At 39.4% G+C, this 288,358-nt stretch overlaps 3 protein-coding genes, 1 long non-coding RNA gene and 1 other non-coding gene across 13 annotated transcripts; 3 read left to right on the top strand and 2 right to left on the bottom strand.

The window, feature by feature from the left end:
* Positions 1-64,114: 64,114 nt before the first annotated feature.
* On the bottom strand, positions 64,115-159,438 carry LOC132352746 (coiled-coil domain-containing protein 86-like). Its single transcript, XM_059903428.1, has 6 exons — positions 159,295-159,438; positions 158,592-159,203; positions 126,197-126,280; positions 115,754-115,825; positions 106,901-106,928; positions 64,115-64,343 (listed from the first exon to the last, which is right to left on the bottom strand). The coding sequence occupies exons 1-6, from the start codon at positions 159,436-159,438 to the stop codon at positions 64,282-64,284; spliced, it is 1,002 nt and encodes a 333-aa protein (XP_059759411.1). The 3' UTR covers positions 64,115-64,281.
* FAM216B (family with sequence similarity 216 member B) lies at positions 79,132-83,490 on the top strand. The gene is made up of 3 exons (XM_059903354.1): positions 79,132-79,236; positions 81,445-81,565; positions 83,273-83,490. The coding sequence occupies exons 1-3, from the start codon at positions 79,132-79,134 to the stop codon at positions 83,488-83,490; spliced, it is 444 nt and encodes a 147-aa protein (XP_059759337.1).
* On the top strand, positions 151,489-151,595 carry LOC132352780 (U6 spliceosomal RNA). The gene has a single exon (XR_009498863.1). It is a non-coding gene; the product is annotated as a U6 spliceosomal RNA (small nuclear RNA).
* Positions 159,439-165,881: 6,443 nt separating the features above from the next.
* EPSTI1 (epithelial stromal interaction 1) lies at positions 165,882-271,830 on the bottom strand. 9 transcript variants are annotated; one of them, XM_059902517.1, is made up of 12 exons: positions 271,490-271,571; positions 259,231-259,306; positions 256,034-256,092; positions 252,910-252,993; positions 248,583-248,656; positions 240,646-240,729; positions 230,492-230,565; positions 215,765-215,858; positions 206,674-206,754; positions 179,157-179,230; positions 173,594-173,693; positions 165,882-166,425 (listed from the first exon to the last, which is right to left on the bottom strand). In XM_059902517.1, exons 2-12 carry the CDS (start codon positions 259,233-259,235, stop codon positions 166,417-166,419), a joined length of 738 nt encoding a protein of 245 aa, XP_059758500.1. In that variant the 5' UTR covers positions 259,236-259,306; positions 271,490-271,571; the 3' UTR covers positions 165,882-166,416. The 9 variants fall into 9 exon arrangements, with proteins under 9 accessions (XP_059758500.1, XP_059758501.1, XP_059758495.1 ...); XM_059902518.1 differs by lacking the exon at positions 271,490-271,571 and adding an exon at positions 270,895-270,910; XM_059902512.1 differs by lacking the exon at positions 259,231-259,306 and having other exon boundaries at positions 271,490-271,828.
* LOC132352224 (uncharacterized) lies at positions 271,559-283,803 on the top strand. The gene is made up of 2 exons (XR_009498638.1): positions 271,559-271,954; positions 283,404-283,803. It is a non-coding gene; the product is annotated as an uncharacterized LOC132352224 (long non-coding RNA).
* Positions 283,804-288,358: the final 4,555 nt, after the last annotated feature.

Raw genomic sequence — 288,358 nt, 5'->3', positions numbered from 1 at the left:
CTAGGCTGGGCAGTTGGTGGTTCTTGTTATGTGAGGGGGAAATATTTTATCAAACTGTGAATTTTTGTACCTTGAACTCAGACCATTTGCTGAATGGAGTTATAATGTTTTTTAAAAGTGGTGGGAAAAATTAGAGTATTTCTTGAGGCTTTTAGATATGTCTTATGATTTTAAAAAAGGCAAACATAGTCTGAAGATAGTCCACCCTAAAAACAGAGCAGAAAGATAATATAGCTTTGCTAAGACAGGCCTTTTCTGTTTGTGGCTTGCAGTATAAGTTAATGGAGAACACCATTAGAAAAGCTGGATGATCATCTGCTGAGACAGAGGGACCCTATCCAAAGTTTGGCTTGAATGTAAAGATTGATGATGCTATACACACACCAATAGAGCATAAAAACGTTTGTTACTTACATAATGGAAGTCTCTGGGTGGGCCTCTCAAGCAGGTCCAAAATGGATTGAGAGAGCAAAGAAAGGTGACTGGGCTGGATTTTTATTGTGGTTAGCAGGTGAGGCCGTGTGAGAGTTTGTGAATGGAAAGGGCCTTGCGTTGTTTGAATTTCCTGCTGTTCCCAAAGGAATACCCGGACTTTCTTATCCACCTGTCCAGATGTGTGGCAAAAGGAGAAGATGGAAGGGTGAGGCTTAAAAGCTGCCAGAAATAAAACATTTGAAAATGGAGTTAGATTTCCCATTACAAAAGCCAATGCTTTTTGTTCTACTTCCACATAAAATAAAACAAGCAGAGGTAAGAAAACAATAAACTGGGCTTCCCTGGTGGCGCAGTGGTTGAGAGTCTGCCTGCCAATGCAGGGGACACGGGTTCGAGCCCTGGTCTGGGAAGATCCCACATGCCGCGGAGCAACTGGGCCCGTGAGCCATAATTACTGAGCCTGCGCGTCTGGAGCCTGTGTTCCGCAACAAGATAGGCCACGATAGTGAGAGGTCCGCGCACCGCGATGAAGAGCAGCCCCCGCTTGCCACAGCTAGAGAAAGCCCTCGCACAGAAACGAAGACCCAACACAGCCATAAATAAATAAATTAAAAAAAAAAAAAGCAAACCTTTAAAAAAAAAAAAAGAAAACAATAAACTTAGAAGATGATAAAGTGGTAAGACTGGGTCCCTAAGTCTCTCCTAAGAAACTCTCCTAAGAATTCTGTTTCAAGAAAGGGAAAAATCTGGCAGCACTGATCAGATTGAGGGTGGGCGGTCTTTCCTCTTCTAAGTATTTTGCTTCTCTCTGCCTTGAGGGAGGATCATGAAGAAAGGGCAGAAGATAGGAGACAGGAATTCTCAAAGGTCATAGCTAGACAAAAGCCATTGATTTTTTTTATGGAGTTGCCTAGAAACTGATACATTGTAAGCCTTCTTAGTTATTAAGAGAACTGTATTGACAAAGAAAATTCAAGCATAGTGACATCAGCCTGTGATTGTTCAGCTTTTAAGGAAACACCAGGACCCTTGAAATTACCTGAGGGTAAGTAGGCTACTAAATCTGTAGTGCCTAGAACTCTCTAATGACCATCTGAACTGTAGCTTAGAGTATGATGGGCCAACACGATTTCCTAAGAGGGAAGAATCAGGAACACAAAGGACAGTAGTCAGGGGAAATCCTTCCAGAGCATGTGTGTGTGTGTGTGTGTGTGTGTAAGTTCAAATCTTCACCTACCACAAAAGCAAAATAGAAATGCTTAAAAAGTTAAAAGCAGAAAACTGTAACAACTGAGTTGGGGAGAGACGATCAAATAGAATTTATCAGTTGTTTGCTTAGTATCAGACACTTTTGCATGTTATTCCACTTAATCCCTGTGACAGTCCTGCAAGACAGGGAGTGTTAATCTCATTTTTTGGTAAGTAAACTGAATTTCAGAGATAGTAAGTGGTTTATCAATATTGCTCATGTCACAAGTGGTGTTTAAACCCAGTTCTCGTGGACTGAGAGTTTGAGTTCCTTTCATTAACTCTTGGGTACTCTGAGTATTCTGTGGAAAACACTCAGGGCACTATGTACATTTTTCCTTCTCAGAAGACTTAGTTAGCGTCATGTCTTTCAGGCTCCTATCTTAGAGTATAATATTTATCTATCTATCTAAAAGTGGCTTTTGTGAAAGGCAATTTAGCCAGATGCTTTGTTTATGGAAGGAAAAAACTCAATTATGTTATAAAGATGTTCATCCTTGAGAACAAATGTAGATTAGTAATAGACTGGATGTTAATTGAGGCAGATGGCTGTGAGAATAATTTGAAGTAATCTGTGAGCAATAAAATGAAGTTAGTACTCTTTCCCCTCCTCAAGTATCACCCACATAATACACCCTCTTGTAGTAGCAAGGGGAGCAAAACGTCATAATGGAGTTTCTTCACTTTGTTCAAAAAGAGAGTCCTTCAAATCAACCAAACTCTTCAAAATTCTTAACTCTTGCACGCTATGATGATGTACAAAATAATTACCTTGCTTCATTGTCATTAATTTTTTACAGCATGCATCAAATATCCACAGTATTCATGGGTAAGGAGCCAGGAGTGAATACACATCTAGTGTGAAGGCAAGATGAAAAAATGTAAATTATATGTATAGATATGTATGTGTGTGGTAATGACTAGAAGCAATAATTTGCATAAGTAGCATACTGATATGAATTCAGAAGAGAGAAATATGTTGGAGTGTTATAGTTTATCTTTTCCATTCTGTTCTAAATCATCTTCCATTATGTTACATTAATTATTAATTAAAACTTCACTCTATTTCCCCTCTTTTGAAATGTTGGAGTAGTCTAACTTTGACTTCAGAGAATTTTCTCAATTTTTATCTTGTGTTTTAAGTGCAAAATAACTGATTTTCATTTTTTTCCTTGTTAAGAGTAAATGTTGGACTATTGTCTTGCATTGAAAATTCTTGAAGTATACCTTTGACTTCAGAGAATTTTCTCAATTTTTATCTTGTGTTTTAAGTGCAAAATAACTGATTTTCATTTTTTTCCTTGTTAAGAGTAAATGTTGGACTATTGCCTTGCATTGAAAATTCTTGAAGTATAAGTACAAAGATCTGGGAAGGTTACATTGACTTAATTTATTAACTGAGGCTAATGAGCTAGTTTGAGTTTCAAAAAATTCTGCCCTTACTGACTTAACTGGCTTATTATACTATCTCAAATTAGAATTTCTAACTAGTAAGTTATCTATTTCTAAATAATAACAATATTTGAAAAAAGATTGCCTCAATAGCAAGTCTTATGCCATATCAGACAATGCATTTCAGCTCTATCCTTTGTTAATTATCATTTCATTTGGTTATAGTTCTCCACACAGACAAATAAGAAATTTTAAGAACAGAATCATCTTCTAGTAAAGCTGTAGCAGATTGTATTTTCCAAAGGTTGTTGCACCTATATACATATGCTCTTTTCCTCCTTCTGAGACCTGAGTTCCTCCCTTCCTTGAATTTGAGCAGAGCTTTGTGACTGTTCCAACCAATAAACTGGTATGACAGAAGTGATGCCATTTGGCTTCCGAGTCTAGGTCATGGGAGCAATACAGCTTCTGCTTTGCTCTCTCTCAGACACTTGCCCTTGAAAGCCAGCCACTTTGCTGTGAGGAAGCCCAAACTAGCCCTTGTGAAGAGGCCACATGTAGAGGAACTGAGGCCCCCAGCCAACAGCAAGCATCAATCGCCAGACGTGTGAATGAAGAAGCCTCTGGTTGATTCCACTAGCCTTCGAGCTACCCTAGCCCTATACCAAGAGGTAGAAATGAGTTGTTCTCATTTACCTCTGGCTAGGGGGCAGATTCACAAGTAAAATGAATATTATGATTGTTTTAAGCTAAGTTTTGTTGTGGTTTGTTGCACAGCCATAGTAACTATAAAATAGTATTGCCCACTGGATAATGTGAAGCTTCTTAAAATTAATTGGATAAGAGCCAATTCACTTTTCTTCTAAACACAAAGATAACCAAAAACCTAACATTTGATGCTTCCCTACCTCCCATTAGAATTCTTAAGCAAACAGGAATTACTGTTTGGAATCGGCATCATAAGATGATCCAGCTCAGGATTGTTTTCCAACAGTGATAAGAAGATAGTTTGTAAGAAAAAGTAATATATTTTTCGTTTCAAACATCTTCAAATATTTGGTTTAAAATATTTTTGTTTTCCTGCCAACTTCTTTTACTTTTAAGGCTATTGTTTTTAGAGCAGTTTTAAGTTCATAGCCAATTTGAGAGAAAGTTTCAGAGAATACCCATATACCCTGGGACCCCACACGTGCATATTCTCCCCCACTATCATCAATATGTACATTTGTCACAAATGATAAACCTACATTCACATATCATATTCACCCAAAGTCCAGAGCTTACCTTAGGGTTCACAGTTGGTGTTGCACATTCAGTGGGTTTGGACAAAGGTATAATGACATGTGTTCATCATTATAGTATCATATAGAGTATTTTCACTGCCTTAAAAATCCTCTGTACTCTGCTGATTCATCCCTAACCCCGCCCTCCCACTCCCACCCCCACTCCCTGCCCTGGCAACCACTGATCTTTTTACTATCTCCATAGTTTTGCCTTTTCCAGAATATCATATAGTTGGAGTCATACAGTATGTCATCATTTTAGGTTTGCTTCTTCCACTTAGTAATATGCATTTAAGTTTCCTCCATCTCTTCATGGCTTGTTAGGTCATTTCTTTTTAGTGCTGAATAATATTTTGTTGTCTAGATGTGTTACAGTTTATTAATCCATTCACCTACTGAAAGACATCTTGGTAGTTTCCAAATTTTGGCAATTAGGAATAAAGCTGCTATAAGCATCTGTGTTTAGGTATTTGTATGGACATAGTTTTCAACTCCTTTGGATAAACACCAAGGACTGCAATTACTGGATCATATGGTAAGAGTATGTTTAGTTTTGTAAGAAACCACCAGACTGTCTTCCAAAGTGTCTGTTTTGCATTCCCACCAGCAATGAATGAGAGTTCCTGTTGGCTCTACATCCTTGGCAGCATTTGGTGCTGGCAATGTTACAGATTTTGGCCACTGGAATACCTGTGTAGTAGTATATCATTGTTTTAATTTGCATTTTCCTGATCACTTTTGATATGGAGCGTATCTTCATAGGCCTATCTGCTATCTGTATATCTTCTTTCATGAGGTGTCTATTAAGGTCTTTGGCACATTTTTCAACTATTTATTTTCTAACTATTTTAACTACTTCTATTTTCTCATTGTTGAGTTTTAAGAGTTCTTTGTGTAGTTTGTTTTGGATAACAGTTCTTTCTCTGATGTGTCTTTTGAAAATATTTTCTCCCAGCCTGTGATTTATCTCCTCATTCTCTTGACATGGCTTTCATAGAGCAGAAGTCTTAATTTTAATGAAATTCAGCTTATCGATTCCTTCTTGCATGGATCTTGCCTTTGATGCTGTATCTAAAAAGTCATCACCATACACAAGATCATCTAGGTTTTTTTCCTATGTTATCTTAGAAAGGAGTTTTATAGCTTTGAGTTTTACGTTTAGGTCTGTGATCCATTTTGAGTTAATTTTTGTGAAGAGTATAAGGTCTGCATCTAGATTCATTTTTTTTTACATGTGGATGTCCAGTTGTTTCAGCACCATTTGTTGAAAAGACTGTCTTTACTCCATTGTGTTACGTTTGCTCCTTTATCAAAGATCAGTCGATTATATTTATGTAGGTGTATTTCTGGGCTCTCTACTCTGTTCCACTGATCTGTCTATTATTTTACCCATACCACAGTCTTGATTACTGCAGCTTTACAGTAAGTCTTGAGGTTGGATAGTGTCAGTCTTCCACCTTTATTCTTCTCCTCAACATTGTGTTGACTACTCTAGCATATAATTAACTTAGGAATAATTTATATAATGAAACAGAACATGATAGTGTTCTGATACTAATTTTCAATTTTCCATCGCTACAAGTTGGAACCCATGTGTGTTTCATACATTTTTCTCTTCTTTGGTTTTGTTGGATTTCTCTTCTTCTTGAGTCAACCATGTTCTAGTAACCCTTATCTACTTAATGTGTTGTAGTTTTTTCAAGGCTGATGTAGTCACATAAGAATTTGTTCAATAGAATTTTTGAATAAGAATTTTTTCCCAATATGACATGTAAGGGGGTTTGCATCTTCCAATATGTTCTACAAATGACCCTCACTAGTCACTTATTAATCAGCCCAGAAATGTTGCAGCCCTGCTGTCCACCTTGTGTGGCTCTTCTGGGATCAGTCTTCTGCCCCCTTTGTGTACTGTCTAAGCTGTGATGAAGTTATGAAGGCTTTTACCTCCTTTCCAGCATGAAAAATACTTCTATGATTGAGTTTCCAAACTAAAATTAGATTCTCCTTTGAGCAGAAGCATGAATGTCATTATGCCTTCTGGTTAATTCTATTAAGGATGCTCAGCTCATTTATACCCACTGTAACATGACTTGCATTTTAAGGTTTAGTGTGTTCTGGGAAATGTCCCTTGAGATGATTACTGAAAAATAACTCCAAGGTGAGGTAGGATGGGCAGCACTGTATAGTATACCTCTCCGTTGTAAATTCTTACTGTATCTTAGCAATTTATGGACTCTGGGAAGTCCTGCAGTAAAGACTTCTGTCTTAAGCTAAAATTTTCCCAATTTAATTTGAGCTGACAACTTGATTTATTTATTTTGTTTTTGCAAAATTTATCTATTAACTTTTTTTGGGACTTATCCCCCCATGAGACACATGGAGAATGCTTGTGTAGGGTTTTAAGGTAAAAAAGCACTCCCACAAAGACTCTCATCTAAACGTCACATTTCTGAAATGTATTCAGAGAAAAGAGTCAAATTTTAGGGAAGAGGAAGCTAATTCTTCTAGTAGTTAAGTAAAAAACAGAGACAGCTTTCATGCGGCTGGCATCCAGACGACTACTCCGCGGGCTGAAAGAAATGCTAATGTGTAAGAAACATGAATTTAGTTTGCTCAGAAAGAAAAACCTAATCTGTGTGTGTATGCGTGTGCATATGTGTGTGCATGTGCTTATTTCTGGGTGCATAGGCTTGAGCTGGTCCCAAGTAAGATTCTGAAAAGATGGCAATGGTTGAACTCAAAGCATGGTTCAGTGTTGGCCTGACTGAGTTCACAAATCCAACCCTCTGGACCTGTGGTCCCAGAACCTCCAACATCACAGAAGTCATCACGTTTTGTGGCCTGAAAAGTAGGAGGTCTGCTGGTTTGAGCACAAGCCCATAAACACAGACCCTCTCGGTACTAATCCAGTACCCACAGTACTTAAGAAACTTTAAGGATAGAACCCCTCTCAGTAATTTGGATGCCAATCAGAGAACACAAGCCATTGGCTTCTATTTCATTTACCTCTGATGCAGGAGAACTATGGTGCCACATTGAATCCTGCATCCCTTACATAGGCAGCCTAGTTGGAGGATGCAATCTTACCAGACATCCCTGGCAGAATTTCTCTTTTTGAAAAGTAACCACCAAAGGCACATATGGTTTTTTTTTTTAATTGTGCTGGGTCTTCGTTTCTGTGCAAGGGCTTTCTCTAGTTGTGGCAAGCAGGGGCCCCTCTTCATCGTGGTGCGCGGGCCTTTCACTGTCGCAGCCTCTTTTGTTCCAGGGCACAGGCTCCAGACGCGCAGGCTCAGTAATTGTGGCTCACGGGCCTAGTTGCTCCGCGGCATGTGGGATCTTCCCAGACCAGGGCTCGAACCCGTGTCCCCTGCATTGGCAGCCAGATCCTCAACCACTGCGCCACCAGGGAAGCCCGGCACATATGGTTTTAAAAGTCTTTCCATGTCAGTCAGCAACCAAAATGCCTGACTTCCTGTTGTAGCTTATTAATAGGCCAAGATCTTAAGTTGGAAATTTCCTCCACGTAGCCTTTCTAGAGCTTCTGCTGATGGAACTTTAGCAATTCAATTGTTTTTTTTTTTTTTTATGACTTTAAGTGATTTTTAACACAGCTTCATTGTTTTCATAGCCAAAAGCTGTTCATAATGGAGCTATTTCACCCAAACCCAAGTCTGAAGAATATGCTTACATACCTATTATACAGGAATTTTAACAGGGAGAATCATGTTTTCATTATTTCTAAACTTATTTCAATGGTTCACAGAAATTAAAGGCTGAAGATTTTTGTGGTACTTGTTTTTTTTTCACTAGGTAATGTGTACATTTATAGATCTGGAGGATTTGGTTGAGAATCCAACTGAACTTCATAAAACATCAGGTTAAATCCTGATTTAGTTTGACATTGTGTACAGTTATCTTATGTGGAGAGATCGAGTGTATCATTAGGTAGCCTAGGGTATCCTTACATCAAAGCAATTGGCCAAATGAGAAGATCTGACAGATATTTTTCAAAGAAGAGAGATTGTGTTTTGATTAGGATGCTAACAAAGCCTGTATGTTAATGCTGAAATAGATCTACGCCCGGCTGCCTGGTCACTACCTTCCATTCCACTCACTGTTGTTCTTGTTTAATAAATCCCTCCCTTCTTTTCCACTCAAGACTGAGCTTTGAGTTCCTATAATTAGATTTAAAATGTGCTACAAGTGTTTGGTATGGCGTGGAAAGACAGTCTTATCAAGGAAATTGACTTGTCTAAGTCAAAGCTATTAGGGAGCAGAGCTAAAAAAAAATCTCTTAACTCTCAGCTTAGTGTTTTTTCAACCCTACCATCCTTCCTTCCTGTGTTGATAAAACCCAGGAAAGTGAGGGATAAGGGTTGGGACGAAGAAAGATGTGTATAACAGAAGAATTGCTGTGTAGTTTGGAAAACATGTTGAGGATGAAGAATTGCAGGAACTATATGTTCTCCAGACTGTATACACAAGCATATGATTATAGTACTTTAAGTTGCTTACATTAAGTGGACATTCAAGTTAAACAGAATGGTCCATATTTGCTTATCCATAAAACTGTAATTGAAAGAGCTCTAAAAATGAATAAACATTTTATTGGTTTGCAGAAAAATCATTTGATAGCACCTGATCTGAACTCACATTAAAAAGGCTAATTATAATCATAATTTTCCCATTGGTGTGAATATTCATACTTTTGCTATAGCAAAATTAACATGTTTGGTTTTGAAGAGCTGGCTTAGATCCCCTAAGGATATTCCACATGTACCTTATCACCTTTCTAAAATTTGAAAAATTCTAATCTTGAAATGCCTCTGGTCCCAAGGGTTTTGAATAAAGAATTATGGGCCTATCTTTTATAAATATATTGTTTTCACAAAAAAAAATTATATATGCTCATTGTAACCAGTCAAGCAATATAGAAAAATAGAAGGAAGAAAGTTAAAAATTATTCCCCTCCAAAATCACTGTCTACATTTGGTGAACATTATCTATGATATTTACACATATAGTAAGATGATTAGGCATAATTTTCTACAATAAGATCATAACACATAGTAAAAGAAAATATTTCTTCATCATAAGAGCTATTAGTTTATAAAATATTTCTCTGAGTTTATGGAAAGATAATGAAAAACAACTGATATTAGAATAATGGCTAGAGTGTGTTTTTAGTTACATGTTTAATTTTAGGCCTTATCAGTTGATTTTCCACTCTATATATGAGAAAATTAGTCCTCTTATCTTATCCCACCTCCCTTTATCTCAAATTCTCAATGTTCATATATACATTCTGTTCTCTCCTCACAATTTCCTCAGTTCTATAAAATTTGATAAATGAATTTTTTGTTGAATGCAAGTCCTTTACTATAGTTTCTTCATTTCTAATTTTCTTCTTTTTAATATTGATTTCTTTTTAGTTGAATAGACATTATCAAGTATTTTCTTCAAGTGAGGCTCATGGTGTATGGTTTTTCTCATGTTTGAGAATGTCTGATGCTTTTATACTTGACTCAGAGGATAACTTGGCTCGGTATAAGATTCTTGAGTCTCACTTCAAAGATTTGTAACAAAGATTTATGCACATCTTTGGGCACTAAATATAATTATGGAGAAGTTTAAAGGCAATATGATTTTTTAAAATTGTTTAAAAATAATTTTAGTTTTCCATGGTGATTGCCCTGGGATTTTTTCTTTATCCTTGAAATTCACTGACTTTTCAAAGGTTTAAGACATTTTTTATTTTAAGAATATTTTGGAATAATATATGGAATCTATGTGTCATTTGTTCTGTTATCATTTTTAGAAACATCAATTAGACAATGTTTGAACTCCTTTGTCTTCAATATCTATAATTATTTCTAATCACTTTTTCTTAGTTTTTGCATTATTTTGTGTGATTTTCTTTTGTTTTCCAACCATATTGCTAACTGTTTTCAGATGTGTTTATTTTACTAGTTTTCAGACCTACTACACTTTTTATTCTTCTTTTTTACTTCCTTCCTGAGTTCTGCCAGCTTACTTTTCATCTTTTGTTGTTTTACCATCATTCCTTCCGTGAGTTCTTAGAACTTTTCCTTCAGCAGTCTTTTATGTAAAAAGCATACTGTATTAAATTCCTTTTAATCAAATAATTTGTCCCAAATTCATGTATTCTTTACCTTGACTAATTCCAGACTATTCCTAGGGCAGCTAGCTGTCCTTGCTGCGCAATCTACTTTATTTATTTATTTAAAATTTTTTTGTATTTTAAATACCTTTATTTCCATACAGTTAGTTTCAGTTACTTTCTTTTTTTTTAACATCTTTATTGGAGTATAATTGCTTTACAATGGTGTGTTAGTTTCTGTTTTATAACATAGTGAATCAGCTATACATATACATATATCCCCATATCTCCTCCCTCTTGCGTCTCCCTCCCACCCTCCCTATCCCACCCCTCTAGGTGGTCACAAAGCACCAAGCTGATCTCCCTGTGCTATGCAGCTGCTTCCCACTAGCTATCTATTTTACATTTGGTAGTGTATATAACTCCATGCCACTCTCTCACTTCGTCCCAGCTTACCCTTCTGACACCCCATGTCCTCAAGTCCATTCTCTATGTCTGTGTCTTTATTCCTGTCCTGCCTCTAGGTTCTTCAGAACCATTTTGTTTTTAGATTCCATATATATGTGTTAGCATATGGTATTTGTTTTTCTCTTTCTGACTTACTTCACTCTGTATGACAGTCTCTAGGTCCATCCAACTGACTACAAATAACTCCATTTCGTTTCTTTTTATGGCTGAGTAATATTCCATTGTATACATGTGCCACATCTTCTTTATCCATTCATCTGTCGATGGGCACTTAGGTTGCTTCCATATCCTATCAATTGTAAATAGTGCTGCAATGAACGTTGTGGTACATGACTCTTTTTGAATTATGGTTGTCTCAGGGTACATGCCCAGTAGTGGGATTGCTGGACGTATGGTAGTTCTATTTTTAGTTTTTTAAGGAACCTCCATACTGTTCTCCATAGTGGCTGTATCAATTTACATTCCCACCAACAGTGCAAGAGGGTTCTCTTTTCTCCACACCCTCTCTAGCATTTATTGTTTGTACATTTTTTGATGATGGCCGTTCTGGCTGGTGTGAGGTGATACTTCATTGTAGATTTGATCTGCATTTCTCTAATGATTAGTGACGTTGAGCATCTTTTCATGTGTTTGTTGGCAATCTGTATATCTATCTTCTTTGAAGAAATGTCTATTTAGGTCTTCTGCCAATTTTTGGATTGGGTTGTTTGTTTTCTTCATATTGAGCTGCATGAGCTACTTGTAAATTTTGGAGATCAATCCTTTGTCAGTTGCTTCATTTGCAAATATTTTCTCCCATTCTGAGGGTTGTCCTTTCATCTTGTTTATGGTTTTCTTTGCTGTGCAAAAGCTTTTAAGTTTCATTAGGTCCCATTTGTTTATTTCTGTTTTTATGTCCATTTCTCTAGGAGATGGGCCAAAAAGGATCTTGCTGTGATTTATGTTCTGTGATAATGTTCTGCTTGTGTTTTCCTCCAAGAGTTTTATAGTGTCTGGCCTCACATTTAGGTCTTTAATCCATTTTGAGTTTATTTTTGTGTATGGTGTTAGGAAGTGTTCTAATTTCATTCTTTTACGTGTAGCTATCCAGTTTTCCCAGTACCACTTAGTGAAGAGGCTGTCTTTTCTCCATTGTATATTCTTGACTCCTTTATCAAAGATAAAGTAACCATATGTGTGTGGGTTTACCTCTGGGCTTTCTCTCCTGTTCCATTGATCTATATTTCTGTTTTTGTGCCAGTACCATACTGTCTTGATCACTGTAGCTTTGTAGTATAGTCTGAAGTCTGGGAGCCTGATTCCTCCAGCTCCGTTTTTCTTTCCCAAGGTTGCTTTGGCTATTCGGGGTCTTTTGTGTTTCCATACAAATTGTGAAATTTTTTGTTCTAGTTCTGTGAAAAATGCCACTGGTAGTTTGATAGACATTGCATTGAATCTGTAGATTGCTTTGGGTAGTAGAGTCATTTTCACAATGTTGATTCTTCCATTCCAAGAACATGGTATATCTCTCCATCTGTTTGTATCATCTTTAATTTCTTTCATCAGTGTCTTTTAGTTTTCTGCATACGGGTCTTTTGTCTCCTTAGGTAGGTGTATTCCTAGGTATTTTATTCTTTTTGTTGCAATGGTAAATGGGAGTGTTTCCTTAATTTCTCTTTCAGATTTTTTGTCATTAGTGTATAGAAATGCAAGAGATTTCTGTGCATTAATTTTGTATCCTGCAACTTTACCAAATTCATTGATTAGCTCTAGTAGTTTTCTGGTAGCATCTCTAGGATTCTCTATGTATAGTATCATGTCATCTGCAAACAATGACAGCTTTACTTCTTCTTTTCCGATTTGGATTCCTTTTATTTCTTTTTCTTCTTTGATTGCTGTGGCTAAAACTTCCAAAACTATGTTGAATAATAGCAGTAAGAGTGGGCAACCTTGTCTTGTTCCTGATCTTAGTGGAAATGGTTTCAGTTTTTCACCACTGAGAATGATGTTGGCTGTGGGTTTGTCGTATATGGCCTTTATTATGTTGAGGTAAGTCCCGTCTATGCCTACTTTCTGGAGGGTTTTTATCATAAATGGGTATTGAATTTTGTTGAAAGCTTTTTCTGCATGTACTGAGATTATCATATGGTTTTTATCCTTCAGTTTGTTAATATGGTGTATCACATTGATTGATTTGCGTATATTGAAGAATCCTTGCATTCCTGAGATAAACCCCACTTGATCATGGTGTATGATCCTTTGAACGTGCTGTTGGATTCTGTTTGCTAGTATTTTGTTGAAGATTTTTGCATCTGTGTTCATTAGTGATATTGGTTTGTAGGCTTTTTTTGTAACATCTTTGTCCGGTTCTGGTATCAGGGTGATGGTGGCCTTGTAGAATGAGTTTGGGAATGTTCCTCCCTCTGTTATATTTTGGAAGAGTTTGAGAATGGTGTATAACTTTGTACTCACGTTATTTATTGATAATGATTTAAATACTTATTTAAATAATCTACTAAAGTCTGCTCTTTGTTAAACCTATAATCCTTGTTTCCATCTGGGGTGTATGCAACAGTATAATTTACCTTCCACTTATTCTCCTTTAGGATTTAGCAAATAGTCTAAAAACTGTATAACTGTATAATTAGGATTAAGTACAGGGATGTTTTAATAAAATCTGTCCAAAACTGAACTCCAAATATTGTCCCTAAAGTTCATTTTTTCAGTTGCTCCAATCTAAAATTTGGGTGTATTTTTTTACTTGTCTTCCTATGACTACACTCACTGATCCATTAGCAATTCCTGTTGGCTCTATCTTCATGAGTATTTTATCTTCCTAGAGCTGCCATAACAAAGAATCACAAATCAGGTGGTGTAAAACAACAGAAGTTTATTCTCTCACAATATTGGAGGCCAGAAGTCTGAAACCAAGGTGCTGGCAGGGCCATGCTCTCTCTGAAGGCTCTAGGAAAGAAAACTTCCTTGCCTCATCCTAGCTTCTGATGGCCGCCAGCAATATTTAGTGTTTCTTGGCTTGTAGATGCATCACTCCAATCTCTGCCTTTGTCTTCACATGGCTTCTCTCTGTGCATCTGTCTTCCCATGCTTTTATAAAGGCAACAGTCATTGATTGTATTACCCACCCTAATCCAGTATGGCCTTATTTAACTTAACTAATTACATCTGCAAAGACCCTATTTCCAAATAATGTCTTATTCTGAGGCTGCAGGTAGAATTTTTAGGGGACACTGTTCAACCCAGAACAATGCTGTATTCAGGATTTAAACCCTTTTCATCATCCCAACTGCCACTACCGTATAAGAGCTTCATGATAATTAAAGGATCCTTCAGATCATGTTATGTATTTGCTCACAACTCTCATGGTTTTCCAATTCTTTCATAGCAAAAGCCACAATTTTTAATATGCCTTGTTTGCACAAGGCTGTAACATGATTTGGCATCCAGTTACCTCTCTGATTTCATCCCTTACCATTTGCCCCTTCATTCAGTCCATTCCAGCCACACTAACTTTCTTGCTTCTACTTGAAATGCCAGGTGTGCTCCTGCTTCATGACTTTTGCATTTTCTGTTTGCTCTGCTTCAATTGCTCATCCCTAGATATCTCCAAGTTATTCAGGTCTCTAACTGAAGTGGAATCTTCTCAATGAGACTATTCCAGCCACTATCCAGTATTATGATTCTCTGCCCAGATACTTCTAATCATTCTTTTCTACTTTATTTTTCATCATAATACTAGTTACTAAGTCATACACTATATACAGATATAAGCAATATACATATATATAAGTTAGATAGCTATATAAGTTGTATATGGTATATACAACTTATTTTATATACAAATTGCATATATAATGTATATGTTACACAGATATAACTTATTTATTTCTTTATATATTTAAATATATATAGTACTTATTATCTTCTTTATTTCTTGTCTACACCACTGGAATGTAAACTCCTTTAGGCGAGGAATTATTGTCTATTTGTTCACTGTTGTACCGCAAACGTCTAGAAAACTGTCTGGTAAATAGTAGGTGCTGAATGGATACATTCTAATCCAGAATGAATTAGTGACTATGTCACGTATATAAATGTTATCAAGCATATGTGTGGCAATAGAAGAGTGACTGAAAACCGCTCCTCCATCACATTTCATGAGGAGAGGGATGGATAATGGTTTATTTTCAAGACCCCTTTGAAACTGCCACTCATCTGCCGTGCTTGCTCATGGTTACCCCTCACTCCTCTCTTGAGATGAAGCTTCCCTATGGGGGCTCTGTGGGGAACATGAAAGTGGATTAAGGGGTAAGTCACTTTTTGCCCATAATAGTAAAGGGCCTTTTATTTGAAAAAAAAAAGAGAAGTGAATGTAATAGAGGAATTCTTTTTTTCTTCCATGATAGCCAAATACATTTTAAGAAGGAATTCTCATCCACAAGGCAGCTTGCAGCTGTCCTCCCAATATAAATATGGTCACCCCCATAATACAGTTCATCATCTTCAGGTATCAAGAGAACCTGTGATAGCAGTAGATACAGTTTGACAATACCTGGTAAGTAAAGAGAAAGAAGTTTCTAGTGGTTACATGTCATTTACTTCTGATATCTTAAGGGCAGGGTGAAGGAGGAGAAAACAAGATCAATTAGATAAGTAGAGGGTGAATTAGCCATTTAATCAAGTACCTAAGCCATGAAGCACACAGTTCTTCTAAAAGACACCATTATCTTTAATGGAGTTCTTTAGAGCATCTTCAATTTTTCTAATGAAGACAAAGCCCATCTTTAGAAAAGTGCTTCTCCTTGCTTCTTTGACCACAGGATTATCTATTCCATTCAATCCCCTGGGGAGCTGATGCTCTCCCCCTTTGTCCCTCACAGAATTACATCGAGAGGGAATCTGTCCAAACTACTTAATCAAATTATTCTTCTCTGGCCAATATAAGTGCTTAAATATCCATGCTTAATACTTCTCTTAATGATATTCACTTATCTAAAATTACCCCTTAATTGATAAGATATATGAGCAAAAACATTATTAGGCAAAATGTTAAGTGAACTCAAACCATTTAGAATGTTTTCATGTCGACCTCTGAATTTACTTAATCTCCAGTGAGCAGTCTAAAAATATAGGATTTAAATCTTCACTACGACTAGCCTGAAACAGCAAAAGGAAAAAGGCTGAAGAAGAGGTGGCAAACAAAGAAATGAAAACATTTTTGGTCTTTAAGGTCTTCACTACACAAAATCCTGTGAATTTTATTTGGTTCCTGCATTTCTCAGTTTTGATGAAGAGAAATATCTCAATACATTTGGAAATAGTGGTAGTATGCATTTCATACAAGTTGGCTATAACGGTGCTGAAGACATTGACTAATTAGAATCACAATTTATTTAAAGCCAGGTTTATGAGGAGCAATTTATATACAGTAAATATTACTCTTTATTGTGTACATTTTTACAAATTTTGACATATGTAAACACCATGTAATCACCACCACAGTAAAGATACAGAACATTTTCCATCACTCTCCAAAATTCCCTCTTGTCTCTTTGGAGTCAATCTCCTTCCAATACTCCCAGGCCCTGGTAACTAACCACTGATCTCTTTCTTCTCCCTATAGTTACACCTTTTTCAGAATGTCCTATAAATATCACCATATATTAGGTAGCATTATGAAGTCTGACTTCTTTCACTTACCATAACACATTTAAAATTCCTCCATGTTATTGCATGTATCTATTTCATTCTATGTGTATACCAAAGTTTGTTTGATCATGGGCATTTGGTTGTTCATGGCATTTACCAGTTGATGGGCATTTAGTTTGTTTGCATTTTTTGTAGATTATGCGTAAAGCCACTATAAACGACTGTGTACAGGTTTTTTGTATGCATATGTTTTATTTTTCTTACCTAGAAGTGGGATTGTTAGATTGTATGGTAAGTGTTTAACTTTGTAAGAAACAAACTGTTTTCCAAAATGGCTGTACTATTTTACATTCCCATCAGCAATGTACAAGAGTTCCAATTGCTTTGCATCCTCACTAGCACTTGGAATTGCCATTTAAAATCGTTTTAGCCATTTAATAGATGTGTAGTGATATCTTATATGGTTTATTTACATTTTCCTATTGACTGATGATACTGAGCATCTTCTCATGCGTGTGCAATCTGTGTATCTTATTTTCTGAAGTGATTGTTTAACTCCTTTGTCCACTTTTTATTGGCTTTAACAAGCCAATAGGTAAGAGTTCTTTGTATCTTCCAGATACCAATTACATATTCCTGATACTTTTTTGCAGAGTGAGACAGACCTTCCACCCAAAATTCGCTTCAAGATGTCAAGATTAATGATACCACACATGCACCAAGAAGGTAGGAAAAGGTTTATTACTCACATACTCAGGCTTTCTAGGGACAGCAGCACAGGCTTAAAAGCAGGTCCAAAAATTGCCTAAGAGAGCATGGAACTGAGACTGGCTTGGGGCTTACGGTGTTAGAGAATGGGCTGTAATGAGGGTTCCCATGCCCATAGACTGGGCCCTGCGTGGTTTGACATTCCACCTGTGCCAAAGGAGGGAGTATCTGGGCTTCCTTATCAGCTTACACAGAGTGTAGAAGGCAGGGGAGAGTGGTGGGGCTTGAAAGCTGTCAGCAGTCAGACACCAGAAATAGAGTCAGACTCTATTACACATGATCTTTATCAGATATGAAAATCACATTTTTAATATCAAAAGAAACAACTCGATAACATTTAATGTAGAAAATGTATCAAGTGCATCGATTATGCCTGGCTCTTAAATGTACTTCAAAATCTTATAAAAAGATTATCATCTGGAAATATATTACTTGGGCCTTTTCTGAGGGAAATGTCTGTTCTAAATGGACCAGATTCATGTGCTATGAAAGAAGGGCTGTGAATACAGGCAACAAAACATGGATAACTACGAGAATTATGAAATCTCTTCCCCTTATTGTGAGAGAGAACAGAATTCTATCCAACTGACCACTCACTCAAATCACAAGATCACCCGGTTTTTTGTTAATGTGCACTGCATGGGTGGCTCTATCCCAGGTTCTGTATTTTACTGAAGATTTGAGGTCTGATTGGCTGAATGACTGGCTGTAAAGCAGTGGGTCACATGGGCAGAATCCCTGCAGTATGATTATAATTCAATTACAAAAGTATTATGCAAACTTGCATCATTTGTCAGAAATGAATTGAACACCTATTGTGTGCCAGGCACTTGCTAGGATCCTCAGATTAAAAGTTAAGTAAAATAAAGTTGTGGCTGTCAAGCAATTCAATGTTTATTGAAAATGAAATGCTTGGGCCAAATCATTGTAATGGCTTGAGATAGATTTTTAAAAAGAATATAAATAAAAGGGTAGACTGGTCAATCATCTTTACAACTTTACTCCAAAATGAACAGTTTTTATTGGGAAATGTAATGGAATATTTTTGGACCTTCTTCTCAGAAATACGAAAGCTGGCATGGCATTTGGGAATCTTATTTTCAATAGAGATTACTAACCAGTATAATGAAGCATGTTCTACAGACTAATGAAATTCAATCTTTGAAACAGAGAAAATGTGTTTTTATATCTCACAACATTGTTACATTATAAAAGTAATATTTTGTCAAATATTTTCTTATATTTGTGCCTGAATCCCTTTCTCTTTTCCTGTGTGGTAGGAAGGAAGCCATTTTATGATCAACACCACAGGAAAAATATAGGTGAGAGAGTGAAGACAAGGAAGTAGTGGCTTTGTTATTTATTAGTTTGTAGTCATGGCTGGATCAAGGCATGCAAGTGCTCTGTGCAAGTTAATCATTAGGGACACCAAACATGTTAATAACATGACATACTTCAAGCTGATTGTCTTTACTTTTTTCCCAATATTTATTTTTAGGTGGGAGAAGGAGTAGGAAGTAGGGCTACGGTGCCAGTGATTAGTGTCTTGTCTCTGGTTTAGGGCAATGGTTTTCAAAGTGTGGTCCCCAAGATCAGCGGCATCAGCCTCCCCTGAGAACTTGTTAGAAATTCAGATTCTTGGACCTCACTCCAGACCCACTGAGTCAAAAATTCTGAGTGAGGCCCAGCAATATGTTTTAATGAGCCTTTAGAGAATTCTGATATATGCTGAAGTTTGAGACCCACTAGTCTTAGGCAATTCAGCTCTGATCACAAACTCCCATTTTTTATTCAGAAAAACCAAAGTCTTACAATTTACCTACCTACAAATCTCAGAAGATGACCTAGCAACCCTCAATTGTTATTCAAGCATGTGCTTTGGGGGCCCGTCCCTTAACCCCTACCCATGTTACTACCACCACCATTCTATCTGAACACATACTGCTAACTCTTCCTTGAGAGGAGTTTTGCTAAATACAAAAGCTTTTTATTTGTTACATTTCCAGTGACATTTTAATGCTCCCAGTGCATTGGTATCCTGACCCTTCTGGCCTTTTTGGTTTGATGTGACAAAGTGGTAGCTCTACTGGGTTATTCAGAAATCTCCTGGGGTGGTGGTGGGGAGGATAGGGAGAACAGTTTTCTACTAATACAACTGTTGGTCTGTTTTTCTATCATTTCTCCTCTAAAAATAGTTATAATTGTGAATTCTGTAGTGGAGTTACTGCTGTTGGCTTTAAGGAGAAAACTGGAGACTTGGATCACAGAAGTTATAAGATTAAGGCTTGAAGTTTCTTACAGATAATAATTTTTCATTTTAGTTCATGCCAAAACAAAGATACTGTGTTGATAGACTACACAATTTATACATCTGGAAGAAGAAAAAGAAGGAGGAAGAGGAGCAAGAAGGGAGAAAAAAAATGTTATGTATATAATGTTAATTTCAGACAGAGCAGACTTTAAATCAAAGTAAGTTATCAGGGATAAAGAAGGACATTGCATAATGCTAAAAGAGGTCAATTCTTCAAAAACACATAACAATCCTTAACATGTATACACCTAGCAACAGAGCATCAAAGTATGTGAGGCAAAAACTAATAGAATTGAAAAGAGAAATAGAAAAACCTACTACCATAGTTGCAGACTTCAACATCCCTCTATCAGAAATGGACAGATCCAGGAGGCAGAAAATCAGTAAGGACATAGTTGAATTCAACATCACCATCAATTAACTGGATATAATTGACATCTATAGACTGCTTCATCCAACAATGGCAGAATATACATTCTTCTCAAGTGCATGTGAAACATTCACCAAGACAGACCACATTCTGAGCCATGAAACACACCTTTACAATTTTAAAGAACAGAAAACATATAATGTCTACCCTCAGACAACAATGGAATTAAACTAGAAATCAATAATAAAAGATAACTGGAAAATCCAAAAATACGTGGAGATTAAACAACACACATCTAATTAACACAGGGGTCAAGGAATTCTGAAGAGAAATTAAGTAATATTTTGAACCAAATGAAAATGAAAGCATAATATATTAAAATTGTGTCTTCTTCCATTTATTTCACCAGTGTCTTGTAATAGTTTTCAGTGTACAGGTCTTTCACCACCTTAGTTAAATTTATTCTGTGTTTATGGTTTGGAAGAATTAATACTGTTAAAATGCCTATACTACCCAAAGCAATCTTAGAGTCAATGCAATGCCTGCCAAAATTCCAATGGCATATTTCACAGAACTAGAACAGATAATTCTAAAAATTGTATGGAATGACCAAAAAAATCCCAAATAGACAAAAAAACTTGAGAAAGCAAAACAAAGCTGGAGGTATCATGTTCCCTGATTCCAAACTATGCTACAAATGTATAGTTATCAAAGCAGATTGATATTGGCACAAAAACAGACACACAGATCCATAGAACAGAATTGAGAGCCCAGAAATAAGCCCACACATAAATGGATAATTCATTTATGACAAAGGAGCAAAGAACATACACTGCGGAAGGGACAGTCTCTTCAATAAATGGTGTTGGGAAAACTGGACAGCCAAATGCAAAAGAATGAAACTAGACCACTATCTGACATCATACACAAATATTAACTCAAAATGGAATAAATACTTGAATACGTGAGACATGAAACCATAAAATTCCTAGAAGAAAACATAGACATAGAAGAAATCATTATCACTGGAACAGGATAGAAAGCCCAGAGATAAACCCACGCACCTATGGTCAACTAATCTATGACAAAGGAGGCAAGAATATACAATGGAGAAAAGACAGCCTCTTCAATAAGTGGTGCTGGGAAAACTGGACAGCTACATGTAAAAGAATGAAATTGGAACACTCCTTAACACCATACACAAAAATAAACTCAAAATGGATTAGAGACCTAAATGTGAGGCCAGACACTGCAAAACTCTTAGAGGAAAACACAGGCAGAACACTCTTTGACATAAATCGCAGCAAGATATTTTTGGATCCACCTCCTGGAGTAATGAAAACAAAAACAAAAATAAATGAATGGGACCTAATTAATCTTAAAAGCTTTTGCACAGCAAAGGAAACCATAAACAAGACAAAAAGACAACCCTCAGAATGGGAGAAAATATTTGCAAATGAAGCAACTGATGAAGGATTAATCTCCAAAATATACTGTACAAACAGCTCATGCAGCTGAATATCAAGAAAAACCCAACCCAATCGAAAAATGGGCAGAAGACCTACACAGACACTTCTCAAAGAAGACATACCTGTGGCCAAGAGGCACATGAAAAGATGCTCAACATCACTAATTATGGCAATGCTGGGTTCATGGAACCTAAGTGAGCAGATATTTATGACACTGATGTCCAGGCATGCATCTGCAATCAAAGAATCTCTGCCTAGTCCCTGTAAATAACTGGAAGTCCTTATTCTACCTATATTGTTACTCGTCATCAGCAAGTTGCTGGGCAAAGTAATAATGTAGAACTACAAATTAGTAATTATTAACATATTAGTCCTAATCTAGTTAACAGATCACTAATTTAAAGCAATTTGGTAGTAGGAAGCCTGAATTATGCGATATTTTAAATTCAATTCTAGTCTATAGTGCAGTGACAAAATCTGTGCTTAATGAAGGTTTAAGTGAGACTCACTGAAGCTGCTTTGGTGGAAAAGAGAACAGGAAATCTCTTTGCTTTTGTAAATAGACACTACTAAAAGACGTAAGGAATTTTTAGATGTAGATTAACTAGCCTCTTTGCAATCTTGTTTACAGTTTTTCTATACTTAGGAAATCCTTTTCCAAGGATAGTTCAAAGACTTTAGCCTCATTTTAAAAACTATATTTTTTATAGTTTATTATTTATCCCAATTTGATGAGATTTTATCACCTGTGAAATTTTCTACTTCATTGTGTCTCTTTATTTTTTCCTCCTCCTTCCTTTTTTGACCCCCCTTCCATCTCCTAATTCCTTCTTGCCACCCTCTCAGATTTTGACAGACCATCTCTTCAATTCTGATGGCAACATTTCCCATTAAATAACTACACACTCAAGCATTGCCCCTCACACGTCTGGGTGATTGGCCGATACTTGTTTAGAGAATTGGAAACAGCTGAAAGTGACATTCAAGATTCAAAAACAACTTGGCGGGGAAATAAACCTTTGGCTGGGGAAAAATGACTCTCTCTTTGCCAGGCAATAGCCTTATAATTTATCATTTATTGGAAAAGAAGAATGCATTTTGAGAATATCATCAGACTAAAACTGATTACAGATAATAGGCAATGTCTCTACGAGCCATAACTCACGCTGTATGTACAAGCTGAGTGCCTCTGGAAGGCAGGAGCTGATCAGCATGCTGTGTTGCCTTGTTGTAATTGTTAGTATCACAAATGATGGTGTATGACGGGGTTAGAGCAGATTAGAGAGAATGAAGTGTTCTGTGTAGTCTCCTCTCGAAAGAAGAAACAAGACATTATTTCACTGTGATGCTAACTATTGATTTGGGTTTTTGTTTGCTTATGGTTCCTAATGGTTATGATAGCTCTAGAGAAATATGTATGGCTTACTCATTTCAAAAGCCACCATAAGTGATAGCTTAAGCTGTTCCAACTTCATGTTGTTGCATCTGAAATAAAAATAAGGTGTGGGGTTTTTTTTCAGTGTTATTAAAAGAGAAGTGATTCAAGAGAGCTGAACCAAGTGCTATGTAACCAGGACTCCAGAGACCTTAGTCACTGGATAAAAAATATCAAAAGAACCAAGGGGGACAGGGTAACTCTCAGCAGTGAACTCACAGAGCACTTATCCATATTCCCACTTGACATTTGTCACTTTCTATCTATGTCATATTTACTTCAAATAACATTTTAGTTACTATATGGGGCAATAAATATCTCAAAACAGAGATTGTAGCTTATAAATCTTTTTTATCTCCTTAGAACCTAGCTCAGTAACTTGTTAGATGCTAAAGAAAAACATTAATTTCTTGATAGATGAATGACATGAATCACTCTACTTATTACAACTCGTCTCCATTTCCTCAGTTCTTTTTTTTTTTTTAAACAATGGATGGTGATCCTTTTTTTATTTATTATTTTATTTATTTATTTTTATATTTATTTTTGGCTGTGTTGGGTCTTCGTTTCTGTGCGAGGGCTTTATCTAGTTGCGGCAAGCGGGGGCCACTCTTCATCGCGGTGCGCAGGCCTCTTTACTATTGCGGCCTCTCTTGTTGCGGAGCACAGGCTCCAGATGCGCAGGCTCAGTAGTTGTGGCTCATGGGCCTAGTTGCTCCGCGGCATGTGGGATCTTCCCAGACCAGGGCTCGAACCCGTGTCCCCTGCATTAGCAGGCAGATTCTCAACTACTGCGCCACCAGGGAAGCCCTCCTCAGTTCTTTAAAAAAACGTAAAATCTAGATTAGGCAATATTGCGTAACAGAAAACTACAATGGTTTTTAGAATGGGTACAGGTCATTGTTTATATTTCTTCCCACCAGTCTTTAGTGAAAACAATGCTGGTACTTAGTAATCTGTATATATTATGTGGGAAGAGTTTTACTTTTGATGAAAAAGGTATATCCTCTGGAGAAAACATTTTAATGTCATGTCTTTTAGGTCCCCACAACTTGCTGTTCAGAATATGAGGTAGTAATTAGCACTACACAATCTCCTCTAGGCAGCTTATGAAATGTAGATATTTACTAAGAACAAAAAAGAGTCTGTGAGTATAAACCCTGCAAATGCAAATATATAAAGGATCAGAAAAGTCATACTAGTGCATTGTGTTAGCAAACCTTTCTGCAAGCAGCAGGGCTAGCCCTCAAAAGACACTGTGGAATAGAACAGAGAACATTTTGAGCATCCTCTCTCCTCTTGTTTCTGGACACATCCCTTCACCCCACAGAGCATACTTATATCAGAAAAGAAAAAAAAACAGAAAATAAATGAGCTAAGTGTTCATATCCAGAAGTTACATTTAAAAAGAATAAAACCAAAGAAAATAGGATGAAATGTATTTTTTAAATAGGAGCAGGGATTGATTAAAAAATATAGAAGATCAACAAAGCAAAATATCTCTCTGGGAAGATTAAAATAATAGACAATTTACAGTAAGACTGATAAAGAAAAAAATCAGAAACATCACAAATAAAAAGTATGACTACTAGGAGTGGGAAAGGTAATATATACTATACTGATGAAAGTTAAAGGAATGAATCTACAACAATGGAATTTGAAGAATTAATGATAGACCACTTGGACCCTATGGGGAAGATTTCCTTCTGACTGGAAGTTCTGGTCTTGTCTCACTTCAGAGCCAATGAATGGGTACTTACAAACTAAATGTCATTACATTACAATGACTAAAGCTGAGGAGTATGTAGGGTTAACTCTCCAAAAAAAGTTTATAAAGTAAGCTGGATGTTAATAAATAATTAGCAAACATGAAACAACTAAGTATGAAACACCAGGCCATAAAAAGATTTTGCTCCTATGGTCTTTCAAAATCCTAGCTATGGTTCAAAGTCCTTTTCAAAGGCCACCTACTTCATCCCGCTTCCTATGATACTCTTCTATTAGATGTGACCTTCTCTCCTGTGAACACTCAAGTATTTTGTTTGTTATATGAGTCATAAGCAACATTTTCACCTTCTTGCTTATGGTAGCATAAGATTCTTGAGAGGATGGACTGGATCTTATTCACCTAGGTAATTCTAGTGGTAGCAAACACTGTCAACAGTCAACAGTGGTCAAAACTTTAAGTTTAGTGGAATTATATCACTAAAACTAAACATCACAAGTTCTTTTCCAGGAATTCTAGGATCTGGGAAGTGACAATATCTTAGGGCAGGAACAGTCCCTAGAGCATATTTTGCTCCACCATCTAAACAATGCAGAGAATTACATCAATACTATCTCTGGTGTCAGGACCCTCTTAGGGCACTTCCAATGATGGGTACATACCACCTCATAGAGTTTACTTAAAAGTTGGTCAGCATATCCCATCTGTAGGATGTTCCTACTGTAACTGGAAGTGGAGGCTGCTCGCCACTCAAAAGCCAATAAAGAGGCAAGGTTGGTGGAAAGGAAAGTTTGCTTTATTTTGGATGCTGGCAACTGGGGTGGGGTGGGGTGGGGAGGGCGAACTCCTTTCCAAAGGCCGATCCCCCTCCCCGACCCCGTGACAATCAGTAGGCAAGAGCTTTTATAGGTGGAGGGAGGGAGCTACAGGTATAAAAAACACAGTCAGCTCTGACAGTCATCTTGAAATTGGTCATGCAGTGGTCTGATCAGCAACATCTTGATTGTTTTAAGTACAGTTAATCTTCAGTTCCAGGGTCGGCTTGTTCCCATTTCCTTGAGGCCAATTCTTGGAATTGTGGCAGCTTATGTCATGACTACAGTCTGGTCATCATACAGTTAACTTCTTCCACCTGGTAGGATTTTCAATATCTCCAAGCTAGCTCACAGGATATGGTTCAGAATATTATCTAGAGTCCGTGAGAAGGAACTAAAGGTCCTTAAATATGCTTAATGACTAAACTATTATTATTTAGTCTTGTTGGACTGTTTTCCTTTGTTTCTGCATTTTCTCTCTTCTCTGATTAACCTTATTCTTTGGCTAAAGTTGTTCCACAGACAAAAGTCAGGCTGAGGACATGGGGGGCAAGGACCATAGGGTCCTGCTCCGTTTCACTACCGGTGTTGGAATATCATTATCTACCCTTCGGCCATAATCCTGCTTTCAGAAAGCACACCACCATGAAGAATAAAATGCAAAACTTTTCAGCATAGTAGACCTCCAAATTCATTCATTCCATTAATCAAAGAACCTTTACTGAGTGGTCACTTTGTCCCAGGGATAGTGCTGAGTGTTGGAAATATAAAGCTAATGATATAGAATGTAGCCCCACCCTCAGGAGGTGTAGTCTAGTGATATAGGTAGACAAGTCAATCATAATGCAATTACAATGTGATATGGTAAGCAATCAGAAATTGTTATATAAGCACATGGCAGGACACTGAAGCCAGGTTTGGGTATGGAAGTCTTTTCAGAGGAAGTGGCACTTGAGTAGAGTTTTGAAGGAAAGGTAGGAGATAGTCAAATAAAGAAGTTAGGGAGGGATAGTCTGAGGACAGGGTGCAACACGTGCGGAGACCCTGGGAAGTTTAGTTTTGAAGTAGTCGTCCTGTTTCCTTTAAGCTTTCCATTTCCAAGCTCTGAATGTCCTGCTTCTTCAACTAGGTGACTTAAAACAACAGAAATGTGTTCTTTTTTATTATTATTATTTATTAAAAACCCATTTTAAATGTGTTCTTTCACAGTTCTGGAAGCTATAAGTCAGAAGTCAAGGCAGCCACAGAGCCACACTTGCTCTGGATGCTCTAGAGGAGAATCCTTTTTTGCCTCTTCCAGCCTCTGGCGACTGCATTTCTTGGCTTGTGGCTGCATCACTCCAATATACGCCTGCGTCTTCACTGTTCTCTCTGTATTTCTAATCTGTGCATCTCTTACAAGGACACTTATCATTGGACATAGGGCCCACTCCAATGATCTAGGATGATCTACTCTTCTCTAGATCCTTAACATAATCACATCTGCAAAGATCTTTTTTTCAAAAAAAAGGTCACATTTACAGGTTCAGGGGATTAGAATCTTTGCAGGGGTCACCATTCAACCTATTACAGTTGGCAACTGTAGGTCTGATGTCCAAGTAGCATCCATTTCTGTCAGCTTGGCAATGCAGAAGTGCTCAGTAGTGCTGAACATCTTTTTATAGGTTCATGATTTAAACAGCATTTGTCTAAATTTCATCTTCCTAGTATCTTCCAGTGCCCTTTGAAATTTTATTTTTGGTCATGAATTTAACAATATAATTTGGTTTTAAATTCCTGGGGAAAGTAATAACAAATGTTTGGGGATATAAGTAATATTTATGTCTTAAAACAATTTTTTTTAGAGTTCTGACGTTCAATATAATATTTCTAATAGCATTGACACAAGAACCTACAAATACAGAGTGAGGTGATTTCCTTTTGAAAAGTCAGTATATTATGTTCTGAGCACTTTGAGAAATCACCCTATTTTGATGAAATAATTCAATTCTGAATGCTGTCACCAGAAATGAAGAATTTTCTTCATCTTTTTGATAAGGAAATCAGTGCCTTGGACATGATGTTTTACTTCCCAGGAGGGAACAATACCTCTTGTTAGGCAGAAATGTGTTTTGTTTTGTTTTTTTTCAGCAAAGAAACTGCTACTACAAAATTTTAAAAACCAGGTTAATATTTTATTTCAACCTCAATGTTAAAGGCCTGTGAAGGAAAAACTTTTAGTGTCATGGGTAATCTATGGATCAATGACTACGATAGGTTTAATGTGGATTCTGTAAGATGTGACCTTTATTTTAAAAAATAAATACATTTTCCTTGTTTAGAAGCAAAAGATGAGTTTGGGGGAGAAATTTTGAAATGAGAAAAGCTGCACAACTCAATGTAACATATGAGATTAGACTATACCGATTAGTAAATGTCCCATATCATATGTGTGCACTTTTGGTCAACCAATTTTTATTAATAAAAATATTATTTTTATTGAAACTGTCTGGTATCCTTAGTATATGTGAGTGTAGGTACAAACAAATGCTCAGAAGCACGTGTCTGAGATGAATTCACGCCTTGGCCTTAGTGGTGCATTTTTGAGAGTTTATGGATCTACTCTATGCCTATATCATGCCATCTTAACGGGTACTGCAGCTTGCTGACAATCTGATTAATTGCCAGTTGAATTGAGTACATGAATACTGAGGTCATCCCGCTGCACATGGAAACAAGTAACAAAAACTCCATTTGAATTTTTTTCTGGAGTGCCCACTTCTTTAACTGCAGGGAGCCAATGTCCATGAGCTCTTTCTTTCTTCAGTGTCTAGTTCATGTTTTGGTAAAAAGTCCAATCCAAGTATCTGAAGTATCATGTCAAATTGGCTTAGCCTCATCTCTGTCTTTGTCAAAATTTTGAAGTCATAGATTTTGGGATAGAAGAATTTTTAAGAAGACATTCTATACCTGCAGATCTCACTGACCTCTTCTGAGATATCCAAGTGCTGAACCCACTCCATTCTCTCTTCTGAAGGTTTCCCTTCATATAGGTCACCATCTTGGTATTGTATGTTGTTGTTACGCTGGCCACAGTAGACTGGACCAAGCACAGGTCTCAGTCATCTGTGAGCTGGCCGGGAGTCCTCAAGGTACCTAGCACGAGAGCTTTCCACAAAAAGGACCTGCTATATGGACAAGGACTAGCCACCTTGGATAGATTCTCTTTTGGGGAGTTTGAATGAGAGATCCACCAAGTCAGTAGAGTACAGAGAGATCCAGGCATGCAGAGACAGACCACGAAGGCAGTGAGCAGGAGCTGTGAAGCACCAAAGCCAGCAGCAAGCAGAAGACACGAATAAGTAGAGCACATGAAGAGCAGGAGAGGGAAGAAATAAGTTGATATCAAAGAGCAAAAAGAAGCAGTTGAAGGGAAAAGCAGATGCAGGGACTGAAACAGAAACTTGGCCCAGAAATAAAATTTCCGTTCTTGCCCTCAAGATACTGTCAAACAGTTAGAGCTGGTGTTGTATGCTGCAGGTGCTGAATGGCATCCCATGTCTCTGTGACCTCTGGCTATGTTTTTGAGACAGCACCCAGTTTTCTATATTTCTCCATGTATCTCATTAAAGAAGATAACCTGAGTCGATTTCTGTTCTTTGCATTTGCAAGAACCTAAACAAACACAATTTCCTCAAGATGAGGCAAAGGACAGAGTTAGATAGGCAAAATTAAAATGTGAATTCATAATTTTGACAGTAAAATGTAACCATTTAACAATATTTTCATTTAAGCACTCTATGCCAGGCAATGTGCTTTGATGCTTCATATACGGGCAAAGGATATACTCTGAAAAAGGCAATTCTGAAAGCCAGAAAGCTGTTGATTCTGGGTTTGAGACACAAGTAACTACTCCTGAGACTGGACTCCCCAGAAGGTAATTAGGTTGTTTGTCCAGGGACATTTCAGATAAATAGAATTTTCATCTTTGGAAGTGAAAGCAATGGGAGAGGGTTGCCCCAGCAACCTTACTCTGTGTCCCAATAGAGGTCTTTCCATCCTGCATTGTAAAATTTCATCACTTTGCCCCTGCTGAGCAGTCAAGAGCAATTTGTGCATGATTGTCAGTCTGATGTCTGATGGTAAGCATTTCTTATTAACTCAAATGTGATGGAGAAGAGAAAATAGTTGTGTTGGTTTCCTAATATGCTAAGGTTTCCTCTCTTCTGAATCCAATGTATGACATTTCTATTATCTGAACAATGTTAAGTGCACATTTTTTGTTCCACTTTATATCTTTGTTGTCTTTGAATCAGGCTTATTTCTTCACAGACCAAAAAAAAGCCTTGCTTCATTGTCTTTCTTATATGAGTCTCCCTTAAGAGCTGAAGGACATCTATTTGCATTTATTAATTAAATTTGGAACAAATTTCATTCTTCTGTGCAGAAGGTGTTCTTTATTAGGATTCATTCCATTTTTGTGAGCCTCATTAAGTTTGGGGGTCCAACAACTATATTGTTTTCAAAGGAGAGCACAGGGTTAGAAAGTATTGATCCCTGGAAGTTATCATAAAAACCAAAGCTAGAGAATGCTGTTAACAATCACAAATACTTATTTGTAATTTAACTATTTCAATGACACTTTCTAGTAATAGAGACTGTAGATTAAAAAAAAAAAAAAAAAAAAAAAAAGGAGCATAGGGTATGGACTAAGAATGGGCCGGAACTTCTGGCTCTACTATTTCTCAGAAATGTGGCCTCCACAGTCCCTGAACAGCTCGGTTTCTGCCTTGACAGGGAATTAGCAGTACCTGCCTTATCTCCCAGGCAGGGCAGTGGTGAAGCTCAAAGGAGAGTCTCTTGTGGAAAGCGCTAGGCCAACAAAAATCTCTCTTCAAAAGCAAGGTAATAGGATGGTGAATGCTGTGACACAAAGGCAGGCTTCCAGTCTTTGTGGCTTTTAATGATTATTATGTAGGGAGTGGGCTGGGGGTGTGCAGACAAAATGAGAAGTGTTCAGAATAAAACATTCCAAACGCCCAAGAAGCACAATGACAGGTATCAGCTCCTTCGGAATTCTACATTTACATAAATATTTTTCTTTATGAAATTTCCAGGTTGAATTGGAAGGTGACAATGCAGCTTTTTTTCATTCCATACATATCTCTACAGTATTGACAGAAATGAGCTGAACTTAATGAAATGAAATAATAGCTATTTAGCCTAAAAACTGAAGACAAAGACAAGATGGCAAATAAGATTTCTTTCCCTGCTTCCTTTCTGGTTTTTCTTTCATTAATGTGAATAATTCACATACTTTACATTTTGAAAGGAATAATTACAGTAATCAGAATCTGACTTTTTATGAGCTATAAATTTGGAGAAGCTGTTTATTCCTACTGGCATCAATGTAATAACTAATAAGTATCTTTAATCTACCAATTAGATAGCATGTAGCTAATGACACAGAGCAACACTACCCTGTGTTGTTAATGTTGTCAACGTTATCAATGTTAAATGTGTAGGAATTGATAATATAGACTCTACCCCTGGTCTGAATGAGTTAGTTATACATTAAAAGCCCTAGAAAAGGATGACTTTTTAAAGTATATACTTTGAAATTAACAAAACAAAACAGAAATGAAAATGGGATATTTTGTTTGGGGGGGATGCTTTGTTCTTTCCAAGCATGTAACAGTTTGGGGGGATTAGTGGCTCTGTTTAGGGTACAGAGGATGCTAGACTGCCGACCCAGCAAAGATATTCCAATGAGTGAGGACCAGAGTGGAGAGTGGGGACCCCCTCATCCTCTAGTTCTATGAGGTGCAGAGGTTTTCAACTCTTCTGGTCAAAGAAGTAGCTTGATATTTGGATCCTATTTCCCACCTATGAAGCTATTTTCCCGTATTATCCCATATCATTTATTTGAAATAACATTCACTTTATTATTTTTTTTAATTAATGAATTAATTTTTTTTTTTTTTGGCTGCATTGGGTCTTTGTTGCTGTGCGCGGGCTTTCTCTAGTTGAGGCGAGTGGGGGCTACTCTTCGTTGCAGTGCGCGGGCTTCTCATTGCGGTGGCTTCTCTCGTTGTGGAGCACGGGCTCTAGGTACGTGGGCTCAGTAGTTGTGGCTCACGTGCTCTAGAACACAGGCTCAGTAGTTGTGGTGCACGGGCTTAGTTGCTCCATGGCATGTGGGATCTTCCCGGACCAGGGCTTGAACCCGTGTCCCCTGCATTGGCAGGCAGATTCTTAATCACTGCACCACCAGGGAAGCCCTGAAATAACATTTACTTTAAATCCCATTTTAAATGCCCCATCCCTCCAGTAGAAAACAATTTTAGAACATGTATTAATGATTAAAAAGAAATATTACCCTGATATACAATTTTTTTCTGTGTATTTTAATTCTGATTACTCCCAAATACAAAGGGAAATATCTCAGGGGTAGCACAGGGTGTGATGGAGGGAGGAGGGAATGTAGAAAGGAGATTCTTTACACCAAGGAAGAGAGGTATTTCCAGAGACAGACTCCACAGAACATAAGGCACCTGACCAAAGCGGTTTAACATTTCTTCCACTGCCAAGAAGGCAGTCTCAGACTTATTTTCTTTAAAATGAAAGTCTTGGGTCATACCTAAAGTCCCTTCTAGCTCTTAATTTCCAGGATTCTAATGTTCCTGAATTTTGGCCTTGGCTTTATTTAGCCCTTGCTTGGGTGAATTTGAATGATCCACTTGATTTCTCTCCAGCTACCCTACCTTTTCTCTTCCTCTGAAGCAGAAGTATAACCAGTTGACTTTAGCTGACTGTCAGAAAAAAAATGGTCAAATTCTTAAAAGTGGGCAAAAAAGATGGCTGGGTGTTCACCCTGGGTGTGTGGGACATTGTCTGGCTGACCTCCAGGGATTACTGGATTCTACAGAAGTTTCACCTTTGGATGGTTTCTATTGATTGGGCTATTTTGGCACTCTGTAGTAGTAGAATGAAGATGTAGACAATTGAGAGTAATGCACACAATTCTTATCCATAGCAATGTAAATAAATTTTATTTGCTAGGTATACAAATGATTTTGGACCTATAGAAAAGGTTACCCCAAAGATTACATTTTATTGCCTCAACCCTCTTTGCATCTATTAGCAAATTCATTTCCACATTCCTGATTGCCTGATCTTCGAATTCTCCAGTAACATCTTATTGATTCCCCCTTTAAGTATAGAGACAAAGAAAATATTTGATTTCTGTTCAATTTATGTAGGAGTTATGATTTTATCATTTTGAAGTTATACTTGAGCAGCAATTTAGCTAATGAAATGTGTGTGTGTGTGTGTGTGTGTGTGTGTGAAAGAGAGAGAGAGAATTACTAAAACCTTCCTTGTTCATTTTGTTAACATTTGTAACCATAAGTAATCAGCTGCCCCCACTGGGCTTTAGCTGTATCCACATTAAATCAGTATATTGAGTCTAATTTAGAAAGTTCATCATCACCTAGGTGAATTGCTCTGCAGTTTTACAGAGTTCAAGAAAGATCAGGGAAGCTGGCATTTAATGTAATTATAGAATAATTATTACCTTTTGTAAAAAAATTCCAAGCATAAAGCAGCTAGAACAAAACACTGTCTTCAAACAAGAGGGAGGTTGTGAAATGGCTAGTTGGTTCAATTGTCATTTCCTCCCACTCAAGGTGTTCAGTCCTTGAATCTTTCCCTTGCTTAGATGAGGAGCTGATTTCACAGGAGTCCTCTCAGTGGACGAAGAAATGGGGAGAGATACTGATATTAATAGTTCATGTAATGTGAATTTGAGAACGCTGAAAAAATTGTCATCCCATGTGGAAATCTTGTATTCATAAGAAAGCGCTGTAGTAAACAATGTAATTCCAATTCAGTCCTAGTCTTTTGTGAACTGCAAAAGGTATTAACCTCTGTTTTTGCTGCAGGCTTTCAAATAAATAGGTATGAGATAATTACCACTCATATTTTGGAATCAAAGACATTGCTGCTTCAGCTAATCTAACAGGAATCTAGTGAGAGAGTTTATACTCAATCTCGACTGAAGACAGGCATACCTGAACCCTTTTTAATTCAATCCAATCTACATTTCTCCTTAAAATGTATTAATATTGCATGTACCCTGTATAATCTTTATTCATACCTTCCTAAATTATCTGGGGATAGGCACAGATTACAAATTAACCTCCCACCACTATTCTCTTTCTGCTAATAGGTTTTTCATTGGCATATTAGATACTAAAAGTCAATTCTTACTGAAATGAAAACCTCATAAAACTATTTTCCCAAGTGGAAAGTGTGATAAAGTAAGAAGGTAGGCAAGAGATACAGTCTATTTTTCTTTGCTGTAATTACAATAGGATATATAAATTGTTGTTTGCAAAATCCATAATAAATGGAATTTGTGGAATCAAAATTTTTTATTAAGTAGAGATACTTTTTTTTTTAAATTATTTATTTATTTATTTATTTATTTATTTATGGCTGTGTTGGGTCTTCGTTTCTGTGCGAGGGCTTTCTCTAGTTGTGGCAAGCGGGGACCACTCTTCATCGCGGTACGCGGGCCTCTCACTATCGCGGCCTCTCTTGTTGCGGAGCACAGGCTCCAGACGCGCAGGCTCAGTAATTGTGGCTCAAGGGCCCAGTTGCTCCGTGGCATGTGGGATCTTCCCAGACCAGGGCTCGAACCCGTGTCCCCTGCATTGGCAGGCAGACTCTCAACCACTGCGCCACCAGGGAAGCCGATACTTTTTCTTTTACATCTTATTTTAAAAATCTTAGAATATGATATTTATTTGTGTTTGTCCATTTTCTACCTGAATAAAATAGAAAATAGAGCTTACTCTTTTTTGATTACTGAGATCTTGCAACATTATCCTGAATATTCTTGATCATTGAACAGTGATCACTAGCAAGGCAAAAGGATAGGAGACTGAGCAGAATCCAGGGCCATCATAAAACCGTGGGTCCTTTAGAGCTGTGCAGTCCATAACCTATGCAACTGTATCTTCCAGTCCTGGATACTGCTGGTCCTAACAGTGAGGACTGGATTTCAGACAAAATGAAAGTGTGAGCCTGCTTGGGATGATCAGATGTCAGAGATTCCTGGATTGATCTGCAATATAATCTTCAATACAATCTTTAATACAATCTGCATCCTTCACCCAGCAATGTGCAATACTGGCTCATACTAGCTCCTAGCCTGAAGAGAAAGGGATGGAAATATCCCTAGGGCAAAATGCATTCCTACCCTGATACAGTTGAATAATAATTTGCTGTTGATACAACTGAATAATAATTGGCTCTGGACAGCATTGTTACTTTCCTCTCTCACAGCTGTCAAGAAATGCCACAGAGGAATAAAGACACTCCCACCTCCAACCCCGTCAACTTGGGAAGGCCCACCATACAGTCTGGAAGGGCCTGAGCAAATCATCGGCCCCATGTGGTGATGTCCTTGGTTGTGTGGCCTGGTATAGGAAATACAGGGGATGGGGGGTGTGGTGGGGAACTGGGTAAGGAAGCTGCATCTACCACGAGCTCACTGCAGGATCTCCTGCTCTGTGCAGCAAGTTTCTTACAGCTAAATTCTTGCTTGTATCATTTAAGGAAAGGAATTTATATTGCTTGCCTGTGTCTGTGGACAACATAATGTCAGTCACTATCCCCCTGAGACAACCACCCACCAGCACGTCCTTGGAATTCAAATCAACATCAACAACATCATCTACATCCCTGATAGGAAGTTTTGTTGTCATTTGTTCCTTTGTTTTAAAATACAGAGTAGAAAATGAGGGCAGGGGAAGCAGAGGAAAGGAGCCTTGTTATTTGACTGCTACAATTAGTTAGATTCCTCTTAATGGAGGTTTTACATATTCTTTTTTCTTTCTTTCCTTCTTCTTCTGCAAGATTGACTCTGGCTGTCACAGCTCATAATTATGGGCCTGTCCTCAGTGACATAAGATATTGATTTGCCTCCTTTAAGCAGTAAATTCTTAATGACAGAAATTATCTCTCATCGATTTCTTTTGTATGATGCCCAGCATATGGCTGAGACACAAAAAAGAATTCTGTATATGTTTTGATTATGTGAGATGATTTAGAACAAGTCATTTAACTTTTCAGTTTTGCTGTCTACGATAAAGAAATCAAAAATAATTGTGGGGCTTCCCTGGTGGCATAGTGGCTAAGAATCCGCCTGCCAATGCAGGGGACATGGGTTTGAGCCCTGGTCTGGGAAGATCCCACATGCCGCAGAGCAACTAGGCCCGGGAGCCACAACTACTGAGCCTGTGCTCTGGAGCCCGCGAGCCACAACTACTGAGCCTGCATGCTACAACTACTGAAGCATGCCTGCAACCTGTGCTCCGCAACAAGAGAGGCCACCGCAATGAGAAGGCCACGCACCACAACGAAGAGTAGCTCCTGCTCGCTGCAACTAGAGAAAGCCCGTGCACAGCAACAAAAGACCCATGCATCCAAAAATAAATAAAAATTTAAAAAATAATTGTGAATAAAATGTTTTAAGAACTGTACCCTTAGTTATAGGGTTATTGGCTGTATTAATTTATGCAGCTGCTAGCAAAAGGCCTGGTAGAGAGCAGGTGACCAAGAAAGGGTCATTGTAATTATTAATATTATTATTAACATAAATTGGAAATGCAAAGATTAGCCTTGAGAGCTTATAACTAGGTGTGATGCCATGTACCAATCTAAGGATGAGGAGACCCTCATAGGGGGAAGGTCTTACTCACCTCCAGATCTGGACATACCCTAGAGGAGAAAAGAGCAGCTTAGAGTTGGAATAATAATCAAAACTAATGGCTTCAACTTCTTAGGTATCTAATATATGTCCTTTATCTTCATCCCATTTAACATTTTTAATAATGCTGCAAAGTAGTTATTTCCCCCATTCTTCAGACAATTATTTTTAGAGCAGTTTCAGACTTACAACAAAACTGAGAGGTAGGTACATAGATTTCCCATATACCCTCTGCCCCTACACGTGCATAGCCTCCCCCAATATTTCCCATGTTTTAGTAAGTAAGCTGAAGACCAACAACTTGTCCACATTCCATAGCTAATAGGCAGTGAAGTTGGTCAAATAAATCTAGACCTGTTCACTCTAGGCCCTAGATTTTTTCTTTTCAACTTGAATGAAAAGAGGCCATCCAAAACGTCTATATGCAGGACCCCAAAGTAAAATATAAAAAGACAACAGGCCTCCCTACTTATTTATATCTATTTGTAATCTCCAACTTGAATTCCTATTCTCAGACAGTATTGTTAGCACTCACCGATGGAAGACTAGAACCTCAGCCATGCTTAACCCAGAGGAAAAGAGGCATCTAACTATGCAAAGAGGAAAACAATCTGCCATAGAAGACAGCCCTCTAGGTAAGCCAATTCCCACCCAGCATCCATAACCAGCCTTCCCCACTGGAATAGGATTTCTCCTATGATTCCAGTCTTCACAGTTTCCCTTTTGCCAAAATTCTACTGCACCAAGACCTCATACTCCAGCAGTCTTAAAACTATATGGTCTTTTATTACTTGTTAATTAGAATTAAAAGATAGAGGTGGCCATAGATCACATACATAAATTGAATTATTTACAGATAGAAAAATAGTGCTTCTTGTGTGCCGGACTCATCTTCCTAAACAGATTATAGGTTCATTAAGGGCAGGGACTATGTCTTACTCACCATTATGGCCCATCCCCTCTGCACTGCCACCCACTGGCTCTAACATAGTACTTAGTACATGGTGGGTACACAAAATATACTACTAGGTGACTAGAACACCTAGCATATTTTACCTGGCTTCCTTTACCAGATTGTAGCTCCAGAGAGCAGGAATCTTGCCTGCCTTAGTCACTGTTGGCACATAGTACACACTAAATAAAGATTCGTAAAATGGTTGTTTTATTGAGCCCTTACTAGATGTCAGACATTGGCCTAAGTGCTTTAATACTTAAAATAACCATGTGAGATATAGAAAGACTTTTCCTCTAAATCTACTTCTTCTCTCAGCTACAGATGTGTAACTGCATCATGGAAGCCAAGAAGGCTTAGCTGCCATCAATTCTCCAGTAATCATTGGACCACTCAATAGGAAAAGTCATGACTGGCTTAACCTGGTGCCCCTAATGTTCACTAGACATTACCTGGGATTATTTTCAACAGTCCTTCAGAGTCCAGAACTCTAAAGATGGAAATCAACAACCAAAACAGAGCAATGTAATGTCAATATGCAACATGAAATATTTATATTTTTATACATGTAAATTTTCTCATGTAGAAATGTACATGCAATCTACACAATACTTTACAAATAATAACTATATTTTGACTACGTAAATATATGTATAATTTAATTTATAGTTTTAATTTTCAATAAATTATCTTTGGCCAATAAACAGTCCTTGTTTGTGTTTCTCTGTGACCTACAACCAATCAGAGATTTAGAAGATACTAAAGTAGTTACCAAGTTCATTAGGATTTAAGTCCAAGCTTCAGTTCACTGAAATTCACAGATATGACATAGTCATTAAAGAGGCAGGAACCCAGAATACAAAAGTCAGTTCTATCTGGAGGAACAAAGCAGTTCAAAGGTAAAAAGAGTGGGAAGGGCTTTATGGTTAGCATTAAGAAATCTGGTCAGTTCTTTCCTGTGTGCTTCATGCAGTCAAGACATAAAGGGCAAACCAAAGAAACCATGGTGATTAAGGACTGTTTTTCCTCAGTTACCACTAGAAGGCTGACATGTAAATGATACATAATCCAGTGTAATTGACTTTAATTTACTTAATATTAAAAGGAGACATAATATAGCTATGACTCATCTTAGTGTAATCAATTTCTGGTTTCTGAAGATACAACAAACAAAAAATGACTTTTTGTTTGGTCTGTAACACCCAAACAAGAACCCATGGAGATGCAGACACTTCTGTTCCCAGGAGCCTCTTGAATCAAATTTTTGTCTTTGTTGGTTCTCCTTCCTTCTTTCTTCCTCAATGAATGCATTTGAACTCCAGGTCTTTCCTGTGCTTGTGTGTGTGTGGTGGTAGGGATGGGTGACAAGAGTAAAAGTCAGTCCTTTCTGGATTTCATTTAAATGAAAATAAAAAAATCTGCTGCTTATTTAGGTACTTGGCTGAAGGGAGAGGCAGGAAGAAAGTACAATTCCAGCTCACATTTATTGAGTATCTGTGCTGTGCCAAGCACCTTCCTCAATTTGCATATAATGAAATAAAGCTCAGAGAGGGTGTGAACTTGCCCTTGCTCCCACAGTCTGTGTAAGTGTATGTACAAGAATCTGAACCCCAGGTCCCTGAATTCCAAGCCCATGCTCTTGTAGCACATGGTCTTGCCAACTTTCTTCTCTTCAGAAGGACTGGGATTCTGTTCCCTTTGAGTAAATGTGTTGACTGTAAAAGAATCATTCCATTTTCTTATTTTTCCAAGTGAAAAAATAGACAAATCACCCTCTCTGCAACCTTCCTGTATTAGTTTCCTATTGCTGCTGTAACAAATGGCCACAAAATCTTAGTGACTTAATACAACACAAATGTATTCTCTTGAAGTTCTGGAGACCAGAAGTCCAAGGTAAGTCTGATGGAGCTAAATAAAATCAAGGTGATGTCAAGGCTGGTTCCTTCTGAAGGCTCCAGAGGAGAATCCGTTCCTGGGCTCTTCCAGCTTCTAGTGTCTGCCGGCATTCCTTGGCATGTATCACATCGCTCCAATCTCTACTTCTGTGGTCACATTGCTTTCTCCTCTTCTGTGGTCAAATCATCACTGCCTTGTTCTCATAAGGACACTTGTGACGGCATTTAGGGCCCATCCTAATAATCCAAGATAATCTCCCTGCCTCAATATCTTTAATCACATCTGCAAAGTCCCTTTTTCCATATAAGGTAACATTCACAGTTTTGGGGGATAGGGACATGGATATCTTTGGAGGCCATCATTCACTCCCCCATACCATTCTTTTATTCTGACCACTCCAAGAATATAAATTCAGTGGTATGAAATGGCAACTATCTATCTCTACAGAAAGTATTTTAAGTTTTGAACCTCCATGTCCACTGAGGGTGGAAAACCAAATCTTGCTTTGTTGCTCTCTAGGTAGTTTGGGTCTTTCTCAGCTGCATTTTGCATTTGGTACCCTCACCATGAGTTTATTACTTAATGCATTAAAGAAGAACACCACCTTGACTGAGCCTGGTCATGAATCAGATAAATAATCATAAAAACAGTTTAAAAAAAACACCTTCTTTTAAAATTGCTCATTTTATGTAAATCCTTGCATAAATCTGATTGCATGTTTCATCATTTAAATGTGGCAGCACTCAGCCTATTCCCTTTTAAAAAAAATCTTCGATCTCTCACCATTACCTGCAGGAAAGAGTGAATTTTCAGATCAACAATCAGGGCCTTGGATAGTTTGTCCTATCCTCCTGGTAAGCTGGCTCTTCTCTAGCCTCACACCACTGTGGAAGGTTGCAGGAGGATCTCAGCACATCACATGCGTGGGGTGAGACCTCAGCCTTTCTGTCCCTGTTGGTCTCCACTCACACTATAAACGGCCTAAGACACCAGAAAAGGGAATGTGACAACTAGAGCTGCTCATCTGCCTCCACTGAGAGAGCGTCAGCACCAGCCTCATCATGCCGCATGTCCTATCCGTGTTCATCGCAGTCACTCCCCTGAAACCCGCACGCCATTCATGGTCGCCCAGACTCCCATCCATGTGGGGCCCTGCTTGTCACCTAATCTGACTCAAGCTCCCACTGCTTTTCAACAACTCAAGCCTTCAGTATGCCCATGAAAGGCACTGTCTGCAATCAGCAAGGTATTCCATAGCCTCAACCCTCAACCTTGCCTTTGAAAAGAAGGGAGTTGCTGGATCTAGAGTACCTTCATTTTTATCTTTACCAGATATTGTAAATTGTTCTCCAAAAAAAAAAAAAAAAAGGTACCAATCTCTTTTGAACCCACTTCAATCAAGCATTTGTCTTCACTCCATTCAAATGACTCTTGACGTGTCACTGTCCACATTCACATTGACTGCCAGATCCAGAACTCAGTTCTAGTGTTCTTTTTTGCTCATTAGAGTGTCCCCCAAGTTTCAGCCTTTCTCTCCCTTCACTGTATACTCATTCTCCAGATGATTTCATTCAACTTTATAGCTTGAAATACCATTTACATAAGACTCCAAAATTTTTATCTACAGCACCAACCTGTCTCTGAAATCTATACTTAGATAACCAGTCTGCTCCTGATTATCACAAATTGGTTGATTCTCCCCCAGTGTTCCCATCTCAAAATTACCAATCATCCAGTTGGCACAGTCAAAATTTTTGGAATTACCCTTGATCTTTCTCTTACCCCCTATATCTAACCCATCAGCAAATCCTATCGGCTTTACCTTCAAAATATATCCAGAATTCAACCTTTCCTCACACCTCCACTGACACACCTAGTACAAGCCTAGATGAAAACTAGAGAGGCAATTTAGGGAAGTGGGTGGAGCATGAACTCAAATCTCAGCTTTGCCATGTATGTTCCACCTCTACACGCTTCAATTTCCTCATCCATAAGGTGGGGATTATCATAGTAAATTCCTCATAGAGTTTTGTTGGGGTTAAATAAGTTAATACATGTGAAGCACTTAAAACAGTATGTAGTACTCCGCCTGTTATCATCATCATCGCTATCATCATCATCACAATGGTCTAATAATTATTATCCCTGCTTCTGCTTAAGACTTCCTTACTCTCTAATAGAATTATCTATTCTTTTCACAGAGATTATCAATAAAATCAAAAGTTGGTTCTTAGAAAAGATCAACAAAGTTTACAAACTTTTAGCTAGAATTATTAAGAAAAAAAAAAAGATAGAAGACTTAACTAAAATCAGAAATGGAAGTAGGAACATTAAGACTGACCTTAGGTGAATAAGAAAGATTGTAAGAGAATACTGTGAACAACTGTATGCCAAAAAATAGGATAACCTAGACGAAATGGACAAACTCCTAGAAACATACAAATTACCAAAACGGGCTTAATAAGAAATAGAAAATCTCAGCAGACCATCAACAAGTAAAAAGATTGCATCAGTAATTTAAAAAAATTCCCAATAAAGAAAAGTCCAGAACAAGATGGTTTCAACAGTGACTTCTATGAAACTTTAAAGAAGAATTAATACCAATTCTTCTCAAACTCTTCCAACAAACAGAAGAGGAGGAAACACTTCCTCACTCATTCCATAGAGCCAGTATTACCTTGATGCCAAATCCAGACAAAGACATCACAGGAAAGAAAACTATAGACCAGTATATAAATACAGATATAAAAATTCTCAACAAAATACTAGCAAACTGAATTCACAGCATATTTAATAAAGACTATACACCACAACCAAGTGGGGGATGGCTATTTTTCACCCAGAATTCCTTGGAGATTCACCCAAGTTGTCACATCAATAACTCTTTCCTTTTTATTGCTGAGTAATATTCTGTGGCATCGATGTTCCACAGTTTGTTTAACCATTTATCCATTGAATGACAGTTGTTTCTAGTTTTTTTTGTCATTATGAACAAAGTTGTTATGAATACACACATTCAGTTTCTATATAAATATGTTTTCAAGTCTCTTGGATAAGTGCCCAAGATTGCAAAAAAAAAAAAAAAAAAGACTTCCTTACTCTCTGTACTTCATATATCAGTCAAAGGGATCCTTTTAAAGCATAATCATGTCATTAACACCCCAAGCCCCCAAATGGCCTCCAAGCACAGTTGGAATAAAATCTAAAGTCTTTATCCAGTAGAGCCATGCCCTGCCTACCTCTCTGATACCATATTCTAGTACTCTCCCTTTGCACATTATGCGTTGTTCATTTCAAATTCAGAAATCATGCTGGTACTTCAGAGCTTCAGCACTTGATGCTTCCTCCACTTCAATGACTTTCCCCAAATATTTGTGTGGCTCTTTCCATCACTTCATCCAGGTCTGTGCTTAAATGGCACATCTTTAATGAAGACTTCCTTGATCTCATTCCCCAAAATAGTAGTTCTTATTAGGGCAGCCCAGAAATTTCTCTCTTTCCCCTTTTCTTATTTTATTTTTCTTCATGGCACTCACCACTTCCTGGTATTGCTATGTATTCATTGTTGCTGTTTTTTATTAACTATCTTGCTCACTAGAAAATAAGTTCCTTTTAATCATGACTCATCTTGTCTATTATTATACTCTCTATGCCCAGAATAGTGCCTGGCATGTAATAAGAATTCAGTAAGTATTTGTTGAATAAATGGATAAATCTTATCTCATGCAGTTCCTCAGTGCAAGTCCTCTGCTCTAGGTAGATGGGTTACTTGCTGTCTCCTGCATCTACTTTGTCCATACTGCCTCTGTTCTTGTCCTTCTGGTCTACCACTGTTGGAAAACCCTTCCCAACCACTTCCAAATATTACCTATCCTTCCAAATATTACCTATCTTTAAAGGCTCATTCAAGCCTCACCTCTTTCATGGAACTTTTCTCAGTGAAAGACAACAAAATCCACACCTTCTGAAAAACTATTTTATTCATTATATATGTCCTTTATATATATTCTTAATTTTTTCATTTACAAGTTATGTGTAGGGTTAACTACGCATTAGTTAACTATTCTAGTTACCTTCAGGGTTAACTATTTCATGTTAATTTCATGTAAAGTCATTTCTTTGACTTTACACTCTTCCAGAGAGAGTTCTGAGTCCTTCCTCTGCCCAAAATTTCCCAAACATCCCACATATACGTTTATGATAAATACTTTTGAATCAATGAATGAAAAAATAAAATTAAAAGGTACCCTAGTAAAGTGAGTGATAAACTTTCAACAAACTAGTTCCCAGTTTTAGATATATTTCAAACTTTAAAGAGGAAACTACTAAAATTAAGGTATCTTCTCTACCTGATAATTTCTTTCATTTTTCATGACCCAAGTCATGCATCACATCCTCAATCCACTCATTTATATAGTAATGTTATTTATTTGAGAACTTCTGTACTCTCCTCACAGTGTTCCATTTCATAGATGAAGAAACTGGGTCTCAGAGGGGTTAAGCTCATATTCTAAAGGGGTAATAGAAATATAAACAGATAATTACAAAACAATGTGATGTATTGTATCGAGAAATTTATGGGCTGCCCTAAGGACAGTGAGGAAAATGCACTCAACTCTGCCTATCATACAGGAGCGTGGTATGGTCAGAGAGGATTCACAGATAAAGGTGATCTCAATTGCAGTTTGATGAATAAATGGAAATTACCTAGACAGGTGAAGAAGCCAAGGAAATAACACATGCAGAAGTTCAGTGGCATGGCAACAGAGAGAAAAATTTCAGTGTAGTGATGGGAGCTAATCCTTCTCACCGCTGCCACCACTCTTTGCAAATGCTTCTGTCACAAACATCATACAGTATTCTAACTGTGAGTTCAGGAGTCAGTTTCCATTACTAGATACTGTTTTTTTCCCTTGTATAACTCCCTTTGTGCCCAGCCCTGTGCCTGACACTGAGTTCACATTCCTTAATTTCGAGCTGCTTACGTGGCTAACGAGACTGCTAGCTGGATAGATACATGGAGATGCCATTTCCGGCTTGTCCCCTTTTACAGAATTTCCCTGTAAACAGACATCTCTCAGTGGCAGCCACAGGGTGATCTGGACAGGAAGGAAGACATTACCAGACATGTGGTAGAACTGAGCAAGTTCTGAGCCCTTGGAAAGAGCACAGCCAGCTACCAGGTCCTGGAGGATGTTCTGCCCTTGAAGTGCTTCATCTACAGTAGTCCCTCATCCAAGCCTCTGTGTATTGCAACATAATAATAATCAAAATAATAATAATATTTAGATTGAGAAATAACAAGATGTGATTAGAAAATCACTTTGAAATACCTGAATTGGAAGATGTCATGCAGGATAAAATATACCTATTCTATGAAAAGTAAAGAATCCAAAATGCCCTGCTTCATGAATTAAAGTATCTTTCTATTTTCTAATTCCTTTTCTTTTAACTGCAGGGGTGACTGCTGGCAAGCTCTGCCCTCCACTGCCAGCTTCCGAACAAAGCCAAGAAATCAACATCATAATCATGCATTGTTTCCATAGCAAGCAATCCTGTAGCTCTGAGCAAAACAACACTTTCTAGATCCTGCCAGAGTGTATGTGGCAAAGAAAGATTAATTAGCCTCTCACTAATTGACAGTATTTCCCTTCACATCTGCTTGGGCTTGATGTGAGTTTAAATGTCTCTATTTATGTGCCTGAGGCTGACTGAACACGTACAAAATTTAAAGCCCCTTCCCAAGTATCAGAGATGCCTAGGACCTGGGTTCCCTTTCTTTAAACGGTAGAGATATCAGAAGAAGGCTTAAGGTGGTGGTGAGTCCTTGGGGGCAGGCAGAAGTAGCCTAAGAGACCTGAGGTAGAGTTCTAGTTCTTTAAGAACCAGTCACATGGCTGGCAAACTATGCCTCACTTCTTTGGACTTCTCTTCTTGCTCAGGTGTTAGCTTAGATCAGTGGTTTTCTATCTTGTTTCCCAGAGTCCTAGGAGTTCCAGAGTTCCCTTAGGGAACTCCTAGACTCTCAAGCAGTGCTGTTCAGTAGAGATTTCTGCTATAATGGAAGTGTTCTATATCCACGCTGTCCAATAAGTTTGCCACTTGCCACTAGAGGCTGTTGGGTGCTTGACATGTGGCTAGTGAGACTGAGAAACTGAATTTCATGTTTTATTTCATTTTAATTAATTTAAATTTAAATAGCCTCATGTGGCGCACAGCTTCCATACTGGACCATGTAACTCTGGAGGGTTTGAGTTGGGGTCTAAATGGACAGGGTCCAGGATTTGCCCCACTCCTGCCAATCAGAACACATCTGCCTTTCTCTGTTTCCAGTAATATGCTTCCGTGACGGCTTCCCTGAATAAAGCGTTCATAGCTAAAGAGCATTTGAAAACCGCTAGACTAAAGGCCCTTAAATCTTGAAAGTTTCTAATCCCATGGTTCTAACCTCCCTTTGTAATCAACAAGGACCACACTCTCTCTAGCGTGGAGTGGAGATAAGACAGCCTACTCTATTGTCACACCCCATTTTGCCCGGCTTGAGGGAAGATGCTAATGCAGCTTGATGTGGTCTCTGCACTGAAGAGCATCCTGGCTCCTTTGACGGATGTTCCCAGCTGCTCCATCCAAATTGCTCCCCGGGGGCTGCTCATGCATGGCTCTTTGTGGCTTTTGCTGGTCCTAGAGACTCAGACCACAGAGAAAAAAAGGATCCAGAGGCCGGAAAAAAAATCCAAATGAAGTTAACTTTCTCAGCCTGTTAAGTCTCTATTCTCACACAGCTGGGAAGGAGGGGCCGAGGGTTTCCCAAGTGAAAGATGCCCAGAGCTCTGTCAAAGCCATCCCAGGATGCCCACCTCCAGAAACAAGGCCTAAGGTGACTGTTGCTCCCAGGGTTGGAGCTGGGTGGTGGCGAGTGCTGTGTGCGCCTGCTGGGGGAGGGTGGTCAAAGCAGAGACCGTGAGTTGCACGTGGTGAGGTCTGGGGTGACCCTGTCAGGCTGTGAGCCCTGAGATGGGAGCCCAAGGAGGTCACCGTGTATGAATCTCACCTCAATAAAGCATTTTTGTAAGAAGAACAAGAAATGAGGTTTACAGCATTTCACATCCCAGAACTGCCTACAACATCTGTAAACCACATAAAATAAAGCTTGTCTCATAAAAGGTGCCAATATCTCTGGCTGTGACTCTTGAAGGGAAGGGAGGGAAGTATTACACAGTTCCTGGAGTGGTCCTGTGGTGAGGAGTTGTAGGAAAGGAATGTGGAGGCCTTCCTCACGGAGGCGAAAGCTCACACAGCTCCTTCAATTTCACATCCCCAGACTCCCTTCGAAGCTTCCCCCCCAGACAAAGGTAAGCGACTACCAGTAACCTTCCAGAAACCTTTTGTAAGAGGAAATGGCTGTAATTTTCCATCTTTCTCAACCACACTAAAACAAACAGTGGTGCCTGTTAAAGTTCAAGTCAATATTTTAACCAAAGAATACAATTGAGAGAACCACATCATTGAACATTTTTCCAACCCACATTCTCACTTAGAGCAGAAATGGTTGACAGCAGTCTTGTCTTCTGTTGGGTGTTTGGGTGAGGACTTTGTGGAAATACAGAGTGTGGCATTTTGAGGAGGACTTGCTGCTAGAGTGTCACTTCTTGGCTTTATCACATTTCTAGTTGTCTCTTCTTATCAGTATGTTAAATCGCTCTCACCAATAAAATAGGCATATTTTGTCTATGGTGCCCCATCCCTGCATTCAGCAGCCCCATGCTTATTCTTGAAGGGCTGGATAATGCTGTTTTCTGTCAGTAAGGAGGTGACTGGAAAGACCAGGGTCTCTCCACAGTGAGAACACACTTCGGCCCCTTTGCTCAGTAGCTGTGCTGGCTGCTTTGGGGGTGTTCCTGCTGGTGGCTCAGTTTCTAGGGGCCTGGTTTCTGAAGGAGATATGAAAAGTTAGGCTGTTGATGTCCATCAGCTACTAGCTATACTGCCCTGTGGAAGCTGGACTTCTGCACGTCCAGCTCAGCCCTGTTTGAAATCCCACACGCCAAATAAAGGGCAGTGTATTCTGCCTTGGTTCTGAGTTCACTATTCCTAAAAGATGTAGGACAATTGCACAGTCTACCAAGAAAAGATTCTAGACTTGATTACAAGTCAAAATCTCTAACAGAGGTTTGAAACACCTTGTGGTAATAAGTGCATGTCAAGTCTGGGGTTACCTTCTAGGGACTTTCTTTTGTAGTGTGAATATCTCTTTATTATGGGTTGTAGCCCATAATAATAAATAAAGGGTCACAATTAGGTAAAGACAATTTAGAACTAAAGGGTCCACATGGCTCATTACCTTCCTCTGAGCCATAGACCTCTGGTTTAATAAATCCAACCCACAGGGTAGGAATTATTTCTGAGAAAAGTCTGTGCCAGTGTTGGACTGGGAACACCTCTTTATGTCCCTTACACACTGAAGCACTTACTCTCTTCCAACTGTACAAATAAGCTCCTTGGAATCATTACCCAGGATTTACTGAAATGATAAAAGTGGAAGCTACTGAGATTTTACAATAAAAGGAGAAATCTCAGGTTTGAAAAATGTAAAACTTTTTTTTTTCCCAGTTCCATTAAATTACCTATATCCTCACAGGACACAACAGAGGATCTTGCTTGATACCTGCCTGGAGTCACATGAAATTTATTCTCCCGATTGTTCCCAAGGATGTGATTAATGATGAGTCAGAAAGTCTCCGTGCAGGAAGTCTATTCTTTATGACTTTGACCTACTTTTCTGAAAATGGATTCAGAGAAGAGAGTGTCATTCAAAATGCCTGGAAAAGAGAGCCTTAACCTGATTATTACAACCCCAAGGACTTGGGAGAGGGAGATTTCATGACCAAAAGCAGAAGTAGGAGTTTGGATTAATGTGAAGAAAAAGTAGTTAAGCAGTGGAACATACAAGCAAGAACACAAAACAAAACAAAACCCAACAAGCAAGTGGAAGGAGAGCCAGTTAGCAGGACACTATGGCGGTGTCTGGGTAATGATGTAAATACAGGCTGAACCGCCTCCTTACTACGAGCCTGTGAGACAATTAGGATAGAGGCTCACTCAAGAAAGCAAAAGAGCTAGAGCAACTTGTAATTAAGAAAAACCAAGCTGCTTGGGAGGCAGCACTGGGCTATGGTTTTTTATCTTAACACTCACCACCATAATAGCATACGTTTCTCTATTTTGTAGAACCATCCCGTCAGTAAGATGTACACTTTATTTTCAAAGGGGTTTATGTTTGCCTTTTCCATGGATGCAGTACTTCCTTTCACGATTATTTAGCTGCTCGGGACATGTGCAAATGTGAACAGAACTACCACAGCACTGCCAAGGGCTTGGCTGCCTCACTGGGCACCCCACTTGGTCCAGGATGTTCCTTCAACCATCCTTCTCATGTAGATTTTTCCCCCAGTGAACTCCTGCTCCTTTTTTCCCACTCTTCCATGCCATGTTGGGGGTATAAGCAACCATAAAGAGTGTCTGATGTGGACCAACCTCAGCCCAGTGTGGGGAGGCTCAGAGATGGCAGCCATCACTCTCCTGCTGCACAAGGACAACTGGGGAAACAAGGAGAATCTTCATGGAGCCCCAACAAGTTAGCACAGAACATAATAAAATCTGGAGTTGAGTGTCACAAGCCAGAAGGAACTATATAGCAATTTGGAGGAAGAGGGTGTCAGTGAGAGTGAAAATGACCAAGCATGATTCCTGGGTAAATAGAGGCAACAGGACACAGAGAGATGAAGTGTGTGGCTTTGGAGCCAGCCAGATGGCACTGAAGGAGTCACTCAGAGTCTCCAAGATTTACTGCCCTTACCTTTTTAAAAAAATAAATAAATAAGGGAAGTGATACCCACCCCACCATGTACTAAGGATGAAATTAAATAATTTATGTAATATGCTCAGCACAATGTTTGGTTCTTGGTAATTACACAATAAAGAAGACAATTATTATGGAACTTTAGCTGGACCTAGAAATTTAAGTAAGATTAAGATAGATGGATAGGGAAAAGGATCATATTCCAAGCACAGAACATACAGGAAATATAGTACACAGTTCTCACACATATGTATGTTCAGTTCTTACCCCTGTATATGCTCAAGAAAGACCTTTTTAAAATTTGTAATAATTTTATATTTATTAGAAAGTTGCAAAGATATTACATGCTCTTTAGCTAAAGGTATGATGGCAATCATGTTGCAATATATAAAAGTATCAAATCAATATACTGTACACTGTAAACTTACACAGTGTTATATGTCAAATATATTTCAAGAAGGAAGGAAGGAAGGAAGGAAGGAAGGAAGAAAAAGAAAGAAAGAAAGAAAGAAAGAAAGAGAGAGAAAAAGGAAGGAAGGAAGGAAGAAAGAGAAAGAAGGAAAGAAAGAAACGAAGGAAGGAAGGAAGGAAGAAAACATCAGGTAAATAGAACTTGAGGGGCATTCTATAGACTGCCTGACCAGTGCTTCTGAAAACAAAGTAATGATAACGAAACTTGTTTCTAATGATCCAATGATTGGAGGCAGCAAGAAGAAGAGTTTGTTCCTGTAATGCTGAAAGGATCCCTGCATAAATTTGTGACAAGGGCTGATGAGTAGGCCAAGGGTAGGAGGTGTTAGGGAAGAATAAGCTAATTAAACACATTTCTTGTATTACCCTACACTATGCCCACCCTATATCAGCATGATAACCTACGAAGTTGACATAAAAGGATAAAGACTCTGAGTACCCTCTCTCTATTCATGGAACCCCATGGCTTCATTGATCCCGTTGCCCAAAGTTCCCCAAAGTTACAGAACCAGGAAGATTCACACATAGAGGGGACGTGTCTGTTTCTGAGGAAAAATCTTAGGGTTTCTTGAGAAAGCTAGCTGGTCTTATTAAATCATTTTAATAAGTAAGTTACTGATTATCTACTATATAGAATGTGTGCTAGAAATATAATAGTGAGTAAGAAAACCATAGTCTCTTCCTTCACATATTTTAGAGTCTAATGGACTACAGATGTAAATTAAATAAGTACGCAAATACAAATTTATGAATTGTGAAAAAGCCTATGAAGGACAAATTACATGGAGAAGTAAGAACATGTATGGGATCTGATCTGGTCAGGGAAGTGGGGAAGGACATCTATGAGGAAGTAACTCTTGGGGGGAGATCTGAAGGATTCAGGGGAATTCAATGGGGAATGGGAAAAGTGGTCCAGATTGAAGGAAACACAAATGCAGTGGCCCCAAGGCAGAAGGGAACAGAGATGGTCTGAGAAACTGAAAGATGACATGGCCAGGTGGCAGACACCCAGAGAATAAGGGTGAGAGATGCAGCTAAAGATGAACACAGAGGCCGTGTTAAAGATTGTGACTTTCCTAAAAGCAACATGGGAAGCCATTGAAGTATTTCAAGGTCTCCCAGGCTTGGTGGGGAGAACATATTGAAGTGGAACAAGACTGAAAATGTGGAGACCAAAAGTCTCAAGAGTCCTGGAGAGCAAGGATGCTAGCTTGACAGAGGGTGACAGTGCTGGTGATGATCAGAGGTGAGCAGACTTGAGAGAGATTTGGGAGGTAGACTCAGAAAGATGTGGGGATAGACTACCTATTGGAGGTGAACAAGGAAGCAAGACAAATGTGACAAGGAAGACCAATGATCTGAGAGGCTGGATAGTCAGGGGAAACCTTGGGTGAACAAGGGACCCAAGATTTTCCTGGGGGACAATGGAGAAAAGCAAGGAAGGGGGAATCTACAATCTAAAGGGAATCCTCTGGCCTCCTCTGCTAAGAAAGTGCTGGAGTGTGCTGGGAGACTGAGAAAGAAGGCTGGCAGTGAGAATATCGGGGCCTGTCCACCAGCGGGGCAGAGAGAACAGGCTTGGAAGAGGTCTTAGAGGTGGTAGGGCAAACGGCGGGGCAGTTCTTTGAGGGTCTGACAAGTGGCCACTAGAAGCGTTCAGTGTGGCCAACACATGTCAGAGGAAGGTCACAGGCTGGTTTGCGGCTCTCAGAGCAGGAAAGTCTCTTTTCCACCAGGGACTGTACCTGCCCTAGCTTTATACTTGTTGTCCTTCAAGATGGGGTGAGCTACTAGAAGATCCTTGGTACTTGCTAACAATTACATTAAAAAAAATTTTAATGTTGTACTTACAAGATTTCCAAAGCACTGAGCTGGAAACATTTGCAAGTGAGTGGGGATTTCCCCAGGTCACTTAGAGCATCTTCAGGACAAGACCATACCTTGTGTATCTCTGCATCCATAGTGTCAAGCACAACTGAGTGAATAAATGAGTCCTGGTTTTAGGTTAGGGTAACAAGTACACTGCAGAAGACCTCAGGCGAGAAATAAATCAGTAGATGAACTTGGCAAAATTGAAAATAACTTCCAGTACTGTTTGTGTGTGGGTGTGTATGACAACCTAGAAGCCTGGTGAAATAGGTCCACGAAGGCTGAATTCATCCCCGTTTCCATCTGTTGCTTACTTTCTTTCCTCCAAGCTGGAATAAAGCCACGAAGAAGAGCCAAGGACTAACTCCCAGATGAAGCTCATGCTCCTTAATGCACAGAAGCTGGTTTGCCCTTTCTCACTGGCAGCTTTCAGAGGAACTGCATCACCAACTGATGACAGTCTTGTCCTGCTCCTCCTTCAACCCATGACTGTGACATCGGGAAGCAGAGGGCACCAGATGCAGAGGCATGATCCTCCCGTCATGCAAGGAACAGGCCTCAGTGGTGTTTGGAGGGGTGTTGCAAACCAGCCCGTGAAGAGCAGTTTCATCTTTCTTCTCCATCCTCCACATGAGACTTCGTTTCCAAGCATTGGATTTGGGCTGCCTCAATCCCCAGACAACCCAATGTAAAGTGCTGCCTACATATCTGAGATCAGCTCTCTGGAGGCACAGTTAATATGCTTACGACGTGTTATTCCTCCAAATCCTGTCTGTCCCCATTACCTACATATCTTATAACTTTTGCCATCCTTTATTAGGAGTATTTCTGTTCACTCCTCCATTTTCTCTTTCCTCAGACAGTGGTATCACGTGACTCACATAGGTAAACATTTATTTAAAAATCTACATGGGGCTTCCCTGGTGGCGCAGTGGTTGAGAATCTGCCTGCCAATGCAGGGGACACGGGTTCGAGCCCTGGTCTGGGAAGATCCCATATGCCGCGGAGAGGCTAGGCCCGTGAGCCACAACTACTGAGCCTGCGCGTCTGAAGCCTGTGCTACGCAACAAGAGAGGCCGCGACAGTGAGAGGCCCATGCACCGCGATGAAGAGTGGCCCCCGCTCGCCGCAACTAGAGAAAGCCCTCGCACAGAAACGAAGACCCAACACAGCCAAAATAAATAAATAAACAAATAGCGTTCCCTTTATAAAAAAAAAAAAAAAATCTACATGATCAGAAATGCAAATTAACACAAATATTTTCTTGCCAATCAAATCTGCAAAGTTCTTTTTATGTTAATACCTAATGATGCCAGGTTTCCAAGGAAATGGGTACTGTTGGCAAGGATATAAATAGCTCAACCTTTCTGGAAGGTAATAGAGTAATTTTATCCTATGTCTTGAAAGTATGCATATCATCTAACCCGGCAGTTACACATTGAGGGTCTATGCTAAGTCTCTCAATTTAATCTCAGAATCATTTTGTGAGGTAGTTATTATTACTGTTATCCTCATTTACCAAGGAGAAAACTGAAACTCAAAAAAGGGTGAGTTACTTGTTCAAGGTTACACAGTAAATATGTGGCCAGAAAGGGGCAAAATGCAGATCTCAAATGTGATCCTTAAATCTCAAATGATGTGAAAGGCTGTGATCTTACAGTTAACACAATAATTTTCATCTAAACTTTACTTATATAATAGGGAACAACTGACAGCAACCTGAATATGCAACAATAGAGAATCGATTTTTAAAATTATAGTGTAACCATACAGTGAAAAACGCATATATTCTTTAAAACATTGTAGAAGAATATTTAATGATGTAGAAATGTTCATAATACACAATTTAGTCTACAACATAAGGCACAATATAATCTCAACTTTTTAAAAATAACTGTATACACATGCATAGAAAAAAGATCCAAAGAATAGATATCATAATGTTAATAGTGTTAATCCTTTATTGCTAGAATTTCAAGACTATCTTCTTTCTTACTGCATTTTTTGTAATGTCATGCATTTTTTTAGCAAGAAAAAAAAATTACTAAAAAGGATTAAAAAGCCCATGTTTCCCTTCCTTTAGCCTGGATGGACTCTAGATCTATAATAATAAGTGACAGCCTCCATTTATTAAAGCATCTGCTACCTGTCTGGCAAGAAGGCTTTTTAAGGTACAGTTCACTTGTCACTATTAACCCTAATACACCCATGTTATGAATAAGAAAACTGAGGTACAGAGAGTTAACTTGCCAAAATCACACAGCCAAGAGGCAGAGCTGAGACTCTAACATTTCATGTCATTGCAGAGCGCGTGGTGCCCTGGTTGGTGGTGAGAACGAGGATCTAAAACCAGTGGGTTTGGATTCAGATTCCTGAGCTACTGTAAGTAGCTTCTGGCAGGAAGGAGGTCTCTGCAGAAGGCACCCCTTTGTCTTGACACTAACCTTAAACCAGGCACCCCAATGCTCTACTCGTCTCCAGCCCAAGCACACCTTTCAAATCTTCTGATCACACAATACTTTGCCTAATTTGTTGGTTCTTTCCATAGATCAAAGAAATAGAAATGAAGAATAAGTAATTAACTGATGACCAGATCTCTTCCCTAGCTTCCCCTTCAGTAATCTCCTGAACAAACTTGAACAAGACAGCCTCTAAAGAAAAACCACAAGTCGACAAGCCTGCACACAGAGGGGGACGGCGATGACTCTGACCCCCATCTCGATGATCAACTGAGGTTACTCCCGTTTCCCTTTAAAAGCTTTCATGGCTGAGCAAAACCTTCGGATATGGCTTTTGTGGACACTGAGTCCACCATCTCCCCAGATTGCCGGCGTTCTGTTAAGCACCTTCCCTTTCTGCCAACGTTTGTCTCTCTCTCTGGGCATTGATTTTCAAGTGGCAAGCAGCCGGACCTGATTCGGTACCACTACTTGCTAGCTGTGTATAAGGAGTGATTTGCTCTGTATCTCAATTGCCTCTTATGTAAATTTGTATAATAATGGTGTCTACTATGTAATGATGAGGATTAAATGAGTTAATTATGAAGTTGCTTGGAACAATACGTGACAGGTAGCATCCTAAGTGCCAGCCTTAGGAAAAGGGCCCTACTGGTTGGTGCTGGCAGGTATATCACGGAGCCAAATACATCTCCAAATGCAATCAATTTTGGCCACTTAACTGGGTGAACCTTGAGCAAGTCACTTATCTCTCTGTTCCTCTATTTCATTATCTCTTGTGTCAAGTGCCCTGAACATGGTACCTGCTAATGATGACAATTGTCCCAGCCATGCTACGGGCCCATCCCTGTGTTTCTCCCCGACACTGTGACACAGTCACTGGTTAGGAACCCACCCCTTTGCTCAGGCTGAGTTGCACCCTGAACTCTTCCAAAGGGCAATTTCCAAGCTCCATGTGAAGAAGCTTGAAAACAACAAAACCTGTACTCTGTTCCTGATCTTTTCCAGGAGACAGATTCTGTTCCGATTCTGAAGCAGGAGAGGAAGTTCAGCTATTTAATTCCTTTCTGCTTTACTTCAATAACGACAACAACAACAACAATAAAATCCTCAGCTTTGCCAGAAACAAGAAGCCCGGAAATGTTTTGCTTCTTTTGATAGTACTAAAGAAAAGTCCCATCTGCTTGCCATTTACCTCCGGAGGCTGGAAGCACTGCAATTCTCAGAGCAGGGGCAGAGATGGAAGAAGCTGTTTAATGGCTGCAAGGGTTTGTGCCTGTGTATAGCATGGGAAAATAAACAACAGCCACCACTAAGGTATCTGGGCCTTCCGCTCCCCGGGGAGGGGAAGGGAAGAGAGGAACGGTGTGGGCATTCCAGAGAGCAGCAGGGCTCTGTGTTACTTTTTTTTTTCTTTTAAAATTAGAAGACTCTAATGCTTGCTATCTTCCCAGCCCACTGTTCCCTGGGCTCTCTCTCTCCCAACTCTGCCAAGACACATATTTCTCCTTCTCTGGACCAACCTGAAGGTGTGATTTGGGAATGGCACTAAACAAACAACCCTGATTCCGGCTCCCTGGGAAGCACCCAGACACCCAAAAAAGGCTCCAGAGGGGAGTGGCTGGAAGGATGTGGCCTGGCCCAAGAGCATCCCTGCTTAGGAGGACTCTGGAGAGGCCATCTCTACTCCACACTTCTGGCTTATTTGGGGCTTGTGGTGGTGTGGGGGCGGCGTGCTCACCACAGACTAGACGGTCAGTCGTGGAGTGGAGTGCTTGAATCCGCTCCCATCAAGGCTGACCTGAGGCTGGGTCCGTTCTCCTGATGGTGAAGGAAGGCCCTGGCTGAAAGGCCACACACAGACCTCTTCTTAGTGAGACCCCGTGTCCCAAATCACTTCCTCAAGACATGGCCTCAGGGAAGGTCAATGCCCTGGAGAGTGTGGGAGACCATGCAGGGGCTGCAGAAAGAAAAGACTGCTGAATTGAAGATGGATGCTTTAACAAATGTGTCCTAAGTAAGAGCAAACCAGAGATGGCCTAAGGCAGGAGTTTACAAACTAAAGCTTGTGGACCATACTCAGCCCACTGCCTGCTATTGTGCAGCCCTCAAGCTAAGAATAATTTTTATGTTCTTAAATGGGTGAAAAAAATCAAAGGATAACAGTATTTTGTAATGCATGAAATTATATGAAATTCAAATATTAGTACCCATCAGTAACGTTTTATTAAAACTCAGCTGCACTCATACATTCACATATTGACTGTGGCTGCTTTCATACTACGATGGTGGAGTTGAGTAGTTACAACAGAGGTCATCTGGCTCCCAAAGCCTAAAATATTTCTTACCTGGCCCTCGATGGAAATAGTTTGCCAACCTGTATTCCATGGCGGTGGTTTTCAAACTTTAGTGTACATTAGAAATCACCTGGAGGGCTTGTTAAGACAGATCGCAAGCCCCATCTCCAGAGTTTCTGCTCCAGTAGGGCTGAAGTGGAGGCAGAAATCTGCATTGCTAATAAAGTCCCAGGCGATGCTGTTGCTGCTGGCCCAGGGTCCACACTTTGAGAACCAGTGTACCCACAGGGACACAGACAGCACAAGGAAAATGAGAGGAGATGCTGAGGAGAGTAGGTTCCGTGGGAGTATTAAAGCTGCAGAGACAGGGAAAGGAATGTTCTAGGGAATGAATGTGGGTTTGAGTATACTTCTCAGCAAGCACACACAGGAAAACTGCAGACGGAGAGAAAATTTAAAGATGTACAACTCTGATGGAAAGGGACACTGCTTTGATTAAAATGTGTGGACTGAAGGAAACAAATTTCCTTCCAGCTCATTGCTTCACTTGGCTTTTAACAGTCTCGGTGTCTCTGCCTGTGATAAGAAAGGGTTGATTATAAAAGGGCTAATTGGACATATGAAGACGTTAGTTCTTAACCTTTTGAGGTAAGGTTATTTAAATTCCTTTGGGATTTCTTACACCTCACTCTCAGGAGAAAGAACCAGTTACCGCTTTTGGTTCTCTATTGCTGCAGAGCAAGCCATCCCCAAACGTTGTGGTTTAAAATACAGTAACCCGGTTTTGCTCAGGATTCGGTAACTGGGCTGGGTTCAGCAGGGTAGCCAGATTTCTCACATGGTGGTTTAGGGCTCCCGAGATCACACAAGCAGACGCTGCCAGGCCATCTTAAGGACTAGACACAGAACCGGCACAGCATCACTTCCATAGTGGCCACACTGTACTGGTGATGGAGAAGGACAGGCCAGTCCAGGTTCCAGGGGGCGACACCAATGTCACGGGTTAGGGCAGCATTTGGGAAAGATTTCCATAAAACCAAAGGAAAATAGGTACATAGGAAAGCTCCCCTGCTAATAGACGGCTCTACAGGGACAAAACTAAGACTTATGGTAATTTTGGGGGGTGGAATCCTAGGACTGAAAGCACTGGAAGTTCTTCAAGAGCATTCACAGATGTTTTCCTTTTTTATTTTTTAATTGTGCCCACACAAGTTCTAGAACAGCCTACTTCCACTGACTAAATTCACATAGTTACTGGCAATTATCTTAATTACACATTCATGGAAAACTCACAAAGAGGTGGAATAAGATTACCTTTAAGTTGTGCTATTGGTGAGGCTTTTTTTGACTGTTTTTTTTTTAAATACAAGCACACCAGTATATCCCCTTTTGAATGTTCTAAAGGCATCTACATACTGCAGCTTGTATAGGGGGAGAAGGAAAGACTTGAAACAATTATTTTCTTCCCAGTATTCCTTAATTCTTTGTTTTCATATTTATCAATGTGTTTGTTTTCATTACAAAAAAGTGTTTATTCAATACACATTGTACTGTACCTTGTATTTTCATTTAATGATTCTGTCCATGTGAGTATATATAACTCTATATCATTCTTTTTGATGGTTATGTAGTATTTTGTTATATTATCTAGCTAATCTCCAATTGTTAGACCCAAGAGAATTAAAAACATATGTTCACACAAAAACTCATACATGAATATTCATAGCAGCATTGTTCATAATAATGTTCCAAAAAGTGGAAACAACACTAATGACCATCAACTGACAAATGGATAAACAAAATGTGTAATATCCATAGAATAGAAAATTATTCTGCCATGAAATTAAAAAAGAACAAAGTACCAGTAACACCCTACAACATAGATGAACCTTGAAAACGTTGTGCTAAGTGAAAGAAGCCAGACACAAAAGACCACATATTTTAATGATTCCAGTTACACAAGAGGCAAATCCATAGTGACAGAAAAAAGATTAGCATGCCTTCATTCTTGAAATGCTCTCCTTTCCTGCCTTTCACAATACCGTTCTCTTCTGGAGTTCCTTGCTACCTCTCTGACTGATTTGGTTTCAAGTATGTCACTCATCACCCCTCCTTACACACTGTGGTCCTCGGTGACCCTCGTATTCTCTCACCCATATGCTCTTTCTTGCACAGAGCTCAGAACTGCTGTGACAAGTTTGCTGACTCTATGACTTCCAGATTTATTCCTCCAGCCTTTTCCTCCTCATGAACTCTAGACCCTCTTGCCGTTCTTGAGTATTTCTTCTTAGACGTTCCTCGGGTTCAAAACAGAACTCATCATTTCCTAAACCATGTCTTTATGCTTTTGTGTATGTTGCCTCCTCCACCAGAATGCCCTTCCCACTTCTCTGCCCTGTGAACTCCTACTCATTTTTCAAGATTTAGCTTAAATTTTACTTCCTCCCTAAAGCCTTCATGGGCTACTTGGTTTCGATAATTAGCTGCCTTCTGTGTTGCCAAGCACTTTACATATGTCTTTCGCACATTCGCCACATTGTGTTTAATTATTTTGTCTGACTGATCGCCTCAAAGGCTGCCATTTTGTCTTACTTTTTTTGTATCCAGCAGTTAGCACAGTTGCATGGGAGATAATAACAGTGATCACAGCTAACACTTCTATAGTGCTTACTGGATACCAGGCACCATTTTGAGTAATTTTACTCATATTAATTCACTTAACCTACCCATTCACCCTTTGAGGCAGGCACATTTCTATGCCAATTTCTCATATGGATAAACTGAGATTAAGAAAGTTTAAGGAACTTTCCCAAGGTCACACAGATACCAAACGGCAGAGCTGGGATTCGACCCCAGACATTCTTGCAACAAAGTCTATGTTCTTTTTTTTTTTTTTTCTGGCTGCGATGGGTCTTCATTTGCTGCACGCGGGCTTTGTCTAGTTGTGGTGAGCAGGGGCTACTCTTTGTTGTGATGCGCAGACTTCTCATTGCTTTCCTTAAAGACTACTGATTGTAAATGTTAATCACTTCTGAAAAATACTCTCATAGCAACATCTAGACTAGTGTTTGACCAAACAATGGGGCACCAGAGCTCAGCCAAGTTAAAAATTAACCATCACACTGTCCATAGCCATAGCTAACCATGGTTGAGAAGAGGAAGTCTCAGAGGCAGTGAATATATAAACTACCTCCAACTGAGGAAAGCTTTCATTACCTTAGGGGCTATTTTGCATGCCATGGTCTAAATTTATGAAGAACATGCTTAAAGCTGCCTTATATTCTTTTTCCTTGTCTTAGACATCCCATACCACCTCTCTCCATTATCCCCAAGTACTCTTTCCTCCCATCAGACTGTTGTTTCTGCCACTGAACCTCCCAGGACACCCTTCCTATTCATTGTCACAAACAACATGTCTCCCTGATGAAAAGCGGTCATTGAGAACACTTGTCCTACACCATGTTTTTGCAACTCTTCCCATTTAAGTTTCAGCCTTCTCAGATGCTCCACAACTCATAGAATTATGGAACTTTAGAACTTGAGGAGCAACTTAGTCAAATTTCCTCATTTTACTGATGACGAAACTGGATGCGGTGACTTCTCTGAATTTGAGGTGGAAGCAGGAATAGAATTCAGGTCTGTTCTGCCAGCCTCGGTGTTCTTTACGCTTGATAGACAAGAAAGAACCAATGCATACTGGAAGGGAAACTAGCCTGGGAGGAGATAGGAGAGGATGCTCTTGATATAACAAGAGGATTTTGTTCAAACTTTTAAATCTCCCTGAGCCTCAATTTCTTTATTTGTTAAGTGGCTGAAATTGGTGCTTCTCAAACTTTAATACACATACGAATCTCCCAGGGATCTTTTTAAAACACAGACTCCGATTCAGTAGGTCTGGAGTACGGCCTGAGAGTCTGCATTTCTAACCAGCTTCCAGATGCTGCTGATGCTGCTGGTCTTTTAAGTAGAAGGGCATAGATGATCTGTAAGCCCAATCTGAGCCTTAAAATTCTATGATTTGGTGCTTCCGTGGTTAAGGACAGCAGCATCAAAGGTATGTAAAATAGGCAGTCTGGGAAAATATTAAATTTTACCCGTACTTCTCTGTACACTTTTTTTCACGATACTTTTCTTCCATAGAGGGTCACCATATATTCTGATTTATCTGAGAAAGGATTGGTTTGTGCCTGTTTTCCCAGTGTGATGATTCAGAGAAACCTTTTCACTCTTAAGAGTTTACCAGTTGGGACAATAAATTTATACGGTTACCCATTGTCCAGAAGTTTCTTTTGCTCATTATCTATGGTCATAGAATATAGAATGCATTTGATTTCCACAGTTTGCATATTTCAAACCACGGAAGAAAAGTTGTGTCCCAGAAGGTTTACTGCACGGTACGTCAGAATTTCATGGTTTGTGAATTCCTGTTTTCTTTCCTTATGAAAAGCACACTCATTGCAGGCACTTGGCAAGGGCCTTTTGCATTCAGCCCTCCTAAGATGTGGGACCCTGGGAAAAACTGCTCACTGTTTGTTTTGTGGTGACTGGCAGCAAAGCTCACTTGGATGATTAAAAGCTAAATGGAAAAATACTTCATGGGTGATTTTCCCACTTCCTACTCTCACGAATCAGTGTGTGAATGTATAGTTCCCAAGTTCAGGGGCAGCTACTGGAGTGAACTTCTGTGCCTACTTAACCAAAGGTGTTTCTGAAGGCAGAGCATAGGGAGGGCGCCAGCCGCAAACTACAGGTCCTCCACCTGCTGTTCCTCCAGTCTGCCTGCAATCCCGCTCAAGAGACTATATTCCTGGAGGTTTCAAAATCAGTTATTAATTACCACCTTCTATTATGAGTTAGTGGCCTTTGTTACTGATTCCTTTAATAAATATTTGGTAAGTGCCTACTATGTGGCAAGACAGGATTACCTGACAGCTGAAATTAAGAACTGGACACAGTTTTAGTCTGTAGATCTTAGTCCCTGATTTTCTAAAAGAAAAAGGGGAGGTGTTAATGGAAATTGGAGGGGTAAAATGTGACACTGTTTTTTCTATAATTGATTCGGAACATAAGAACCTATGTCTAAAAAAGGAGAGAAGAGACATGGAATTAATATGAACCACAAAAGGTTAGCACACTACTCACCTCTTTCAAGTCTTTGCTCAAAGGATATTGGTTCACTGAGTTTTCTTGGCCACTCTGTTTAAAACTGCAACTCACACCCTAACCCAGAACTCTAAATCTCTGCTCTCCTTTATTTTTTCCACTACATTTATCTTATAATATATGATATAACTCACCTGGTTGTGCTATTTATTGTCTTGCTTCCTCAGCAACTTTTGAATATGCAATACAGTATTACTAACTATAGTTAACCACACTGTACATTACATCACATGGCTTATTTAGTTTATAACTAGAAGTTTGTACCTTTTGACCCCCTTCACCCATCTTCTTTTCTAAGATGCTCATGAGCTAATTGTTTGCCATGAAAGTCTAGATTTTTGCTAAGAATATCACATGCATAAGAATGTCAGATGGTGCAAACATTTGGAAGTACCAAATATAAAAGATAATATAATCCATAATCAAAATTATTTTGACAGGGTTGAAAGCAAGTGTAAAATTAATAAGAAAATTTAGCAGGGTTAAAAGTAGCAAAATATCTATTTTACCATTACAGAAAGAAGGTGACTATCCTTGGGACTTATCTTTGATGGTTTAGTTGATTGTGAATTTAGTATGATTCAACATGGTTAATCCATACGTGGCTTCCAAGGGAACCAACACTCTCTAGGAAGGTATAAAAAGGAGTATAACATCTGAGTCACTGGAAGTAACTGGGCTTGTCAGAATCTGCTCTGGTCATTCACGTGGAATCTAGTACAGGAGGAAATGTTTTGAAGGCTCCTGATAAACCAAGGTAGTCCAGAAGGGCTCAATGAGTTTGGAGGAATTTAGAAACCAAATGGAGCCTTCCTTTAATTAGCCATAACCTAGAAAGGTGTCAGTTTATGCTTTGTCAGGTGCTAAAGCTATATTAGAGGCAAAGCTAAATTAGAGGCATGGAGTGACAAAGGAAGCTCCTAGTGAGGAGCAGGGCAGAGGGAAGAGGTTTGACATTTATCTTCCGCACAGGAAAGGAGAAAGGGGAGCACACGTTGGTGGCAAAAGAGAGCAGGAAGAATGACTTCATGCACAAACAGGAACCTCAGTCTTTTTTCAGGTTCCAGTCTCTCAACATTATGCAGGTATGGGCAGTAACACCCATAGTCAGAGCTACGCATGAAGAGTCAGCATAGCATAGCAGCCAACGGGGCAAACTCTGGAGTCAGCCAGGCTGGGTTTAAATCCTGGGACTACTACTTAAGAACTACATAACTCTGAGCCGTTAAATCTCTTTGTGCCTCAGATTTCTAATCTGTTCAATGGGACTAACAGCACTTAGCTCATGGGGTTGATGTGAGGATTAAACAGGATGATATATGTAAAGTTCTTAGACTCATGCTTGACAGATAAGCACTATGCAAGTTGATCATGGATTGGATACTTGCTGTATCTCAAGCTTCTCTATCTCATTTAATGCTCAGACCAACCCTAGTATATAGAATCTATTGAAATAACCTTTTAACAAATAAGGAAGCTAAAACTTTGAAAGGTTAGGGAACCTGCCCAAAGTTACACAGGTAGAATATTGTGGAACCATTCTGCAAACACACGTTTTTCTGATTCAAGATTCAGAGATTTTAATCTCTGGACTTGACTGTTTTTAACCTGATCTCAAAGTAACTAGAGAGCCCAAATCACAACTGTGGACAAACCACCAAAATAGAAAAGGTAATATCACCTGTGGGTTTTGGAAGGGCTGAGGATTACGCCCAGTAGGTGTAACCTCCAACATTAGATGGAGTGAGAGGCCATAGTTTTGATGATTGTGCCGATAGTTAAGGATCAGAGTGCTGGAAAAAAGACAGAGGGACAACTATAAAAGGCAACATCATAAACAGTTACTAAGTCAGCTTCACCAAGCTGAGCTCTTCGGAGGGAACTGGATCACGAGATCCACATGCAGCAATAGGAGGGGGGTAAACAAGGAGGGAAATCTCTTTGTCATTACCTTCAAAAAAAATAATAATAATAAATCTGTATTTCATTAAGGTACTCTTCTTTGGGTTACATATTGCATAACTGATAAAGGGTTAAAAGACCAAAACAAAGGACAGAAAAGCAGAAGACCCTGCTAGAGTGAGAAAGAAGGAAAATAAGCAACAGACCTGAGTGGACATTTAACCATAAAATAGATTTCAGTCTATTACATCTGCGATTTGGGCTGCAAAGGACTTTCCTTAGGCCTTTGTTAGCAATTCCAGGAAACATATTTTAACGGAAGTTCTCTGAACCAATTTTATTTTTGTGGAATCTCCTTGTTAACTAATGATGCTCTCAGGTCTATTGTATACTTCCCAAACCCGTTGATGGTACTGCATATGTTCACTGCAATTGCATGCTTTTATTAAATATTACATAGACTGATTACGAGAGTAGTTTCTACAAAAACCAAGTTGAATGCTTAGAAAGCATTAAAAAAAGAGTAATGAAAAAAATGTGCTGCCCGGTTAGATATGAGCAAGACAGTTGCAAAAGGTAAGAGGAAAAAAATAATTAAAAGCTAGGAGGGGGACCTCCCTGGTGGCGCAGTGGTTAAGAATCCGCCTGCCAACGCAGGAGACAGGGGTTCGAGCCCTGGTCCGGGAAGATCCCACATGCTGCAGAGCCCGTGTGCTACAACTACTGAGCCTGTGTGCCACAGCTACTGAAGCCCGCGTGCCTAGAGCCCGCGCTCCGCAGCAAGACAAGCCTGCACACCGCAACGAAGAGTCGCCCCCGCTCACCGCAACTAGAGAAAGCCTGTGCGCAGCAACGAAGACCCAATGCAACCAAAAGTAAATATAAAATAATAAACAAATTAAAAAAAAAAAAAAAAGCTAGGAGGATTCTGTATCCCATTTGCTTCACAAGTGTCTTCCAAGAGGTCCCTCAATTTTAAAGAAACAAGATTGGAAATCATAGATAATTTATTAGGAGCTTGTTTTATTTGAGTTAACATGAAATTCCATCAGCTAAATGACCCAAATCTTCTCAATAGGAGTCTCACTGACATCTTAGGTGAGCTGTTTTCTTTTGCAGGACTGCGCAGCATTGAGACATTCAGCATCTCTGGTCCACACCCACTAAATGCTATGGTGGCCCCCAGTCACTGTGACAATTGAAGAGTCCACTTTGCACAGTTCCAAGTACTCCTTAAAATAAACATAAGAGTTTTAGTGCCCCCGCCATGAATTTCTGCTTGTATTAAAATAAAAGGCTTTGCCCTACCTCAAAAAGTTAGAAAAAGGACTTATATATTTTAAATTTAAGAATATATATGTTTAAGACATGTAAGTATAATTTTTAGATGATTTTTTTATTTCGCTTGCCTTTCTGTGATTAGCCAGTCAGCCATGAGTCCTGATTGTTTTGGTTAAGAGTTTTTCTTCTACATCTGACTGCCTAGGGACCTTCTGAAAAATGGGACCATTACAGGGCTTACACATATAATAAGAGGAATTATTGAAGAAACTATTTTTTAACCTGGAGAGGCAATGACTTAGAGAGACAGAATTATTGATTTCACACATATAAAGAATTATCTTGTTTGAGGATAATTCAGTTTCCTCTATGAGAATCCACATAGAATATTCTAGAAATAGCTCTAAACAAATTGAACAAAATGTAGAAAAGACAACACAGTATAATAGAAAGGTTTTATAGCCTTAGTGCCAGACAAACTTGGGCATAAATCCTAGCTCCACCTTGTATGATATATATAAACTGTCAAGTTCTCAGAGCCTCATTTTTTTCTTCCATAAACTAGTTTAATAATATTTATCTCAAAGCATTATGAAGAATAAATAAAATAGTCTATCTTAAATTCCTAGCACTGTTTTTGGCATATATTAGACACATAATAAATGAGTTTCCTTCATTATCTTCTTTCCTGTCCCTGGAAGTGTGAAGCAGAAAAAGCCAATTATCTGTTTAAACACACTACCTCTGAATACTTTGATAGCTTAAGGTGTGGATAGAACTATAAAAATTCCCTCGGGATCAAACCCTTGCTTTGTGGCAGACACAGTTGACACCGTTCCTAGCCTATCTAAAAGCCATTTACATTTTTTCTTTCTGGATAGCAGCCCTCCGTATTTGTTTAAGATTGGATAAATATCCTTTGGCTTCCAGGAAGGTCACCCCAGCCCCTGGTCTAGGAGCTGGCCTAAATCCAGACTTTCTGTGGCAGATTACATTACCTTTCAGCAAATATTCATTCCTTCCCCATGACCTCCTTGAGAAAAGTATCCTTTCCTGCCGCATTGATTTTGGACTTGGAATACGGCAGAAGGAAGAATGTGCCAATTCCAAGCCAAGGCTTGCCCCTCAGGAGCTTCTGCCATAAGGAGATATGCCCTGGGTAGCCCAGCTCTCATAAGAAGGAGAGACCCATAGAACAGCTGCCCTGGCTGATGAGACAGAAGTAAATGTGTGTTATTGTGTGTCCCTGAGATGATGCTGTGGTTGTTTGTTCAGCAAGAATCGAAACAACTGACTGATAACACCTGCCTGAGTGATATTAGGCAAGATTAGCAGAGAAGCTTCTGAGAAATAGTTTTTGTCTCCGATAAGAGAAAGTTTTGGGAAGATAAACTTTCTCCTCAGTGCCACATCTGGACTTTGATTGATTGCCGCATCTTGACATAGCCAGGTTATGACCACGAAGAGAAGACCAAGAGAATTGGAGACACCAGCCTAGAATTCCTGAACCAATACCACCAACCATCTTGCTTCAGTTCTTGCAAAGTGACAAGAATAAATCCCTGTTTGTTTATACCAAGATTTGCTGGGCATCTCTGTTATCTGTAGCTGAAATGTATCCTAAGTGATACTTAACGCTAAGATTTCTAGTTTTTATAACATAAGCTAACATATTTGACAATTCACAGAATTATTTCTGGTTTGTGAATAGATGTCATGTATTACATTGCTGTTTGTGAGTGCAGTGGCTCATACAGTCAGCATTACCAGCTAATTCATCAGATACCCAAGCATTTAGGATGTCCCCTAGGGAACTATATTCCCTGTAACCACATGGATGGGTACAAAGCTTCATTTCTCTCAGAGAATCTTCCTTCACTTTCAGTGTGCACCTACTGTCCACAGTGAAATATTCCATGTGTAGTAGAAGTTAATTTTTGATTTGGCCATCTTCCAAGGTCTCTCATGTTCCTCTCTGTCTCCTTACCAGACACTATGGAAAACAGTATGGGGGATCCTCAAAAATTAAAAATAGAGCTACCATATAATCCAGCAATTCCACCCCTAGGTATTTATCCAAAGAAAATGAAAACACTAACTTGAAAAGCTATCTTCACCCCATGCTCACTGCAGCATTATGTACAACAGTCAAGACACAAAAACAACCTAAGTGTCCACTGACATATGAATGGATAAAGAAGTTGTGGTATATATATATATATATATATATATATATATGCAAAGGAATATTATTCAGCCATAAAAAAACAAACAAGGAAATCTTGCCACTCGAGACAACATGAATGGACCTCGAGGATATTATGTTTAATGAAATAAGTCAGACTGAGAAAGACAAATACTGTACAACCTCACTTAATCTGTGGACTCTGAAAACAAACCAAAACAAAAACACAGTAACCAAAAATTCCCAACCAAACGCATAGAAAAAGAGATCAGATTTGTGGTTACCAGAGGCTGGGGGCAGGGATAGGGGGATTGGAGAAAGGTGGTCAAATGTACAAACTTCCCGTTACAAGATAAAGAAGTACTAGGGATGTAATGTACAGCATGATGATACTGTTAACATTGCTATTTGTCATATATGAAAGTTGCTAAGAGAGTAAATCCTAAAAGGTCTCACCACAAGAAAAAACATTTTTTTGCTTTCTTTTTTTATTGTATTTATGTGAGATAATGGATGCTAACTAAACTTACTGCAGAACAATTTCACAATACATGTAAGTCAAACCATTATGCTGTAAACCATACATTTTTACAGTGATGTATGTCAATTGTTATCTCAATAAAACCAGAAAATTTTTTAACATCTTTATTGGAGTATAATTGCTTTACAATGTTGTGTTAGTTGCTGCTGTGTAACAAAGTGAATCAGCTATATATATACATATATCCCCATATCTCCTCCCTCTTGCGTCTCCCTCCCACCCTCCCTATCCCACCCCTCTAGGTGGTCACAAAGCACCGAGCTGATCTCCCTGTGCTATGCGGCTGCTTCCCACTAGCTATCTATTTTACATTTGGTAGTGTATATAATATGACCATGCCACTCTCTCACTTCGTCCCAGCTTACCCTTCCCCCTCCCCGTGTCCTCAAGTCCATTTTGTACGTCTGCATCTTTATTCCTGTCCTGCCCCTATGTTCTTCAGAACCATTTCTTTTTTAGATTCCATATATATATGTTAGCATACGGTATTTGTTTTTCTCTTTCTGACTTACTTCACTCTGTATGACAGATTCTAGGTCCAACCACCTCACTACAAATAACTCAATTTCATTTCTTTTTATGGCTGAGTAATATTCCATTGTATATATGTGCCAAATCTTCTTTATCCATTCATCTGTTGATGGACACTTAGGTTGCTTCCATATCCTGGCTATTGTAAATAGTGCCGCAATGAACATTGTGGTACATGACTCTTTTTGAATTATGGTTTTCTCAGGGTATGTGCCCAGTAGTGGGACTGCTGGGTCGTATGGTACTGATATTTTTAGTTTTTTAAGGAACCTCGCATTCTGTTTGCTAGTATTTTGTTGAGTATTTTTACATCTAAGTTCATCAGTGATATTGCCCTGTAGTTTTCTTTCTTTGTGACATCTTTGTCTGGTTTTGGTATCAGAGTGATGGTGGCCTCGTAGAATGAATTTGGGAGTGTTCCTCCCTCTGCTATATTTTGCAAGAGTTTTAGAAAGATAGATGTTAGCTCGTCTCTAAATGTTTGATAGAATTCACCTGTGAAGCCATCTGGTCCTGGGCTTTTGTTTGTTGGAAGATTTTTAATCACAGTTTCAATTTCAGTGCTTGTGATTGGTCTGTTTATATTTTCTATTTCTTCCTGGTTCAGTCTCAGAAGGTTGTGCTTTTCTAAGAATTTGTCCATTTCTTCCAGGTTGTCCATTTTATTGGCGTAGAGTTGTTTGTAGTAATCTCTCATGATCCTTTGTATTTCTGCAGTGTCAGTTGTTACTTCTCCTTTTTCATTTCTAATTCTGTTGATTTGAGTCTTCTCCCTTTTTCTCTTGATGAGTCTGGCTAATGGTTTATCAATTTTGTTTATCTTCTCAAAGAACCAGCTTTTAGTTTTATTGATCTTTGCTATAGTTTCCTTCATTTCTGATCTGATCTTTATGATTTCTTTCCTTCTACTAACTTTGGGGTTTTCTTTTGTTTTTCTTTCTCTAATTGCTTTAGGTGTAAGGTTAGGTTGTTTATTTGAGATGTTTATTGTTTCTTGAGGTAAGACTGTACTGCTACAAACTTCCCTCTTAGAACTGCTTTTGCTGCATCCCATAGGTTTTGGGTCATCATGTTTTCTTTGTCATTTGTTTCTACTTATTTTTTGATTTCTTCTTTGATTTATTCAGTGATCTCTTGGTTATTTAGTAATGTATTATTTAGCCTCCATGCGTTTGTATGTTTTACAGATTTTTTCCGGTGATTGATATCTAGCTTCATACTGTTGTGGTCGGAAAAGATACTTGATATGATTTCAATCTTCTTAAATTTACCAGGCTTGATCTGTGACCCTAGATATGATCTATCTTGGAGAATGTTCCATGAGCACTTGAGAAGAAAGTGTATTCTGTTGTTTTTGGATGGAATGTCCTATAAATATCAATTAAGTCCATCTTGTTTAATGTTTCATTTAAAGCTTATGTTTCCTTATTTATTTTCATTTTGGATGATCTGTCCATTGGTGAAAGTGGGGTGTTAAAGTCTCCTACTATCATTGTGTTACTGTCAATTTCCCCTTCTATGCCTGTTAGCATTTGCCTTATGTATTGAGGTGCTCCTATGTTGGGTGCATAAATATTTACAGTTGTTATATCTTCTTCTTGGATTGATCCCGTGATCATTATGTAGTATCCTTCTTTGGCTCTTGTAATAGTCTTTATTTTAAAGTCTATTTTGTCTGATATGAGAATTGCTACTCCAGCTTTCTTTTGATTTCCATTTGCATGGAATATCTTTTTCCATCCACTCACTTTCAGTCTGTATGTGTCCCTAGCTCTGAAGTGGGTCTCTTGTAGACAGCATATATACAGGTCTTGTTTTTGTATCCATTCAGCCAGTCTATGTCTTTTGGTTGGAGCATTTAATCCATTTACATTTAAGGTAGTTATCGATATGTATATTCCTATTACCATTTTCTTAATTGTTTTGGGTTTGTTATTGTAGGTCTTTTCCTTCTCTTGTGTTTCCTGCCTAGAGAAGTTCCTTTAGCATTTGTTGTAAAGCTGGTTTGGTGGTGCTGAATTCCCTTAGCTTTTGCTTGTCTGTAAAGGTTTTGATTTCTCTGTCAAATCTGAATGAGATCCTTGCTGGGTAGAATAATCTTGGTTGTAGGTTTTTCCCTTTCATCACCTTAAATATGTCCTGCCACTCCCTTCTGGCTTGCAGAGTTTCTGCTGAAAGATCAGCTGTTAACCCTATGGATATTCCCTTGTATGTTATTTGTTGATTTTCCCTTGCTGCTTTTAATATTCTTTCTTTGTATTTAATTTTTGATAGTTTGATTAATATGTGTCTTGGCATGATTCTCCTTGGATTTATCCTGTATGGGACTCTCTGTGCTTCCTGGAGTTGATTGACTATTTCCTTTCCCATAGTAGGGAAATTTTCAACTATAATCTCTTCAAATATTTTCTCAGTCCCTTTCTTTTTCTCTTCTTCTTCTGGGACACCTATAATTCGAATGTTGGTGCATTTAATGTTTTCCCAGAGGTCTCTGAGACTGTCTTCAATTCTTTTCATTCTTTTTTCTTTATTCTGCTCTGCAGTAGTTATTTCCACTATTTTATCTTCCAGGTCACTTATCCGTTCTTCTGCCTCAGTTATTCTGCTATTGATTCCTTCTAGAGAATTTTTAATTTCATTTATTGTGTTGTTCATCATTGTTTGTTTGCTCTTTAGTTCTTCTAGGTCCTTGTTAAACGTTTCTTGTATTTTCTCCATTCTATTTCCAAGGTTTTGGATCATCTTTACTATCATAACTCTGAATTCTTTTTCAGGTAGACTGCCTATTTCCTCTTCATTTGTTTAGTCTGGTGGGTTTTTACCTTGCTCCTTCATCTGCTGTGTGTTTCTCTGTCTTCTCATTTTGCTTAACTTACTGTGTTTGGGGTCTCCTTTTCGCAGGCTGCATGTTCATAGTTTCCTTTGTTTTTGGTGTCTGCCCCCAGTGGCTATGGTTGGTTCAGTGGGTTGTGTAGGCTTCCTGGTGGAGGGGACTGGTGCCTGTGTTCTGGTGGATGAGCCTGGATCTTGTCTTTCTGGTGGGCAGGAGCACGTCCGGTGGTGTGTTTTGGGGTGTCTGTGACCTTATTATTTTAGGCAGCCTCTCTGCTAATGGGTGGGGTTGTGTTCCTGTCTCGCTAGTTGTTTGGCTTAGGGTGTCCAGCACTGTAGCTTGCTGGTCATTGAGTGGAGCTGGGTTTTGGCGTTGAGATGGAGATCTCTGGGAGAGCTTTCACCATTTGATATTATGTGGGGCTGGGAAGTCTCTGGTGGACCAGTGTCCTGAAGTCAGCTCTCCCACCTCAGAGGCTCAGGCCTGACACTTCGCTGGAACACCAAGACCCTGTCAGCCACATGGCTCAGAAGAAAAGGGAGGGGGAAAAAAGAAAGAAAAAATAAAATAAAATAAAATATAGTTATTGAAATAAAAATTTTTTAAATTATTAAAATTAAAAAAGTAATTTAAAAAAAAAAAAGAAAGAAGAGAGCAACCAAACCAAAAAACAAATCCAGCAATGAGAACAAGCGCTCAAAAGTATACTAGAATAAAAAAACAAAAAATGGACAGACAGAACCCTAGGACAAATAGTAAAAGCAAAGCTATACAGACAAAATCACACAATGAAGCATACACATACACACTCACAGAAAGAAGAAGGAAAAAATATATATATATAAAAAAAAGGAAAAGAGCAACCAAATCAATAAACAAATCTACTAATGATGATAAGCTCTAAATACTAAACTAAGATAAACATAAAACCAGAAAAAAATGAGATGCAGAAAGCAAACCCCAAGTCTACAGTTGCTCCCAAAGTCCACCACCTCAATTTTGGGATGATTCATTTTCTGTTCAGGTATCCTAGAGATGCAGGGTACATCAAGTTGATTGTGGAGATTTAATCTGCTGCTCCCGAGGCTGCTGGGAGAGATTTCCCTTTCTCTTCTTTGTTTGCACAGCTCCTGGGGTTCAGCTTTGGACTTGGTCCCACCTCTGCGTGTAGGTCGCCTGAGGTCATCTATTCCCCACCCAGACAGGACAGGGTTAAAGTAGCAGCTGATTAGGGGGCTCTGGCTCACTCAGGCCGGGGGAGGGAGGGGCACAGAATGCAGGGCAAGCCTGTGGCGGCAGAGGTCAGAGTGACGTTGCAACAGCCTGAGGTACCCCATGCACTCTCCCGGAGAAGTTGTCCCTGGATCACAGGACCCTGGCAGTGGCGGGCTGCACAGGCTCCCGGGAGGGGAGGTGTGGATAGTGACCTGTGCTTGCACACAGGCTTCTTCGTGGCTGCAGCAGTAGCCTTAGCATCTCATGCCCGTCTCTGGGGTCCGCGCTGATAGCTGCAGCTCGCGCCCTTCTCTGGAGCTCGTTTAGGCAGTGCTCTGAATCCCCTCTCCTCGCGCACCCTGAAACAATGGTCTCTTGCCTCCTAGGCAGGTCCAGACTTTTTCCTGGACTCCCTCCTGGCTAGCTGTGGCACACTAGCCCCCTTCAGGCTGTGTTCACGCAGCCAACCCCAGCCCTCTCCCTGGGATCCGACCTCCGAAGCCCGAGCCTCAGCTCCCACCCCCCGCCCACCCCGGCGGGTGAGCAGACAAGCCTCTCTGGCTGGTGAGTGCTGGTCGGCACTGATCCTCTGTGCGGGAATCTCTCGCTTTGCCCCCCACACCCCTCTTGCTGTGCTCTCCTCCATGGCTCCGAAGATTCCTCCCGCCGCCACCTGCAGTCTCCACCCACGAAGGGGCTTCCTAGTGCGTGGAAACTTTTCCTCCTTCACAGCTCCCTCCCAGAGGTGGAGGTCCTGTCCTTATTCTTTTGTCTCTGTTTTTTCTTTTTTCTTTTGCCCTACCCAGGTACATGGGGAGTTTCTTGCCTTTTGGGAAGTCTCAGGTCTTCTGTCAGCGTTCAGTAGGTGTTCTGCAGGAATTGTTCCACATGTAGATCTATTTTTGATATGTTTGTGGGGAGGATGGTGATCTCCATATCTTACTCCTCCGTCATCTTGAAGGTCCCTCCCTTCTCTTTAACTTTTAATCTGCTAGTGTTGGAGGGTCTCCTGCAGAGGTGGGGGATGGCTGTCCAGAAATTGTTTTTAACACATGAGCCCTCCAAATATTTTGTGAGGCTTTATTGCCCACCCCACCCCCTCCTGCCATAGGTCTTTTCCAGATTCGATAGTTCTTATGCATGTGCCAGCTCATCCTATGACACAGCACCTCTGTTTTAGCCACACACTCCACCTTGCCTATGTCCGTTGTGTGGACACAACACTGCAGCACAAAGCACACCAGGGCAATCCCAATTTCTCCCTTATTTTAGAAACTATACTTCTGTTGATGTAGCCTACAGACAAATGAACCCCTCTAGCAGCCTCATTCTGCATTTACTTCCCTATGCCTAAACTGCTACTAAACTCCAAATTCTATTTCTGAGTTTTTCCAACTAGAAATCAAACCCTGATGCAGAATATAATTTTTGTTGTTATTGTTACTACATTTTATCCTATTAGATTCAATCCATCACTTTAACTTGTCAAGATCTTTCTGTGTCCTGATTCTGCCATCCACTATGTTTTCTATACCACCTGTTGAATAGATTTCTGTCGTTTGGAAACTAGATGTTTGTCCCCTGAAAACTTAATAAGATTGCCTACTATGTCTTCATTCAAGACCTTGGTAAAACTGTGGAATAGATCAGGGCATGTCACCAAAACCCTATCTAGGTTGTCAGTGACCCTTTAATTGGCACCTCTAGTATTACTTTTTAACAAGTTTCAAATTGTACTTATCTGTCCATGAGGATTTCACAAGGCACCTTGTTAGTTGCAGAAATACCAGGTCTACCACACCTAAAAGTCTCAGAATCCTATCCCTATTAACAACAACAAAAAAGGAAATGACTGTTCAAAACATAGCTGTCAATATTGATCTTTTAAATGTTTATAAAGATGGATATTAACTAGACTTATTGTAGTGATTATTTTGCAATACATACAAATATAGAATCATTACGTTGTACACCTGAAACTAATATTATATGTTAGTTATATCTCAATGAAAGTTGCTCTACTAATTCACTGTCAAGCGATAGATGGTATTTTTATTCAGTCCACTTTTTAAAAAATCAGAATACATGCAGAGAGTGTTTTCCTGGGTAAGGACCTAAGCTTTACACCCACATCTTCTGTGAACTGGGAAATGACTGGGCAGGTTTGAAGGCTGATGGGACTGGCCAGCTAGACACCTGTTTCCATGAAGCCTTTCCAGGAACCTTATTAGAAGGTCAATGATGCAGTATAATAAGACTAATATCCTGCTCCATAATTATAACCATAAGTCTTTGTGAAACTAAAGCCTCCCCTTGTTCAACCAAGTAGTATTCAAGATGGAAATGAAATATACCCCAAGGACAGAAAGAATCAAGATGCATGAATTTTGTCTGTGGGTAATGGCTGGATAAGAGGAGCACATATATGTTGCTTGAATTCCCTTTTAGTTCCGGAGTCCAAGGGGAGAAATCATAGACTTCAGGTAACCATGGGTTTGAGTCCTGGCTCTACTATTTAATAGCTATGCCATAGGATCTGTTTTCAGAGGATCATCGCTAATCCCCAGTGAAAAAGACATTTTTGTAAATTCTTAGAATTTTTAAAAATAACATGCCCTTGAGTCTAGAATTGTCTACCCAGGGCACCTACTCTAGTTCCTTTTGACCTCTTACCTTTTTATTCCATAGAGTTATTTGGGATTATAGAGTCAAAGTTAAATCTCTGGGTATTTCCTTGAGTTATATTCCATTTTAGATTATTTTCTGAACTTTATGACTCTGTTTTCCCAAAGTCCTTGGCACATATATGACCATACCCAGCTTTTCCTTTGCTGCTAATCACTGCTTCTAAGTGTCCAAAGTAGTTTTCACTCACTGAAAGTGGCTCTTACAGCTCAAACCGGGATTCTTAGTTTTCTTGCTTTTGAGACCAGTGACCCTAAAGCGTTCGGTATGTGTAAGAACTTTGGTTTGGTGATCTTGGAGAAATAGGAGTTTTCTGTGACGAGATGGCATGAAAAAAACAAAAGATAACAGAGGAATAATCAGCCTCCATGAAAAACCCCAACAAACAGGATTGCACTCAGTGGACTACACAGCTCTTTGTGAAAGAAAGTCCAACAAAGACTATGAAAGCTCTGAATGGAAACACTCAGGAGTCCAAGTGATAAACAGCAGCACCGAATGGGGGGAAGGATACTTCTTTCACTTTATTATGGTTCACTGATGCCCTCTGAGGGCTTGGGGTAGCCAAGGGAGGACATCTGTGCCTGGCAGAGTTATCCCCTGGCAGAATTAGCCCTGCAGCTAAAAGGATCCTGGAGAAGAAGCAGGAGCAGAAGGATATGAGCAGATAATTTCCTCTTGGGTTCCTGGTTTTCCTGGGAAGTACTTATCTCTGTAATATACAGGGATACTCTGCCTCTTGTTCTAGCAGACTGGATTCTTTGAATTAGGGATTAATCTCATCTTGGATTCCAATCATGGGTCCCTTTTTCTCACTTGGTAATGCCCATGACGTCATATCTACCCTACTATTCTATAAAAACACTTTATGACCCATGTTCTAAGCACTGGAATGTAGACATACCAATGTCTTAAGCATTGTGTCCCATTGCTGTACCAATGTTTCATCTATGAAATAGTATGCACCTTCATCATTAGTCAAAATTATATTTTCTATAGTAATTATATGATGGGTGTTTCTACTTTTTTTTTTGGAGTCAGTTTTAATTCTCTTTGAAAAGTCTAGCTAGTCATTGGGAAAACAATTTCTTTGTCCAAAATTGATGATATACATTTTTTCATCATTCCTAAGTCTTAAGTTACTGTCCCAAAATTTATATCTCATTCTTTGATACCATCTGTACAGCTAGTTAATTATCTTTTATTTTGTCTTTTCTTACAAAATTCCAAACTTTAGTGGTATTAGGCAAACACTGACTGTATGTGGTGTCCATTACCACTCAGCTTCATGCTTACCCTTCTATATCCTTCTCTTTACCATAGTAGTGGGAAGACTGCAAAATACATTTTGCAGAATTCCTCATGAGCTGGCATCCAATGGGATGCAGGATATGGAATGCTGGGGGAAAGGAGAAGGAGAATGGTTTCTGCTTGCATCTGTAACAGTGGCGGCATCAGCAATAGTAGCAGCCAGGGCAGTGACAGTGGTGATAGCAACAGTAATATTTAAAGTTTTGGAAAGAACACAGAAGCAAGGACAGCAGGTGTGTACCAGGTCCTGGTGTGCTACTCAGGCAGCAGTGTCCCAACAGAAGCAGCCTCAATGGCACAGTGTTCATGGACTCTGGGTGAAATCATTTTCACTTTTGCCCCCCAGCTCTCGGTGTGGTAATAGTTTAGTGCAATTGCCAATCTTTGGATAAGCTAACCTTTCTTGTTTTGCTCCTGTACAGCCCATTCCAAAACTTTTATATTCCTTATGTTCAATTCCCTCTCTGTCAAACACCTAGGTCTGTTTCTATTTTCCTGACTGAGCAGGGAGTAATGCATGCTGTTATGAATCAGTATGTGTGTGTAACAGTCAGCAGATGTGGTTTGCTCTAGAAGGCATTTCATCATATCCTGGAAAAACATTCAAGGGAGACTCAACTGACAATGCCAACTCTGCAGACAACTGTTCTTTATCTCTCAGTAGAGAATCACCAACCTCTGAGATCCAGATCTGAGAGGTTTTGTGGTATTGACTGGCATTTACAGACTCTTACTTGTGCCATTTTTATTCCCCAGAAGGTCTGCATTTAAATTATTGAGAAAAAATGCAAACATTTTTGTGTGTTGAGTCCTTTCTTTTTTAAGCTATATAGTTCATCACTTTTATCTCCCTATATTTTTCTTCCCCTTAGTCTCCTAAGAATTTTGAATTTGTGGTTTTCTTTTGGTATTTCTTCTTCCATTTTCTCTAGGAACTCTTCATTTTTGCAGATAATGTAGCATTCAAAGAGAGGATTCTCAAGAAAGAAAGAAGTCTGTAATAATAACGCTAGCCCAGAGGAAGGGATAAGATTGTTCTCATGGATCAGGTTAAAATGAAGCTTATGCTGATGACATCAGTGTGAGCAAGAATCTTGTGCCATAAGTTCATTATCATACGGCCTCTATTCAAGATCAAATATGGAGAATATCATACTCCTCCAAAAATTAAGGAACAATATCTTAATATATGGGACAACTCCATAGATTACCACAGTCAAATGTATGCCTGTACCTCTATATTTAGGAATTATTCCTTCATCATTCTGAGCAACGGGGATGGGGTTACTGACTCCAAATCTGAGAAGAACACATGTAATGGCCTGTTGCCCTGATGGATTTCTTGACCTTTAATATTCAGCCTCTCTGTCTCCATGCACTTTTCTCCCCCATGTCTGCATAAAACGCAGATATGGTAGATTTAAAAGTTGACACTTGATTAGATACAAAATTTGGAAGAAAAACGATTAAACTGTGCAGTTGCATGCTGTCCAGAAGCAGGGAAAGGCATGCAGCCAAACTTCCCCAGCTCTTTGTTTCATCACATGACATTGTTTGGATATCAGCTTATCAACAAACTGAATTTTACCACCACGACTGCATGAAGAAAGGGACCTTGCAAGAAAACTACATTGGATATGAATACCAGCTTTTTAAAAAGGGGAGATTACAATACAGGCTAAGTTTCTTTTAAGCAAATCTGTCTTTTTGTTTCAGATATAAGTTTTTTTTGTAGATTTTTCCTCCCTGAATTCTGCAAGCATTTTAATCAAACTTTATCAAGTATAGACCACTTGAATAGGTAAGATGGATTTCCTCAGCAACAGTCCAAGAAAATCACACATGAATTGTTGCCCCAAGAAAGATCGTCCGTCATTTCCTTATGCTATTTGAGGAGAGAAGAAATCTTCCCAGCTTTGAAGAATATTTATGTTCTGCTCTACAGATCTGGAAAATGGGAAGAGGGATACTGAGATGATTTGATTACAGGATAGAGTGTAGGCTTCTATCATGGACAATATTGAAAGAGTATATCTTGGTTGGTATGGTTTCTGGAGTGCACATTGAAGGAAAGCAGTATTTATAGTTTAATTTATAAGTTTATATCATGGAAACAAGACACACAAAGATGCTGACTGATGTTTTCCTAATAAATTTCTCTTCTGGAAGATCTGAGCAATTAGCTCTGTGAACTCAGAACCAGAGTTTCCTCACGCATTAAAATCCTTCTTAAGCGCATTCATTAGGGTAGAGGAGAGAAGAGGAACTGGCCTAATGAGATCATTCTGTATTCAAATCTCAGTTAATAATATTATATATAGAATGGATAAACAACAAGGTCCTACTGTATAGCACAGGGAACTATATTTAATACCCTGGGATAAACCACAATGGAAAAGAATGTATATATATGTATAACTGAATCACTTTGCTGCACTGCAAAAATTAACACATTGTAAACCAACTATATTTCAATAAAATAAAATTTTAAAAACCTCTCAGGTAATCAAACAACCCGATGAGGTAGGCGTTGTTGACAAGGGCAAAGGAGTGAGCAGAGGAGAAAATGTTAGGGGTTTCCACTCTGCCTTAGCAACCCTATTCCAATATGTCCATTCTTCCTTGATTGTTAATTTTTAAATTATGCTATACACCTCAGATTCTAAACCCTAAATTACATGGAAAGGAAATGAGACTTACTCATAGCAGATGTGGCTCCTTCATTCTGTATCTTTGTCAGGTTAGAAGCATGGCTAGATTTAATAGCTTCTTTTATAGTACAAGGCTGGAAAATTGCAAATCTGAATGTGCAAGAAATGGAGAGTGATGTAAAGATATACTATACTGCCAAGATAAATCATATTTTCAAAGGATATTTAATGTTCTGGGAAGGTGCATAACACATAGAGAATGATCTCCCTGTTCTAAAATCACACACAATGTACACGGGAAAAAAATTATAAAATGGAATCAATCAAATGCCAACAATAGCTATACACTGTTAAATTATGGATGGTCTTATTTCCTCTTCAATTTTTAAATTTTTCCAAATTTTCAAAAATGACATATATTACTTTTAGAATCAGATGAAGCAATAATTATTATATAAAATTATCAAGAAATAACTGTTATGACCTGGTGTGGTTCTACAACCCACCTGTTGCAAAGGCAGAGTGAAGCAGAAAGACAAAGGGCTCTGAATTATTCCTTCAGTAAGTAAGGGGTAAGAATTGGGAAAAGTGGAGAACTAAGAAGTCTGGTGAGGTCTAATTCCATGGAAATATTTGAGAAAATGTCTTATCCCTTGAAATAAATAATATTTATCTATTTGTTTATTTATTTACTTGTTTGCCTGCTTACTTACTTAGGTACATCCCCAAAATTGGTTGAACAAAATGAAATTTTATGTTATGCTTTGTTGTTCCTTGGAGGTACAGGATGAAGATGGGAGGAAAACAGAAAAGACAACAAAAGCTACGGAATGTTCCACAGATTCCTTGCATTCGAGTCCCTCACTCTGTCTCTGATACTTCACTACTGAAGGTACAAGCATATTATTCACAGATGGAGGGACCTTCTCTGTCTCTTCTTCAAGGGTTGAGGGTTTCTTGGCTCTTTGTTTACCCCGCATTAGGGAAAACATTGGGCCCAACAGAGGCCCTCGGTGCATGTCGACCATGTGTGTGAGAGAATGAATGAGCACTTGGATGATCTAATTCTACACCCATCCCACTTCAGGAGCTCTTCCTTCTCCTCAAGGAAGGCTAAGCAACACAGTAAGAATATTAAAAATGTTATCTGTTACTACTCATTTAGGAAGTTGAGAGTTCTACTAAGGAAGAGAACTAGGCATTTTTTTTCCCTTGTAAAGTAAAACCATAAATTTTAAAGCTTTATCTTATATAATGGAAACTCCCATTGCACTTTGGAGCTTTGCTCTTGAAATGGCTTGCAATTTTCCTGTTATATTGTTCTCAATCATTTGAAAAGTCCTACTTAGGGATCTATTCTCTTCTTCAAATATATTATCTTTTAAAACATCTAATTCAGAAACTGTAAAGCTAAAATGATGTCTCAAAGTGCGAAGTACTTGGCTCAGCTACTTTCCCTCTGAACATATTTTTAATATCCAGTTTAAGGTCTCTAGATGCCAAAAAATTCTGACTCACAGATGTCAACTTCACACAAAATTTCTAGCAGATAAAATTCACTTAGCTTATATATATTTATCTTAAGTTTAGCTTGTATTACATGGTTATCAACTAGTTTTGAAATTCTGTCATTGTTTTGAATTTTTTAGCCTAAGGGGAACTTATTTTTTCTTGATTTTTCTAAAATGTTGATGCCACTATCTCTGTTTCCCCATCTCAATATACTGAGCACTTATGGTATATCAGGTATATAAAAGTAATTGTAGTCCAGCCCTTCTTGTTCCTCCCTAGCACTAGATGGTAGCTTCCTAAATGGTCTCCCTACCAGTGGTCTGTCTTCCCTTGAGGCCATTGTCCACAGCAGGGCCACAGCGATCTTTGTAAAATGCAGATCTGGTCAGCTTAAAGAATTGCATTTGGGGCTGAGTAATTCTTGGTTGCAGGGAACTGGGAGGCTGTCTCATGCTCCGTAGTCTATTCAGCAGCCTCCCTGGCCTCTCCCCAACTGAATGCTGGTGGCATCCATCCTCCCTCCCACCATTTGTGACAACCAAAAATTTCTCCAGACATTGCCACACGTCCCTTCAGGGTCAAAATCACTCGTGTTGATAACCACTGCTTTAAATAAAGACCAACGTTCCTCACATAAAAGGTAATCTTTAAACTCTTAGTATAGTAGAAAAGGCTTCCATGATCTTCCCCTGCCTTACTTACTCTAGAGGCTTTGCCAGCTTAGACTCTATATGCTGATTAAAGTAAAAAAAAGCCGAAAGTCTAGTTCCCAATATATTCAGATATTTTGTGTCCCATTAGAAAATCTGTACCACTTTCTCCCTCTAATCAGCCTTTCTTTTCCTTCTAGCCCAGTGGTTCCCAAATTTTACTGTGCGTGTAGCAAAAGCACCTGGAGGGTACCAGGGGGCTGGGCCCCACCCCCAAGAGTTTCTGATTCTGTAGTTCTGGGGTGAGACCTGAGAATCTGCATTTCTAACAAATTCCTAGGTGATGCTGATGCCCTTTGAGAACCAGTATTCTAGTCCCTTTAGGGAATCCCTCCTCACCTGGAAGACTCAGACGTGTTGGTCATCTCTTTCAGGAATCTTCCTTGACTGCTAACACAGAGCTTGTTTTCCTTCTCTGTTTTCATAGCACCTTTTCACTAATGACCTTGCACCCTTATCACATTACCCATCTACTTATCTACCTAGCTCTCTCCCCCACTGAGAACTCTCAGTGGAAAGTTCTCTTTTACCCTCCAGAGCCTGGCACACTTCAGGCCCTGTGTAGATTCTCATAGCCTACCTTCCTCAACAAGGTTTATAATAGATCAGTACAGTTATCAGATATTGAAAATCCTTGGATCTCCCTCAGCCCAATACTTTGACCTACTTACCCAGAATCTTCTTTTAACTCATTTTCACCACTACACATGTCAGAGGAAGACTGTTTAAGTAAACTAAGGGAGGTGTGAGAGACAGAGAGAGAGAGAGAGAGAGAGAGAGAAGCATCTTATTTCTGTGGAAGTCAGCGTTGAATACATCACACTCTAATCCTATCGAATTCCACCAACTCATCAAAATCACCTGCTCTGCTCTGACAGGACCTAACCCAAGGGCAGCAGCGCTACTTTTACAGCATCATGAGGATTTACAATCCCAGGGCCCAGTGGGTGGCCCTGCAGACCTGCTATGTTCATGGCCTTCAGCAACAGCAGCTGCTTGGTGAGTTTAACTACCTGACCTGAACCAGGCATCTCAGGAAGGGACTCGTATGTTGCAGCTAGAAGTCAAGTTTCCAGATAAATAATTCAAGTAGAATGGCCTCTGTCAGCCTGATATTTTATCAGCATGGTTGGCAGGTCAATTTAAAAATGATTATCTCTGACAATAAAAAGCAAGCTTTTATGGGGAAATTAAGAGGACTTAAAGAAATTGGAGTATGGTTTGTTATAAAATGTCAACAGCTCTCTGAGATTTGCAAGAACTTGATCTAGTAGAACTGGCAATGGGCTTAGGCAGATGGTCCAGGCTCAAACCACAGCTCAGCCCATTGCTGGTTGTGCAGACTCAAAGGCTTGTTTGACTCACAGCAATAATATTTATATTTATTGAGTATTTACCATGTTTCCAACATTGTGCTATGAGCTCTACAAAGAATATTTCATTTTCTCCCCCACTTTACCGTTGTGGGAAACTGCAGCTCAGACAGGTTATGTGACTTGAAGAAGATCATACAGAGAGTAAATGTCAGTTAGGACCATCACCCCAAAGACGATGCACCTTCACCCCATACTCTGCCATCTCTCTTCTTCCACCAACCTCATGGGATTTTATGAACCATAAATGAAAGAATGGTTGTGAAAAACTTTCACAGACCATAAGCAACAACCTACAGAAAGGTGTAGTTATTATTAAATCTCTTTTCTTCCAGGAGATGTTTTCAGTCTCCAGTTCCCCCTTATTACACTCTTCTAACTACAACAGGTCCTTTCTTCTGTAAACACTCACTTGGCATTAGCACATCTACCTTATTAGTATTGTTCCTGTATTTGCACAAAAGGAAAACATGGTTTTTGCAAATGATTTAATATCAAGAACAATAACAACAATAGCTACCTTTTATTAGGGCTTCCTACGTGCCAGGCATAGTTCAAAGTGCTCTACATGTATTGTCTTATTTAAAACTCAAACACCTCTACATGGTGCCTTTATAACCCACATTTTACAGAGATGGAAATTGAGACATAAGTAAGTTAAATAACTTGACCAGGGTCATGCAACTAGTAAATGGCAGAGCCAGGGTTTAGCCTGGTCCCCATGCTTGTCCTGAAGGGTTACAGAGGCATCATCTGGTAGCTTTGTTTGTAGAGTAAAATTGCATAGAGGCCAATGAAACCAGAAACAGAGATATGCAACATTTAGAGCACGTAAAACCCACCTGTCTATGTTATTAAAATACAGACTTCCAAGCCTAACTCTCTGTTTCTGACTCAGAAGTTCTTTGGAATAGAGTCAGAAATCTGCATTTTTAAAAAGCATTATTAATGTGGCCTCAGCCAAATGATTCTGTAGTGCGTGGTCTGCAGACTACACTTTAAAAACAGAGAGAGATTGAATATATCTGCTTCTATTTGAAGAAAGTCTTGATATTGAAGATAAGCAATTCATGTGAAGATTCCACATGGCTCAAGTTCCTCTCCAAATAATTTGTTGTGTTAATCAATGACTATTTATTAACTTATTAAATGAGAAATGCAGCAGAAGAAAAATATACTTCATATCCTGAAAAAGTATACAATCTGAGTGTGCTAAACATAATTGTTTCTACCCTACAAAGTAGAAGGAATTTTGTGCATATGTGGATATTTGCAGAATTGTTTGTTTTGTAAAACTGTTGACTGTGAGGTTTATCTCATTTCTTCCCTCCAGGCTATATTACTCAACAGGAGGCCTTGGCTTGTGCTGCCGTACTTAGAGATTCAACCAAAAGAGCCTCAGCCAAGGCAGGTTGTCATAGAACCGTCTCCCAGAGAGCCTCAGGTGGGACAAGAACATGGCCCTCAGCACTGCCTGTGTTTGTGGTTCCACTCAGGGCCCAAAGCATAGGGCTCCGATCCCTCAGGACCAAGGCCTTGCACAAGCTCTGAACAGGTGGTTCACCCATATACCCCTGGCATCTAGTGAGTATTTAGTGCATATTTGTTGAATAAGAATGAATAAAAGAATAACATCTAATACAAACACCATTCCTAGAAATAACCTCTCCAATTCACATACATTTTACCAGCAAGAACAAGTTGAGTGGCTTAAGAGCAATGGGTGCTAAGAGTCAGCAAGCCTCTCATTCTATATATAATCTGTAGAGTAAAATGACTTTTGAAGATTTCAAAGTAAAAGCTTCCTTTGAATTAGAACATCCCAGAGAAATCCCAAGAACAGTGGAAGGGGACAAGTGACCAGAAGATTCAGGTCCTCTGTCACGGGGTGAACATATTTTGCAAGCCCCCTACTGTGCATATTGAAAATACACAAATCAACACAGACGGGACACTGGGCACACAGGGCTTCTGGACCATAACATCTCAGCAGCTACTGGACTGTACCTTTCCATGGCCTCCTTGCTCTCAACTTCCCCATCAAACAACAGCATTAAACTTGGCCCCAAATCTGGTTCTTGCCTAACTCAGTCACTTTGTGTCCTCTTGAAACTTGGACTTATCAACCTGCTATAGCTGGGTTCATTCTACACAGCTGTAATTGACCTTGACACAGGTAAGAGGATTCATGCACACATCTTCCCCTGGCAGCTGAAGATACATTCTCAGCAGAAGAAGAAATAGCCCCAAAGAACGGATCTCAGGTCCAACCTTTCTATGGTCTTAATGGTTTTAAGACTACACAAATATGCAAAAAACGAGATTAATAGCGAGTCAGATCATCATACAAATGGTAGAGTATTATGTTAGCTACATTTAATAGTTACATCACTAGTGATTTTTTTGTGTTAAAAATAAGTCACCAGAGCTCACAGAAAGTCAAAATTTAAAAATGCCTTTCTTCATCTAATTTCTAAATGTTCAACTTCTTCTCTCATTCAAATCATACAATGACTTTGTCAAGACTTTAAAAAGGAGTTGGTTGAGATGGAGTATTAACTTGCTTGACAAGGAATATGCTAACACTGATCTGAAAGGAAGATGCTGCAATATTACGAGAAGAAAAAAAAACTCATTGATGATTATTATCTTCTTCTCTCTGCAACAATTAACATAGAAGATGTAAAAGTTCTTATGAGATTCTGAAAACTCCCAGTACTGGCTGTGATATCTGATCTACTTTTCTTTGGGAGGGACAAGGGTGCATGGTTGGCAGGAAGACTTGGGTAAGCCAATGCTGACATTGCTGGGTTCATTCACTTAATCAAAAAGAACCTTCTTGACTTCTGTAAATCCGGGCCCCAATTCATGTACTCTAAGCAGCCTTATGGTTCTAAGTTAAGAATTGTTAGGTAGGCTTAAAAGAAGAAAAAAATCAAATGAAACTGGGGTGGGTGATAGCATAGCCCTCTTAAGGCACAGACGTTTGTGGTCGACCTAACTTGGCCTGTATTAACCTTCCCATTGTTTCCACAATGGAGCTTTTATCCTTTTGAACTTCTTGCATCGCTTTTATCTTAGACCCTTTTCTTGATGGGCACAGATATTTGCTGTGTAAACCTTAGCTACTGATGCAGAATATCAAGGAGGCCACTTATAATTCTGAGCTGCATCCCTACATCAAAAATTTCAGAAGTACCTTGTTTCCGATAGAGGGTTTTGAAAGCTAATTGTCAGGTGAATGTTACAAGGCCCAAAAGAAGAAATAAATCTAAGTTGGTGCAGAAGGTCCCACTTGTTGGATCTCCCTTCTGAGAAGATAATGTCCTACCTCTTGAGCCCCACACCCAAAGCTTATGAGGAATATGATTGGTTGTGGTGCTAGAAGAAAGGTGCTCACCTGGGAGGATGCTAAGAAAGATGATCAAAGGGAAACAAAGGACAAACTGTGACTCTTAGGAAACTCTACTACTTTGACCTGTTGGAGACCCTATTGCTTGCCTTCACAATGTCAGTGGATACCATCAGTATTCAAAGTCCTTGAGATCACTGACCATTTTCAGTGAAATTACTAGTACCTAGAACAGCACCTGGTCTGTGGTAGGTAATCAATAATACTTGTTGAATAATTATAAAATGTTGAAAGATTTTGCAAATCAGACTGGCCTATGAACTTGTGCTATTATTCTAGGGTCGCAGGATGCCACAACTACTAGTGAGGAGCACAAGCAGTTTATTAAGTGCACAGGAGCAGCTCATCCAGGTGCCAACAATAGGGGTGAATTGTCTGGAAAGGATTTTAAAACAATAATAAAGCTCATTAAACATTGGTCTGCTTTCTATTATCACCATAAGCCAGCAATTCTAAACTATATGAGTGAGGAAATCTTCCTCTACCAAAAATCTTTTGTTGGCCTAGGGTCTAAATAATTGCTGAGGTTACCGTTGAGTTTTAATAATGTATACGTAAGCTTCAAAGTTACACAGCCTTATTGCTTTTCCTTTAATAATCATTTTATTCTGCATGGAAAGTAATTCAGAGAATTTCAAAACCATATCAGCTCACATATCTCCAACCACTGTGGTACTATGTATTCTTGAATGAACAATGATTACACCATCACCGTAAAGACAAGAAAAAGAACTTGAATTACTTCATTCTTTACTCTATGTGGCCACTTAGCATTTTTCTTCTTTTAAACAATTTTATTGAGGTACAAATTATATGCAGTAAATGCAGTCAATTAAAGTTCAGTGAGTCTTGACAAATGCATACAGTCATGAAACCACCACCACAATCATGATATAGTACATTTCCATTACCCTAAAAGTTTCCTTGTGTCCTTTTGTAGACAATCTCCTCCCTCAAACTCTGGCCCATGATAATCACTGATCTGCTTTCTATCACTGTAGTTGCCTTTTCTAGAATTTTCATAATTGGAATCAGAGTAGACAGTCTTTTGTATACAACTTCTCTTACTTAGCATGATGCTCTTGAGGTTCATTGTGTTGCATATGTAGCATTCCGTTGTATAGACACGTCACACTTTGCTTATCCATTCACTAGTTTATGAACATTTGGATTGTTTCTAGCTTTGGACTATTACAAATAAAGCTGCTATAAACAGTTTAATGTAAGCTTTTATGTGAACATAAGTTTTTATTTTTCTTGGGTAGATACTTAAAAATATGATTACTGGGTCTTATGGTAGATTTAGGTTTCACTTTATAAGATGGTGCCATAGTGTCTTCCAAAGTGGTGGCACCATTTTGCATTCCCACTAGCAACGTATGAGTTCTCATTGCTCTATACCCTTGCAACGTCAGACATTTTAATTTTTGTATTTTAGTGACTGTAGCTGCTGGGCAGAAGAGAACTTGGATAAGTGGGACATATCGTCACTATCAGTTATAGTCACAATCTTACTGGGAATCATGGCAAATTTCAGGGAAGGAAGTCATGATAGACATGAGGGTGGTGACGGCAATAATCATGAAGATTTAATAGCAGAAACTTCAAAGTTTAAGAATCGATCTCTCCAGCTTATTTTAAGGGAGGAAGGGTTTGGAGGAGATGAGGAAGAAGAAAAAGAAGCAACCCCTGCAGAAAGGACCACCCCTGGTCAAAACCATGATGTGGTTCAGTGTGTCCTTAGTACCTTTTCATTTTCCTTGTTTGCATAGTTCTTCAGGTTCAGCAACCAGCACCCCACCACCACCACCAAAATCTGTAAGCACTGTATTAGTTACCTATTCCTGCAGAAAACATTACTCCAAAACTTAGTGAATTAAAACAATAATATTTACTATCTCACAGTTTCTGTAGTCAGGAATCTGGGAATGGCTTAGCTGGGGCTTCTGACTCAGGGTCTCTAATAGATTGCAATCAAGGTGTCAGTTGAGGCTCTGGTCTCATCTGAAGGTTCAACTGGGGAAGGATCTACTTCCAAGCTCATGCTTGTGTGTGTTGGCAGAACTTAGTTTCTTGGGTGCTGTTGGACTCAGTGCTTCAATTACTTACTGGGGGTTGTCTGGAAGCCACCCTCAATTTCCTGCCATAAAGGTCCCTCAATAGGGTAGAAATATCAATACATCTCAATAAGTCACAAACAGCAACTTGTTTCATCTGAGTTAAAAAACAAAAGAGAGCAAGAGTGAGTGGTGTGTAAGGTGGAAGTCACAGTCATCTATAACCTGATCTTGGAAGTGTCATGCCAACACCTTTGCTATGTTCTACTACTTAGAAACAGGTCACTAGGTCCAGCCCACACACAAGGGTAGGGGATTACACAATGGCAGGCATACCACAATTGGGGTGGGGGGCGGAAATCACTGCAAACCATTTAAGAAGCTATCTACCAAAGCCAAGACTAGGGTAAGTTGAGTGAGGTGCCTGGGGTGCAAAACTGAAAGAAACACTTGTTCTTGCATGATCCTGAGTGTGAATCCCATGTAGTCCCTACCTAGACACCTCATTGCTGTACTTTAGTCTTGGCTCTGCTGTCTGTCACACGCACCCAATACCTTTATGTTGACTTCTGAACACCCAGTCAGGGCTCCTTGCCTAGACATCTGGTCTGAGCCTGTCTTCTCACACAACTGTCCCATGCTGTAGAAAATCTTTAGCCTCCTGTATGCTGCCCACAAGCATGTAGACACCAGACTAGTTGGAACCAGAAGATTGGTGATGCTGACTCCCAGTTACCACATCACCAACCAATCAGAAGAATGTCTACCCCACAACCCCCTCCCTCACCCTGTCTTTAAAAACCTTTCCCTGAAAGCCATCAGGGTGTTCAGGTGTTTTGAGCACTCCTTGCTTGGCACCCTGCAATAAATGCTGCACTTTCCTTCACCACAACCCAGTGTCAGTAGATGGACTTTAGTGCACATGGGACGCAGATCCAAGTTTGGTTCGGTAACAAAGCTAGGTCAAACCAATGGTGTAACAGTACTTGAATCAACAAAAATGATTTAGTTTCCCAAGACTTGGTATTACTATATATGCCTTACAATTCCACCAAAATGAATCCTGACTTGATTTTCTCTCCCATTTCCTGTTTTGTGACAAGGGCTATAGGAACCTGTCCAAGAGTTTTTGCACCTTCTCAATTAAAATGAGTTGTTAATTGCATCGGTGCTTGTAGAAGAAACCATTATATCAGCATTCAGACACTTAGAGTCCATTGTCTGAAATGTAATCAATCCCTATATTAGAAATCAATCCCTTGTCTGCCTCCAGAGAATTGTCCCTCATTTTTCTCCACATTAGGGCTTTCATACTGTGCCAGTTACACAATGGATTCCATCAGGTCAGAAGGAGAGGAAATCCCTGTTGCTTTGAAAATCAAAGCTTAGGTGCAGTGTCAGAGGCAATTACCCAAATGTAACCAAGCCAAACAATGAGATGCTACATGGGTTGAATTCCCAAGCACCCCTCTGGCTCATGGAACAGCATAGACCTGAGGGGAAATGAGGACTTGTTTATAAACAGAAGATTCTAGAGAAAGAAACTTCCTACTTTAAAAAAAAATCTAATGACTCCAGAAGAATGATCAAAATGACTTGATAAGGTATCATAGAAAGTCAGTGATGTTTCAGAAGCCAAGCTCTGTATAAGGAAAAAAATCACACCATTGTAAATATATTCCTTATTTAAACTCAATAAGCTACTACAGTATGTGTTGCGTTGTATATTTATGTAAATAAGGAAAGATCAGAGGGTAAAGTCCCAAAAGTCAGGGGGTCTGTTTGAAGCACATCTAAGATTGGGTTAGGGGAAGGTGGGGAGGAGGGGGAGGCTGCTGATGGGCCAGATTGTGTGTAAAAGTCAGGGACTAGGTGTAAAACGTGGCTCCATTTCCTAACTGAAGGGTCTGAGAGCTGAAAAAGCTGAGAAGTATGTCAAATGGTTATGACCAAGATGATGGAAGTGTTAGGAAGAAACGCATGAAGCCAGATAAGAAGTTAACTAAGATCAAAAGAATATATGTATGATCTATGTAAGTTAAATGGCCTTTCATTTTGGGAAAGAAAGTCAGGTGTTAATGTTCAAGCTGTCAGGCACTTTTCCAAGAAGGAGAAGGGTATTCTGATTCAGCTCCCAGTTCCAATGTGTGGGATTTTCCCCCAAACCAAGCAATTCTCAGACACCAGCTGGAATTTGTCCCAAAAATTCAACTCAATTCTGACACTATCTACCTGGAGTTAGCATCAGATTCCACAAGTAGAGGACTCAGTCCTACAAGACTGTCCCCACTTCAGATGCCAATCCCAAGGCATCCAGGTTGTTTGCTGCCCTTTTGACTGACTGGTTATAAATCAGAGGTTCCCATGAACCCCTCCCTAGGTTCAATTAATTTGCTACAGCAGCTCACAGAACTCAGGAAAATATTTACTCACTAGATTACTGGTTTATTACAAAAGGATATAATCCAGGAACAGCCAGATGGAAGAGATGCATAGAGCCAGGTATACAGGAAGGGGCTCAGAGCTCCCATGTCCTCTCCAGGTACTTCTGTCCCTGCATCTCCACATGTTCACCAACCTGGAAGCTCTCTGAACCCTGTTCTTTGGGGTTTTTATAGAGGTTTCATTAAGTAGGCATGATTGATTAAATCATTGGCCATTGGTGATTGAATTCAATCCCCAGCCACTCTCTCGTCCCTTCCTGGAGGACGGGCAGGTGGAACTGAAAGCTCCAACCCTCTAATCACAAGAGTGACTCCAAAGGCTCCTTGGGTACTTTCCAAAAATCACCTCATTAACATAACCAAAGATACCTTTATTGCTCTCATCACAGGAAATTCCAAGGGCTTTAGGAGCTCTGTGCCAGAAACAGGATGAAGACCAAATGTACATTTCTTATTATAAATCACAATATCACAGGCACACACAAAAAGAGAAAGTCATTTTGGAATTGACTATAATTCTTAAGATAACCTACATAACTGGAACAAGTAAAGAATTAAAAAAAGAAAAACTGGGCTTCCCTGGTGGCGCAGTGGTTGAGAACCTGCCTGCCGATGCAGGGGACAAGGGTTCGAGCCCTGGTCTGGGAAGATCCCACATGCCACGGAGCAACTAGGCCCGTGAGCCACAGCTACTGAGCCTGCGCGTCTGGAGCCTGTGCTCCGCAACAAGAGAGGCCACGACAGTGAGAGGCCCGCGCACCGCGATGAAGAGTGGCCCCTCTCGCCACAACTGGAGAAAGCCCTCGCACAGAAACGAAGACCCAACACAGCCAAGAATGAATAAATAAATAAATAATAATTTAAAAAAAAAAAAAAAAGAAAAACTTTACATATTATTTCAAAATTATAATTTTATGATTAATATCTCATGGTGAGATGGGCTATATTAGGCAGTTCTTATGCTATTTAGTCATTTATATGTTCACATATTTGCAGTACCTGAGAGCTAGTGGGAATAGTATTTATTAATGATCATGTTTACCAGCAATTAATGATTATGTTTACAAGCACAATGCTCTGGCTGAAGTGCAGAGCATATATAAACACAAGTAGTGGGAAATAAGTCTAGGAAGAAATTATAGCCCAGTCATAGATAAATTTTAATAAACTTTAATTAGCATACAATAGGGAATCACTGGAGTTGTTTTTAGTAGGAGCTTGGCCTGAGAACATGTTAGGAGGACCGATTTCCAATACTGAGCAGGTTGGATCAGAGAAGAAGAGGAAGGAATCAGAGAAACAATTCAGGATCTGTCCCAATATTCCAGGAGCAGAAATGAGGAGGACTAAACTCAGGAATGAAATACAGGGAACAAAAGCAAAAGATGTGGTGACTGAAGAATCAGTGACTTGGTCTGGTGTAACAGAAGAGACTGAGGGTATCACAGGGGAAACCCAAATTTCTTCTGAGGGCAAATGGCCCTCAGAAGAAGAGCTGATTTGAGGGACAGTGAAATATTGTCTGGCTTTGGGCAAGTTGAGTTTGAGGTCTCTGCATTTCAAGGGCATTGCCATGGAGTGAGAGGTCAATCCTGGGGGCTGTGAAGAGGTGAAAAGAGGGGAGATTCCCAGGGATGGAGGGCAGATGTGCAAGAACAGAGCCAGGGACAGACCCTGGCAATGGGGCAGGAGTGTGCAGTGTGTTACCCTAGAGGACAAAAGCATGCTTGAAAGGGATCCTTCAGAAAGTAGCCAAGAGAAGAGGGAAACTGGAAAAAGAAGAGCTAATGCCTGCATGAGGAAGATAAAGATTGAGATATGGCCATTGGGGTGTCCAGTTAAGAGCCTGCTGGTGACCTTAGCAAGGCAGTGTCATTCAGGCACGAGGCGGGCAGCTGGACTGGTGTTAGGAGAGTACAGGGAGCCACAGAATGAATTCAGATTTTTAAGCAATGTCAAAAAATGCTTGGTCAGCATCCATTCAAGTTTCTGTATTTTTTCATTCTACTCAGCCTTCCTAGAAATTCCTATTTGAATCCCGTTTTCTCCATTCATTTACATAGAGTGTCTCTCTTCCACCAAAATGGAAGGCATTTTCAAAAGCTGATACCAGCTGAATGTGTTAATGGAGTCTCATGATGAAATTCTATCAGGCAGAGCACATTGTTATTGCAATATATTTTATTACTCTTTTAGTACATGTTATAAAATATGTACTTATGAACAATTACTACCACAATGTGATATACCCAATCCATTGAGTAGGAATTTGGAGTAACAGTGTCATTTTTAGTAAAGAAATTGACATGAGTAAAGGTGAAACTCAAGATTCTATAGCAAGTGTGAAATGAAATGATCCATTTTAAAGACTGGATATAACTATGCTACCATAGATATACTTCCATTCAGGACAAACCATTCCATTTATAACTGTTAAGAATACATTAAAGATAGAGAATTGAAGTCAGACAAAAATCTCTTAACAAAATGTCAACTGTTTCATCCACAAAGAACAGCAGGAAGCTTTAAAAAAAAAAAGCCCCTTCTTTTTTGACTAATGGTTTAAAACCCATGCTAATTTCAATAAATATAAGGGATGATTATAGTCAGCACTCTGAAAATGAGAAAATGAATGATTTAGGATGCAGACTGCATAAAAAATCTAGTCCCTAGAGCCAACACAGATAGGCAGGGGAGGGGGTGAAAAGGACAATAAAAGTTGGTGCAGAACAGAGATACAGGGGAAATTTTATATGGAGAAAAAAATAAATCAATTAAAGCAGGAACCGTGCTGTTTATTGTGATAAATCATATTAATAGAATTCTTCTGAACAAGATATTCAATGGAAGGAAATTATATTTATTTATATAAATAAATCAGGGTTTTAACTGACTGCCTTCACTTTTGGATGCAAAAAGACAATGCCACACTTTCATGGCTGTGTCTGTACCACCACAAACAAATGCATTGGCAGGGAACCCCGTGTGCAGCCCTGTTTATGAGCATGCCCACAGCAGGTTCCAAAGAATAAAATGTTTCCAAAGAGGAGGGAAGCATGGAAATCAGAGCTTTGCTCAGAATGACATTCTGATTATTCTCATTAACAGCAAAAGAATCCAGTTTCATAAAAACCAGTGAAAGCAGCTTCATATTTTTTATTCTAGCTTATCTGTCACCAAACATTTCTTGAGTGTAGGTGAGGAAGCAGGTCCTAGGGAAGGCACTGAAAATTGTGTATGGAATGAAATACTTCTGCTTAGCTTGTCTTTGCTGTTTACCTTGCAGCTTTGTGGCCCCCACTCTCAGACCATGGGTTGTGACCAAGCCCAAGGTGACCTTCTCCACAGGTGCTGGGGAGTGGCAGCTGTAGACTGCAACTTCCACTCATGTAAGGGCTCAGTGAGGTCATCTTCTGTAACCACTCTACCTGCGCAGGACTAAGTCCAGTGGGAGAACAAAGGGAAGAATCCAAACAAGCTGCAGAGGAGCCTACCTACAAATCCTTCTGCCCTGACACGGGTTATTGTGGCTGTATAGACAGGTTTGTTTTTGATCAGAACTAAGTATCATATGATCTTGCAAACATAAACTGGTCAGAAGTATGTTTTACCTTTTCTCCCCATGTTTGTTTTTAGTTAAGGTACTTAAATTAATACAATAGTGAAGAGCACAACTATGGAGTCTGATCATCTGGGTTGAATTCTAGTTACATCACTTACCAGCTGTGTGACTGCAGGTGAAGGATTCCACCTCTGTGCCTCAGTCTTTTCCTCTGTAAAATGGTGAAAGTAACAGTCCCTACTTTGTAGAGTTTTGGGCCGATTAACACACAATCCTCGACATTATATGTGTTCATTCATGTGAGCTAACTAATTACCTTGGTTTAAAAAGTATAATAATTGTGGCAACAGAACAACTAATACTCAATATTTTTAATGTTTTACCATTTACTTGGCACATTTATATGTATCACACTTAATTAAAAGGTAAGTTTGGCTAAATAAGTTTATTGAATATATTGTAATTTTCCAGAAAAAGTTTGTAATATCTCTCTGTAGGTAAATTCTCATCATCTCCTCTTTTAAATACTATTATATTTTGGAAAATACATTACAAAGGAAAAGCAATAGAAGTGACTTGAGAAATCGGGTACAGGGAAGATCCAAACTGGAAACAACCCAGCTGTCCATCAATTATAGAATAGATAAGTAATGGGGGTTTATTCAGACAGTAGAATATTACACAGCAATGAAAATGAATGAATTACAGCACACAAAACCATGACGAATTATAAAAACATAACATTGGGTCAAAGAAATCAGACTCAAAAAATGATATGACATATATATGACATATAGATATGATATGACATATATATGACATATATATGATATGACATATATATGATATATGACATATTAGGTTGGCCAAAAAGTTCATTTGGGTTTTTCCATAATGTCCCACAAGGGACCAGCCCTTGTAGTTCTTATTATAATTGTAAAACACACCTCAGCCAAAAAACGATCAGGGAACTTTGAAGAACAAGATTTATTACTCATAGCTCCTAAAGGGTATACAGCATTCCCAAGGGCCACAGTGAGATTGTGGGTTGAGAGAGAAGGAGGGAGTGAGGACCCAGAGCTCTGCCATATTAGGATCCAAGGGTGGGATACTTACCGTTTCACTGGTTCACTCTTTATTGGCAAATTCAAAGCATAGGAGGGGCAATTAGGGCACAGGATAGGAAAGGTGAAGTCACTCAAGTGGTCAGTTATCTATGTTACCCTGGGCTTTCTAAAAGGGGACTTGATGAGTAAGGCAGCCTGGCTCTACATCTAGTTGTGTAGCTGGCAGTATGTTTATTTGAGATGGATGCCTTTGAAATGGATGCCTTGGCAATCAAAAGCTTAATGTCAGGCACTTATACTCCATGACTACCATAGGATGAAGGAGCTGGTGATGGGAAGGGGCATGTGGGTGTGTAGAGGTTGTTTCTGGAATTCTGTCAATACCTTACTTCTTGGTCTGTGGGCTGGTTACTACTTAACTATTTGCTCATAACAATTTGTAATACTATGTATTTATGTTTTGATCATTTTTCTTTCTATGTACCATAGTTTACAAAAAAATACTTTAAAATCCCAGATAGAAGTTTGGAATTTTTTAATAAATGGAAATAAAAATGTTATGAGGAAAGACATTAGGAACCTAAGCTGGATGTGAGCAAAGTAAGTCTCTTTTTTATATGCATATACTCCACCCTGAGCATCATTTTCTGCACTTACTTCTCCAAATTTTTTGTTCCCTTCACCAGTTCAATTCCCAGCACCTCCAACCATAAAAGATTGAAGGATAATTATAAATAAATCCAGCTTACTGCAATGCCTAAGGATATTCTCACAGCATGCCTAAGGGATCTGATTCTTAGATGTAATGAAAGAAAATACATACTTTATGGCAAGATGAGAAAAATTTAAACATAAAATTGTTGTCTGCCTGTCTGGGCCTCCTCCCTCCCCCTTTGTATGTATTGTACATCTCCTTCTTAATCTCATCAAGGGTCACAACTCCTTAAGAGATAACCTTCCTTCTTAATCTTGTAAGGGGTGGTTATAACCCATGACCCACTACTCCCTTTGTTCATGTAGATCTGGATTGTGTAAACTGCCAATAATACATCATTTAATGCACAGCCTCTGTCTCAGAAACTTATAAACCTATAAGGGAAAAGAGTCTGAAAAAGACCAGATAGGTAGATAGATAGATTTATAACTGAATCACTTTGCTGTATGCCTGAAACTAACACAATATTGTACATCAACTATACTTCAATAAAAACAAAAAACATATAACTGTGCTTTGACCTCTAACAGGCAGAACAATTCTTGGAGCTGTCTGAGAAGCTATTCCCAGGTTATAATCCTCAATTTGGCTCTAATAAAATTTTCCATTTCCTTCTTAGATCAACTAATTAATTTTTTCATTGACAGATATAAAGAATAAAACCTGGATCATCAAGATGATGAAACATACTCTTGAGAGATGCTATTTTTGAGAAGAAAACTGACAAATGTATGTTCTAATTTGGATAATCTGCTCCACTTCTATTTCAGACTCTAAGTGTACTTAGCTCACCTTTTTACAGAGACAGGAAAAAGTCCTGGATAATAAGGGTTCAGGACAAGTTCATTCCCATATTCCAGATAATGGCTAAGAGCAACAGTATTCTGCCGATCTATTTGTAACATTTTGAACAAGAAAAGCTTTTTCTGGCCTAAACCTAGTGACATTGAAAATACCTGCACTATAATGTTGACCTAACTCAGAAATCTCTTAAACGTATACATCTAGAAGAATGAAGTTAACAAAGTCCATAAAATAAGAGAGGAAAATTGTCTTTTTAAGACAACAGTCAGTAAGGCCATTGTTTACTTGATGTTGCCCACTCAAGGAACCAGTAGGACATATAGGTTCTACCTGGTTCAGAATTTCTCTGTCACAGCCAGAGAAGGGTTACTGACCTAGGGACTTTATGAAGATGACAGATGAGTTGAGAATGACTGACCCGTGTAAAACTGCTCTGGTACAGCTTTGCTTTAGTACGAACCTTTTGAGCGCCGAAGAAGAAACAGCTCAGTGAAAGTCATTTTATTTGTTATGGGGATATCGTTGGAGAAATTGCTCACCACATAACATGGGAAACTCAAATTTCAGTACCAAGACCACCTGGCTTCCCCTAAATAATTGATTGTTTATTCTGTAGACTCAAGCTACTGCCTCATTCTTTGTACTGGACGTAAGGAATTTCAGTGCAACATTTGAAGTCTACTGTTAGTATAGGCAGTTTTTGGTTTGATTTTATATCTCAGATCCATATTTTGAATTTCCCCTGATTTCTGTATTTGCCTGTTTTGGTCTTGTAGCTTGGTTTTTCAGGATGTAACAGAGTGTAAGTATCTCCCCAAAATTGAAGCATCTTATCGAATAGGTCTGTAGTTCTAGTCCAGATTCTCTCCCAAGCAACAGACATAAACATCCATCTGCATTGTGGACTTCACCTAGATTTTCTGTAGGCATATCAAATTCCCAAAACCTAGTCCTTCTGTATTCCATACTCTGCCTTGATAAGTGCCCCCATGTGCTTGGAAACCCAAGTCAGAATCCTGGGTACCATACTGGATTCTTCTTTCTCCCCACACAATTTGCTTCCAGTTAACCTCTAATTCTTGTCATATTGACTCCCCAAAATCTCTCTTTTTTTTTTTTTAAAAGTAGGATTTTTTTTTTTTAATTTTTATTTATTTATTTATTTATTTATTTATGGCTGTGTTGGGTCTTCATTTCTGTGCGAGGGCTTTCTCTAGCTGTGGCAAGCGGGGGCCACTCTTCATCGCGGTGCGCGGGCCTCTCACTATCGCGGCCTCCCTTGTTGCGGAGCACAGGCTCCAGACACGCAGGCTCAGTAATTGGGGCTCATGGGCCTAGTCGCTCCGCGGCATGTGGGATCTTCCCAGACCAGGGCTCGAACCCGTGTCCCCTGCACTGGCAGGCAGATTCTCAACTGCTGCGCCACCAGGGAAGCCCCCCAAAATCTCTTGAGTCTATTCCTTTCTTTCCCTTCCCAACGCTGGTAACTAATTTCAGGCCCTCCTTCTGCCTTGCCTAAACATATAATAATCCTTACCAGCTTCCCCGCTCTTATCTCACTCCCCTCCAGTCAATGGCACACGCTCCTGCAGGGGGGATCTCTCTCACACTCAAATCTGGTCATGTCACTGCCTGGTTCCTTTTTTTTTTTTTTTTTTTTTAAGATTTTTTTGATGTGGACCATTTTTAAAGCCTGTATTGAATTTGTTACAATATTGCTTCTATTTTATGTTTTGGTTTTTTGGCTGTGAGGCATGTGGGATCTTAGCTCCCCCACCAGGGATCGAACCCGCACCCACTGCATTGGAAGGTGAAGTCTTAACCACTGGACCGCCAGGGAAGTCCCCCTGGCTCCATTTTTCCTCAATGGCTCCCCCGTTGAGATAAAACAAAATTCTTTAGAATAACTTGTAAATGGCGTTTTACAGTTTGAACTTCTAAGCCTTTACCTCTCTGCTCCTTAAACACTTGTGTGCTCCAAACATGCCAAATTCTCTTATTTCCCATTTTTATGCACACACTGTGTCCTTAAATTCCCTTAGATTGCCTTCTCTTAAATACCCTTCCCTCTTTGGTGAGCCAAGGATTCTTCTATTAATCCTTAGGCCCCAGCATAAGCCTTGCCTTTGAGAAACCTTCTCTTTCGTACTTTTTCCCTTGTGCTCTTATAGAATCTGACCAATATACCTATTATAGAAATTATCATGGTATTTTGAAATTACTTCCTTATATATCTCCTTGGATGATAACTTCCCTATATGTTCAGTCACCATGGCTCACTTTCCTTTGTATCCCAGAACCTAGCATAGAACACACTCAGTTAAATAAATTTATTAGTGAAGGGTAGATAGAATTGTTATGATTAATGGGGTCAGATGCTAACTTCAGAAGACTGTACTTTTAAAACAACAGACTAGAGCAGGGATCAGCAAACTATAGCCAAGGTCAAATCTGGCCCACAGCCTGTTTTTATAAATAATGTTTCATTGGGGAACACCTGTTTGCTTACATATTGTTTAGGCTGCTTTCATGCTCCAACATCAGAGTTGAGTAGATCTGGCAGAGATCGTGTGGCCCACAAAGGCTAAAATATTTACTATCTGTCCCTTTCCAGAAAATATTTGCAGATCCCTGAGCTACAGACATACTTATGGGCCAGATTCAGGGACCTTAGAATGTGTCCTGCTGTCCTACAATGTCAATCATACTCAATATACAGATTAACCCTCCAAGCTTTCCTTTTCTATTCCAACATACCCCACTTGTATAATCTGAATTCAGATTAGCCCTCAAATTCTGCATAACCTATTCAAGCTGACTTATTTAAGATCTTCTGCCTATCTAACTATGGTATCTAACTAAGAGTGCAGAGACCGACTGTTCCTCAGTTTACAGGCTTCTCTTCTTCCTTTTAGTAACATACTCCCCTGAGTTTGGGCTGGGCACGGGACTGCCTACTTAGAGACGATATTGCCCAGCCTCTCTTGCAGCTAGTATGGCCAACTGATGATGTTCTGGCAAATGGAATGTGAGCAGAGTGATGTGTGCAATTCAGAGTTTCTGCTCTTGGAATAAAACTCAGTGCTCTCACTTCCTCTATCCTCCCTCCATCGGGTTGGAATATGGATGTAGAAGGGAGGGGCCAACTTTGATCCCACAGACAAGGACAATGTGTGTGGGAGCAAAAATACAGAAGGACCTGGGCCACCTTTCAACCTCATAGAGTACCCTTCTCCTCCTGGACTGCTTTCAACTCAGACTTTTTTGTGAGAGAAATAAAACCTTGCATCTTTTTTACACTACTATTATTTGGGTCACTGTTAAAGCAGTCAATCCAACATCAGAACAATTTCACTCAGCTTCTCTCCATGTCTTGCTTTTCCTGAATACTCAGCTTAGATTTCCTCTCCCAGAATCTGCCCTCAGCCCATCTCTATTCACTTTCAACTACCTTCCCTAAACTCTAAGTCTTACTCTGAAACCTCACCCTTTCTTAAGACCCTCATCTTTCCACTCCCTTCCCCCTTCTTTCCATCTCTGTTTTTTCTTCTTTTCCCACAAAAGAAAAACACTTTTCCAGCCTTTCTGATACATTCCTTGTTCTCTATTTTCTACTTTCCTTTCCTTGTTGCCCCAACAAGGAACTAAGCTGTTGAGGACACAGTATTTCTTAGGGGACAGAAGAAGGGGGAAGCAGAGTTTAAAAAGACTTATTTCTCTTTAGTGGTAAACTGGATAAGGTCATAAACACAGCTATTAATTTCTAGCAGTTTCACAATGGCAGAAGTTAAGAATTTGGAATATGATGAATCTAATAATATAAAAGTGCTATTAGTTCACTCTGAGGGCCACTGAGCATCGAGTAAGTGGTGAGTTAGTTAGGATGTACGGAATCGACTGAATTGCATGGTTTTGACTCAAGGGCAAGAGACTACTTAGGAGGTGAGAAATCCCCAGTCTAGGGTGATGCAGTGAAAATAGAAAGTAGGGGAGCACATCCACCAGATGTTTTTTTTAATACATATTTTTTAATTTTTAAATTTAAAAAAAATTTTAAAGGTTACTTTCCATTTACAGTTATTACAAAATACTGGCTATACTCCCCATGTTGTATAATACATCCTTAAGCCTCCACCAGATGTTTAAAGGAAGAAAAGTTTTGATGACAGATTGAATATAGAAGCTCCATAGTTGTCTTCCTAACAAGAATGTCTTCCTCAATATTTGATCTGCTACATTACCAAAGGACTGTAGAGAGTATACGGAATTTAAAGTAGGGAATAGAAATAAGTAAGTATATTTCCAGAGTGCAGCACAGTAAAATACATGCAAATGAAATCACAAGTATGCAAATAAGTGAACCTGGATGAAACGTCACGTCTTACATCAAATGGTTAACACACTTTCCAAAGGGCACGTCAGGTACACGCTGATGAATCAAATTCTGTTCTAGCATGAATAGCTTCAGATTTGGGGCACTTCAGTGAATAGGTTAAGTTTAGTCTGCTTTTAGTTTCTCTCCACAATCCCCTCTAAGTTCTTCTCCATGATATCAGGCCCTCAATGATTATTAAATCAATCTAATGAAATAAAAGCCTTTCCTCATCTAACTAATATTATGTGAATCATCCCTAACCTTCTGTCTCTCTGGAAGCTTTGTTCGTGATTCAGTGTGGTTGAAATTAGAATCCTCACAATTTAAAAAGAAAATAAATTTTTTTAACTCTGCTTCTACAAACTGAGAGTCTTACTTACAAACAAAAGCAATGGGGATTGGTGGATAGGATGCTGGCTCCGCATCAGCAGACCTGGGCTTAAGTCTGGTGCCGCCATCTGCCAGCCATATATAATCCAAATATTACCATGTCCCATGTGCTCAGGGCTGCAGAAAAGCCAAAACACTGCAAACAATTCCAATTTTCACTTAATGTCTTAAGAAAATGTTAAAAGTCTTAGTGTATTCTTAATGTAAATTTAAACGTTACCATCCTTTTCAGACATCTCTCTTGTGGCTGTGTGGGGAGTAGCAAAAAGCCTCTGCTCCGTCTCATTCACTTCCTCCCTCCCATGCATTCTCCCCTACATGGAGCTCACCCCTTCCACGACTAGCCCATCATCGCTATTCTAGAGAATCAGCCCATGACCTCCACTCTGCACACCAGCTGGGGTGAGGAGGGAGTCTCTTAATCTTTCCACACTGACAATCATTGAATTTATTTCTAATCTCTCCTGAGTCCTCATTTCAGTATCTATAAATTGGGGATTCTACCTGTCTGATCTACTCCACCGGATTGTTCTGAAGCCTCCATGTCACATTGGATGCAAAACTGTTTTTGAATGTGTTCCACTACTGTACAAGTTTAAGTGGAAAGTCATCATTATTTTTAGGCCTAGTGTTTTCTTTCACTTTCCACGCACTTCCTTTGTCAAGGGAAAAATGCTCTCGCATTACAGGATGTTTGTGGGGTGAGAAGAATACTCTTCCTGACCTCTGTGTCTCCCTTAAGCAACACCCCTCCCTTTCCTTCCCTACAGAGCAAAGCTTTGGGGAAGCATTGTCCACATTCATTACCTCTCCTTCTTCACCATCATTTAATGCTCCCCCTTCCCCACCTACTCCACTAAACCTACTGCTTCTGATAAGGACATCAACGGCGGACAAATCGACCAAACACTGGTGGGCCCAACCCCTTCCTCCCTTTGATTCCATTTCTCCTGACTCTGTGTTTACCTCTCCATCATACTCGCCTCCCAGCCTCCTCTACCCTAAGGTCCTTTCAATGTCTGCCTGATCCTGGGGTATTCCTAATGATTGCAACACTTACCAGTTCATGCTGAGCACCTACTATGCATCAGACACCTGACATTTCCCATCTCATCTTCCCATCAGTCCTAAGAGGCAGCCTTTGTTATCCCCATTTTACAGATGAGGAAAGAGAGACTCCAGAAGGATAAGTGGGGCCAAGATCACATAGCCCTCGAAGCTGGAATTCAAACTCTGGTCCTTGCTCTCCAAAGCCAGGTTGCCTCCTTCTTCTCTTCAGACTTTCTGATTTTAAATCTTGGCTTTGCCATTTACTTGCTGATCTCAAATCACCCCTATTTTAAGCTCTCTAACATCCATTTCCTCATCAGTGAAATGAGGAAAACAGCATAGAACTTTCAGAGCTGTGGTGAGGATTTGATTATATAATGCTTGTAAACAACTCAGCAGAGTGGCTAGCACTTAGTAAGCCTCAATAAATGTTACTATTGCTTTTTATTATTATGTTCAGTACCATTGCCTGTCTCGTCTGTCTATATACCTGCTCCCTGGGCAGGCTCATCTATACATTCTGCTTCCAGTAGCATCTACATGTGAAAAAGCCCCTCTCTCTACAGCCAGTCTAGACTTCTCTGCCAAATGCTAGACCATACTTCCAGTCATTGGCTGGATTTCCTCCATTCGATAACCCATGAACACCTCACATGTGACAAACTCACAGCACAACTCATCATCATCCTCCCCCATACTTACTTCTTCTCTGAATCCCCTAGGTTGGAGACTGACAATGCTACACGAGTCATAAACTTGGGCTTTGTCCTTGACTCCCCTATCTGCCTCTGTCGGCTCATTACACCAGTCACCTAATCCTTCCTCCTATCATCTCTCTGTTTCATCCAGTCTCTCCTGGATGTTTTTAATGTTACTGTTAATTCTGTCTTTATTCAAAAGTTTTATATCTTGTTTATCATGGATTTTTGGCACTAATTTTGATTTTTTAAAATACTCCATTAAAATATTATTTATCTTGATTATTGAAGGTTTTGGTGCCCCTTAAATTCTGGATCCAAGGTAAGTGCCTAACTTGCCTTACTCTGCTACCAAGTCTTCTCCCAACGCAACTTCCTATATGGTCCTGCCAGAATGATATTGCTAAAACATAGGTCTACTCATGGCACACTCTTGCTTAAATGCCTTCAGTGGCTCCCCAAGCCTTCCAATTCCACACTACCTCCATCCTTCCCCCTTGAACCCTATGATTTAGCAACAGGAATCCATTTCCTTTCCCTACTTTCACATTTCTGTGCCTTTTTGGCAATGCTTTAGTTAACCTAGGATGGTTAGGAACTTGTTATACTTGCAAATAGCTGGATGTTTATGTGTTCACTGATAAAACTTAAATTTCAACTATATTTTATTAAAATCCTTCTAAAATTTATTATATGTCTCTGCAGTCTTCCATATAATATATTCATAATTTAAAATATTCTCAATGGCTCAGCCTCATCATTCTAAGCACCAGTTATGGTACGGTGCTATAATCCAGTGATGCCAGCCTCAGGAGTCATTGAAATTTATGTCATCTTGCCCCTAAACTCAATGCTCATATATCATTCATTCTTTTCCTTATTTTGTTGCAATTTTCAACTTGGAGTGTCTTCTTGCTCCTCCTGATCTTTGCTCTCTGCTCCTACTGGTTCTGCTTCTTATGATTCATTCCTAATTACTTGGCATCATTCCATTTCCCTTGTCCACGTCACTCCCACCTTAACCTTGTTCTCTGCCATTGTCTCCACTAATTCTGCTTTCCCAGTACTTCTTGGAATTGGCACTCACGGAGCTTGATAATTATAACCTTTGCCAGCCTAAGACTGTACCCTTCTCTTCTGCTCTGCTAACTGACTCATCCATTTTATTATTCAATCTTTTTATCTTTATCTCTTCTTATGTCTTTTTACTCCTGAGTTTGCCATTGTTCTGGCTGGTTGAGAGGTGCTGAATATTTATATAATTGTGGCTATGTAATCCATGGGTTAACTCTCAAGCTATTTCTACTGTGGCATTTCTCCACAGAGGGGATCGTGGGCAGAGGTTAAGAAAGAATTCTAACCTCAAGCTTCTGAAGGATTGACATCCTCTGTCCCTCTATTCTGTGCTCTTCAGAGAACTCCAATCCTACATTTTTTAGGTGGGGCAGGATAAAGAGACATGGAAAACTAACATGTGCAACCAAAGTGTGTGATTACTGAAGGGAATATTGAGTCAATGGATCTTACCCACGTTTGAATAAATTCACTCTAAGTTCTTCTGGTTCCTTGTTAAAATAGGAGAAGGCAGGGGATTACTCAGAATGCCAATTGCCCCCTATTTTGGGGTGCATTAAAGGGCTCCAGTAGGTGACAAGGTAATTTTTATTACTAAGAGTTTACTTGTAATAATGAAATTATAAAATACAGAAAACAGCCATACTAATGAACAAAGTGTAGAAACACTAAGAATCTGGAAAGCTCCTGAACAATCTGTACTGAGACAGAAACTAGTCAGAACAAGATTTTTAAATAGATCCTTTCCTAATGACTGAGATTTTGAAGAAACATAGGCATGGAGTAGAACCTGAAAGTTTTTTTAAAATATAAATTTATTTATTTTATTTATTTATTTTTGGCTGCATTGGGTCTTCATTGCTGTGCACCGGCTTTCTCTAGTTGCGGCGAGCGGGGGCTACTCTTCATTGTGGTGTGCGGGCTTCTTATCACGGTGGCTTCTCTTGTTGCAGAGCATGGGCTCTAGGGCCGCAGGTTTCACTAGGTGTAGCACGCGGGCTCAGTAGTTGTGGCTCGCAGGCTATAGAGCATGGGCTCAATAGTTGTGACGTATGGGCTTAGCTGTTCTACGGCATGTGGGATCTTCCCAGCCAGGGCTCGAACCCGTGTCCCCTGCATTGGCAGGCGGATTCTTAACCACTGCACCACCAGGGAAGCCCCAAACCTGAAAGGTTTTGATTGCTCATTTTTCTGGTCATTATCCTCTTAAAAAAATACATAAATAAAGCCCGGGCCAGCAAAGAAGGTATAGTACTTCTTGGATACTGAACACAAATAAGTCTTTTTTGTTTGTTTACACAGTATTCCCCACCCCTACTCTCTATGTCCTTGAAAAGAAATGTGACATAATGGAAATAACAAGGGCTTAGGAGCCAGAAAGATCCAGTGTGACCTTAGCCCCACCATTTATTTTCTGGGTGGCCTTAGGCATGTCACCTTAACACAGCAAGCCCAACAAAGGGTTCCTAAAGTGCACATCAAAGGAAGCCTTTGAGGACTGAAGAAGAGAAAGTGCACAGGACCTTTAGTTCAGTGCCTGGCACATGGTGGGAACTCAGAGAACATAGGTTCCCCTCACATATTCCTCCTCTTCACTTTCATATCATCTATGCCAGGGGCCAGAACCTGGTGTCAAGGTCTTTACCTCCATCCTGTACCAACACTTGTTCTCAAGAACAGAACTAAGGAAACACTTCTTCACAACGTGAAAATAATGGCCCAGTGAAAGAAGCAAATTCTAAGAGCTCAATTTTATGGGATGTCTATTAGGCCCAGATTCTTGGGGTGGCTTCTTTTGAAAACTTCATTGTTAACAGGTTCTTTCCCTTGCTGTTAGTTTCAGAAGAAAGTAGAACTGTGATGATTTGGGGGAGCAGTGAGGCATTTAGTTAGGATAGACTGCAGGGTACCCATGGGGACATAAAGAGATGTCAGATTGAGATGCAGATGGAGGTCATTCTGAGGAGGACTTGAAACACTAAGCAGAGAAATTTGTTATAATTCGGTAGATGAGGATAAGGCCCTCACATGTGTAAGAGAGAGAGAGGGTGAGTTTGGAGCTGTACTGCAGGGCAGTTTCTTTCACTGTGATGTGTATATAATGGGGAGCTTTTGCGAACCCTGGCCTAAATGCTTCTGAAAGCTAGAAGCAGGAACAAACCAATAGGACTTGGTGGCTGCCCGGATGCAGAGGAACAAATACATCAAGGGCAGTTTACACATAAAAACAAAAAACACCTGGGGCTTTGAAACCTTCTAGTGCTCCTGGTCACCCTCTTCAACCAAGCAATGGACTCAGCATTGTGAAGAGCTCAGCTCTCTCCTTCTTGGCACGAAGTCTGAGATCCAGCGTGTCTGGGAGGGTGCACATTGCCCAGGGGCAGTCGTGGCATTCATTAATCTACTCTTGGGTTGGGATCTAGATCCAGAGACTTCCCTCCTCTTATAATTGTTTGAGGGAAAAACTGGAAGAAAGGAGCAGGAGGAGTCCATGGCAAACATGCAGTTAAACCCTCTTTGAAGAAACCACATAGCAAGGCTCTGTGCTCTGAACATGCCCTGCACTGCTCTTCTTCAAAGGCAGGCCAGCCAGGCGATGAATACGGGTCTAAGCCCTTTCCCATGGTTGGGATGGAGGAGGTCTCAGCGCCCCGTGTGGTGGCTTCCTCAGCAAGGGCTCATTCATCAGTGCTGTTGTCTTACGTGACTGGCCCACTTCTGTAAGGCAGCCCCATAAGCTTTTTTTTTTTTTTAAATTATTTAATTATTTATGGCTGTGTTGGGTCTTCGTTTCTGTGCCAGGGCTTTCTCTAGTTTCGGCGAGCGGGGGCCACTCTTCATCGCGGTGCGCGGGCCTCTCACCATCGCGGCCTCTCTTGTTGCAGAGCATGGGCTCCAGACGCGCAGGCTCAGTAGTTGTGGCTCACGGGCCCAGCCACTCCGCGGCATGTGGGATCCTCCCAGACCAGGGCTCGAACCCGTGTCCCCTGCATTGGCAGGCAGATTCTCAACCACTGTGCCACCAAGGAAGCCCCCCCATAAGATTTTTATTATCATTCTTTGAACCTCTTCCAATACTTTGATGTCCTTGAAGTTAAAAAGCTAAAAACTGCACACAGTACAGCATGCCACACAAAATACCTTTAAAAATTTCTAGTTCGGAGGCAAGTGGGCAAAGCCAAATCTCTCCATTTGATTCTGATTGTGTTCCTCTCTTAGGATTTGTCTTGGGCATGTTACTATACAAATAACTACTATCATCATCATCATCTCCTCAGTTTTAAGAATTACAATAGCTGTAAAGTTAACTTACCATTTTTTGAGACAAGAAGTGTTGTTATCTAAAATAAATTGTTAAAAGAAATCAGATTATCAAAAAGTACAATCATAGCTAATAATACTAAACCAACTGCTCAACAGGTTGTGTTTTTTTTTTCAGTTTTTTTTTTGAGCCACAGTCCTTTTTGAGCATCCACTGATTCTACAGGGCATACGTGACAAGCAGACCACGTGGTCCTTCACCTGGACTGCTACGACTGCCCTCTACATACTGTGCTACTCAGTGGTTGTGGGCAGCTGGAAAATTGGACAGGGTGGCTGAGTCTTTGAAAGGTGCATGGGCCAACCTTTTTAATTTAGTAAGTCAATGCGATTTAGGTCCCCTCTGAGTACAGCTAGCTCTATAATGGGGTAAAAGCTCTGGAATTTCTTTCCTCAGCTCTGCCACTAATTTGGGGGTAGCTACAAATATTAGTGAGATAAACCAAAGTCAGATCTTACAAATTGGGACATAAAGAATGTGCTGGAGAGTGTCACAGACAGTCCCTTGGGGGCAGCGTTCATATCTACAGTAGTCCTGAATTTAATTTTTAAAATGACTTTCTTAAAAATATGTCAAAAGGATACCCAAACAACAAGGATGCATTACTGATTGAAATACGCAATGCATTTAGAGGTAAATTTATATATATACACTCACACACATATGTATGTTTTCATAATCGCATTCACATCTGCCCTGCTCTCACTGATGGTCAAACATTTCAGGGGAGAACATCTGGCAGCCTCCCCCTAGTCATCTTTTTCTCCACAAAACTCTTCCCACACCTTTGTTCCAGCTACAACTAATTTTTCATTTACCAAAGAGATCATGCTCTCTTTCCATCCCAAACTTGGCTAAAATTGCTTCCACTACCTGGAATGCCTGTCCTGCCCTGACTCCTTCTTAACCTAGCTAACTCTCCCCATCTGTTAAGGGCTCAAGTGACCTCTTCCAGGAAGCCTTCTCCCTCCCCAACCTCTCTCTCTCTCTCTCTCTCTCTCTCTCTCTCTCTCTCTCACACACACACACACACACACACACACACAAAATCTACATACTTGACTAGTACCTCATGCTTACTTCTCCCATAGCATTTAATACCCATTATTGAATGATCTGGTTACTTATCTGTCCCCCACCACCACTGTAAATGACCAGGACCCTATAGGCCTTCCCAGGACGGACCTCACCCCCCTCCCCCTCACCACCCTGTCCTCTGCCTGCCTCTTGTCTATAGAAAAACTTTAGCCTCCTTGGCCTTCCCAAAGTTCCAAAGAATAAATTTAATCAGAGAAGTGAGAAAATGCAGAAACAACGGAAAACAGTCAAGTAAGACAAAATAATAATAGTTTAGCCATTAAACAAAGTCAAGGACTTTTAGTTCCTCCTCAAGGGCTACAGACAATATTCTGAGCCATGTCCTTTGAACTGTTTTGCAGATATTGAAACCCCAACCAGGTGGAAGAACTTAACTATATGCTGACCACAGGCACATAGACCCCAGACTGGTTGGGACCAGAAGGTTGATGATGTTGACTCCCGGTTACCTCATCACCAACCAATCAGAAGAATGTCCACAAGCTGATCAAGCACCCCACAACCCTCTCCTTCACCCTGTCTTTAAAAACCTTTCTCTGAAAGCCATCAGGGAGTTCGGATCTTTTGAGCACTAGCTGCCTAGACTCCTTGCTTGGCACCAGCAATAAGTGCTGCACTTGCCTTCACCACAACCCGGTGTCACTACATTGGCTTTACTGCACACGGTCAAGCAGACCCAAGTTTGGTTTGGTAACATCACCCACACCTTAGAGCATCAGCTCAACCAGGACAGAGTGGGTGTCTTTTTCACTGTGTGTTCCCATTCTTCACACAGTGCCTGGAAAATAGGTAAATAAACACTGAGTGAATGAGTGAATGAATGGAATGAATGAGTGAATGAATTCTTACTCTGACCATTTGGTGAATAGTTACTTCATACGCTACCTCCAATCCCACTCTCACCCTGAAGTCTGGAATTGAACTGAAGGCTGGTGGGTGGAGAATTTGGTCTCCATGTTCCCTAGACAACATGAAGCTGTTTGACTTAATCATCCATCCACAGTCCACCTGGATGAGAAAAAACACCTTGCTGGGTAGTTTTTCTTTTCCTGGAGGTTTTCATCACAGTTTGTGGCACATTTTATCAAGTCTAGACACATTTTTTGTCTCCATGTGCTGTGGAGTCTCAGTCCCTGTAACACAAACCTCTTTAATCTTTCTGGTGGAATTTGATAGGGGTCATATAAAATCCTTCTCCTCATCTTCTAATAGCAATTTATGGACACTTACTATGAGCAATATACATTGCAAAAGACTAGAAAACTCACCCTCTGGTTATGATTCAGCACTGTAACGTGATAGCTGGGAAACTAGACTGATAGTTTAATCAGCGGTATGTGATCCTTATTTGTGGTTGGCTGCCTCATCAATTTTCATTTGGGAATTGAAATGGACTCTGAGGCAGATATGGCATTAATTACGGGGGAAATTGGTTACTATATGCCTTGAGGTAAAACCCTTCTGATGGGAATCTGAGATTGAAAGAAAGCCAAATTATAAAAGGATGATTTACTGGAAAAGGCAAATGTATGCATTACCGTCACTGCTTAGCAAAGAAAAAGGAACTGATAAACCAGAAAGACTGTGGATTGGCTGAAAAGTGAAAAAAATCCCTGGGTCTAACTCACTTAAAAAAGATTTATTCTTATGCTGAATGCATTATATTTCCCCAGATACATACGACATTTTCCAAGAGTGCACTTCAATTAAAAGGCAAGCAAGCATTAATAACAGTTGGCAGGGTCCCTATTTTCTTCTAGATTGAAATATATTTTACTTAGAACTGAATAGGGACCATCTAGGGACACCAAAGTTAAAATTCATTTTACCACTTATGGTATCTGCTGTGTATCAATCTTCTTATAATATCACATGGGTTTTTTTCCCTGAAGATTTCAAACACCTTCTTAGATAATATCTTCTTTCTCCTATCGCCAAATATTGATGAAGTAACATATAGAGGCAAAATCATAGTTGAATGACTATCCCCAATTTAATATGAGAAAACTAAGATATGGGGACCTTAAGTTAGTGCAGCTTTCAAAGCAATATATTCTTTTTCACTAGGTATATAACAGAGTGAGTTATTAAAAATCTTTTTGAGAATTAATACCTCTTCCTTCATTGTACCCAGGAAAAGGAGAGCAGCACTGTATTTTTAAAAGCTGGGACATGTTCACTCATACCCAGGGTTGAGAAGAAGTGAGAGGCCTCTGTGTCGCAGGCAAAGAGCAACACAATAGAGTGGTTAGGGACAGGGACTGAAGTCAGGCCATCCACACCCAAATCCTGCTTCTGCTACTTACCAGCTGGGTGACTTGAGCCCTGGCCTATATGCCTCTGTTTCCTTATCTGTGTGACTGCTATAGCACAAAAGAGTTCCTTATTATCCTAAGAATTAAGTTGGGTACCTTCTTTAAAGGGAGGAGTTGCAGGAACAATTTGAATTGGACAACGCAGAAGTTTCTGGACCCCAGAGAAGGGTAAGAGTTCTGAGACCAAGTGCAGGTTTCCATTGGAGAGGGGAGACCAGGTAGTGCCCACATGGGAGACTGAAGTACACCGAACCTGGGACTCTGCCCCTTGGTCAGGAGACCAGGGATCAAGAATTCTGTGGGCAAGTCTGTGGACATGGCAGGTATCTCTAAGTCAGCCTGGAGCTGAGGGCTCACCAACACATTTGTAGCTAAAGGTATTTTTACCGTGTGTTCCCTTTCTTCATACAGTGCCTGGAAAATAGGCTAAAAAGTATTGAGTTAAATGGGCTGCTCCTCTAACTAGGGTGCTTGAAGACAGAACTGAAGTTTTTTTTTTAAGAATGTAGCATAGCAAGAAAAGGAGACAGAAATAGGGAGGAGAGAGTGGATCAGAGGCATGAAGGGCAGATTGAAAAAACGTCTACGTTCAAAAGAAGCAAAAAAGAATTTGAAATAGGCAATAGGTGAAGAAATAATAGATGAGAACTTTCTAGAATTATTGAAAGATATAGATTCTTAAATTCAGGAAATATTACTCATCCTATACAGGACAGAAGAAAAGAAATCTACACCTTGACTTATCAGAGTTAACTGCAGATTATCAAAGACAAAGGGAAACATTTTTTAAGTAGCCAAAGAGAAGACAAATCATCTACATACGAGCAACAATTAATCTGACAGCTGACTTCTCAACAGAAAGAATGGAAACCAGAAGACAAAACAATAATACCATCAAAGTACCAAGAAAAAAAATCTGTCAGACAAATATGGTACAAAAAATGGTACAAAAAATATGGTACAAACAAATATGGTACAAATATGGTACAAAACAGTTCCTAGCTAAGTGAACTTTTTTTTTAAATCAAAATAAATAATTTCCAGGCCCTCCAAAAAATTGAGAGAGAGAGAGAGAGAACTTACTACTACCAAGCCCTCAATAAAGGAGGGTTATACTGAAGATTATACTTAGGAAGAAGGAACATGTTCCTAGATGAAAGGTCTGCTATGCAAAAGAAATGTTGGCAAAATACCAGTAACCGTATGAATGAATCTAAACAATCATTAATTATGTAAAATGATAAGGAAATGACTAACAAAGGATTAAAAATTTAAATTAAATATTGGACAGCAACAACTTTTAAGTAGAGAAACACCAGCTTGACTATCTCTGATGATTCCCTATTTTATTTCACTGGGCTTGCACTATACATATAGTGTAACTTGGCAACTACTAACTTCTTTATGATACGTCATTTTCCTCTCTAAGAATATTGCATACCTTTTCAGTTGTTCAAGTCACCATTTTTGTGTCCCTCAAGTGTCTTATAAAGTTTTCTTTGTATAGAAATTATACATTTCTTCTTGAGTTCATTCTTGGAAATTTATCTTGTTATTGCTTTATAAATGAGATCTTCCATTATTATCTAATTGGTTTTTGTCTGTATATATCAAAGTTAATTATTTATGTATAATAATTTTGTAGTAGTCATCTTCCTGAATTATCTTATTGTTTATAGTAACTTTTCCACTGATCATTGGTTTCACAAGTTTAAAAATCACATTGTATGCAAAGATTTTACTTCCTCTTTTTCCATGTGTATTTCCCTTGTCTATTTGCATTACCTAAGTACATCAGTCTAAACAGTGTTAAATAATAGTGGTGTTTGTGGTCATTCTCTTGTTTCTAACTTTAATGGAAATGTTATTTCTGGTGTTTGTCCACTAAGTGTGATGCTGTTTTGTGGACTGAGAAAGGAATTTTTTACCATGTTAAAGAAGAATCTATATATTCCTATTTAATTAATTTTAATAGATGTCAAACTTTATCAAATGCCTTTTTAGTACCCATAAAAATTATCAGAGCATTTTTCCAATGTACAACTATTAATATGATGAAATACATTATGATGTATTTCTATAACAAATCAACTATATATCACCCAAATACACTCACATGGTCATGGCATATTATCTTCTAAGGTGCTACTGGATTCCGTTTAATTTTCATTTTATTTAGGATAATTGTCTCACTATTAAAATGAAAATTTGTGACTTTGTTTTTGTGCAATCTTTTTCAGTATTTGGTGACAACGTTCTATTTGCTTCATAAAAAAAATCCTTTGGAGAATTTCTTTATTTTTCTATGTCCTACAAAGTTGAAATTGCATAGGAATTATCTTCAACGCCAGATAACATCCTTTTCTATGAAAGAAGAACTTTCCTATCCCTTGCTTCTTTTTTCTGCCCCCAACTTCAATTCTGGAGGAGACTAAATGGGATAGAATGAAGCGGGTGTGTGAAGATTAAGCACAAAGTGGAAAATATAGAAGTTGATATGCTCTCCTCTCCTCTCCTTAGCTTCCCATCCCAAAGCAGCAGTATTAAGTTGGGGGAGAGGAAAATCTCAAACTTCAAATGAAGTTCAGAGTTTTTATTATTAAACTGGGCTGCACCTTTAAATTGCTGAACTGAGATTATTCTTATGACTTGAAGTGACTGAGGACTTTTGATAATCTAAGAGTTACTAGAAAAATCTATTAGACTTAAGCAAGCACAATGAGTTGGTCTGAAGGGCCACAGGAGGAAACAAAGTTATTTTATGACTGCACCCTGTTAAGTCCATCTTTTGCTATGTGGCAGTTACACCTGCCTAGGACACTATAAAGAAGAATGAATAAAAGCAGCCCAGGCTGTTTAAAGAGTACAAAAATGAAAAAAAAAAAATCTTGACTTCCTCCCAGTGGCTATCCAACACAGAGCTCTTTCCTCCACCTCCATTTAAAATTTTAAAATCCTACCTAGAAGAGACTCTTCTATTTCAGAAAGATTTTTGGCCAACATCATCTCTGTCAAAACAGATAACCATCCAGGCTCCCAAGAGTCAGAAAGAAATGGTTGGTGGAGAGAACATATTTGTCAAAGTGGTGTCACCATATGATCTAGGAGTGAAGTCATCCCTCCCAGAGTGGCTTGATGTAAAAGCAAAACAACTTGGCTCCTTCTTCTGTTGCTCTCTGATATTTATAATTCAGCAACATCTCTTGAGGAGTAACCAGACCACAAAGCAATAATTCTCTGATCTCTGCAATTACTAAGGAGGAGACATTTGATAATTCAATATCTACAAGTATCTAGGAGAGTTAGCTGTGCAATAGCCTTCTCCCAGATATTGACAAAGCTGGTGCTTCTGCCTCCTTCAGGGGTTTGCTCGAATGTTACTTTCTCAAAAAGGCCTCATCTGAACACTGTATCTAAAATTCTCAACCCCCAACAGGTCCTATCTCTTTTCACTGCTATCCTTTTTATTTATCTATAATATTACATACTTTATTTATTTATCTTGTCTATCTTCACCAGTAGACTCCATAAGGGCAGGAATTTTTGTCTAGTTTGTTCACTGTTGAATCCCCAGTACCTAGAACAGTGGGTGGTAGATGGTAGGCACACTTGCTCAATAAATAAATGAATGAATTGAAGAACTGAAAACATAGTAAGAGTCCATTAATGGTGATTTTTTTTAAAAAAATAAATTATAGTAGATCCATAGGAGGGCAGTATAGAATAAGGACTCTAAAATCAGGTTACCTGGAATAAAATTTTGTCTCTGACACTTGCTATCTTTGTGTTATTGGGAAACTTACCTAATCTCTTAGTGCCTCCGTTTTCTCATCACCAAAATGGGGATTATAAAAGTACCCATCCCTTAGGATTGGCATAAGTATTAATGAGATAATAGTATTAAGTGCTTAACACAGTTCTTGACATACAGCAAATAGTTAAATAATGTTAACTCTTATTATTACAATGGAATACCATGTAACCATTAAAAGCATGAGGCTGATTTACATATATGGACATGGCAAGATCATAGATGTTAAAGAAAAAAAGGTACCCCAAAACAAATATGTATAGTATGATCTCACTTATGTGTTTTTTAAAAATCTCTGTATGTGTTATATGTGCATAGATTAAAATATATGAAAGAAATCAAACCAGACTTCTATCAATGGTTGCCTATAATGAAAATGATATGGATGTCTGTGAAGGGGACTTTAACTTTCTGCTCTCTGGGGCAAACATTTCTGCATTGTTTGAATTGTGTGATTGAATTATTTACAACGGGCATAAATTTATTCCGAGTTTCTGGTATATAAGACTTTAAAAATGGGATGAACCTGTTAGATCTGTGGGAAAGAACTACAAGACAGAGCTGCCAAGTAAACTATGAAAAACCTAACAAACTTTTTATCTTAGGTATTGGCATATCCCAATGATCTGTACTGTTCTAGGGTGTGATGGCTTAGGAGTGAATATGATTTGAACCTAATACATTTTTAGAGGGTGTCAAATTCAGAACCAGGCAGATCCATCGCCTGACCCTAAACATGGTCCTAAAGTAAATCGCTTGAGGAAATTGGATCCCAAAGATTACAGGTGGGGAATTTTGAAGTGTGTCCATATTTCATTGGAGATCAAAGAAGCCTAACTAAAAGAATTGTGGGCTGACTCACACGATAACTTCTTTTTGAAAGGGCTACTTTATCTTGAAGATTATGAGTTTGGAGGAACTAAGGTGATTGGCAATGGAAAGAATCAGAACATGTGAAATTCCTTAAAAATTTATTGACTTAAATAACTTTGTGTTACACATAATTAAAAAAAACCCTTTACAAAAAAAAAAAAAAAAAAAATGGGATGAAAGATTCCTTCTTTGCCTGCCTGCCGAGCCTGCCTTCTGAGACAATTGTCCAGATATGTAAGGTATGGTTTTAAGGGTGTTAGAAAAGATCTCTGGTTAGACTTTTTATCAAAGTATATTAATCTTTTAAAATTCATTCCCCTGTTGATAAGCAAATATTTAAGTCCCTTTCTATGATTTGTATTTTTCCCAAGTATAAAATCAGATTTGTGTGAGAGTAAAGAATAGGTTTTTTCAAACTATACTCACTGTCTCCCTCCTCTCCAAGATTCTGAATCACTCTCTTAGATGCCATGCCCCTTTGTTTCTCTTCCTAAAATGTAACCTAGAAACGTAAATCAGTCTTAATGTCTCATTTTCACCTCAACGTCACAAATGCCTGATCAATGAGAGGAGAACATCTTCTCGAAGTAGCAGCTCTGCTGTGACCATCTTCTTTCCTGCTGATAATGAATAACCCTCCCCTGTTCTAAGAACTTGAGTCTTTTCTGACTCTTCTTTTCTCTCATTTCTCACATTCAATCCATTTTTAATCATCAGAAAGTCAACAAATGTTTTTTGAGAACTTACTGTGTGCCAGGCACATTTCTTGGGGTTGTAGAGACACAAGAGTAAATGGCCTTTGTCTTTGAGATGCTCAGTCTAGTGGGGAAATAGACATGTAAGCAAACAACACATTCTACAAAGTACTATGGAAACACAAAAGAACAGCCACTTTCCCCCAATTACATCTCTTGTATTCATTCCTTCTGCTGCCTCGCTTATCAAAGTCCTTCACCTGCAATGGTTCCCTAACTCATCTCTCTATTTTCAGTATCTCCCATTCTAATCCATTCTGTACAAGGCAGCTCAATGAATCTTCTCAGATCATCATTTTTAGTTTACTCCATGATTTTACTTTTCTCCAATGCTCAAAAATCTTCTTAGTTTCTCATTACCAATACTGCAACATACAAAATACATTACTTCGGGGTCAAGGCTAGTACACAGTATACTCTCAATAAGCAGCTGATGAATGAATAAATGAATGTTGGATGAGTGAATCTGGACTGAACCTCCCTATTAAGACTTTTATTTTACAATCATATGGCTCTAATCATACTACTTTATCCACATGGATACAAATCTTGTCCTAAAGGCACATTAGCACATTCCTGCCTCTGTCCCTCACTAGTTCCACTCTTTCTGTGTCCCTGGGAAACCCTTTCCAAGTTCCTCCTAACTGCCAACATGCACAAGCTCAGCTCTGGACCCACCTCTTCAGTGGAGTCTTCCCCAAACACCACCCTCTTCCAAAACTCCTTGTTTGAGCCACTCATTTGCTGCTTTGGAATATGTTACTGGGAATTGTTATATTTTGATAAATATGCCCTATCTCTCCAAATAGGATCCCCATAATTTATCAGCTTCTCTAAAACTGGAACTATAATTGTTAGCTCTCATATAATAATTACTTAGAGGGCTGAAACAATTTGGGAGAAAACAACATCTATTCCCAATAGATGAGAATAACACATTCCCAGGTCTACCTCCATTGCAGACTGAACAAGGGATCTGACAGGAAATCATGAGGCAGCAGCCCTCATGAACATGATAATGAACTGGGAACATACTGATCAACATCTCCTTTCCCATCAACATGACAGAATTACAAATCTATTTCCAGGGACAGCTCCATCAAACCCACCAGCTGTCACTGGGCATTTCATCATTTATTTGGTTTGATTATTAAAGATTCAGTCATGCTTAAATTGGGAAGTGGGAGAAAAGGACTAAGAGCCCTCCTGGGCTCTGTGCTAAATTGAAAAGCATCTCCCTGATACAACTCTCTGTGACCTGCAAGCTTTGGAGAAGAATCAAGCAGTAAAATCCATGTCTTTATTCACATTTTTTATTCTCATTCCACAGCATCATCATCTACTCCACTCCAAAATTCAGGAGCCACAGGGCATAGAAATGACCTGTTTAACTTGTAACTACGAAGAAACTGAGAAGGGCCAGATCCACAGGCAAAATGAGTTTTCCCAATGTCACCACCCACGCAGATGCGAAGCCCTCCCTGGCCAACTCCACGGCCACTCTGTATCACAGCGCTCTCGGCTCATCCTAGCAGGACACCTAATGCAGTGGATTCACATTGCATATGCCTGTGCACCCCAAAGAGAATAGATCAGGAATGGAATTCCTCAAGATCCAGGCTTTATCCTTGTAATTTCAGTCCTCAGAAGAGTGTCCAGCAAAGAGTAGGCCTGTAATATTTGACCTGAACAAAAACTAATGACTTCTTATGATTTTCCACTTCCGACTATCCTAACCCCATTTCAGAAAACAGAGGCTGCATGCTGCATCTTGCCACAGGACAGCAGGGTGCACACTGCAGCTATACTGGTCTAAATGGAATTTTGAAGATCTTTCTTATTACCTATTGTATAACACATTGAATTAAACCTCACAGTAACCTGTGGATTTGGTACTATTATTCCCATTTTACAAGTGAAATAATGGACAAAAAGAAGTCCGGAGTGGTAGGCAGAATAATAACCTTCCAAAGATATTAATTCCTAATCCCTGGAACCTATAAACATTACCCTATAAGGAAAGAGGATCTTTGCAGATACGACTAAATTAAGGATTTTGAGATGAAGAGATTATCCAGTGGCCCCTAAATGTAATCACAAGGGTCCTCATAAGAGGGAAGCAGAGGGAGATTTCACATACACACACACACACACACACACACACGAGGAAGCAGTGTGACTACAGAGGCAGAAATTGGAGTGATGTAGCCACAAACCAAGAAATACCAGCAGCCGCCGGAAGCAGAAGAGGCAAGGAACAGAATTCCCTAGAGCTCCCAGGGGAGTGCAGCCCTGTTGACACCTTGATTTGGAGCCAGCGGAACTGATTTTGGACTTCTAGCCCACAGAACTATAGAAAAATAAACCTCTGTTGTTTTGAGCCACAGAGCTTATGGTAATTTGTTATAGCGCAGGAAACTAACACATTGGGTAATTGGCTTAGAGTCAAATAAGAGGTTCAGCCAGGATTCAAATCAAGGTTCTCTGACTTTAAAGCCCAAACCTGTTTCCCTGTATCTCATGCCAGGGATGCTCGGAACGTGACCCAATCCCAGACTATGACTAGGAGCTTTGGGAAGTGATAGTAGCTTTCCAGCCTTCCAAAGTGGTAAGGGTGGCTGACTCCTTCACATGGAGCATATCTTTATGTGACATGCCCAGTACTATATTGAAGTATATATGTATATACTTTCAATACTGACAACCTTAGGAATTAGATGCAATTGTTATACCCATTATAAATGAAAACATGAAGGTACAGAGAGGAGGGTAAATTATTTACCCAAGGTCACACACACTTTAGGAGGTTATCTGCATATCTAATAATAAATATGGCAGGATATTTTTAAAGTTTTAACTGTGTTCAATCCCCTTCCCACATCAGCTCTCCCCTTCCCCAGAATTTCTTCAAAGTTTCCACAGGGTGTCTCTCCTGACTCAAGCAAGGCACTATGAATCACCTTAGGAGTATTAAAGCAGAGGAGAGAGAAGAAAGGAGTCAACTATTTTTCTCCTGTTTGACAAGTTGAAATGCAGGTACCAGATGGTACAAATAAGGAAAAATAGAGGCTCTTTGGTCCCCTATGTCATTCCATCCAGGAAACAATTTCATGGCTGGGAAGGAGTGAGGCGAGATCTCATGGGTGGGAATGGAGGGCCATTGAGAGGCTGCCCAGCTTTGCCCCCGGGAGCTTCATGATGGCAGCGACAGCACTCAGGCCACAGCAGTCTGGGTGCTCCCCACTGGCTGACAAGCAGGAGTTAAACTCGCTTCTCCATTCCCTTAAACCCATTTCATGTGGACAGTCACCCCCCCCCTCCCCTTCGATGGCTTGGGTCACTCACACAAGTAACCACAAACACCTGGAAAGGAAGATAGGGCCCTGACACATGGAGGGAGAGGGCAATGGGGTAGGGAGAGCCCCGAGGACTGAACCAAAGTATTTTTGTGGTCTCCCCTGAAATTCCCTGACTCCTCTCACCCCCACTCCCTCATTATGGCAATCAGCAACCAACCCATTAAACTAACAATACACCCAATGGACTCACCGCACACCATAAACTGTGGAAGAACCTGACTCAGTGGGAGTCCTCTGTGGGGAATCTGTCACAGAATGTGATACTGACTTGTGGTCAATGCCTTCTATTTCTCTAAAGTACTCAGAGATTGTGATACTCGGTCCATTATTTAATCATACACTATATTGTGGGGCTTCTCGGGTCATTTTGCAGCTATTTCTCTTCCCCCTCACTCCTCTCTGACAAATGATTCATTAGCAAACCATTCGCAGGCATGGAGCAATGCACACCTTTAACCTCCCTTCCATTTACTCCACCAACGACAAGGGTCCCTTCCATTTAACCCAGTGCCAGGCCTAGCAACAATCTAAGAGCTGGAAAGGGCAAAGCACCAATTACAGTACGTAAGGCTTGGTCTGCTGGAGGACGAAATAGCAAGTTTGACTTTTAGACTTATGCTAACATGGAGGTCACCAGGGTTCACTTAGTCAAACACCTTTTCTGAACCATCTCAAAGAATTAACATCTCCTACCATAAGCAAACTCAGATCCTTTTTTCATTCTACAAAACCAGACTCAAAGCATTTATATATTTATTTCTAAAATGTTTTTTAAAAATTGTATTTAATGGAGATATTTGAGGGACTCCAAAAAAAAGGTAAATGGCATAATATTCCATGGGAGGAAAACATTGAGCAACCAAGATATCTATTGATCGATCGATAGATATTTATATTTATATTTTTACTTATATATACATATATATATATAAAACCGAAACCTCAATTTGGTTAGTGTGGAATGGTGTTTACAATATATTCTTCTATTTAGCACCATCCCACAAATATCTTGACCAATTTTCTATTGTATATTGTATGTTCAGCCCCAGACCAGGTACCAGGGAAAATAAAATTTGAGTCACTGACTTTCTAGAGGCAACTAGTTCTCATTCTAATGCCCACCCAAGGGGAATTTGCCCTGCCACAGTCACTCACAACTTCTCCTTAGATATCCCTGGCACATTTGATCATTCCAGCTCACAGGCAAGGCCCCTAAAATGACCATCTCTGTCTTTTGGGATAACACAGCTTACAGCGCATGGGAATCACGAAAGTCTGAGTTAATCTGTAGGAATGTCCTTAAGAAGAAACCACAAGCAGCAAATAGCAGTGTCAGTCTTAACGTTAGTACTCTCCCACTCTCACCATGAGAACATTCTTGCTCCTCTTTAAAACCCTCCCAGCTAGCTTTTAAAAAGTCTCTTCTACAGTGCTTTGGATGAATCACTCTTGTAATTCTTATTATCATTATTTAATATTTACTAAGTGTCCATACCATATGAGATCATGAAGTTGCTTGACATGTATATATTTGGCAGAAATATTCCTAGTGTATTTAGTCATTGCCAATGATCTTCCAGTGTTGGCAACACCACAGAGGAAATGTGTACTTGACCTGAACTCTTGAGTGTCGATTCTTTTAAGTGTAAATGGAACAGAAACCCTCCATCAGAGAAGCATTTGCAAACAGGATACCAAGTAAGAACACAAGCAGCAGATGGGGCTTGAGAGCCATGAATGAAAAACCCAGGATGCGTCCAAACTCTGTAAATCATTACTGACTGAGCTCCATGACGTCTTAATGACTTTTACTACCTCTTGGTTCCAATTTGAAGTGCATATTAAAGCAAGCAACTTTGCAAAGACCAGAGGGGCTAGAATAGTAAACTACCCGTAGCTTAGTAATCATTATGCATTAATTATTCAGGAGCTGGAGCTACTCTTTGCAAACATTAAAACCAGTGACAGCAAAGAAATATACTTCCATGTGGAAAATGGAAAAGAGTCCTAGTGCTATTTGGGGTTGATGCTGGCATGATATTTAGCAGAGCAAAGCATGACAAATTTAGTAGATAAATAACGTGATGTAGTATCATGCAAACTGTTAGCAATGTATTGGAAGGCTCAAGTATTCCCTATAGGGCATTTACATTGGATTTGCTATGATTGCAATATCTGCACAGTGATGCATTACGTGTTTTATTCTCTTTATTATATGTTTTCATTACTTTGTGTGTTAGAATGCAACAAAGAAAGCTGAAGCAATAAAGAATGACTGATAATAATAATTCTGCAAAGATTCAACTTCCTTTCTAAAGCAGTTCCAGAGTCAGAAGAACCAATAGCATCCAATCATCTGTTCCTTTGTTAAGATTTTATCCTCCTTTCTGGTAAAGGAATTGTAATTGGTTTGGAAACAGCTTTCGGTGACAGCTGGCCCTGTGTGGTAAAGGAGGAGGAAAGTAGGGGAGACTGTGTTTCATTTCGATGCTGAATCCCGCATGCAGCTCCATTCTCTGCTTCTCTCTTTTCTTTCATATTCTACAACTTAAATTTATCAGACGTCCTCTTTGAAACAAAAAATAAATAATTTTCCAGTATCTGTACTGTTGCATTCTCTCACTCTGACAGCTTATCCTATGTTCTAAAGTTTGTTTCAATCTCTTCTCAAGGGTCTCTCTGTAGTAGCTCTAAAACTGGGATCATTGGAGTCAGGAACTTAACAGATGTTAAGATGTGTGTTGGGTAGGGGAAGAGTCCCCACCTAAGTTTAAAATGAGCTTCAGAGATTTAGATATGGCTGAGCATTTGTGATGAACTGGTGAAGAGGTCTATAAGGAGTAGATTTTTCACAGTGGTTTTGTTCGGGGAATATGGTTTATTTGTGGGCATCCAAGGAAGTGAGCGGACTGGAAATATAGACTAGTGTTTGGGGTGTTGGAGAGAGGAGCTGCACATGGAAATTGAATGAGAAGGACTTTGGAGACCCAGGAGGGTAATAGTGTTGCTTGGGTGGAAAAAAATACAACACAGAGTCAGAGCAAACAGCATCCTCTCACTTCTATGCCAAGCACAGACTGGCTCCAACCCAGTCAGGATGCCTGGAAACAAAGCATCACCCCCGGCTCCTCAAGGGTTTGCAGCTCTGAAAGTACAGAGAGAGAGCATCTAGTCCTGGTCATGGAGATCAACACCTGCAGGGAGGCCACCAGCCTTGGATTCATGGAGAGGCATAGCCTAGTGACTCCAAAAGTGACACACATCAACCAGCAGCACGGCACAAAGAAGCAGCGTTGAGGACACCTGGGAAGCCCGTCCCAAAACTTCCTGGAAACACTGAGGGAAAATTCTGCAGGAAATTAAGGTCTTGTATTATGTCTGTATGGGCATGAGTCAGTGAAATTTGGGTTATAAACATTAAGTGGCTTTATTTGTACCCATAAACAGATGAGGCTTTGGGGAAACTTAGGTTATGTATGAAGTAAAGGGAAAATTACATTTGTGATTGCAAAGGGCAGGCAGTCACTCTAAGGATAGGATTTTCTAAAAGGCCCAAGCAATATAAACAACCCACAGTTAACCACACTCATGGCACAGAGTCAGGTCAGGCCAGGGAGCCCTCACATATAGGGGAGTCATTGCAGAGGATGACAGAAAGGATAGGGATGCCTAGGGATCACATCAAACCTAGAACAGTACCTATAAAACACTGGTCACAAAAGAAATCACAGAGAAAGCTTGTTAAAGTGCAGATTGCAGGGCCCCACTCCCCAGAGGTCCTAATTCAGGCAACTCAGATATTTCACAAGCTTCCCTCCCAATATAATCTTGACAGAAGTGGTCTTCAAACTACTCTTGGATAAACATCATAGCAGGAGTATCTGTTAAGGCCATAGTCTGCATTGCGAACCTAGAGGTAGGCCAATGTCAACGGAATCACCAAGACTATACCCAGAAGGGATAGAACCCTGTGTAAGGCAGAGAGTAAAGTGAAGAAGACAGCATGGAATGCTGTGACCAGACACAGGGTCAGAAAACAGGAAGCCAAGAGAAGCAGAGAGAAGACTGAAGTGTGGAACAGGGCCATGGACAGACCGGGTTGTAGGTCACAACTTTTACATGGTGCCCCTGGCCCAATGTCAGAGGGCCTCATGTTGGGCTAGACAGTGGTGGAAAACCTTCAGGAGATAACTATATCTGATCAGTTATTTTGAGTGTTTTTGTAGTCATTGTGTGGCATGCGGTAGGCATGTTTTTAGGGACACCAAATTGATTTCTTAAATACATTTTTCTTATCTAGTAGACTCATTTACTGTTGAGTTGTAGGTATTAGTTTGCAGATCTGATTTTTGAGAAGCTCTTTATTTCTTCCTAGATGTTCATCCTCAGAAGTTACTCTGTGAGGCAACCTGGTATGACAGAAAGAGCATGTGCTTTGGAGGCAGAAAGACTGGAATTCTAATTCAGACTCTCTCCACACACTGGGTGACGCTGAGCAAGTTATCTGACCTCTTGGGGCATCAGTTGTCTGTTCTAAAAAATGAGGGTGCTTGTACCTAGCTTTGCATGGATTAAATAAAATAAAATATATAAAATAAAATATAGTTATGAGGCATTCCTCACCGTGCTTGGGATTTAATAGGCACTGAATAAATGGCAACCGTTACTATTATTACCAGACTAGTCTATAGCCTTGAATAGCTCATCTTTCTAAAACTGTGGTTAGCAGATTATTACACTTTTCCAAATTTTAAGTAAAAACTGAACTATTTTTTACATTACTTCAGCATAAACATTTACTTGTGTTTCTGTTACATTCAAATAGGATATATGATTAACGTGAGTTTTACAGAAATATTAACACTTGGAGAAGGTTATTCTTTTTTTCACATGTTTAATCTAATCCTGGTTTTTCTTAGACTTAAGCAGAATATGCTTTTTATACAGGTAATCTTAGATTCACATACGCCTGTTTTCTGTGCATCCCCTAGATACAGATGGCTACTTGAGAACAGCAGGCCCATATAGACCACCTTAGGGTCACAGAATCTCCCTGTCTCCTTGCTGTCATTTCTTACTACTAGTCCTCTTTATCTTCTCCATTACTTACTTAAGTCTAAGTCCCACCAGCAGCAATTTTATTCTTTTTCCACCCCAGAACTAATTAGGAGCAAGGTGGGAAATGACAAAAGCATGGTAGTAAACTAGAAGAGGAAAGTTAATCTTTATGCAGCTACTCTTTGCGGCTTTCACTGTACTGCAACATCTTATAGTTTATGGCTTACTAGAATACGATTGGTAAATTCCATAAAATGATGAATTTATAATGTGCTTTGAAAGCACAGAGGAAGAAACAACTATAGGAAGTAGGTTCTGTATGGCTTCAAAGAGGAAGTGATATTTAATCAGGGTCTTGAGATTATAATGGTAGAGAAGAGAGTCAAGAGCATTTTAGGCAGTGTGAATAGCATGTGCAAAGAAAGTAAGAACAAATACCAAGTGGTTAGAACTCCGTGTGTGTGTGTGTCTGTGTGTGTGTGTGGAGGTGGTGATGGAGGATTGGAGTTGAGAACAGAATGCAGGTTGGGATTGGACTGGACTGGGAATAGCTTTTAGTCCAAGTTATAGAGTTAGCACTTTATCCATAAGATTCAACCAGCTTAAAAAAATTATTCCAATGGCAATATGTGTGTAAAATTGTACAGAACAAGAATAAAAGAGAGGAGACAGTTAAAAGCCTACTGCAATATCTTTTAACTATTGATACATCTCACAGACTCTTCCCATACTAACACAAAGTAGAGGTGATCCTACAATAGAAGAAAAGGAACATCAACAATCAGCATCCTGTTTTGGTAACGTAGATTATCAGTGAATCAAAGTGACACTCAGCCTTTGTTTATGCCCAAATTTCATTTAAGACCTAGAACTGCAATATACACACTACTATATACAAAATAAATAACCAATGAGGACCTACTGTATAGCACAGGGAACTATACTCAATATTTTATAATAACCTATAAGGGAAAAGAATCTGAAAAAATAGATATGTATGTACGTATAACTGAATCACTTTGTTGTATACCTGAAACTAACACAACATTGTAAATCAACTAGACTTCAATTAAATAAATAATAAAAAATTTTTAAAAGATCTAGAACTGCAGATTCTGCTCACTTAAGAGGTATTTTACTTTTAAAATAAGTACATTTCATTTGAAAATGGATTTTTCAGCTTACTTTATCAAAGATGTTAGTCACCTAGACCTACAAAACTAGGGTTCTGAAGCCAGCTTCAATGTGATTCTCACTGTATATTCAAGCTACTTAGAGCTCTTATCAGAAGCTCCACATCACTATAAAGGGGTTACAATTTAGACAAGGGGACATAGCACTAGATCTACAAAGCTGCTGCTGTGACCTAAGGCAGAAGAAATGATTACCTTGAAATTTCATAGAATCCATAAACAAAATCAGACTGTTTAAATTTATAGTCTTCAGTCCCCCCAAAATAGTTGTAGTTGCCTCCCTACCCCTTAATCACACAATCTCTATACTTTTAGACAATTAATGATCAAATTTTCTTTCAACCAAATCACTGCTTGCCTTCAAAGCCTAAACTTATTACCAAAACTAGCTTCAGTGACCCTGAGAAAAATTCTCAAGAAATTCTTGCCAAGTGAATTTTTAAACAATAAAACAGAATACTTTAAACAGAGAGAAATTTTACTTTGATCTCTTTTGTGAATCACTGAAATGAACATGGGCTTAGGTCTTCTCATTGTCAGCCTTGTTCAATAATATTCCTCATATCTCTCTACTTATCAAGAAAACTGACAAAATCACCATCCATTTCCGTTCCAAATTATGGTTTTATGAAACTTTCATTTCATCATGGGTGAAATACCATGACTAATAAAAAAATGACTATGTGTTTAAATGCTGCTTATATTGTAGCAAACATCTTCACTTTCTGATGAGTAAATTCCATCAAAGAAACAAGGACAAAGCAAAAAGTTGTTTACTTTCAAAACTCTAATCAATCCTTTTTTAAAGACAATAAAAGTTCTGACCTCAGCACTCCTTACTGGCTTTTCCTGAAGTCCTCTTCTTCCTTTGATCTTCTTATCTTCAGTTCCACTGGAGATGACTCTATCCTGAGGACAAGATGGAAGCATGAAAAGATAAGGGACTTGGACTCCAATTCCAGAAGATCTTGGTTCAAATCTAATCTTTGCCACACAAATGCTTTGTGACCTAGAGCCAGGTAATTAACCATTCTGGCTCAGTTTCCTTGGATGTAAAATAAAGGTAAAAATAACCTACTTCTTAGAGGGGTATGTATTTAATAGGCATCGGTATGTGTATTAAACTGTGCTCAAAAAACACCTTGATAATTTCGTTACCTTAGTGGGGAAAGCTCAACCTACTTACTGCACAAAAGGAGTCTGGTCAAACAAAATTTAAAAAGAAGGTGGAAGAATAAGATCCAAATATATGTAAATAGACTCAACTGTCCAACTAAGACAAAGAATGTCAAACCATATTTTTTTTAAATAGTCACATCAAAAAACAAAATTTACAAAAGGAACATCTAAAGCAAAAAAACACAGAGGATTAAAAGTATAGAAAAATTACATATTATGCATGTACTAACCAAAAGAAATATGGTATAATTAAAATAATATCAGACAAAAAATAAGCTTTAAGGGTAAAAATCATTGTTAATAAAGAAGGCTTTTATGTATTAATAAAAGTTAATTTTCCAGAAAGATATAAAAATTCTAAACCCGTATGCACACAATAAAATACCTTCAAATATGTACAACGAAAAGTTACAGAGTGAAAAGGAGAAATTGACATATCAACCATCATAGTAAAAGATTTTAACACACCTCTCAGCAATTTAGAGATCAAGAAAGCAAAGAAAGAGTAATAGGATATTTGAAAAACAAATAATCCCTATATTAATACATATTTACAGAACACAGAGAGTAAACATTCTATTGAAGTATGCATGGACTATCTATAAAAACTGACCATATAAGGAAAATCTCAATAAATTTTGAAGAATCCTATCATAATCTTCATTCTCTGCATTAAATTCTAATTTAATCTAATAATATTAAATTAGAAATCAATGATAGAAAGATTTTTTTAAAGTCCATGTATTTAGAAAGTTAAAAATATGCTTCTAAATAATTCATGGATGAATGGAGAAATCATTCTAAAAATTTAGAACAATAATAAAAACGTTACATAGCAAAATTTGAGGAATGCAGTTAGGTTTTTATAGCAGCTTTATTCATAGCTGCCAAAACTTGGAAGCAACCAAGATATTCTTCAGTAGGTAAACTGGTAAATAAACTGTGGTACATCCAGACAGTAGAATATTTTTTGGTGCTAAACAGAAATGAGCTAACAAGCCATTAAAAGACATGGAGGAGTCTTAAATGCATATTACTAAGTGGATGTAGCCAATCTGAAAAGGCTATATACCATGTGATTCCAACTATATGGCATTCTGACAAAGGCAAAACTATGGAGACAGTAAAAAGATCAGTCATTGCCAGGGGTTGCAGGAAGGGCAGTGTGGAGAGGTGAATAGGCAGATTACAGAGGATTTTTAGGGCAGTGAAAATGCTATATATGATACCATAATAATGGACACAGATTATTATACATTTGTCCAAACCCATAGAATGTACAACACCAAGAGTGAACCCTACTGTAAACTATGGACTTTGAGTGATAATGATGTGTCAATGTAGGCTTATTGACTTTAACAAATATACCAATCCGGAGAGGGATGTTGACAATGGGTGGGGGTCAGGGAGGCAGGTAATATATGGGCAACCTCTGTACCCTTTTCTCAATTTTTCTGTGAATTTAAAAGCAATCTAGAAAAATAAAGTCTTTTTTTTTTTTTTTAAATCATAGACTCACTAATGTGAGCAGGAGACTGTATTTTTGTCACAGAAAGGAAAGTTGTCTCTTTTATCACAATGAAGACATGTGGTGAGAAGAACCAATTGTATGAACTTGGATAAGCCACTTATTCTCTCTAATCTTCTGTTTCCTACAATTTAAAGTGAGGGTAGGGCTTCTCTGGTGGTGCAGTGGTTGAGAATCCGCCTGCCAATGCAGGGGACACGGGTTCGAGCCCTGGTCTGGGAAGATCCCACATGCCACGGAGCAACTAAGCCCGTGCACCACAACTACTGAGCCTGCGCTCTAGAGCCTGTGTGCTACAACTACTGAAGCCCGCGCACCTAGAGCCTGTGCTCCGCAACAAAGAGAAGCCACCGCAATGAGAAGCCCGCACACTGCAACGAAGAGTAGCCCCTGCTCGCCGCAACTAGAGAAAGCCCGTGCGCAGCAACGAAGACCCAACGCAGCCATAAATAAATAAATAGATAAATAAATTTTTAAAAATAAATAAATAAATAAAGTGAGGGTAGTAAGTCACAAGAATTAATTATGTTCAAATCTCATGCATTTTTCTTAGTAGGAACCTAATAAAGTGAGCTGTATTCAATTAAATGAAGGTGAAGTTGTCTCCAGCATATAGAAGACCAGAGTCATCCTAGCTGTCATGTTAGGTTAGCCCTATAGGTACAGGGTCATGAGGCAAGCTTCCTTGTACTTTGGGACATGCTGTACACAGACACCTCTGGCTAGATTCCCTCTATGTCAAGATCAGCCACTGTCACATGCCTCTGCATGCTCGGAAAAGCTAGTTTTAAGTACAGAATGCTTCAGAGCCTTGTAACCCAGTCAGTGAAATCTGCCCACTCCCAGTGCATAGTGCAAAGGCTCCATCTCCACCACCACCTCCTCTGGGCCAGCTCACATCTGGAGCACCCAGACCAAATAAATATCTAGCCTATTGTTAAACATTTCCAAGACAGAGAGTCTTAGTGACTATATATAAACAAACAACAACAACAAAAAGGGGGAAAACAGAATCAAAAAGAAGATACATGAGAAACTGGTTTGCACACACACAGAAAAACTCTTCAAGCCTCTGAGATTTGATCACCTTCTCGGCTACAAAGTCTATTTCTGAATTGAACACTTTCCCCAACGTTGACTAGAGGTAGATAGCATGTCTCTTATTCTGCATATGCCAAGGGCAATTTCAGTACTCAAAAATAAGAAAGAAAAATGATGATGAAAACGTGAGGCTAAAATCCTATGCAACCCTTTGCCCGCTCCTGCTTTTGAAATTCTAAATTCTGAACCACATGGTTCCACATACCTGGCTGACTAGTGGCTTCTCTCTTGGGAAATGACTCAATCATGCATTTGTCTTTCTGGGGACGGCTGAGTTTTCTAAAAGCTGTCTGTCCTCACAAGCCTACACACTTTTTGTTGAAAGAAAATCTTGTGAAAAGCAGAACATACAAGTCATTAACAGTCATACTCATAAGCTTTCATACTTACCCACAACCCTGCAAGCAGGCCTCCCTGTGGTTACTAAATTTTTCCTCTTGCTGAGATTTCCCAGCATGCTCTGGGATTATCAAGTAAAGCCAAATATTAGGAGGAAAATCTTCAAAATCCTTCAGTGCCTGGGGTGGAATCAAATCAGATGTGCCCTCCACTCTGGCACCAGCCAGCTGAGCTACAAACACTGACCCAGCCCACGCTGAGAACACTCATCATGAGTAGAAACCCATAATGTTGCTGAAATACACTGTAGACTCAAAAGTGGGGGAAATGAAGTACATAAAACAGAGGGAAAGTTTGCAGAAATAACAGTTAATATTTATTTCAGGCACTCATACGGACATGGCAACATTTAAATGTTTTTCACTCAGCATTTCTTTCTGCCCTCAAGGCCTTATATTGGATAAGATTCTGAATTCCTTAACCATAGCAGCTATGCACCGTGTCTCAATTTGCAACTAAATGTAGTTTTTGCCAAAGTGAGCGCTGGACTCAGAGAACAGTTGACATTAAAAATGAAAAAAAAAAAACCTGAGCTGGAGACAAAAACATGGAAGCCCGTATTTCTGGTCAAATGAATTTTATTATGCCACATTTTAGTGTCTTCTTTATGTATTCTACTTGGTTGCTCAGATTGTGAAAATTACAAAATAAAAATTAAGTGCCTGTGTAATATCTGACTTGTCAGTTTTTCCACCTGGCATTTCTTTCTCTTGCAGCATTAATTCTGTCTCAAGGAGAGGATGCATGAAATATGAAAAGCCACCTGTCTCATTTAGTGAAATGGGAAGAGTAGCAGGCTGGAAGTAAGGGGGCCTGGTTTCTAAGCCCATGTCTGCTACTTTATGGTATGTGTCCTTCAGCAAATCCCTGTAACTCCCTGAGATTTACCTGTGTTTAAGATTTTACAGGAAATGTCATTCTCAGTAAAGGAAACACAATCTCTTAAGATTTCTGTCACCAAAGGAAAACCTCTGGGCATAGAGGGGCATGTCTGCTAAGTACCCAAGTCTGAATAATTTGAATAACCAGAGTCTGTCTGTCAAATAAAAATGGTGTTCATGAAAAAAGCTGCTAGTTCAGTTCAAAACTCAACCACACAAGTGCTTTTTTTTTTTTTTTTGGACTTTTCTATGTAACAGAAAGACATTATTTGTACTCCCCGTATCATCACACAGGCTGTTAAAAAGACACGTACACCCAAGGATGAAGATTTAATAAAATTAATAATACTGCTGCTTCATCAAGGTGATTCCTAAGTGAAACTTTTTTTTTTTGTTTTCTGCCAGTACATGCAGATGAAGAATAAAACGTCTACTAGTGCAGTTGGTGGTACTATCTTGATTTGTGCTAAGATGTCAGCAGTTTTATCTACCATTGCTTTTGTACTATCACTGACAAATGACAAATGTCAACACAGTGAAAAAATCAAAAAATCAACACAGTGAAAAAATCAAAACTGAGAACAGTTTTGACCTCACAGACTCCCTGGAAGTGTCTCAGGGATCACCAAGCATCCACAGACAATTCTTTGATAATCACTGTGTTCATATTAATATAAAGACATGATGGTAACACATGTGGCTACTGGAGATAGGAGAGAAACAAGGACAGAACAAAGGGGGATTCACTTTATAAAATACAAAGTTTCATCAGACATGAAATAATCAGACATCTGGTTCTATAATACAGATATCATGTATATTTCCTTTGGTATTATAATCAACTTTGTTTAAAATTAGAGTAGACTAGCTAATAAAAGCATGTTGCTGTATGTATTAGTTTCCAAGGGCTGATGTAACAAATTATCACTTCTGGTAATTTCAAAACAACAAAAATGTATTCTCTCACAGTTTTACAGGCCAGAAGTCTGAAATCAAGGTGTCAGCAGGGCCATGTACCCTCTGAAAGTTCTAGAGAAGAATCCTTCCTTGCCTCTTCCCAGCTTCTAGTAGCTCTCAACAATCCTTGGTGTTACTGGGATTAGAGTAGCTACATCACTCCAGTCTCTGCCTCTATCTACACATGGCGTTATTCTCTCTGTGTGTCTGTCCATGCATCCTCTCCTCTTAGGGGATACCAAGCACTAGATTCGAGGCCCACCCTGATCCAGTATGACCTCATCTTAACTTGATTGTGCTTGCAAAGTCCCTGTTTCCAAATAAGATCACATTCCTAGGTAGTGGGGGTTAGTACTTGAGTATATTTTAGGGGGAAATACAATATTGTGTCCCTTAAACCCATTATTACTACCTAATAATAATGAATTAACAACAACTCATGTTCCTCATTTGCTTGTAATGTTCAAAGAGTTGGAAATATTGAGCAAGAAATTTTATTTTTTGAGACAGCTTGATTGAGGTAAAATTAATATGAAGTAAACTGCATGTATTTACAGTGTACAACTTGATACGTTTGGACATATGCATTCAGTTGTCCCTCTGTATCTGCAGGAGATTGGTTCCACAGTCTCTGTGGATACCAAACTCCAAAGATGTTCAATTCCCTTATATAAAATGGTGTAGTATTTGTATATAACCTATGCACATTCTCTCAAATACTTCATTTATTTTTCTTTGTTTGTTTTGGAAAGTTTACTTAGTTTTCATTAACAAAAATTTATGTTAAAATGTAATTAACTTATTTTTAAATGAATTAATGTTTTAAATTTTTCTCAGTTTTAATTTCTTTTTTTTAAACATTTTTATTGGAGTATAATCGCTTTACAATGGTGTGTTAGTTTCTGCTTTATAACAAAGTAAATCAGCTATACATATACATATATGTCCATATCTCCTCCCTCTTGAATCTCCCTCCCATCCTCCCTATCCCACCCCTCTAGGTGGTCACAAAACACCGAGCTGATCTCCCTGTGCTATGCGCTGCTTCCCACTAGCTATCTATTGTGCATCTGGTACTGTATATATGTCCATGCCACTCTCTCACTTTGTCCCAGCTTACGCTTCCCACTACCCATGTCCTCAAGTCCATTCTCTATGTCTGTGTCTTTATTCCTGCCCTGCCCCTAGGTTCTCCAGAACGCTTTTTTTTTTTTTTAGATTCCATATATATGTGTTAGCATACAGTTATTAGTTTTTCTCTTTCTGACTTACTTCACTCTGTATGACAGACTCTAGGCCCATCCACATCACTAGAAATAACTCAATTTCGTTTCTTTTTATGGCGAGTAATGTTCCATTGTATATATGTGCCACATCTTCTTTATCCGTTTGTCTGTTGATGGACACTTACGTTGTTTCCATGTGCTGGCTATTGTAAATAGAACTGAAATGAACACTGTGCTACATGACTCTTTTTGAATTATGGTTTTCTCAGGGTACATGCCCAGTAGTAGGATTGCTGGGTCGTATGGTAGTTCTATTTTCACTTTTTTAAAGAACCTCCATACTGTTCTCCATAGTGGCTGTATCAATTTATATTCCCACCAACAGTGCAAGAGGGCTCCCTTTTCTCCACACCCTCTCCAGCATTTATTGTTTGTAGATTTTTTGATGATGGCCATTCTGACTGGTGTGAGGTGATACCTCATTGTAGTTTAGATCTGCATTTCTCTAATGATTAGTGATGTTGAGCATCCTTTCATGTGTTTGTTGGCAATCTGTATATCTTCTTTGGAGAAATGTCTATTTAGGTCTTCTGCCCATTTTTGGGATTCGGTTGTTGTTTTTTTTTTTGATATTGAGCTGCATGAGATGCTTGTAAATTTTGGAGATTAATCATTGGTCAGTTGCTTCATTTGCAAATATTTTCTCCCATTCTGAGGGTTGTCTTTTTGTCTTCTTTATGGTTTCCTTTGCTGTGCAAAAAAAAAAGATTTTAAGTTTCATTAGGTCCCATTTGTTTATTTTTGTTTTTATTTCCATTTCTCTAGGAGGTGGGTCAAGAAGGACCTTGCTGTGATTTAGGTCATAGAGTGTTTTGCCTACATTTCCCCTAAGAGTTTTATAGTGTCTGGCCTCACATTTACGTCTTTAATCCATTTTGAGTTTATTTTTGTGTATGGTGTTATGCAGTGTTCTAATTTCATTCTTTTACATGTAGCTGTCCAGTTTTCCCAGCACCACTTATTGAAGAGGCTGTCTTTTCTCCATTGTATATTCTTGCTTCCTTTATCAAAAATAAAGTGACCATATGTGCATGGGTTTATCTCTGGGCTTCCTATCCTGTTCCATTGATCTATATTTCTGTTTTTGTGCCAGTACCATACTGTGTTGATTACCATAGCTTTGTAGTACAGTCTGAAGTCAGGGAGCCTGATTCCTCCAGCTCCGTTTTTCTTTCTCAAAATTGCTTTGGCTATTCGGGGTCTTCTGTGTTTCCATACAAATTGGGAAATTTTTTGTTCCAGTTCTGTGAAAAATGCCAGTGGTAGTTTGATAGGGATTGCATTGAATCTGTAGATTGCTTTGGGTAGTAGAGTCATTTTCACAATGTTGATTCTTCCAATCCAAGAACATAGTATATCTCTCCATCTGTTTGTATCATCTTTAATTTCTTTCATCAGTGTTTTATAGTTTTCTGCATACAGGTCTTTTGTCTCCTTAGGTCGGTTTATCCCTAGGTATTTTATTCTTTTCATTGCAGTGGTAAATGGGAGTGTTTCCTTAATTTCTCTTTCAGATATTTCATCATTAGTGTATAGGAATGCAAGAGATTTCTGTGCATTAATTTTTTATCCTGCTACTTTACCAAATTCATTGATTAGCTCTAGTATTCTGGTAGCATATTTAGGATTCTCTATGTATAGTATCATGTCATCTGCAAACAGTGACAGCTTTACTTCTTCTTTTCCGATTTGGATTGCTTTTATTTCTTTTTCTTCTCTGATTGCAGTGCCTAAAACTTCCAAAACTATGTTGAATAATAGCGGTGAGAGTGGAAAACCTTGTCTTGTTCCTGACCTTAGTGGAAATGGTTTCAGTTTTTCACCATTGAGAACAATGTTGGCTGTGGCTTTGTCACATATGGCCTTTATTATGTTGAAGTAAACTCCCTGTATGCCTACTTTCTGGAGGGTTTTTATCATAAATCAGTGTTGAATTTTGTCAAAAGCTTTTTCTGCATCTATTGATATGATCATATGGTTTTCTCCTTCAATTTGTTAATATGGTTTATCACATTGATTGATTTGCGTATATTGAAGAATCCTTGCATTCCTGGGATGAACCCCACTGGATCATGGTGTACGATCCTTTTAATGTGCTGTTGGATTCTGTTTGCTAGTATTTGGTTGAGGATTTTTGCATCTATGTTCATCAGTGATATTGGCCTGTAGTTTTCTTTCTTTGTGACATCTTTGTCTGGTTTTGGTATCAGGGTGATGGTGGCCTCATAGAATGAGTTTGGGAGAGTTTCTCAATCTGCTATATTTGGAAGAGTTTGAGAAGGATAGGTGTTAGCTCTTCTCTAAATGTTGGACAGAATTTGCCTGTGAAGCCATCTAGTCCCGGGCTTTTGTTTGTTGGAAGATTTTTAATCACAGTCTCAATTTCAGTGCTTGTGATTGGTCTGTTTATATTTTCTATTTCTTCCTGGTTCAGTCTGGGATGGCTGTGCTTTTCTAAGAATTTGTCCATTTCTTCCAGATTGTCCATTATATTGGCATATAGTTGTTTGTTGTAATCTCTCATGACCCTTTGTATTTCTGGAGTGTCAGTTGTTACTTCTCCTTTTTCATTACTAATTTTGTTGATTTGAGCCTTCCCCCTTTTTTTCTTGATGAGTCTGGCTAATGGTTTATCAATTTTGTTTATCTTCTCAAAGAACCAGCTTTTAGTTTTATTGATCTTTGCTACTGTTGCCTTCATTTTTTTTCATTTATTTCTGATATGATCTTTATGTTCCTTCCTTCTGCTAACTTTGGGGTTTTTTTGTTCTTCTCTCTCTGATTGCTTTAGGTGTAAGTTTAGGTTGTTCATTTGAGATGTTTCTTGTTTCTTCAGGTAGGACTGTATTGCTGTAAACTTCCCTCTTAGAACTGCTTTTGCTGCATCCCATAGGTTTGAAGTCGTCACGTTTTCATTGTCATTTGTTTCTAGTTATTTCTTGATTTCCTCTTTGATTTATTCAGTGATCTCTTGGTTACTTAGTAATGTATTGTTTAGCCTCCATGTGTTTGTATTTTTTACAGATTTTTTCCGGTAATTGATATCTAGTCTCATAGCATTGTGGTCGGAAAAGATACTTGATACGATTTCAATTTTCTTAAATTTAACAAGGCTTGATTTGTGACCCAAGATATGATCAATCCTGGAGAATGTTCCATGAGCCCTTGAGAAGAAAGTGTATTCTGTTGCTTTTGGATGGAATGTCCTATTAATATCAATTAAGTCCATCTTGTTTAATGTATCATTTAAGGCTTGTGTTTCCTTATTTATTTTCATTTTGGATGATCTGTCCATTGGTGAAAGTGGGGTGTTAAAGTCCCCTACTATGATTGTGTTACTGTCGATTTCCCTTTCTATGGCTGTTATCATTTGCCTTATGTATTGAGGTGCTCCTATGTTGGGTGCATAAATATTTACAATTGTTATATCTTCTTCTTGGATTGATCCCTTGATCATTATGTAGTGTCCTTCCTTGGCTCTTGTAATAGTCTTTATTTTAAAGTCTATTTTGTCTGATATGAGAATTGCTACTCCAGCTTTCTTTTGATTTCCATTTGCATGGAATATCTTTTTCCATCCCCTCACTTTCAGTCTGTATGGGTCCCTAGGTCTGAAGTGGGTCTCTTGTAGACAGCATATATACGGGTCTTGTTTTTGTATCCATTCAGCCAGTCTATGTCTTTTGGTTGGAGCATTTATTCCATTTACATGTAAGGTAGTTATCGATATGTATGTTCCTAGTACCATTTTTTAATTGTTTTGGGTGTGTTGTTGTAAGTCTTTTCCTTCTCTTGTGTTTCCTGCCTAGAGAAGTTCCTTTAGCATGTGTTGTAAAGCTGGTTTGGTGGTGCTGAATTCTCTTAGCTTTTGCTTGTCTCTAAAGGTTTTAATTTCTCCGTCAAATCTGAATGAGCTCCTTGCTGGGTAATATTGGTTGTTGGTTCTTCCCTTTCATCACTTTAAATTATGTCCTGCCAGTCCCTTCTGGATTGCAGAGTTTCTTCTGAAAGATCAGCTGTTAACCTTATAGGGATTCCCTTGTATATTATTTGTTGTGTTTCCCTTGCTGCTTTTAATATTTTTTCTTTGTATTTAAGTTTTGATAGTTTAATTAGTATGTGTCTTGGCGTATTTTTCCTTGGATTTATTCTGTATGGGACTCTCTGTGTTTCCTGGACTTGATTATTTCCTTTCCCATATTAGGGAAGTTTTCAACTATACTCTCTTAAAATATTTTCAGTCCCTTTCTTTTTCTCTTCTTCTTCTGGGACCCCTATAATTCGAAGGTTGGTGTTTTTAATGTTTCCCAGAGGTCTCTGTGACTGTCCTCAATTCTTTTCATTCTTTTTTCTTTATTCTGCTCTGCAGTAGTTATTTCCACTATTTTATCTTCCCGGTCACATATCCGTTCTTCTGCCTCAGTTATTCTATTGATTCCTTCTAGAGAATTTTTAACTTCATTTATTGTGTTGTTCATCATCGTTTGTTGGCTCTTTAGTTCTTCTAGGTCATTGCTAAACGTTTCTTATATTTTCTCTATTCTATTTTCAAGATTTTCGATCATCTTTACTATCATAACTCTGAATTCTTTTTCAGGTAGACTGCCTATTTCCTCTTCATTTGTTTAGTCTGGTGGGTTTTTACCTTGCTCCTTCATCTGCTGTGTGTTTCTCTGTCTTCTCATTTTACTTAACTTACTGTGTTTGGGGTCTCCTTTATGCAGTCTGCAGGCTCATAGTTCCCATTGTTTTTGGTGTCTGCCCCCAGTAGCTAAGGTTGGTTCAGTGGGTTATGTAGGCTTCCTGGTGGAGGGGACTGGTGCCTGTGTTTTGGTGGATGAGTCTGGATCTTGTTTTTCTGGTGGGCAGGACCACGTCCGGTGGTGTGTTTTGGGGTGTCTGTGACCTTATTATGATTTTAGGCAGCCTCTCTGCTAATGGGTGGAGTTGTGTTCCTGTCTTGGTAGTTGTTTGGCATAGGGTGTCCAGCACTGTAGCCTGCTGGTCATTGAGTGGACCTGGGTCTTAGCATTGAGTTGGAGATCTCTGGGAGAGCTTTCACCATTTGATGTTACATAGAGCCGGGAGGTCTCTGGTGGACCAGTGTCCCAAATTCAGCTCTCCCACCTCAGAGGCAGAGGCCTGACACCCGGCCAGAGCACGAAGACCTTGTCAGCCACACAGCTCAGAAGAAAAGGGAGAAAGAAAGAAAAGAAAGGAAGGAAGGAAGGAAAGAAGTGACGAAGGAAGGGAGGAAGGAAGGAAGGAAAGAAAGTTATTAAAATAAATTTTTTTTAATTATTAAAAATAAAAAAATTAAATTAAAAAAAGAAAAAAAAGTAAGAAAGAAAGAAGAGAGCAACGAAACCAAAAAACAAATCCACCAATTATAACAAGCTCTAAAAACCATACTAAAAACAAACAAAAAAAACGGACAGACAGAACCCTAGGACAAATGTAAAAGCAAAGCTATACAGACAAAATCACACAAAGAAGCATACACATAAACACTCACAAAAAGAGAAAAAGGAAAAAAATATATATCTCTATATATTAAAGAAAAAGGATGAGAGAAACCAAATCAATAAATAAATCTACCAATGATGATAAGCTCTAAATACTAAACTAAGATAAACATAAAACCAGAAACAAATGAGATGCAGAAAGTAAACCCCAAGTCTACAGTTGCTCCCATAGTCCACCACCTCAATTTTGGGATGATTCATTTTCTATGCAGGTATTCCAGAGATGCAGGGTACCTCAAGTTGATTGTGGAGATTTAATCCGCTGCTCCTGAGGCTGATGGGAGAAATTTCCCTTTCTCTTCTTTGTTCAGACAGCTCCTGGGGTTCAGCTTTGGATTTGGCCCTGCCTCTGTGAAGGTCGCCTGAGGGCATCTGTTCCCCATCCAGACAGGATGGGGTTAAAGTAGCAGCTGATTAGGGGGCTCTGGCTCACTCAGGCCAGGGGAAGGGAGGGGTATGGAATGCGGGGTGAACCTGCAGCGGCAGAGGCCAGCATGACGTTACAACAGCCTGAGGCACACCGTGTGTTCTCCCGGTGAAGTTGTCCCTGGATCATGGGACCCTGGCAGTGGCAGGCTGCACAGGGTCCCAGGAGGGGAGGTGTGGATAGTGACCTGTGCTTGCACACAGGCTTCTTGCTGGCTGCAGCCTCAGCCTTAGCATTTCATGTCCATCTCTGGGGTCCGCGCTGATAGCCACAGCTCATGCCTGTCTCTGGAGTTCCCTTAGGCAGTACTCTGAATCCCTCTCCTCATGCACCCCGAAACAACGGTCTCTTGCCTCTTTGGCAGTTCCAGACTTTTCCCCCGACTCCCTCCTGGCTAGCTGTGGTGCACTAGCCCCCTTCCAGCTGTGTTCACACGGCCAACGCCAGTTCTGTCCCTGGGATCTGACCTCTGAAGCCTGAGTCTCAGCTCCCAGCCCCCACCCACTCCGGTGGGTGAGCAGACAAGCCTCTCAGGCTGGTGAATACTGGTCGGCACTGATCCTCTGTGCAGGAATCTCTCCACTTTGCCCTCTGCACCCCTGTTGCTGCACTCTCCTCTGTGGCTCCAAAGTTTCCCCCCACCCACCCCCCCGTCTCCACCAGCGAAGGGGCTTCCGAGTGTGTGGAAAATTTTCCTGCTTCACAGCTCCCTCCCAGAGGTGCAGGTCCCGTCCCTATTCTTTTGTCTCTGTTTTTCCTTTTCTCTTTTTCCTTACCCAGGTATGTGGGGAATTTCTTGCCTTTTGGGAAGTCTGAGGTCTTCTGCCAGCATTCAGTAGGTGTTCTGTAGGAGTTGTTCCACATGTAGATGTATTTCTGATGTATGTGTGGGGAGGAAGGTGATCTCCACGTCTTACTCCTCCACCATCTTGATGTCTCCCCTCTCGTATACTTTAAATCATCTCTAGATTACTTATAATACCTAATACAATGTAAATGCTATATAAATAATTGTAAATACAATGTAAATAGCTGCTAAAGCATCGCAAATTCAAGTTTTGGTGTTTGGCACTTTCTGGAACTTTTTTCTTTTTCCCAACGTTTTTGACCCTCTGTTGGTTGAATCTGCTGATACAGAACCTGCAGATATGGAGGACCGACTGTATGCTCATGAAACTATCATCACAATCACGTACAGTAAGTCCCCTACATACAAACCTTCAAGTTGCGAACTTTCAAAGATGCGAACATGGGTTAGCATGTCCAGTCACATAAGTTAGTTCACATATCTGGAGTACACTGTCATGTGTGCTTCCTCTACAAGTGGTTGTGCTTTTGTGTTCTTTACTGTACAGTACTGTATAGAGTACAGTAGTGCAGTATCTTTATTTCAAGCCCAGGATGTCCAGAAGAAAGCATAAAAGCAGTATATAGCCGATTGTGTTAGTTGGGTACCTAGGCTAACTCTGTTGGACTAATGAACAAATTGGACTTATGAACACGCTCTTGGAACAGAACTCGTTCATATGTAGGAGACTTACTGTAAACACATCTATCAACCCCTAAATTTTCCATGTGCTCCTTTGTAATCTGTCCTTCTTGCCCCTCTCCACCCCCACCTCAGTGTCCCCAGGCAATCACTGATCTGCTTTCTGTCACTATGATCAGTTTCCATTTTTTAGAGATAATACAATGGCATCATACAATATATACTCTTTTTTGTCTGGCTTCTTTCACTGAGCATAATTATTTTGTAATTCATCCATGTTGCCATGTATCAATGATTCCTTACTTTTAATTGCTAAACAGTATTCCATTGTATGGATGTACCACAATTTAATATCTATTGATCTACTAGTGGAAATTTGGATTGTTCCCAGATTTGGATATTACAAATAAAGAAAGAACTTCTAAATCTTCCATATGCAAGGAATTTACTTTTACAATATGTTGTACATTTGTTCATGAACCTAACAAAGTGTGTGTTGCTATAAGAAAAACTAAGTTCTTTTGGTTTCCAAGAAGACTGGATTCCACTTGCATAAATTATGGAGAGCCATTTGGAAAGAAGATGTATGATAAATCCAGAGCCAAAAAAAAAGATAATTTTCTATTCAGTAATCCCACTGTTAGGAATTTAGCCTAAAGAATTTTTTTTAAAAAAAGGAAAGGTAAGCTGATGAAGCTATTTTCTACAGACCTCTCTAGAATGGTAAAACTTTAGAAGCAATCTAAATTTATAATAAAGAAATACTGAAACAACATGAGAGAGTCTTTAGATACAACATTCAGTTCAAAAAAGCATCATATGAAATTATGTCTAGATTATGATTACAACCATATATAATTCAGCTATGTTTGTGGATGAGTGAACTCAAGTATTATTATTGTGTTACAGTTATGGAATTGTGAATTTTTTTTTGCTGTCTTTATTTTTGTCATAAAATTTATATAATAATAAACATCAGAAGGCAACAGTTGACTGCGCTCTAAAGTCAGTAAATTCATAGGTTTCTTCTCCTTGATGGAATTCAAAAGCTGTTTGTATACATCTGGCCCATCCTTCATCATCAATGAGATAAATTATGGCGTTGTCAGAGACCCTGCCTAAACTACCCCATAACTATTGCTACACTTCAGACAGAACCTGGAGGTTGGTATTAGAAAGTCTTCTCTACTCTGGGAATCTTCTTTCCACTCAGAAGTATATATATATATATATATATATATATATATATATATATATATATATATACACACACACACATATAAATTAAGGTTTCTCAAAAAACTAAAAAAATAGAGCTACCATATGACCCAACAATTCCACTCTTGGGTATATACTTGAAAAAAATAAAAACACTAATTCGAAAACATACATGCACCCCAATGTTCATAGCAGCATTATTTGCAATTGCCATGGTATGGAAGCAACCTAAGTGTCCATCAACAGATCAATGGATAAAGAAGATGTGGCATATATATATACACACAATGGAATATTATCCAGCCATAAAAAAGAATGAAATTTTGCCATTTGCAGCAACATGAATAGACAGGGAGAGCACTATGTTAAGTGAAATCAGTCAGAGAGGGAAAGACAAATACTGTGTGATATCACTTATGGGTGGAATCTAAAAAATACAAAAAACTAGTGGACAAAACAAAAAAGAAGCAGACTCACAGATATAGAGAATAAACCAGTGGTTACAGTGGGGAGGCGCAATATAGGGGTAGGGGAAAAAAGGTGGTTATTATGGGATCATATGAAATCATGTGTGAGAAACCTTTGAAAATTGTAAAGCACTGTAGAATTTAAAGAATCTTCCATTCAATAAAAAATAAAATTTTAAAAAGGAAAAAAATATATACATATAAACGAAAAAGATGGAAAATACCAAGTCTCAGTGAGGTCTCACACACTGCTGATGGGTGTTTGATTTGGTTCAACCACTTTGGAAAACTATTTGGCATTATCTAATAAAGCAGAACATACTGCATACACTGTGACCATAACTTTCCCTTCTAGGTGTAGATCCAACAGAAATGCACACGTATGTTCAGCAAAGGCATGTACTAGAATGCTGATAGCAACATTATTTTAATAGCCCCAAGTTGGAAACTACCCAAATGCTCATAAACAGAAGATGGATACATGAATTGTAGTAGAGACACACAACAGAATCCCATATGACAGTTAAAATGAACGATCTACAATTACACATATTCATATGGTTGAACCTTACAAATGTTTAGAGAAATAAGCCAGATGCAAAAGAGTATATACTATACTATTCCATTTATATAAGTACAAAGCCAGGAAAAAGTAATCTATGCTTTTAGGGATCAGGACAATAGCTGTCCTTGGAAGTACAAGGGGAGATACTGAAAGGAACATAACAAGGCTTTGGGGGTGCTTAAAATGAACTATTTATTGATCCAAATGCTGATTATATGAGTGTGTTCAGTTTGAAGAAATTTATCAAGCTGTACTTTATGTGTAATTTTCTGTAATGTATATTATACTACCATAAAAGTTTTTTTGTAAAGTCAATCAGTATTATCAAAAGCTTTATTATCAAAAGAGTGTTACCAATATCTTTCTTTTTTATGTAGATACTGAAAAGAAGGCCAGTTGGCAGAGTTAGTATAGTGTTGTGATTTTACAATGAACTAGAAAGTCAGGGTTATATACCATGGTGCATCTGGGGAACTTTGTAACCAGCCAGGAATGGTTATTGCTAGTCACAGAGCCTAAAGCTCTCAATAAATTTTGTTTCCTCCACTGCACACTGTCTGATGATTGGCAAAGAAATAAAACATAGAATCAAAAAAGCCATAATGCCCTCTGCAAGAATAAAATGTACTGCCAATATGGCACACAGCTGCACCTTCATCCAAAGTTGTATGGGGCTGATGAGGGGTCCAAGCTGCTTCGTGACTTGGAGAGCTAGTGTGTATCTCTTTGCCAGAAGCACAGTCAGAAAAAGCAAACAGAAAATATGTTTCCACTAAGATTCCTGAGGGAAGGAAGGAAAATTCTTCTCCAAAAGAGGAAAGGAGAAAAGAGTATCAGCTTCTCATCTTGTTAAAGATAAGCTCCAGGAAGTAGAGGAGAAATTCTTTATCGACCTGAAGAAGTGTTATTTTCCTTTAGTCCTCACATAATGCCCAAGAACTGTTTGGTTACCAGATTTCTATTAAGAATTTCAACTCTCTTAGTACTGGTTTTCAATTTTTCAATTTCTGTTAATGATACAAGGACCATAGCAAGTTTCTTAAACAGTTTTCTTGTATCTTCTATATGGCTTTGCAATTGAATGGCAGAATCTAACAAAACTGGGGGAAAGGTGAATGCCAGCAATGGAGAATGGTTAAATATATCACGGTATGTCACAGAGTATCACAGACCCATTAAAAAGATAATAAATTTACTTCTAGAACCAAGATTGTGGTCTCTACATATCATTTTCCACTAAAAGGGAACATTCCTACTTGGAGAAATGACTCAATCTAGATCTGGTGTAGAAAAGGTACTAAGTCTAGTATACCTTATTGTGCCAGAAAGCATGGAAAACATCATGAATTACTGGGGTTTTATTAAAAGAAGACAAAAGGAGAAAATCTAAGGGCTTTCCATTGGCCAAGGATGGAACCATTTGAACATCGAATAAAATAATAGCTTCAAATAAAACATATAGATATGAAAATCTGCAAGTCCAAATATGTAACTGACTATCACTGGGGGTTGTTAAAGCACCAACTCATTTTTCATAAAATTGACAAATAAAAGGAAAGGATCAAGCCCTTATTCTGCCTTTCCTATACAACTGCTTTTTGGGATTACCGATGATGGACAAGGGAGAGGTCTTCATAGAAGAATTCCAGAGAATAAATGCAGAAAAATATTAATAGATTTAGAAAATCATTTTTCAACTCTGAGTGAAATAATGGATGTAACTAATGTTCAATTCTGAATGCTAAAACCATTAGGAAAGGTTAATGAGGAAGTTTATACTGGGGAGAGGAAGCTGACCACACTTGAACCCACTGATGAATTTCAATGTCACTTAAAGCGGGCCAGCCAATGTTCTATTCTTCCCAATGCTGATGCAAGAGGAAGCGCACAGACAGCACCAGCTATTAAGTGTTCTTGTTAAAAGAACTTAACTTGGACTTCCCTGGTGGCGCAGTGGTTAAGAATCCGCCTGCCAATGCAGGGAACACGGGTTCGAGCCCTGGTCCAGGAAGACCCCACATGCCACAGGGCAACTAAGCCCGTGCGCCACAACTACTGAGTCTACGCTCTAGAGCCCACGAGCCACAACTACTGAGCCCATGTGCCACAACTACTGAAGCCTGCGGGCCTAGAGCCTGTGCTCCACAACAAGAGAAGCAACCACAATGAGAAGCCCCCGCACCGCAACAAAGAGTAGCCCTGCTCACCGCAACTAGAGAAAGCCCGCGCGCAGCAACAAAGACCCAAAAGAGCCAAAAATTAAAATAATTAATAAAAAAATAAAAGAACTGAACCTGAATCTAGTCGATCCTCTATATTCAAGTAAGTATGTAAAGGAAAAACGTGGTAGAAGAATGTGTTAAGTGACACCATAAGGCTACAATAAGTCAAATCTAGAAGGTGGGAAGTTCTACAAAGAAAATAACCTGATTTCTTCAATAATTGGGGCATTAAAGGGGGAGGGGAAGGGAAAACTGTCATACATTTAAAAGCGATTCATAAGACTTATCAGGAAAATGCAATGTTTGGCATTCGAATCCTCAAACTACTGAAAAAAGACATTTTTGAGGCAACTGGGGGGATTTGAACATGAACTGGATAATAGATGATTTTAAAGAACGATTATAAATTTTAACTGATAATGGTATATGGTTATGTTTTTTTAAACACCTCTGTTAGTGAAAAATACAGAAGTGTTTACTGCATAAAAATAACAAAGTCTAGGTTTGCTTAAAAAAATATTCCAGCAAAAAATAAATGACAGAAAAAATTTAAGTCAGGCAGAATAGATGAAATAAGATTAACAAAATGCCAATAGTTGTTCAAGCCAGCTGATGGGCAATGGGGATTCAACATATTATTTTCTCTATCTTTGTATATGTCTTAAATTTTCCATTCTGAATTTAAAAATAGTAAAAGAATAACTAGAGTTCTGACAGTTGACCTGGAGCATTTTCCATGATCTCATGTTGAAAGAAAAAAGCAAGATGATGTAAAGCACACGTAAGAATAATAATATGAACCCATTTTTGTAGAACAATGACCTGTTTTTGTAAAACACACACATATATAAACATGTGACATTACATGTGACTTTACAAGCTGAGCACTGAGAATTATTTGGAAGGGCACATGCTAGATTATACACATGGACTAGCTGGGGGTGGAGGCTGACATGGGTCAGGAAAGTAGGTAAGGGCAAATGAAGAAAAAATATTTCACTTAAAAAAAGGTATTATGATATGACCCAATGTATAGATTTTATGACACGATTCAAATGCATATATTTCTACATGTATAAAGAGGATTGTTTTAACCTTAAAAATCAGCAAAACCTGCTCCCATTTCTGAAACTCGGCTGTTTTCCTAGTACTGGAGCTGCAGTAAAACTCTGCAAGTCTGCATGTAAACTGAGCAAGAGTAAACCAGGAACTCTTAGTAACAATAAATGGTGAGCTGAAGTGAGGCAAATAGAAATGGGTGTGTGGTAGGGTCTTTGAGATGGGGGCCAGCTGAAAATCAATACTTCAAAAGTGTACTGAAACACTGAACACTGTGGTGTAGTCATGGATGGCAAGGAAGCAAAATGAAATGTCAGCTGAGAATATGAGAGAATAAATATCTTTTTCAGAGCCCAGGTGTCAGGCAAAATGTACACCAGCACCAGGCAGCCATGGGGCAGACGAAAAGTGCTGACCCAGAATCAGAAGTCTGTGGCTTGTACCTTACCTTGGCTTGGCCACGTACCAACTGCATGCAAGACCTTGAAAAGGAAAGAAACTTGATCTCTTAGCTTCGATTTCTACACATGTAAAAATGACAATAAAAATAACACCTCACTTGTGATGATCAGGTGAGATTAAACACATCTACTTTACCAAGTGCTTTAAAAAGCACTTTAAAAAGTGCTGCACATATGAGGACTTCCCTGGTGGCGCAGGGCTTAGGAATCCGCCTGCCAATGCAGGGGACATGGGTTCGAGCCCTGGTCCGGGATGATCCCACATGCAGTGGAGCAACTAAGCCCGTGCACCACAACTACTGAGCCTGCACTCTAGAGCCCACAAGCCACAACTACTGAGCCCACATGCCACAACTACTGAAGCCCGCACGCCTAGAGCCCATGCTCTGCAACAAGAGAAGCCACCGCAATGAGAAGCCCGCACACCGCAACAAAGCATAGCCCCCACTCACCACAACTAGAGAAAGCCTGCGTGTAGCAACGAAGACCCAACACAGCCAAAAGTAAATAAATGAATAAATAAATTTATTTTTAAAAAAGTGCTTCACATATGAAAATACCAAAAAAGATCACTGACTGCCCCACACACATACATGCACACCTTACCATTCACATATATATTCATATATGGAAATATATACTGTTAACATATAGAAATGCTGTATATATATAAATATACAACTATCCTCCCAAATTATAGATTAAAAAACCAAGACTTAAAGGCCTTAAAAAGCTAATCCACATAGTAACCCATTATAATTCTTTTGGGATCTAGCAAAGATAGATATTTTTAAAATAGTCTTATTCATAGCTGTTAAACATTATTTCTCATCTGGAGAGGGGTCTGTAATCCTTGACCTGGAAAACTTCTAAAACCGGGCGCTATGGCTGAATTCATGTGTTGAAGCCCTAACCTCCAATGTGATAGTATCTGGAGCTGGAGCCTTTGGGAAGTAATTAGGTTTAGATGAGGTTATGAGGAGGGGGCCCTCAGGATGGGATTAGTGGCCTTAAAAGAAGAATATTGGAAAGCTTGCTCTCTTTCTCCTATGTGAGGACACAAGAAGAAGGCAGCCACCTACAAGCCAGAGAAGAAAGCCCTTATCAGAAACTGAACCCTGCCAAAGCTTGATATTGGACTTTCCGGCTTCCAGAACTGTGAGAAAATAAATCTCTGTGTTTCACACCCACACCCAACCTATGGTATTTTGTTATGGCAGCCTGAGCAGACTAAGACACCAGGTCAGGAGCCTCTATATCAGATCTTCACAATATCCTTAACATCCTATATCTCATTACCTTGTATCTTTAGTGCCACTTCTAGCCACGTGACCTTGGGTAAGTTACTTAAAACTTCCCTGCAGCTGTGTTTCCTTTTCCATAAAATGGGGATAATAATGGAACCTATCTCATAGCACTTTCCCACATCTTAGAGTAATGATTATGTGATTCAATACATGACCTCACCTAGAATAATATCTGGCAAATAGTAAACATTTAATAAGTATAAGAAGCTGTTTCTGTCGCTGTTGTTTTGTTGTCATGTGACTACTTGGCTAAATTATAAGCTCCATAAGGGCCTAGGAACTTTGATTATCCCTAAGAATGAACACAGTAACACAGCACATAAATAAATATATGCTAAATGAACAACTAGATGATGAGAAAGGAGAATGATTAGGAGAGAGGGAAAACATTTTCAGGAAGTATATACTGCACCTATAAATAGAAACAAAAGCTATTTTCTCAGAGATTTTAAGCAGAAATTTGTAAGTTGCAATTTAGTTGATTCAACACACAGCCAAAAAGATGAGGAAAGAATAGTATAATATTCTCAGAATAACTGTCTTGGGCATAATAAAATATCCACTGTAGAATTGTAGGGAGTGTGCTCCATCCTAAAACCCATTAAAGCTGCTGGAACAACCATTGTGCAGCTTTTGGTTTTTCATTTAATTTTAATAAAATATTTTACTGGAGGAAATTTGAGGTGTAATAGCAATGAAGTGTGTCTACTGCTTTAGGTGACATTTCATTTCATTTCTGGACACCTGTGGAGATGAATATACTAACCCCAATGCCTGGGAATTTTGGTTGCTGGTTATCCAAAAATGAAATGTCATGTACAAAAACTTATTTTTTATTGTTTAATATTCAACTGTCTGCCCAACAAATCAGAATGACAAAAACAATAGCTATTTCAGGACGGGCCACCACATGCATTATAGAAAATGCATCTCATTTGGAACTTCAGTCCTATTCTTGACAAAAGATCTATGAAAACATGAACTTTAAAATATTCCTCATTACTTCCTGAACACAGGTGATTATGATTCTTTAATTTTGTTTTGACTGAAATCATAAAGCAAAGGCATGGATATACTGCAAGTTGCAGCCACATCATATGCATAAACAATCCATACCTCTAGGCAAACCTTTTATAGCCTAAATAAGTCTAGAAGACAATGAGAGTAGTAAGTAAGTTAGATTTAAAAGCAAGATTTGATCTGTAGCTCAAGGAATTCAGAGCAGACAGAGAGCCTGTTCATTCTATTACCAGGACCACAGTCGACAATTTTTCAACCTTATCACATATCTCAAAACAACAGAGCATAATTCCCACCTTGAACTAAATTGTCTGAAGAAATTTAGTACTACTCTGCTCCTCTGAAGTCCAAATAACTTGCTTAACTGTATAATTTAGTCTCCCCAAAATAAGGAGAGAAGAAAATTCTCTTCTGGTCCATTCTCTAGCCTTCAGGGATACTGCCAAGACAAAGCTTCCCAGAGATTTCTAACATAACTGTTCGTGTTGGACAAAACCCATGTGTCATCTCTGTCAGAATACCCCACACCGATTCCTACGGAAAAGAAGGAACGAATCAATATTCATGAAATCCTTGTGTACATTTGCTCAAGTTCTGTTGGAGACAGAGTCAAGAAAGTTTATTTCTCCTCCTTTGGAAATCTACACTGACCATCACTGGCATTTCCATGCACCAAACTTCCCACTGACAAGAGTAAGAGGTAAGTTAATTAAATAAAGTTTGGAACATGCTGCTTAATTTCTTCATCAAAAGGCCCTCCCTTGTTTTTTGCATATTTGTTCAATGGAATTACCTTGCAGCTCTGACTATGCCACATTGGTGATTGCTTTAAAAGATGTATTACCTTCTCTTTTCTAATGACTCTTCACGCTTTCCCTGGGTACTACTGTCATATGATTTTAAATATTATCTGTATGCTGATGATGCCCAAGCTTTTATGTCCATCCCTGATTTTCGCTTGACTTCCAGACTTTTATATGCAACTTCCCACTTGATGTATCCATTAGGATGAAGAATAGAAATCTCAAACATAAGCCTTTTAAAAACAACTCTTGATTCCATCCCATACCTATTTCTCTCACAGGCATCTGCTCACTTGCTCAAGCCCCCAGATCTAGGATTCATCCTTGATTATTTCTTTGCTTCTTCATCAGCAACCGCTGTCCAACTGGCCTCCAAAATGAATAATGAACAAGTAAAAACTTAAATTAATATTAATTAACATAGTGATAAGTGTCATGAAGACTATGAATCGGGGTGATATTAGAGGAAGGAGCGGGGTCGTACTTTTGGTAGGGTAGTCAGGGAAAGCCTTTTTAAAAATTATTTATTTATTTATTTTTGGCTGCATCGGGTCTTAGTTGTGGCACACGGGCTCTTCATCGCAGCACACGGGCTCTTTGTTGCGGTGCACAGGCTTCTCTCTAGTAGTAGCGTGCAGGCTCCAGAGCTCTGTAGTGCTCTGTAGTTGTGGTGCATGGGCTCCAGAGTGTGTGGGCTCTGTAGTTGTGGTGCACGGGCTCTCTAGTTGTGGCTCACAGGCTCAGTAGTTGTGGCGCACAGGTTTAGTTGCCCCGTGGCATGTGGGATCTTAGTTCCCCAACCAGGGATTGAACCCGGGTCCCGTGCATTGGATGGCGGATTCTTAACCACTGGACCACCAGGGAAGTCCCAGGGAAAGCCTCTTTAGGAAGGTGAAAATTCTGTCATCTGACATCTGGATGGAGACGTCCATTCCAGGCAGAAGCAACAACTCTAAGGAAAGAAAGAAGGCTGCTTTAAATGAGGGGGGAAGTACCATAACCTCTGGTTGCAAAGGGAGATAGGAGTCAACTCATATGGGACACTTTAAGCCAAAATAAGGACTTTGGAGTTTATCTATCCAAGTGCAATAGCAAGTCATCAGCAGGCTTTAACCTGGGGATGACAAGATATATTTTATTTTTAGAAGATCACTCAAGATCCTCAGACAACATGAGCTGAATTCAGTTGCTTCCTTTCATTACCATCACTTCCACACACAGATACTACAGATCCAACTGAAAACACACAGAAATGCTTTGTAAAAGCACAGAGCAATAATAGAGAATACATAATCAACTCAGAAGAAGGAAGGAAAGAAGAGAAGGAAGGAAGAGGAGAGCAAGGAAGATAAAAGCCTTAAGAAACCAAGATGAAAAAAGAACTCAAACCCTGAGTGGTAATTCTAACAACTGTTGAGAGAGAAGCCCAAGGTGGCATGGGTATGGATATCAGCCCTGATGCTAGGGCTGGGAACAGAGTCAGGTGGGGGTGGGAGTGGGGGCATAGGAGGGGTGTGTTCTACCTTGAAGGTAGGAAAAGGAGATATGGCCCAGGGGCAGTGTGAGGTAGGAAGGGAATCCTGCACAGAGCAAAGTTCCTGAAAGGATTTCCCTGTCTGGATAAAGAGGACTAGAAGAGCTCTACCCATCAGCTCAGGAAAGAGAAAAGGAAGCTTACAAATTGCTGGGAATTTAAATGGAAAACAAACAAAATCTTTCTTGAAATTGAAATCTCACACGAGAAAGAGCATCAGAAGTTACAATGCCCAGGGAGTGTAAGAAACTCAAGCCAAGAGGATATTATAAAAATTTCTCTACTACTGCTGAATCCCTGAAGCCCAAGCAAAAGTGAATGCAAAATTGAGCCACAAGGGAGTGCTTGACTTACATGGGGAAAACAACCCCAGTTTAACAAGCGTTCACAATAACAAATTACAAACCACACAAGAAATAAAACCATTTGAAGGTGAAGAGCAGACACAACCATTAATAGATTTAATACCACACATTGTAGAGTAGTTGACAAAATCTGAAAGAGATTATAAAATAAGAATGGAAACTAAAATCAAAGAGCTGGCACTAGGAAAAAGAAGAGACAAGTTGAAAACAAAAACTAAACATATACTGCTTTAAACATTAAAAAAATTACTTATTCCATAACAATCTTAAGAAAGAAGCACAAAGCTGGAGGTCTCACACTTCCTGACTTCAAAATATATTACAGTGCTTGCTTCAGCAGCACATATACTAAAATTGGAATGACACAAAGAAGATTAGCATGGCCCCTGTGCAAGGATGACACGCAAATGTGTGAAGTGTTCCATGTTTTTCCAGGCCTTGGCGAGAAGATGGCAGCATCCTAGAGGGCCCACGACAATGAGCAGTTGCCAGAGCCGCCACCGCCAGTGTCCCTGACCCCACAGTGAGCCACAGCAGCCTCCACTTCCTTCGCAGGTGACCCTCAAACACTAACAGATCCACCCACCCCAAGCCACCACCTTCTGCATTTCCTCCATGACATCCTGCTTCCACTCTTACTCTTCTCTCATCTTCCTCACAGCAACCAGCCAGACCGACCTTCCTTAAATCAGAGGCTCATCTCAACATTCACAGAAAGATAGACAAGATGAAAAGGCAGAGGGCTATGTACCACATGAAGGAACAAGATAAAACCCCAGAAAAACAACTACATGAAGTGGAGATGAGCAACCTTCCAGAAAAAGAATTCAGAATAATGATAGTGAAGATGATCCAGGACCTCGGGAAAAGAATGGAGGCAAAGATCGAGAAGATGCAAGAAATGTTTAACAAAGACATAGAAGAATTAAAGAAAAAACACCTAGAAGAAATAAAGAACAAACAAACAGATGAACACTACAATAACTGAAATGAAAACTACACTAGAAGGAATCAATAGCAGAATAACTGAGGCAGAAGAACGGATAAGTGACCTGGAAGACAGAATGGTGGAATTCACTTTTGCAGAACAGAATAAAGAAAAAAGAATGAAAAGAAATGAAGACAGCCTAAGAGACCTATGGGACAACATTAAACGTGACAACATTCGCATTATAGGGGTCCCAGAAGGAGAAGACAGAGAGGAAGCACCCGAGAAAATATTTAAAGAGATTATAGTAGAAAACTTCCCTAACATGGGAAAGGAAATAGCCACCCAAGTCCAGGAAGCGCAGCGAGTCCCATACAGGATAAACCCAAGGAGAAACACGCCGACACATAGTAATCAAATTGGCAAAAATTAAAGACAAAGAAAAATTACTGAAAGCAGCAAGGGAAAAATGACAAATAATATACAAGGGAACTCCCATAAGGTTAACAGCTGATTTTTCAGCAGAAGCTCTACAAGCCAGAAGGGAGTGGCATGATATACTTTAAGTGATGAAAGGGAAGACTCTACAACCAAGATTACTCTACCCGGCAACGATCTCATTCAGATTCGATGGAGAAATCAAAAGCTCCACAGACAAGCAACAGCTAAGAGAATTCAGCACCACCAAACCAGCTCTAAAACAAATGCTAAAGGAACTTCTCTAAGTGGGAAACACAAGGGAAGAAAAGGACCTACAAAAACAAACCCAAAACGATTAAGAAAATGGTCACAGGAACATACATATCGATAATTACCTTAAACGTGAATGGATTAAATGCTCCAACCAAAACACACAGGCTCACTGAACGGATACAAAAACAAGACCCATATATATTTTGTCTACAAGAGACCCACTTCAGACCTAGGGAAACATACAGACTGAAAGTGAGGGGATGGAAAAAGATATTCCATGCAAATGGAAATCAAAAGAAAGCAATACTCATATAAGATAAAATAGACGTTAAAATAAAGAATGTTACAAGAGACGAGGAAGGACACTACATAATGATCAAGGGATCAATCCAAGAAGAAGATATAACAATTATAAATATATATGCACTCAACACAGGAGCACCTCAATACATAAGGCAACTGCTAACAGCTATAAAAGAGGAAATCAACAGTAACACAATAATAGTGGGGGATGTGAACACCTCACTTACACCAATGGACAGATCATCCAAAATGAAAATAAATAAGGAAACAGAAACTTTAAATGACACAAGAGACCAGATAGATTTAATTGATATTTATAGGACATTCCATCCAAAAACAGCACATTACACTTTCTTCTCAAGTGTGCACAGAACATTCTCTGGGATAGATCACATCTTGGGTCACAAATCAAGCCTCAGTAAATTTAACAAAACTGAAAACATATCAAGCATCTTTTCTGACCACAACGCTATGAGGTTAGAAATGAATTACAGGGAAAAAAACATAAAAAACACAAACACATGGAGGCTAAACAATACGTTACTAAATAACCAAGAAATCACTGAAGAAATCAAAGAGGAAATCAAAAAATACCTAGAGACAAATGACAATGAAAACACAATGATCCAAAACCTATGGAATGCAGCAAAAGCAGTTCTAAGAGGAAAGTTTATAGCTATACAAGCCTACCTCAAGTAACAAGAAAAATCTCAAATAAACAATCTAACCTTACACCTAAAGGAACTAGAGAAAGAAGAACATACAAAACCCAAGTTAGTAGAAGGAAAGAAATCATAAAGATCAAAGCAGAAATAAATGAAATAGAAACAAAGAAAACAATAGCAAAGATCAATAAAACTGGGCTTCCCTGGTGGCGCAGTGGTTGAGAATCTGCCTGCCAATGCAGGGGACACGGGTTCGAGCCCTGGTCTGGGAAGATCCCACATGCCGCGGAGCAACTAGGCCCGTGAGCCACAATTACTGAGCCTGCGCGTCTGGAGCCTGTGCTCCGCAACAAGAGAGGCCACGATAATGAGAGGCCCGCGCACGGCGATGAAGAGTGGCCCCCGCTTGCCGCAACTAGAGAAAGCCCTCGCACAGAAACGAAGACCCAACACAGCCATAAATAAATAAGTCAATAAATAAATAAAAACCCAAAGTTTAAAAAAAAAAAAAATCAATAAAACTAAAAGTTGGTTCTTTGAGAAGATAAACAAAATTGATAAACCATTAGCCAGACTCATCAAGAAAAAGAGGGAGAGGACTCAAATCAATAAAATTAGAAATGAAAAAGGAGAAGTTAAAACAGACACCGCAGAAATACAAAGCATCCTAAGAGACTACTACAAGCAACTCTATGACAACAAAATGGACAACCTGGAAGAAATGGACAAATTCTTACAAAGGTATAACCTTCCAAGACTGAACCAGGAAGAAATAGAAAATATGAACAGACCAATCACATGTAATGAAATTGAAACTGTGATTAAATATCTTCCAACAAACCAAAGTCCAGTACCAGATGGTTTCACAGGTGAATTCTATCAAACATTTAGAGAAGAGCTAACACCCATCTTTCTCAAACTCTTCCAAAAAACTGCAGAGGAAGGAACACTCCCAAACTCATTCTATGAGGCCACCATCACCCTGATACCAAAACCAGACAAAGATACTACAAAAAAAGAAAATTACAGACCAATATCACTGATGAATATAGATGCAAAAATCCTCAACAAAATACTAGCAAACAGAATCGAACAACACATTAAAAGGATCATACACCATGATCAAGTGGGATTTATCCCAGGGATGCAAGGATTCTTCAATATACACAAATCAATCAATGTGATACACCATATTAACAAATTGAAGAATAAAAACCATATGATCACCCCAACAGATGCAGGAAAAGCTTTTGACAAAATTCAACACCCATTTATGATAAAAACTCCCCAGAATGTGGGCATAGAGGGAAACTACCTCAACATAATAAAGGCCATATACGACAAACCCACAGCAAACATCATTCTCAATGGTGAAAAACTGAAAGCATTTCCTCTAAGATCAGGAACAAGACAAGGATGTCCACTCTCACCACTATTATTCAACATAGTTTTGGAAGTCCTAGCCATGGCAATCAGAGAAGAAAAAGAAATAAAAGGAATAGAAATTGGAAAAGAAGAAGTAAAACTGTCCCTGTTTGCAGATGACATGATACTATACATAGAGAATCCTAAAGATGCTACCAGAAAACTACTAGAGCTAATCAATGAATTTGGTAAAGTTGCAGGAAACAAAATTAATGCACAGAAATCTCTTGCATTCCTATACACTAATGATGAAAAATCTGAAAGAGAAATTAAGGTAACACTCCCATTTACCATTGCAACAAAAAGAATAAAATACCTAGCAATAAACCTACCTAGGGAGACAAAAGACCTGTATGCAGAAAACTATAAGACACTGATGAAAGAAATTCAAGATGATACCAACGGATGGAGAGATATACCATGTTCTTGGATTGGAAGAATCAATATTGTGAAAATGACTATACTACCCAAAGCAATCTACAGATTCAGTGCAATCCCTATCAAATTACCAATGGCATTTTTTATGGAACTAGAACAAAAAATCTTAAAATTTGTATGGAGACACAAAAGACCCCGAATAGCCAAAGCAGTCCTGAGGGAAAAAAACGGAGCTGGAGGAATCAGGTTCCCTGACTTCAGACTATACCAGAAAGCTGCAGTAATCAAGACAATATGGTACTGGCACAAAAAGAGAAATATAGATCAATGGAACAAGATAGAAAGCCCAGAGATAAACCCACGCACCTATGGTCAACTAATCTATGACAAAGAATGCAAGGATATACAATGGAGAAAAGACAGTCTCTTCAATAAGTGGTGTTGGGAAAACTGGACAGCTACATGTAAAAGAATGAAATTAGAACACTCCCTAACACCATACACAAAAATAAACTTAAAATGGATTAGAGACCTAAATGTAAGACCGGACACTATAAAACCCTTAGAGGAAAACATAGGAAGAACACTCTTTGACATAAATCACAGCAAGATCTTTTTTGATGCAACTCCTAGAGTAATGGAAATAAAAACAAAAATAAACAAATGGAAAAAAAAAATAAACAAATGGGACCTAATGAAACTTAAAAGCTTTTGCAAAGCAAAGGAAACCATAAACAAGATGAAAAGACAACCCTCAGATAGGGAGAAAATATTTGCAAACGAATCAACGGACAAAGGATAACTCTCCAATATATATAAACAGCTCATGCAGCTCAATATTAAAAAAACCAAACAACCCAATCCAAAAATGGGCAGAAGACCTAAATAGACATTTCTTCAAAGAAGACATAAAGATGGCCAAGAAACACATGAAAAGCTGCTCAACATCACTAACTGTTAGAGAAATGCAAATCAAAACTACAATGAGGTATCACCTCACACCAGTTAGAATGGGCATTATCAGAAAATCTACAAACAACAAATGCTGGAGAGGGTGTGGAGAAAAGGGAACCCTCTTGCACTGTTGGTGAGAATGTAAATTGATCTAGCCACTATGGAGACCAGTATGGAGGTTCCTTAAAAAAGTAAAAATAGAATTACCATATGATCCAGCAATCCCACTACTGCGCATATACCCAGAGAAAACCATAATTCAAAAAGACACATGCACCCCAATGCTCATTGCAGCACTATTTACAATAGCCAGGTCATGGAAGCAACCTAAATGCCCATCGACAGACGAATGGATAAAGAAGTTGTGGTACATATATACACTGGAATATTACTCATCCATAAAAAGGAAAGAAATTGAGTCATTTGTTGAGACGTGGATGGATCTAGAGACTGTCATACAGAGTGAAGTAAGTCAGAAAGAGAAAAACAAATATCGTATATTAAAGCATGTATGTGGAACCTAGAAAAATGGTACAGATGAACCAGTTTGCAGGGCAGAAGTTGAGGCACAGATGTAGAGAACAGACGTATGGACACCAAGGGGGTAAAGCCACGGTGGGGTGGGGATGGTGGTGTGCTGAATTGGGCGATTGGGATTGACATGTATACACTGATGTGTATAAAATTCATGACTAATAAGAACCTGCTATATAAAAAAATAAATTAAATAAAATTCAAAAATTTTTTAAAAAACTAATACTAAACTTTCTTTGGGTTATTTGTATGGAAATATGTTAATATAAATGTTTCAGACATTACATGAAATTCCTAAAAATCTTATATGTTCTGGTATAATGTTATAAGTCATAATTCTAGTTATTACTTTAAAATGTATATCTCAGAAATAACTAAATTTCCTTGTCAATTGCATTATTATGAACTTTCATCAAATCTTTAACCGTGGTCATTTTTAAGTCTTTTGTCATTTACAGACAGTTCTGGGTGTACTCTGATGCTTTTGCAAAAATGTTCCTATAAAAGGGTTTCATCTTCAAGGAATTCACGGAAAAGATTCTGACAAGTACAGGTTTCTAGTAACTGACTATACTGCTGAACTGAATGAATAAGCATTTTCAGAACTCTAATGGAAAACTGATGAATTCATAAAAGTGCTAACAAAAGATCAAGATGAAAAAAAATTAATTACATGGGACTGAGTGAACTGATGAGGATGATTATAATTTTTGTGACTTTGAATAAAAAAAATGTGATGTAAATTTATGTAAAAAGAACTTAATGTAAAACAATGCCACTCTTCTCACATATTTTCTCTTGTTTTGGAAAATATAGATATTTTCTGTTAAAAACGTGATTTACGCTGACATGCAATAGGTTGATTTTTGTTATTATAAATGAATTAATAAATATTTTTAAGTTTCCAAAAATAAAAAAAATGGTGACAGCTCAAATGATATGCAAGATTTAATTTTGAAATTCTATAACTGCACTTAGTAATATCTCACATTGTAGAAAGAAGTTTTCTTTTTTTTTTTCAAATACAGCTCCTATCTTTCCTGTACCAGACTAGGGGAAAATTGAGAACTAAATTTTGCAAAATATAAACTTGGCAAAATAGAGAAAACTAACTTGACAAGCTTTGCCTTGCGAAAATACTTTCTGAAGAAAGGTATTCTGAATGGAGGCAAAAACTACCCTTGAAAATACATTAGAATTGAGAATATCATCCACTTAGAATTTGTTCTGATCCCATTAAGTAGACTAGAGAGAGTACATTCTCCAACATAATATGGTCTACAGTGATCCATTGAGGGTTCGTTTCAAATTTCTTAGCCACAAAATGCAACTTCAAAGAAAATTTCAGGTAATTTTCTTTAAAAATGTAACACAGCAAGATCACATCGCTGTGGAAAGAAAAACACGTTCTTCAGAAAAATAAAGTAGCATGGTATTTGAGATACATGTGTTTTAAGAAACTCATTAAACGGGGTGGATAACTATTCTGATTCCTTTTTAATATTTACTTTTCACTATAAAAAAAAAAAGTAGTTTTAAAAGTTTACTTTGAGGTCGATCGATGGATGTGGTGACGTCCGGCTCGCTGGGGCCGGGCCTAGGCCTCGCCAGACGATGGACGGACGTTCATGGCGAACTGGGCCGCCCTTCTCGTTCTGCCCGAGGCCCCTCGCCTCTCCTCCGCGCCGGTCGGTGGTGTCGGAAGGCAGGGGTGCGGCGTCCGGCCCGACCCCCAGTCTCCCGACCCCAGCCTCAGGGCCTGGGCGGGCCGGCGTCCTCTGCCACTCTCGCTTCGCCGCCTCAGCGCGTCTCGCGAGAAGCGCTCCCCGCGGTGGGGTTTGGCTGGGGCCGCGGCGGCGGCGTGCGTCCCTCGGTGCCGGAGTGCGTCCCGCCGGGCCCTTGGCGGTGCCACTGGAGCGCTCCAGGTCGGCGTTCAGGTGCCGGAGACCGAGCGGTGGCGTCGTCTCCTGTTCCCTGTGAGCCCCTCGGGTCCCCACTGCGGCGGTGCTTCCGGTGAGCAGCTCTCTTGGGGAGTTGAGACGGTAAGGGAGGCACGGCTGTCCCCCTCGTGGGGCTGGCTGCAGCCTCGTCGCGGTCGTCCTCACTGCGTGCCGGGGGGCGGGGCGGGGGGGGGGGGAGACTGTCAAAAGGTCTCCTTGCTTAGGTGAGTTAGATAAGTCGACGAATGCGCACGTTGCTCAGAGCCCTGCACTGTAATCCATTCAGAACCGGAGACGTCCGCGCACTTACAGCCTCTGCTGGGCTAGCAGAGATCCTAAAATGCCACAGTCGCTTCCTTACAAGATTCCCGTCGCTTCCATAATACCATGGAAGTGAGGTGCGGGAGGCAGGAGGACCAGGTAGTTCTTTCTGACAGTGGTCTCTTTGAAACATACCGAGGGACCAAGTCAAGTGGATGGCAGTAAATTGAAAGAAAGGGGACAATTGCTAGAGATATTGTGGAAGTCGAACTGATAAGCCTTGGCAGTAAGTTATGCATGGATGAGAGGGGAAAAAAGACGGTTGAGTCCTGCAAGAGTCGACGGTGTTCTGTAGTCAGAGGTGTTCTGTAGGATGGTGATAAAGTAGGGAGGAAGAAGAGCGAACACTTTTAATATTGAAGTGCAAGGGTTGAGAGAGCCTCTTTCTATTTAATACTAATTTAGCATTTGCCATTCCCTTACCTTGTACACTTATTTACCTTTTAAGAGCACTTAGCCCATCCAGGTTGTCCAAAAACTATCCTGTGAAGTAGACATGGAGGTAAGAGAGTAGTCCAGGGTTTCAACATTAGTGGCTGACAGAGCTAGACTCTCACGTCTCCTGAGTGGTTCTCCTTTCTTTTTCCCAGATGCTATGGCTCATGGCATTGCTAATGATCTGTAGGCATTGAAGGACAGGCATCACCGCATCCTTTTTGAATTACAAATAGGCAAAGCCAGCACTGGTTTGTGCCAGCAGCTGCCAGTGACAGGGGCTGAACTGACTAGCTTAGTCTGGTAGCCTTGTCCCAAGAATCTTTCCAACCTTGGCTGCCACACCTGGGGTTGGTCAGTTAGCTATGAGAAATCCCAAAGCATCAAGAGAAGCTCTTTCAGAGTGTTTCTCCTCTCCTAATTCTGATCTTCCCACTTCCTTTGACACTGAGCAGCAACTGTATTGGTCCCCTAACGTAGCTTTCCCCTCTCTCTTTTTCTCTCTCTCTCTCGCCCTCCTTCCCCCACTTCTCCTTCTCCCGCTCTCCCTCCTGTCCTCCCCTCCCACACACTTAACCACAACCACTGCCTTGCTGTGGTTTACTTGCCCTAAATGTCCCTGCACCCAATCCTCCACCAACCACCATCATACTTATTTCTCTTAATCTCTGAAAATCTTAACTCCTCCATCAAACCTATTCACTTACCAAATATTCACTGAATCCCTATTATGTGCTAGGCACCATTCAAGGCACTGGGAATACAGCATTGAACAAGACAAAGTCCCTGAGCTCACCAGGTTTAAATCTATAGTCTTTAAAACTCTTGATTGATCACATCAGGGCTCCCTGTCCTCTGAAATACCACAGATTTTGTCTTTGTGGTCACATCACCATCAACACATTCACCCAGGCTAGAAATATGTTCATGGGTGGGAGGTGAGCTCCATGTCCTCTTACTCTGCCATCTTGGTCTCTCTCCCCTTAACTAGAGACCCAGGCTAGAAATAAGAAACTCATCTCTCACTTGTCACTCTCTATCTATATTCAGTCACTAACAAAGTCCTGGTTTTTTATATCCTAAGAATTCCACATGCCTATTCTGTTCTCTCCATCTCTACTCAGTGCTCTAGCTTAGGACTCTCATCATGGGTCATTTGGACTGAAGCAGTCACCTCTAACTAGTTGCTCTGCCTCTGGTCTTGCCTCCCTGAAATCTGCCTTCCGTGAGATCTCTCATGATTTATTTAAAACAAAAATCTAATCAGGTCCGTTCTCTGCTCATAACCCTTCAAAAGCCCAAGCTACTTGATATCGTACACAAAGCCCTCCGACTTCCATCATGTCTTACACTTCTTGCCTCATTGCTTTACATAGTTCCTATCTCATTTTTTTCCTAAGCTCTCTGTGTGTGTCTGTGTCCCTAACTCGGTTTTTTCATGGCTGGTTTGGACATCTTTGTGGTCTTCATGCCTAGCACAGTACCTGGCATATAGTAGCCCCTTAATAAATTTTTAACTGGACTGGGTTTCTACTGTTGTTTTGCATTTATATGTATGTCTTAAGTTTTCATGGGTGTTTCTTCTTCAACCTTACAGCGCGTTTTTGGGGGTAGTCATTAGAAGTATTTACAAATGTTCCTGTTCTCTTCTTCCTTCTGCGAACATTGTAGAATTGTATTTCCCACTCCCTTTAAAGTTGGGGATAGCCATGTGATTTGTTCTGGCCAATAAAATATGAACAATAATGGCGTGCACCATTTCCTGGGAAAGCATTTAATTACCCAATACAAGATACTGCTACTATCTCTTCCCCTTGCTGTAGGGGAAGCACACAGGGAAATGGAGGCTTCATCAGCTTGGGCCCTTGAGGGACAAAGGTGAGCAGAGCCTCTTGCTCACCTGTACTTGAAGTGCAGCATAATCAAGAAACAAGTACTACCAATCCACTGAGATATGGGGATTTACTACGGTCGCATAACCTTGTCTATCCTGACCACTCCATTCCCTCAGGACAGGAACGGTACCATTTATCTTTGTGTCTCCATGGTGCCATATTCAAAACAGACTAGAGGGACTTCCCTGGCGGTCCAGTGGTTAAGACTTCGCCTTCCAGTGCAGGGGTTGCAGGTTCGATCCCTGGTCGGGGAGCTAAGATCCCACATGCCTCGTGGCCAAAAAACCAAAACATAAAACAGAAGCAGTATTATAACAAATTCAATGAAGACTTTAAAAATGGTCCACATCAAAAAAAAAAAAATCTTTAAAAAAAAGACTATAAATATTGTATTTAAATTTTGATTTCTGATTTTTCCTAATTCACCATGTCCAATTTCAAATATTTCTCTCTCATCTGTTTCTGCTGTCTCATTACTAAAGCACATTTTCTGCTCCATTTTGGCACAATTCTGGTTTCTAAAATATAAAAATTAAAATTTCTAACCAGTTCATAGTCCAGGGTTGATCACTCACGTAACATTTTGTGGAGAATGAGATGTCTACCCTCTGATGACTGAGTGAACAATTCCTCCAGCTCAGCTGTAGCAGTGCTCTTCGGGGAAGTAAGAGAGGCTGGAGCATGGGTATGAAGCTCTGAGTGGTAGGGCAAAGGGATTATAATAATCAGCTTACTAGAGGAAGTACGTGTTACAGCGCAGGTCTCCCTGTATCCTCTGCCCCAGCAGATGGCACAATAACATGTAATAAATGTAATAAAATTTTTCTGCCATTTGCCTTTATCTGCTTTAAAAACCCTCAGTTTTGAGCATATGATTCTGTGAGAAAAAAAAAATCCTTTTTCTATGATCCTTTTTAAATGCCACTGTTGAACAATGGACTATTCAAAAAGAAAAGGGGTGCAACACAGAGCCTCTACCTGAAATTCCTAACGTGTACTAATTCTCTCTGTAATCCTTACAGTAACTTGAAAGGCATATTTTTTCTTCCTCAATAAGTATATTATTCATCACTCCAATCTTATTTCATGGACACTGGCCCAGAGCTACCTACTAGGTACATTGGTTCATAGAATTAAAAACAAAAAGCCCACAGCCTTCTTACTATTTTCTTCTACCTATTAATAGTTCTAACACAATGTCTGTTACCTCCTCTGGCAGCCACAGCTCCAAACACGCCCTTTCATAGGAGAAGGTCCAGCTAATTGCAGCCCATCTGTTTCATATTCTGGAAGTTAAAATTCAGCCTGCAGGCACTGTCTCTATGATTTATGTTTCCTAAAATCAATTACAAATTTTTAGCTAGAGTTATCAAAACTTTGAATTTTAACTTGAAGTTTTCATTTTTATAAATGCCAAGTGCTTTATTTTGGAGGGAAATATTTCTACATTTACTATAACTATAATGTAATTTCCTAAAGATACTTTCTAAAAGACAAACAAATCTTCAAGTTAAAAATCAGCTTAGAGAATTTTTATAATGTTTAACGAGCTCAATCTATGGAAGGAATCTAATTTTTTTCAACCTAAACAAAGTGTTTAGGGACCACAGGAAATACTTCTCCAGTGTAAAAATACATAAAACAAACCTGTGAGCTCAGGTCTATGCTATGAACGGAGTAAGATCTTCTGCCCCATATCACCCATAACTACACCCAGGAGAAGTCCTTCATTTTCTCATTGGGTGGGTTGCTGCCTTGCTGCACATTTTAAAATCTATCAACATAACACCAAGAAGAAACCACAAAGGGAAAAGATTGATACATCCCCATACACAAATATTTAAAACCCAATACTAAATTAAATACTAAATTAAAAGATTTATAAAAATTAGAATACTTGCAACGTAATATCTCAACAGAGAAATCTTTTACAAATCAACTATACACACACACACACACACACACACACACACACGCATGCATGCACGCACACAAAAGAAGATAAAAAATGACCAGTAGACCTAAGGAAAAAGAAAAGAGGGATTAAGCTCTCCAAATGACATTTTTCACTCAACATATAAAGGAAGATTTTTTTTTTTTTACATCTTTATTGGAGTATAATTGCTTTACAATGGTGTGTTAGTTTCTGCTTTATAACAAAGTGAATCAGCTATACATAAACATATGTATATGTATCTCCTCCCTCTTGCGTCTCCCTCCCACCCTCCCTATCCCACCCCTCTAGGTGGTCACACAGCACTTAGCTGATCTCCCTGTGCTATGTGGCTGCTTCTCACTAGCTATCTATTTTACATTTGGTAGTGTATATATGTCCATGCCACTCCCTCACTTCGTCCCAGCTTACCCTTCCCCCTCCCCGTGTCCTCAAGTCCATTCTCTACATCTATAAGTGAAGATTTTTAAAAAATAGTAATGGGATGAGGGAGGGTATAGAGCATACTTCTGGTGGCAGTAAATACTGATGTCAACTCTTGGGAAAGTAATTTAACTACATATATTAAAACCCCTATAAATGTGGATTCCCTTAAAACCACCAGTTCTAATTCAAGGTATTTGTCCTCATCCAATCATTAGACAAGTATCTGTAAGGATTTTATTGCAGGGATTTTGATACACATACAGATAAAAGTATCTGGAAGGATGCATACCAAAATACTAAGGTGTGAAGATCAACAAATAGAATCTGAAAAAAAACAATCACCAATTTTTTTCCTTTTTATTACTCATCTGTATGTCTAAAGTGTCTGTAACAAAAACTTACTACTTTTGTAACAGTTTGTCTCATTTTTATTCTCTTTTTCAGAAAATGTACTTTAAAAGCATAGAAAAGGTGATTGGAACTTTGGGATTCCTATCCAGGGTTACCCAAAAGTCAAACTGTATTCCAATCAAGAGCAGATTAAATATGAAAAGCAAAATGGTAGACTCTCTTACACAGCAACTCTTGCTTCTTTTCTGGTTACTTCTACCTACATAGAGAATTGTTCAAGGAAGATGTTTACCATCCCATATGTAGTCGAGATAATTTTGGCCATAAAGCCACAATTTTCCATACCTGCACAATGATTTTTTTTATGAGACCAGCCAGACACCTGAACAAAATCTTTGGGAATGCAGGATATGGCAGGCAGTAGAAGAGAAATTGACACCAACTTTCCTATAAGAGTCCCCAAAGTAAGAAAGTATCTCTTTCCTTTATACTGACTCCTGGTTACACACTGGAAAATAGCAGCAAGTGAGGAATGCCAAGCGTAGACACAAAAACCAGAACATGACCGTGGACTGTGAAGTAGCCAGGCTGGCAGGTGTAGGACTGAAATGGCTGCATGCCATTACAGCAGTAAAATGCCTGTGACATTCACACACTTACAATCAGTTTGGCGGTGTTTCCAACCCAGGCTGAGGGATTTCATTTTCCCCATATTAGGCAGTGACAAAGATTTCAGATGGACCAAACATTGTATATTACTGTCAACAGCACTAACGTAGGTTCTGCTGGCAGAAGTGAGGGAAACCAAGAGTGTCTGCATTATTTACTCCAAAGAAACGAGCTGAGCACCATCTGCTGTCAGCCACCACCACCCAGTGCAGCTCTTTCTGTACCACACCCTCACCCCACTTCCGTGAGCTCCCCCAATCTTGGCCCAAGAACCTGAAATCCCAGTGTTTCCCTAAATATAGGTTTAGAAAGTTACTTTCAACAGAGCAGTTGATAACACAGAAGATCTCTTAAATGCTGCAAAGTGTTGTCTACTCGTGTCCAGCTGCAAAAGTTATCTACTCTTCCAACCTTCCTTCTAAGACTAAATGCAGTGCTACAGTGCTTTGCCTACATAACGTGGGGGGATGGGGGGTGGCCAGACCATACAGTGTGGAAAACCAATATTCTCACACTAGTGTCTATAAACTGGCTCAAGGTCATAAAAGTAGAACAGGAAAGCCTACTGAATTAGTAATAGGAAATAGATTGCATGAGCAAAGACAAGTTTCCAAAATACCTACAAACCACACATGGTATCTGTGTCTAGCTGATTTTTTTCATGGCCTTTCAGGAAATGAACTGTCCCACTCTGAAAAACCAGAGGAACAGTATTAGTAAGTAAGTCAAGACCAAAGCCAAATCCAATAGTGATTATAGTACTACATTTGATCTCTATGGACTGTAAAGGAGAATATAAAAATGAGACCCCTCAAGAGCTTTTCATTAAAAAACAAACACAAGCCATTTATACAGAAGCAGTTCAAATTTTATTTATAAATTTGTTTAAAAGCATATAAAAGATTTATTTTTTTCTTTGGCTCACATTTGTGCCCTGAATTAAGAAAGTAGGGATTCAAATCTAAAGGTGCCAAAGCTTCCCCAAACCTGATCTGAGAATTAGATAAGAATTAGCTGTTTAGAGAGACAAGCATGCAGCACCCACAGCTCTCACTAACCTGAAAGCATCAAATGATTCCCTCCTTTTCTATCTTACTAACACGTCTATAATTATACTTCCAATAAGAGGTGAAACCAATTAGAAAAATCATGCAGCATTTCACTGGCAGTAGAGATTAAATATGAGTTCAGTAATCAGCTCCTACAAACATGCATAAATAATGACAGGGAGAAACCAGTCATCCCCAGCTGCTCAGCTGAGTGGGTGGGCAGTTGAAGTCAAGGTAAAAACAGTGAGGCTGAACAAAGCTGCAAGAAGGAAAAACATCTCGTGTGGTTTTTCAAGGTCAGTTGACAAAGGCCAGATGTAAGCAAATATTTCTCATATATCCTGGAAGAAAAAGAAAACAAAAATTAGTACCAGCAACAAAATTCAAAGCCTTTGTAAATCCAAAATGAAGTTCCTCCAAAAAACACTCTGACTACCTGACTATTTTTTCAATAATTTCAAGTCCCAGTGAAATGATTTAATTTTCAAGTTCCATTTTGAGTCACAAAATGGTCTCTGTCAACAATGTAATGGCTTATTGAATGATAGCTCGTCAGCTGTGTTCTGAGAGATATGCTAACACGGGTCACAACTAATAGTGTTCACAAATACTGTCACCCACCTCCATAGTTACAGCAAGGACAGGGCAAATATAGTATGGAGCAGAGAAATTTAAATGGAACTGTATGGAGTAGAGGTGCACTGTATTATACAGCAGGAAGGTGACTTCTAAGGGGACGTTGAGGAAAGGAGATAGACTTAAATGAGTCCCCTCCCCCCACTATGTGCAAACAGTAATGACATCTCCATCAAGCCTCCCAGACTGCTGGGCCAAGGTACACCTGGGATTCAGACTACTGGTGCTCTAACATTATGGGAAACTAAAATTTCAGGTTGCCTCATGGGTCATGGCAAATGCTTAACTGCCTTTGAAGACACTGGATTCAGCGTTGCCACAGCATCTCAAAGGGTCTCACCTACTGGTATCAGAGAAAGGATCGTTTGAAGTCATTCTTTAAACATCCTACCCTAGATGCATCATGAAAAGTAATAAAGGATTCTAGAAGACCAAAAAAATTTTTAATATAAAAGCAATTTTAAATTATCAAAGAATATGGTACTATGGAGAACAGTATAGAGCGTCCTTAAAAAACTAAAAATAAATTACATATGATCCAGCAATCCCACTCCTGGGCATATATCCGGAGAAAACTATAATTTGAAAAGATACATGCACCCCATTGTTCACTGCAACACTATTTACAATAGCCAAGACATGGAAGCAACCTAAATGTCCATCGACAGAGGAATGGATAAAGAAGATGTGGTACATATATACAATGGAATATTACTCAGCCATAAAAAAAGAATGAAATAATGCCATTTGCAGCAACATGGATGGACCTAGAGATTATCATGCTAAGTGAAGTAAGTCAGACAAAGACATATATCATATGATATCACTCATATGTGGAATCTAATTTTTTAAAAATGAACTTACTTACAAGACAGAAGCCGACTTACAGATATCTAAAACAAATTTATGGTTACCAGAGGGAGGGGAAGGGATAAATCAGGAGCATGGGATTAACACACACTACTATATATAAGACAGATAACCAACAAGGACCTACTGTATAACACAGGGAACTCTACTCAATATTCTGTGATAATCTATATGAGAAAAGAATCTGAATAAGGATGAATACATGGGGGCTTCCCTGGTGGCGCAGTGGTTGAGAATCTGCCTGTCAATGCAGGGGACACGGGTTCGAGCCCTTGTTTGGGAAGATCCCACATGCCGTGGAGCAACTAGGCCCGTGAGCCACAACTGCTGAGCCTGCGCGTCTGGAGCCTGTGCTCCACAACAAGAGAGGCCGCGATAGTGAGAGGCCCGCGCACCACGAGGAAGAGTGGCCCCCACTTGCCGCAACTAGAGAAAGCCCTCGCACAGAAACGAAGACCCAACACAGCCATAAATAAATAAATAAATAAATAATTCCCATTTAAAAAAAAAAAAGAATGAATACATGTATAGGTATAACTGAATCATTTTGCCGTACATCTGAAACTAACACAACGTTGTAAATCAACCATACTCCAATAAAATCTTTAAAAAATAAAAATTATAAATAAATAATCAAAGAACAAATATGTATTAAGTAACCTGAGAAGAATGTGATTTAAATTAGAAAAAGCTTTAAAAATAAAGATCGGTCTAATTTTTCTACCCAAAATATGCTGATCAAAGGCCTACTACTTAAGTGTCTATATGATGTTTCAAGAAACAAGTTTTTCTTTCTTTGGCTTTCATCATAGTTTTATCATATTTTCTGCCTCCCTCCTTTCTTTCTCTGTCTTTGGCTTTTTACTGATTCCAACATATCCTCCAAGCCGCATCTGTGAGCTCTCCTCTCATTCCTTGTAGGAGCTCAATTGTTATCTACCAACTTCTAAACAAATGCCACATTCTAAATATATTCTGTATACTAACCTCTTGTCCACTTGTTATTTATAAAACATATCCACAATAAAAGTTTAGTTTATAACTTTTCTTATTTTTGTATGGTGTCCTTTGATGAACAGATGTTTTATTTTAATGTATATTTATCATTTCTTTTTAGTTTATACCTTGGGTCTTATGAAATCCTCCCTAGCTCAATTTTATAAATAGTCTATTTTCTTCTAGAATTTAAAAAGTCTTCCTTTCTATTTATAAGCTTTACTCTACCTGGAATTGATTTTTTTTATGATTTCATGTGGGTACTCAATTGTCCCAACAGCATTTGTTGAAGAGTCCATTTTCCCCCGATGATGGGCTCTGCCTTTTGTCATACAACAAAATTCTAGAAATAGTTGGGTCTGCCTGTGCCAATTCTATACCATATTAAATATTTTATTAAGTCCCATATGTACTTCTGTATTTTTAGGAGTGAACTGGCTATTCTTGGTTCTTTGCTCTGATTAGAATTTAACTAAATCAACAGATTATTTGAGAGCTCATTCTTATCCATTAACTAGGTAAAACACCATTTATTTATTTATTCCTTAATGTCTTTCTATAAAATTTTATAGGTATTTTAAAGGTAATATACATCTTTGGTTTTACCTTTTTATTAGGTTCTTTTGTTGATTCTCCACGTGTAGAGACAAAGTTAGTTCTTATATATTGATCCTATATCTACCAACATGGCTAGGCCCTTGTTTATTCTAATAATTTTAATATAAATTCTTTTGGATTTTCTAGGTAGATAATTGTATCATCTGTGATTTATAAATTTTTTCCTTGTCAATGCTTATATCTGATTCAAAAGAAAAGCTTTTGATGTGTTTTTATTATAGAACTTTGATCCCTGTATTAGCTAAAGAAATTTCTTTTCTATTCCTAGTTTGCTAGAAGTTTTTACTGCAAATGAGTATTGAAACTTATCAAATGCTTTCTCTGTATCTATTGAGATGATCATATGGTGTTTCTCCTATAATTTATGAGGTAAATTATCTCGGAGATTTTTCTGGGTTTTTTTTTTTATTTGTGATAAGCCAAGCTTGTACTTCTGGGGTGAATATAATTTGATAAGGATATACTATGCTTTTTTAAAGAAATTCATTATTGAATCTGTCAAAATTGTGTTGTGATTTTTTTAATCTATATTTATGAATGAGACTGGCCTATAATTTATTTTCTATATAGTCTTTGATTTTGATTCACAGTTCCATTCACCTGCTTAATCCTTTGGAAGAATACTCCCTCCTTTTCATTTATCTGGAAAACATTCTAGACATTTGGAATAATCTGTTTCTTGAACATTTAGTAAAACTTTCCTGTAATATGTGTAGGCCTGATTTTTATTTTATGGGAAGACAGTAACTAATCTAGATATGGTTTAAATCATTTTGAATTCCCACCAACAAAGTGTGAAAGAAACTGTTTCCCCAGTCTTGCCAACAGAGTATGTTGTCAGTCTCTTGTGCTTTGCCAAATAATAGATGAAAAATGATATTTTGGTTTAGTTCTTAATTTGTATTCTTTTTGTTATAAATTCATTGGGTGCTTTAATTTCAAAGATTATATTTTTTTTATTCCTAGAAGTTCTGTTTTGGTCTCTTTGAAATCTTCCTGGTTGTCTTTATCTCTTGTTTTTGCTCATCGTTTCAAATCCAATATTTATTCCATCAAATATTTTATACATAGTTATTTTAAATTCAGTACCTAATCATTTTAGTATATCAAATCATTTGGTTCTAAATCTGTCATTTTGGTGACCTCAGCCACAACCACATGTTTCCCTGTGCTTGTGGTAAGTTCCAGTCACTGTGTTATGCTTGGGATATATCAGTGAACAAAACAGTCAGAGGGCCCTGCTCTGATGGAAGATGGAACATAAATTACCACAGGGAGAGAATAAGAGTAATTAGTCAACAAAACATCTAAGAAAATGATGTTAGAAGTTGCAGAGTGCTATTGAATAAAGAAATGGAGACTGCAAAGAGAATGACAAGAGCCTGGGGTAAGGGCACAGGTGGCAGCATTAAATGAATGGCCAAAGAATTCTTGGAACTCAAGAAAATACTTGAAAGAGAACAAATCATTTGGATACTTTGGAGAAGAGTATAGAGGGAGCAGACAGTTCTTAAGTTTTCAAAGAACAGCCAGAAAGCTGGCATGGCTGGGAGGAATGAGGAAGAAGGGCAGTAGGAGGAGAGTGCCAGAGGAGTAGAGTGGGGTGTAGATCATGGAGCCCCTGTAAGGATTAGTAAATACAAATCCTTTGGCTTTTACTCTAAGGACCTTGGCTTTTACTCCAAACATTTGGAGAGTTGTCAGAGCCATTGGAGAGGCAGAGGAGTGACAGGATCTGACTTATTTTTCAGTCTCATATTGAGAACAGACTCTAGGTGGGTAAGTGTGGAAGCAAGGAAACCATCGAGGAGACTATTTCAAGAATTGAGGTGAGCAGTGATAGAGGTTGGGATCTATTTTGAAGGAAGAGTCAAGAAGATTCGCTGATGGGTCAGCTGTGAGGATGTGAGAGATGGGTTGTACTGTTATGCAAACAGGAAGAAGTGAAGATAGAGCATTGGGGTAAAGAGGATCAAAGGTGAAGTTTTAGACATGTTAAGGTTGAACTGTCTTAGACATGCAAGTAGGGATGTTGGGTAGACAAATGGATCTGCAAGTCTAGAGGAAGAGGTCTAGGCTGGCAATTGAAATTTGGGAGTACAGAGCATATTGGTATTTAATTTCATGAGAATGAATGGGGCCATGAAGGTATTAAATAAATGTAAAGAAGATGGTCCAAGGTGGATCCCTGAGGCACTCCAGTGTTAAGAGGACAGAAAGATACCGGGGATTCAGCAAAGGAGAATAGAAAGGAGTGGCCACTGAAATAGGTGGAAACCCAGGAGAGTACAGTGTCCCAGAAGCCAAGAAAAGAAAGAGGTTCAAAGAGGAGGCAGTGATTCACCATGACAAATGATGCTGATCGGTCAAAAGATGAAAATTGAGAAATAACCATTTGATTTGTAATGCAGACAATGTCAGTAACCATGAGAAGAACATTGTGGTTAGACAGTTATGGTCTAAATTCCGATTAGACTGGGTTTAAGAGAAAAGGGAGGAAAGAAATTGGAGACAGACAGATACCTCAAAGTTTTTCTCTAAAGGGGAACAAAGAAACAGGACAGTAGCAAGAGGGAAAGGGGCTTCAATATATAATGTATATTTATTTAAGTTTTCTGCTGATGGGAATTTTCTAGTCAAGATGACAGCTGACAGTTCAGGAGAGAGAGAAGAACGTTGTTAGAACAAAGTCCCCCAGTAGGAGGAGGAGATAGAATCTGGTCCATAAGGAAAAGCAGACATAGAGGAAGAGATGTGTGTAGGTAAGTGAGGTGGAGATGGGAGACTGAGCAAGTTCTCACCTTTGTGTCACTGCTTCTTTCACACAAGGGAAAAGCCAATATCCACTTTGGACTTGGATATGCCTGTCTTACTAAGGAATCTTCAATCATCCTCACTCACATCACATCATGAGAAAGCAATGTTCCGCTCTTTTTATCTGTGAGGAACCTAAGTGGAGATTCACAGCTCACTTACCTAAGACCTACCAATAGTCAGTGGTGAGCCAGACTCCCATATCCTCATTCTCCTAACAGCAGCCCATGCAGTATTCATTTACTCTCTCCCATCATCTTCCCTTCAATCCCAGGTATTTTTCTACATATATGTACCTTCTAAATTGGTGGGGGGGAATTATTAAGTAGAGGAGAAAATGTACAGCAAGTTTCCAAGTCCTGTCCAAAATCTGAGTTTCAATCACATTTCACAACTTATAAATTCTGTAAACTTGGATAGTCTTAAATTCACAATGCCCTATTTTCCACATGATTCCTACTCACGTATTCTTATGTCAGTAATTTGTCAATTTCACACAAGATGCAAAGATACTGTGTTTTGATTCTTTTTTCTGTCTTGTACATTGTCCCTATTCTGAATCCATAGTGATACACATGAGCATACATTATAAATAGACACATCCACTGTGCATTCTCTACAAATTTGCCTACACTTAATTATCTTCAATATATATATACATTTTTGAAATCTATCCATAAATTTTAACCACTAGATGCATTCCAAGGAAACATGCATATAAGATTTTTAACAGATTGTATTCTCAAAAATGATCTTTTGTCCATCAAGTATTTGTTAAGGGGTGATTTCCTCTAGAGTTTCCAGGTCAGCAAGCATTTGATTACTTTGTTGTATTTTACCAGTTTAAAGGTTTCTATCCGTTCTTTTTTTTTTGAGCAGGTACATATGCACTTGGGCTTCAATTAAATTGTAAAACCCACTGTAGTTAGTTTTGATTCTGTACACATTGCAAACCCCACAATTCCATACATTCCAAAGCTTTGGTGCTGTTTCAATAATATATTGTGCACACAAAACACATTACACACATATTACAACACAGTTGCAAGGTTTTCTTCACGGAAATCTGTAAGAACATTTCATTTTCAAAAAGTGCATTTAGCTGTAGGGGTTTTTAAAAATCATTTTGTAGTGAAAAATTAAATGCTGGTTTCTTTGACCTGCTAGTTTCACTGTAAGAATATATTACAAGAGAATGCTTACTATTTTTATAACCATATTTCGCTGAAAATCTTCCTGAAAAAAAATGTTCATTTGTTTTTGTTTTAGGTCTGGGCAAAGGGTGATTTTTTAAAAAGCCTTGCAGTCCAGGCAATCACACAGCAAACAAAGGGCAGGTGTCATTTTTTATTGTGATTGGCATTGACTGGAGCTGAAATCAGGACCTTCTCCATCTCTCAGAAGCTATTGTGGAATTTACAGTAATCACCCTGGCTGACTGTCCATCACACAGCTGAATAGCACGCCAAAAAAAAATAGTATCTGGGGAGAAGGCCACAAAATATTTTTAAAACTCTCATTGTTTTCATTCTTCAACTTTGAAAGAAATTTTTTTAGAAAAGAAAAAAAACTCACCCAGCTGTTACCACTATTCATATTCCAATTGCCTCCAAAGTGCTGAAGGCCACCTGGTTGACTTTCACCTTGGAGTCGGTCCAGAAAAGCATTATTTACCCTTTAAAACAATGAAAAATGTGTGTAAGTGGAAAGCTTGCTGCAGGCCTGAGAGATTTCTGAGAACCTAATGTGCTGTCTGAACGGACTGTGGGGACTGCTGCCCCCATTCAGCTCAGAAGAAATCTACAGACACTTCTTTTCACATTAACCATACGACACGCTGTGAACAGTCCTCTGGTGGAGCTGGTGCCAGTCTTGGCTCAGGCCAAAAGGGGCATAAATTCTTAACTTCAGAGTTTCACTTACCCACCTCTACCAGTTCTACAAGAGCCTTGGTCACCCAAGCATCCATACCCCTCAGGGCCATGCCAGGAGTGAACCCCAGAAGCTGAGGAAAGATGGAAGCTTCAGCAAGAACTAAAACATAAAGAGAAACCAAACATAGCTCTGTGGTGCTCTTTTTACAAGACAGATGTCCCCTCCCATATATCCTGTACCCCACTGCCAGTCTTGCTAAGGTAAATCCCATTAGTGAAAAGTAGAAGGAAAATAGGAAGAGAGTGTGGGAAAAGGGAAATATCAGAAGAAGGAAGCCCAAGCTTTCAAAAGAAGGGAGGGGTACATTTTTCCCTGATGTTCGGTCATACTTGCAGCAACCAATTTCAGAAATTAAGTTTAACATATAGGAGGTAAAACGATAAAGAAAGGCAAGAAGTGATTATCATAAGGGTCAGGATAAGGTTACCTGTAGGATGATGGTTATATTCTATTCCTGGAGCTGGTTACCTGGATGTCCATTTTATAATTAATCATCCTAAATATTCGTTTCATGGACTTTCTGTGTGTTATATCTTACAATTTTTGAATTTAAAAAAGAAAAAGGCCACACCATGCTCTGAGTTGCCCATGTATGGCTGAGTAGAGTCAGGGACGTGGTGGCTGGAGAAATAGCATTGTAACAGGTACCGTGTGATGTGAACGGATTATTGAGGAATAGTGTCATGAAGACCATAAGCTTCTCAGCAGAAACAAGAGTCCCTGGAGCACAGCACCCACTCAATCCATGCTTGTGAAAGGGAGGATAGGCAGGACCCAGTCAAGTTAGCCTCCTTTTTAGTCATGAAGTTTAGCGAATAGTGGTCATGGTGGGTGGCTGTAAGTCAGCGACTGTGCGAGATTTTGGAACTTTGAGGATAATGACTGCGGAGTGGCAAAGTCAGAGGCTGGGGGTTTGCCTAGCGGTCTTGCTCAGTGTGCCAGCTAAAATGCCAACTGCATGTTGACCCAGGTTAGTCTCTGGCTTATGGGGTTGCTGTTTTCTCCTCAACTCCAAGCCGCGTCTGGCAGTGGTCACATCTTAGTTATTAGAAGGCTTTTTTTTATCTCTCACCATAAAATCTACCCAGGTGCCATATTCTGGTCAGACTGGTTCACTGCAGAACTGAATGTTTAAGTCACCTTTTCTAGACCTCTCAGCATGCAGATCGAAGTAAGATACTTGAGCTGGAGACTTGAATATTAAGGAAGACAGAACTGACCTTGATCCCTCTAAAACTACACAACCAATGGTATTCTGGATGGTCCATATGCCTGGGGCTGTTTTTATCCAGTCTTTTTGTCAATAACAAAGATGGGCTTTCCCTCAATATCCCCCATCCCACCCCACCTCCAATCCACTCGAATTCTTGTTGGCTCCATCCACTAAACACATCCTGAATCACCCATTTCTTTTGATGACCACCATTCTAGTCCAAATCCCTATCCTCTCTCATCCTGCTTCTGCTTCCACTCCTGCCCTCTGCAATCTGTTCGCCATACAACCACCTTACTAAATTATAAAAGGGATCATGCCTTCTGGAATTTTGTTTAAAACCCTCCCATGACTCCTATTAGTCTTAGAATAAAATCATTGGCTTACAGAATCTTCTATTTCCTGCCTACCTTTCTTACCTCATGTTGTATTATTCTCTTCCTCACCATCTATAATCAAATCATTTGGGACTCAAAAAGACCAAGCTCATTCCTGATTTAGGGCCTTTGCTTTTGTTCCTATGCTTGATAAGAGGGGACATTCCATTGTATGTTTTGCACCCCCCAACTCTATGTGACCGGCTTTTGTTTTTGGATGTCACCTCTTCATTGAGGAACTATCGTCTCCAGTCTCTCCCTTAACATCACTCTGTGACATGGTCCTCCTGGTGTGTATCACTGTCTGAAATAATCTTGCCGTTAAATTGTTGACTTCTGTTTCTTTCCTCCAGATTGTAAATTCCATGCAGTCAGGGACCTTCTCTGCCTTGTTTATGCCTATTCCCAGTGCCTAGAACAAAGCCTTCACAGAGTGTGCCCTGATATGTAAGAGGTGAATGAATGAATTGTCCAGGTGCATGGTCCGCACCTCAGCCTGCTTCTGTGACTGCCGCTGCATTGTGAAATTACCCATGGTAGTGAATGTAGTTCATTGTCCACTGCACTCAATTCACTCAAACACTTTGAAGATGGATGACTTGTGATGCACACAAGGTGATGTGATTCACTTTTAAGCATGTTACTAAGAGGACAGCAGAGTGGGTCAACTAGAGATCATGGGTGGTAAACAGATTACCTTTTTCAATTTCTATCAAGAATTTGTAATAGGGAAGAATCTTTTGTATTCTACTACAAGTTAATCACTAAAGGGATGTTGCCTATAAGCTTAAATTATACAGAATGGCCCATTTTTGAGAACCCTTCCTCTCAGATAATGAGGTAAAATACCTTTGTTTAGCTCACAGGAAACATGCTGACCAGGCCCACCTGTGAATGACTGCAGGGAGGAAGAAATTAACACATCCCCTCTGGAGGCTGATGGAACCAGGAAACGTTTGACTTAACTCCCTCCCCTTTTAGTATAAAAGAAGCCTGAATTCTAACTCAGGCAAGATGGTTCTCTGGGACACGAGTCCACCATCTTCTCAGTTTGCCGGTTTCCGAATAAAGTCGCTATTCCTTGCCCCAGCACTTCGTCTCTGATTTATTGGCCTGTCATGGGACGAGAAGTACGAGCTTGGACTCAGTAACAAATTCAAATAGGGGAAAAAAGTACCAGTTTATATTTTTGTTTACTAGTGTTAGAAAATACATACATTTCATTGCTGTCAACCTAGTGCTGTGAATTTTCTTCTAAGGATTAACTTGGATAAAAACTATTGTTCAAGGATGGTTCAAGTTTCAATAAATCAGTTCAGTTCATTCCAATTTCCAGCTTGTGGCCCAGATCCTTTCAAGTCCTTGACCCCAGTGCTCTGTCTTTTCCCACTGGAGCTTCAACTTTCTTCTCTTACTCAAAAAGTTACACTGGGTCAGGTTCAGGTGCAATCAGGTTCAATCATTATGGGATTCATTGTAAAGCTTATTAGGAATCTACAAGCTTTCTATTATAAAACTCAGGGCTGCATTTTCTGCTATGTGAACTTCCAAACAGTAGGAAACACATTGTCTTTTTGTCTCCAATAAAATTATGTCCCTGGAGAAAACCTAACTTATGTCCCGTATGCTCAAACTACATAGTTTGTATTGTTGCCCTCAGCAGGAATGGACACAGCTATTTTATTCATTAAGAGACAACTGGGGCTTCCCTGGTGGCGCAGTGGTTGGGAGTCTGCCTGCTAATGCAGGGGACACGGGTTCGAGCCCTGGTATGGGAGGATCCCACATGCCGCGGAGCGGCTGGGCCCGTGAGCCACAACTACTGAGCCTGCGCGTCTGGAGCCTGTGCTCCGCAACAAGAGAGGCCGCGATAGTGAGAGGCCCGCGCACCGCGATGAAGAGTGGCCCCCACTCGCCGCAACTGGAGAAAGCCCTCGCACAGAAACGAAGACCCAACACAGCCAAAAATAAATAAATAAAATTAAAAAAGAAAAAAAGAGAGACAACTGAATGAGTATTTTCATATGATAACATAGAAAAGCTCACTATAAACTCCAAAGGACAATACAAACATTAAGCTTTTATCAAAAACTGATAGCATAAAATATGTTTAAAGACTTGATCAGTTGTTTCAAAACTGATTACTGAGTTTATTATCCAGAGAGATTTCCTATTGGATTAAATTTGGATCTACATTTAACTAGAATCAATAGAAAGAATAGGAGGTGTAGGAAATAAATAGTGCCACCAATATTTAGGTATTCAGCAATAAGGAAATAAAGAATAAGGGTCAAGGTTCCTGTAACAAAAAAGTAACCTTTTCCACCTCTAATCAAATAACGCATTTTTATTGGGTGCCCATTGAAGATTAATTTCTTAGCAATGGGACCTATTAATGTGACATACCACTATCTCTAAAATGCTTGAAGCTTTATAATCCAACTCTCAGAAATTCAGAGAAATAACTGGCTACTACTAACCAGTGTTATAGAAATACAATATCAGGTTTTTTAATAGGAAGACTTTTAAAGAGAAAAAAAAAGTAGAAGACTAAACTAATTCATGACCTACTTTATTATAAAATAGGTAGCAGTAACGGTTCCCCTTTACCCAACAAAATAGTCAGTGTATCAGAGTTTTTATGTTTCCTTATAACCAGAGAAGAACACATAAATTCACATTTGATATTTTAAAACTGTTCTGACTGGGCTATGGAAGCTGAATAATCCAGTCAAAATAATATGAGTACACATCCACAGTTGGCAGCTGCAGCAGAATTGGGAGCTTCCATTAACACTTTTTAAAGTCTCATTTACAAAATGAAACCACCACAATTTCACAATTTTAAAATACACTTTAGTGATAGTGGGAAGGTTAAACACATAAATGAAGCCAGTCAGTTTCAAAAGAATTTGCTCCTTTAAATCATGAAAGCCTTTACATTAAATTCTCCTCCTGAGACAATCACACTGCAGTAAACTCAAATAACACAACTGCTCCCTAGGAAAATCTAGAATAATGATATCTATGGTAGTTATTAGCACTGGTCCAACATCAACTTGATATTCTGGGTACTCTTACTGCCTGACATTAGAAATAAGACAGAGACTATTTCCACTATTAAAAATTACTTACTGGTTCTATTTTAAGATTTTTTCCCTAATATGTTAGTCAACATAAAACAACTTTAATGGTAGTTCTTGTCTGAGCTTTTATATTCAAGTGTGAGTATCTTACCATCTATACTAGTTCAATCATTCTAAAGTAGTCTACAAATGGTAAAGCATCATATCAAAGGATTTAATATGCTTTGTTCCATGGGGGGAAAATTAAGTATGACCTAAATAAACATATAGCTTGAGAGCTGATTCCACTTTCTAGCGTCAATTTATGCCACCAGTTCAGAAAAATTGGATATTGTATGTGTATGTGTGTGTGTGCGCGCATAGCAGCTGGCATCCTCACACATACCACACCCCAATAATATAAAGATTAAAAGGTAATATAGATTCCAAAACTGTATTCAATATTACTTTAGTGTTTCCCCAAAACATTGAAAAAACTTTATAGGTAGTGTTTTAACCAAGGATGCTTATTTTATTGCCATTTATACCTCCTGTGTTCAGCCTGGTGGATTCTGGCTCTTTCTTCCTCCTGTTGCTCTCGTTTAAATTCCAGTAATTCACTCTAGGAACAATGAAATTTTAAAATATGGTTTTCAGTTAACATGGTTGTACAGAAGACACCCAAATCAATTAAATATTTGACCTTAGCTGGTACAATATTTCATTTTTGAAACTTTTACTTAAGTACCATTTCCATGTGAAATTATTTTCTTACATAACCAGGTAGCAAAAATAATTGTGCCTTAGTCAAATAATAACTCTGTGAGTGTAAAATCGTGAGATTAAAAAGCCAATGTGCATGTTCACGATATGAGACCATTCAGTACAACATAACACAGAGGAAAACACAATGTGAGCCAAACTCACCTGTGTCTTACAAAGAAAAACAAAACAAATTAGTTCCTTAACGAATGTTACACAGTACTATTTCTTGGTAATTTCTCTAGCTTCTTTTTCCCAACAAATTCATGGCTACTTACAAATACATATTGGACTTGATTCTGTAGAGCAATTCCAAAAACACTTTCCATTTTGGAGAATAATACTCACCTATCATTGACTGGTTACTTCATATACTAGCAGAACTTTGGACTCCCTGGAGAGGATACTTTGCTTCAAATAGGAGATCATGTTACTAAAACTAAATCTCTAGCTTCTGACATTCTAATTATCTTCTTGGAAGAGGCAACAACTTCCACACTCAGTTACTGTATTTACAGTATTAAACCAAAGAACTAGGTGCCAGAGAATCTCAATACTCAACTGTGTACATCTTGAGGCAGACCAAGTTATAACCTCATGTCAAAGACAGAAAAAGGCAGAGGGAAGTTATCAGGCCCATGTCATAAGTTAGTGCCTAAGTCAAAGAGGTTTTCTGAGAGAGAAAATATTGTCACCTCTTGATAAACACATACCAACACATGTATTTTTTTAACCCCCAAACTTCCATGATGAAAAGTATAAAATAAATTCAAAGTTCAGATTGACACTTTATTCTTTTAACTATACTCAAAGGCCTTCCAACATTCTATAGCCTCCAGAATAAAAAGACTGGTTTCTTATACTGTGATAATCCAAATATGCTACTCATTAATCCCTAAAGCACATTATTTAATTCTAATTTCCACCTAGCACCAATGACAAGGGTAAAATTGGAGACTTTTCTAAATAACTGAATAATATTCATTCAGCCACTTCATAAGTACTTATTAAATACCGAGATGCCAAGCCTTGTGCTAGACACTCATTCTCTACAATGGCATAAAGTCTTTCATTTTAATTTTTGTCGCTATATGAACATAGTTTAAAAGTCTACCAAGCAACAGTACTACTTATACTAGGCTTATATTAAAATAAAAGAAGCTCCAGTCCTCCCCCTCACCCACACAATCACGTTCAATTTTTGTGTGTGGTTTCATCTGTCAATAACCTCTTCAAAACATGAATATTCTTCTATTTCTTAATTTTTTTAAAAAAATAGTAACTTTTTTGACTTCCTACCATGGAGAAGATTTATATCTCTATTACTACCTCCATCCCAATTCCAACTTCCCTTCCTGGTACACCACCATCCTCATCCCTCATCCTTACAACTTTTTTTTTTTTTTTAACTTTCAGTGAGGTGGGGGAAGGGTCCTAGGGGTCTTACCATTCCTGAGTTAGATTTCCAAGTCATCCTTTTTTCAACCCTAGCCCTCAGAGATACCAGGTGCCTCCAATTCCACACTTGTATCAGGACTGCTTCAACTTCAGTGTTACCACTTCTTGAAAATGAGTTCTGCCTTTTCCTGCTCTACTTTCCAGCCTGAACTTGTGCTGATATCCTGTTGTTTTTTTGTTCTTTGTTTTTTTGCTGCAGCCTCCTGGCCTGTTCTTTTGTTCTACATACTGGCTTATTGTGCTTTTTTAAAAAACATTTCGTGTATTGTGTTTTTAGTGGGATTTGGTGAAACAGGGACTGGAGATAAGCAAATGAAATATTTTGAAAGTGCAGTGTTTAACCAGAAGACCTTAACATTTTCAAACAAAAATTACACCAGAATTCTGTTACTTGATCCTCACAACAATTCTCAAAGGTAGGCAGGTAAATAAAGTGTTATTTGATGAATGAATGGATGAGCATTATTATGCTTGTTTCATAGATGAGGAAACAAAGGATCAGAGACTCAGTTTAAGTATTTTATCAAATGCTAAGTGGCTCCTAAGTAGCAAAATAAAGACTAGAGCTTAGACTTTTTTTGTTATCTAATCTTCTGTAAAAATGCATCCAAAATAGGCAGTTAAGATTAAGGATAACTTGTCAGTAGTTAATAAACAGCCATATCTAGAACTATAGGGCCCATTTACACTCAAAAGTTCTAGTAGATCCTATCTAACCTAAGTTCAAATGTAAATCCCGGGAGGGCGGGCGTTCCCAAGATGGCAGCGCGCAGGTCGTGGCATTTGAGAGCGAGGGCACCACCTGTGCTCCAAGCGAGGTGCCCGTAGGCGGCCTGCCATCAGAAGCCGTGTCTGGGACATCCCCCATGTATGCACTCAAGCCTTTTAAAGATACTGGGAGATGTGAATAGGAGCTTTCTCAGATAGTGTATGAATAACTCATTTAAGGGGCCATCAGGACCTCATGGAGTTTGAGCGTGGACCGTTACCTCGCAGAGCAGGGAGCCTCCCAAACAGCGACTGCAGACTGCATGCTGAGTACCAGCAGGTAAAATACTTGTACACTGAAAACTACAAAACATGGATGAAAGAACTGAAAAAGAAACAAATAAAAGGAAAGATATCCTGTGTTCGTAGATTGGAAGAATTAATATTAAAATGTCCACACTACCCAAAACAACCTATAGATTCAATGCTATACCCACCAAAATTCCAATGGCATATTTTACAGAAATAGAAAAAAACAATCCTAAATTCATCTGGAATCACAGAAGACCCAGGATAGTCAAAGGGATCTTGAGGAAGAAACACAAAGCTGGAAGCACCACACTTCTTGATTTCAAAATATTTTGCAAAACTACAGTAATTAAATTAGTAATGTACTGGCATAAAGACAGACATATAGACTAATGGAACAGAATACAGAGCCCAGAAATAAACTCATGCATATACTGTTACTAATCTTTGACAGGGGTGCCAAGAACACACAATGGGGAAATGTTGTCTCTTCAACAACTGGTGTTAGGAAACTGGATATCCACATACAAAAGAATCAGATTGGACCCCTGACTTAAACCATACACAAAAATCAATGCAAAATGGATTAGAGACCTAAACATAAAACGTGTAACTGTAAAACTCCTAGAAGAAAGCGTAACAGAAAAGCTATTTGACATTGGTCTTGGAAATGATTTCTTGGATGTGACACCAAGGTACAGGCAACAAAAGCTAAAATAAACAAGTAGGGTTACATCAAACTAAAAAGTTTCCATACAGCAAAGGAAACAATCAACAGAATGGAAAGCCAAGCTACAGAATGGGAGAAAGTATTTGTAAACCATGTTTGGTAAGGGGTTAATTTTCAAAATAAATAAGGAACTCCTACAAATCAATAGCCAAAAATAAATAACCCAGTTTTTTAAATGGGCAAAGGACTTAAATGGACATTTATCCAACGAACACATGCAAATGGCCAACAGGTATATGAAAAGATGCTCAATATCATTAATTATCAGGGAAATACAAATCAAAACTACAATGAGATATCACCTCACATCTGTTAGGATAGCAAATAAAGGGTAAGTGTTGACAATGTTGTGGAGAAACAGGAACCCTTGTTCACTGTTGCTTGGGGAATGGCAAACGGTATGGAGGTTCCTTTAAAAATCAAAAATAGAACTACCATATTATCCAGCAATCCCACTTCTGGGTATGTATCCAAAAGAACTGAATTCAGGATATCAAAGAGATATCTCCAGTCGCATGTTCTTTGTATCACTATTCATAGTAGCCAAGATACAGAAAAAACCTGAGTGTTCATCAGTAGATGAATTAATTTTTAAAAGTTAGTATGTACATAGGATGGAATATTATTCAGGCTTTAAAAGAAGGAAACCCTGCAATATGCAACAATGTGGATGAACCTTAAGGACATTTGCTAAGAGAAATAGTGGTTGTCATGAGCTAGGGGGTGGGGGATATGGGGAGTTGTTATTCAGTGTGTATAAAGTTTCAGTTATGCTATATTAATAAGATATAGAGATTTGCTGTACAACATTAATAAGTTATAGAGATCTGCTGTGTGGCTATAGTTAACAATATAGTATTGTGCACTTCAAAATTTAAAAGGATAGATCTCATGTTAAATGTTGTTATCACAAAAACAAAGGGACACAAGGAAACTCTGGGAGGTGTTGAATATGTCTTTTACCTTAATTGTGGTGATGGTATCATGGGAGTATGCATATGTACAAACTCTTCAAATTATATACATTTAATATGTATAGTTCTTTGTAATCAATTATACTTCAGTAAAGCTGTTTTTAAAAAGAAAAAAAAAAAACAAAACCTAAATCCCTCTTGTCAAAGGATGCTAATTCTTCCCACATGTATTAACCCATTTCTCCAAGGAGCAACTTCTAATATCCAACCCATTCTAAGTTGATAATATGAACCCTGAACAAACTAAACTCATCAGTTCTAGATACGAGACAAAAGATTTTGTTACCACTGCAACAAAAAGAATAAAATACCTAGGAATAAACCTACCTAAGGAGACAAAAGACCTCTATGCAGAAAACTATACGACACTGATGAAAGAAATTAAAGATGATACAAATAGATGGAGAGATATACCATGTTCTTGGATTGGAAGAATCAACATTGTGAAAATGACTCTACTACCCAAAGCAATCTACAGATTCAATGCAATCCCTATCAAACTACCACTGGCATTTTTCACAGAACTAGAACAAAAAGTTGCACAATTTGTGTGGAAACACAAAAGACCCCAAATAGCCAAAGCAATCTTGAGAAAGAAAAACGGAGCTGGAGGAATCAGGCTCCCAGACTTCAGTCCATACTACAAAGCTACAGTAATCAAGACAGTATGGTACTGGCACAAAAAGAGAAATATAGATCAATGGAACAGGATAGAAAGCCCAGAGATAAACTCACGCACATATGGTCACCTTGTCTTTGATAAAGGAGGCAAGAATATACAATGGAGAAAAGACAGCCTCTTCAATAAGTGGTGCTGGGAAAACTGGACGGCTACATGTTAAAGAATGATTTTGGAACACTCCCTAACACCATACACAAAAATAAACTCAAAATGGATTAAAGACCTAAATGTAAGGCCAGACACTATCAAACTCTTAGAGGAAAACACAGGCAGAACACTCTATGACATAAATCACAGCAAGATCCTTTTTGACCCACCTCCTGGAGAAATGGAAATAAAAACAAAAATAAACAAATGGGACCTAATGAAACTTCAAAGCTTTTGCACAGCAAAGGAAACCATAAAAAAGACAAAAAGACAATCCTCAGAATGGGAGAAAATATTTGCAAACGAAGCAACTGACAAAGGATTAATCTCCAAAATATACAAGCAGCTCATGCAGCTCAATATCAAAAAAACAAAAAACCCAATCCAAAAATGGGCAGAAGACCTAAATAGACATTTCTCCAAAGAAGATATACAGATTGCCAACAAACACATGAAAGAATGCTCAACATCATTAATCATTAGAGAAATGCAAATCAAAACTACAATGCGATATCATCTCACACTGGTCAGAATGGCCATCATCAAAAAATCTACAAACAATAAATGCTGGAGAGGGTGTGGAGAAAAGGGAACCCTCTTGCACTGTTGGTGGGAATGTAAATTGATACAGCCACTATGGAGAACAGTATGGAGGCTCCTTAAAAAACTAAAAATAGAACTACCATACGAACCAGCAATCCCACTACTGGGCATTTACCCTGAGAAAACCATAATTCAAAAAGAGTCATGTACTGCAGTGTTCATTACAACTCTGTTTACAATAGCCAGGACATGGAAGCAACCTAAGTGTCCATCGACAGATGAATGGATAAAGAAGATGTGGCACATATATACAATGGAATATTACTCAGCCACAAAAAGAAACGAAATTGAATTATTTGTAGTGAGGTGGATGGACCTAGAGTCTGTCATACAGAGTGAAGTTAAGTCAGAAAGAGAGAAACAAATACCGTATGCTAACACATATATATGGAATCTAAAAAAAAAAAAAAAAATTGGTCATGAAGAACCTAGGGGCAAGACAGGAATAAAGACACAGACCTACTAGAGAATGGACTTGAGGACACGGGGAGGGGGAAGGGTAAGCTGTGACAAAGTGAGAGAGTAGTAGTGTATATATGGACATATATAGACTACCAAATGTAAAATAGATAGCTAGTGGGAAGCAGTCGCATAGCACAGGGAGATCAGCTCGGTGCTTTGTGACCAGCTAGAAGGGTGGGATAGGGAGGGTGGGAGGGAGGAAGACACAAGTGGGAAGAGATATGGGGATATATGTATATGTATAACTGATTCACTTTGTTATAAAGCAGAAACTAACACACCATTGTAAAGCAATTATACTCCAATAAAAATGTTTAAAAAAAAAACCTATAAAACACATATATTTTATATATGCATATTACTACATATTTCTTTAAACTAATTTTTAAGATAGTTTTTTTCAGCCTTGGCAAAAATGATCCTGAAATTTATCTGGAAAAATTAAATTTGCAATCATAGCAATAAAAAAATCCTAAAAAAAAGAAAAGAGGGAAAACCAGCTTCCCCAAATATTAAAACATATCATGAAACTACAGTAATTAAAACAATTTGATTGAGTCCAGGAAAAGACTTACTACATGGAAACACAGTTTACCATAAGTTGTTGTGCTAAACCCTTGCAGGAGAGATAGTTCAATGAATGATGATGGACTAGCCAACTACTGTGAGAAAAATTAGGACAAGATCCTTTATTTTTATATCAAAATAAATTTTATAGAGCCCTAGGATTTGAATCTAAAAGATGGAACCATAGAAGTTTCCAAAGGAGGCATGGGTAAGTTTATTGATAAACTTGGAATGAGGAAGGTCCAGAAATCATAAAGGAAAAGGATTAATAAATTTGGCTGCATGAAAATTCAAAGCTTCAATTGGGGGAAAAAAAACTTAAAAAAATGTTTATGACATACATAGGCTAACTCAATTATTCTTTTATTCAGTCATTCAACAATATCTGAGTGCTTATTATGAGGCAGGCTTGGATCTACATGACAGGGAAATGATAATGAACAAGATAGATGAGATCCTTGCTCCTTAAGAGTTTATATTCTAGAAAAAAGGAAGCCCATGAATAAGTGAGAAAAATATCCGCCCATTATCCTATGCAGAGGATTAAACACACTGTTGTGAGGCTCAGTGGCTCAGTTCCTATTTTAGATGGAGTCTCAGGGAAGGCCTGAGTAGGTAGCTAAAGACCTTATATAAACCAACAAGGAAAACACAACCACCAAACAGAAGAAGGCCAAGGATAGGAGGAGGAAGTTGGCAGGTAAACTACAGACTGCCTGTAAATTAAAAATAGTCATCGGGCTTCCCTGGTGGTGCAGTGGTTGAGAGTCTGCCTGCCAATGCAGGGGACACGGGTTCGAGCCCTGGTCTGGGAAGATCCCACATGCCACGGAGCAACTGGGCCCGTGAGCCACAATTACTGAGCCTGCGCGTCTGGAGCCTGTGCTCCGCAACAAGAGAGGCCGCGATGGTGAGAGGTCCGCGCACCGCGATGAAGAGTGGTCCCCACTTGCCGCAACTAGAGAAAGCCCTCGCACAGAAACGAAGACTCAACACAGTCATAAATAAATAAATAAATAAATAAAAGAACATGAATTTCTTTAAAAAAAAAAATAGTCATCATCTTCACACATAGTCAAAGAAATATAAATCAAAACAATGAGATAAAATTTTTCTTCTATCACAGTGAGAGAAACTAGAAAAGTTTGATAGAGAATCAGGTACATCCCAGCACTTTGGTGGAGTGTCTAAGTTAATAAAAACTAATTTAGTTTTTGGAGAGCAATAAACATCGATATGTAAAATGTACACATCCTTTGCAGAAGTGTTCAAAGATATGTATAAAAGGAGAGGCATACTTGTGTTATTGAAACAGTAAAAGTTCAGGAGAAAGTCTTAATGCACATTAACAAGGACCTGGCACAGTAAAGTAGACCATCCACACAACAGAATACTATGCAGCAGTTACAAAGAATTAGATAGACTGAGGGGGGTGCCTATGGTGAGATCTCTAAGACACATTAAATAATAAAAGTCAGGTTCAGAGCAATTTTGTGGGGGACTCTTCCATGTAAATAGAAAAGATACACATACATCCATTTTAACTCATATGCTGGTGTACATCATATTTTAGACATTTTTATGGTAAACCACATACTAAAATGCTAACTATAACTATCACTGGAGATAAAAGCATAGCGAGTAGGTAGGCAGAAGAAGGAAACTTTAATATCATAAATAGTGTTTGTTTTTTTAATTTTGAACCACGTGAATATATTACTTTCTCAAACCATCAAGAAGGTTTATCTGTGTAGGAGACCGTTTCTGTTTCTTTATGCTTTCCTTTATTTAAAAATCCCCATGGATATACAGTTGTAATGTAAAAGAGCAAAATACTACATCATGAAGCCAAGGACTGTCAGGGAAGAAAAAAGAGGACGGGAAGAGAATAGCATGCAGCATCCTGTTACAGAGGCAAGGACAGGGGAGAGGAGAAAATAGAGCAGGAGGGAAGGGTAAGGGAACTGATGAGGCATCACCATTCAAGACCACTGCTCCAGGTGGCAGAAGCGGGGGCTCTAGCTCCACTGCACTCAGGATTATTATTCAATAAGCAGCAAACCATATTTACTAGGGAGAGGCTGGTTTTCCTTTGGTGCCACAAAGGATTATTTCAACTAATTAATTTGTTCTGCTGAACTGACAGCCACTACAGATGCATCTGCATGCTTTATAAGCGTATTCCTGGTTCATTGATGCGGTTCTCACACATAAGTGCAATACCTCGTTGGATAGATACAAAATAAGTCATTCCTGTTCCAAGGACTGAGCTTTGGACATTAAGAAAATCAAAACACTCTAAGCCAGAGGGACATGACGCACAGCATCTGAGACACTGTCAAATCTTATCTCACTCAACACAAATTAGTGAAGCACCAACCGTTTTCCAGACACCTGGATTCAGGCTGAAGGTACAGATGCAAGGAAGACCCAGCTCCAACCTGAAGGAAATCACAGTATAATGAGAGAGACAAACCCAGAAACAACTGTGATACAAAACAAAAAGAAATGCATTACTGAATACAAGTTCAAGCAACATGACACGGGAATACGAAGGAAGGGATGCAAATGAGAGACAAGGAATAAATATTCCTGAATGTTTGACATTTTAAGTGCATCCATGAAGCCTCCCAGGGGAAAGAGTGTGTGTCTTCTCACTGCTCTGCTCATCTCCCTGCATTCAGACAGAGCTCCATACAGAGAAGGTACTTAAGTACTAGGAAAAACAAAATATCATCTTGGAGATGCCAAGAGCAGAACCTCCTGTAAACACTGGCCAAGTGGTGTTTGGTAAATGAGGACAACACTGCAAACGGTGCCACTTTCTGTGCCCACCCTGCCAGGATTGCTCTCACTGGAGGAAGGGCTGCCAGGGATCAGTGCTGGGGGCCCAAGCTAACAGCAAGAAGGAAAAGGGTCACCGTCTCCTGCTAGAGGTTATAGAAATCACTTCTCTGTGTTGCAATTTACCAAAGGCTCAACTATACAACAAACAGGTGTGCTCAAGGCCGGATGCTTGAGAAAGCTGATGAGTTTAAAGGCATGTTCCAAAGCAAGGCTGTAGTAACTGGAGACTAGGATAGGGTCATTTTAAAATCATGTTTGAATTCCAGTGGGGCATGTTCTGGCATGGTTCAGCTTGACTGCTTTATGTAAACATTAAAGTGCCATCACACGGGCAGGACATACTTCTCCCAGGAGAGAGCGTTCTCTCAACTCAACAAGAGGAAAAGGATAATAGAAGCAGGAGAGTTAATGCCATGAAGTTCAAGAACCCCTACTTTGAATAATTTTTAAAACAGGAGAAGAGTTTGGGGCCGGGGACAGCTTAGAGGAGTCTTGGTTCTGTGGCTCCCCACAGTAGTAACTTTGCTCAGAAGGACAAAGATGTCCTTGGCTATGAGAAAAAGTGGAAATGACCTCAAAATATTGAGAGGAGACCAACCAAATCCAAGGAAGTAAATACTCATGGGTAAAGTAGGAGAGTGAAAAAATAGCATTAATAATGTGTACTCCTTTCTTACTAGTTATTGTTAATTCTATCATTTTAATATAAAGAAACTTTCAGCTTTCTGAAAAGTCTACTATTGTAGACTTTCAGCTACAATAGTCATTGAATCACACAGCTCTCTATCTCCCACCCATAAATACTTCCTATTAAATTTCTTCTAACTTAAAAAATTTTTTAATTAAATTTCTTTCTAACTTAAAAAATTTTTTTTCTTATAAAATTTACTTATACATTGTCGAAAATGTAGAAAGTACAAAAACTATGAAGGAAAACATAATAATCACTCATAAAAACCCTCCACCCAGAGATAAGCTCCTTTAACATGTCAGTATATTTCCTTCATTTCTTAATTTACATACATACAGAAATTATAACTGCTTATCACCACCTCGAGTCACATTTACAGGCTTCCACATGCCAGGCATTAGGATAAACTCTCCACGTGCTCTCTCTCACGTAATCTTAGAAACAATGTCATGAGGTAAATAACATCACTATTATCCATAACAGATGAGGTTTAGAGAGACGAAGTAATCCACACACAAAGTACCATAAGAAGAAGAGGTGGGCTTCAAAACTCACCCAGACTCTATTTTATAATCTTCCCTTTTTTCAGTTTCATGTAGGTGAGCATATTCCTACGTCATTAAAACACAGTAGTGATTGATGCACTGTATTCCAAACTTCAAAATCTTCAAATCCTCTACTGCTGAACAAATTGTTTCAAATTTTCCATTAAGATGATTTTAAAAATAAACATTCTTATATAAACAACTTGTGTGCATCTCTGATTATTTCCTCAGAATAGATGTATACCTTTTAGATCTAATACTTTTTTTTTTTCAAATAAATGTTTTTGTTTGTTTGTTTGTTTTTATAAATTTATTTATTTATTTTTGGCTGTGTTGGGTCTTCGTTTCTGTGCGAGGGCTTTCTCTAGTTGTGGCAAGCGGGGGCCACTCCTCATCGCGGTGCGTGGGCCTCTCACTATCGCGGCCTCTCTTGTTGCGGAACACAGGCTCCAAACGCGCAGGCTCAGCAGCTGTGGCTCGCGGGCCCAGTTGCTCCGCGGCATGTGGGATCTTCCCAGACCAGGGCTCGAACCCGTGTCCCCTGCATTGGCAGGCAGATTCTCAACCACTGCGCCACCAGGGAAGCCCCTAGATCTAATACTTTTATATTTAGGAAACTCTTTAGAATTTCGTATCATCAGATAGCCCTTCAGTTCCCCTTTTACCAGCAGCAGTACAAGGGAGTCTGTAATGTTTTTTAATAGCTAATAGTGTAAGCCCTCCTTGCCCCAGAAAACACACAAATTATTATCTGTATTTTTATAAAACTTGTTTAATCTTGTGCTTATTCTCCCAGTTGAAGTGTAGATATAGTTTTTCAAACTACATCAAATTCCATTGAGATATTTATTGGAATTCCATTTAACTCTCTAATTAATTTGGATAGAACTGTAGTTATTACAGTATTGATTTTACCACTCAGGGGCATCAGCCATCTCTATTCAAATTGACTTTAATGGATCACAGGAAAGTTCTCACGTTTTCTGTGGGGTTTTTTAGGTTTGGGGCATTTGGGTGGGGTTTTTTTTTTATGGATTGAGCAATTTTTTACATAGTTGCTTTTTAAATCTTATTTTATTTTATTTTATTTATTTATTTATTTTACTTTTGGCTGCATTGGGTCTTCGTTGCTGTGCGCGGGCATTCTCTAGCTGCAGTGAGTTGGGGCTACTCTTCGTTGCGGTGCACAGGCTTCTCATTGCAGTGGCTTCCCTCGTTGTGGAGCACGGGTTCTAAGCATGCGGGCTTCAGCAGATGTGGTGCACGGGCTCAGTAGATGTGGCGTGCGGGCTCTAGAGCACAGACTCAGTAGTTGTGGCGCGTGGGCTTAGTTGCTCCATGGCATGTGGGATCTTCCCGAACCAGGGCTCGAACCCGTGTCCCCTGCATTGGCAGGTGGATTTTTAACCTCTGTGCCACCAGGGAAGTCCCCATAGTTGCTTTTTGATGAGATCTTTTTATCCCCTATTTTCTAATTAATTTTTTGCTAATATTTGAGGAAGTTGTTGATTCTTATATAAATGTTTTATAACCAACTCTAACTCCATTTGTTCTAAGCATTTTTCAGTTGATTCTCGGGTTGTACGGGCAGATTGCTGTCATCTATAAATTACTTATTTCCAATAATTAGACAAACTCCTTTTTTTATATTTGTCTTATCAAGTTGACTAAAACAAGTCCCAAACCTTGTTCCATGCAAAACTGAAGGTTTTTTCCCCTTCACTGAAAAGAGTTTTTCGTCAAATAACATTGAGAAGCGCTAGGTTAGAATTTGCAGAACAACACTGGTTAGTGGTAGGGTTTGCAAATACCCTTATGTTGTTCACTATTCTAATATTTTCCCACTGACATTAATGTTGGTTATTGCTTTGGAAGACTATATGTATATTAAGAGAAAAAATTTTATTTCTAGCTCACTATGTTTTCTTTAATTGATAGATTTTAACTTACCAATGCCCATTTTTTACAACTACAGAGGTAGTCAAATTCTTTTTCTCTCATGACATATCATATTTGCAGTGATATGATATTAAAAGTTATAATATATAGCTAGTCATCTTTGCATTCCAAGAAAAAACCTTACTATGTCTTGGTAAATTATTTAAGAGAAAAAAGAATCCCATTAGTTAGAATTTTCTTTCAGATGTTAATCTCTATAAATCTGTGTGTGTGTGTGTGTGTGTGTGTGTGTGTGTGTGTGTGTGTGTGTGTGTGTCTGCTCCCTTTAAAAGGTTGTGACATCATGGGGATGATAGTTAAATAATATTAATTCTAATTCTAAATTATTTCATCTTTTTCCTTTCTCTGAAACAATTCGTAGAACATAGGAAAAAAAATCTGTTCCTTGAAAATTCTAATGAACTTGCCTGGAAAATTATCCAAGTTTAGCTTGTTAAGGAGAAGTAATTCTCAAAAAATTTTAGAAATCACTCACTTTTTAATTTTTTAAATTTTAATTCTTTGAATCATTTTAGAATTTTACATTTTCTCATAAAACCATTCACTTAATCCACATATTCAATTCATTAGTATAGTATTATCTATAGTAATATAAACTTAATCTTTTCTAAAACTGTGGTTCTAGCCCCTCATTTCTACTGTTGTGTAGAAACAGTAGAAATGCAGTTGTGCATTTTTACTAATCTCTTCTTCATTAGACTTACCAGAGATCTGTTCATTTTGTTGACCTTATCAAAGAACAAGCTGTTGGATTTTTATAACAGCTGTTTCTTGAAGTTTTGTTATTAATTTCTGTTCTTAATTACTTCCTTCAGTATAGTTTATTGTTCTTGTTCTAAATTCTTAGGCTGGATACTTAATTCATTTCTGTTTTGAGTACTGATTGGATTTAAAGTTATGATTTTTCTTTCTCTGAGTAGAGCATCTCAGGGTAGAGCTTTGAATGCATTCCCCATAAAGTTCTCTCTCCATGATTTCTAATGTATTCTATGATAATTTTCTGTCATTGAATAATTTAAGTATGTTCTCATTTTTTGGTTTGTTTTTACTTTCCAAATGACTATATAAAATCAATAATCATGCAAAATCAGTAAGTGCACTCAGCCTATCAGAAAAAAAATTTTGAATTCCTAGAAGGTAGAAAGGAGACAAAATAAATTATATGGAGAAACAAGCATGCAGGATAAACCGGGGCTGAGTTAGCTGTGTTTCTGAAGGAGCTCTGGGAGGCAGTCATGAAGATGACCAGTTGGAGAACTACACTGAGATGAGCTTGGCAGCGGGCTCTTCCCCTCCCACGCTTGCATACATAGCAGCAAGCACTGACACAGCCCCTTGGGTAACAGTGAATGGAGGAAGGGTGTCTGAGCTCAGAGAAACAGGACAATGTCCCAATACCTGCTGACTTTAGGAGAACAAGAGGCTGCCACATGCAGAAGACAGGCTCCTGTATATCTCACTTGGCCATGTGCCCAAAGAAACATGAGGAGATAACCAAGAATCACCAAACATTCGAGAAAGAAAACTACACAAGATAAAACTTACAATGGAAAGGAAAAAAAGTACTGCTAAAATAGTAAATAGAAAATTTTAATGGTTGTATAATTAGCATCAATGAAGAGATCAGAAAGACTACTGCACTTATAAAGCAGAACGTGGCTATGAAAAAGTAAGTCAGCGACCTTGGTAAACAAATTTGATGCATGTGCCAAATAAGCAGAATGGACACTTATGAAGTAACATAGTGAGCAGGATGATCTAGCTTAAGGTTTCTTCCAGAATGCAACGGAAAAGGCCAAAGAGACAGGAAGTATAAGAAAAACGATTAAGAGAGAGAACAGATCTAGAATTTCCGAAAGCCACTTGATACATAACCCAGAAATGGAGAGAAGAGACAATACAGGGGAAGAAATGTGAAAGGAAAATAGAAATTTCCCTGAACTGGAGTGAGACTTATATTTTCAGCTTAAATAGGCCAACCAAATGTCATACAAAATTTAAAACAAAAACACTGTGAAATTTCTTACGATGGGGAGGAAAGGAGAGGAGAGAAAAGAGGAAAAATAAATAAATGCAACAGAAAATTCAGAGTCAAGAAAATAAAAAACAGAAAGCAAGAAAGAAAATGTAGTTAAAAAGTAAATTATGTAGGAGGAGCAGAGTCAAGATGGCGTACTAGGAGGATGCAGTGTTCGAATCTCCTCACAACTAGGGCACCTACCAGGCACCGGTGGGGTACCATAGACATCTAAGGGGACAGAAGGAACCCCCAGCAACCGGATAGGACGTGGGGCATGGAGGGAGTGAAGGGGGAGGAGAAGTGGAGGTGGGACGGGACTGGTGCCCCGAGGGGCGGCTGGGGGAGGGAAAGGCATCCCACGCCCAAAGGGGTAAATTGGAAACCATTGGGAGGGCAGAGGATCAAAAGGGAGCGTGGCCAGGTTTCCACTGCCCAATTGGGCCCCCAGGAACATGCTGAGATCCTGGGCCTGATCCTCTGCCCACCTATGCCTCCTCCAGCCGCACGGGTCCTGAGGGAGTGGGAGGGAGGGAAGGGGGAGCAAAAGTAAAGTCCAGACCTCCAGGACCGGCACCCCTGAGGGGTGGCTGGGGGAGGGGAGGAGTTACTGCACCCAGCGGGACCCACCCACAGTTAGGGGTCCAGTGGTGACGGGGTAGACCCTGGGGGACATGGTAGGGAAGGGACACGAAGGAATGAAAGGGAACGGGGGCAGTGCTCTCCCTGTCCATTAGTCACCAGGAAGCCTGTTGGGCTCCCAGGCCTAATCCTCTGCCCTCAGAGCCTCCCTCCTGCCATGCAGAGCCCAAGCCCCGCCCCTACACACCCCCCAGGGCCCCACCTCTACGCTCTGAGACCCCCTCCAATGCGCTGGGGCTAAACCCCACCCACACAACCTCACTCAGTGCCCTACCTCCAAACTCCGGAACTCCACACTCCAGAAGCCCTCCTTTCGACATCTGGCCTTTCCCCTTACGTGCAGGTCCTAAGCAGAGGCCCTGCCCCATGCTTCAATGTCACCCCGACTAGGCCCTGCCCCCCGCTAAATTGTCACCCCCCCACCCACCTAGGTCCCACCCCACCCAAAACCCCACCCCTGCCTAAGTTCCATCCCCCACCTAAACTCCACCCCCATAGCCAAGGCTTCTTTTTTTTTTTTTTTTTCCTCTTTTAGATTGGGGTTCTGTTTTACCTTGTTGATTCATTGTTGCTGATTCATTTATATTTTTATTTTTCCTAATCTTTTATTTGTCTAATTTTATTTAATTCTTTATACTTTGTTATTGTACTCTCCTTTTGGCATGTCTTCCCTCCCCTGTTTCTTTTTTTTTTTCTTTTTTCTGTTGTGGTTTTATTTTACCTTGTTGCAATTGTTTCAATTATACTTTTATTTTTCCTAATATATTTTTTATCTTTCTAATTTTATTTTGTATTTTAATTCTTTGATATTGTACTGCTCCTTTTTTTCTTTCTTTCTAATTTTTTTTTTTTTTTTTTTTTACCACACCATGAGGCTTGCAGGATCTTGGTTCCCAGGCCGGAGGTTGGGCCCAAGCTCCTGTGGTGGGAGATCCAAGTCCAAATTGCTGGACTAACAGAGAACCTCAGAAACCAGGGAATATCAATCAGAGTGAGGGCTCCCGGAGGTCCTCATCTCAGCACCAAGACCCAGCTCTATCCAACTGCCTGCAAACTCCAGTGTTGGACGTCTCAGGCCAAACAACCAGTAATACAGGAATACAGCATCACCCATCAAAAAAGAAAAAAAAAAAAAAATGAAATGACAGAAAGATACGTTACAGAAGAAGCTGCAGCGTAAAAACCTACAAGACCAAATAAATGAAGACAAATAGGCAACCTACCTGAAAAAGAATTCAGAGTAATGATAGTAAAGATGATCCAAATCTTGGAAACATAATGGAGAAAATACAAGAAACATCTAACGAGGATCTAGAAGAACTAAAGAGCAAACAAACAGCGATGAACAACACAATAACTGAAATTAAAAATACTCTAGAAGGAATCAATAACAGAATAACTGAGGCAGAAGAATGGATAAGTGACCTGGAAGATAAAAGGGTGGAAATAACTTCCAGGGAGCAGAATAAAAAAAAAAGAAAAAAGAATGAAAAGAATTGAGGACAGTCTCAGAGACCTCTGGGACAACATTAAACACACCAACATTCGAATTATAGGGGTCCCAGAAGAAGAAGACAAAAAGAAAGGGTCTGAGAAAATATTTGAACAGTTATAGTCGAAAACTTCCCTAACATGGAAAAGGAAATAGTCAGTGAAGTCCAGGAAGCACAGAGAGTCCCATAAGGATAAACCAAAAAGAGACACACACTGAGACACATATTAATCAAACTATCAAAAATTAAATAAAAAGAAAAAATGTTAAAAGCAGCAAAGGAAAAGCAACAAATAACATACACGGGAGTCCCCATAATGTTAACAGCTGATAGTTCAGCAGAAACTCTGCAAGCCAGAAGGGAGTGGCAGGACATATTTAAAGTGATGAAAGGGAACAACCAACAACGAAGATTACCCTACCCAGCAAGAATCTCATTCAGATTCTATAGAGATATTAAAACCCTTACAGACAAGCAAGAGCTAAGAGAATTCAGCACAACCAAACCAGCTTTACAACAAATGCTAAAGGAACTTCTCTAGAGAGGAAATACAAGAGAAGGAAAAGACCTACAAAAACAAACCCAAAGCAATTAAGAAAATGGTAATAGGAACATACATATGGATAATTACCTTAAATGTAAATGGATTAAAAGCTCCAACCAAAAGACACAGACTGGCTGAATGGATACATAAACAAGACCCATACATATGCTGTCTACCCACTTCAGACCTAGGGACCCATACAGACTGAAAGTGAGGGGATGGAAAAAGATGTTCCATGCAAAAGGAAATCAAAAGAAAGCTGGAGTAGGAATTCTCATATCGGACAAAATAGACTTTAAAATAAAGACTATTATAAGAGACAAACAGGGACACTACATAATGATCAAGGGATCAAACCAAGAAGAAGATAGAACAATTGTAAATATTTATGCACCCAGCACAGGAGCACCTCAATACATAAGGCAGATGCTAACAGCCATAGAAGGGGAAATCAATAGTAACACAATCGTAGGAGGAGACTTTAACACCCAACTTTCACCAATGGACAGATCATCCAAAATGAAAATAAATGAGGAAACACAAACTTTAAATGACACATTAAACAAGATGGACTTAATTGATACTTATAGGACACACCATCCAAAAACAACAGAATACACTTTCCTCTCAAGTGCTCATGGAACATTCTCCAGGATAGACCATATCTTGGGTCACAAATCAAGCCTTGTTAAATTTAAGAAAACTGAAATCGTATCAAGTATCTTTTCTGACCACAACTCTATGAGACTAGATATCAATTACAGGAAAAAAACTGTAAAAAGTACAAACACATGGAGGCTAAGCAATACGCTACTAAATAACCTAGAGATCACTGAAGAAATCAAACAAGAAATAAAAAATACCTAGAAACAAATGACAATGAAAACACGACGACCCAAAACCTATGGGACGCAGCAAAAGCAGTTCTAAGAGGTAAGTTTATAGCAATACAATCCTACCTCAAGAAACAAGAAACATCTCAAACAACCTAATGTGATTAGAGAAAGAACAAAAAAAAAAAAACCCAAAGTTAGCAGAAGGAAAGAAATCATGAAGATCAGATCTGAAATAAATGAAAAAGTAATGAAGGAAACAATAGCAAAGATCAATAAAACTAAAAGCTGGTTCTTTGAGAAGATAAACAAAATTGATAAACCATTAGCCAGACTCATCAAGAAAAAAAGGGAGAAGGCTCAAATCAACAGAATTAGAAATGAAAAAGGAGAAGTAACAACTGACACTGCAGAAATACAAAGGATCATGACAGATTACTACAAGCAACTATATGCCAATAAAGTGGACAATCTGGAAGAAACGGACAAATTCTAAGAAAAGCACAGCCTTCTGAGACAGAACCAGGAAGAAATAGAAAGTATAAACAGACCAATCACAAGCACTGAAATTGAGACTGTAATTAAAAATCTTCCAACAAACAAAAACCCAGGACCGGATGGCTTCAGAGGCGAATTCTATCAAACATTTAGAGAAGAGCTAACACCTATCCTTCTCAAACTCTTCCAAAATATAGCAGAGGGACAAACACTCCCAAACTTATTCTATGAGGCCACCATCACCCTGATACAAAACCAGACAAAGATGTCACAAAGAAAGAAAACTATAGGCCAATAACACTGATGAACATAGATGCAACAATCCTCAACAAAACACTAGCAAACAGAATCCAACAGCACATTGAAAGGATCATACACTATGATCAAGTGGGGTTTATCCCAGGAATGCAATGATTCTTCAATATATGCCAGTCAATCAATGTGATACACCATATTAACAAACTGAAGGAGAAATACAATATGATCATCTCAATAGATGCAGAAAAAAGTTGTGACAAAATTCAACACCCATTTATGATAAAAACTCTCCAGAAAGTAGGCATAGAGGGGACTTACCTCAACATAATTAAAGCCATATATGACAAAGCCACAGCCAACAACATTCTCAATGATGAAAAACTGAAACCATTTCCTCTAAAATCAGGAACAAGACAAGGTTGCCCACTCTCACCACTGTTATTCAACATAGTTTTGGAAGTTTTAGCCATGGCAATCAGAGAAGAAAAAGAAATAAAAGGAATCCAAATTGGAAAAGAAGAAGTAAAACTGTAACTGTTTGCAGATGACATGATACTATACATAGAGAATCCTAAAGATGCTACCAGAAAACTCCTAGAGCTAATCAATGAATTTGGTAAAGTAGCAGGATACAAAATTAATGCACAGAAATCTCTTGCATTCCTACACACTAATGATGAAAAATCTGAAAGAGACATTAAGGAAACACTCCCACTTACCACTGCAACAAAAAGAATAAAATACCTAGGAATAAACCTACCTAAGGAGATAAAAGACCTGTATGCAGAAAACTATGACACTGATGAAAGAAGTTAAAGATAATACAAACAGATGGAGAGATATACCATGTTCTTGGATTGGAAGAATCAATACTGTGAAAATGACTGTACTACCCAAAGCAATCTACAAATTCAATGCAATCCCTATCAAACTACCAATGGCATTTTTCAGAAAATTAGAACAAAAAACTTCACACTTTGCATGGAAACACAGAAGACCCTGAATAGCCAAAGAAATCTTGAGAAAGAAAAATGGAGCTGGAGGAATCAGGCTCCCAGACTTCAGACTATACTACAAAGTTACAGTAATCAAGACAGTATGGTACTGGCACAAAAACAGAAATATAGATCAATGGAACAGGATAGAAAGCCCAGAGATAAACCCACAAACATATGGTCACCTTATATTTGACAAAGGAGGCAAGAGTATACAATGGAGAAAAGACAGCCTCCTCAATAAGTGGCTGGGAAAACTGGACAGCTACATGTAAAAGAATGAAATTAGAACACCACCTAACACCATACACAAAAATAAACTCAAAATGGATTAAAGACCTAAATGTAAGGCCAGGCAATATAAAACTCTTAGAGGAAAACATAGGCAAAACACTCTATGACATAAATCACAGCAAGATCCTTTTTGACCCACCTCCTGGAGAAATAGAAATAAAAATAAACAAATGGGGCCTAATGAAACGTAAAAGCTTTTGCACAGCAAAGGAAACCGTAAAAAAAGACAAAAAGACAATCCTCAGAATGGGAGAAAATATTTGCAAACGAAGCAACTGACAAAGGATTAATCTCCAAAATATATAAGCAGCTCATGAAGCTCAATATCAAAAAAACGAACAACCCAATCCAAAAATGGGCAGAAGACCTAAATAGACATTTCTCCGAAGAAGATATACAGATTGCCAACAAACTCATGAAAAGATGCTCAACATCACTAATCATTAGAGAAATGCAAATCAAAACTACAATGAGGTATCACCTCACACCGGTGAGAATGGCCATCATCAAAAAATCTACATAAATGCTGGAGAGGGTGTGGAGGAAAGGGAACCCTCTTGCACTGTTGGTGGAAACGTAAATTGATACAGCCATTATGGAGAACGGTATGGAGGTTCCTTAAAAAACTAAAAATAGAACTACCATATGACCCAGCAGTCCCACTACTGGGCATATACCCTGACAAAACCATAATTCAAAAAGAGTCATGTACCACAATGTTCACTGCAGCACTGTTTACAATAGCCAGGACATGGAAGCAACCTCAGTGTCCATCGGCAGATGAACGGATAAAGAAGTGTGGCACGCATATATATAATGGAATATTACTCAGCCATAAAAAGAAATGAAATTGTCTTATTTGTAGTGAGGTGGATGGACCTAGAGTCTGTCATACAGAGTGAAGTAAGTCAGAAAGAGAAAAACAAATACCGTATGCTAACACATATATATGGAATCGAAAAAAAAAAAAAGGTTCTCATGAACCTAGGGGCAGGACAGGAATAAAGACACAGACGTAGAGAATGGACTTGAGGACAAGGGGAGGGGGAAGGGTAAGCTGGGACGAAGTGAGAGAGTGGCATGGACATATATACACTACCAAATGTAAAATAGCTAGTGGGAAGCAGCTGCATAGCACAAGGAGATCAGCTCAGTGCTTTGTGACCACTTGGAGGGGTGGGATAAGGAGGGTGGGAGGGAGACGCAAGAGGGAGGGCATATGGGGATATACGTATGCATATAGCTGATTCGCTTTGTTATACAGCAGAAACTAATACAACACTGTAAAGTAATTATACTCTGATAAAGATATTAGAAAAAAAAGTAAATTCTGTAGCAAGAATATGTGCAAATACACTAGCAATCACAATAAATGAGAATACATTAAAAGACTACAAAATTGGGTAAAAGAAAAAGCCATTTTTGTCACTAGAAATCTAATTTAAGCCAAGTGACACACAGGGGTTAATATTAAGTGATGGAAAAAGAAATTGCCACATAAGTTCTAACAAGAAGGATGGCAGAAAAATATATTAGAATCAGACAAAATTAAAAGACCAAAAACATAAAGCCAAAAATCACTAAATGGGAAGAGTAGTATATTACATATAAATAAAAATCTGTACTGAAAGGCAGGCTTCTTATAAGTCTCATTGGTTGGAACTACTTCCCATATCAATGGCTGAACCAGTCATAGTTAAGGAGAATAGAATTTCCTTGATCAGTTAGACCATTTGCAAATGGATCCCTGGACTGATTTCTTCTGAATTCTCGGAAACACAGGCCTTGCTAAGTAGGATGAATACATGAAGGAAAAAAACAGGGTTTTAGGAGAGAATTAGGCAATTGACAATATTTGATACACCACTCTGAAGTTATCACAACACAATATTTTCTTGTGTAGCATTAATTACTACCAAGTGATTAATCACTATAAAATGAAAGTGCAATGTTTTTTATTTTTCTCCTTTTAATTGTCCATCTTCTCCATGAAAAAGTAAAATTCAGGAGAGCAGGGACCTTGTCTATCCTGTTTCTAATTGGAGCTCCAGCATCTTGTAGAAGGCTCAGTACATAATACGAGCTCAGTACATGTTTGTTGAGAGGATGGATGGATGGATGGATGGATGGATGGATGGATGGATGGATGGATGAATGAATACTGGGATGGATTACTCTGAGATAGATCAACCAGAATAATAAAGTAAAAAAAAAAAAAAAAGCCAGAAAAGGAAAGCTTAATATGGTGTTAAATAGTGTCAGAGTTACAGGGATAGAGGGATTTCAAAAAGACCACTGAATTGAATGTTCAGAAGGGATTTTACCTTTAGAGAGCAGTTGCAGTAAGAATATTTATGAATATAAACCAGAACATAAAGCATTAAGGACAAAGTGGGCTATAAAGGTGTGATTACAGTAATATTACCTTTGTCTTTTTTTTTTTTTTTGGTAGAAGCAGAAAAGGTGTTAGCTCTGAGGATAGCAGAATCAAGGAAGGAGTTGGTTGGCTTCTTTATTTAGAATGGCAAGAGTCAGCATGTTTGTTGACAAAAAAAGTAGTAGTCAGTGGAGAATATACTGAAGGCATAGGTTGGAAAGGGAATTGTAAATAAATTTCTAGAAGAGGGAATTGAATCAAATGTAAAATACTGAGAAGTTAAACTTAAGGAAGAACCTACTGTCCCCAGAGACCAGCGTAATGTAAGAATGTGAAAGTCAGGGACATACCGGGCAGGATCAATGTGCTGTCACCTCAACTTAACCTAGAGAATCTACTTTCCAATTACTCCACAGCAGGTGTTCAATAAATACTTGTTGAATGAATGGAATGAACAAACACATGAATAGACACAATGATACAAATGTGTTATTTTCTGTATCTTCCTACCATAAACATGATTGGTTTTTTTTTTGAATTTTATTTTATTTATTTTTTTATACAGCAGGTTCTTATTAATCATCAGTTTTATACACATCAGTGTATACATGTCAATCCCAATCGCACAATTCATCACACCACCATGCCCACCCCCCCGCCACTTCCCCCCTTGGTGTCCATACGTTTGTTCTCTACATCTGTGTCTCAATTTCTGCCCTGCAAACCTGTTCATCTGTACCATTTTTCTAGGTTCCACATATATGCGTTAATATACAATATTTGCTTTTCTCTTTCTGACTTACTTCACTCTGTATGACAGTCTCTAGATCCATCCACGTCTCAACAAATGACCCAATTTCGTTCCTTTTTATGGCTGCATAATATTCCAGTGTATATATGTACCACAACTTCTTTATCCATTCATCTGTCGATGGGCATTTAGGTTGCTTCCATGACCTGGCTGTTGTAAACAGAGCTGCAATGAACATTTTGGTACATGACTCTTTTTGAATTATGGTTTTCTCTGGGTATATGCCCAGTAGTGGAATTGCTGGATCATATGGTAATTCTATTTTTAGTTTTTTAAGGAACCTCCATACTGTTCTCCATAGTGGCTAGATCAATTTACATGCCCACCAACAGTGCAAGAGGGTTCCCTTTCCTCCACACCCTCTCCAGCATTTGTTGTTTGTAGATTTTCTGATGATGCCCATTCTAACTGGTGTGAGGTGATACCTCATTGTAGTTTTGATTTGCATTTCTCTAATAATTAGTGATGTTGAGCAGCTTTTCATGTGCTTCTTGGCCATCTGTATGTCTTCTTTGGAGAAATGTCTATTTAGGTCTTCTGCCCATTTTTGGATTGGGTTGTTTGTTTTTTTAATATTGAGCTGCATGAGCTGTTTATATATTTTTCAAATTAATCCTTTGTCTGTTGATTCGTTTGCAAATATTTTCTCCCATTCTGAGGATTGTCTTTTCGTCTTGTTTATGGTTTCCTTTGCTATGCAAAAGCTTTGAAGTTTCATTAGGTCCCATTTGTTTATTTTTGTTTTTATTTCCATTACTCTAGGAGGTGGATCAGAAAAGATCTTGCTGTGATTTATGTCAAAGAGTCTTCTTCCTATGTTTTCTTCTAAGAGTTTTATAGTGTCCAGTCTTACATTTAGGTCTCTAATCCATTTTGAGTTTATTTTTGTGTATGGTGTCAGGGAGTGTTCTAATTTCATTCTTTTACATGTAGCTGTCCAGTTTTCCCAGCACCACTTATTGAAGAGACTGTCTTTTCTCCACTGTATATCCTTGCCTCCTTTGTCATAGATTAGTTGACCATAGGTGCGTGGGTTTATCTCTAGGCTTTCTATCTTGTCCCATTGATCTATATTTCTCTTTTTGTGCCAGTACCATATTGTCTTGATTACTGTAGCTTTGTAGTATAGTCTGAAGTCAGGGAGTCTGATTCCTCCAGCTCCACTTTTTTCCCTCAAGACTGCTTTGTTTATTCGGGATCTTTTGTGTCTCCATACAAATTTTAATATTTTTTTGTTCTTGTTCTGTAAAAAATGACACTGGTAATTTGATAGGGATTGCACTGAATCTGTAGATTGCTTTGGGTAGTATAGTCATTTTCACAATATTGATTCTTCCAATCCAAGAACATGGTATATCTCTCCATCTGTTGGTATCATCTTTAATTTCTTTCATCAGTGTCTTATAGTTTTCTGCATACAGGTCTTTTGTCTCCCTAGGTAGGTTTATTCAAATGTGTTATTTTCTCTATCTTCCTACCATAAACATGATTCTTCTTGTTTTCTTAAGGTAAACCACTGAAGTGATAAGGAGTAACAGACTCTACCAGCCAGGAAATGCCTCCAGGGGACATTTTCTAACAACAACAGACTGAGCAAAAAGGGAGAGAAGCAAAAAGAAGGTAAATATCCTTATGTATTCTACCCTTATTGAAGTCCCTAGTGATGGAATTATCTATACACTCGTGATTCATTTTACTGAAAGCTTCAGCAAGTAAAGGGAAATAATTTATGTTAAAAAAATATGTTTAATTAGTAACCAGAAAATATGTATGTATCAATATTTGTCTAACTCCAGAAGAAAAACAAGATTAAGAAATAAAAAGCTTTATTTTCACTGTTTAAAATAACTGCTCAACCTGAAAATTAAATCCCAGATCTGATTTTCTAATCTGTTGAGCATTCTCTTTGTAAAATGTTCTACTTTTAATGGTTTTTACATTCTAAATATATACACCAAACTTTATAAAACACTATTTAAAATTCACTAAAAGTTATTTTAAAGTAAATCGTATCTACACTGATTTCATAACACTCCCCTCAGTATCTAAGTACCTCAGGACCTAGGAATAAGTTAAAAGATCACAGAAACACTTCATGTGATTTAACAGACATTACTGAAAATACAACATGAGTGTATACCAGATTTAGTTTCCACATGCTAATTGCTAGAATCTTACTGTAACATTGCTTCTTTAATTGTAGATTTCAATATGAGGCCTTTGTCAAAAGAAAAAAAATTTTTTAAACACCAAGGGATAAAAATGTTTCATGGTTTCTTTATTGCTTATATAGTAGCTTAATAACTAAATTGGTAACTTACATTATTTCTTTCAACAATTTAATTACTACGTACTATGCACAAAACAGCTCAGTGACACAGTCATTTATATTGTATGCTGGATGAAATTATGAATGAGTAAGAAATTGACCACTTTGGGGAGGAGGGTAGTACTCAAAAGGGTCAAATTACAGCAACGACAATTAGTACATATTTCATAATATGATTTCCACACACAATTGCTATAATAAGTTACCTTGTGCAACAAAGACATAAGGAAAAAAAAACCAAATTAAATGAAATCAAGGAACTCAGAATGGGAGTTAGAATTCAGTTATTTGTATAATTGAAGAAACAGATTTAAGAGATATTCTGGAATAGGGCTTCCCTGGTGGCACAGTGGTTAAGAATCCACCTGCCAATGCAGGGGACACGGGTTTGAGCCCTGGCCCGGGAAGATCCCACAATGCCATGGAGCAGCTAAGCCCACGAGCCACAACTACTGAGCCCATGTGCCACAACTACTGAAGCCCGCGCACCTAAAGCCTGTGCTCCACAACAAGAGAAGCCACTGCAGTGAGAACCCCCGCACTGCAACAAAGAGTAGCCCCCGCTCACTGCAACTAGAGAAAGCCTGCGCACAGCAACAAAGACCCAACACAGCCAGAAATACAAAAAATAAATAAATAAATTTATAAAATAAAAAAAAAAAGATATTCTGGAAGAAATGACAGGATATCACCACAAACACAGCAAGAAAAATGTTGGAAAATAAAAATGATGGGGAATATAACGGTCTTCAACTAGCTGAATAATTTATTTTGCTTTTTTAAAGGACCTGGAATGAAGTGGCCCCTTGGAGCTGACTCCCATCTTCCCCATCACTCCCAGCCCTTGTTGAGGAGCCTCTGGCACCACTGAGCCTACATATCAAAGGCAGGTATGACCATCAAGTCACAACACTGTTTTCAGTTACATGCCAGAAATTTCATATTCTAATAAGGATTACCCTTTAAGTACTTTTCTTAGGAGGTTCTGTATTCATTTCACTGATTTCTGTTGCTCGTTTTATTTGGAATTTTATGTTTTGTTTGGAATGCTTCACATATTTGTATATGTGTAGAGTATCCTTACTTTTCATTCTATGTATATTTTTAGATGAACATTTAAGCCAGTTTCATGATTTTGTATGCCTGCTTTGTTTGTTATGCATTATAGCAGTCTCTGGACACTATTTGCAATATCATATATCTTTGGTTTAAAAAATGGCAGTGGCATTGGTTATGTTTTGTAGATCATAAGTTCCCAAGTGTTCTATCATCTTCTCCATGAGATGCTGGCACCAACTATAGCAGACAGATTGTAGCCCCTATGAGGCTAAGTATCATGAGAGTTTTGACCAGAAGGAGCTACCACACCACCATACTTTTAAAACACACTCACATCTCACCATTTTAAACACCTGTGGGGGTTTTTTATCGTGATTTTCACGTATGTAGGTATTTCTGTTCCAAAACCCTTCAAAATTATCTAGTACCCCAAGCAAATAATTAGCAGTGGCTAATTGGGTCTTTGAATACCTTCTGGCAGTGTTCATCCTTCATCTTTTGCAATTTTTTACTTCCTTCCCTTATAGAATCCACATAAGCCTGTCTTCTGGCCTGTAATGGTATAGGAAAAAAAAAATCATGGAAAAAAAGCATCACAACAATGTACTGGTCTGCCTCTCATGGGTCTGGTTCTAACAAATTGACCTCATACTAAGCATATAGTGAGCTCTCCATATACGGTTGCTTACTGAGCGATTTATGCATATGTCTGCAGACGCCCCTTGGGATATACAAAAAGAAGGTGAGTACAAGCAAAATCATCCAGCACATTTTAAAGGATGATCTAAATGTTTGTTTCATTAAGCTTTAAAAATATCCCCTCAGAGATAATCAACATAGTTTATTCTTTCTAATGAGAAGGATTTGAATCAGAGGAAAGTTAAATATATTTTTCAAGAATATTCCAACTAGCTGATGAATATCAGAGGCAAGCAATGGTGACACTGACATCAGAAGCACTGACATGTCTACTGCTCATTAATGCTATCCTATTAAACAGCATGTCAGCTGCTGATTGATACCATGTAATCCCACAGATGCCTTTCTCTCCAGGTCTTTGCGTCCCTAATCTGTACCTGAAGCTCACTTCTGTTCCTGAGAGGGAAAGCAAAGCCTGTTCAGGAGCACAGGAGCCATCATTCCTGGCTGAATTAGGACCTCAAGGGGGACCCTCGGAAGAGCCAGCACACACGGTAAGATGTCCTTCAGTCCCAGTGACCCTCCACGTCAGGGTTCTCCCCATGGGTGCAGAGACCATGTGTGCTGGAATTTATGAGATTTCAAGTATTCTATCTGTTCATGTCACTTTCTCTCCCTCACATTGATTTGTAGGCCACCCTCTGTAAGGCAGAGAGGCCAGCCTGATAAGTTAATGTGTAGGAAATCCATTGTTCTCATAAAACTACCAGCAGCATCATGGCAGCAGGTGACATATTTCAGGCCTAGTTCTTTGGACTAATAATCCATAAAGCTTATGTAGCCTGATTCCCCCCTTTTCTCTCACCATAATTTTTCTCAAGCACTTCTTAATTCATTCCCCCATTTCTGTCACTATAAAACCCATATTCCATCAAATAATGAGAAGCACTTGCCAGAAAGGGAGAGAGGCTCTCAGAATTGGATCAGCTATAGCACTACCAATTAGAAAGGTAGAGCTCCAGATGTGTTCAGAAAGCCCACATGTACCCAAACCCTGCTACATTAGACAGGCACACATATCCTAGGACTTTGTTGTGTCCATATCCTGAAGACAAGGGGACTGTGGTAAGATATAAAGGAGGGGGAGTCATTCTCCCATGAGCCCTTCTTTTTATATTAGAGAAGGCTAGTCTTTATCACAAATATTCCATACAAGATCTGAAAGGTGGGAAGGGGGCCAGGGGCACATCTTATAGTCAAGGGACTAAAAGGAGGAGTAAGATAGTTAAAGCAGACATGATGACTTTATTGAGGAACCTATTTGTATACCTTTCTTTTAAACTTAACCACTTTGCTGTTCTTTTATCAAAATATGGGTCCTAGTTTTTGAGTCAGGAAAAAAAATGGTTAGACACATAAAGTGTCAATGAAAAGGCCAGAGAAACTGGGAAGTGACATGGCATCTCAACTACAAAGAGTTCAAAGTTACTTGCAGTCCTAATGCTTGCTGTGATCCCTGGGCACGACAGGAAGTTTCTGTTCAAAAATAGGGGGAAAAAAACTTTTGATCACTATTTTTCTTAGTTCTAAGTCCCAGAAATTTCTATGTCATATTCACATTATTTTTCTATCATAAAATATTGATTTAACATATTAATAATAAACTTTTTGTTATTCAACTAAAATATATACTTTTAGTCATCCTCCCCCACAAGCTATGCTTATAATATATTCATTCAATAAGCAATATTTCAGCCTCCTATGCACAAGCACTGTGGTCAGACATGATCCCAGACCTCAAGTGCTCATAGCCTAGTGTGGAAGTCAGACAAAAAGATTAATGAGACTAATGATTACAGGTATTGTGACATCATGAGAGGTATTGTGACAAAAGATGCTAAAAAGAAGGACATTTAATTAAACTGGATCAAGGACACCTTCTCAAACTGGGTGACACTAGGTTGTGTCTTAAAGAGTAGGAATCAGACTAAGCGGGGCGGGGCACTGTGTGAATAAATGAAAAATGGCGTTGTATTAGTTGGCTCAGGCTGCCATAACAAAGTACCACAGACTGGGTGGCTTAAACAACAGATATTCATTGCCTCACATGGAAGTTAGAAGTCCAAAATCAAGGTGTCTGCAAGGTTGTTTCCTTCTGAGGGCTGTGAGGGAAGGAGCTAGGCCTCTCTCCTTGCTTACAGATGACCGTCTTCTCCCTGTGTCTCTTCACATCATCGTCCCTCTATACATGTCTGTTCCTATGTCCAAATTTCCCGTTTTTATAAGGATTCCTTTCCTATTGGATTAGATCTCATTTTAACTTGACCTCTGTAAAGACCCAGTCTCCAAATAAGATCACATTCTGAAGTACGGGAGGTTAGGTCTTCGACATATAAATTTGGAGGGGACACAATTCAATCCATGACAAGCACTAAGTTCCCATTTCAAGATGGTGAAGTGAATATGTTTCTGCTCCATTCCCCTCTCAGAAATTACCCTAAACAGAGGAGGAAATGAAACAAACACAAACCCTGCTTCAAAACCCAAGAGAAATCTGTATTCCCAGACAAAAATCTATGAAGACAAAGTAGATGAAGAAATGGTAGGTGGCTAGGAGAGGAAAGAGCAAACCTAAAGACTTGCTGGGTGGGGACAGGGGACTCACAAGAAGCCAGCTTTTTCCACAGAACAATGTGAGGGCCCCAGAAATTGATGCACCAGCTACTGGGTAAGACAGTTGGATGAAAGGATGGTGCCTATGTCTGCTTCCACCCTGAAAATTCAGGTGCTAATTCTCCCAGCCTTGAGAGGAACTCAAAAGTGTATCCTCTGGATCAACTAAACCAGACAGGCCTAGTACAGAAGGCAGCTGTGGTCATATCCCAGGGCAAGAATGAAAGGATTGTGTAAACTCCTACATACTAAGCGGTGAGCCTCTGGGCCCCCTTCTTTGAAGTTTTCTACTGCTCCCTGTACTGTTTCCTCTAAGACGTAGAGGGTGATTTTATCCATGAAACAAGAACAGGTTGTTATTTTTTAAAAGCAGCAAAGAAAAGAGGAGCTCTTAGAAATTAAAAATATCTCCTCTTTCCCCACAAAAAGACAAACCAGTAAAATATTTAGAAGATAAGGTCAATAAAATGTGTGAGATAACAAAAAAAAATGTATATTTTATATTTTTATATACATTTTGTATATAGTGTCATATATGTGTGTGTGTGTGTGTATATATATACATATATCTGCCCCAAGTTCCTGGCATAAAGCTCCTAAAACCTTTGTAATTTCCTAAATGGTAAGAGCTTTAGGAGCATCTCTTGTTCTAATATTTCGTCTTTGACCCCATCCCTGACTCAGGGCTCCTTAAAATCCTCATAATTTCCTAAGCGGTTAGAGCATAACGAGCATCTTTTGTTCTACTGAGGCAACTCCATGTGGGCTCCTGGGTGACTCCTGCATGGGGGCTGGTCACCAGAGAGACGGAGCCATGATTAGAAGTTTGTAATTTTCAGTCTCAAACCCACATCCTCCAGAGAGGAAAAAGGAGCTGGAAATGGAATTAATAATTGATCATGCTTACATGAGGAAGCCTCCATAAAAGTCCCAGAGGCATGGGGGTTCCGGGAACTGTCAGGTAGGTGAACATATCCATATACCAGGAGGGTGACCACACCCCAACTCCACAGGGACAGAAGCTCCTGCACTCGGGACCCTCCCTGACCTCACCCTATGTATCTCTTCATCTGGCTGTTCATCTGTATCCACCCTTTAATAAACTGGTAAACATAAGTAAGTATATAGTAGTATGAGTTCTGTGAGTGGCTCTAGTAAATTAAGTAAACCCCAGGTGCAGGTTGTGGGAACTTGTGATTTGTGGCCACGTTGGACAGAAGTTGTGGGTACCCTGGGGACCTACCACTTGTGACTGGCATCTGAAGTGGGGAGCAGTCTTGTGGGACTGAGTCCTTACCCTGTCGAATCTGACGCTATCACCAGGCAGAGAGTGTCAGAACTGAGTTGAATGGTAGGACACCCAGCTGGTGTTGCAGGACTGCTTGGTGGGGAAAACACCACACACACCTGGTCTCAGAAGTGCTGTGTGTGTGTCAGTGGAGCAGGAGTAAAGGAGACACTCAGGAGAGAAAGGACTGGGTTTTTTTCTAGCTCAATATGCCAGGAAGTAAGGGGAAAAAAGTAGTCAAAGGTAAATTAGAGGAGAAAAAATTTTTACGAAAAAGAAGAAGATAAATCAAGGAGGCCTAAGATTTGAATAATAAGAATCCCATAAAGAGAAAATGAAGGGAAATAAATCAAAGAAATAGCACAAGAAAATCATCCAAAACTAGAGATAAGTTTCCAGACTTAAAATGAATAAAAATGACCCTCCCACTAAGGCACAATATGAAATTACAGAATATCAGAAAAAAGGAGGTATTAAATTATTTCCAGGGGAAGCACAGAAAAGACCTCATATAAGAACTGAAATTCAGATGGCCTTGGATTTCTCAGGAACAAATAACTCAAAGTTAGAAGAGCAATGCCTTCAAAATGCTAAAGGAAAATTATTTGCAATTTGGAATACTTAACAGAAAATTGCAAGCTAAGTGTGAGGGCTGAATAAAGACAGTTTCAGACATGCAAGGGCTTGAACATACATCTTCTCTTGGCAAGCTACTAAATAATATGCTCCACCAAAACAAAGAAATAAATTTTAAAAATAGAGAAACAGAAATCAGGGAACCCAACACAGGAAAGCAACAAAAACAACTCCCCAGATGATGTTACAGCAGTGATTCTCATCCTTGGCTGCAGAGTAGAATTACCTGGGGAGCTTTAAAAGCCTCAAGCCCAGGCCACAATACAGCAGGAGCTCAGGGGGTGCCACCCAGGCATAAGGGAACTTTAAAAGCCTCAAGCCCAGGCCACAATACAGCAGGAGCTCAGGGGGTGCCACCCAGGCATCAGGGAACTTTAAAGCCCCCCAGGTGATTCCAATGTGCAGATGAGGTTGGGAATCATTCCATGAAAGGACAGTCCCAGAACCACAGCTGTGTAGGAGGCTTAAAGAACAACCAGCACAGGTTAAGTCAGGAGGGAGGAGGAGGAGAGGAGGGATATTTCCAGAAGGGAAAGAAACCCGAAATTGACAAGTTATCTGACAGGCACAAAGTGGAAAATTGTGTGGAAATTTTCATCAAGAGGCACTTTGTAGAAAGTCACAAAAGCTAAAGGAAGGCCATCAAATGTTCAAAGGAAACTAAGAAAATGCAAAAATAAAATGAAATTTTTTCAACGTTTTGAAAGGAAAAAAATGTAGAGTATAACTGGCTTGGCAGTGAGAAAATATTTTCAGAGTCATAATAAAGGAAAGCCTGAAATACTGAATGATTATATTGGGAGAATGGGGGAAAGAAATTAATAAGATCTAATATTGATTAATCAAGAGATAGCAATATACACGTTAACAGATATTCAGAGCCAAATAACAAAAGACACAGCTAAGGGAATGTGGCGGGATGAATAATGGCCCCCCAAAGATGTCCACGTCCTAATCCCTGGAAGTTGTCAATGTTATACTTTATATGGCAAAAGGGACTTTGCAGAAATTGAGGATCTGGAGACCGGGATATGGGCCTGTGTGATCCAGGTGGAACCAATATAATCACAATGGTCATTATAAGAGGAAGGCGAGAAGGTCAAAGTGTGGAGAGAAGGTGAGGTGAGGATGAAAAGTCAAGATTAAAGTGATCCACGTGCCAAGGAGCCAAAGAATGGTGGCAGCCAAGAGACGCTGGAAGAGGCAAGGAACCGATTTCCCCTCGAGCCTCCAGAAGGAACCAGCCCTACTGACACCCTGACTTCAGGCCCTTCATCCTCATGTCTGACTTCTGACCTCCAGAACTACGAGAGAATACATTTGTGTTGTTTTAAGCCGCTAAATTGGCAAAAAATCATTACAGCAGCAATGGAAAGGTAATACAAGGAGTTTAAAGAATTGAAATGCAGGTAGGATTGAAGGGATGCAAGGAACGTATGCCTTTCAGTGTTGACTTTTTAAAGGTCATGTGACACATGGTTAAAAAATTAAAGCAAACTGCACTGAGTGTTCAGAGGAGTGGAAGTGAGAGGATATGGCCAGAAAGGCGGGAATTAGAGAGCAGTGCTCCTCAAACATTAAGGTGCACACAAATCACCTGTGGACCATGTTAAAATGCAGGCTCTGATTCAGGTCTGGAGCTCCCAGGTGATGCTTATACTGCTGGTCTCTGGAGCGCACTTGGAGCAGCAGAGACCTAGACCGCAGGACCGCAGAGAGGTGAGTTGTGGGGGGTAGGGGAGAATGGAGGCACAGGAGGACAGAGGGCAGAGAGGGCTTTGTGCTTAAGCTAAGGCATTTTGACTTGATCCTTGAAGATACAGGGAGCCACTGGGCAGTGGAACAACAGGATGAGGTTTTTTTAAATTACTAGTCCCTGTAGAAGAGGCAGGGGGAAGCAAACCAGAGACGGGTTGTACATTAATGGCACAACTGGAAACATTCAGTGATCGGGACTGGGGAGGGTATGATGATGCTGGTACTTCTGCTTCCACACCCACCGCCAGTACAGAGAACTACATCCATCCATGTGTGAGTGGACACTGCAAGTTCTTCTTGTCTGAAGTTCTCTTGTGTGACACCCACAGGAATTTTCTTCTTGTCTTTTTCACTGACATCGTCATATGGCATTTATTAAATTCCCATCTGCCATGGCAGCCCCACATTTAAATAAGTGTGAGAAGAACAATTTTCTCAGGAAAGTTGCATTATATAGCAAAATTTAAATTGTGTTTAAAAAAACTTGAGAGAGTGCGGCTCCTCACGCCCCGCCTATGTGGATATCATGCAGTGTTCACCTTCTGTGCACTGACCACAGTTAAGGCAAACTGCAGGTGTCTTCTTTTAACTTCGCAGAAGTGTAATGTACATATTTGATTTTCCTAAAGCATTAAAAAATGGTTCTGCAATGCATTCTCTGAGGACTTCTATGCATATGGATTAGACAGTATGAGACGAATACAATATGGGTAAAAAGTCAGTTAAATATATTGAACACCCACAAATTATTAATAGTTTGGTGTCAAAACGGGAGCAGCTATTGAATGCTGTTGGTAAGGAGCCAATACTGCTCCATATTTCCTATTAATAGCTCTGAGGATCTTATGACTAAGGCAGTAATCAATCCACAGAAAATGCAGCTCTGGGAGAGATTACTAATGCCTTGGAAGACAATATTAAAATTCCAGGATGATCTTGTTAAATTGAAGAAACGAGCCAAAATCAATAGAGCAAGCACACAGGTGTTTCAACCACAGAATTCAAGAAGCCCTCAAACAGAAATCAAGACCAGCCAAACACCCAGGTGGTAAAGCTAGCCAACTCCCGTTTTCCCTCCCCTCCCGCATCATGAAAAGGCTATCCAGACAGATGTCATGGAGTGTCTCTACACGGGGTTTAATTCTACTACCTACAGCTTCTCAACTCCTTCCTCCAGTGCCCTGCAATGAGGGGAGAGGGATGATGGATTTGATGTGACTTGTGGAGCCCACACTAGTAAATTTGGACTTTGGAACACTGCCTTAGAAGCACGGAAAAAAGAAGAAGCATTTAGAGGTTTGTAGGTAAGAGGAGAATGACTTTTTCCCAAGGAGTGTCCTAATGTCGTCCTGACATTTTAAAATGTGGTCACTAAAGAGAAAAGGGGCTGGGTGGAGAGGAAGATCAGATGTCTCTAACAACCTCTCATTTACCTGCCCAAACCCTGAAAAGCTAAGACTTTTTAAAACTTAAACCAATCTTTTCTTTCAACTACAACCCTTTCCGATGGTCATCCTTAATGACACTACTTCCTTGCCCCCAGTTGGTCAGTCAGTAACCAAGCCCTGCCTTGTTCACCTCCTAAGTGGTTCTCTGACCTGCACTCTCATCTCCATCCTCTCACCCACCACCTTACTTCAAGTCTTCATCATTGCTTGCCGAGGCTAATATAGAAGCCTCAGAGACCTCTCTATTACTTCAGACCCATCCTTCACCTGGTTACCAGTGATCCAGCTAAAATGCAAATCTGACCTTGAGGCTTTCCTGTTTAAAACTTTTCAGTACCTTCAGTAATGACAGAATGAGGTTCAAGTTTTCCAATGTGGCATATACATGTCTGCAGTGGTGTTCTACCAGAAGCACCATGAGCTTCCTGTGTGGGGCATCTCTGGAACCTCAATGTCCAGGAGTTGCTGATAGCATCTTGTACCCGGGGTCAGGGACGCTACAAATCCTGCACTACCCAAGACAGCCCACACAATGAACCATCCTACCCAGACCGCCACAAATGAGAAACTCTCCTCATGGCTCCTGATTTCTTCTCCAGCCTTCTAGCTTGCCCTTCTAGACTGTGGCTACGCAAAACTCATCCCTAACACAGCCATGCTTTTTCTTGCCATTATACCTTAATTCTTGCTTCTAATTTCTGACACCTGGAATGACTCTCTTCTGACTCATCTTTTAAGCTTCAGCTTTCCAACTGCTACATGCTCTACACTCACCACTCTGCTTTATACCTGGTTCGCTCCTTCACTTGACTAAGGTCCTTACAGGCAGAAATTGTATGTGCTTGGTAGACCTTATATAAACATAAAAATCTGAGGGATGGATAGATGGACGGAGGACTGGGTGAGATCAAAGGTTTTTCAGAGGCTGATGCTCAGTCCATAATGTTGGCAACAAGTACAAGCATTGTTTTACAGCTGAGACAGTAGTTGAGGTCAAAGTTTCAGCTCAGATCATCTGCCTTTAGTTCCAAAATTCTATGCTGTACAGGTCACTCTCTGGCCTTAATCTTCATCCACTTTAAAAAGTGCCAGATGGCACCCTGCATGACGTTCCACTTACCGAAGCTGAAGATTGTGGGTCACTAATAGCCACTGGACAGGTACCTCTGTGTGGCGACTCTGTGTCGAGTCTTCTCAAGAACTCAGCAGTTTTGCTAGCAGCAACCCAAATAGGTGTTAGTACCTTCGTAAAAGTAGAACTATCATTATTTATTGTGCCTTTGGGTACTAGCCTAGACTTTTATTGGGGGATGACTAAAAGTCTCCTAGGTAGAACAAAAGGTGAGTTTGTGGACACGGTAGAGTAGAAAATCAAAACAAAATGCTATTGCAAGACTGCATTCATAGTTTGAAAAATGTAAAACTAGGTTTGTGGAATATGAACCTATGATTTCATTTTTTTCTTCTTCGTGTACTTTGACATGGAGATAAATGTCCTCTCAGATTCCACAGTACGGGGCCCTAATTTCCTATCTGAACATTTAAAGCGTGACACTCAGACTTCACTGTAGGGCTGTGGAATATCCCTCCCCTACAACACCTCACTCCACACTGGTGTCATATTAGGCCCTTCACCCTCCAGGGGTCTCTCTCCTAGTCATCTCACTGCCCTCGTGCTTTGACTACTCTCAGGATACACAGAGCTTCTAATCCATAACTCTTCACCATTTATGAGTCATGGACCCCTTTGGAATTCTGAAAACAGAAACAGACCCTCTCCCTACACACACACACACAAACACACACACACACACACACAAACACACACACACACCTTTATACTTGATTTGTACCTTCCACGGAAGGCAAGAAGTGCTGCCAGTTCTGGTCTGTATTTCTGGCATCTCTTTTTAGCTCTGAGAGACTTGGCATCTCTTTTTAGCTCTGAGAGACTGTGAAAGATGGACCTAGATGAATCCTCTGTTTTAATAAGTTGCTTTTTTCTTAAAAATCCACACCATCATCCCAGTTCCTCCCCTCATGTATGTCAAGCATGAATATTGGAATTGTTTCCCAGTCCTTACTGTAACAACTGCCCCATTCTGCTTACCAGTGATGAATTTCTGTTCCTTTGTCCTTTCCCCATGTGATTTGTGGGATTTTGATCCCCTTACTCCATATTCACAATCAAATAGCTCAGCACGGCCAGACTTATACTGCACCAGACCCTTGCAGCCTGCTCCCCTTCTGCTTCCTTCCTTCTCATCCCTCTGCTTCCCCCTAATACTTTAGGCTGATGCTAAGATCCAATTTATCAAGCATTTAGGGCATGGGCATCAAAGGAGACACAAATGGTCTGGTAAAAATAAATGGTATCCAGTGAGGGGGGGAATCAAAAAAGGAATTAGAAGTTAAACAGAGATGCCAACATCACTTCAAATAATCACTTAGGTAGAACATGGCATTTGAACAAGGTCAGAAGCTTGAGCTGGGAAAGGAAGAGCTGAAAGTTAAGCGACAAACATGACCCTGAGAAACACAAGGCTTCAGCAGCTGAGACAAGCAGGCTTTCCATTTGTCTAGGATTGCTTATCTTGCCCAGAATAGACAAGGAGACTAATGAAGTCGCAGGGGCTGGAAGCTGCCCCATTGTCTGGGGCTTTATGAAGCCATCAGTCAAAAGTGCAAAAAGAAGAGTATTGCCAGAAGTTTGGTTGAGATTTCTGAATATCCTTAGCTGAGAGCAGACCACAGGAGAAAGCAGTGAAAAAGAAGCGCCATGATAATAAGCAAATAAGGAGCTTCAGACCAAGTAGGCTGGCAGCCCTGCATTGTGTTCCAACAGTTGCTTCTTACCTGCCAATGCCAAGCACTAAGCTGGCTGGGTTGCTAACCACCAGGCACGGCCTTTGTGCCAACGATCCGTGCCCCACTCATGCCACAAGATCAAATCATAATGACAGGGCCACCGGACTGTCAGAGGCATACAAGTAGGGGCCTGTGAAGAATGGTGGATAACTCCCAAGTGATTAACTATACAAGCAAGACAAGTTCCAAGTTACCAGGCTAAATGGCATTTTTCTACTACCAATACTGTAAATTCCACACATTGGCTGAACTGGATTGGAATCCCTGTAGGTAATTATGGTCGTATTTAATAAAAACAAAATATATGAACCTCCTTGAGGGGCAAAAGGAGGAACATCTACTGGAGGGGAAATCCAACAAAACTAAGAACCCTGGACTCTAGCACTGAGTCACCTTTTCATTGGGGTTCTTTCTTTGTCACCACTGTGACTCTGCCACCTACTGAGGGGGGGGTGATCCTCTCCCACTTTATCACTTTGACCCAGGCACAAATACAGGATCCCTTCCTTTATTCTCCATAGAACAACTGAGGATGGAGCACCAATAACAGACTGGTTTTGAAGATTTACTTAACTCCTCTCCAACTTATGACACTTGTTCTTAGGGTGATGCCTCTGGCTTATTCTAAAATGTCTCTTCAGGGTAGCATCACCTGGACATAATTCCATTGTAGAAGAGACTGCTAAATATCCAACAAAATGGAAGTTTTCCTCTTCTAGTCATACAACCCGACTACATTTCCTAGCCTCCCTTACTGCTAAGGCTGGCCATGTGGTTGAGTTTTGACCAATGGAATGAGGAAGGAAGTGATACACACCACTTCCAGGATGAACTCATAATAAGTTTCCTACACATGCACCTCCATACATTTTCCTCCTCCTTCTGGCTGTCTGGAATAGAGGCAAACCCCAGCACAAAGTTGGAAGTCGTTTGTGTATTGAAGGTGGTAGCACTGCTAACAGTTTTTGGTGCCTGACTATCTGAGTGGAGGGGGTCTCCTCTCAAACCTGTTCGCCCATGTCTTACATGAGAAAAAGATAATAATAATGCTCAAGCAACTATTTATTTTGAGGTCTGTTGATCACAGCAATTAGCCAACCCTAGTAATACCACATAGATTTATATATACAAGAGAATTATCTCTCAATTTAGGTCATCAGTTCCACAAGTAGTACATAAGAAGAGGCCAAGAAGAGCTGAGGAAGAGTAGAAGAATAGAATTCTCAAGGATTAAGCTAGGCATCTTAGTTATTTCAGAACCTTAGTCAGGGGAGGAGAATGTGGGAAAGGGGAGGAACCCACCCATCCTTAAGCTGTCTTGGTATCAGGTCTAGGAGCTGCCTAGGCCCAGAGTATAAAAACGTATACTCATTTATCCCAGTAGTTAGAGGACAGGTAGGGGTTTGGAAGGAGAAACTGAGGGTGAGAAAGTCAGGAAAGGAAAGGGATATGGCTGCTTATATTGCAATATGATGGAATATTAATGTTTATGGAGATTCATCAATCAAAAAGTTTTTGACCTTTTTGAAAGGATAAAATATACGGGAGGGCTTCCCTGGCGGTGCAGTGGTTGAGAATCTGCCTGCCAATGCAGGAGACAAGGGTTCGAGCCCTGGTCTGGGAAGATCCCATATGCCACGGAGCAACTAGGCCCGTGAGCCACAATTACTGAGCCTGCGCGTCTGGAGCCTGTGCTCCGCAACGAGAGGCCGCGATAATGAGAAGCCCGCGCACCGCGATGAAGAGTGGCCCCCACTTGCTGCAACTAGAGAAAGCCCTCGCACGGAAACGAAGACCCAACACAGCCATAAATAAATAAAAATTTAAAAAATTTTTAAAAAAAATCACCTGCAGTTTAAAAAATATATATATATACAGGAAAGGCCACAGAGAGTGAAATGTGTGTCTGCTGGCTCATTTAAATATGACAGAAATGCAAAGATAATTCCTATAAGGCTTTTTTTTTTTTTTTTTTCCTATAAGGCTTTTTAAAAAAATAGTTAGAGAAGACAACTAGGGTTTCTAACGTTCATGGAAGAATCAGTTTACATGGAAAACAAACTTTTGGTTACCAAAGGGGAAGGGGGGAGAGGGACAAATTGGGAGTTTGGGATTAACAGATGCACCATGCCATATATAAAATAGATAAACAGCAAGGATTTTAAAAAAGAATATGCTTAAAACATTCACTTAGATCTGTAGGAGCTTGTGAATCAGGCTCCTGCCACTAATCACACCCCAGGGCTACAAGGTGCTATGCACCTTCCTCTACCTGGTTACCCACCAGGTAACCGCCAACTTTGCACCATGACAAGACACATAAGAACACGCTAACAGAGACTTCCCTGGCAGTCCAGTGGTTAAGACTTTGCCTTCCAATGCAGGGGGTGTGGGTTCGATCCCTAGTCGGGGAGCTAAGATCCCACATGCCTTGCAGCCAAAAAAACCAAAACATAAAACAGAAGCAATATTTTAACAAATTCAATAAAGATTTTTAAAAAAATAGTCCACATCAAAAAAAAAAAAAAGAACATACTAATAAAAATGTTAAACTACCGATTTTAAAGCTAAATAGTCATAATTTAAAAGGTACCCTCACTGAAAAAATACCAGTGACAAATCTCTCCCTGGTTCTTTTTATCTTGCTGGGAGTGAATGGGGCAGTTTTTCCTTCTCTCACCTCCTGTCAGCTGACACACAAATGCCAATGACTGCAGGGTGCAGATGGTGATATAAATGAGTGAAGTGAAGTGGGCCTAGATAGAGGGAGGGGAACGGGAGCACGACTCAGTGATATTCACAGTACATACCAAGAACTTACTAACCTAGTATATACTAACCTAGTATAGTGCTTGACACATACCAGGTACAAATTGTTGAATAAATGAAAGCACATTTCCTAATGTGAGATATTATCAATACATTTATATTTTTACCAGTGTAATAAATAAAAAAATTATTTGTGTTTCTCTGATTAGTGAAGCTGAATATTTCATTTATTTATACTTCTTCTCTTTTAACTATTTATTTCAAGCCCTTTGCCAGTTTTTCTAGAGTTGCCTTTTTCTTATTAATTTTCAAGGCTTCTTTGTGAAATTAAGCCTTTGCCAATTACTTTTGAGGCAAATAGTTTCTCCTAGACTATCACTTACTTGTAACGTAGTTCATTACGTCATCTATCATAGGTTTTTTTCTGTAGTCAAATCTGTATTTTTTTTCTTATGGCTTCCAAGTTGTGTATATAGCGTAGAAAGGAGTTTTACCACAAAATTATAAAAGCATTCTTTATTACATTCTAATTGTGCTGAGTTATTACAATTTGTCAAATTATCTGTCCTTTTGACACTGATTGAACAAATACTTCTTTAATAGCTAAAGTCCTAAATACTAAATTCCCATATATCCATGGGTCTATTTGTAGACTCTCTCCCATTCACTAAATTTATTTATTACAATGCCAGTAACACTTTGTTATTACTACCATACCTATGTTGTATATGATACCTGGTACAAGCTTCTCCCTGTTCCTTCAGTTTTTCAGGTTTGTCTATTTTTTTTTAATATTTTCTCTTTAAAAATGTTTTATCAAATTTCACAAAAGGTCCTGTTTAATTTATATATGAATAAGAGTGGAATTATCTTTACAGTGTTGATTTTTTTCCCTTCTATAGTAAATAGATGATCTACATTTAATATTTTCATTTTATTTTAGGTATTTTATTTTATATATAGGTGTATTAGACTTATACTCATCTGTTTTACAGTGTGGATGATTATTGTAAATGAAATTTTTCTTTCAATTATATTTTATAATGAGCTTTTGATGGTGTGTCTGATGGTGCAAAGACAGAAGTGTTTGCATATTGATTTTAGATTCATTCATGATAGTCAAACTACTTGTATTAGTTCTAATAATTTTTTAGTTGATGTCCTTGAGAGGTTTTAGGTGAGCAATCAGAGGCACTTATCTCTTCCTTTCCAATATTTAAATTCTTTCTTTGTTACAAATAGAAACTCTAATTTTCTATCTAAAAATCAGTATCAGTGATAAATAGCAAATGCCCTTCTTATCCTGTTCCAGACTTTACTGAGAAAGTTACCTTCTTCTGTTTTCAAACCAACTGGGCCTACTGTCTTTTTTAGGTGAGATCAAACTACATTTTCCCTTCCATTTAGAGTTTTTATTCTATTCTGGGTTCAAGTCTAATAGCATATATTTTCCTACGAAATCTGGGTTAAAAAAATTAACAGAAGTAGGACACAGTATTTCTCTTCTCGAATTTTGGTTATACTTCCTTTCTTATCCTTGGAGTTCTTCCTTATTCCTTACTCAGACAGGTCTAAAGTTTATCTATTTTACCAGAATTTTCAAAAAAACCTAGTTTTTGGTTTAATTTAGTGATGATAAATTTTTCTATTCAACTTCATCACTTTTTCCCCTTTATTTATTCCTCCCTTCTATTTGTATTTATTTTATGGCTATAATCTTATCTTAGTAAAATGCTTAGTTATTTTATTTCCATTTTTTCTAAAAGCTTTTAAACTTCTGCATCTTCTAAATAATTTTGTAGTCACATCCCATGGATTTTAATGTGGAATACTTTGAAATTTCTATTCTCTTATCCCAAAGTAATTTGTAATTTCAGTTTTGGTTTCAAAATTTTTTATCCTAATAGTCTCCCCCCATCCTCCCAGGGAACCTGAATCTTTAATATTTTTATTTTTTAACTGAATAATAATTAACACAAAATATATTAGTTTCAGGTATAAAACATAGTGACCTGATATTTTTATACATTATGAAATGATCACTGCAATAAGTCTAGTGTGGTGACAGATGGTAACCTAACAGTCCTTTAGAAAGGTAATTAGAAAAAAATTTTTAAGTGGATAAACTTTAAAATTTCTTATTGCTTAATTTCTAATTTTATTACATTTTTCTTAGGAATAGTGGCTTTATAGGATTTGGGGGTATTTTTGGAACTTACTGAGAGTCTTTGAGGCCTTAGTCATGGCCAATGGTAGTTAAGTCATATTTGTAAAGAATAGGTATTTTCATAAACTAGGTACAACACTTTGTAACTATGTCTATGTTATCATGCCAGGTCATTGTTATTCATATCCTCTATTCCTTATGAAGTTTTTTGGTTCACATGATGACCTATTAATTTCTACAGAGAACAAAAGGAAAATTTGACAAACCCATAATCTATATTACAGACTTCAGCAGTTTTTATTTCATATATTTCAAATCTATATTGATATTTACAGTTCACATTATCTTCAGGATTACATATTTTATGTGCATAAAATATTCTTTATCCTGTTGAATGCTTTTCATCTTGAATTCAATTTTGTCTCATATTAATATTGCTACATCTGCCTTCTTTTATTAGCATTTATGGATATATGTTCCATGCCTTTGTTTCCAACTCTTCTGTTTTATAGATATCTCTTAGAGTAGCATATAGCTAGATTTTTGCTTTTTTTTTTTTTTTTTTGCAATCCAAGAACTTTTTTTTAAATAAGGAAATTTAGCCTATATACCTTTTTTGTGATTGCTGTCTTGTTGCTTATAAAACTTCCACCCTCTTTTCTGCCTTTCGTTGTAATTATCAATTTTTCATTTGATTTTTTTCTTCTTACGTTTTTGTTATATATCCTATTTGTACATACAATACAATTAAACATATAATAAACACATAATTACTTATTTTTTTCTATCAATATCTGGAATTCACTAGCATTCACTCGTGCAAAAAAAATAATTGTTTTACTTCCTATCCTCCTCTCTCCCTTGTGCCTCTTCCATAGCACTGAAATCCTCCATGAGTTTAATTTCATCATGTTGATTCTTAATAATAAAAAAGAAAAAAAGCTAATCATATATTTGGCTATAAATGTCATTGTCTTCTTTATTCATAATTGTTCTGATATCTTACATCTTCCTCTTTCTTGGATTCCTTATTTGTTTGACCAGAGTTTATTTTGTGGCAGTTTTTTTCAGTAAAGATCTTAGAACTCACACAGAAGTGATAAAGTTGGCTGGCTGTGCAGGTAGCTTGTCTCCAGGATGGCAGGGGCCGGGGGTGGGGGGGCACATATTCCCCCAGGTATAGTACATTTACCAGGAGCACTTTCCGGGCCCCAGGATCTTCTCGTGTGTCCAAAAGTTCTTAGGCTCTACCCTTGGAGATAAAGGCCAGAGTCAGCTGGTCCCTCTCTCTTCTTCCTCTGCTATCCTTGTTTGGAGTTCCTTTATACTCTACCTTCTCCCTCCAAGCACTATGGTAGATTTCTTACATGGGTTATATTGATTAATCTTTGAGTTAGCAAATATTAGCCCCACCCCATGCTATATATGAGGAAACCTAGGCTCAGTGTTAGGAGAGAGGTTAAAGTTTGAGACCAGGCAGGCAGTCTGATCCTAGATCTACCCTCCCAAGAGGGGAGCACTGATGGTACCAGGTTCCAATGATGAGATACTTAAGTGAAACTATTTTGTAAATAAGGCACCAGTCAACTTTTATCTTTAACCAATTATTAACTACATCCTGAAAAAGACAGAAGCTGTTCCTGACATCCAGGAGCTGCCCTGGCATTCACAGCTAAGCCTTGGTGTTCTCCTATTGAAAGTGATTTCACACAGTATCAATATCAGAGGAGGTCACTTTATGATGGTGATGAATCATGAAAAAAAAGGCCACTCCATGATATGTCTGAACAAAGAAAAATACATGAACCTTGTCTAAACCACAAAAGTGACCAAACACCCCAACATTTTGGCTAATAGGAGTGACTATTGCTTATTTATCAATTACAGTATTAGTCTCACTCTGATCTTCCCTTGTTTTAAATAAGATTAAGATACCTGATACCTACTTTGCTGTACATCTGAAACTAACACAACATTGTTAATCAACTGTACTCCAATATAAAAAAAAGTAAAAAAAAAAAAAAGATACCTGATACCTAATCACTATTACCCCTGCTTCCTGATTAACAGCCAACCCAGAACAAAACCCTGCTTCCTCAAACCCTCTCCCGAAATCAACCCGACAGAGGCCCAAACCCAATCAAGTCCTTTCTGACGTCTTCTTACTAAGGTGGCTCACAATTCCCCCATCGTGCGGCTAGAGAATTTGGAATTTATTTCATAAGCAATGGGAAATAATCAAGGCTTTTGGAATAGGATAGTGACATGACAAAAGCTGTGCTGTAGAAAATGAAATCTGACAAACATATAAGACAATCGAGAAAAGAGACTGTTGGCAAAGAGAGTAAGAAAGCCATTCCAGTAACTCAGGGGATGACAAGGAGAAAGAAGCCATAATGCAAGTGGCATGTGAGAAATACCTATATGAAGGTGGTGGCAGTGGGAATGAAAATGAGTTAACATTCACTAGGACATCTGCAGGAAAAATTGATAGTGGGTAGAAATTTTAACCATCAACATGATTTAACATTCAGTAGGCAGGGATTCTCTCAGATTTCTCGTAAACTGTTCAGTCTCATTCTGAACAAAATAGAGGATTTTTGTACCTGTAAGTTCACTTCATTAGCATAAGATAGAAAGTTATGAATAGGATGACTTTCAGTTCACCTCACTGGGATTATAAAATGTGAGGTTGGATTTAAGCCTACCATATGGATAAGGGATCAGTTTAGCCCTTAAGTGTCTTTTGGAAGCTCCCACGAAGGGCATTAGAAGTTTAGTGAGCATATTAGAAGACAAACTTGGAACCTAAGTGTGCATATTCAGCAGACCTGCCTCGATCCTCAGCTCTAGGAAACTAAAACAGATGAAGATGTGCCTCCTAGGTACTAATCACACTATCATTCAAATGGAAATTAAAGAGATGCGTGGTTCCAATGGCGGAAATGAAGAAAACTTCCCCACATTACCATCGGCAGGCTGAGCTCACGGTGGTGCTTGGCAATTCAGAAATAAGAAGGTCCTACTTTGGAATGAGCTTGGTTCCAAGGGCTTTTTCAACCAAGGTTTTAAGAACTGAGCTCCTTCTCCCCTAGAAATATTGGTACCTAGGAGTACAGTCCAGCCAGGAGAGCTCACAAAAGCCCATGTATCCTACAGGAAGCTTAACTGTGGAATTAATCCAGTGTTGGACCTGGAAAGGGATGTCCTTCGGGTCTGAGGAAAATCAGAGAAAGCAGACATACTTCCTCAGTTTTTCTTTTGCCTCTTGCAGGCCAAATTTAGATCTTCCTTGGAGGAATCAGAAGTCAATTTTGCCCAAGTCTTTATCTCTGAACTGACCTATTCTACAGTCTTCTCCACAGGCCTCCCACAGGCCCCCCATAAGCTACAGTGCTTATCACCCCCACCCTAGCCTGATAATCCTGACCTTGTGAGTATAGCACACCTCTGAATTACTCATTATCCCTGGTCCTTCAAATCTCAAGACCAAGATTTGGCTGCGTTGCTCACTGTCTGTGACTTTGAATTACTCAACCCTCCACCTGTAAAATGAAGATGATATATCCCTAATAGGGTTGATCTAAAAATTAAATGAAAAAATGTATATAATATGCCTAACACTGCTGACACTCCATAGGTTCTCAATAATACAACAGCTTATTACTTTGAAATAACATTTAAAAGAGCCAAGCACTTTGTATATTTTTAAAACTATACAAATGTACAATCTATTAGATTAAATGATTATTAGATATGAGTTAAAATTGTAAATGCTTAAAATATACCCAATTCTCATCTCTCCAGCAAATCCTTAAGAGAACATTGTTTTTCCTAACACCTGCACCCAAAATGCATCTGACTGCCCCATTCACATCTTACCCTAACCCCCATAACTCATTACATGGGCTCAAAATTCAAATCTGTCTCAACATCCATCCAAAAACCACATGGTGAGAAAGATGACTATGACTCAAAATAAATTACCATTTAAATTTCAAATGCTGAAATTTAAATAATCTAAATCACAACATCCTTTCTTTGATTATAACAAAACACACACACACACAAAGGTATATTAACTGTTACTTCAAATCCTCAAAGCTACCAGTAATATTGACTAATTAAAAAGGCCATCCTGAAAAATCACATTTGTCTTTTTATAAGTAGTAAAGAATGACAGAGTAAAATAATGGTGAAAACTATGCCAAGGTTAGAAGCCTATTTCTACCCTTCACTTTCATGCTCAAGAATCCTAGAACTAACTCTACACTGTGAAATTCGAGTTTGTCCCCAGCCAGAGTGGCAGACTTAATGCACCATTAATCTGGTCTGTTCTCAGCCGCCAATTGAAATAGTCACAGTCATTTGATTTTTAAGGAAAAGACAGTACTGCAGAAGTACATTCCAGAGGTCTTTTCATAAAAACCATCCCATGTGCTCCATCTGCACATGCAATCTGCTTGTGTATTTTCAGCCAGCTTGCATGGGCAGATTAATGCGTACAATTAGAAAGCAACCCCACAGGCATTCAATAAACTGCTTTCACTATTACACTCAGGAGAGTCCCTCTGGATGTCAATAAAAGCCTAGTTTTCTGCCTGTTAGCTAAATAATTGACAACACTAAAAATAATCAGAAGCAAATGAACGAAGTCAGGAACAAAGTGGTAAGAAAGAATACATTAAGATTCTCATGGTGGTGCCCCAGGATGATATCATGAGCTTTTTATCCAGCAACCTGGGTTTACAGTCTGCTCAAGTCCATGGTTGCCCTTCTCTACAGAAAACAAAACAAAACAAAGAACACCATTCCTAGTCTGCTATTTGAACCACACATATCACAGCATTGAAAGAATTACTTATTTGTGTTTCTATTCTGTGATCCTTAGTTTGACAGCTTCAGGAGAATCTAATTTTTTGGTGAAGGGGATGGAATAGGGAACAGCCTAGTTGGTCTAGTTAAAACTTTGTGCTGTTAAAATGCTGAGAGCTCTCGGACTTCCCTGGTGGCGCAGTGGTTAAGAATCTGCCTGCCAATGCAGGGGACATGGGTTTGAGCCCTGGTCCGGGAAGATCCCACATCGCAGAGCAGCTAAGCCCATGAGCCACGACTACTGAGCCTGTGCTCTAGAGCCCGTGAGCCACAACTACTGAGCCCACGTGCCACAACTACTAAAGCCTGCATGCCTAGAGCCCACGCTCCACAACAAGAGAAGCCACCGCAATAAGAAGCCCACGCACCGCAATGAAGAGTAGCTCCCGCTCGCTGCAACTAGAGAAAGCCCACACGCAGTAACAGAGACCCAACACAGCCAAAAATAAATAAATAAATAAAAATTAAATGTTATACAGCAGAAACTAACACACCATTGTAACGCAATTATACTCCAATAAAGATGTTAAAAAAAATTCTAATAGCTCTCCTATACAATTCTTCCACCATAAATTGATTCTAAGAAAATATGATAAAGCCTTGTTATACAGAGGATCCATCTTATACAAGAAGTTTCTTTCATATTTCTAGCTATATAATGGTCATTCATTTCATTAGCTATTGGTCTTTTAATTTCAAAAGTACTTCAAAACAAAATACATTTAAAACACACACACATATACTTCTTCTTGTGTTTCTCAATAGGCTTTAACAATCAATTTGAGATACTTCTCATTTTTAGCCAACTTCTCTTTTTTCTGGTTAACTGGGACTTTTATGATAAGCAGAAGAAAGATCAAGAGTGAAATGTGCGTGTAATTGAATTCAGCTCCACTGCTAGTGTGTGAGGTGCCTGAGGGTAGAACTCTTCTTTCTTTACAGAAAAAGGGTGATCTCTAGTATTCAGTAAAACACAAACTCAAGAAGCTGGAGGACTAGTAAAAAAAGGTTTGAGGACACAATCTCCCACATCCTTTAAAACCCCAAGAATCTCTCATCCTCCACTTTATCATGTTTAAAACTCCCCAGAGGATGGACTTGTTCAACTTCCCAGTCCTGTACCTAAGACCCCTCATTGGTAAGCAGGTCTTCCCTTTTCCAGTGTAAACAAGGATGCCACAGGATAAGTACATTTGTTCTTATTGTGTCTTCAGGCTACAAATGCCCCCATAGCATTTGGGGGCATTCAACTCCTCTGATTGGCCGAGAAATCAACTCTCATCCATTCTCTACCAAAGAAGGGGGAGGCAATAATACATTAACCCTTAATCTATTGCCTGCCGCCCTCTATCTCTCTCTAAGACAGCCAACTTCTCCTGGTGTTTAGCTTCACACCAGCTTCCTTACCCCCATGTCTGCCTTAGAACAAAAGTGGGGAAAGATAAAGTCATTCATTAGCACTTCCACCCAACCCCATTCTATCTCCCACTCTTTTCCTGTCCTGGGTAGCGGAGGCCAGGTATCCAACTTGCTAATGGGCAAAGTGAAGTGCTGAGAAACTTCTTGTACATTCCAACCTCTGAGTCTTAAAGCAAGGAGCTGTTGCTTACAGTAGAGGCAGGAGAATCTCAGCGGAATGAGAAAACCAGTGGATGCTGTACTTGGAAGAGGGACACACTTTAGGGTGTCACATATGCTCACCCCAACATCAGAATGATCTTAAATTCTACAAATGAGGTATAACAACGGGAACAGATAAGAGGAGGCAGTCAGTACAGTCCATCGGAAAATGGGAGGCCGATGACTAGTTCTGGTGGAACCAGAAATCTCTAAACGGTCTCTACAAAATAAGCTGTCTGATCCCATTCAACAAGAACCTCTGTAAGAAGTTACATATCAAGTCCCCATGAAATTCAGTCACTTATATACCATTTATTTTTTTAAATAAATTTTTTATAAGATTTTTAAAATAAATTTATTTATTTTATTTATATTTATTTTTGGCTGTGTTGGGTCTTCGTTGCTGCACGCAGCCCTTCTCTAGTTGTGGCGAGTGGGGGCTACTCTTTGTTGCGGTGCATGGGCTTCTCATGGCGGTGGCTTCTCTTGTTGCAGAGCACGGGCTCTAGGGCCACGGGCTTCAGTAGTTGCGGCATGCGGGCTCAGTAATCATGGCTCGCAGGCTGTAGAGCACAGGCTCAGTAGTTGTGGCGCACAGGCTTAGTTGCTCTGCGGCATGTGGGATCTTCCAAGACCAGGGCTCAAACCCATGTCCCCTGCATTGGCAGGCGGATTCTTAACCACTGCACCACCAGGGAAGCCCTATATAAGATATTTTATTTAATCCTTACAAATGGCCGATGGGAGAGATATTACCAACCCTAATTTTTTTTAGAAAAACTAAGCTTTAAAGAGGTTTAGTAGTTTGTCCAAGGTCACAGCTGAAGAATGGAGCTAGGATTTTGAACCCAAATCTGCTTGTTTAATTCTACCATATTTGGAATTAACCTAGGGACAGAAATATGGTTCTTTGGTTTTGTCTATTCTTTTAAGCAGTGTGCAAGTAACCTAGCTACTTAGAGCTGGAACACAAACTTATCTTTAAAGCTTGTATAAGAGAGTAGATTATCTACATTATAAAGCACATAGTAGTTGCCCTATACATGTTAGCTGCTGTAATTCACAAGTCATACTGGAAAAAGTACCTTGATGTATGACCACCACTTGGGAGCTTTGCTGATAAATGTGAAATTATTTCTCAATTCTTGTTTACAAAAATAGAAGTCCTCAGTCCATTAGGTAAATCCCTAGTTAGTTTAGATTCTGCTTGGGTACTTCTTTCAAACAACATCTTCCTTATATTGGTGTTTTGGAAGTCTTCATAATCAAAAGTAACCTGGATCACCAAAAAGCAAGCCCTCCAAGTTATTTAGAATGGGGAATTTCTCAAATTTGGCAGTATTCTTTCTAATCTGTTGACTGCTAAAGAATACTTTAATGAGTATAGATATCTCCAAACTTAGAACCTCACTTCTAGAGTTCAATTATATAATTAATAGTCAACAATCCAACACCAGATGTTTTGAATAGTTACTATCACCTAGAATTTAAAAGCACAATGAACAATATGTCTATAAAATGTACAAAGTTCTGAAAATATAAATTTACCATTGCTGATGTTCTCTTAAAGCTTCTCTTCTGAGGTTTTCTTGACGCCTCTTTTTCTCCTCTAGTTTATTGCTCTGAAATTTCAAGTATCAAAATGTAATCTATTAGGAAAGCTTTAAGCAGAATCATGATGTTAAAATTACCCAAGGTCCAAAATCTTTAGGCTCAAGTGGCCTCAGTAATCCAATATGGTACCTACCAGGGCTTCCAAGGTGATAATCCTGTCACAACCCATGTGCCCTACACTGAAAGCCAGGAGCTCCAAGTTCTTTCCATGGCTCCCCTCTCCCAACTTGATTGGTATAATCACAGAATCAGTATTTCACATTTTTACCTTAGTTCAGATGATAGCAACATTTATATCTTAAGCAGTGTTTTCAAAATGTTCTAAGGAAAACATGAAATTTCCACACCAATCATGTTAAATTAAAATTATAATAAACGATTAAATAGATGATACAAAATATGTATATATATATAAATGGTTAAATAGTTGATACTACATATATATCTCCACATTACAATAAAGCATTCAGGAAAAGATTTTCAATAAGCCAATTCAATTCCCTTCTGACCTAGAATCAGATACTTAAAGCTGTTGAGAGACTGAACAGCAAATGTCCAAAAAAAGCCATCCACTTGAATAGAAGAATCCTCTCATTTTTTAAATTAGTTGTTTGGAGAGTCCAGAGATAAACTTCACATTTGATATTACTGTCACCATGGCTCTGGCATATTTTAATCCAACTTAATAACCCAGAAACGCTTGTGTTTTTTTACTATGATACAACTGTCATTTTTTTAATTTGCCTGTGAAAAACAAGTAGACTTCCTAGACAACAAATTTAATGGGGAGTTGAAACAAGTTCTACAACACAGGAGGACTTGAAGTTTTAATTGAATCCAAGGGAGAAGTCAAGCAGCTGGATTTGCTTTAAAAAAAAAAAAAAAATGGACTTGTCCCTCAGGAAGACCTGTGAAAAGGGAATAATGGAAATCATCACTTCCAAACTCTAACATAAGTTTAGCTCCATCTTCCAAAGAGAGGAAAAAACTGTTCATATTGTTCATTTCCATGAAAGTCTTCATTCACACAGAACTATTTACTCATCCCATTTTGAAAGGTAAAATGGATGATTTCAGTTTCAGAAAAAACATAAAGGAAATTTACTACAATCCAAGAGAATTGTAATACAATTCAGTTGTAATTCAATTATAATACAAGGCAATTGGATTATTAATGAATCACAGTTCTAGGAAGCAAACTAACAGAAAATAGTACAACTGAATAAACATGATCTCAATCTAGAAAAAAATCCTGACTCATGAGACCAAAAGTAGTCAATTGTGATGAGCTCCCCACATCTCTGGGGGAAGAAAAGGGGGCTGGGAGGTAAAAGACAGCAAGCAAGCAAGCAGTAGGTATTGATTAAACCAGGATTAGGAACGCTACTTAGAGAACAGTGAGAAAATCACACAAGCATTTAGAGACCAGGGCTGGGTTCCTTTAGCAAGGTCAGAAATTGGAACATGGATTTTCATCTCTTCACTTATAGATTATCATTGGACTCAACTTACAAAAACAGTTACTCAGTAGCTTAATTCTTTCCAACAAAGGTCTGTTTATCCCTCAAGAGTTGATGGAGAAGTATTCTGCAAAATACTGGAGTATTTAAGTATTCAATACCTACCACTGTAGTAGCTATTTTAGTACACTAATCCAAATACTTAAGATTTAGTCAGACTACTTATTTCTTCCCATTTAACAGTGAGTTAAGGAGTCACCCAACCATACTTATATGTATACAAATGCATAATATAAAAAATCTAAGGGCTTCCCTAGTGGTGCAGTGGTTGAGAATCCGCCTGCCAATGCAGGGGACACGGGTTCGAGCCCTGGTCTGGGAGGATCCCGCATGCCGCGGAGCAGCTGGGCCCGTGAGCCACAACTGCTGAGCCTGTGCGTCTGGAGCCTGTGCTCCGCAACAAGAGAGGCCGTGATAGTGAGAGGCCTGTGCACTGTGATGAAGAGTGGCCCCCACTTGCCACAACTAGAGAAAGCCCTCGCACAGAAACAAAGACCCAACACAGTCAAAAATAGATAAATAAATAAATAAATTAAAAAAAAAAAAATCTAAGAACATGAGGTCCAGAAGAAAAAATATGGAATGAGTTCTAGGTCCACCATCACTGAGTGACCTTAAACAAATCATTTAATATCACTGAATCTCATGTATTCAACAAACATTTATCAAATGCCTATTATATGATCAGTACTATGTTCTGTTAGATTCTGGGAATACAAACAGAGCAGTGCCTACTCTGGAAAATTTTAGAAGCTAGCTGGGAACACAGACAAGAAAGCCATGATGGCAGTGTGTAAAATATATTAGGGAATAGAGGTTTGCAAATATGTAATATGAATACAAAGAAAAAGCACAGAAGTGGGCAATTGGGAAATGCTTTCAGCAGTTCCACAGACATTCATTCAGTGCCTTCTATGTGGGCAGACCCCATCCTGGGTTAGGGTTAGGGTTAGGGTTAGGGTTAGGGTTAGGGTTAGTGTTAGGGTTAGGGTTAGGGTTAAGGTTAGCCAAAATTTGAATAACATTTGGAATATGGTTTCTAACCTCGGGTTCATGAATAAGCTGTCTGATAGGAGAATGCTCATTTTTATGGAGCGTGAGTCCATAGCTTTCTTCAGATTTCCCTAGGGGCTGATGACCAAATAAAAGGATAAGAACCATGGGTCTAATGAGAGGTAGAAATTCTAGATAGAGACCAATCTTAAGCAAGAACTTTCCAGGAGGAAAAGGAGGTGATGGGAGCAAGGCTACTGCACTCCATTGTATGGTTTCTTACTGCCCAGGGGCCTAGCAGAGAGGTTAAAAAGGCTGAAACAGAGACAGCATTCAGCTTACCAAGGCTTGCATCCCAGCATGGGGTGTTTCAGCACAGCAGAGGTGTCTTTTTCTATTTCTCACAAAAGCACCATCTGTCACCAATCTGAGCACCCACAGAACTGACTGCCTGGATGAAGAATCTGTTTCTAATTTGCACAAAGGCAATGATGGGATAGCAGTGGCCCTGAATAGGAAAAGGGCATTCCTATAACATAATATTTTCAATATAGAAAGGCACAAGAGAATATGCCAGTTCAGGAAACCCCAAGAAGCTTGTGGATAAATTCAAAGGGGTTTGTAGTGAGATGGGTGGAGGACAAGGCTGAGGAAGTAGGAAGAGGCAATTGTAAAGAAATGTATATGCCAAGTAAAGGAGTTTGGACTTCATTAAAGGCAATGATGAGCCATTATGTTATTTTAAGCAGGATGGTAAGCAGCTCACCCTGAAAGCAACACGAAGGATAAGCCGCAGAAAGGACCACAGATATAAAAACCAACGGTGTGGTTCTCACAGTAATCCAGGCTATAAATTATGAGTCCCAAATTAAGAAAACAGGGACAGAAAAGAAAGGACAAATTCTAGAAAAATGTGGGGGACAGAAATAAGAGGAGAGTAAAAAGAAATAGTAGGAGGTAGGCTATATTAATATAGAATGAGTCAAAAAAGGGGGGAAGATTACAGGTGACTATCATTTAAGAGCATCAGAATGAATATGAGGTCAGTTTTGAACCTACTGGATTTGAGATACACTGTGGCACATCTAGAAAGAAATATCAAGCATACAGTAAAATATATGGTTCTGGGATTCAAGAATATGGTCTGGAGATGTGGATTTCAGAAATCATCAGCACAAGCAAAATCCACAGACGTGGAAATGCGGGGGGCTTTCACCTAAGAATTTGGTGGCATAGGCACAGGGAAATGAGAGAAGATGAATGGATGGGACCTGGATAGAACATCAATAGCAGAAAAACAAGCAGAGGAAAAGGATCCAGAGGGGTAGAATTTGAAGGACACAGTACTATTTAAATAGTTACAATATTACAAACAGTTTAGATAAGTTAGGAACTGAAGAGTCTCCACTGAGTTTTTCAACTAAGAGCTCATTAGTGATTCTTGGCTAGATAAATACCCATGAATTACTAGAGACAGAAGTCAAACTCAGCCCACCAAGGAACAAGTGAAGGTGAGGACTCAAAGAAGGTAAGTTTCTAAGCTAGCTAAGCTCAGCATCACCTGGGGAACTTTGTTTAAAACAGAGATGATTTTTTTTTTCTTTTTTTTGGTTCAGGTGATTGATAAGGAGTCAGTCTACATACTGGCATGTAGGAACCCAATGTGGTAGAAAAGGCTTTCAAGAAGCTGAGCTGTGATGCTTGGGAGGGAGGAGTTGAAAGCAAACCAGAACAGAGACACTTGGTTTTTAAGATGAGAGATTTCAGTATGATTATACCCCAAGAGAGAAAAACAGAAACAACAAGAAAGCTACAGGAGAAAAGGAGGGTTAACCGATGGAGCAGCAATGTTCCCGGGGAGATGGAGGAAAGATGGGATGGGAAGCACGGGTGGGAGAATCCATCATAGCAACAAGGAAGAGCACTTTCTTATTCCTGCTGAGATGAGACGGGGGCAGAAACAGCAAAGGAAGAGTAAGGAAACGGAAAAATATAGGTACTTCCAGCCTTGTGGTCTTTATTCACTAGAAGGTGGGAAATGAGGTCATGTGCTGAAAACGAAAGGTGAGGATAAGAAGAATGTGAAGGGAGGAAGATGTCGGTAATTAGAGATGAGCCTAGACTGCAAAGGAAAATGCTGTGCACTAGGAATTGTTAAAGACCCAGCTGGGAGGGAAGCCCAGCAATCTCGTGTGACAGGAAGAGCCAGTGTGTTTTTTCTCCAGCAACCCAGTTCATGTGGGTTCATTTAATTTAGAAATAAATTAAACCAATCCAATTCATGTGTAAAAAAAAATCCTCTCTGCCTTCCACACAAGAGGTTGATATAATAGTAGAGTCAAATGAAATAGGGCACTTCTTTACATGTATAGTTAATTAGGTCAGGGCACCCTTTTTCACTACTTACTTAGCGCTACCCATTGTACAAAGAGATTTGCACCTATTGTATCCTTTAATCCCACCAGTCCCATTATTATATTATTATACCCATTTTACAGCTAAGGAAAGTGAAACATAAAGAAGCTAACAGCTTACACTTTTAGTACTACATCTGCATTTCAGAGATATCATTAACATCCCAACATTATGGGATTAATTAATGGGGTCAATTAATGGGACCCTACTGCATTCCAACAACCAGAGCCTTAATGCCCACACCAGTTCATCCACAAAGACATGCATGATGTAGGAACCATATTTCTGGGAAATACTTGAAAGTTCTGTTTTGTTCCTTGAAAGTTTTCAGAAATGGAAACTTTTCCCAGTTTATAAAAACAATATTGAAATAATTTCCTTGATGTTGAGTTTTATTCCTAAAACTGTTCTTAAACCATTAGCCCTCGCTAGTACTTGTTTCCTAGAAATAAGCAACAGTGTGATTTCTTAAAAACATGTATATGGGGCTTCCCTGGTGGTGCAGTGGTTAAGAATCCACCTGCCAATGCAGGGGACATGGGTTCGAGCCCTGGTCCGGGAAGATCCCACATGCCGCGGAGCAACTAAGCCCGTGCACCACAACTACTGAGCCTGCGCTCTAGAGCCACAACTACTGAGCCCGTGAGCCACAGCTACTGAAGCCCACGTGCCTAGAGCCGTGCTCTGCAACAAGAGAAGCCACCACAATGAGAAACCCGCACACCACAACGAAGAGCAGCCCCCATTCACCGCAACTAGAGAAAGCCTGTGCGCAGCAACAAAGACCCAAGGCAGCCAAAAATTAAATTAATTTAAAAAAAAACAAAAAACATGTATATGGATGCATCTCTGCATCTAATATGCATACCTTGTTTTCTATGCTAATAGGAAATGAAGTAGGTACAAAGTAGTTCCTACTTCATTTTATAACATTAAAACGAACTAATGATGCTTCTCAGTGTCTACATAAAACACCGTGACCTCCAGGGCTCCACATAACTTCATCAGCTTTATGACTTTATAGTTTACTGGAAAGAACAAGGAAAGGCTTCGTTTGCCACTCAGATCCGTAGCTGATTTCTTGCCCTTTCTGATGTTATAATACCCTAAGAGGTTGGGAGAATCAAATGAAAGAATTTGTAAACTATATAGCCCTATATAATATGATTTCAAACATACGAGGATCAAAGGCAGAATAAGATGAATCCAGGAGGTAGGGAGGGTCTTTGACATGGAATTGGAGATTTTTATTTTTTAAGTTTGTGGGTGTTATGAAAGTCTGGAAAAAATCAAATTATTACTCTGCCATACAGATCTCCAGGAAGAGAAATTAATACACTATAAAACCACATGAGTTGTATTAGTTTTCTATTGCTGCTATAACAACCATGAACTTAATAACTTAAAACAACATAAATTTGTTAATAATCTTACAGTTCTGGAGGTCAGAAGTCCAAAACGGGTCTAACGGGGCTAAAATAATATATTGATGTTGAGGGAAATTGGCAGACTCCAGTACCAGTAGCAGCTGTTATGTCCACAAGGCTTTTCGGTAGCTAGCAGTATGAGTCCCCTCCAAAGACTACAGCAGGGTCTTTACTTCTTTCTACCCCTACAATAGGGACTCTATTTCCAGAATCACATCTTCTGTTTGCATGCTCTGCTATCCTAAGATGTCCATCATCTATTTGTTCAGTGTAGAAGTTAGGGGTACCACAGTTATGGTTTTGTAGCTCCTACCCATAGGTTTAGTCTCCTTTATCCAATGGCCTTTCTCTACTTCAAGCCAACAATGGCAGGCTGAGTCTTTCTCCTGCTCCATCTCTTCATGCTCTCAATCTTCTGTCTCCCTCTTCCAAGTTAAGGACCCTTATGATAACATTGGACCCACCTGAATAATGCAGGATACACACTCTCCCTACTTGAAAGTAAGTTGATTAGCAACCTTAATTCCACCTGCAAACTTAGCTCCCCTTTGCCATATAACAGAACATCTCCCTAGGTTCCAGGGATTAGAATGTGGAAGAGGAGGGGAAGGGGGCATTTTTCTGCCTACCACATGGGTTGTAATCTATTTTTAAATCAGTAAGTATCAGACACATAATGTGCCAGATAATTCATAAAATCCTTGCCCTTGCCGCCAAGCCCTCTGAAGCTTGGTTTGGGAATGTGGCGGGGCGGGAGGCGGAGGCAGTGAAAGGAGGACCTCTTTCCTTTAGGGCAAAGCAGTGGTGTGCTGATAAGCTTAACAACCAGCTCTAGCAGGGAGGAGGAGGGGAGGTTGATTTGTAGCATTTACTGATTTCTGTGGTGAAAATACTTCTCATGGTCAGTTTCAGTCTACCAACATGAAGTCCGCTAGCCCACAAAATAGAACAATCCACTCTCATGAGCCAGTACAAGGAGGCCCCGGTACACCACTGGAACAATACATAACATCAACATACTCTAATGTAGGGAATACAAGTTTAACTGAAGCATCCCAGAGCCCTCTCCAAAGTTCCCCTTAACCCACAGGATTAACCCTTCCTGGATCCCATTGTCATGATCAGAGGCTAAAGAGCTGGCTGCCTTTCATACCTTTGTGCGTATTAAGGACCCATATGTGCTGGCAGGGAGTACAGTTTACTCTCCCCTTACTCACACACAGGTGGTGACCAATCAGAAAGAGACCCAGTGTTCCCTGGTGACCCCTCCTGGGAGAGGACAAACTGAAGGTCAAGGGGGATTAAGACCAAGAGGCCAAGTTAGAGGTTCTCGGGTGGCAATAGGCTCTTGCATTCGACTTGGCTCATAGTTCCTGGACAGCAGCCATTTGCCTGAGGGGGACGGTGGTATTTTGTAAGCTGGTGTCCACGTGTGTGTTTGCTGTGCAGTTTAAGGAATAAATGCTCCATAAGCACAGCCATTATCGCTTCCCTTGGCCATTTTCACACTGGCAATGTGAAGTATGCCATTTCTAGATGGCTAATGTCCATTTTTCTTTTATCTGACACAAGCTATTAAATGGGCTCACATTTAGTATGAAAAGCAAGATTTATATACAACAGGGAGAGCTAGGTCAGGGTGGCAGTCCGGGCCGATTAGCCAGAGAAATCAAGTCTGTGGAAGGACCAGAGTGGGCTGCTCCTTCTCTTGTAAGGCAATTTAGATTAATGCTCCTCAAACCGGTATGTGTATAAGAATCACCTGGAGAGCTTGTTAAAATGCAGGTTCTGTTTCAGAAGGTCTGGGGTGGGACTTGAGATTCTGTATGTCTAATAAGTGATATCAAGGCTGCTGGTTCAAGGACCACATTTTGAATGGGATGGATCTAGACATATCAACTCCCTCTCCCCATCTCTCACTTTTGGACAAATTTATACCAATAATCATTACATTTGTCATGTTAGAAAAGCCAACCCAGTTAAGACTTCTGTAGTTAATGATTGCTGTACATCTAGTGTTATAGTATAACTTGGAAAGGGAGGGAATGCTGCTTTTACTCAATGTTAAAGAAAACTGTTTCAGCCACTAACATTTCTGAATAGTATACATAATTTGACCAAAGAAGAAATGAGCTATAAATGACCCACAAGCCAGCCAATTATGGGTATTAAATGACAACTAATAAATCACTTTTAGGATAAGAGTTTACAACACAATTCTTTAGGATCTGCAAGCCCCTTAATTAGATTTGATGATTTTCTTAGTTGCACCTGAAATACAGAATGATTATGCTATATAAAGGGAATACCTTCTCTACAATCACAAGACTGGAGTGTGAACCTTCCTTTGAAGGAAAAAATGGGGCAGGGGTGGGGTTGAATGGAAAAGAGTGAGGAATAGAGAGGTAGAAAGAGAGAGAAAGACAGGTTTTAAAAAGTTATTATGAGAATCTTTTCAATGAAGGTATAATAGCTGATGACTTGGAAGTGAACTGCTGAATCAAATTTAGTAAACAAAGTGCCTATACTCTTTTTTTTTTATACCTCCAGCATTTCAATTCCTCATTTATAAGTCCAGTCTTATCTCTACCCCCTACCTCTTTACAGATGTAGCATCTCTACAGATGTAGCATCTCTACATCTACACATGTTCCCAGCCTTGAGAGACAAGGAGGTGAGGCTTACAGACTCACTTTACAGGAATAGTTCGGAGAGGGGTACAGGCCTGTCCAAGGTCACACAGCACAACAGGACACCTTGCAAGAAAGACTTAGTTTGCTCCCCAGCCAGGTAGAGAGCTCCTCGGGGAAAGAAAAGACTCACACTCTTGCACATTCCACAAGCCATCAGCTTTGGACTTCATTAACTCTAGTAAAAATATCTATTGCTTGGTAACCACGTTTAAATTTCGACCAACACTGAATCTTTAAGAGGAAAAAAAGAAAGAGAAGGATGAAGAGAGATACAGACAGCAAGAAAAAGAATTGTGTTTTCATGACTTAAACCTGCAGCAGATGTCATACTTGGTCATCAGTATCATGAGTCAATCTCTTGCCCCCAGACCTCCAACACTTAAAACTCATTACAGCTTAGGACTTTGTGGGGAATGGGAGCAGGAAGGGCGGGGGCGGGGGGGGGGCGGGAATGGGGATAGAAGAACAGTACATTCTTCCTTCTCTAGCAGATGAGCATTTTTAAGAGATTTTTCCCCCCAAGCCCCAGAAAGAGTATCAAAACTAAACACATCAGTTTGAGGTTTGAAATAGATCATATCACTAATACTGAAATGTAAATGCATGCTTTTTCTTTATCAGTGAGAGAGGTATGTTCACCTATTTAACACTCACCCTGGAAAATTCAATATTTGGATATAAATATGATGGTGTACCACTGGTGGCCATTGTTACTAACTGCTGTGCCTTCTGGCCAAATACACAGCTACTCCTTTGATCACTTACCTGGGAGGCGAGAGAGTGTGATGACAAAGAACTCTAGTTCTGAGATCAGTCAGACTGGATTCAAACCCTACTTCTATTTACTGGCTACGAGTCCTTGGGCAAGTTATCTAATCCTCTGTCAGTTTCATTTGCAAACTTGGGTAATAAGAATATTATACACTTCATAGGCTCTTGTGAGGATTAAACACTTTGTATATGAACAGTGTCTAGGACAGAACCTGGCACATCAGAAGCCCTCAGTAAATGCTGACTCACCATTCTCTCCAATGTCTTACCTTTTCTCTCTGAACTGCCTTCATTTTTTGGATTTCGGCTTCTTCAGCTTCCCTCTTGATTCTTATATATTCTTCTCTTTTCAGCTAAATTGTATTGAGATTACAGAAGAAAAAAGCAGTTACTATTTTTCAGTCTGAACCAATGGAACAAAAAATTATGATGAAAGGAGGAGCTTCAAGATGGCAGGAGACTAAGACGTGGAGATCACCTTCCTCCCCACAAATACATCAGAAATACATCTACATGTGGAACAACTCCTACAGAACACCTACTGAACGCTGGCAGGAGACCTCAGACCTCCCAAAAGGCAAGAAACTCCCCACGTACCTGGGTAGGGCAAAAGAAAAAAGAAAAAACAGAAACAAAAGAATAGGGACGAGACCTGCACCAGTGGGAGGGAGCTGTGAAAGAGGAAAGGTTTCCACACACTAGGAAGCCCCTTCGCGGGCGGAGACTGTGGGTGGCCGAGGGGGGAAGCTTCGGAGCCACGGAGGAGAGCGCAGCCACAGGGGTGCGGAGGGCAAAGCGGAGAGATTCCTGCATAGAGGATCAGTGCCGACCAGTACTCACCAGCCTGAGAGGCTTGTCTGCTCACCCACCGGGGCAGGCGGGGGCTGGGAGCTGAGACTCGGGCTTCAGTCGGATCTCGGATCGCAGGGAGAGGACTGGGGTTGGCTGCGTGAACACAGCCTGAAGGGGTTAGCGCACCACAGCTAGCCGGGAGGGAGTGTAGGGAAAAGTCTGGAGCTGCCAAAGAGGCAAGAGACTTTTTCTTGCCTCTTTGTTTCCTGGTGCGCGAGGAGAGGGGATTAAGAGCGCTGCTTAAAGGAGCTCCAGAGATGGGCGCGAGCCGTGGCTATCAGCGCGGACCCCGGACACGGGCATGAGACGCTAAGGCTGCTGCTGCAGCCACCAAGAATCCTGTGTGCGAGCACAGGTCACTATCCACACCGCCCCTCCCGGGAGCCTGTGCAGCCCGCCACTGCCAGGGTCCCGTGATCCAGGGACAACTTCCCCGGGAAAACACACGGCGCGCCTCAGGCTGGTGCAACGTCACGCCGGCCTCTGCCGCCGCAGGCTCGCCTCGCATCCGTACCCTCCCGCCCCCTACACTGAGTAAGCCAGAGCCCCCGAAGCAGCTGCTCCTTTAACCCCGTCCTGTCTGAGCGCAGAACAGATGCCCTCAGGCGACCTACATGCAGAGGCGGGTCCAAATCCAAAGCTGAACCCCAGGAGCTGTGCGAACAAAGAAGAGAAAGGGGAATCTCTACCAGCAGCCTCAGAAGCAGCGGATTAAATCTCCACAATCAACTTGATGTACCCTGCATCTGTGGAATACCTAAATAGACAACGAATCATTCCAAATTGAGGAGGTGGACTTTGGGAGCAACGATATACTTTTTTTTTTTCCCTTTTTCTCTTTTTGTGAGTGTGTATGTATTTGCTTCTGTGTGTGATTTTGTACAGCTTTGCTTTTACCATTTGTCCTAGGGTTCAGTCTCTCCATCTTTTTTTTTTTTTTTATAGTATAGTTTTTAGCACTTGTTATCATTGGTGGATTTGTGTTTTGGTTTGGTTGCTCTCTTCTTTCTTTTTATTACTTTAAAAAATATATTTTTTAACTATTATTTTTGTTTTACTTTAATAACTTTTTAATTTTATTTTATTTTATCTTCTTTCTTTCTTTCTTTTTCTCCCTTTTATTCTGAGCTGTGTGGATGACAGGCTCTTGGTGCTCCAGCCAGGCATCAGGGCTGTGCCTCTGAGGTGAGAGAGCCAACTTCAGGACATTGGTCCACAAGAGACCTCCCAGCTCCACATAATATCAAATGACAAAAATCTCCCAGAGATCTCCATCTCAACGCCAAGACCCAGCTTCACTCAATGACCAGCAAGCTACAGTGCTGGACACCCTATGCCAAACAACTAGCAAGACAGGAACACAACCCCACCCATTAGCAGGGAGGCTGCCTAAAATCATAATAAGGTTACAGACACCCCAAAACACACCACCAGACGTGGTCCTTCCCACCAGAAAGACAAGATCCAGGCTCATCCACCAGAACACAGGCACTAGTCCCCTCCACCAGGAAGCCTACACAACCCACTGAACCAACCTTAGCCACTGGGGGCAGACACCAAAAACAAAGGGAACTACAAACCTGCAGCCTGTGTAAAGGAGACCCCAAACACAGTAAGTTAAGCAAAATGAGAAGAAAGGGAAACACACAGCAGACGAAGGAGCAAGGTAAAAACCCATCAGACCAAACAAATGAAGAGGAAATAGGCGGTCTACCTGAAACAGAATTCAGAATAATGATAGTAAAGATAATCCAAAATCTTGGAAATAGAATGGAGAAAATATAAGAAATGTTTAACAAGGACCTAGAAGAACTAAAAAGCAAACAAACAGTGATGAACAACACAGTAAATGAAATTAAAATTCTCTAGAAGGGATCAATAGCAGAATAACTGAGGCAGAAAAACGGATAAGTGACCTGGAAGATAAAATAGTGGAAATAACTACTGCAGAGCAGAATAAAGAAAAAAGAATGAAAAGAATTGAGGACAGTCTCAGAGGCCTCTGGGACAACATTAAACGCACCAACATTCGAATTATAGGGGTTCCAGAAGAAGAAGAGAAAAAGAAAGGGACTGAGAAAATATTTGAAGAGATTATAGTTGAAAACTTCCCTAATATGGGAAAATTAATAGTTAATCAAGTCCAGGAAGCACAGAGACTCCCATACAGGGTAAATCCAAGGAGAAACACACCAAGACACATATTAATCAAACTATCAAAAATTAAATACAAAGAAAAAATATTAAAAGCAGCAAGGGAAAAACAACAAATAACATACAAGGGAATCCCCATAAGGTTAACAGCTGATCTTTCAGCAGAAACTCTGCAAGCCAGAAGGGAGTGGCAGGACATATTTAAAGTGATGAAGGGGGAAAACCTACAACCAAGATTACTCTACCCAGCAAGGATCTCATTCAGATTTGACAGAGAAATTAAAACCTTTACAGACAAGCAAAAGCTAAGAGAATTCAGCACCACCAAACCAACTTTACAACAAATGCTAAAGGAACTTCTCTAGGCAGGAAACACAAGAGAAGGAAAAGACCTACAATAACAAACCCAAAACAATTAAGAAAATGGGAATACATATTGATAACGACCTTAAATGTAAATGGATTAAATGCTTGAACCAAAAGACATAGACTGGCTGAATGGATACAAAAACAAGACCCGTATATATGTTGTCTACAAGAGACCCACTTGAGACCTAGGGACACATAAGACTGAAAGTGAGGGGATGGAAAAAGATATTCCATGCAAATGGAAATCAAAAGAAAGCTGGAAAAGCAATTCTCATATCAGACACTATATACTTTAAAACAACGACTATTACAAGAGACAAAGAAGGACACTACATAATGATCAAGGGATCAATCCAAGAAGAAGATATAACAATTGTAAATATTTATGCACCCAACATAGGAGCGCCTCAATACATAAGGCAAATACTAAGAGCCATAAAAGGGGAAATCAACAGTAACACAATCATAGTAGGGGACTTTAACACCCCGCTTTCACCAATGGACAGATCATCCAAAATGAAAATAAATAAGGAAACACAAGCTTTAAATGATACATTAAACAAGATGGACTTAATTGATATTTATAGGACATTCCATCCAAAAAACAACAGAATACACTTTCTTCTCAAGTGCTCATGGAAGATTCTGCAGGATAGATCATATCTTAGGTCACAAATCAAGCCTTGGTAAATTTAAGAAAATTGAAATCGTATCAAGTATCTTTTCCAACCACAACGCTATGTGACAGATATCAATTACAGGAAAAAATCTGTAAAAAATACAAACACATGGAAGCTAAACAATACACTACTTAATAACCAAGAGATCACTGAAGAAATCAAAGAGGAAATCAAAAAATACCTAGAAACAAATGACAATGAAAACACGATGACCCAAAACCTATGGGATGCAGCAAAAGCAGTTCTAAGAGGGAAGTTTATAGCAATACAGTCCTACCTCAAGAAACAAGAAACATTTCAAATGAACAACCTAATCTTACACCTAAAGCAATTAGAGAAGAACAAAAAAACCCCAAAGTTAGCAGAAGGAAAGAACATAAAAATCATATCAGAAATAAATGAAAAAAAATGAAGGCAACAGTAGCAACGATCAATTGAACCAAAAGCTGGTTCTTTGAGAAGATAAACAAAATTGATAAACCATTAGCCAGACTCATCAAGAAAAAAAGGGAGAAGGCTCAAATCAACAAAATTAGTAATGAAAAAGGAGAAGTAACAACTGACACTCCAGAAATACAAAGGGTCATGAGAGATTACAACAAACAACTATATGCCAATAAAATGGACAATCTGGAAGAAATGGACAAATTCTAAGAAAAGCACAGCCTTCTGAGACAGAACCAGGAAGAAACAGAAAATATAAACAGACCAATCACAAGCACTGAAATTGAGACCGTGATTAAAAATCTTCCAACAAACTAAAGCCCAGGACTAAATGGCTTCACAGGCAAATTCTGTCCAACATTTAGAGAAGAGCTAAAACCTATCCTTCTCAAACTCTTACAAAATATAGCAGAGGGAGGAACTCTCCCAAACTCATTCTACAAGACCACCATCACCCTGATACCAAAACCAGACAAAGATGTCACAAAGAAAGAAAACTACAGGCCAATATCACTGATGAACATAGATGCAAAAATCCTCAACAAAATACTAGCAAACAGACTCCAACAGCACATTAAAAGGATCATACACCATGATCAAATGGGGTTTATTCCAGGAATGCAAGGATTCTTCAATATACGCAAGTCAATCAATGTGATACACCATATTAACAAACTGAGGAGAAAAACCATATGATTATCTCAATAGATACAGAGAAAGCTTTTGACAAAATTCAACACCCATTTATGATAAAAACCCTCCAAAAAGAAGGTATAGAGGGAACTTACCTCAACATAATAAAGGCCATATATGACAAACCCACAGCCAACATCGTTCTCAATCATGAAGAACTGAAACCATTTCCTCTAAGATCAGGAACAAGACAAGGTTGCCCACTCTCACCACTATTATTCAACATAGTTTTGGAAGTTTTAACCACAGCAATCAGAGAAGAAAAAGGAAAAAAAGGAATCCAAATGGGAAAAGAAGAAGTAAAGCTGTCACTGTTTGCAGATGACATGATACTATACATAGAGAATCCTAAAGATGCTACCAGAAAACTCCTAGAGCTAATCAATGAATTTGGTAAAGTAGCAGGATACAAAATTAATGCACAGAAATCTCTTGTATTCCTATACACTGATGATGAAAAATCTGAAAGTGAAATTAAGAAAACACTCCCATTTACCATTGCAATGAAAAGAATAAAATATCTAGGAATAAACCTACCTAAGGAGACAAAAGACCTGTATGCAGAAAACTATACAACACTGATGAAAGAAATTAAAGATGATACAAATAGATGGAGAGATATACCATGTTCTTGGAATGGAAGAATCAACACTGTGAAAATGACTCTACTACCCAAAGCAATCTACAGATTCAATGCAATCCCTATCAAACTACCACTGGCATTTTTCACAGACCTAGAACAAAAAATTTCACAATTTGTATGGAAACACAAAAGACCCCGAATAGCCAAAGCAATCTTGAGAAGGAAAAACGGAGCTGGAGGAATCAGGCTCCCAGTCTTCAGCCTATACTACAAAGCTACAGTAATCAAGACAGTATGGTACTGGCACAAAAACAGAAATATAGATCAATGGAACAGGAGAGAAAGCCCAGAGATAAACCCATGCACATATGGTCACCTTATCCTTGATAAAGGAGGCAATAATATACAATGGAGAAAAGACAGCCTCTTCAATAAGTGGTGCTGGGAAAACTGGACAGCTATAAGTAAAAGAATGAAATTAGAACACTCCCTAACACCATACACAAAAATAAACTCAAAATGGATTAAATGGATTAAATGTAAAGCCAGACACTATCAAACTCTTAGAGGAAAACATAGGCAGAACACTCTATGACCTAAATGACAGCAAGATCCTTTTTGACCCACCTCCTGAGAAATGGAAATGAAAACAAACAAATGGGACCTAATGAAACTTAAAAGCTTTTGCATAGCAAAGGAAATCATAAACAAGACGAAAAGACAACCCTCAGAATGGGAGAAAATATTTGCAAACGAAGCAACTGACAAAGGATTAATCTCCAAAATTTACAAGCAGCTCATGCAGCTCAATATCAAAAAAATAAACAACCCAATCCAAAAATGGGCAGAAGACCTAAATAGACTTTTCTCCAAAGATGATATACAGATTGCCAACAAACATATGAAAGAATGCTCAACATCATTAATCATTAGAGAAATGCAAATCAAAACTACAATGAGATATCATCTCACACCAGTCAGAATCGCCATCATCAAAAAATCTACAAACAATAGATGCTGGAGAGGGTGTGGAGAAAAGGGAACCCTCTTGCACTGTTGGTGGGAATGTAAATTGATACAGCCACTATGGAGAACAGTATGGAGGTTCCTTAAAAAACTAAAAATAGAACTACCATACGACCCAGGAATCCCACTACTGGGCATATACCCTGAGAAAACCGTATTTCTAAAAGAGTCATGTACCACAATATTCATTGCAGCTCTATTTACAATAGCCAGGACATGGAAGCAACCTAAGCGTCCATCGACAGATGAATGGATAAAGAAGATGTGGCACATATATACAATGGAATATTACTCAGCCATAAAAAGAAATGAGATTGAGTTATTTGTAGTGAGGTGGATGGACCTAGAGTCTGTCATACAGAGTGAAGTAAGTCAGAAAGAGAAAAACAAATACCGTATGCTAACACATATATATGGAATCTAAAAAAGAAAAAAAAAAAGGTCATGAAGAACCTAGGGGCAAGACAGAAATAAAGACGCAGACCTACTGGAGAATAGACTTGAGGATACGGGGAGGGGGAAGGGTAAGCTGTGACAAAGTGAGAGAGTGGCATGGACATATATACACTACCAAATGTAAAATAGATAGCTAGTGGGAAGCAGCCACATAGCACAGGGAGATCAGCTTGGTGCTTTGTGACCACCTATAGGGTGGGATAGGGAGGGTGGGAGGCAGGGAGAGGCAAGAGGGAAGAGATATGGGAACATATGTATATGTATAACTGATTCACTTTGTTATAAAGCAGAAAGTAACACACCATTTTAAAGCAGTTATACTCCAATAAAGATGTTAAAAAAAAATTATGATGAAAGGCAAATTACAGTATTTTTTGTGCTATAGCGTGCCATGATTATAGGTTGGTTCTTCGAGCTACTTAGATCACAGAGGATGGTCAGGCCACATCTGCTGCCCATGAAATTTCTTTGTGTTTCTTCCTTGGTCTCTGTCTTTCTGTCTCCTCTGTCCCCAACCCACCTCCACCAGGTTGGAGAGAAGAAAGGGCAGGTAATTTTTCCTGATTATAAAACTCAGAGTTCACTTTAAAAAAAAAAAAATTTGCTGGAGTCTTAAAAATTTTTTTAGTACTTTCAGGACTGGAATGGAGTAAACAAATCCATGTTCTTGGAACTCGAATATTCAAAACATAGTAGAGACTTAAACTAGGGGGGAAAAAACCCCTTTACCAAAGGTCTCACTGACTGATAGACAGCTTGGGTGAGAATTTGCAGTATTTATCCCTTCACTTCTCACATCCTGATTTCTTTGATTTTTGAGACTTTCTTTTGCAGTTTGTTCGAAGGTTTTATGCTTTTGGTAAAGTTACTGTGTTATTTCATGGTTACTTTGAAAGTGCTGGTACTCTAATTTCCTGCCAAATTTAAGCTAAAAGAGATGGATTCTGACCTTTTTCTGGTATTTAGATTGTATCAGTTGAAGTTGTTGTCTCTGCCTGACTTCAACCTCTGACTGGTTTCCACCTAAGTAAACAAAAAAGTCATGAAGGTGAAACATGAATGTTAAGCTGAATTGTCAGCCATCAAAGACTAATTAAATACATGATAAGTCTACACCATGAGTTTCTTCAACATTTTCATACCCCTGGAAATAAGGACATAACTGAAACCAAGTCCCCCTAAAACCAAGTTCCTCTGCCGAGTTTATGATTGACCTCTCTATCCAAAACGTTACTCCCTTTCTTGTCCAACACCTGTTCTCAAGATTAAGGAATATTAAAGAAAAGGGGGAACTGTAACTGAGCAAGACCCTATGGGTTCTTCCCGGGACAGACCCCTCCCCTGTATCCTCTGCTTTAGCTCCTCCCTGAAGTACCTACAGAATAGTATCTGATGCACATTTCCTGAGTTATTTTACAGATGCTAAAACCCCCACCAAATGGAAGATGCAAGCACGTGATGACCATGAGCACACAGCCCCCAAGCCTCCTGGAGCCTAAGGATTGATAACGTTAACCCCTGTGACACAGCCAGCCCTGTTACCTCACCATCAACCAATCAGAATTGTGCACAAGCTGATCACTCCCCTCCCTCACCTGGCCTTTAAAAATGCTTTCCTGAGACCCGTCGGGGAGTTCAGGTGTTTTGCGCACTAGCTGTCCCCAGCTCCTTGGCTGATGATGCCTTACTGAACTGCGCTTCCCTTCACCACAACCCAGTGTCAGTAGCTTGGCTTTACTGCGCATTGAGCAGGCCCAAATTTGGTTCGGTAACATAACCAGTTTTTTAAATAAGACATTAAACAACAGTAATTGCATAAAAGAGAAAGAGCTGGACAGAAAGATAAGGCCATATTCCCCCAAGAAGAGGACAATGCTACTAAGGTTTTTCAATCATGTAGGTATTCAAATTTTTCTTTAGACTGAAATCACACCTGAAGGTCCATGCTAAATAATAAGAAATAGTGCTCTGGAAATTCCAGAACACTCTTTCTGCTAGAGTATGACCATTCCTTAACCTAATAAAGATGATGATCAGTGATGCTTCCAATGTTTTTCTTCTTCTGACTCTATTGCCCTGTATTCAAGTAGCAAAAGCTCAGGAAAGCCTCAGAGGTCTTGCCATGAGACGAGTATACAGTCTTTATAACCCAGTTTTTAAAAGTACAATGGGAATATTCTAATTAAAATTGATTGTCAATCCATACTATTTATTGTTCTTTTCTTTAGGTATTCAAGAGAAAAATATGGATGTTAGGTCATTCGTCTGCTCTCTCTTAAACCTATAATAACTGGGGGCCAGAAATCCTTGCAGTTTGACAATCATCTAAGAATTACTGTTTAGGGATTTCTCAGTGTTCATGCAAGCTTGGCATGCATATTTTAAAGATTCCTTTGAAATAATTCTCCGGTGATTTGGTCACTAAAAGTGTCAGTTCTCTGAAAGATTCACTTGCACAGAAGATGCAGTAAAACAATTTGCATTCATCATAGTTGTTATAATTGAACAGATAAAGACACCACAGAGACTTCTGAGTCCCAAAAGCTCTATAATACCTGTTTGGTCTTGACCCTAAGGAAAGAAACAGTGAGGGCTATTGAGGCTTTTATCTAATGTTACAGCCACTTTCAGTATCTCCTAGAACCATTCCAATATTTTACGGGGTAGAGGAATAGAAGAGGAGTTGAGAATTTAAAAATGGAGAAAGTTGGACATTCCTGGCAGTCCAGTGGTTAAGACCCCATGCTTCCATTGCAGGGGGCGTGGATTCAATCCCTCGTCAGGGAACTAAGATCCCACATGCCGCATGGCGTGGCCAAAAAATTAAAAAATTAAATTAAAAAATAAAAATGGAGAAAGATGTATAAGCATTTGCAGGTGTTCTTTAAAACTCATCTCAAAGTTTAAAACATTCTAGAATTCTTTTCTACTCGCTACCCTCTTCCCCCTTGACCATTCCTAGGTACGCCATATAGCAGAACTCCTGCTCTTTTTTTGCTTAAGGCCCCAAGACAGTAGGCACCGACAACTCCAAATCCCCAAGGCAAGTGTTTGGCTCCCTAGGCAGGATCTGCAAGGGAGTAACTGAAAACCAGTTTGGGGAACCTTAATTGGCAACTACCTTCAGTCTATAAAAGAGGTTAGCTAGGTCAAAGGAAGGTAGACATCAGAGAGAAGATGTCTTTGTGAATTTCATCTTCTCTGTGTATGTGTTTGGGGAAGGAGGAATCTTCACATCAATGTGAGTAAGAGAGGTTTAATGAAAATCACTTGAAGGGCTCAATCTGTGTCCCCAAGAGACTGAGGGACCTAGTGGACCCATGCTTAGGAAGGTCAGAGCCAAAAGGCACATGGCTGCTCTCATGTGGCTACTCAGACTGGTCATAAAGAAGAGATGGCTGAAGGGCAAATGGCCTGTATTCCCAGAGTTTGTGGGAAGGATACACAAGTGTTTCCTGCACTCCCAATCTGGTTGTCATGAAAGAGAATGCCAATCTAAAGTCATCTTAAAGGGACTTGCCCGGGATTTCCCTGGCAGTCCAGTGGTTAAGACTCTGCACTTCCACTGCAGGGGGCACGGGTTCGATCCCTGGTTGGGGAGCTAAGATCCTGTATGCCGCACGGCATGGCCAAAAAAATAAAAAAGGGCCTTGCCCATGTGGGCCACCCAGAGGTACAATGGAGCTCTACAAAGATAGTCCAGCTACCAAGAGCCAGTGGCGAAGCCAAGCACTGCCAGCAGGAAGAAGTATCATATTTATCAAGGAAATCCAGGTGAGAGATGGCTGGCAGGCAAGGAGGGACTCTGAAGAACTCCAAGAACCCCAGGGGTGAGATGCACAGTAAACACACACCAAAACTTGAAGAAACTGGGATCGGTGCACTATAGACCCTAACCTCTCCTTCTCCCTTTGACCCATGAGGGGTCAGAATCTGGGAACAGTAGAGTCAATAGTGAAAAATTCAGCCACACCCCATTTCCTTTGCCAACTTTCTATCCAAAATAGACCTGGGCTGGAGCAGGGAAGAAGCTTTAATCTCTGTCAGTAACAGAGTTTTGACCAGTATTTAGGACTAAACTTAATTACTGAAATGACACTGTTTTTATGCCTAGAATTAGCTGGACAACTTTATTATTTGAGAAATACCAAAAAGATCTAATTTCATCCAAAGAACGTAAGAAAAAGTAGACCCACATAGCTGGTGTGAGGGGGCCAGTTAGGAAGGACAAAGCTGTCTCCAGGTTGCACCCCTCAAATGCAGCTTATTCAGCAAAATGGTGACACGAGATTAACCCCTTTCATGAAATACAGTGGGATGATGATGATAATACTATTACTTGCACCCATTAAGTGATTACCAAATTAGGTTATTTTTACCCACATCTTGGAAAAAATACTTCTTGACAACTACTATGAGGGACTTCCCTGGCAGGCCAGTGGTTAAGACTCTGCACTTCCACTGCAGGGGGCGTGGGTTCGATCCCTGGTAGGGAAACTAAGATCCCGCATGCCACACGGTGCAGCCAAAAAAATAAATAAATAGATAAAACCACTGTGAGAGTAAGTGGCCTCTGACTCGTAACACATTTGTGTGAACTAAATCTGTGGGAACTGTGTGTCCAGCCCTTTAAGCTCTCAGCTGCTTCTGGAAGAGAAAAGAGAAGATGTGAATGATTCCCATTAGAGGGCTTCCCTGTTGAATGATTCAAACACCAGGCAAAGGCAGCACAGACAATTCATCACACTGCCACGTGCTCCAGAGGCCCAAAAGTCTCTATTTGCGAATGAAAACACAGGCGATGTTCTCTTTATACCCACCCTGTGTCCCCAGCCCACTCACATCTTAGTGTTGGAATTGACTCTCCATTCATTCTTTTTCCCATAACCAGTTAACTGCCATGATTAATATGCTTGTGATAGCACTAATCAGGATGGGAGTAAAAGCTATGACAGGGCATATGCAGCGCCCAAGTAAGATTTCTTCAGAGCTGATCAACTAAGAGGCTCTAAATTATTTGGCAATTAAGCCATCCTTTTATTCCCACATAACTGTGGCATCATCCATTTGCTACTTGCAGAAAATCAGAAACAACAGTATACCTGCATACTTTTGACTTTAAGTGCATGTTTTGACATTAAATGCATTCCATTTCAAGCAGCACGATGGTCCAATGACCTATAACGTACATTGAAAGACAGATGTGGGCAAGATGCTAACAGGATCCTTGGGTGGCCCTGTCCTTCCGCATTCAAGCAACTGGCTTGCTGGCTTACCTAGCTGCATGGGTGCCAGGTTAATGGGCTTCGTCCTTTGTTGCTCCTTCCACCTCTCCAGGTCCTTCAGCTCTTTTGCAGCCACTAAGCCAGGTGAGAAATATCAAATCATCAATTATTAGAGCATGAAAAGGGAACTGCTCCCTTGAAAGCATCACAAACCACCATCAGATGGACAATTAACTACATGCAAGCATGAGTGGACGAGATATCCAGGAAAGGAAGACACCACCCACCCAGTCCTAACCCCTTGGGGTCACCCTAAGGCACTTTCTCTCCAAGAGTCTGCACAGAAGGTTCAAGTTTGAAAACAGGGGCTTCCCTGGTGGCGCAGGGGTTAAGAATCCGCCTGCCAATGCAGGGGACGTGGGTTCGAGCCCTGGTCCAGGAAGATCCCACGTGCCGCGGAGCAACTAAGCCCGTGCACCACAACTACTGAGCCCACGTGCCACAACTACTGAAGCCCGCACACCTAGAGCCCTTGCGCCTAGAGCGCATGCTCCGCAACGAGAGAAGCCACTGCAATGAGAAGCCCGCGCACCACAACGAAGAGTAGCCCCTGCTCGTAGCCCCCGCTCACCGCAACTAAAGAATGGCTGCGCGCAGCAACAAAGACCCAACGTAGCCAAAAATAAATAAATTAAATTAAATTTTTTTAAAAATTGAAAACAACCTGAACTCCTACTAAATAAAGAAGTTTAGTTTTTCATCCCACTCTGGCATTTTTCAAACCCTATATCATTTAATGTTAAAAGTTTCCTATAGAGAGCGTGTACAAAACATTCATGTGTCAATAAGAACTTTTCACACAGAGTAAACATAAATCCCCATAAAATTCTAATGCCCGTATTCACTTTAAATATTCCCCAAGCTTAATGTAACCATGAGGAACGAGGCCTCTCTGATTCCCGGCACTTGGAACCGCTAGGCTGAGCCTCCTGCCTGTAGAGCAGTGCTCATTCCCCAAATATACACTGAATGGCAGCAGGGGGCGCCAGAGACACTAGTTCTGTTCTTCCAACGTATGCCTGAATCTCATTAGAAGTGATTATTTCAAACGTCCATATATAATATTTTTTAATTATTAGAGGGAAAAAAACTTTCTGCAACATCTCAAAAATCCAGACCGCACTGAGGCTTAAATTCCTGTTAACTATTTAAATCAAAAACTTGTAAAATGCCAGAATCTTTGGGATTCCGTTGGTCACCTGCAGGCAGTGCCCACAGTCACCGTGTTAGCATAGGTGTGATTGTCATATTCTGCACAGACTCAGAGGTACCACCCAGGGGCCTACCTGTCCAGTGGAGACCTTTATAAAGCTGCTTTCCTGCTATGCCCTTATGTCCATTGGTCATTACAAAATTAAATTTCCTATTAAGATCAAGATAGGAGAGCACAGAATCTCAGTGCTAGCCCCACAGTTGACTTGAACAAGCCTCAGAACTTGTTTGTGAATTAAATGAACTTTAGTTCTCCTTCCAACTCTAAGGTATAATACTGTAACTTTAAAGGGCAGCATTTATTTTACTGTACAACTTCAGTTAAGCATGTTATATGCCCACTAGGTACACGGAGCACAAAAACAAGTAAGATGTAGCCCCTGCCCTCAAAGAGCTTATAATCTAAAGAAGGAAAGTGAAGTCACGAATAAAAACAGCTGAGGGTAGTGAAGTCACGAATAAAAACTGCTGATAGTTACAAAATTATGGGAACATAGAGACTAAAAAGAAGGGCTTCCCTGGTGGCACAGTGGTTGGGAGTCTGCCTGCTAGTGCAGGGGACACGGGTTCGGGCCCTGGTCTGGGAGGATCCCGCATGCCGCGGAGCAACTGGGCCCGTGAGCCACAATTGCTGAGCCTGCGCGTCTGGAGCCTGTGCTCCGCAGCGGGAGAGGCCGCGATAGTGAGAGGCCCGCGCGCTGCGATGAGGAGTGGCCCCCGCTTGCTGCAGCTGGGGAGAGCCCTCGCACAGAGGCGAAGGCCCAATACAGCCATAGATAAATGAATAAATAAATAAATAATTTAAAAAAAAAAAAAGAAGAGACTAAAAAAAAAAATTCCATTAAGAAGGAATGGGACAGGGACTTCCCTGGTGGTGCAGTGGTTAAGAATCCGCCTGTCAGTGCAGGGGACATGGGTTCGAGCCCTGGTCCGGGAAGATCCCACATGCCACGGAGCAACTCAGCCTGTGCGCCACAACCAGTGAGCCTGCGCTCTAGAGACCGCGAGCCACAACTACTGAGCCCGTGTGCCACAACTACTGAAGCCCACATGCCTAGAGCCCGTGCTCTGCAACAAGAGAAGCCACGGCAATGAGAAGCCCGGGAACCGCAACGAAGAGTAGCCCCTGCTCACCGCAACTAGAGAAAGCCCGCGCACAGCAATGAAGACCCAATGCAGCCAAAAATAAAAATAAATAAATAAAAATTTATAAAAAAGAAGGAATGGGACAGATCTGCAAAGAGACAGATTTTATAATCTATTTCATATATCACTTGTCTCTTTCAAAAGTGTTCCAAGTCCTGTAAGGATATCTGCAGTGAGCCCAATTTTACAGGAACTTGATAGGTCTATTGACAATAGGCGTGAAATTGTTTAAGCCCAACAGAAACCTCAGATTTATAACCATGCAATGAGTTCTGCTATTAACACAGAGAAACAAATTTAGAAGCACTAACAATAGAATAATTTTAAAAGGTATAATTAAAACTGCCAAATTTGGGCTTCCCTGGTTGCGCAGTGGTTAAGAATCCACCTGCCAATGCAGGGGACACAGATTCGAGCCCTGGTCTGGGAAGATCCCAAATGCCGGGAAGCAGTTAAGCCCGTGAGCCACAACTACTGAGCCTGCGCTCTAGAGCCCGCGAGCCACAACTACTGAAGCCGCGTGCCTAGAGCCCGTGCTCCATGACAAGAGAAGCCACCGCAGTGAGAAGCCCACGCACCGCAACAAAGCGTAACCCCCACTCACCGCAACTAGAGAGAGCCCGCGTGCAGCAATGAAGACCCAATGCAGCCAAAAATCAATTTTTAAAAAAATTATGAATAAAGTAACAAAAATTGTAGTTTAAAAACAAAAAGAAAGAAAATGAGAAGTATTTTGAATGGTAAATAATATACATACTCTGTTGCATCTCATTTCTTCGTTTTTCATTTGGTACTATCAAGGTATATGCACCTGTGCTAGAATGAAGAGAAAAAAATCGATTATCATGAGAAATTATTAATGCATATAAAGCACCATACATTCTTCCTGATAATATACTGTATTTATGATCATCACCATCACATAGGTACTAGGAAAGATAATATTCCTCTTAAGACCCAGGTGTGTTCTCCAGGAGCTTACAATCTAGCTGGTAAAGTAAAACAAGTGCACACGGCCACATATGGAAATATAAAGCAGTTGATGAAGAATGACAAGTGACTTCTTCAGGGTCAGCTCTTGGTAAACTGTCTTTGTAGGGATCCACTGTGCCTCCAGGTGGCGCTCACGGGCACATCCCTTTGAGATGACTGGCATTCTCTTCCATGTCACCCACAACAGGAGTACAGGAAACACTCACACATTTTTTGCTCCCACAAACTGGGCGTAGGGGCCATTTGCAATGCAGCCACCTCCTGATGACCCATCTGAGTGGCCAGATGGCCACAGTCTTGTGTTTTGGGGCTTTGACTTCTAGGCAGGGGTCTGCTGGGCCCCTCATTCTCCTGGGGACACAGGTCGAGCATAATCAGGAGTTCAGAGAAGTAAGGAGTCACTTCAATTCTCTGGGAGGATGGGGGAGCGGGGAACAGGGAAGACTTCATTTAAGCAAAAATATTCACCACTAAGGTACAAGAAGTTGTTACAATATTGTGAGCTTTTGAGGGTAGAAACTGTGCTTGAGGGATCCATATATGCCCAGCCCCTGGCACAAAGTAGCTGCTTGATGAATGTGGGCTGAATTGAAATGAAATGATGCCAGAGACCCAGTCCGTGAGTCTGTGCTGGGGTGGCTCTTCTTTGTGATGATACATGTAGTCCCACAGAAGTATGAATACTTCATAGAGCAAAAATATAGCACAACAAGACTGCGGCGTACATGTAGGTACAGTGTGAGGGGAAATGTTATGGATAAATACAATCAGCTTATAAATGTAAGTCTTTTTTTAAAAATCCCAGATACTCTTAGAAGTCTTTGTCCAACACAGAACGTACAATTTCAAAGGACAAATTAGCAAAGATTGAACAGTAAAGGCCAAAAGTGCTGATTAACAGAAGCCATTTCTTCCTTATCTCATTTTCCTAGCAGTAAGCCTTCAGCCAGCTTCAAACTGGGCTTTAATTTTAGAGTTGTACATGGGAGGTGTGCAACCACCTTTGCATGCAAACAGGGCTGCTGGATGCCCAATTACCTAACGTATACCAGCAGACGTTGCATGTGTAGCCTAGCATGCGTACAATGGGATGAATACAAAATTAGGAGGCAGCCGCTGGAAATTAATCCCCTGTCCATTGCATATTCTTTGTTCACCCTCAGAAAGATCTTTCACTCCTCAATTGTCCACACTTTATAGAAGCTTAGGAGCTGCAGTTCTGTGGGTAGTACCTGCAAACTTGAGTATGATGCAATAGTGAGCCATTCTTCAGAGCCTTAAAGATGAAACGAGATACTGGATTTAAATGCCAACCATGAAATGACTGCAGAATCATCAATGTCCGTTAACATTGTGGTATGGAGCTTCTCACCATACCAGGGATTTGACTACACTGCAAATCAGTTGTTCTTAAACTTTAGCATGCATCAGAATCACTTGGACGGCTTGTAAAATGTTGAGTTTCTGATTCAGTAGGTATGGGACGGGGGGCACCTATAACTTGCATTTTTAACAGTTCCCAGATGATGATGATATTCTTGATCTGGGGACCACACATTGAGAACCAGTGCTGTACATCAATCAAGCTGTCTTCAAACATTTGGACTAAAAGGGAATTGAGGGATTAATAAATCATTGATAAAGACACAGACGTTAAATCATATGCCAAAGATCATGAGGTTAATTAAGCAATAGTGCTGAGACTCAAACCAAGCACTTTTGACTTAGACCAGGTGGGTGTCTGGAGCTAAGTATTCAGCTCAACGTAGAAAACATAAAATATGACTGTCCTTAACTTCGGCCTCTTGATAGACTTCCAAACAAAGTAAATCTACTTAGCCAAGCACCCATTATGGACTTGTTACGTTAGGGGCTTATGAGGAATGAGGGGAGATACCAAAAAAACAGACACCAACCCCTTTAACAGAGCTTACACTTTAATTAGGAACAATTCATGAAACCACCAGAGCAGACCACAAGGATATTCAAACAAGCCTCAAAGTGGAATGATGGAAGTAGTCAGAGATGCAAGGTGGAGGGGAGTCAGTGAGACCCCAGAGGAGTAGAAATTTTCAGAGAAGAATAGCAAGTTGAGGCTTAAAGGATAGGATCTCAAGTGGCAAAAAGGGTTTCTGTGCTAGCACTTTGCTAAGAGAAGCTTCATAGAGAATTTTCCAAGTTCCATGAATATCTCTTATGAAAATATCAGGAAAGGTTTGAAAAGAAAAAACAGTTTGTAAAAGATTTTATTCTACAGTATCTAATCTGATTAGGTTTAAGTGTGACAATATCACACTAGAATCTTTAGCCTTAGGAATAGGACTGTGGTCAATCTATGGCCAACATGTGTAGCCGACAAGTACCCAGACAATACAGGGCCATGAAAAAAGGGGGAGAATTTTCTAGCCTTGAAATCAGAGGCTTTTAATCGAAAACATTCAAACATAACCCCAGGCTCAAGGACAGTGGTCCCAGTAATAAATGTTTTATGTTAGAGAATTCCTTAGCAACCTTCTTAGCAATATCTTATTGGCTGAAAATGTCAAATCTGAAATATAATATTCAGAAGAAAGCATTGCCAAGTAATGGAGCCTCTATTCCTCTTCCTTCCTATAGGAAGAGGAGCTTAAGTCTAAATATCGGCTTTTTATTTTTTAATATCCTGTGGCAGAGCATAATGCCTGGGTAGATAGAAATATTCATCCCTTCTCTCTTAGCTTTTCCTTGACATGAATAACAAGTATAACTTATTCATGTTTTCAGCCAATTAGTTTCCACCCACAGCAAGGGCCTCTGCTGTTTTAACCTCCATGTCATCCCTTTCAACAGCCTGACTCTCAAAGCTACCGATGGAGACAAGCCCAACCTACCTGTATTTAGTATTCTGGTCATTTCCTGATGAAGCAACATTCAAGCCACTGAAATAAATGTATATCTTTGAAAATGAGTTTCCTTAATTACCTCATTGAAATTTAATGGAATATCTCCATTTGTAAGATTATTTTCACTTTCCAACAGCACACATCCATGAGATATACTAAGGGAGAACATACAAAGAACAGCGTTAAGACAGAGGGAGAAGTGTTTTTCTGTATCATATATTTCTTAAATATATATATTTAAGAAATCTCTTCCTTGTGAGGTCTCTCCTGAGCTACGCAACTGCCTCTCTGTGCACATTCTTGCGCATTTTTATAAGGTCTCATCAATAAGCACTCTATGAAAAAAATGGTATGTTGGAGTCATGAAAAATATCTTGGCTGGCTAAAAGTATTACATAAATATATCCTGGTGTGTACAAACTGCAGCAGATGTAATTTAAATTTCTAATTAGGAACAACACTGGTTTGAGTAAAAAAGAAATGTACTCAAGAGCAAAAATTCAGAAAGAGGTTAAGTGACAAACAGATAATTTCAAGCAGAATAGTCGACACATAAAGTCTACTGTCCTACAAAAAATTGGTTTGAGGTTTTCATAGTTCAAGAAAATCTTATCCTTGGGTGAAATTGAAACAAAGGAAAATTTCTGGTTAATCAAAGACACTGGATAGAGATTTAGATTCTAGGTATGTTTTTCTATATTCCTTTTTTAATATGGTCTTCAACATAGGACTCTGAAGCTTACTGTTTTTAACCAACGTGAATCAAACCTTATGAGGCATTCAGGTTTGCAAAACTTCTTTTATAAACAGACTATATTCCTAAGAAAAAAAATACCAAGATCAGACTGAGTAAATCATCCTTGTCCCCTAAGCCCGTCACACCAGCCCTGATCCTGCATTCCACATCTCTGGTGTGGAAGGACTAATGAACTCTCTTTGGTCTCAAAGCCTGCAGAGCCCCAGACATAGTTTGCACACCCAAGAGACTGATGTGAAGCTGGTGAGTTCTATAACTCACAGCTTCTGTTGGAGGGCGGAATAGATGCCCAGAGGGCCTTTGTTACACACACACAAACACACACACACACACACACACACACACACATAGCCATCCCAGGATCCTCACATAGGCCCACGGCTTAGTGAGAGGTGGTAAATTTATGCAAATTAGAAAAAAGTGCCCCTTCTGCCAGGTGGAGGTAACCCCACACTAAGGCAAATGATTTGGTATGTATTTCAGCTTCAAATTACTACCTTAGCCAGGCAAGTCTGTATAGTTACCAACTGGCACAATCATACAGGATAGACCTGAAAGATGTTGTGCTTCTTCACTTAAAACACATATACACGTAAATGATAAAAGCTATGAAAAAAGAAGCAAGAGGGCTTCCCTGGTGGTGCAGTGGTTAAGAATCTGCCTCCCAGTGCAGGGGACACGGGTTCAAGCCCTGGTCCAGGAAGATCCCACATGCCGCGGAGCAACTAAACCCATGTGCCACAACTACTGAGCCTGCGTTCTAGAGCCCGAGAGCCACAACTACTGAGCCCGTGTGCCAAAACTAGTGAAGCCCCAGCGCCTATAGCCCGTGCTCTGCAACAAGACAAGCCACCGCAAAGAGAAGCCTGTGCACTGCAACGAAAAGTAGCCCCTGCTCACCGCAACTAGAGAAAGCCCGCACAGCAACGAAGACCCAACACAGCCAAAAATAAATAAATTAAATAAATTAAAAATAGTGTATATGTGTCAATCGCAATCTCCCCCCAAAAATAAATAAATAAATAAAAATAAGTTCATCTATTAAAAAAAGAAGCAAGATTCACTCTAAAGATACAAAGAATATATATGAAATATAATATCGGAGAGACTCACCATCGTTATGAGGGCAAAAACCAGTGATGGAAGTAGAGATGGGGACAAATTGGTAAGTATACTTGCAAAATGTATTAAATTCCTTCCTCAGTAAAAGTAACTACAAGGAATTCATATTTTCAGAACATAGAGATGTCAGGTCTGGGATGTGATCCGAACCTACTTGCAAGCTAAAGTTAGCCTAATAGTTAGGCTGTTACTGTTTCATGGATGCTGGTAGAAGACGTGGACTTCATCACTCATGGCATGGCACCAGCATATTTATGTCTGTTCTCTCTGGCTCCAAGTCAACATGATGGGTGCTGCACACACACTGTGTTTGCATTGCAGCTGAGGAACCCTGCATTGTGGAATCCACCATTTTTATAGCAGATAGTAAGCAAGCCTGGTCTTTGTTCTGGGGAGAATGTACCTCATCTCTCAAGGTTCCCAGCTACACAACAACCCTAAGAAATAGTCCAGGTTAGAGTAGTCAGGTATGCAATCTTGGCATACCCAGCAAGACATCTAGAGTGCAAGAGGCCCAAGGAGGACTATCTTTTCCAACAAGAGAATATTTAAGAATGGCTTAGTGATAAGAAAATTGGCATTTGCATAAAAACACTTATCAAACTGTTATACATTTTCTATTATTATTATTCCTCTTATTATTATTATTATCATTAGGCTAAGCTCTGCATATGTCCACATGTCTTAAGCATTGATCCTCAAGGTCATCTATAACTTAAAGGAGAAAACTAGAAATGCAAGACATAAAGTATTTATATCTAAATATCTGCATAGAATATTTAAAAACGAAATTCATCCTGATTTTGAAATAAACATAGGCTCACATGAGAAAATGCAGAAAATTATCTTTAAAACATTTAAAAGTCACTCATAACCCCACTCCTCAGAGGTCTCAATTACAGTGTTATTTGGGTGAATTTCAGTTCAATCTATATTCTGTACATATTACACAGTTGCAGTCATATATTAAGTCCAATTTTATATGCTGCTTTCACTTATAAGTGGTTTTCCCAATTATGCACGTAACAAGCTTAATATTAAATGGCTACATATTTCACAACATCAATGCACCATTAATATAACCACTCACTTAACCATTTCAGTTGTTTCAACTGTTCACTATTGTAAACAATCCTGCAGGATGTGCAAAGCATAAGACAAAGATTGCACAGAACATTATCCAGAAGAAAACCCTTAGTAGTCCTCTAAAATCAATACTCTGAACAGGAATGTGGACTACATTTAAAATTTTGTTCCTTAGATATCCCATTTGCATTTCCAAAGTTCCAGTGACAGTTTGATCATATGATTAATTTCTGCTCTTATGCTTGACTCTCCTCAATTCCTAAACCAGAATAGATGCTGGCCTACCTAACCATTCATTCTCACCACCTCCTTACTAAAAGCACTCCTATATTATTCAGGTTAACAATGTGCTCCATTAAGACTATAGTCCCCAACCTTCTTTATAGCCAAATATGACTGTGTGATTAAGTTTGGCAAATTGAGATATAAGGGGAAGCCATTGAGAAGGATTTCTAGGAAAGCTCCATTAAATGAAGATAGACAGATGGACAGGAAAAGCTTTTTTGTTGCCCTCCCCCCCTTCCTGGAAGGTTGAAGTGGAAGCTGGTGCTCAAGCAACCATCTTGGTCAGTGAGGCAACTTGAGTATGTAAGACATGCATCAGAAACAGCAGAGCAGAAAGAAGCAATCTGTAAAACTACCACACTAGTGGTAATCTATTGCCAAACTGCCCTGCTTTGAACCCTAATTCTGTTACTTCCTAACTATAACTTTGAGCAAATTAGTTTTTCTATTCTTTCACCTGTAAAATGGGGATAACAAATATCTATCTCTTAGTGTACGAAGTGCTTAGAACAAGGCTAGGAAATAACAAATGTTCTATTATGATTGCCTATTATTTGTACTATATCAGCCCCAGACTACCTACCTTCAGACTTACTTTATAGGAGAGAAACAAAGCCACCTACACTTAAGACACCTATTTGGAGATATCTATTTTATTATAATAATTATATATAACATATTATGTATAAGACACTTATTATTATTGTCACCTTCTATTAGCAGTAGAAATTGAAGGGCATAATGGCTCTAAGTCTTTCTACTTGGATTAAAAGTCAAAAAGAACAACTTACACTTTAAAGATAAAGAGGTCCTTACATCAAACAGCTTGAAGTGTTTATTTCTAAGGATCTGAATTGCAGGGGACTTTTCCTTTCTATATTAGTTTTGTAATGTTTAGTTTTTTGGGTTTTTTGGCCGCGCTGCATGGTTTGTGGGATCTTAGTTCTCCGACCAGGAATTGAACCTGGGCTACGGCAGTGAAAGTGCTCAGTCCTAACCACTGGACCACCAGGGAATTCCCAATGTAATGTTTAGATTTTTATAACAAGCGGATATGACTTTACTTTTACAACCATGAAAAAATATTCCAAGGAGTATTAAATGAGAAAATATTTAAAATAAAGATTTCTTAAATCAGGGGTTCAGATTTTCTTACAGGACTAGGTAGCACAGGATTTCCGCTCTCACTGGTTCCCTAGCAAAACAAACACTGGGCAATACCAGCTCTTGAGTTTTAATGATGGGAAACGTCTTCAGTTTTTCTACAGGACTTTACTAAATTGCCTTTTAAGTGTTCATGGCGGGGGGTGGGGGGGCATGAATTACAAACATTACAGAACAAAGGAACCATCATTGCCTGATTCTCTGACATAGAACAGACCCTTCAAATGCAGTCTTCTCCCTTTGATGATTTTTTTCCTGTTAAGGTTTTGTTTCAGATTCAAATACATTCTGCATAGATGCAATTAACCTTAACAATAGTATAACCTTACAGCATTCTACTGACTTTGAAGTAAGTAACCTTACTGTGTAATTGAACTAAGTTTCTTTTTTCTCATTTCTGCTATGCTTCTACCGATTATTATAGGTTTTATGTGTTTTCAAGCTTTCATCATCCCGTTGATTTATTGTTTCACTGTTTCAGCTGTCAAACTTTTTGAGAAGTGCCCACTCATTTTTGATATTGTATTTGAACAAAAATGATTGCTCCCCAAGACTTAGCAGAATTCAAATGCGTACCATATTAAGGAGTGGAATCTAATGCAGAAAAGTTGGAAATTCATCCTAAACAGGACCATAATTTCTCCCCTCCTGTATAAACAGGAAGGTAAATTTGACCTAATCAAACCAAAATGTCTTTTCTTTCCATCCACTCCAACAATCTCTTCTGCCATGCAAAGAACAATGCTTTGCTTTTCACACTGTAGGTGGTAACCCACTAATGGGCCATGAAATCAACTTAATGGGTTTATTTTTAATGAATAAGAATAGAAAATGTCAAAGTCCATCACATATAGTAAGGGTGAGAATTGTTTTCTGACATTTTTTTCAGTTATACATAAACTCACATATACCCATGCATGTACTAGGTCATGAATGTCAAATGCATTGCTAACTTTAGGCAGTGGTCAGAAGTCTGAAAGTTCTCTGGAAGGCAGTATGTGGTTTAGGTTGCTCAGAAACAGTGACAGTGAGAAAGCTGTTCTAATGTAAGCCAACCAAGCTGTCATGAAGAAAAGCAGCAGAGAAAACAGGATCGCCACAGAAACTTTGCTCCTACAAACTACTTCTCTTTCCAAATCATTTTAAAGCTGTAAATAAATGTCACATTGCTGATTCTATAGTACCACTCTCTTTAGTCTATAGAAATTCTATTTTCTTGATGTGAAAATAGGACCACTGATGGGAAATCATGAGCTGCACTATCACTCCCTCCTCCAGCTCCATCATGTTCAGGATCCAGACTTTGGTAGACAGACTCAGGTTTGAGGGCTGGTTCTGTGACTAAAAAAAGCCATGAGAACTTAGGAAATCATATACTCTCTCAAGACTCAGTTTCTTCAACTATAATGGGGCAAAGTGTTTATTGTGAAGAGAAAAATGAATTATATGATGTGTGTAGCACAGGGTCTAGCACGTGGTTGTAAGTTCAAGACATAAAAGTTCGAGCTATTGATTGTTATTTTTGTTTTAGTTCCTCGGAGTACCCGGTTTAACTGTTCTAGGTCATAACTAATTTCCTTTCTGCTACCACAGTATCGCAATGCTTTGTCACATTTCTCAATCCTAAAAGCAGTCAAACAGAGGCTTCCAAAGAGCACAAGACCTAAAAGCAGTCAAATAGGCAGAGCTCTACTGATTAGTTTGGTAGTAGAATCTGGTCATAGAGACACCTACCCAGCTCACTGAGTCATAAAATTATCATTGAGTTAAATACTGTCCATTGTTCTACAAACTTTCTGAATGCCTAGGAGCCTTGCCTGGAGATTGAGTTAAATAGTTCCCTAATGAATCGCTATCTATATTGAGCCATCAAGAAGATTACTCATTAGAATCAATCATAGATTTTTCTCTTCCTAGGTACCATTATTTCAGAGCACTAAAAGGAACTCAGGCATTATTCATTTCTCCATCTCCAAGGAGGGGTAATAGCCTGATGCTTTCATGCCATTTAACAACTACAGGCAAAAGCTTATTTTCTCACAGTCGTAAGAGGAGACAGAAGAGAAATCTGGGGCATTTGCAGTGAAGAAAAAATAGTGAAAGCAGTTCCTGTAGGCTCTCATAAGTTTGTAAAAACTTGCACTTCATTTAAGACTATTTTATGTGGCTAGTTCAGATTCAAATGAGCTGAGTCAAGAATGACTTAAGAAGTTTTTGATGGTCTGTCTTGGGTATAAATTATACATCAGGATTAAGAGTATACTCAACAATGATTAAATAGTGATGTTAATAAAAATGGAACTAATGCTATAACTTAATGACTATGTTATCATCTATCCCATCTTATATCTCATCTTACATTTACGAAATGTTTAATACTAAAATAACCCAGGGTTCTTTAAGAGAGAAAAATCAGGAATTGGCCATTAATAAGTGGGCTTACCAAGCTATTCTTTAGTCTCCCTTAGCTCTCCCTTGAGAGTTTGAGGATGAAGGGGAAACAAATGTATCAGTTACCAGGGTTAATTTCTTCCCTGGAGCACAACAAATTGGGCAAAGTATTGAAGTTAGAGAAAGGAAACTAGCGAATGTCCCCTGAGCCCCAAGGAAGGAAATAAGGAAAAGGAGTGGGTTTCCCCAGGACATATAGCACTCCAACAGCCATGGTGTCTAAGCTGCTATTGTCAGGGGTATGGTGTATCTTAAAGGCTGTGTCAGTTTGGGTCCTCCGAGGAGTAGACATCAAGATGAGATTAGACAAGCAAGAGATTTACTGGGAGGAAGCCTTGTGAAGGATAAAAGGTAAGCAAGCAGCAGTAGGCAGGGAAAGCCTTAAGAACATGAGCAGGTCTGACACCTGTGAAAGGAGAGAGGGAGGATTGAGTAGGAAGAGCCTCAGACTGGTATACGGTTCTGAGAAAATCTTGGATAGGTCAATGGGGAGTCTTCTGGCAAAAGTTGCCCCATAAAGGAGTCCCACCTGGAATGCTCAGACACTGGTGGGAAGAGTGCAGAATAAGTGTGCTCTCAGAGCAAAGGATACAATGGATTCAAAAGGATGGCAAAAAAAAAAAAAAAAAAAAAAGGATGGCAACTAGAGCTGGCAGTTGAACTGTGCTCCCCACAGTAAAGTCTTTTGAAGATCTGAATAGCAAGCTTCCCTGACTGTCATAGAGGCTATTTAAACTACCGTGGTATAATAAAGTTTAAGTATTCAATCATTGTCCCTGGCTCCTGGCTCAGAGCTCCTTAAAATCCTCGGAATTCTAAGTTATAAGAATGTCAGGACTTCTCCGGTGGCACAGTGGTTAAGAATCCACCTGCCAATGGAGGGGACATGGGTTTGATCCCTGGTTCGGGAAGATTCCACATGCCGCGGAGCAACTAAGCCCGTGCACCACAACTACTGAGCCTGTGCTCTAGAGCCCTCGAGCCACAACTACTGAGCGCGCGTGCCACAACTACTGAAGCTCCCACGCCTAGAGCCCGTGCTCCACAACAAGAGAAGCCACCGCAATGAGAAGCCCGCGCACCGCAACGAAGAGTAGCCCTCTCTCACCGCAACTAGAGAAAGCCCGCACGCAGCAACGAAGACCCAACACAGACAAAAAAAAAAAAAAAAGAGAGAATGTCAATTATATGCTAAAGAGATGATTCCTGGTGGGGGCCCTAGATAGCTTCGGGATGGGAGCTGTTTGCCATAAAAAACAACCATGTGATTAGAGGGTTAGAACTTTCAGGTCCACCTCTCCCCCAGCTCCGGGAAGGGGAGAGGGGCTGCAGATTGAGTTCAGTCACCAAGGGCCAACAATTTAATCAATTATGCCTACGTGATGAAGCCTAAATAAAAATCCTCAAACAATGAGGTTTGGGGAGCTTCCAAATTAATGAAGACATCCAGGTGCTAGAAGGGTGACCCACCCACAAAGGGTATGGAAACTCTGTGCAACCCCCCTCCTCATATCTTCCATTTGGCTGTTCCAGGGCTGTATCCTTTATAATAAAACTGTAATTGTAAGTATAATGGTTTCCATGAGTTCTGGGAGTCATTCTAGTGAATTATCAAACCTGGGCACGGGGGGAGGTCATGAGAACCCCCAAATTTGTAGTCAGAGATGTGGGGAGACTGGGGCCCCCCTTGTGGCTTACTCCTAAAGTGGGAGCAGGCTTGTGGGACTGAGCCCTTAACTTGTGGCATCTGCAGCAGCTGTGAGTAATGTCAGAACTGAATTGAATTATAGATTATTGGTGTTGCAACAACATATTTGTCAGAAAAAAACAAAACAAAAAACAAAAAAAACCACAACTCCTAATTATCCTATAGATCACAGTTCAAACATCACCTCTTGGGAACACTTTTCCTGCTCCCAAGACTAACTCAGGCCCTGGCTTTCCTTCACAGTGCATATAAAGAGTTACTCATGTAATTATCTGTCTGCCCCATCATTAGACTGTAAGCTACACAAGGGCTTGTCTTTTGTTGAGTAGTTATTTTTTCCTGTATTTCTAATTAAATATCCAGAGCTAGAAACCCTCTCTTTTTATAGGGTTGTTGTGAAGATTCAAAGAGTTAACATATGTTTGGGGCTTCCCTGGTGGCACAGTGGTTAAGAATCCGCTTGCCAGTGCAGAGGACACGGGTTCGAGCCCTGGTCCGGGAAGATCCCACATGCCGCAGAGCAACTAAGCCCCTGCGCCACAACTACTGAGCCTGCGCTCTAGAGCCTGCGAGCCACAACTACTGAGCCCACGTGCTGCAACTACTGAAGCCCGCGCTCCACAACAAGAGAAGCCACCGCAATGAGAAGCCCATGCACCGCAACAAAGAGCAGCCCCCGCTCACCGCAACTAGAGGAAGCCTGCGCATGGCAACAAAGACCCAATGCAGCCAAAAATAAATAATAAATAAATTTTTAAAAAAGAGTTAACATATGTAATGCACTTTAACAAACATAAGTTAAATACATAAGTGCTTGCCGTTATTATTGCTAATCTTTAAGTCTCTACAGTTTTTGCTATAAAGTTGGCCACAAATATGTTTAAGGTAAACTGAGTTTATATACAAATTATGTTAAAGTTAACTGCATAGTAAAATTCCACATCATGGGTTCATTTTCAGAATATCTTTATATTTCCTTCTAACAGCATCAAGCTAAAGGACCACCTCTAGGTACGGTTATACACAAGTATCTGAACAAAGTGAACCTTGCCTGTATTACTATCATAGGCAAGAGCCTTTTGCCCAGAATTAGGTAAAATGAGGTAAAATTTCCTTCCAGAAAAACCCATGCCTTAGTCTTATATTTATCTAGAGTTTGGGGGAAGGGTAAAGGATTACTCTGGATTAGAAGTTTGTGTGAACTTTTTTTCTCTTTAAATCTGTATAAATAGCTTATGATATTTAAGGACAAGATAAAATCACGAACTGAAAATAATTAGGAAATCCAATATTTATTAGTAAACACTTTACTTAAATCCAAATATAGTTAAGGGCTCAGCCTTGCCTTAGAGTCTATTAGAGGTCCTCAGGAATCATTCTAACAACTTGCCTTAAAGTCTCTTTATATTTATATGTAAGTCAGCGTTTTAAATCAGTGTGTTTTTACAAGGCATAAACACTTCAGGGTGACAGCACAGTACTTGGTCAATAAACATTTGTTAAATGAATTCAAGGCTATCAGCACCCAACATTTACTGGATACTTGCTTTCTGCCAGGCATGAAATTGTTTTATGCACACACAGACGCACACATACACAGACCCTGAGAGGTTGGTATTATCTCATTTCACCTAATGAGGACACTGAGACATAAAGTAGTTGAAATTCAGAGAGTAAGTAATGGCAGAATCAGAACTTGAACCCAAGTCTTCCTGGCATCAAAGCTCCTGCTCCTTTTCCCACGTTGGGGCTTCCCTAATGAATAAATGGAAGGATGCACACAAAACAAGGTCAAAGTTCAACCCTTTATCATATAAATAAGCTCATATTGCAAGTGAACAAGTGAAGTTTCACAATTAAGCACTTACCTCTATCTTTCCTTTTTCTTAATTTTCTATCAGAAAATGCTTCTAATTTCTCTCCAAGAAAATAAATCAAATCTTAATGGCATTTTTTGGTCAATTTTACTGAGATGTTATTTGCCATTCAACAATTTTCCTTGGTTTCCTGCTTCCATTAAAGGAGACAAGCAAGAATAAACAGTAGATATAAGTGACTAATGGAGATGTAAGAAGAATTCAGAGTGGTCCATACAGGCTCTTACTTGTTATATACCTAAAAGGAAATTTATCTTATAATGTTCTGCTTATTGCAACTGGTTCACATGAAAATAATGAGTTCTGTGAAACACAACTGAACTCACCCATGTATTCTCTAATGGTCTACTGGCAAATTAGAAATCACAAAATGTAGTGAGGTCATCAGATACTGAGGCCTGGAAAATTAATTAGAAAACTGCCCCTTTCTGAGTAATTTAGTCCAGCAAGATTCTGGGGTAATTTACAATTAATTTACAAATGAGAAAACATACAGATGCAACTGCTAATGTTTATGAGATGTTATGAGCTTGCAATTAAATGATTATGTCTAACTAGATCTTTAAAATAGAAAAAAAGGCGCATAGAGGGTATTTATCATCAACGTGAAACCATACATCCGTAACCTCTGTTACATCAAATGCTACAGCTTACAGAGATGTAGATTACTCAGAATTAAAGGACTTCCATTATGACCAGATATCCCCCCCTTTTTCTTCGGGCCGCACCGCTCGGCTTGCAGGATCTTAGTTCCCCACCAGGGATCAAACTTGAACCCGCCCTAGCAGTGAGCGCGCTGAGTCCTAACCACTGGACCGCTGGGGAATTCCGCTCAGCCCCGCCCCGCCCCCCGCCCCACCCCCCACATTCTGAGTAGGAAAGAAACGCAGCAATCTCTAATTGAAATCACCCAGATCACCCACCCCACCTAAGGGCAACCCAAAGCTGAATAATATTAAAAAGCCTGGTACTTATGAATTCTTTCAAAAGTTAAGGGATGAAAGAAAATCTGTTTATTGGGCATAAGGTTATATACTGTTCCTTAGAAACCAACGTTTGTCTTTCATGTAACTAGAAGTTGATGAAAAGGGGGAACTGAAAATGAAACCATCTGGAAATTCCAGTTCACAGAAGCAGCACTTCAAAAGCAGTCATGTCTTCACAAACCCTACTGTTGGGTTAAAGCATCTCATTCCATTGGTGGGAAAGGATCACTGACACTTTTCATAATAAATATTTCCAGGATAGTAACTGTAGTCCCTGAACCAAAGACCAGGAATAAAGGCTACCTACCTGTTCCTGTGTAGAGCACTTATCAGCACCCGCGGCAAGAAACACTGCACCCACTCACTTCCTCTCCGGCTCAGTCCTCTGGTCCTAAGACGCTACTTTATCCGGGAGTTTTGTTGGAATGCAGGCTCCTAGAGGCAGCATTTGCATTTCTACCCCATAACACATTCCCTCTTCACCCTTACCCTCCCAGCTGATGTGAAGATACTATTTAGGGCATCAGTTTTCTTAAGATAGGAAGGGAAAAAAAATATTTTCATACTAGCATGAGTTCTGGAGATACCTGGAAAATCAGTAAGAAGCCTAGGCAGTTACTACACACCCAGTAGTAGCCTAGCCCTGTAGCCAGTCACAAGAATCAGGAAAGTAGTGTCCTCAAAGGGAACGGGGGGCTCAGATGTTCAGTAAGGATCCCGGACCCGCACACTCAATTTATAAGGTAATTCATGGATGCTATTGTTTAGACAAACGAGCCTTCATTTTCTTAGAGACCCTGTAATGGGGCCCCTGGGGTTCAAACTTCAGTGATCTGAGAAGAACCTGGGGGCTTGTTTGGGGTTGGGCTTCCGCCCCGCAGGACAGGTGATTAAATACTTACAACCTCCGGCCCGCGTGCTCCCGGCTCTCCCGCGAAGGGCTCTCGGAAGCCTCCTCCAAACCCCGCCTGGGGCCCTGCGGCGGGCCCAGCTCCCCGCGCCACGCACTGGGGTCCCGGGCCGGGCGGGAGGCGGCGGGGGCTCCGACCCCGGAGCCCTGCACCCCAGTGCGGGTGTACATGGTTCAGAGCCCGCGGGGCCCGGGCCGCCGCCGCTGCGGGAAGGGTGAGGGCCGAGCTGGGACGCTTCGCGGGTCTCGAGATGCGTTTCCGAAGAGCGGGAACGGCGGTTTCAGCAGCTGAGTTTCGATTCTCGCCACCAGCCGCGGGCTGCCCCGCCCCCCAGGACTTCCCCGACCTTACTCCTCCCCTGGCGCCCTCCGACCTGATCGCAGGTGACAGCGCCGGCCGCGACGCCCTGCCCCGCCGGCGATGTTGAATGGAGCGCGCCTGGCCAGCTACATACAGGTGAGTTGGTTTGAGGTCTCACAACCACCTTAAAGGGTGATAACGTTATCTATGATCAATCACGGAGACCTCATGCAAGCGGGGAGTAGGAAGTAGCCGCCAGGTAACTGAAATCCTGAAAGACACTTTAGGACTATTTAACAGGTCACCCTAATTTGAGGTTCCTGCAGGATATTTGAGACTGTGAACAATATATTAACCTTCAGGTTCCAGAGATTAGGTCAATAATTAAAATCATCTAAACAAAATTTGGCCTTTTATCAGTTTTGACTGTTTGGTTTTTGCCAAGTACTTTCTTTTTTTTAAATTTTATTTATTTATTTATTTATTTATTTGGCTGCCGTTGGGTCTTCATTGCTGCGCGCGGGCTTTCTCTAGTTGCAGCAAGCAGGGGCTACTCTTTGTTGCGGTGCTCAGGCTTCTCATTGCGGTGGCTTCTCTTGTTGTGGAGCGCGGGCTCTAGGCGCGTGGGCTTCATTAGTTGCAGCACGCAGGCTCAGTAGTTGTAGCGTGCAGGCTCAGTAGTAGTGGCGCACGGGCTTAGTTGCTCCGTGGCATGTGGGATCTTCCCAGACCAGGGCTCCAACCCGTGTCCCCTGCATTGGCAGGGGGATTCTTAACCACTGTGCCACCAGGGAAGCCCCTGCCAAGTACTTCCAAGTTAAAGGAAATGGAAAGTGAAATCAAAAGTGAAAGAAAAAGCAGAACTGGAGCAGCAAGCTGAGGGGAAGGCAGAGATGATTCTCTATGCAGCCCTGCTAAGTGATCAGACATTCAAGAAATTTTGATTAAATACCTGCTCTGTGCAAGACATTGGGCAGTAATTCAACTATGGTGTGGGAGTAGTTTAAAATATGGATTTGCAAGATTCTATAGGTCCGGGGGTGAGTCCCCGCATCCAATTTTTTAATAACTCCTGGATGACTCTGATGTGTGCTGCGATGATCACCACTGTCCTTTGTGTAGCTGGCTACACAAAGATAAAAGAAGGCTCTTCCCTCACCCAACCGCTACTCTAGGAGACGCGTAAACAAACGTTAATGCCACCATGGGATAAGCGAAATAAGAAGATGTGTAAGGCTATTGGATGTTCAGGGAAAGTAGGGATTAGCCCTCCGAATAATTCAAAGAAAAGGGACATTTGAGAATGAGCCACAAAAGTCAAGGGGTTCACCAAGAAGAAGGAGGCACAATGCCGGAGGCTTGTGGCTTACACTGACAAGGTGTGTACCTACTCCAGGTGGGGTGGGATGGCTGAAACACCCCAGCCTGTAGTCAGCAAGCCACTTAGGAGTTCGATTGTTTTGCTTATATTACTGGTGCTTAGAAGATAAAGACAAACACATGTTTGGTAGCTAATGAAAGATTTAAATGAAGGGTGGGCAGTGCGTGGAGTAGGACAGGAGAGAAGGAGGTAAAGGCAAGGGACTTGTTAGGGAAGGAAGTCAGGGTTTCTATGCCACCTGCAACGTTAGAGGTCTGTCAAGTAGACCACGGGTTCTCAAATGTCAGAGCGCATCAGAACCACCTGGAAGGTGTATTGAAACAGACTTCTGGACCCTAACCCTTGTGTTTCTGATTCAGTAGGTCTGGGGTGGGACCCTGTGGGGTATTGTGAAGAGTAAAGAGTTAATCTACATCAGTTGTTCTCAAATGGAGTTGACTTTGCCTCCAGCAGATATTTGGCAACGCCTGGAGATCATTTTTATTGTGAAGCCTGGAAGCAGGTGGAAGTGGGGCTATTGGCATCTAGTGGAGGCCAGGAATAATGCTAAACACCTTACTGTGCACAGCACAGCCCCCCACACAGAGAATCATCCTGCCCCAAACGGCAGTAGATCAGGTTAAAAAATCCTGACCTACACAATATGTCTAGTTGAGAACCCCAGTAATTTAATGGTTGCTGTTTTTATGGTGACTTTAAGGTTTTAGCTTTGTAAAATGGGTAGGTGGCACAACCATTCATCATGAGTCAGGAGGAAGGTGAGAGTTTGAGAACAGTTGGGTTGGAGGTGCCTGCAGGGTGAGAAATGCAAACAGTGGATCTGGGTGGCCTTTCTGGAGGTGATCTTCAAAATCTCTTCTGCTGGGAAAACACCACAGAAACTTTTGTTTTCAGAAGAGAAAGTAGTTGTTTTGGTGGTTGGATTAAATTCAAATTTTCAGTAAGGGAAAGCCCATTAGGGGAAAAGCAGTTCTGTTAAAGGAGCTGGTAATAGTAATACTGACTTCAGGAATGCATTTAGTTGACCATATTTATTTTACAACACAACCATGTAACACACCCACGTTTCAAACATGAGATAGAAATAGAAGATAATGGGCAAAATCTAAATTGCTTATTCTGTTCACTTCTTGCTTTGCTACATTCTCAAAGTGTTTTTAAAAATGTGAATATGCTTTCTAAAATGTGAATTGCAATAGACATCTAAAAGCTTCTTCAGGGTGCTCAAGAGTGAGTCATCCATGATACTATACATAGAGAATCCTAAAGATGCTACCAGAAAACTACTAGAACTAATCAATGAATCTGGTAAAGTAGCAGAATACAAAATTAATGCACAGAAACCTCCTGCATTCCTATACACTAAAGACGAAAAATCTGAAAGAGAAAGTAATTAATTCAAAAAGAATCATGTACCACAATGTTCATTGCAGCTCTATTTACAATAGCCAGGACATGGAAGCAACCTAAGTGTCCATCGACATATGAATGGATAAAGAAAATGTGGCACATATATACAATGGAATATTACTCAGCCATAAAAAGAAATGAAATTGAGTTATTTGTAGTGAGGTGGATGGACCTAGAGTCTGTCATACAGAGTGAAGTAAGTCAGAAAGAGAAAAACAAATACCATATGCTAACACATATATATGGAATCTAAAAAAAAAAAAAGAGAAAGACTCTGAAGAACCTAAGGGCAGGACAGGAATAAAGATGCAGACATAGAGAATGGGCTTGAGGACACGGTGAGGGAGAAGGGTAAGCTGGGACAAAGTGAAAGAGTGGCATGGACATATATACACTACCAAATGTCAAATAGATAGCTAGTGGGAAGCAGCCACATAGCACAGGGAGATCAGCTTGGTGCTTTGTGACCACCTAGAGGGGTGGGATAGGGAGGGTGGGAGGGAGACGCAAGAGGGAGGAGATATGGGGCTATATGTATACGTATAGCTGATTCACTTTGTTATACAGCAGGAACTAACACAGCAATGTAAAGCAATTATACTCCAATAAAGATGTTAAAAAAAAAAATTACAAAGGGAAGAAGACCACTTTACGATGGAGGATCTTGGCAGACACCACCTTGTTATCAAAATTAACATCACTAGGAATCATAAAAATAGAAATTGTATGCTCTTTTATAGTAATCAGTGAGAAGAAAGCAGTTTCATTTCTCCAATATGCACAACCATCGTGAAGAAAAACCGGACCAATCCAAACGGAGGGACATTCTCCAAAATAATTGGCCTGTGATCTTCAAGTTTCAAGATGATAAAAGCCAAGGAAGGGATGAGAAAATGTCCCAAGTTGAATGAGTCTGAAGAGGGGTGACAGCTAAATGCAATATTTAACTCCAAATTGGATCTTTGACTCTAAAGGATATTATTTGGATACTTTGTAAAAACTGAATGGGATGTGAGAGATGAATTTGATATGAAGATTTTGATGGTTGTATAGTAAGTATGTAGGTGAATTCACTGTTCCGAAAGAGTTCATGTGATCAGGTTAGGCCACTCAGATAATTTCTCTATCTTAAGGTCAAGTTAAGTAACCTTGACTATATCTGCAAAATCCCTTTTGCTGTAAAACAACACAATCATGGGAGTAACACCAGGGGGCAAAGATAGTGGGGGTCATTTTAGAATTTTGCCCATCACAAGATGGAAGAGAGAAATGTATTTGAGTCTTCTCTCAAACAATATATGTAAAGAAGGGAAGGTGAAAATCTGCTTCTCAGATTCATTAAATAGGCATTGGGAAATTCTGGACTATGACCTCTGAGACATCTTCAGCAGTGAAATTCTTTGATTTGTCTTTATGAGGCTGTAAGAGCATGCATAGTATGTTTCTGACTTACTGTTGCATTCCCAGCACTTAGCTTAAGGACTGGCACATAGTAGATGCTCAAAAATGTTGAGGGTATGAAGAAAAAACTATGAGTGAAGAATTAGCTGTGGTAACCAAAGATTTATTTCCTTATTTGACTAATCAGAATCTTCAGTGCTGGTCCCTCAGTGAGTTATTCTTCCAAACTAACCAGGTTAAGGAGAAATCTGGTAGTTAATTTCCAGTTCCCTCTTGATTGATGGTATTTGTGTATATATAGAATTCCAGAGGTGTTTTTCTTTTGTAAATATAATTTGCCAGGAAGACTTAGAACATATTCATCTATCAATAGAAGCAACTAATACATTCAGAATGAAAGGATCTTATGATGCTATGTTGTTTCAATTAACATATATTATGATGAAAGCTTAAAACATTACTATATAGGGATATAGGAGGAAATTATATTAAAGATTATTTTGGAAATAAAAAAAAAAAGAGAAGCCAAGAAATGTAGTCTTAATTCAGCATTCAAAACTTATTTGTTGAGTACCTAGTGTGTACCAGGCACTGGGGATATAGCAGTGAATCAATCCATTTAAAAGCCCTGCCATAATGAAGCTTTCATTCTAGGTGGACAGCTAACAAAAATAAGATATGTAGTGTGTTAAATATTGTTAAATGCTATGGTAGTCAGATTTCAAGATGGCCTGCAGTAATTCTTGCATCCTACCCCAAAACTGGGATAAAATGTAATGTAGCAGTAGGCAATTAATATAGATTTTAGTACCAGGAAGTGTGGTGCAGTTTAAAAAAAAAAACTGAAAATATGGGCTAGGTTTTGGAACAGAGAGCAGGAGCTGAAAGGACTTTGCAGAAAAAGGTAGTGAAGTTTAGGACCATTGAAGAGACTGTTAGTTGAAGCCTGTTAGCCTATGAGGAGGCTGCCAGTGAAAGATGAGGGAAATGTTATCAGGAACTGGGATCTTTGTTATGAGGTGGTAGGTAGCTTAGCAACATTGTTACCTACAGTAACGTGGACAGTAGAAAATGTACCTAATAAACTGAGTGAGCTAGCTAAGGAGATTTCCAGGCAGAAAGTTGAAGATCCTGCCTAATTTATTCTTGCTGCTTATAGTAAAATATGAGAGGAGAGAGATTACCCAAATGAAGGATTATTAAACAAAAGGAGCCAGGACTTGCTGGGTTTTCGAAGTGCCCTCTCAAATGGCTAAAGAGGAAGCTGAGAGTGGCTGTCAGTTCTTTTGTTAAGACATCAGAATGATCTAAGGTGATAAATACCTCAGGGAATTATTCAGTCAAAGAATAAAACTTTCAGAAGCTAAAGAGTGTTGTCCTTCAAAGTTTGTCCTTCAAGGCAAAAGACAAGGTGTGTTTTTTGTCCAGTGGAATAAATCCAAATGAGATTCATAAAAAAATCTCAGACTTTTTAAGAGAATTGTATTTGCAGAAACACCACCAGTTTGGACTAAAAGAGATATACATTAAAAAATGAAAATGGTCTTGTACTGACAGGAATCAGGCTGAGAAAACTACACAACTGCACACCTGGGCTACCTTTCATGGAAGAGGAAATGTGACTCTAAGGACAGAACTTAAAGCCCCAAGGGTGTAACCAAGTGCCATAAAGAGTTATCTCCATTCCTTGAGTCCTTATCAAGGAAGTATTAATCTGTACCTCCCTGGATTTCAAAATTGCTATAGCCTAGTGATACCTACATGCCTTCCATTTTTCCCCTTTGAACAGAGTATCTAGACTAGTTATCCTGTGCATATGTCACCAATTTATGTTGGATATATTGGGGAATGATAACTTGTCCCTTTACTTCATAGGTCTTCAGGTCAAGAGAACTGTACTGGAGGAGCTATATCTAAGTAACTACATGTGAGGACGCTCACCTGCAACAGACATGATTTAGATGACAAGATTCTAGGTTTGAGCTGATGCTCCAGCTAATAAGTCATCATTCTCAGCACCTTTAGGAGCAGCTCTTGGTTTGCTTTTTGTCCAGAAAGATTAGAAAGAAGTTACTAAACTGTAATAGAATGATGGCTTAGAAGGCTGATAAATAGACAACGTGTAGGGAGCAGTCTTGAACATTTATTTTAAATTGCTTCTAATGAGTCATTTCTCAGAACATTAGGATAAAACCACAGGACTGTGTGCAAGCAGAATGACAATTTAGGCTTTTTTGTAGCTTGTGATAGAGTAGGTGTTGTAGAGTATAGGAGAAGAATCATCAGCTGGTCTGTGAGGGAAGGATGATGAAATATGTACACAGAATGTACTAAAACAAAGGCTATGGTAGTGAATTTAATACCTGACACTTTTCAGGAGAATGTGGGAAGTGTAAGGATATAAAAATTATTTATTGATGTAAGAAATGTCTAACTGTTTAGACAGTGCTTTTGGAACTCCTTCCAAACACATATCCGTTGTGTCTGTTTGTCAGAGTATCATTTCTTTGGATCCCATGCAGGTGATCCCAAGAGGTCATGTTGTTCTTTTGGCTGGAGTACAGGGACATCACATCAATTTGATGGGTTTTGTGGCACCCTGTTGTAAAAAATAAAAGTATTTTGAAGAGCAAACCCACATCACCCTAAGTCCCTTTTGTTTTCAGTAAATTATCATGGCTATAATATAGGAAGGACACATAAGATGCTAGAAAAATAGTACAGTTTGTACAATGTCAGTATTCAATAGAGGTTTGGGGGCTTAATTTAGGTTAAAACAATCCAACAGACTTGTCTCAAAGCCTTACATACTCATGCAGAATCTGGCCACAAAAATAAAGTTAAGGCCCAACAAAACACGGTATTTTCTATTTCCTGGCTGTGTTTGTCAGCAATGCTTTTTCTAAGGCAAAAGACCTTGGGTCATCATGCTGTTATTCCCTTTCAGGATGTATTTAATCCAAGAAACACGTGCTTCTGGCTTATGAAATGCTATGATTAAGTTTTAAATCCCTGGGAAAATAAATGAAGCAATCAATGTATCCTGCTATAAATAGTAATAGGCAGGTTAGTTCTGAGTTACTGTCAACAATCTGTGCTTCAGACCAGATGATTAATTCTGGCCAGAATACTAAATTGTGTTCTAAAGAGATGACTGACACAGGTTATTTGGGGAATTTTAAACAAGAAAGTTACCCATATTGTGTCTTTTTCTTAGAGTACATGACCTTAAGTGAATTACTAGACTCCTCTGAACCTGTTTCCTTTTCTGTAAAACCTCTCCTATCCATTTGCTTTTACATGATTTCAGAGCCAGATGTCATTATTCCACACTGGAAATCATAAAGTGTTTTTTTATAATTATTATTTAACAAGTTAACAATGGCGTACTGGATAATCTGGATCTGCGTATAGTATTGTAACAGTGAGACGGTAACATTTTTACAGATAATATAAATGTGCTCTACAGGAAGGTTGAGAATCTAAAAAGAAATTTTCCATTTATTATCTCATTATTATTTATCCTGACATAATCTGTGAAGAATGTTAGTTTCTTAGTTTTAAAGATGAAGCAGGGCTTCCCTGGTGGCGCAGTGGTTGAGAATCTGCCTGCTAATGCAGGGGACACGGGTTCGAGCCTTGGTCTGGGAAGATCCCACATGCCACGGAGCAGCTGGGCCCGTGAGCCACAACTACTGAACCTGCGCATCTGGAGCCTGTGCCCCGCAACGGGAGGGGCCGCGATAGTGAAAGGCCCGCGCACCGCGATGAAGAGCGGTCCCCGCACCGCGATGAAGAGTGGCCCCCGCTTGCCGCAACTAGAGAAAGCCCTCGCACGAACTGAAGACCCAACACAGCCAAAAAAATAAATAAATAAATAAAGTAGCTATAAAATTAAAAAAAAAAAAAAAAAAAAAAAAGTACTAACCATGTGCCACAAACTCAGGAATGACAACAGAACCACAGTGGTAGGGAGTTGATTTTCATTCTAAAAAAAAAAAAAAAAAGATGAAGCAAGCAACTCAGAGTGAACGCACACACACACACACACACACACACACACACACACACACACACACTGGGCTACTACAGTGTGTCAAACACTGTTAGGCACTGTGTTTGTTCCTGTGTTGCGTTAGTTCCAAAATCAGGCTTCAAATTGAATTCCTCTGTCTACTGCTGTCTACGCTGTCTGTCTCTGTTTGATCATATTGGGGTATTTTAATATTTATTTATTTAGGCTGCGCCGAGTCAGTTGTAGCACGTGGGGTCTTTAGTTACAGCATGTGGTATCTTTTAGTTGTGGCATGAGGACTCTTAGTTGCAGCATGTGAGATCTAGTTCCCTGACCAGGGATCAAACCCGGGCCCCCTGCATTGGGAATGTGGAGTCTTACCCACTGGACCACCAGGGAAGTCCCCATATTGGATATTTTAAAGGAGATACTATCCAGCAAGGAAATGAGGATTAAAGATATTGTCTTAGTCCATTCAGGCTGCTATAACAAAATACCACAGACTGGGTGGCTTATAAACAACAGAAATTTATTTATTTATTTATTTATTTTTGAATTTTATTTTATTTATTTTTTTATACAGCAGGTTCTTATTAGTTATCTATTTTATACATATTAGTGTATGTATGTCAATCCCAATCTCCCACTTCATCCCACCACCACCACTACCCCCGCCACTTTCCTTCCTTGGTGTCCATACGTTGGTTCTCTACATCTGTGTCTCTATTTCTGCCTTGCAGACCAACATCAGAAATTTATTGCTCAAAGTTATGGAGGATGGAAGTCTGAGATCAGGACACCAGCAGGGTTGGATGAGGGCCTTCGTCTGGGTCACAGACTTTTTGTTGTATCCTCACACAGCAGATTGGGCTAAGGTGTTCTGAGGAATCTCTTTTATAAAGGCACTAATCCCATTCATGAGGGCTCCACCCTTGTTACCTAATCACCTCCAAAAGGCCCTACCTCCTAATAACCATCACCTTTGAGGGTTAAGATTTAAACATGAATCTGGGGTGGGGGACACAAACATTCATACCAAAGCAAATACAGTGACATCACTTGCAAGTTTCCCACAGGTAAGTGAATGAAAGATAGGTACATAGAAAAATGACACATTTTTCTTACATGTACATTGCAACACATTCTCATATATCTCTTTCAGTGGCTCTTTTAGAATATTTAAGTCCAGAAAATCATGTATATAAGATGCTGATGTTAATAGCAAGCAAACAAAAGGTTTGTATTAGTTTCCTAGGACTGCCATAACAAAATGGCAGAACAGGTTCCTTCTGGGGGTTCTGAGGGAGAATCTGTTCCATGTTTGTCATCTAGCTTCTGGTGTTTGTTAGAAATCCTTGGCGTCTCTTGGCTTATAGCCGCCAAACTTCAATCTCTGCCTCTGCCATCACTTGGCCTTCATTCTTGGGTGTCCTTATGTCTCCAAATCTCTCTATCCCTGTAAGGACACTGGTCATTATATTTAAGGCCCACCTTAATCCAATATGACCTCATTTTAACCTGATTACCTCTGCAAAGGCCCCATTTCCAAATAATGTCATATTCACATGTACAGATTTAGGTCTTCAGCATATCTCTTTGGGGGACACAATTCAACTCACAACAGGGTTTAAAAAATTTTTTTTGCTAATTGAGGGTAAGTTGTAGACTTATAACCCCATTACACCTAAATACCTCAGTGTGCATTTCCTAAAAATAAAGACATATACTTCTTCTACATAACCATAGTATACTTATAAAAATCAAGAAATTAACATTGATACATACTACTATCTAAGCCACAAGATTCCATGCAGATTTTGCTAGCTGTCCCCAAGAGTTCTTCATAACAAAACAAACAGACAGACAAAAAGCAGTCTTCTTTCCTCCTTTTCCTTTTTTGTCTTTATTATCCAGGATCCAATCTAGGGCCTTTTAGTTGTCCTGTCTCTGATCTCTCTCAAGCTGGAAATATTCCCAATTTTTCCTTGTCTCTAATGACCTTGACATTTTTGAAGGGTGCAGGCCAGTAACTTTGCTGTGTTCTTTGCAAAGGTTTGTCTGATGTCGCCTCAAGAATTGAATAAAACTATGCATTTTGGCAGGAATACCACAGCAGAGATGCTCTGTTTTTCTCAGTGTATCATATTAGGAAACATATGATGGCAGTTTGTCCCATTATTGGCAGTGCTCACTATCATCGCTTGGTTAAGATGGTACATGCTGGGTTTCTCAGCTGTATAGTTAATGAATAATTAATAAGTAACTGATATGCAATTTATGAAGAAATACTTTGAGACTATGTAAATATCCTACTCCTCGTCAAGCTTTTACCCAGTGGTCTGATCATCCATTGATGTTTCCTGCCTGAATCATTTATGATTGCAACATAGTTATTTCTAACTCCATCATTCCTTCAACATTTATTGGGTGACATTCCACCTTAAGGAAGAGCTTTCTCTTTTCCCCTATGAATTCATTTATACAAATATGGACTCATGGATATTTATTTGTTCAATGGGTTATAATCCATTACTTTCATTTATTTTGTCATGTTTGGCCAGTGAGAGCCCCTTCATGCTAGCCCCTCTCTCCTTTTGACATGTCCCATCATTTTTTGAGCACTTCCTTACTTTCTGGTTCAAGATGTTTCGGGCTTATCTCATACTTTTCCTTCTGAGAAATTATCCATTCCCCCAAAGAGATCTGTCTCCTTTTCGTGGGGAATGGTATTTAGAAACCAACACTGGGTGCAAGTTGTGCTCACTTTTCCTGAGATATCATTGCTTCTAGGCTCTTTCACACATATCTCTGTTTTTATATCTATTGATATAGATGTTTATTGACCCATGATAAATAGATAGTATTGTTGAAATAATTTTCTAGACCCAAGACAGAGCTGCTCCTGCTTGGGGTGCCATGTCAGCAAACCAAAACTTAGATAACTTTCATGTCCCTGTAAATGCTCTGCTTGACCAGAAATGCAGTATATCCAGTTGCCAATCCCCAAACTCCAAGCCAACTCTGGGCTCTATACTTATTTCCTTGTTCCTTCTCACCCCAAGCAAGATTGACTCTGTGGCCCCAGCCAGTCAGATATTTTCTATTTTTCTCTTCCTTGCTCTTTATTCTGCAGAAGCTTCCTGGCTCCCACCCCATTCTGCAGTTCTCCAAACAGAGACTGTCCACTTCGTGAAGTGTTAAATAAAGTTTGTTCATATGATCTAAATTGTCTTCTTTAATCATTTTTTTTTAACAGTGTAGTAGATAGAATTCTGGGGTAGCCTCCCTAAGATTCTTGTCTCTCATTTATTCAATCAAACATTAATGTAGGTACTGCTGTGAAGGGATTTTACAGATATAATTATAGTCTTATATCATTTGACCTTGTGATTATTCAGGTAAGCCTGGCCTATTCAGATGAGTCCTTTAGAAGAGGAGAATTTCTCCAGATGGAGAAGGGAAGTCAGAGATTTGAAGCACAAGAGGTTTGAACATACTGTTGCTGGCTTGAAGATGGTGGTACAACATGTTGAAGAATGCAGGTGACCTCAAGTAGCTGAGGATGGTTCTGGCTGACTGCCAGAAAGAAAACAGGGACCTCAGTCCTACAACTACAAGCAACTAAATTCTACCAACAACCCGAATGAAGCAGATCTTTTTCCCAGAGCATAGATAAGAGCCCAGCCTAATGACACCTTGATTTTGATCCTGTGATACCCCGAGCATAGAACCCAGCCAAGCCCTCTTGGATTTCTGACCTACAGAACTGTGAGCTAATAAATAGTTGTTGTTTTAGGACACTAAGTTTGGGGTAATTTGTTACAGCAGCAATAGGAAACTAACACAGTTAGACATTGATATAAATATAAAACTATGAGTTTACACTAATTCCAATCAAATACCACAGGATTTTTAAAATCTTCCCTTTCTCAGATCTGTACCTTCAAAAATTAATAACCTGATTTCCCTTATCTTTGAGACATTTACTTATTTGCTCAATCTCCTCACATATAACCAAACTCTTCACCATGTGGGTCATCTCCTCAGCCTCACAGCACACAGGGGTTGCATTGGTTGAGTTCCCATCACCCCTGACCCCATTACACACACTAAACCCAGACCTCACCATCCATCATGGCCATGCCAACCAAGTTACCCCTGGACCATGGCTCCCCCCAATCTAGAAAATTTATGTTTAAATACACTTTATTTTTTTAGCATCATTTTAGAGACTAGCTCTTCTCTCTTAAAAAACTGTGGCTAGGTACCACTTCCTGCTCTAACGGTGTTATTGCTGCCATCAACAGGAAACAACACTTTACTGAGTACCACTGTACTCACCATTGTGTGAGACATTCTGAAACAATTCTAGATGAGGAATACAATGCCTGCATTACCCGAAAAACTGGGATTACCTTTTGGTGGATGTCGAGCCAAAGGACACAACCAAGGCAAAAAGCAGGAGAAGGAAGAATTTATTATTACTTGTAGCAAGTAAAGAAAACACCGGGGATCTTTCCCAAAGCAGTGTCTCCCCAAACAGCAAAATTGGGGACATTTTAAGCTAAGGGCACATGTATTCATGAAGGAACTTGGGTGGTGGAGAATTCAGCACAGAATTGGGGCAAAGGTCGACAGAATCCAAGCTTTAGTTGATTGAAGTCATGAGGGTCAACATCATCATTCCATCCTCCAACTGGGTTGGGGGCCTTAGTTCCTGCAGAACTCAAAGACATGCATCAGATTGTTATGTATATCCTAGGGCTCTGTTATATCACTGAAATATTGTTTCTTGACTGCTTTTCCTTTCCTGCATTCCCTCACTTCCCTTAAGATCATTAGTTACTGAGACCCACTCAAAGGCAAGCATTGTGGCCAGGTTTAGATCTCACAAAATGGCTTAGGCCAAAATGACTTCTCTTCTGTCAAGAAATCCATGCCTGATTCTCTTTCTCCAGGGACCCCTTACCCTATCTGCTTACACCTGCTTTCCGACCACCATTTTATAATATAGTAAGGATGGAAGAATTACAGCCCTAAATTGATAGCTGAACTTTTACTTTGCTTAACATTCTTCTTCAAAATATGATAGAATCTCTTATCCAGTTTTGAGGGTTTTTTTAACAAACAGCCTGTTAAGGAGGAAGAAATTTTCTTCTACCCTTCTAGGTTCTTCTAGCTGGTCTAAGAATTAAGTTGACATGAAACAGGTTAACAGGAGAAAATAAAACAAAGTTTAATAACATGTATACATGGGAGAGACTAAAGGAAACTGAATAACTTGTCAAAATGACCGAAGTCCTCACCTTAAATATCATCCTCAGCTAAAGACAAAAGAAAATGTAGGACTTCCCTGGTGGCACAGTGGTTAAGAATCTGCCTGCCAATGAAGGGGACACGGGTTCGAGCCCTGGTCCGGGAAGATCCCACATGCCATAGAGCAACTAAGCCCGTGTGCCACAACTACTGAGCCTGCGCTCTAGAGCCCACGAGCCACAACTACTGAGCCACGTGTTGCAACTACTGAAGCCCACGCACCTAGAGCCCATGCTCCACAACAAGAGAAGCCACTGCAGTGAGAAGCCCGCGCACTGCAACAAAGAGTAGCCCCTGCTCGACGCAACCAGAGAAAAGCTGTGCACAGCAACGAAGACCCAACGCAGCCAAAAATAAATAAATAAATAAATTTATTAAAAAAAAAATGTAGAGAGTGGGGATAGTCAGCTGTGGGAGGTTACCAGGAAAAGCACAGTAAACAAGGGTGATTTTGATGCAGATTTAAGTCATTTCCTTCCCCACTGATAAGACCTCCTAGAGATTTGAGCATCTTTCTCTTCCTGGTATGGAGGGAGACACCCTTTCAAATGGAGATTTCTCTTACAAATGTAAATATCTCTCACAAAATGGTACCACCTACTTGGTTTTCAGAGTTTTTCCCATGTCTACTCTTAGAAAATGACCGGCTTAAAATATTTAATATGCCAAAGAGACACATTTTGGGGTGGCAAATTCTGCTCCCCTACAAGCTCATGTGCTTATTAGTAAAAGGAAAAGAACAGTCCTGTCTGTTTCTCCTTTGCCACTCACACGGATGTTGACTTAAAGACACGCAACATAAGAGATGTGAGTTTGTCAACAAAAAATTAATCAATAGTTGATATAAGGAAGAAAATGGAAAATTTTACTTGAGACAACCCGAGGATTATAACCCGGGAGACAAAGTCTTTCAGAAAGCTCTGAGGACTCCACCTTCCCCCTCCACCCCCACACCCCCCCCCACACCCTCCGTTAGAGCTCAAAACACAGTTATACAAGTTTTTGAGACAAAGGGTTAAATGAGGTATTATTAACAGTTCACACAATCCAGATCTACACTACAAAGTGAGTAGTGGGTCATGGGGTCATCATGGCCCTTTACAAGATTAAGAAGGACTGTTATCTCCTGAGGAGGTTTGGTTAATGCAGTTACACAATACACATGAAAGGGGATGGAAGAGGCACAGATTTTAGGTTTAAAATTTTCTTGTCTTGAATAAAGTATGAATTTTATTTCATCAAGTTTTATTCAGCGTCCTGCGGAAGACTATAGCCAAGAGACAGCCACTGTTAGCATTGAGGAAACTCCTCCAAAGAGGTAGAGAAGCTGTAACCAAAAGTGGGTCTGGCTGCTCACCACTCAAAAGCCAATAAAGAGGCAAGGTTGGTGAAAGGAAAGTTTGCTTTATTTCAGACGCTGGCAATGGGGAGGGGAGGGGAGGGGGGACAGACTCCTGTCCAAAGGTCAATTCCCCCACCCCACCCCAACAATCAGCATGCAAGAGCTTTTATAGACAGAAGGAGGGGGCTGCATGCAGAAACGGCACAGTCAGCTCTGACAGTCACCTTGAAATTGGTCATGCGGTGGTCTGACCAGCATCATCTTTATTGTTTTAAGTACAGTTAATCTTCAGTTCCAGGGTCGGTTTGTGCCCATTTCCTTGAGGCCAGTTCTTGGAATTGTGGCAGCTTATGTCATGTCTACAGTCTGGTCATCATGTAGTTAACTTCTTTCACCTGATGGGGGTTTCAGTATCTATAAGACAGCTCACAGGATAGGGCTCAGAATGTTACCTATAACCCATGAAGAGGAACTAAACGTCTTTGACTATGCTTAATGACTAAACTATTATTATTTAGTCTTGTTGGACTGTTTTCCTTTGTTTCTGCAATTTCTCATTTCCCTGATTAAACTTATTCTTTGGCTAAAATTTTTCCACAGACAAAGGCAGGCAGAGGACATTGGGGGAAAGGACCACGGGGTCCTGCTTCTTTTCAAAGCCAGTTTAAATATGATTTTTTGGATAGGAAATACATGCAAACAAACAGACATCTTGGTAAAAGATTACTGCTAATCACAAAGAACAGCTAACTCAAGTTAACGATTTTAATGCTTTTCTATATATGGGAAGATGCAAGAGTCTGAGGTCATTAAAATTCTTCTTGTGATATGCATCTAACTATCTAAGGTGCCTGCTTGTCCAAAGCACAGAGTGCCTCATCTTGTATTAATTTCCCCTCTGAGTGCACTGTCCCTCTACTTAAGCATTGTAGAACTGGGTGGTGAACAACACTGTTTGTTTATCTTTGTTCACACAGAATACATCACTTCTGACACTTCGGGCCACCAATTGCGTGTGTGTGTGTGTTTGAGAGAGAGAGAGAGAGAGAAGGGTTTCCCCACACCAAACAATTCTGTGACACCAGCTAGGTATCGTACAGTTAAATTCAATTCTGACACCACCTGGTGATAGGGTGAGATCTCACAGGTTAAGGGCTTGGTCCCGCAAGACTGTACCCACACCCCCCAGATGCCAAATGCAAGTTCAGGTGACCTTTGCTTCTGACTGACTGGCTATAAATTGGGGGTTCCCACAACCCTCTCTATGGGTTTGATTTATTTGCTAGAGAGACTCACAGAACTCAGAGAAACACTTATGTTAACCAGTTTATTATAAAGGATATTATAACTGATACAGGTGAACAGCCAGATGAAGAGGTAATAATGAAGCCAAATCCGGCCTCTGTACCCCAACACTGAACTAAATCTCAGGGACAGAGTTTTGGGTGAAGTAGAAAAGAATAGCTTTATCGCTTTGCCAGGCAAAGGGAGCCACAGTGGGCTAATGCCCTCAAAACTGTGTGTCCCGACCTGGAGAGGGAGTGAGGAGTTTATAGTAATGGTTCAAAGAGGGTGTGATCAGCTCGTGGACATTCTTCTGATGGGTTGGTGGTGAGGTAAGTGAGAATCAGTACATCAACCTTCTGGTTCCAACCAGTCTGGAGTCTGCGTGCTTGTGGGCAGCATACAGTTAAA

The sequence above is a fragment of the Balaenoptera ricei genome, chromosome 18 (genome assembly GCF_028023285.1).
Source record: "Balaenoptera ricei isolate mBalRic1 chromosome 18, mBalRic1.hap2, whole genome shotgun sequence".
Lineage (NCBI taxonomy): Eukaryota > Metazoa > Chordata > Mammalia > Artiodactyla > Balaenopteridae > Balaenoptera > Balaenoptera ricei.
The sequence above is the reverse complement of the archived record's forward strand: the minus strand, read 5'-3'. Positions and strand labels throughout refer to the sequence as shown.

Coding starts and splice junctions, on each gene's coding strand:
- LOC132352746 (XM_059903428.1), bottom strand. CDS start 159,438: ATGTTTCAAAGAGACCACTGTCAGAAAGAACTACCTGGTCCTCCTGCC. Junction 126,281..158,591: donor ATCCATCGATCGACCTCAAA/GTAAACTTTTAA, acceptor TCTTGTCCTCAG/GATAGAGTCATCTCCAGTGG. Junction 64,344..106,900: donor ACTTCTTGTCTCAAAAAATG/GTAAGTTAACTT, acceptor GTTTATTTTAAG/GAGTACTTGGAACTGTGCAA.
- EPSTI1 (XM_059902511.1), bottom strand. CDS start 271,668: ATGTACACCCGCACTGGGGTGCAGGGCTCCGGGGTCGGAGCCCCCGCC. Junction 215,859..230,491: donor TTAAGAGAACATCAGCAATG/GTAAATTTATAT, acceptor GGTTGCTGCTAG/CAAAACTGCTGAGTTCTTGA. Junction 173,694..179,156: donor CACCAGGCTGAACACAGGAG/GTATAAATGGCA, acceptor ATTGTTTTAAAG/GGTAAATAATGCTTTTCTGG.
- FAM216B (XM_059903354.1), top strand. CDS start 79,132: ATGAAGATGGGAGGAAAACAGAAAAGACAACAAAAGCTACGGAATGTT. Junction 79,237..81,444: donor CTGATACTTCACTACTGAAG/GTACAAGCATAT, acceptor CTGCTCTGACAG/GACCTAACCCAAGGGCAGCA. Junction 81,566..83,272: donor TCAGCAACAGCAGCTGCTTG/GTGAGTTTAACT, acceptor TCTTCCCTCCAG/GCTATATTACTCAACAGGAG.